This window comes from Maylandia zebra, linkage group LG4 (genome assembly GCF_041146795.1).
Source record: "Maylandia zebra isolate NMK-2024a linkage group LG4, Mzebra_GT3a, whole genome shotgun sequence".
Lineage (NCBI taxonomy): Eukaryota > Metazoa > Chordata > Actinopteri > Cichliformes > Cichlidae > Maylandia > Maylandia zebra.
Window position 1 is genome coordinate 19,765,503 of NC_135170.1, and position 266,387 is coordinate 20,031,889.

At 41.1% G+C, this 266,387-nt stretch overlaps 13 protein-coding genes and 1 long non-coding RNA gene across 31 annotated transcripts; 5 read left to right on the forward strand and 9 right to left on the reverse strand.

Annotated features, from left to right (window-relative positions):
* Window positions 1–7,871: 7,871 nt before the first annotated feature.
* LOC101463953 (septin-9) lies at window positions 7,872–89,450 on the reverse strand. 8 transcript variants are annotated; one of them, XM_004558417.4, is made up of 12 exons: window positions 89,168–89,450; window positions 77,982–78,044; window positions 56,408–57,124; window positions 16,909–17,118; window positions 14,020–14,148; window positions 13,826–13,907; window positions 13,400–13,537; window positions 11,958–12,075; window positions 11,437–11,532; window positions 11,236–11,332; window positions 10,523–10,574; window positions 7,872–9,214 (listed from the first exon to the last, which is right to left on the reverse strand). In XM_004558417.4, exons 1-12 carry the CDS (start codon window positions 89,187–89,189, stop codon window positions 9,073–9,075), a joined length of 1,866 nt encoding a protein of 621 aa, XP_004558474.1. In that variant the 5' UTR covers window positions 89,190–89,450; the 3' UTR covers window positions 7,872–9,072. The 8 variants fall into 8 exon arrangements, with proteins under 8 accessions (XP_004558474.1, XP_004558478.1, XP_004558475.1 ...); XM_004558421.3 differs by lacking the exons at window positions 77,982–78,044; window positions 89,168–89,450 and adding an exon at window positions 73,386–73,513; XM_004558418.5 differs by lacking the exons at window positions 77,982–78,044; window positions 89,168–89,450 and adding an exon at window positions 66,449–66,780.
* LOC101487574 (uncharacterized) lies at window positions 40,855–45,614 on the forward strand. Of its 4 annotated transcripts, XM_076883123.1 has the most exons (3): window positions 40,884–40,937; window positions 41,307–41,427; window positions 41,806–45,614. In XM_076883123.1, the coding sequence occupies exons 2-3, from the start codon at window positions 41,387–41,389 to the stop codon at window positions 43,247–43,249; spliced, it is 1,485 nt and encodes a 494-aa protein (XP_076739238.1). In that variant the 5' UTR covers window positions 40,884–40,937; window positions 41,307–41,386; the 3' UTR covers window positions 43,250–45,614. The 4 variants fall into 4 exon arrangements, with proteins under 4 accessions (XP_004558470.2, XP_076739238.1, XP_076739239.1 ...); XM_004558413.4 differs by lacking the exon at window positions 41,307–41,427 and having other exon boundaries at window positions 40,855–40,937; XM_076883124.1 differs by lacking the exon at window positions 40,884–40,937 and having other exon boundaries at window positions 41,142–41,427.
* LOC101463658 (uncharacterized) lies at window positions 46,706–50,145 on the forward strand. The gene is made up of 2 exons (XM_004558416.5): window positions 46,706–46,857; window positions 47,768–50,145. Exon 2 carries the CDS (start codon window positions 47,769–47,771, stop codon window positions 49,248–49,250), a length of 1,482 nt encoding a protein of 493 aa, XP_004558473.2. The 5' UTR covers window positions 46,706–46,857; window position 47,768; the 3' UTR covers window positions 49,251–50,145.
* An 8,673-nt stretch (window positions 89,451–98,123) lies between the features above and the next one.
* LOC101486811 (uncharacterized) lies at window positions 98,124–100,076 on the reverse strand. 2 transcript variants are annotated; one of them, XM_004558411.4, is made up of 4 exons: window positions 99,993–100,076; window positions 99,557–99,880; window positions 99,002–99,126; window positions 98,124–98,783 (listed from the first exon to the last, which is right to left on the reverse strand). In XM_004558411.4, exons 1-4 carry the CDS (start codon window positions 100,054–100,056, stop codon window positions 98,697–98,699), a joined length of 600 nt encoding a protein of 199 aa, XP_004558468.3. In that variant the 5' UTR covers window positions 100,057–100,076; the 3' UTR covers window positions 98,124–98,696. The 2 variants fall into 2 exon arrangements, with proteins under 2 accessions (XP_004558468.3, XP_004558467.3); XM_004558410.4 differs by having other exon boundaries at window positions 99,978–100,075.
* Window positions 100,077–105,665: 5,589 nt separating this feature from the next.
* LOC101486141 (uncharacterized) lies at window positions 105,666–108,253 on the reverse strand. Of its 3 annotated transcripts, none has more exons than XM_076883125.1 (4): window positions 107,931–108,253; window positions 106,974–107,294; window positions 106,545–106,681; window positions 105,666–106,178 (listed from the first exon to the last, which is right to left on the reverse strand). In XM_076883125.1, exons 1-4 carry the CDS (start codon window positions 107,995–107,997, stop codon window positions 106,128–106,130), a joined length of 576 nt encoding a protein of 191 aa, XP_076739240.1. In that variant the 5' UTR covers window positions 107,998–108,253; the 3' UTR covers window positions 105,666–106,127. The 3 variants fall into 3 exon arrangements, with proteins under 3 accessions (XP_076739240.1, XP_076739241.1, XP_024657905.2); XM_076883126.1 differs by lacking the exon at window positions 107,931–108,253 and adding an exon at window positions 107,407–107,514; XM_024802137.2 differs by lacking the exon at window positions 107,931–108,253 and adding an exon at window positions 107,392–107,502.
* An 8,368-nt stretch (window positions 108,254–116,621) lies between these two features.
* Window positions 116,622–126,038, reverse strand: jpt1 (Jupiter microtubule associated homolog 1). The gene is made up of 5 exons (XM_004558409.5): window positions 125,836–126,038; window positions 123,226–123,368; window positions 119,959–120,107; window positions 119,036–119,066; window positions 116,622–117,207 (listed from the first exon to the last, which is right to left on the reverse strand). Exons 1-5 carry the CDS (start codon window positions 125,889–125,891, stop codon window positions 117,056–117,058), a joined length of 531 nt encoding a protein of 176 aa, XP_004558466.1. The 5' UTR covers window positions 125,892–126,038; the 3' UTR covers window positions 116,622–117,055.
* A 1,108-nt stretch (window positions 126,039–127,146) lies between these two features.
* On the reverse strand, window positions 127,147–134,180 carry LOC101486041 (small ubiquitin-related modifier 2). 2 transcript variants are annotated; one of them, XM_004558407.3, is made up of 5 exons: window positions 133,791–134,180; window positions 131,396–131,527; window positions 128,822–128,893; window positions 128,085–128,190; window positions 127,147–127,861 (listed from the first exon to the last, which is right to left on the reverse strand). In XM_004558407.3, the coding sequence occupies exons 1-5, from the start codon at window positions 133,809–133,811 to the stop codon at window positions 127,845–127,847; spliced, it is 348 nt and encodes a 115-aa protein (XP_004558464.1). In that variant the 5' UTR covers window positions 133,812–134,180; the 3' UTR covers window positions 127,147–127,844. The 2 variants fall into 2 exon arrangements, with proteins under 2 accessions (XP_004558464.1, XP_004558465.1); XM_004558408.5 differs by lacking the exon at window positions 128,085–128,190 and having other exon boundaries at window positions 133,791–134,153.
* Window positions 134,181–134,583: 403 nt separating this feature from the next.
* Window positions 134,584–143,150, forward strand: nup85 (nucleoporin 85). The gene is made up of 19 exons (XM_076883128.1): window positions 134,584–134,755; window positions 135,147–135,237; window positions 136,527–136,683; window positions 136,826–136,896; window positions 137,060–137,103; window positions 137,353–137,422; window positions 137,512–137,633; window positions 137,781–137,915; window positions 138,435–138,557; window positions 138,661–138,792; window positions 139,068–139,174; window positions 139,298–139,381; window positions 139,504–139,569; window positions 139,779–139,930; window positions 140,037–140,154; window positions 140,430–140,530; window positions 140,909–141,060; window positions 142,667–142,768; window positions 142,957–143,150. The coding sequence occupies exons 1-19, from the start codon at window positions 134,723–134,725 to the stop codon at window positions 143,053–143,055; spliced, it is 1,959 nt and encodes a 652-aa protein (XP_076739243.1). The 5' UTR covers window positions 134,584–134,722; the 3' UTR covers window positions 143,056–143,150.
* A 54-nt stretch (window positions 143,151–143,204) lies between these two features.
* gga3b (golgi associated, gamma adaptin ear containing, ARF binding protein 3b) lies at window positions 143,205–154,806 on the reverse strand. 2 transcript variants are annotated; one of them, XM_076883127.1, is made up of 17 exons: window positions 154,788–154,806; window positions 152,076–152,160; window positions 151,905–151,980; window positions 151,721–151,819; window positions 151,519–151,642; window positions 151,330–151,433; window positions 151,146–151,226; window positions 150,887–151,024; window positions 149,652–149,733; window positions 149,436–149,561; window positions 149,085–149,324; window positions 148,813–148,895; window positions 148,594–148,730; window positions 148,120–148,406; window positions 147,867–148,036; window positions 146,006–146,116; window positions 143,205–145,451 (listed from the first exon to the last, which is right to left on the reverse strand). In XM_076883127.1, the coding sequence occupies exons 4-17, from the start codon at window positions 151,802–151,804 to the stop codon at window positions 145,341–145,343; spliced, it is 1,878 nt and encodes a 625-aa protein (XP_076739242.1). In that variant the 5' UTR covers window positions 151,805–151,819; window positions 151,905–151,980; window positions 152,076–152,160; window positions 154,788–154,806; the 3' UTR covers window positions 143,205–145,340. The 2 variants fall into 2 exon arrangements, with proteins under 2 accessions (XP_076739242.1, XP_012776553.2); XM_012921099.4 differs by lacking the exon at window positions 154,788–154,806 and adding an exon at window positions 154,021–154,149.
* mrps7 (mitochondrial ribosomal protein S7) lies at window positions 154,242–157,460 on the forward strand. The gene is made up of 5 exons (XM_004558399.2): window positions 154,242–154,337; window positions 155,960–156,151; window positions 156,241–156,304; window positions 156,396–156,563; window positions 156,990–157,460. Exons 1-5 carry the CDS (start codon window positions 154,294–154,296, stop codon window positions 157,209–157,211), a joined length of 690 nt encoding a protein of 229 aa, XP_004558456.1. The 5' UTR covers window positions 154,242–154,293; the 3' UTR covers window positions 157,212–157,460.
* On the reverse strand, window positions 157,461–162,106 carry mif4gdb (MIF4G domain containing b). Of its 2 annotated transcripts, none has more exons than XM_076883130.1 (6): window positions 161,971–162,106; window positions 161,203–161,321; window positions 161,007–161,116; window positions 160,754–160,909; window positions 159,961–160,053; window positions 157,461–159,008 (listed from the first exon to the last, which is right to left on the reverse strand). In XM_076883130.1, the coding sequence occupies exons 2-6, from the start codon at window positions 161,279–161,281 to the stop codon at window positions 158,781–158,783; spliced, it is 666 nt and encodes a 221-aa protein (XP_076739245.1). In that variant the 5' UTR covers window positions 161,282–161,321; window positions 161,971–162,106; the 3' UTR covers window positions 157,461–158,780. The 2 variants fall into 2 exon arrangements, with proteins under 2 accessions (XP_076739245.1, XP_004558457.1); XM_004558400.3 differs by having other exon boundaries at window positions 161,890–162,038.
* slc25a19 (solute carrier family 25 member 19) lies at window positions 161,740–167,501 on the forward strand. Of its 2 annotated transcripts, none has more exons than XM_012921097.4 (7): window positions 161,740–161,808; window positions 163,548–163,708; window positions 163,994–164,149; window positions 164,249–164,419; window positions 166,216–166,396; window positions 166,477–166,607; window positions 166,692–167,501. In XM_012921097.4, the coding sequence occupies exons 2-7, from the start codon at window positions 163,577–163,579 to the stop codon at window positions 166,905–166,907; spliced, it is 987 nt and encodes a 328-aa protein (XP_012776551.2). In that variant the 5' UTR covers window positions 161,740–161,808; window positions 163,548–163,576; the 3' UTR covers window positions 166,908–167,501. The 2 variants fall into 2 exon arrangements, with proteins under 2 accessions (XP_012776551.2, XP_004558462.2); XM_004558405.4 differs by lacking the exon at window positions 161,740–161,808 and adding an exon at window positions 162,193–162,342.
* A 1,258-nt stretch (window positions 167,502–168,759) lies between these two features.
* Window positions 168,760–222,906, reverse strand: pitpnc1a (phosphatidylinositol transfer protein cytoplasmic 1a). Its single transcript, XM_004558397.6, has 9 exons — window positions 222,306–222,906; window positions 186,504–186,652; window positions 181,613–181,701; window positions 180,227–180,234; window positions 176,218–176,289; window positions 174,362–174,457; window positions 172,215–172,370; window positions 171,562–171,625; window positions 168,760–170,021 (listed from the first exon to the last, which is right to left on the reverse strand). Exons 1-9 carry the CDS (start codon window positions 222,351–222,353, stop codon window positions 169,711–169,713), a joined length of 993 nt encoding a protein of 330 aa, XP_004558454.1. The 5' UTR covers window positions 222,354–222,906; the 3' UTR covers window positions 168,760–169,710.
* LOC143418510 (uncharacterized) lies at window positions 207,958–208,759 on the reverse strand. The gene is made up of 3 exons (XR_013098501.1): window positions 208,561–208,759; window positions 208,148–208,393; window positions 207,958–208,047 (listed from the first exon to the last, which is right to left on the reverse strand). It is a non-coding gene; the product is annotated as an uncharacterized LOC143418510 (long non-coding RNA).
* Window positions 222,907–266,387: the final 43,481 nt, after the last annotated feature.

Below are 266,387 nucleotides of genomic sequence, written 5' to 3' on the forward strand. Positions count from 1 at the left end.
AATCCATTTCAGTGTCTTCCTACACTCTCGCCTCACATCCATTTTTCTCTTCTGCTCCGTTCATCACAAACTTACTTCCATCCATCATCCCTGCTGGCAAATGCTTGGCAGAGTGCCTTGGCACTCACCCCCAGGGAGCAGAACACACCCATCCTCCATATTCATCATCCCACATACACTTCATAGATAAAGTAGTAAGGAACTTTCTCGAATTACCAGCATTTATGCAGTCTAAGTTAAAAATATAGACAAACACAACATATTGCAATTACAGAGATGCCACTGAAAGTGTGGGTTGCAGCGGCGCATTTGTATCTCATTAAAGGTGTTCTGTCTTCCGACTAAACATGCAGCTGTGATCAGAGGTTTATGCATATAGTCATGAGCTTGAATCTCACATGCTTTCTTTATGTTCCTCTTTATCCAGAGTGGAATGAGTGTACAGCATGCTTCTTTATGACTTTAAAAAACAAGAATTGGGTGCACAAGTTTGAATTTATTTTGGATTTCCTCCAATTCACACAGGGTCTAAGGTTTACAGACAGGTCACACACACCCCCAGTGCTTCTCTCAACAAGCTGTACTTTGACCAGATGCTTTTGGTAGCCATCAGTAATTTTCTGGCATAATTTTGATTGGATATTTGGCCAATCGTCTTGGCAGAATTGCTAGACTTAATTTAAATTAGTTGGTTTCCTGGCACGAGCTCGGCTTTTAAATTTTCAGTAGGGTTGAGGTTGGAGCTTCAGGAAGGCTTGTTTTATCTATTCCAAAACCAGTTTTGATGTGTGTTTGGGATCTCTGTCACATTGGAACAGCCAACTGTGCCCAAGTTTCAACCATTTAGCTACTGATTTGATTTAGCAGCAAAACAGTCCCATGGCATGACGCTACCACAGGCATGCTTTACAGGTGGTAAAGTTTTCTTAGGTGCAAAAGCCTCACTTTTACTCCTCCAAACACGCGTCTTGTCATTGTGGCCAAATAACTCAAAGTTTGTCTCATTAAACGTTTCTCCTGAAGGCATTTGGCTTGTTTGTGTGTGCAGCTGCAAATTTCAGTCAAGCTTTGAGGCTCAGATTTTGGGACATGGGCTCCTTTCTTGGTCAACACCCTCTCAGTCCATGATTAGGTCAAGCTGCCCCCTTGCTGTGGACAGTAATGTTGTTGTTCGGCAGTTCATTGTAGGCTTGGGCCTCGGTGGTTCCTGGGTTGTTCCTGAACATCCAAATCAATTTCCTCTCATCTGAGGGTGTAAGCTTGCTGAGGTGCGTGCCAAAGTGGTGACACAACTAAATGACTTGTACTTATGTTGAATTGTTTTAACTGATTGTTGATAACCAATGAGTGCTGTCAAAAAAGCGTTTTTTATGCTTGCAGAGAGAAATGACGAATTCCACCCCTTATAAAAACATTGAAGTGAGTGTATGTATATATATTTAAGCCAGAGAAAATCCAAAACAGCCCCAAACTTGTGCACCATATTCTTGTTTTTTAAAGTAATAAAGATGCATGTTGCATTAAGAAATCATTAAAAGCCCCAAATTACCCCGACATTTTCGATGGGTGTCGGTAAACATCTGACCACAACTGTACCTACCATTGTGATGCCACCATAACGCCAGTTGTGTTGCCATGTAATGCCATAACACATCAACATCTGCCCTTTCATGAACACTGTTAATACACCATTGCTTTTGATTAACAAAGAGTCGGGTTAAATCTGGGGCTCTGAATGGCTCACTTTGCCAGGGTTAGGGTTAGAGAGTGATTACACCTCTTAATACAACCTGCTGTTGTGTCTACAATATGCCGGGTTAAAGGCAGCACAATGCACAAAAGACCAAATTCGACAAATCTCCAGACAAACAATGTACGAAAATGCGTAAGCGTGCACGGTGACGAGCATGCATGTACGCCTATTCCCATGCTTTCTCGCAGTCATTTCCATAACAGCAGCATAATCGCTGACACACATCTGCGACTGGTTTAATTACTTACAGTAATGAGCCAGAGGCAGGAGCTACCAACGATGCTCTTCTCTCTGTCTCACCTTCTCTGTCTGGATCTCTCTCTCCCTTCTGTCTGAAGTGTTTTATAGCATTGCGTATGTCAACCAGGAGCAGCACGCGCCTACATTTTTGTCTTGCAACCAATTACTGCGACCACATGCTCCAGCTGAAGAGTGTATTCAAACAGTATTTGATATTTAGCCCCTTCTTTGTTTTGTTTTGTTTTGTTTGTTTGCATCCCATCTTCCCCCAAACCCCCCTCAGCTGCGATTTCTTTGTTTTTCAAACCCTCGCGTCGTTTTGGGAATTTTTCTTTCCAACCGTCATCCCATGGATACTTGCAAACCTCCCTCTCTGTTCAGTCGGCTAATTGAATTTGCAGCTGACTTTTAATTAACGACGGGGCCGATTTGCATAAAGTCGACTCATTTGCATACGGTCGCAGCCCCTCCCCCACGCATGTCTGAGCGCCTGGCACGGAGCCAGGAGAAAAGGGTGGAAACTGACATTGGCGAGAGGAGCAAGGAGGGAGGAAGGGACGGATGGAGGAGGAGAAGGTGAGGCGTCCGCCAACAAAGGAGACGGGAAACAGCAGATGGAGGAAAAGGAGGAGACAAATGGGGGGGCAAACAACAACAACTCACGCCACTAAGAATGAGCGAGGTGGACATGTAAACACACGCTAAACAAATGTATGCACAGCACGATCAGCCGCATGCACGCGTGCACGTGTGACAAACATCTCGGCAGATTTTGCAATCAAGTTAGCTAATTAATAAATCAAAAGGGGGGGGGGGGAAACAGCTAGATAGTTATATTCATCTTACAAACAGGTGTTAATTGGAGCCACATTGGCTTCATGCAGATGAGCTCGTGAGGTGCAGTTTAATGTAGTTGAATAAATAAAGCCAAGAAAGACACACAAAGCTCATCTCCTGTTTCAACAGTACATGTGTGACAAGGACAACTCATATCTAAATACATTGACACACCGCTGCAGCCGCCTCCTGCATATTCATGCATTCACACGAGCATTTGTCAGGATGCTTCCTGACCAGAGGGCCTGTTCTGCTCTTATAGGTGCCATCCATCAGCACTGTCTGACCGCTGAGCATGCCCATATCTGTTAATGCCCCCTCCATCGTGTGAGGCTAGCAGCCTGTACCTAGAAATATCGTGAGGTTGCGCGTGCATCCACACCGCAATCTGGCAAAAGCTGTAAAGTTGTCAGCGAGGATTAAAACAGCTGGAACGACGCAATCTGCAGTCAGGGTGATATACTCTGTGTGTAAAACGTAACGCGAGTTCGAGCAGACATATCATGGCGATCCGCACAAAAACAAACTGTTTCTTTCTCTCATTGAGGCGCCAACTTCATTAGTATCCATAAAGCACGCAGCTCATTAATGAATGTCATTAAGACAGGCGGCGAGGCGCTGGGTGGGTGCCAACAAGACGACTGCTGGGTGGCTCGCAGGGAAGAGGATGAGCCCGGGCCAGCGGAGATGCAGCTGCTTCTCTCCCGTCTGGTTCCCGGGAGACGTGGAGACAGGCAGTTTGAGAATGTAGCCAGGAGGGGGGAGGTCTCAACTTGAGATGGGGGCGAAGGGTCAAGCTTACTAGGTGGCTGCGGGATGTGGGCGTTGCAGGCGTGCGCCATCTGAATACTGCCGCCATCTTGAAGGGTAAAAAGGAGCGAGTCGCCATTTTGAAGCGCTCAGCATCGGGGGAGAATTGGACTTTAAGGCATGACAGAGACATCTCAGACGTCTCCTCTGGTTGGCTTTGTCTTTTCTCACATGCACAGAGAGCACGGTCGTGTTTATCCTTCCCGGTTATTCAGCTACCTAGTAAATCTTAGCATTAGCGAGATCACATTTTAGAAGATTCGCAGAGATTCATGTGACTGAAGACTGGGAATGGGATGAAAGCTCAACATCCAATGGGGTAGTTGGGGCAACGCGCCCGGACCAAGAAGGTAGGACTGCACATCACAGAGAATGCTTCTATCATGCTAAGGCGCCCAGAACCAAAGCCTGACTTTAATATACACTTTCCTTATTAATTCAGTTTTAGGCGTGCAATTATTTGCTCAGTCATTTTGATTCTGATTGTATTAAACATTTGATTAAAACAGGCATCTTTCCTGAATTTCCTGATTTGCGTTTCCCGGCCTTGTTCGCTGCCATTTGTACAAAAAAAGTCTCCTATGCAACAATTTGTTGTTCAGTGAGCATCTTTTAAAGCAGTTAGCTGGCGCGGCGGCAATTTTAAATGATGTTTTGCAAGAAACGCATTGCTCATAAGGAAGAATGAGAGAAGAGAGCAGGGTGAGAACGCTGCTGGGATTTAAGCAGTACTATCAGTGACTTTGCCAAGCACACCATTCTCCAGATTATGATGTGGGTCTGATGGGTGAGTATTTTGACTGGTTTTGTGGAGGATTGAAACATTGTTGCCACTTATATGTTGAAAATGTGCACTCACAATATGTGTTTATGATGCATGTAGAAGCCAGAGTTATTATGCCTCTGAATGGGATTAAAGGCCAAGGAGTTCCCAAACAACAACCTTTTGAAACTTCAGCCTTCATTTTGTTACATTTACCTGAAATCTTCAGATGTCATCATGTTGACAAGTCACGTATACGGTGTAATGCTTGATAGAGCACTCAAAGCCACCTTTGGAGTTTTTCCTGATGCAGTGGGTTTCTTTTAGAACACAAACTACTCACAAAAAGAAAACACAACCTGATGCCTGCACCACAAAACAGATTTTAGCTTATCCAGGTAACTTCAGGGCCTGGGTTTTCTCTGCTATGAAGGTGGCAAACTTCCAACCCAGGTCAATTACCCCGATGCTGTGAAACTAACCTGCTAATTACTGATTACTTCCCCAAGTAATCCCGTTACTTTACTGATTACTTATTTTCATAAGTAATTAGTTACTTAGTTACTTTTTAAAAACACGATTTACAAACTGAAGAGGTGATAAAGCGATAGCTCTTTCAGCCCAGTTCTACTTTTTCTGCATAATCCATCATACAAAATGTAATCAAATGGAAAAGTATCTTTTTTTAAAGTTTTTTTAATTATTTTTAATCTTTTAACTTTATGCATCAAGCAAAAATTAAATTATATGCAACATTCTCTGACTTGAATAAATTAGTTTAACATTTAAACCTATTTCCTACACATTCCAGCACATAAAATAAAATATTTTTTGTGTTTACACTCACTCTTTCAAATAGATGCAAGTAAAACACAGCAGAATATAAATAAAGTCAAAGACTCAGCGGTCCTGTTGCTCTATTTTCACCTGTAAAGCAGCACTCCGGTAGGCGGAGGTTTACCCTGGTGCAGGTGTGCCGCGGTCAGTTGAAGAATCCGCGAGTTTCTCTGTGAATTTCCCGTTACGTCGTTGCGCACTCGGTGTTTTCTTGGAAGTTTAGGGGGTTTTTCGCTGTAAAAAGTTTTCTTCCCACGCACAATGGACACTAATGTTTTTGTCACTTTTTATGGAATCAAACTCAAAGTAAGGTCAGTACTTCCACGCTTTAAACGCTGCACGCTCATACTCTCTCCCACAATCGATATGTGATCCATTGTTGATCTGCACACAGCTGTTGTCACTAACGTCGCACTTGCTTACGTCACTGTCATGAGACATTCTCGCAAAAAAAAAAAAATCACGGTTTTAGTAACGCAGTAACACAGCGTTCCTACGGGAAAGTAACGGTAATCTAATTACCGCTTTTGCAATAGTAATCCCTTACTTTACTTGTTACCTGAAAAGTAATCAGATTACAGTAACCTCTCAGACCTCTGTGGGTGCAAGGAGGGTCTAAAGCGTTTTACTACAATCTAAAGTCTTTGTTTCCCTGCTGAGGATGAGTAAGAAATAAAAACTGTTTGATCAGTTATTCTTTTGTTGTAATGATGCTTCTTGGCAATAAATCTTATACCACTGGAAAGCCTCTTTATTTCCTCTTGAATGGTGGTGCCTCATTTGCAAGGAAAATGCATTTGTGGCGGAAAACAGCTTCTGCGACTGAGTGTTGTTCTGAGCTTCAGGTGCCGACAATCATCTAGTCTAGACAATCTCTGGCCTCACAGGCCTGCCACGACTGCTCTTCACCGTCAGGCCCGTTTGCACTGGTGTCGGCAACATGTACACTGGAACGTGAACATGTGGAGGAACGTTATGCTCAGCAGTAAGTCCAGATTCTGCTGCAGTTGGATCATGGAGTTTAAGTGTGAAGATTGCCAACTGTGCACAGATAGGTAACAGTTTTTGGTGTAGGCAGTGTGATGGAGAGATGCTGCAACTTCCTTACTGGAAGAACGAGTTATCATTAAAGGCTTCAAATCTCCACAGTCTAGGACTGTACCGCTCATGCCATCCTGGTTGAAGAAGCCATCCCACAGCAGTGTATGACCAAGCTGCTGACCGGCATGAGGCAGAGGTAGGAGGCTGCTGTGGGCATGTATGGTTCTTCCACATGTTACTGAGGCATCTCTGTTAACTGAATAACTTGTTAAATTTCCAAGATGTCTTGTTTTGTCAGACTTCGATCCTCACATGCAATAAACTACACCAAACAAGAGTTAGTAGCAGAATAAGCTGTTTGGCAAGAGAAGATTTGGCAGATTTTTCCATGGGTGTAACCCACAAATGCATTTTCCTTATAAATGTGGCAACACTTACAGGGAAATAAACAGGCTTTCCCAGAGTGTAAGATTTATTGCCAGGAAGCATTGTTAGAACAAAGACACAAATTTCCTTATTTTTTGCGCTGTGTTTAGATTCCTTGATTTTTTTCCTCCCTGTTGGCTGCAAACTTTTTCATTGTTCTATAAGCATCAATATGTGATCCTAAAACTGGACATTTACAACAAAAAAACCAAAACAAAAAGTGTTAAATCTGTTATTACATTTATTCTCTACTTGCTCTCAGCATACTGAAGACCACCAAAGACCTGTTGTTCAATCAAATACTGAATTAAAATCCATCAGATCCCCAGCCACATCTGATGGCTGGGGATCTGATACTATAACAAGAGTTATAGTATTGATAAGTCTGTTAACTTAAACAGATTGTCTGTATTTTGCTTGAGCTCTTCACATTTTTCTTGTAGCCTCTCTGTGGCCACTGCACTACTTCTTCCTGGAGCCTTCACCCAGCACTCTTAGATCAGCACCCATCTGTCTTTGAACCACAGCGGCTGGCCAAAAAAAAGTCACCTCTTGGCTTTAACTAAGGAAATAGTGTCTTCCATGGGACCGAAGGTCTAGGTTCATCAACTGATGACACAGGCATATTCCAAGCTGTCACAGCTGATGAGCTGCAAATGAAGCTTCAGTTTAGACCTGAGAGTCACTGAAGTTCCCTCTGGGCCGATTCCACTGGCGTCAAGTCCTTCAAAAGGAATCAAAGTAAATATTTTACTTGACACGAGTCTGTTTGCCGCGTTTACATTCTCTTGCTGCTTCAATACCTCAGGGCGCTGACGTCTGCACATACCCTCACTGATCCCGAAGGTCTCGCCTTCTCCAATGTCGTGCCGAGGAAGAAAAGATGCACTCATGCGTTCAAGTAATTAGCACTAATCAGCTTTGCACTGACCTAGTAGGCAGCCATATTGATTTCAGGGGCTAATCAAGAAGAAGTTTAATGACACGGCAATTAAAGTGCTCCAGTAAGTGAATTACACCTGCAATTAAATGCTATGGAAAAGCCATTGTGGGAGAAAATTATCTAAAATGTCATCAGTGTATACATTTAAACGTTAAGGAGTGACTTCTTTCGCTGACTGGACTTCTTCTAGGCATTGTAAAAATATAAGAAAAAAAACAATATTTACAACTTCAATCTTTATTTCTTTCAAATAAGATAAAAGAAAATTTGTTATCAATAATACAAGTACAAAAATGTATCAGAACACAGACGAATATACAGGACAGAGCATGACAGTGAGAGCTTAGGAAGTAATATGTGGATGAAAGAAAGATCCTCGGTACATGATGGGAGGAAAAACAAAGTGGGCTGGTCAGTGGAAGACTAGATTAAAAAAAAAAGAATTTAAGGGGACTGGATAACGTCGAAATGTAGTCAGCCTGGCACCAACAACCGTGCTCTCTTTCCAGTTTTGGCCAACATGCTATGAAAAAGCACAAAAACCCTCCAATAAATAAGGCGCCATGACGGGCCCAAAGCAGGGGAAGTGTGTGTGTTACTAATCTGAATATATGGACTACAACTGACGGCGTTCACATTTTATATCGTGCATAAATACTTTATCATCTTAAATCACTCTTAAGATATTTCTATTCATAAACAATGACATTTATAAGTGGGAATTAAAAACAACTTTTAAAGAGAAACACGAGCTGCGACAGAAAAGTTAAGTCAAGCGTATGAGGTGCTCTCTGATAACCCTTTTTTGGGAGTGGGGGGGGAGGGGTTAACTAAGGGGGAGAGAGCTGAGTGAAGCTGCACTGCTCACACTTTACATTACTGTGTGTTACATGTTGGCAAAGCGCTGCCTGGCCCTTCTCCAACATGCTTTATGCAGTGATCAAGTGCAAGTATCATCACTTTTCACACGTCGCTATAAGTGTGTGCTTAGAGGAAAAAACAAAACTGTGGCCCACATTCCTACAGGCGCTGCTAAAAACAAAACACCAAAATCTGCAAAAAGAAAAGTGGACGAGTTTAATATGTTACGTTTTAAGGCACTTCAGTGTCAGTTCGTTCAGTTTGGTGGAAGCTGAAATTTTGGCACCACAAATATTAACTGTAAGCAGGTAAAAATCCCTCTCTCGGTCAGCGATACTGAGGGGATTTATTCATGAAGCAATAAACTGACATAAACCGTCCATTCAGCCACCAAAAGTCACCGATAATGAAGTCCCTCTGGCAGGCGTTTGAGTTTTTCGCACCCTGTGAGGTGGGGCAGGAGGTTTGGAGTGGAGTGGGTTGGAGTGAAGTTGAAGGACTGTTGCTGAACATCAGAGTCTCAGAACAAACGAGTTACGCTGTGATGGCGGCAGGCGGCGTCTACATCTCGTGGGCGGTGAGATGATGTTCTGGGATACCGTTGGCATGAGCCACCATCGTGTTATTCTCGTTGAGGCGCCTCACGCGATACATTTCATAGTGGATGCTGCTGGTGATGTCCTTAATGTTCTGCATGTGGGTCCTACAAACAAAAACACACACTGTGGCATCACAGAAGTGTCCGTCCATCTCAAACCATCACAGTTTTTACATTTTCTACTCAACCACCTTAAAATTTAGGGTACAAAGTGTGGACAGATAATTACTGCTGTAAAAAACACACCTTTGTATATATGGATTTTTAAAGAGGCTCGTTCACACACTGAGAAGTTGTTTAAATGAACGAGGATCTCAAAAACTTGAAAAACTGAAGTTTCCAATGGTGTTTCTCGATGTATTCAAGGGCAATTTTATTCTGTTCTATATAAACTGAATCTGGATTTGCAGTTTCAGATGATGAGCTGGTCAAAATTTATATTAACAAACTGAAGCAGTCTCATTCTTGAACACAAACACACTACCTAAAACACCGAAAAACACAACTACAGACCATTTCTACATGGTATATAGAGACAGTGAAACCAATTCTCTACGTTTCACTCATCCTAAGAACTGCAATGTTCGAGCACACGACAGGAAACTATGGTCACTTTATCTCGAGTTTGAAAATAAAAACTACATTTACTTTAACATGCTGACTGGACACATCCTCCTGCTCCTTTGTGTCCTTTATTTTGCCTTACAATAACCTCAAACGGTTTTGAATCCACCTTGATCCAGCATGTACCTGTGAACTACCAGCACACTTGCAGTGTCAGACAGAAACCGCTCAAACCGTGTCTTTAACTGTTGTGTGTGTCTGACTTGAATCACTCCAGCTGTCTTTACAGACAACAGCTCATGGTTTTTTTTTGCACTTTGTGCCTGTAAACATGTCTCATATCAGTTTTTCCCTCTGCAAATTTGCGTTTCTGCTTTTACTGCACTGGGACTGTGATCACTATAAAACAGGTGGATTCACTGAAGCAGGACGCCTCTTGTCAATGTTAACGCATCATCACGATCACTGCGATTAAAATTTTTTTACGCCATTAACCAATCAGGAGCGCAGAATGGACAAACTTTGGACAAACTGCCCGAATTGCGTTGACAGAGACATTTCAGGGATTTTGCGTCATTTTGCGCTCCAGATGGGTTAATTGCGGGATGATGGATAAATCCGTGTTAACGCATTAACACTGGCAGCTCTATTAAAAACACATATTCATTCCTATTGCTACTACATACATGTGACACATGTGATTCATGAGACTGATCAACCACATGCAGATTGAGTCTCCCTCTCTGTGTCTAAAATTACAAAAATCCCTTTATTTATGATGAATCTGTGCCAGATCCTCATCTGGCATAAACCTGTGGACTTGCAGACTAGTAGACAACATGCACTCACCTGATGAGGAGATCCCGTAAATAGGCAAACTCACAGTGGGCTATGTTCTCAACTGCAGAGAGAGAAGCTTTGAGTTAGAAATGATCAAACGGGAGTTAAAACAGGTGCTAACAGGCTGCAGAAGCTTCATGAATAGCTGGTGCTGAGATTCTTTAAGAGTCCAGCAGGTGGAGTCAGTGATCCTAGTGTGATGGCTCCATGCAGCAGGCCATCTTGCCCTCACCTGCTGCAGCTTTCATCCACTTTGAGTATTTTCTGAGGAGATTAACTGCATCAGAATTTCCCAATGATGTGTGCCTGTGTGTGTCAGCACAGGCACACTCTGCAGGAAATTAAACTTCCTTTATGAGGCACTTGATAAAGGGGTGGGGCCTCCTGTCTGGAGTAGCTAACATAAACTGGAATTAAAAATGACTAAACTTACACATTTTCTCTGCTCAGTGCATATCCAATGTGAGGATTCAGCAGACATACTCTTTGTATGGGAATGAGAGAGGTTGGGACACCAAGTAAACAATCAGGCGTCTTCATAGCGACTGTCTGGTGGAGGCCTGAGTCAGCTACATGGCACACGACTGCTGTCTGGAGAGCTGAATGGAGCATTGTTGACACTCTGTGACCAGCTGACTCCCAGAAACCCTCCCTTCTTTTTTCCCCCCTTTTCTTTTTTGCTAAAAGTGCATCATTAATATAAATACAAACGAGAGTTGTACCTTCAATGGTTCCCCACTTGGTCTTCCTCCCCAGCAACCTCCTGCCGTTGACCTGGTACTCCTGATCACTTCCCACCACAGCAAATGGGATCATCTCCTGTTCAAAAGGTTAAAAGTAAATGGCTATTAGAGTTAGAAATCCTTACAGAATGGATTTCAGATAGAGCCCAAAGTCCTGCTTGGTGATGCTGCTGCCCTTACCCTGATCTTTTCATTGATCATTCGGTCCTCTGCGTCCTCATCAAATTCCTTCTGTGGGTATACGTCAATCCCATTGGCTCGCAGCTCTTCCCTGATCTGGTTAGAGCATGTTCAAATATACACACACACACACACACCACAAGTCTCTTAATCTCTGGACTAATTAGGCGGCTGTTCTTGATGTATCCTTCTGAGAGATCAAACAATTGTACCTAAATATGCACAGGATGCAGATTAAGGTTGCATTAACGCTAATCTATGCCAAAAGTTTGGGCTTAGTCGCTAACTGCAACAAACAAAACGCAAAACCCTCACAGGATGTACGCCTAAACCTGTGTGCACACAGAGTGTGTTAATGAGGGAAAGGGAAATCCTGAGATCCTTGAAAACAAAGCCAATAAAAACCTCATAAAGGGGTCAGCTGTTTAAAAAAAGTAAAGGCAAGCAGAGAGCAAAAGGGTAAAAGAATATAGGGATACTTCAGAGAAGTTGCAATGCCACTAAAATCTAATAGATGTTACCTTCTTTTTGAAGAAGTCTCTCTCCTCCAGCGTGAGTGTATCTGCCTTGGCAATGACTGGGACGATGTTGACCACTTTACTCAGACGTCTCATGAATTCGACATCAAGAGGCCGAAGACTGAGGAGACAACATGAGAGAACCGGGAGGAAGACAGATTTAAGAACAAAAGCACAGGAAATTGTAACGCAAAGCTCTCGCACCAGAGGGCAGATGTTCCTAAGAAACGTCCCAGATGGAGGAACATTTACAGTTCCAACTTCTTATCATGCACCCATCATTACACAGAGTATGTGAACATCTGCTTGATACAGTTAGGGGAAGCAGCTAAGGCCTTTCCCGCAGTTTGAGAAAGCATCTGCATGTGGTTAGAGCAGCGGATTCTGGCCTGGCTAACGACTCTTTCACACAGGCTGCTCGTTGTCAACAACAAGGCTTGTGCACTCGAGAAAGAGCACGCTGAGAAAGACAAAAGTGCAGAATTGATTGCATGCACCCAGACACACACAGAGTCTCTGTCTCTTGCGTCCTTCCTGCCTCTCCCCCATTAGGCTTTTTAAGGCAAGCCTGGAGCAGCTGCTGGCCGGGCCATGTGACATCTGCAGTGTTGGATCAACATGAAACGCTGCTTGCTGGAGACGGGGGGGGGGGGGCATTCACACCAGGCCCCTGCCTGAGTAAAGACATGCCATGAGACAAAAATTAATAGAGGTGCAGCATTTGCTCTGTTATCAGTTGTGTCTTTGTGTGCGTGCTCCAAAGGGGATGACAGTCCACAGCTGCTTCAACATTTTCCCAAGACCAGTCGCTGCACTCGACTCGAGTTACACCAATGAAAAAATAGGAATATAAAAGAAACTATGAGCTGCATGGTGAATTATCATGTGTTCACCGAACGCCTAATTCCTTCTGCTAGTATACCCAAGACCCCCTGAGCTCCGATCGGTGCAGGTCTGAACCAAGAGAGCGCTGAGAGGGAGAGTAAACCGGACGGTTCGATGAGAGCCAGATGTGTGGGCCTGTGAGAGGTCCAGGGAAAAACTTAGGATACTGAGCTGCTTCGGGGCCTGGCGAGAGCAGCCCATGTCTCCAGAGTGTGTGGGTCGGATAGAGAGTCCTTGTGTGTGTTCAATAAGAGGGGGTAACAAGGCAGAGAGATCTGCTTCACATTTAAAAAGTTAAGAACAAAGACAGCCTATACCAATATATGCTGACATGCACAGGCAAAGCACAGCGTTGCTGTCTGTAACAACAGCAGTTATTTAAATTCCAGTTGATGTAATTGTTTCGTATTGTCACCAAGTCAGACTTTTAGAAAACACAATGTCTGTTTACAAGAAAACTACAGAGCATAAAGAACAGCTTGTGTGACAGGAATCAGCACTGATGTTTTTTTAGATGTGTCTTTTTGAGATTTAAAACTACGACTGTGGTGTGTCATTACCAATGTCCAGTTGGGGGGATGAAGTATATGCAGCAGTGGACTCTGGAGTCTGGGATCCTTTTCTTCCTGTTGATATTGATTTCCTCCTGCAGGTACGCCTCGTACTGATCATTAATGAACTTCATGATGGGCTGCCAGCTATGCCATGGTGGAGAAAGATAATTGAAGAGGGAGAAGGAGAGAAGAGGGAGGGGAAAGAAGGGTAAGGGGGTGGAAAAGGAAGACAAGGGACAGATCAGTAAAAGGAGGAAGAGGAGGGGCTCAGGGAGACAAAGAAGAGGAGGAAGGACAATGATAGAGATCAGGTAAAGTAAGAAAGCAGGAAAAGCAAGAATAAAGGGGAGGACATCTGGTTAGAAACTCTTGTCATTATGAACTCTTATAATGCTTATATGGTTGTTGCAGCAACGTTAAGTTGTAGCCTACCAGTTCTCATTGTTGATCTGGTCTCCAAAGCCTGGTGTGTCAATGACTGTCAGCTTCATTCTTACACCCTTCTCCTCGATGTCTGCAAACAAAAGCACATAAGAACACTGTGAGCCAGCACAGCAGCAAACTGCTGTAACACAAACAAGCAGTGAGAATGCAGATGGGCATAAGCCAGTTGTCGTGAGTTGTACCGTGACTGATGGACTTGATTTCCACTGTTTTGGGAATCTTCTCCTGGGCTGTAGCCAGCACAGACTTACGGCTGACTTTAGACTTGAACAGCGTGTTCATCAGAGTAGACTTTCCCAGGCCGCTTTGTCCTGTAAGCAAAAAAACAAACAAAAAAATGACAGGCAATGAGAAAAAAAACACTTCGACAGTGACTGCTTACACAGTGGGGAGCCAACGGTTTACACAATGGTGCCATAATAAAGCCAAACAAGATTCTATAAAATGACCCTGCTTCACTCCAACAATTTCAGAAGCTGTGACACCTGTCTGCTCAAACACTGCCAACAAAGCACACCAGTTTACTTCATATGCAGTAAGTGATGAGAAAAAGGGGCAGCTGCAATGAGCCAACAGCAGGACAGGACAAGCAACAGCCACAACTGCTATGCCTATGGTTGTCTTTTGTCATCTGCTATACAAGTCTCCAACGATTGCATGTGCACAAGAGTTTGGGCGTTTCCCCTAATTTCTCCAGCTCCTTTCTCTCAGCTGCCTCTCTCAACAAGTCTCATCCCGTGGATGTGGGATGAGATCCAGTCCCTCCGTTGTAATTGCAGCTTGTGATAGTAGTCCCCGTTTTGCTCTGCAGCCTCGATGAGTTTGGCTGATTTGTCCACCTGCTGCAGGTTCTGGTTAGAGTTTCCTAGCAGAACGAGATCTAGTGTCTAAAGCTGAAATCCATGACTGTTTATTTGGAGTATGTTTGACTGCGGGAATTCTTCTTGGGAAGCAGCTTAATGACATTGTGGGCCACCACAACCGCAACATCAACCTCTGGGAAAAATGGCACAGGAAAGGCTGGGGCTAGATGACAAGCAGAGACTGAACTGAAAAAAATAAAATAAAATGAGCAAAGGGAGTGTTCACTAGTAAATTAACTGTGAATGGTGATGCTGTTTTGGATGGAGGTTAGTTTTACTTTGGTATCCTGTGGAGGCAGCAGCATATGAAACACTAAAGCTTTTTTTTAATAGCCCTAAAATGCTAATACGACATATGGCACTTATGAGCCACTCAAAATAACAGCAGGGGAAATAGCATGACTGCAACAGCCACACCCAGAAATACACAAATGTAACTCCTTTAATCTTATAACTACCAGTTCAAGACACTTTCTGATCAGATAACAACACCGATGCTCTTGTTTTGCTACAGTAAGAGGATAAAATGCTCCCCCATCCGGGCAAATTGAAACAGACTTAATTTATCAGCTGTCTGTCTATATGGATGAGACCCCCTGTGACCCTTGGACCTCATGCTAACATCACCACGGGTTAATGAAGAGCTGTTTGGAGGGGCCCACTGGGAAATGACCATTCAAAGTTCAACCTCAGGTTAAGTCAACATTCAGAACTTTGATTTATGGATATGCACTCGCATGCACAGCAGCACACACTCCACGCAAACACGGATTCACAGAACAAATATGAAGCTCAACAGCTGGAAGTTAAAGGACTCAAAAGTCCACGTGGAAATTAGCATTTTATCTGCTACAGTGCTTTGGCAGTACTAATGCCACTGTGAGCCGTGTCCAAACTTGCTCCAACAGCTGCTTTCTCCAAAGTGTCTGCATCCATCATCCTACCGCTAACAACCATCACAAAACAGTGAGGTGGTGCCAAAATCCCACAAGTGCTTTCTGTATGAGGTCAAAGTCGTACAGATGCTTTTTAAACTGTTAAATTGTGTCTGGCAGCAAACATTTTCACAAGAAAAAGCAAACAAGCTGGAAGGAAATTTTTTAAAAATGACACTCAAAGTTATCACAATTCATTATCTTACCAAAAAATTTGTTCTCTTTCTATCGTCTCGCTATCCTGTTTGGATGTAGGGGTTTCCCCCCGGGTGTCCTCTTCCTTTATAGACAAGGAAGTAAATCCACCTGCTCTGTTAGTTTTAAACTGTTAGATTGTAGCTACTGCACCTGGGCCTAAGCATGACTGATGTTTTATAATCAGTCCATTATCACTCCATTTGTTTAACAGATGAGAATTAAAATAATGAAAATCCAGTGAAAATGCGTTTTTTTTGTTGATTTTCGTTTCACTTTTGCTACAATTTTTGGAGGGGAGCATAAAGTCCTCTATGCAGGTAAAAACCATCAGTTATAAAGATGCCAAACCAATTATCCAGTTCTCAAAAACCATCAATTGTTCCTACATTGTGATACAGTTAAATAATTTCACCTTGATATTTAAAAAAAAAAAGACACCCAAAAAACCATGGAAACCAGTTTTGTTTAGTTGTGTTTACCCACTCAGGCCTGGGGCTGCTTTCAAGCACATTTTTTTTATTTGAGGATGAGACACACCATGTGTGGAGACGACATGCAGGAGATTGGGTGGGCTCGATGGTGGCCTGTTTGATCCTGAGGTGTGTAATTAGCTCCTATTTTAAAGGTGTCTGATCACAGTGATGAGTATGCCCAATTAAAAAAAACAAAATAAAAGAAAAAAGCTTCAGGCTTATATTTAAACTTGATTAGAAAGAAAAGCATCATGACTCAGTCTCAGCTCTAGTTATACATAACTGAGGTTATTGTGAGACTTAAGTGTATACAACCATCAATGCAACCATTTATTTGCAGAAGGCCACACTTTTGAGTAAAGATGGGAAATATTATTTCAACCTGAACATTTGCTAGCAGTAGTTATCCACAGTGAAGCACCAGCTCAAAAGTCTTACTCAAAGGCAACTCCTGGAATTATTTCTAATGCTTCACATGCATTTCTTTTAATGTGTGAGTGCATAAGCAGCCAAAGATTTGATCACTGCAATGCTATGTGACCGACAACTACTGTGCGAACCAAATCTGGGAATTTTAGTGAGTGTAAACAGGCTCTGCTTACCCACAACCATAATGTTGAGCTCAAAACCCTGCTTCATGGCTTTCCTCCTCATCTGCTCCAGAATGGCATCGATACCCACATAGCTGAAGTCCAACATGGGGCCGCCAGCCTTCTCCCCATACAGTCCACCCACTGCTGGGGACACCATAGCATCAGGCACCACCGCCTCAGACATGGTATTGCTGCTGTAGCTGGAAAACACTTCAGGTCCTGATGTAACACAAACAGAAACAGAGAAGGCTTGAGTTACTCACAAGTATAATATGGAAGAAGCAATAACAGATAAATGACGCATCTGTGAAAACAGGTACTGCAAGTAAAATGATAGAGAGGTTTAAAAAAAACAAAAAAACAAAATGAGGACTTTTTACAAGAATTTCAAGATTCTTGGTTCCTTGGAAATCCATAGGAGGAAGTAATGTACTGCACCAAACTGTCATAGTGCTGAAATATGTAATGATTGACAACTTCCTGTTATAGAACAAACCAGTTCAGCTAAGCAGCTCTTCAGGTGCTGGCAGTTCAGAAGAAAAGCTATCAGTAGAATTAAACTACAGTAAAATCTGTTAATAACACACATACACATTTGAACAAGATGATAGGGGATTCCTGCAGTGTCAGAAAAATGCATCCCTGACTGGGAAAACTCGTGTGAACACCCAGTTAAACAACAGCTTGGATGGTTGATGGCACAAAAAACCAAGTTATAGCTGAAATGGCCTGTGTGTTTGCCTAATAGGGGGAAACTTGATTAATTGTGCAAGTGGCCATGCACATCATTGCATCTTTAATGTTTGGTTTTATTCAACCTGTGATGCCCTTTGTAACTGTTTACAAAGTGCTATTAGTTATTGTTATATCTAGAGGAAAGCTCTGGGATCCATCTTCTAGTGAATGTCTGCACAAAAGTTTCTGATAATCCATCTAATGGTTGTTGTTTATTTCAGTCTGGAACAAATGTGGCGGACTGTCTAGAAGACAGACAGAAAAACAACTAAAAGCACCTCCTGACTTTCAAGGTCCTGGTTGGTCTCATGCCAGAACAGTTTATCAACCCAAAAGTAAAACTATCAGAAAGTTCGCTCTGTGGAATTAGAGTAGTTTAAAATTGGCAGAACGACATCTCTTCACTTTGTTTTTGTAATGATTAACTTCATGTCCTTCTGTGAAATGCCTGCAGATGTTTGTCTAATCACAAGAGAAATATTAAACTTTTAATGTGTTCACTGAGGTCTGCGCATGCCAAAGTCACCGTACCTCTCGAGCTGTGTATGTGACAAATTTACACGACGGCAGTGTTTATGTCCGTGTGTCATTAGATACACAGTCCATGTACCATGCTACCCCTCGCAAGGCCTCCCTTTCCCTTGCTCTCTACAGTGCAGTGTTACTGTCCTGCTAATGTGAGAGTGGAAAAGAGTGAGACTGGTGAGGTTGAAACCTGATCCACCCACAGCTAACCTGGCTAACACACACAAAAGCCCTGAGTACATGCTTGACTTTGTGCCTTTAAACATGCCGGTTGCCTTGACTTCACACACTCAGAGTTTCCTCTGTTTGAGCGCACAGCTGATCTGTACGTACACATGCAAATATCAGCCCCTGGACTGCCTGCCAAGAGTTTAACAGCTTTTGGATTCCAGCGAATACTCGACCTGTTACAAGGAGAAAGTAGTCCAGACAGCAGGCCAGTTCACCCGTATCACTCTGGGAAATAAATCAACAGGCTGGTAGAAAAGTCAACACACTTCAAACTGGCACTGCACTGATTAATGGAAGAAGAAGAAAAATCTGAGGAATGGCAGTGCTGTAGAAACTCAAAACTAGCTCATGTTAACACGTTAAGTCTTGCTTTTATAATATGCTCCATTGTGTGTGCATCCATGTGTCATAGAGACCCACCTATGGAAGCAGCTCTCCTGGCCTCTTCACCACTTCCTCATCCTGTTCCAAAAGTCAGTCAGCAACTTACAGCGACTCACTGCCCTCCACCTCCCCTCTACACCTCCCCTGTTTCGCTCATGTTTTTTTCCCCTCAGCCTCACCCTTTCCTCCCTGCTCACACTGATCCTCCCTCATCGGTGTTGCCTATTGCACACCAACTCTTAGTTTTCTTGTATCTCTCCTGTTTGAGCCCCTCCTCCTTTCTGCTACTCATTTGGCTTTTAGCTTTGTTATTAAATGTGCTGGATAATACAAAACCTCCATCCTCTTCTTCTCTACACCATGTATTTTCCCTCTGAAATCCCTTGCTGATTTTTTCCTGCGACAGCTTTGTGCTGTAAACAGAGATGTTTGCAGGAGTTAGGACACTGTGGCAACCAGGGCTCCAACAACAGAGCTTCAAAGGCATGATACCAGGGAAAGCATCAAAGGAAAGAGACATGAAATGAACAAGATGGAATACTTAACATATCATCCAACAGCATCTACACCTGCAAAGCACTAAAATATAATGATGAGAAGATCATCTGTACAAGCTTAATCTTTTGTTCGAGCTGAAACATTTAATAGATGGTGGATTGTCAGTTACTTGGATACCTGTTTAATCTAATCCAAAGGCTTTACTGTCAGGACTCGTGCACAACCATGAGCTGAGCATCGACCCATTTTCGAAGGGCATAAAACGGGATAAAAGAAATTTGTTCTTTTTATTGCAACTGTAGATCTTACTTCTGCAGTCCCAGCACAGTCCTCATTCCCAGCCTCTGAGCTTAAACACTTTTCTCCAGTTTGGTATGCACACTTCTCATTTTGTGATCAGTGTGGGTTTAAAACAGGAAGAAAAAGTAGGTTTTATGGAGGTTTTTGGTTCTGTGTAACCTTTGTGGAAACAATCAATTACAGTATTTGGTCTGAGGACTTCCTGAAATGAGCCTCATTTCAGAACAATGCTCAGCACCTCTGCAGCATGTCTGTTCTGTTTAATGTTCAGTTACTATTTGCTCATCTTCCACTGTGGGTGGGAATTATAAAAGCTAAGATACAGAGTGAATGAGAGACTGACAGAAAGAGTTGTTGGTGGTAACTAACTGGTTTCCCAGCCAGGAGCACAAAGGCTCTTCAAAAGATTAACTGTCCTTCATGAAACCAATGTACTGATTTTCTCAAGTCAAAGAAGAATTTAACACCATAAACAACTTGCCAAACATCACAACACCACACAAAAGGAGTCTTGAACCACTACCGTGGGAAACCAAACTCTTCTCTACAATCAAAATGAATCACTTCATTCATGGGTAGGACACCTCTTTAGACCTTTAGCCAACTTTGGTAAACTACAAACCCTACGATGTGGTGAGTGAAGCATCGTATCAGTGGTGCAGAGAGTGTGTCAAAGCATCTGGATACACTGACCATTTATTCACCCTCTGTCATGGTTTTTAGCCAGTAATGGCCTTATAAATGTTAACATTATTTTTTTTTACCTCCACCTGGAAATGTGTGGCCCTGATGGCTTAACAGCTGTTGGACATTACCTCAAACCTATCAAACACAATGGGCTGACTGAAAAAATTACTGTTGAGTCAAATAGGGATGTAAGGAATGACATATTGTCATTGTCATGCAAACTGATGGTGTAAATCCTTTGGAGGTGGATTAAATGAGCCTCTCAGATGGCTTCAACCGGCCACAGCCTTTTAAGAATAATTATATTGGGCCGCTTCTCAACTCAGCATTTTATGTTTCCCCCCCACTAGTTTCAAGTCTGATGGGAAATGGGCATGCAAAAGTTACATTTGAGAGAAAATGCGATGACAGTTGTGGAATAGGTTTGCTTATGTTGCTGATCAAACAGCACAAGCACAGTTTGGATGAATCAGATTTGTTTTTCAGTGACAATTAAGGGTCATTTAAAAATGTCAGTTTCCATTGTTGCTTGCTTAGTGGTAATAAATCACCCCTGGATGACTTGCACATTTGCCATGCCTTAGCTCTACTGCTCCCCCTGCATCATGGACAAACAAAATTTATTTTAGCTATTGGAAAGCAGAGTGACTCACTGTGATGCTGTTTTCAATTACAGGCACTAAAGAGGTTTTCTCTTTTATTGCTTCCAGCGGCATCAGATTGCTTTGCTTTTTTGTAAATATAGCCAGAAGTCTCATCTCTGCAGCAAAGCATTTCAGAGAAAAACAGCAAGACACAAGGAAAAGAAGAAGACCGAAGTGTGGAGAGAAAAAAAAAAAAAAAAAAAAAGGCAGACGTGTGCAGATAGGCATGAGATACAGAGGAGAAGCAAAAAGGAAGATGGCTGTCGTTGAGTAGGGGGGAGGTAAACAAGATAAGGTCAGTGAGAGGAGGACAAAGAAAGGCATGCAGAGGGGGAGAAGGAGGGGAGGAAAAAAAAGTGTGGATTGCAGAGATTGTGATTTATTCCAGTTTTGGGCCTGGGGCATTCCTCACTAACTACACACAGGCCTCCAAACTGAGATGCAAATACATTCGAATCCAGCTAAACATCTCCCTGTTCACTGGATGGTCTTTTCAAAAGGCACTAAAACTACAAAGGAGTATGAAGAAAAATGTGACTCTGTCGCCTATGTTTAGATGCAGTGTGGCCAGAACCACTGAGCCATGGCTTAGCTGTCCAGGGTGTTGATCTCAACAGGGTGGTGAGCAGGTCAGAGATCATGTTCCCAGTTTAGGTTGGAAAGAGCTGCACTGAGGTTAGTCCCCTCATGACAAACCTGTGGTTTGACCCTTTGAATAAACTCTGTAGAATTTAGAGGAATCCAGAGAGAGAAAAGGATGGAAACTTGGAGTGTTTGTTATCTGCAACACTGACTCACTCAGGGCATCTGTAAAACTGATTGTACAAAATCTTTCCCTTCATCGCTTCACTTTTACAACTGTTTTATACAACATGCAGGCAGTTCCACAGTTTTTCTACTATTTTAATGAGCCATAACGTACACAAATGCTTTCTCTACTAAAGCATTGCACCGAATGATTAAATGCCAGGCTTTAAACAAACACTAAGCTACGGATGATAAGATCCAAACAATTGCTCAAAACCTACAGTCACAAAAACTGTTTTTCAAAGGAAATTAGATTTGTTTTTATCCAACGTTACATGAAACGGATCAAGAATGTAGTAAATGACACTTGCTGTCTAATGGGTCCATTCATCACAAAATGATTTATGATTTTTAATAAAACAAACTCTCAGCCAGCATCGCCCCTGTGTTACACTGTATTACCCAATGTGGGTTTATAATGATAAAATGGCTAACTGATCCCATTAGCACAGCAGAAAACTGCTTTGTTAAACTAGCCATGATTTGGCTGCTGAAACATCTGAGGCGGCTTATTCTAATAATCAATTAGCATTTTGACCACATGTTGTGGATTCCTGGAAACAGCTTCCAAATCCCATCCTTGGAAAGATCTCCACACCTCCTGCTTGCTTGTGTTTATACACCACTTTGCATTTAATTTAATTATTCATCCCCACTCTCCTCCTCAGTTGTGCTCCATCTCCCTCCCTTCACTCCCAACTGTAGGCAGTTTATACAGTAAGTTTCATCCAGATTGATTGCATCCAGGAAAATTTAGGGAACAGCCACGCATATATTAATTTAATCCATTGTATCAACACCAACACAAAGCTGGTGAATTCCTACAGATAACCTTAATTATATTTGATTGAAAAGGTAAATTGAAAGAGTTTGTGTCCAAGCTCCACGTAACAGCAGGCTTAATTTGTTTCATAGCAATGACAGCTCAATAATTTAGTATCCACCACTAGGCATTAATCCCATCAAGCGATAAAATGCACAAGTTCAGGTTAATCTAAGTGCTTGTTTGGAGCTGTATGTCAAAGACACATTGGTTTACTAATCCACTAAATGGGTTTTGAGATCTTTGTTCTTTTTAACAATCTATTTATGGGCTGGTTAAAAACATCTGCTGCGTTTGTCTTCCATTTACATTCCCATACAGGATGAAGGCGGTTTGCAGTCGTGTCTCATCTTAACGCCGCTAGATTTGTTTTGATGGTAACCCAGATGCCTCTTGAGGAGTGTGCGGGCTGCTTCAAATTTTATTTTATTCAATGTGATAAAAACGACTGATTCTCAAGCTGCCTTTTTTATGGTTGATTTCCCACAAGAGATGGTGCAAACACAGCTGAGAAACTTGTGTAGAAGCGATAAAAATGTATTCAATTACATTGAACTGGGGTTCCGGTAGCCCTCCAGCATTGAATCAATTCGATACCCCCAGACCACATGGGTTTACAACACACACAAACACACAAACCCAGTTACCCACCCTCTGACAGTGAAGCCTTTTAATAAAAAGGGGAAATTGGTTTGGTGGCAGTGCAAACACTGACTTTAATAACACAACAGCCTGAGTGTTTTTGCAACAAAGCCGAATTCCCAGACTCATCGTTCAGCTCTCAGGAGAAATGTGCCTGAGAGATTATGTCACCTGCCACTATTTGCCTGGAAATGATGCAGATGCTTAAAACCAATGATAATCAGTCTCTTAACAACATACAACTTTGTATTTGCAGCATGCAGCATCAGCAGCTAGGGTTACTTTGCAGACAGCAGAGAAATGTAAATTACTGTAATGACAGCAGAAGCCCACAGGTTTGTCTAGACTTCCAGAGGAATGTGTTCGGCCTCTAAGCTGTGGTGGTGCACAAGAGAGCTGTTGTCTTTCTAGGCTCTTCAGCTAATTCTTACACCAAGCAGCTCCAAAAGAAAAAAGAAAGAAAGGAAAAAAGGAAAAAAAAAAATCAAATCACTGAGCGCATCAGGTAAGGTTTCACCTATACATTATTAAATGCATGCATGCCTCAATTTACCGTGCGGACACCCAAGTGCAAGCAAGAAGACTTATTGACTCAATTCAAGGCTCAGGCTGATTTAGTTTCAACTAAACATCTACAGTTAAGGAAATACATTCCACTGCAGCAGATCATGCCTTACAAAAAAATATTCCACCCTAAAGCAACTGCTAAACTTTACCCTCTGAGTTTACACGAAAGCAAAATGAATCAGGAAGTTGTCAGTTTTGTGAGCGTCTTTGTGGCTAGGCTAAATAATACATTAGTTATCCATTACCTATTGGGTACTTGCTGACAGTAATAGAGCATGTGGACTGAACCAATGTAATCTCAGTGAATGGGTCAAAGTGTATCAGTGAAATGGTTAGCTGACAGTGAGTGTGGGTCTAGAGGGGCAGGGGGTTGAGGAATCTGACCTCTGTTCGTGCACACGCCTCACCTTAGAAACAACAGTTAGAAGAAGTGTTATTTAAACAAAACAAAAAAAAAAGTACAGCGAACTCAGTTGAAAAAGTTCTGCTTTTTTAACATTGCACAGACATAATTATAAATACCAAATTATCTACAAACTAACCAATGTTACTTTAATGCTCAGTTGACTAAAGGTGGACTTAGAGGGCAGCTGTCCTTCACTATTGAGACAGAAGGCTCAAGGTGTTCAAATCCTTAGAAAACACAAACTCACTATTCCATCAAAAATGCTGTCAGCAGCACTCCTCTGACACAGTCTACAGCCTGTGTGCGAGCTGAAGCCTGTCACCTGGGTCCTCTCCAAGTCTCAGCAGCAGTATTTATGGACTGTGTTTGACCCACATACAAAGCTTAAGGGTGTAGTGGACAATAAGTGACGTCACAGTGTCAGTTTAACTTGAAATGTGACTCCTTACTCAAAGTAGTTCATATTTACATGTTATTTCAGTTAATTTCAAGTGAATCACCATCATCTCCTCACCTTTGAAGATTTTAAAGTCGTATATTTATCGTGTGTGGCAGCATGACACTTCTAGGTCACTGTAGGTGTAGACAGCCAAACACTTGTTACATTAGACCTTAAAAGCGTTCCCTATAAAGGGAACATGAGCTTATTGTGTTATGTAAGTTTAGAATTGTTTTCTTTTAACATCTTCATTGCTAATCTATCAACATCAACACTTGCAGACGACTGAATCATCTCAAAATTTATATGCAACAAATTACAACAAAAATACGACAGTTTCCCTTTTTCCACTCTTCTCTTGTGGTGAACATCTAACGCACATACATGTACTAGAAAACGCAAACCAGTTATTCAGAGAATCTGCTCCCGGGGAATCCAACAGAGATGAAATGTTATCGATTTTACAGAGCTCCGGTTACATTCATGAAATGTTTTGCATTTCAAACTCATGATGCTAAATTCCAAAATAGATACACAATCTTACTGATCTAACTTCTTGACTCCCGATGTGCACAGACAGACAAAGACACGCAAGATGCAGAAGGTAACGATGACCTTTTCAGCTTCCCATTAAACAGTGGTGAAAGGCCACAGTCTGTTCTGCACAGGGGCCACAACAGAGCTCCTTTCAGCAGCTCTGCGTGTGTGTGCGCGCATATGTGTGTGTTTCTGAGGCAAACCAGAGGCGGGTGACTTTCTGAAAAGGTGAGGGGCGGTTGGTGTTTCCACCGGTTTGATATTAGCTGCTGAGAGGAATTCCTTGTATTCTCCAGGTCAACTTTGGATAACAAAGCCTGGATGATAAATTCTGAGGCCCAGCGTTGTCATCAGCTGCTGCCACATGACCCCATAGCCAAGAACTCGCACTATCACTTTGTCAGTGCTTAAACAAGAGCAGAACAAGTAGTGAAAGAGAAACCTGATCTGTACAGAGCTCATAAAGAAACACTAATCCGAGGCTAGCCTGTTCTACTTTCCTAAAAGGATTCCTTCACTGTACTTTCCAAAAGCACATCAAAGCCTACGAACCACGTGTGAGGTGCTAACTGTCCACTCTGCATACGTATTTAGCCTGGTAATATGTCATTGTCAGCAACAGCAGTCCAGTGTGTGGACAACGTCAGGAGGAAGGAAACAAAAATAAAACTGGGAGTTTAAACAGAAAAAAATGCGTGCCACACAGCAGACATGCACAACATTTAGGAGATGAAAGACAGAATGCAAAATCTGAACAATGGTAATTATCCGTGAAAGCATGCTCACACAAAAATGAGAAAAATATCCCAACCTGAGATCCTGAGCACTGTCTGTGAAATACACAGCCATGCTTCTTTACAACAAACAAATTAATAGCCACGTGCATATTTAAGCTTGGTTAAAACACATCAGTAACATTACATGTTTGAACAGCTGGACTCAAAAACAAACTGTTTTCTTTCTGCTAAGAAGACAAACACACAAATCGAGAACAAAGGACAAAACTTCCTTCCTCCACTTCCAACTGATTTTTAACACACACACACACACACACACACACACACACACCCTGCCAGTATGCAAAGCACTCACCGTGTGTGAAGTGTTTGTGTGTATGAGCTGTCCCCTGTCGAAGTGCAGCGCTCCAGTGAGAGGCCAAACTCTGCTGTGGCTCTGGAAGCTCCCTGCCTGCCCCTCCCACCCATGCCTGTCATGTGACTCTGCACGCAAGGCAACACCACACGCCCACTTCCTTCAAATAACCCCGACCCTCCCTCTGACAAATAAAAGGGAAAAAACACCCCCACAACTTCCAATGCGATAAAAAGTAAATGTTAGCAGAGAACGGACAAAGACAGAGAGTCAGTGGCTGCGATAAAGAAACAACAGAAGAGCTGTGTGTGCGTGCGCCTGCAGCTCTGCAGGCTTTAGGCCAGCTTCTCCTCAAGTCCCACATTAAAAAACAAAAAACTAATTACTTTGTCTGGACTCCTTATCTCCTCATCTTTACGTCAAACTACTAACACTCAGTCCCTTTAACAAATCAGTACCCTCCATAAATCAAGACTCACTGATTTCTTTTCCCCCTCTTTGCAAATTTTATATCATATTGGCTTTTACAGCAAATCATTTAAAAGAAAAAACAAAAGAGTAAAAATGTTTTAGATAAAGCCAAAGAAATCAAGCAGACAGAGCAGGGGATATGATGACATTTATCCTTTTTTTTAAAAATTCACAGGAAATTGTTGTTTTTTTAAAGCAGCTTTTGTAAGTACTGAATAATCCCACAGCAACTAAACTGAAATGCTTGGCAACAGTCAAGAGCCTGGATAAGATATCCTCAGACATTTCAACAGTAAAAAACATTACAGGGATGATGTACAAACACTTTAATGCTGTTACAGTAACAATAAAAGCCACATGTATACAAAGTATGACAAAGTATGAAAAGCAATAAAATAATATAACATGAATCCATGTATTAGGCAGGTATATTTATTTATAGCATATATTAGATTGTATACTGTAAACAGATGTATAAGATGAGTTAGATGGGGGTAGGAATGGCTGACCAGGATATGGTCAACATCTTGTTCTTGTTTTCCTCTTGAATATGATGGCTTTTAATGATTGTGTTTATTTGTCTTTTATTCCCTAATACGTATTGACACTTGTTACTTATATGTTCAAAATAAAGATTTGATTATGACAGTGCAAACACCAACAACTATTACTATTTTCCAGTGAAAATATAAACAAAAGACGAAAAGACGAAATCTAAAGAATGGCAAAAGGAGATGTTAAAAACACCTGATCCCTTATCTTCCAGTACCTGAGAACAAACCAATCACTTTGGCTGATTACTACTCTTTGGAAGTGTGTATATTCATGCCAGATTAAAGAGGAAGGGAACAGCTGTTTTCAGGCTCACAGGAAGTGTAATTACACACCAGTGCAGCAACTTGAGTTTAACCTTACAGCCACATGAACAGACACACACACACACACACACACACACACACACTCTGGGCAACACCTGCATTCCTTGAAACGAACAGTCAGGTTCCTGAAAAAAACCAGGCGTAATATGTTGGAGAGACGTGTCATTACTCAAACTCAGAGGCCAAAATAAACCAGGGCTTTTAAACAATGTCCATCTAACGAAACTGAAACATCAATATGGACCTGAGTCCTGCACAATACCAACACACGATTCATTAAATCCGACACACAAACATAGCTGGACTTGTAACTGTGATAAAAACCAGGTTTTTACCAAATATGGACGTAAAATAAACCCTTGTTGTCGTTAGTTTTACAGGGTGGAGAACCCTGCAATTTCCCCCAAACTCGGGGCCCCGTCTCTCTTACAGCTTTTCGCTCTTTGACCTTTTTCGTTCTTTTCAACTCACTCTTTCTGAAGCTCACCTTTATCTCCCCAATAAAAACCTGATGTTTAAAGTGGAGACACTGGAAATGTAGATAATTCTGACAGCACTTAATAATGGGTTTAGGAGCTGGTTTATTACTCAGCTGCACTTTTTTTCACCAACACGACACAATCATCTTTGAAATCTTCTTCTGTGGATTATGCAGATAATACAATAGGAAGACATAACAGAGCTTTTCACTCCTAATATGCATTGCAGCAATGCCAGTGATGAAGCAAGCCACAGATAGTTTAAATAAAAAGGGGCAATGGTCATGACTTAAGACAAATTAAAATCCACATTTAGGAAGACTAAAGCATCATCCTGAAGTCACGTAAACAGCTGTGTGCATAAAACTGTGCCACTCTGAACTCGAAACACAAACTCCTCTTCTGAACATCACTGCCACTCAGGAGCTGCTCTCCAAAGGTCTCACTATTAACTTGTCTTTTTTTAAGCCTAAAATAGACTTTTTATGAGATACAAATTCCCTCTTTCAGATTTTCTTCTTAAAAACGCTGACTCCTGAGTGAACCGTGCATGCATGCATGCAGCGTGGGCCAACCATCATTTGTTTGATCTGACATAACTTGGCAGACTTCTTTATTACAGAGCTGCTGTGCTGCTGGGGACACGGCCTTCTTAAATGAAAGAAGAAAAAAAAAAAATCTTAATTTTGAGGAGAAGGAGACAGAAAGCCGATGTCAGGGGCTGAAGTTTGTGGGCCACGCTGAGCCAAGATGGTGTCATGTACTGGCAGGCAGAGCATGAAGCTGCCTGGCTGACCCCTGACAGTATTCCTTGCAGTTGGACTTTCATAACACAGAGATACAGAAGAACCATAGATTGACTGGGCGCATTACATTAAAGGCATCACAGGTTGTCTTTTTCCTCCACAGGAAAATAGTGTAGTGTACGACTAATACAGAGGGCTGCAACACATCTTAAATCAGTATTCAGTAGACTGCAGTGCACAGGGTGTGTGTACAGTTCTGCTATGAACCATCTTAGGCTGATAAATGACACTACCAAAAATAAATAAATAAAGGTTCGTTAGCTGACATGCATGCTGAGGTTTCTAAAAAACGAAAAAGCAAGTACAGAAAAATTAGATCAACAGCAAGGACCTTATTCATTTCTGCAACACTCATGCTGCTCATGTGAAAGATGTGGGTGGTGGCCACGGAGAAACTAAATGTTTCCTTTGTGTGTGTGTGTGTGTGTGTTTCTACCTCACCCAGAAGGAATACTTAAGCCTCCGTACAGGATAAAAGGAGAAACTTGAGCATGTCTTTATGTGTAAACATTTGTGAGTTTACTTAACCTAAAAATCTATTGTGCACCGTCACACTGTGACGCTTGGATTTCCATTTGGAGATGAAGAGTAAACACTCGCAATGTAAATAACATTTAGGGGCCAACTTTAGGGCAAATCTACCGGAAATTAATGTAGGTCAGTGTCCTCTGAAGTAATAGAAACAGTGTGGGGGTGTGGGGGTGTGTGTGTGTGTGTGTGTGTGGGGGGGGGGGTTTGAAGATGTCACATGAATCCAATTCTCTGGGAAGAGGAAGTACTTCCTCACTGAGGAGGATTTAGTAAACAGCTGAATGAGGCCCTCTCAGGGTTCTGAAAACAGCTCCTTCACCCTCCTCCACCCGATGTGTGTGTATGCCGACACTGAGCCACTCAGCTCTGTGTTTGTGTATTGTGCTTCTTAATGTATAATACAGTGGACTTCAACGTATCTTTGACAAATGTTTTCCAGCTCCAGGCGCTACCTTCCAGGTGCAAGGCCAACTACCTGTGTGACAGCAGCATCTGCTGGTAGCTGGTAGAGTTGCAGCAGTAGAAGCAGCTCCACGAGCTTCAAAACAGCATAGGTCAGTCTCCAGCCTCAGCTTTGCAGTGCAAAACTTGCATATCTAAAAATTTGGCAAGCGTATATTTAGTTATTTTAACATGATGAAACTTAAAATTTGAGTTGTGGTGCAAACATCTTTGTACATAATCGTAAAGTTTTTATATGGTGACAGGAACTACAGAACATCTTTAAACAACGAAAACTAAAGTAAACAAATTATAAATGAAAACATAGCCATTAAAAACACGTGTACACTATTTAAAATTCACTCAACTACAACACGAGAGACTCGACTGCAATTTCAGTCCCTCACCTCTGCAGTCGGGCAGACACACCCATATTCAGACTTTGGATTAAATGACCAATAATCAGCTTTTGTATTTTAACAGAACCAAATTACCACAAAAAGAAACAAAACAGAACAAAAAAAAAAAAAAAAAAAACCCCACACTGAAATGCAAGCTGGTTTTGCTCTATTACAGTGAAGAAGTCTTTTTTAACAGGCAGACTGTCAGATTTCCTCTAACAGCAAAACAACCGGCAAAGCTTGTTTTCCTGGTTTCGTTTCTAAGGAAAGTGAAATCTAAAGGGAGTTACTACAGCCTCACACAAACATACAGACCACCCATCGAAAGCAGCAGATTTACACAGGTGAGCGTCTTGTTTTCTAGCGGCTACATTTTCGCTTACTTTTGCTCACATGACTGCTGACAAATTTACAATCACTAATGCAGCGTTTATCAGGTGACAAAATATTTACGAATACAATGAAGTTGACCATTTTTTGTATTAGATTTCACTATGAAGTGGATTACATTTCACTCCGTCTGTCTTCCCATAAGTTTTTCTTGCAAATACAAACACTCCTGCAAAATTGCACTTAAGTCTGCAGCAACAATTTTCAATTTGTTTTGTTTAATTAGTTTAAAATCTAGTTAGTTTAGGTGATTTTCATGGGACCAGTGCCAGACTGAAAAAAATTAAATTCTAAATTAATTCATTAGGATCACTGTTTGGACAAATACAAATGTTAAGGCATGTTTTCGTTACAAGTCTTTGACTCTAAAACTGCCATAAAACAATATCTACTTTGTTTTATTGCTCTTCTTTAACCTGACCGTTTAGGGACTTTTACTTTGTTATTTATCTGAAGCTGAAAGGAGGCTTCATCACATAATGGATGGTATTAATCAGGGGGAAAACACCTGTGAAACCAGTTTTAAATAATGTTTAAATACAGAGTAGGACAAATGATTGCATGGTAATGAAAACATCACATAATTATTAGATCACTGGTCACAATGACAGCATGGGCTAAAATATGGACGAACAATAAAACTAATAAACATGTAAATTTCTCTACAGGATGATGATGACGTCAGCAAGAATTACTGTGCTGTGTGGCTCTGCTCCTGACCCTGACTTCTGTGTCAGCTGTAAGACGAACACTCAATTCAATCAATGATTTGATGTCAGTAGGCTTCGGCCAGTCTGTGCCGATCCACAGTCTTGTGCTGCTCCACTGGTTTGCCAACACTGTTAACATTGACAGAAACGATGTCATACATCTGAACTTTAACCCAAACCATGATTATGGGTCCCACTATTATGGCAACAGTGGGAGGCTGTTTGAACTATCGCTGGGATCCACATACTACACCATCGGTAACATCAATGCATCAACATCAGTCCCACTTCCACCTCATGTCCGAGCCCAGTCAGGACATGGAAACAGAGTTCGAGTCGTTATTAGAGTCAGGGAGGCATATGGAGTGCGACAAGTAGAGCGTGTCTATATCACGCAGCATTATAACCAATTTAACCATCAAAGGTCAGATTATGATCGACATCAGACGTACGAGATCACTACCAACCTCTTAAGAGAGATCAGAGAGTTTTCTATGGACAGTGATGACATGATATCATTAAGGTATCTTAGGGATCGCTTTGGACGCAGGGCTAATGATTTGCAGTTAGAACGCATCAGAAACATGTGGGGTCACCTTGCTTCTCTCGGACTGTTGTTCCACATTGTGGGGTATGCTGGGCCAGTACAATCCTACTGTAACCAAGTCCAGTTGGCATCAAGAAGAAATGATTTATGGAGCAACATTCAAGACTGTCTAGGTTTCTTATGTCGTTTGTTGTTTGCAGTTTTTTTGGTAGTTGCTGTTTTGTTTTCTCTTTTGTTCGCAGCAGCAAATAAAAAATGAGTAAACAATGTGAAGAGAAAACTTGTTCCAAGATAGACTCAAACTAACTGTAACTGTTGGACCAGAAAACCATCTGGATCTTTATTTTGAACATGGTCTTCACTTGTTTTGGGAAAAAACAATTAGCCAGTTGCAACATCTGTACCACTAGATGACTGATGAGAAATTTTGTAAGTGTTATAAAACTTTCCACTTTTCACTTGTTATTTTTACTCTCTAATATGAGTTAATTTTGTGCTAAGTTTGAAAATTTAAAATGGATAGACCCACAGCATGCTTTCAGTGAAAGGCCAAATCAATATTTTGTATATTAGCTACTCAAAATGGTTCTTACTGTGCATCATCTGTACAATATCTACTCATGTCTAATCTAACAGTAGTGACTCCCAGCAGATTCATCCAGTGAGGCTCAAGGACAATAATGCTGATGGAGAAATGACAGACATGTTGATTAAGAGTGTATTTGACTGATGCTTTTGTATTTTCTCTGTAATCTTGAAACTTTTGTGCTCATTAAACTGTATTTTCAAGCGTGAGATGGTCATTTTCAATGATGTGTTGTAACCGTCTTGATTCAAAAGTTGTATTAGACATGCACATATTAGATATATGTGCATTGTTCACAATGAAAACTAACTGCATGCCCTGGTGACTTACTGGCCTAAAATAAATATACGATTCACTTGATTCAAATCCATCTGTGTCTTCCAAGTTTCAAAATGTAGCTGATATAATAGTAAAGTAATAATAAAATAAAAAAGTAATAGTAAATTTCTACACGTCCTGATAATGGCAAAAGACCAAAAATGCAGCCAGTGTGAGAGACCAATAACCTGCATTAAAACAAACAAAAACATCCAGTCTCAAACAAAAAGCAGATTATGTGCAAATATTTCAATCTACTCTAGTAAAGTCATGAGCTGTGACACATACATATTTTTGGACACAGAAATAATCTCAAGTTTTTATATAATGACTACAGATCATCTTTAAACAATAAAAACTTAAATTAAGAAAACAACAATCATTCAAGAAAACACCAAATTCAAAAACATGTGCACAATGTGTGAAATTCATATGTGATCATTTGGTACAGGAGAGACTACTGCAGTGTCACAGTTCGACACCCAAGGCAGACACGCCCATATTCAAAGTTTCCATTACAAGCCTGCTCATAAATGGCCAATAATCAGCTGTTAACAGACACGTGACTGCCAAACTACCAGATACTGAAATGTTTTTTGTCTTTAAAGACGGAAGGAAGTCAAATGGACACAGTTGTTTTTCAACTTCCTCTTCACAACTGTCAAAGCTCCTCTGGATTTATTTACAAGGAAAGCGAAACCTAAAAGAAGTTAAAACTGCTCTCACACAACAAATAGATCAGACTGAGAGAAGCATACCGACACAGGTAAGTTCCCTCATTTTCTAAATTCCTTACTCGACTGGTGAGGAATTTACCCACGTCTATAATGCAGAATATATTCAGCAGGTGACAAAATATTCCATACACAACAAAGTGGATTTGGACTAATTACAAGCATACATACTTCCATTCAATATGATCTGCAAGTCTGCAGGATTAGTATTAAAGCTTTGAATTTTAATTTGTGTAACTTCCTGACACAGTTATTGGGAGTGTCATGAAACCAGTGCCATGGCCAATAAAAAGTGAAATACAATTCATTAAGATTAGCAACTGGCTTTATCTAATACAACATGAAAACATTTTCAGAATCTCTCAAACAAAATCTGCTTTGTTTAATTACTCTAAGCAGACCGTTCAGTGATCCCGCCCTCTTGTTTATCTGCAGCTGACAGGAGGCATCAGTGGACAAGTCAAACAAGTTTTGATTATAAATGAAGAGTTACTAGTGTGACACTCCCCTATCATTACCTCCTCTCAGGTCCTGTTCAGGAAGTTAAGACTGTTTGGTAAAACAAGAGAATTTCTGAATTTAAGTTAAAAACAAAATCTCTTTATTTAAGAAATAAAGAGACATTTTTATAAATGATTTTGTAACTTTATAACATTTGTTGTTCCCTGGGTTAACACCCCCCCCCCCCCTTCTAATTTAATAAAACTTTAATTTACTTTTCCTGGTGAAAATACCATTTACCAGGAAAAGTAAATAAAACCTGTTTCAGTGTTTGTACGACCAAATGATTAACGCTTAATCACAGACTAGGAAAGAAAAATTAAAGTCCTTTTTTAAATGGTAGCATGTTGATAAAAATATGTAATCATAACTATTATATGCATCACAGGTCACACAAAAAGACAAAAAAAAAAAAACTTTGTAAGGGCGGAAAATGCATGGATTCACTAACTACTTAAATCTCTCTACAGGCTGATGAAGATGTCAGGAAAGATCATCTGTTGCTGTGTGGCTCTGCTCCTGACCCTGACTTCTGTGTCAGCTGTAAGACGAACACTCAATTCAATCAATGATTTGATGTCAGTAGGCTTCGGCCAGTCTGTGCCGATCCACAGTCTTGTGCTGCTCCACTGGTTTGCCAACACTGTTAACATTGACAGAAACGATGTCATACATCTGAACTTTAACCCAAACCATGATTATGGGTCCCACTATTATGGCAACAGTGGGAGGCTGTTTGAACTATCGCTGGGATCCACATACTACACCATCGGTAACATCAATGCATCAACATCAGTCCCACTTCCACCTCATGTCCGAGCCCAGTCAGGACATGGAAACAGAGTTCGAGTCGTTATTAGAGTCAGGGAGGCATCTGGAGTGCGACAAGTAGAGCGTGTCTATATCACGCAGCATTATAACCAATTTAACCATCAAAGGTCAGATTATGATCGACATCAGACGTACGAGATCACTACCAACCTCTTAAGAGAGATCAGAGAGTTTTCTATGGACAGTGATGACATGATATCATTAAGGTATCTTAGGGATCGCTTTGGACGCAGGGCTAATGATTTGCAGTTAGAACGCATCAGAAACATGTGGGGTCACCTTGCTTCTCTCGGACTGTTGTTCCACATTGTGGGGTATGCTGGGCCAGTACAATCCTACTGTAACCAAGTCCAGTTGGCATCAAGAAGAAATGATTCATGGAGCAACATTCAAGACTGTCTAGGTTTCTTATGTCGTTTGTTGTTTGCAGTTTTTGTGGTAGTTGCTGTTTTCTCTTTTGTTCGCAGCAGCAAATAAAAAATGAGTAAACAATGTGAAGAGAAAACTTGTTCCAAGATAGACTCAAACTAACTGTAACTGTTGGACCAGAAAACCATCTGGATCTTTATTTTGAACATGGTCTTCACTTGTTTTGGGAAAAAACAATTAGCCAGTTGCAACATCTGTACCACTAGATGACTGATGAGAAATTTTGTAAAAGTGTTATAAAACTTTCCACTTTTCACTTGTTATTTTTACTCTCTAATATGAGTTAATTTTGTGCTAAGTTTGAAAATTTAAAATGGATAGACCCACAGCATGCTTTCAGTGAAAGGCCAAATCAATATTTTGTATATTAGCTACTCAAAATGGTTCTTACTGTGCATCATCTGTACAATATCTACTCATGTCTAATCTAACAGTAGTGACTCCCAGCAGATTCATCCAGTGAGGCTCAAGGACAATAATGCTGATGGAGAAATGACAGACATGTTGATTAAGAGTGTATTTGACTGATGCTTTTGAATTTTCTCTGTAATCTTGAAACTTTTGTGCTCATTAAACTGTATTTTCAAGCGTGAGATGGTCATTTTCAATGATGTGTTGTAACCGTCTTGATTCAAAAGTTGTATTAGATATGCACATATTAGATATATGTGCATTGTTCACAATGAAAACTAACTGCATGCCCTGGTGACTTACTGGCCTAAAATAAATATACGATTCACTTGATTCAAATCCATCTGTGTCTTCCAAGTTTCAAAATGTAGCTGATATAATAGTAAAGTAATAATAAAATAAAAAAGTAATAGTAAATTTCTACACGTCCTGATAATGGCAAAAGACCAAAAATGCAGCCAGTGTGAGAGACCAATAACCTGCATTAAAACAAACAAAAACATCCAGTCTCAAACAAAAAGCAGATTATGTGCAAATATTTCAATCTACTCTAGTAAAGTCATGAGCTGTGACACATACATATTTTTGGACACAGAAATAATCTCAAGTTTTTATATAATGACTACAGATCATCTTTAAACAATAAAAACTTAAATTAAGAAAACAACAATCATTCAAGAAAACACCAAATTCAAAAACATGTGCACAATGTGTGAAATTCATATGTGATCATTTGGTACAGGAGAGACTACTGCAGTGTCACAGTTCGACACCCTGCCATAAGGCAGACACGCCCATATTCAAAGCTTCCATTACAAGCCTGCTCATAAATGGCCAATAATCAGCTGTTAACAGACACGTGACTGCCAAACTACCAGATACTGAAATGTTTTTTGTCTTTAAAAACGGAAGGAAGTCAAATGAACACAGTTGTTTTTCAACTTCCTCTTAACAACTGTCAAAGCTCCTCTGGATTTATTTACAAGGAAAGCAAAACCTAAAAGAAGTTAAAACTGCTCTCACACAACAAATAGATCAGACTGAGAGAAGCATACCAACACAGGTAAGTTCCCTCATTTTCTAAATTCCTTACTCGACTGGTGAGGAATTTACCCACGTCTATAATGCAGAATATATTCAGCAGGTGACAAAATATTCCATACACAACAAAGTGGATTTGACATGGAGTCTGTTACCGTGCACTACGTATGCCTTTTGACTAATTACAAGCATACATACTGTCATTCAATATGATCTGCAAGTCTGCAGGATTAGTATTAAAGCTTTGAATTTTAATTTGTGTAACTTCCTGACACAGTTATTGGGAGTGTCATGAAACCAGTGCCATGGCCAATAAAAAGTGAAATACAATTCATTAAGATTAGCAACTGGCTTTATCTAATACAACATGAAAACATTTTCGGAATCTCTCAAACAAAATCTGCTTTGTTTAATTACTCTAAGCAGACCGTTCAGTGATCCCGCCCTCTTGTTTATCTGCAGCTGACAGGAGGCATCAGTGGACAAGTCAAACAAGTTTTGATTATAAATGAAGAGTTACTAGTGTGACGCTCCCCTATCATTACCTCCTCTCAGGTCCTGTTCAGGAAGTTAAGACTGTTTGGGAAAACAAGAGAATTTCTGAATTTAAGTTAAAAACAAAATCTCTTTATTTAAGAAATAAAGAGACATTTTTAGAAATGATTTTGTAACTTTGTAACATTTGTTGTTCCCTGGGTTGAATGGCTAATACCATTCACCAGGAAAAGTAAATGAAACCCGTTTCAGTGTTTGTACGACCAAATGATTAACACTTAATCACAGACTAGGAAAGAAAAATTAAAGTCCTTTCTTAAATGGTAGCATGGTGATAAAAATATGTAATCATAACTATTATATGTATCACAGGTCACACAAAAAGACAAAAAAAAAAAAAAACCTTGTAAGGATGAAAAATGCATGGTTTCACTAACTACTTAAATCTCTCTACAGGCTGATGAAGATGTCAGGAAAGATCATCTGCTGCTGTGTGGCTCTTCTGATCTTTACATCAGTTTCAGCTGTAAAACGAATGCTCAATTCAATCAGTGAGCTACAGTCAGTCAGATTTGGCCAAGGGGTACCTATGGAGAGCCAAGAATTGCTCCGCTGGTTTGCCAACAAAATTGAAATTGATACAAATGGTGTCATACGACTGAACTTTGACCCACACTGTGATTATGGCTCACATCATTACGGCAACTTTGAGGGGTTGCTAGATGAATTGCCAAGGGGGTACAGATACTACACTCTTGGCAATGTCAATCAACAGACATCACTCCAGCTTCCATCTCATAGGAGAAACAGGGCCCGAATCATAATTAGAGTCAGGGAGCAGTCACAGACAGTAGACCAAGTCTATATTACACAGCATTATCAGACATTTGACTACCAAAGGTCAGAGTACGATCCAGAACAAACGTACCTGATCTCTACTAACCTCCTAAGAGAGATCAGAAGGGCTCGTATGGACAACTCACCGATACATCGTGTAAACGCGTCCCAGTCATGGGACACTGGAAACAGAGAGGCTGCAACAAGAAGAAATGGACAACCTAATGGTTGGAATGATTGGTTGCTCGCTTTGGTTGTTTTAGTCTTCATTTTGTTCATTTCCTTTTTGTCAACAGCAAATAAATACAACAGATAGATAACGATATATATCGGATGACGATATAAAAACGTCTATCGTTGCATTTTACGCTATCGTTTGTTTCGTGGTGTCGCAAAGTAAACTGTTTACGGCAATATGTTTTCATTATTTTGATGGTCACTGGTCGTGTCCAAATTCATGGGCTGCATCCTCCTGAGGCCGCATTTGTAGACCGATTATGTCACAGCGACGTGCCGAAGGCTGTTCAAATTCGTAGACTCCTCCGAATGCAGCCGACAAATGCGTCCTCCTTTTCCCCGAATTTGAAGGATGGGTCGGGTGTGTCCTTCGTGAACTACCATATCCCAGAATTCATTGCGCGGCCCAGCCAAACTCCAGTTTCCAACAATGGCGGCCGCTACCAAGTTTTAAAATTACTCATACTAATCTTTCTGGGTCACAAAATAAACTTTTAACATATTTTCAGGAGAGAAAGTAGCTGTGTAAACATCAAATATCTGCTCGGTTTATCAAGATATCGCATATTTGCAAAAGTGCCTCGACATTTTCGAAGACATCTGCTACCCACCAGCTTGATAGCTAGTCGGGAGCTCGAGGGTCACTGAAGCCGCCGAGAACGGCACAACTCCCGGCACATCATTTTCAGATCACCGTGGACTTTCGCTACTCAGGTTAAACGTAATATATGTCACTTAGACAACCTAAAAATGTTATTGTTGGGCTTTTTTCAGTGTTTTGTTTGTTTGTGAGTAAATCGGTTTGGCTGAGATTAAAGTTATTAGATTAGATTAGATAAAATAAAACTTTATTAATCCCCAGGTGGGTTCCTCCTTGGTTTTTACACAGCTGAATAAACATCAAACAGAAAACTGATTAAACAGAAGTGTGAGACGGTCGAGAATTTACGCCAGTGTCCTGTTATAATTTAGATGGCAAGGAGCAGACGGCAGAGTTTATTAAACTCCACCGAGACAGCGGCGACGCTAATCAGAAAGCTAGACCGTCCAATTTCCCCAGCCGTTTACTTCCGGCCTACCCGACCTTCTGAGTCCTCAGGAGGATGCAGCCCATGAATTTGGACACGACCACTGTAGTGACTATATTCATTTCTTAAAGTTCTTTCTTTCTCTTATATTTAACCACACTACAGACAGACAAGCACTTGTTTTTATGCGTTGTCGTTAGCAACAACAACGGAAAAACCATCGCGTGTCTGCTTGTTTATTTTCCACATAAAGCTTTCACAATAAAGCTCAAGATCGTGTTGAGACTTTTCAAAATAAACTGAATCACGTGAAAGGTGCCGAGTATTTACGGATGAGAAGCAAAAAAGAGCCGCCAGGTGCTAAAAAATAAACCTTAGACTCAAACGTTAGAACAAGCTTTTCCCCGCAGCACGCTGTGTAATAATTACTCACAAAGAAAACGGCGGCCGTTACAACCTATGTCTAAAAATGTATAGTTTCATGCATCAGTTAAAACACTCGACTCCAGGTACACGACGCCCAGCTGGAAACACTTCACGCAAGTCGAGCTGCCCGAGATTCACAGAATTTACAGAAATTGTTACATTTTTGTGATTTATATCGTTATCGGACGATAGATGTCTTAATATCGGGATATGAGATTTTGGTCATATCACACAGCCCTAACAACAGAGTATAGTTTAATCAGTAACTGAAATTGTGCTCAGGACCAGAGAACCTGGAGCATCTTTGTCTTGACCGGGACAACAGGGCAGTTATCCGAGTTTGACTACATGACTAATAGTTTCTGCTGTACAATTTGCAACCATGTCATTATCTTTTTTTCATTTTTGTTTTAACCTGGACTATGAGTTTATTTTGTGTTAGATTTAAAAGACAGGCTGGTTATAGCATGCTTGTAATAAATCACTTTGACAGCAAGTCACAAAAATCAACATTTTGTGTGTGGACTTCAAAATTGTGCATTTGTATTTGTCAAATATCTAATCATGTCTAATCAACAGTAGTTACTCCCAGCAGATTCATCCAGGGAGGAGAACGGACAATTACTCTGACAGATGAATGACAGAGACGTGTTGTGTTACTGTTTTGGTATTGTATTGCATTTTTAAAATGTTGTGCTCATTAAACTGTATTTTTAATTGGGGACAGTCATTTTATGTGATGTGTTACAACTGTGTTGACTCAAACGTTGTATTTGATATTTTAGTCTTGCTTAAAAAGTAAATTAACTGTGTGGTCTGGTTAGGTACTGGGCTATAACAAACAAGATTCACTTGATTCAATTTCATCTGGCTCTTCTATGTTTTACAACATAGCTGATATGAGGTTTGCAATGCACTACGTAGATTTCTACACTTTCTGATAATAGCAAAAGATTTAAAAAAAAAAAAAAAAGGAAAAAAGTGTTTGAGGCCAATAATCTGCTTTAAAAACAAAACAACACAAAGAAACATGAGGACGAGGTTTCATGCAAACAGCTGTATTATGAAACTTCCCGTTAGCGCTAGCCTTTCCGGCTGCTTTAGTTTCATTTTCAGGGAAACAGAAACCTAAAGTGAGTTATGTCTGCTCCTACACAGAGAGCTCAGACACTGGCAGAAGCAGGCTAAGGCAGGTAAGCTCTCTTACTTTCTGCTGCTAATTTGTATCATTTGGAGACTGATTAACTCTAGGTTTTATTGTAAAGGCTTCTCTGCTTAGAATTTATTCTGAATGGAAAATTATTTACACGACAGTGCAGCTAACAGCATTGTACGAGGAATTTATATGGAGTAAGTTACAATAAATACTGAGAGTCAACTGTCTCTTTGAGGATTACACACTTCTAATGCACCCTTTCACACAGAAGAAGAAAACCACACAACATACATTCACAAACATAAATTCACCTCGTTCTATGGCTTTATTGACCCACTGAATGCATTTCAATATTTGAAGCAGGCTTTTATGTGATGGATTGTTACTATTGGTCTCTATTACACAGAGTCTACAGAGGACTTTGCGATATTTTGTGTTGTGGATTGTTTTACTTCCTGAAAAGGCAGCAATCATAATAAACACTCCATGAGCAGCAGCATCATTAGAATTGCAGCACAGCTATATCAGTAAGTATATTCTGTGTTAAAAAAACCCAAAAACTGTCAATACAGACATTAATTTGATAATGCTTTTGGAAATATTCAGGTTTACTCATGCAATTGTATTTTAGCAGCTCATGAGCCCACAAACAAACATCAGGACAAAACGTTCTGGCTTAATTAGAAGCAGACAAACTTGTACTTAAGGACCAGGAAAGCTCAAAACGTACACACACCCAGACACACACACACCCGGACACACTCACACAATAACTAGCAAAGCTTACTGCAGGGTTCATATGGAAACATGTCTAATGTTTAAAGACCACTGGGAAAATATGAACAAATGTAAGGTAAAGATGCAGAGATGAATAATGAAACCAGTAACTTCTTAAATCTCTACAGGATGTTGAAGATATCAGGACAAATCAGCTGCTGTGTGGCTCTCCTCCTGACCCTCTCCTCTGTGTCAGCTGTAAGACGAGCGCTCAATTCAATCAGTGACCTGAAGACGGTAGGCTTTGGCCAGTCTGTGCCCGAGTACAGCCTCCGCTTGCTCCACTGGTTTGCCAATGAAATTGACATTAACAACAATGATGATATCCTGCTGACCTTTGACCCAAACAGTGGTGCTTATGGCTCACATTATTATCGCAACGATGAAGAGCTGTTAGACCCACTGCCGAGGGGATACCGATACTACACTGTTGGTAATAGCTACCAAGATGCATCACTGGAACTTCCAGATTATGTCGCGGAGTCGGACATTGAGGACAGTAACAGGGTTCGCATTATAATTAGAGTCAGGCAGCAGAATGCAGCACGGATAATCGACCAAGTCTATATCACACAGCATTATGAGACATATGAAGATCAAGGGACAGATTATGATCCACAACATACATATCCAGTCACCGTCTGCCTCCTAAGAGCAATCAGAAAGTTTTCCTTGGACCGCAATAACATCAACTCAATGAGGTCTCTCAGAGACCGCTTTGGAAGCAGTGCTGATGATTCCCAGCTATGGGAAATTATGGATATCTGGGATGAGCTTGCTTGTCTTGGACTGTTTTTGTTTATTGTGATCCCAGAAAAGTATTCCTCTCACAAACACAACAGCAGACGTCAGCCAGCACCAAGAAGGAACACACAACCTGATTTTGAGAGCAGGCAAAATGTCACTTCTGGGATGTCTGCAAAAGATCAAGTGGATCATAGAAATGGGATAAAACTGAAGGTGACAACAGGCAAAAGTGGAAACGCCAGAATTATTTGGAGCAATGTTCATAGTGACCTTCTTAAACGAAATGTGATGGTGGCACTTTACCAGAATAATCAGGAAGAGAAAGCCCTGACTTCTAAATGTATTGAGAACATAGCGTCAAGCAGTTATGACACATCAGTACCCCTGAATGAAGGCCTTCAGGTACGACTGCATGAGGTCAGGACTCGATTTTTCTTCTGGAAATCAGTAGGAAAGGAGATAGACAGAGGCAGTGAGTTTAAAAATCCCAAAGCTGTGAATATAACAGGATACAATGCTAACCTGCAACTCTTTGCAAATGACGGCAAGGCTTGTGCTCGCTTAACAGTGACAAAGTCTTTCCATAACTGGAAGTCTGAATTTAAAAACGCATGGGTAGGCTTCTATAGCTCTGAAAATAACGCCACAAAAAACTATGAATGGTGGCAGTGGCAATGGGCAACAAAATTCAAAGAAAACAATTCTCAGGACAATTATAATGTATACGAGTACGAGTCAGACATGACAATTGCCCCGGGAGTGCAAGCACGCTTCATACTGCAGGATGAAATCGAGAAAGCAAGAACCTCACCCTGGGCTGAATGAAGAAATTTACTCCTTTAAATACTGATTGAATAATGTTTTTTTAAAAAGCCAAAGAAAGAAAGTAGAGACAAGTGTTAGCAGCAGATTTTAATTTCAGGTCATTACCAGCCTCTTAAGAGTGACCAGAAAGGTTTCTAGAGACCACTTTTGAAGAAACAATCATGATTACCAGCTATGGGACATTACAAACATATGGTTGTTGTTTATTGTTGTCAAGAGGCCTGGCCCTATACTATGAAGCAAACCCAGAGTATCTTTCAATTACCTGGATTCAATGGTGATCAGGATACATAGTCATACGAAGCTGTTTATCAACTTGCCAAGTTAACTCCCAGCTTCTTTCACATGAAAAGGGTGGTCTTAGCATCTGATTGATCTCAAAGGAGCATTTCATGGATCATATACACAAAATGATCCCTACGCAACCTAAACCAGACATTATCAAATGGTGATTAAAAATCTGTAAACATAGTAACATTGAAAAAAAAAATTAATAAAATTGTATAAATGTTTTTATACTTCACTTTAAATGCTGCTAAATCTTATAATACAGCCACTGGGACACAAAAAGAAAAACACCAAGAATACCTATTCAACAAATCAAAGTCACTTTGATCTGCAGACAAACTGAAGTCATTTCAACATCTCCTTTATTAGCCTGTGGGACAGTAAGTTTTAATGTTCAAATGCATCTAGTGTAAACAGCTGTAATGTGCATCCATCACCTTAGAAATAATCAACAGCACAGAGCATGCACTCAGCCATAAAATAATTAATGTGAATTAAAATGTTTACTTTACCACTCAATGCACTAAGTCACAAGATTAATGAGTTTCTCTCATCCTTTTTGCAACAGTGTTGCATTTTACAGTTTATGTTCTTTGCATAATTTTGATCAACATTTATCATCATCTGATAAGGTCTGTGATAGCAACACTCGTAGGGATCATTTTGTGTGGAGGACGAGTCATATGACCCGTGAAACACCCCTTTTAGATTGGTGTTGGCAGCATCTGACCAACCGTTTTATGTGAACATGCAGTGGAAACCCTGGAGTTAATGAGTTGATAACTAGCTTCGTGTAACTGTTTATTCAATTGCTGATGTTAGAGTAAGTAAATCCAAATAACAGAAAGATACCCTGGGTGTGTAGAACTTGCTTCATAGTACAGGCCTCTGAAAAGCTACAACTCTAACCTAAATAACCTATTGCAGGCTGCAACACAAGGAAACAACACAACCATGAGATAGCACCTTTGGAATCAGGGCTTCTCCAACATATGTGTGCAAGGACTAATTTAACTAAAATCAACATCAGCACATAGTTTAAATCGAGCTTCTCTGTTAGAATTGACTGTTACCGACTACAGAATCCTGTTACATCATTATTCTTACTTGCTGTCTTGTTTTTACTTTTTTCAGCACCTTAGCTCCTGAACGTTTTTTCCTGGTATTTCTTCTGCATCAGTGAAGACTGTATTTTTCAAAAAGGACAAATTCAGATAGTGAGGCCATTAGTAATTATTGGCCTATTTCAAATCTTCCATTTATTGGCAAGATTACGTATTACGATTAAGTAACTGCTTGAAAACAAATTTCTACTATGAAATTTTCCAATCAGGATTTCATCAATGTCACATCACATAAACTGCTCTCATTAAAAAGGTGTTCAATGATATTTACTATCATTGTTTACCTGTTTTACACTATATTTACATATGTTTTTAAATCGGTGTTATATATTTTTTTAACATTTTTAAATTTTAATCATACTTTTCTGTTCATTCATCAATTCATTTTTAATACATATATTTTCTTCAAAAATAAAGTTATTTTAATCCAATTTTGTAAAATACTTTGAATGACTGTTGGGTAAACGCTGATATTTAAACACATTAGCACACTGCCTTGCCTTCAAACCAGTAAATAACACAAAGAGGCACAACATGCTCTAGATATCAACTGAACCAAGCTATAGTCGCCTTACTGTTCACCAAGAAAAGGCCCCGACCACCAGCAGGATGTTTAATTAAACATGGAAACAAAAATCCAGCAGGAGTTGTTACATTGTACGCTTTGCAGCCATCTGTTTAATTTTACTTTGTGCTGTATGGATTTGCTTTCTGAATCTTGCATAGAATGCTTGTAATGAAATGTTTGGGATTTCTAAATATCTTTTTAGCATTTGAACTACATAAAATTGTGCTTACTGTGTATGATGTAGTTGCTCGCCACAGATTTGTAAGAAAAATGGACAATTGCTCTGATCGATGAATCTTGAATAAGACATGCATTTTATAGATGTTTTTTGTATTTCTTCTGTCATCTTGAAAAGTGTGTGTTCATTAAACCATTTTTTCAAGTGTGCAATGGTTATTTTGTGATGTGTCATAACCAACTTTAGAAACACAAACAAGCAGATGCGTAGAATGTAAGGCTCATCAGTGCCTACGCTATATGACCAGGCTCTGGCTGCTGGGCTGGGGTCAGCATAGAGTCAACTTTATGATCACGATGTGTTCTTGGCTAGCTGTGTGTTATCATGTCATCTGTTCAGATGCTTGCAAAGAGCTGATGATGTGTTAATAGCATAATGCGATTGTTTCTGACATGGGTGCAGTTTACCCTGTGGTGTATGAAATGCATGTCTGTTCCATTTTGCTTCTCAAGCACACGAAATGAATTCACATCCATTTCTTTTATCCGCTCTATCCATTCAATATGCAGATAACTGAAGAACTTTTGCAACGCAAGTAAAGACAACATTGTAAATGTAATATAATTACTGAGCTAAGTGTATTAACCCATACCTGCCTTGAAGCAGAAGTGTCATTATGTTTGTATTAGATATATTATATTCTCTCAAACATAAACTAAACAAATTTAAAAAAAAAAAAAAAAAAAAAAAAAGACAAAACAGTGTCCTGGTGACCTACTGACCTAAAAACAATGTATGATTCACTTGCTTTAAATCCTTCTGGGAATGTTCGTTGCACGTCTTCCATGTTTCACGACATAGTGAATAACAAATAGCAGGTAACCAAGTGACTCTTTCTGTTGCCTAATGATGGCAAACGACCAAAAAAGGGAAAAAAAAAAAAAAAAAAAAAAAAAGAAGTCAAGTGTTTGAGGCTAGTATTCCACATACACATACATATATTTAAAAAAGTGAATAAAAATTAAGACACTGACGTGCAAGTATTTCAATCCACTCTAGGCGGTCAAGAGTTGTGACACATGCATAGAAAAGTACTTACAAAGACCTGATAGACTTGATAAGGCTTCAGGCAATACTGACTAATATTTAACCAAATTTGTCTCAGTCGCTCTCCCAACAGTCACACACTTCATCCTAAACCTGCTCTTAAAAATGACAAATAATCAGTGTTTGTATCTAGAAGCGTGGCTGTAAACCCAGCTAAAATGCTGAAACAGTATTCTGTTGCTCGCTATTACAGGAGGTGGTTTCATGCAGACAACTTCCTGTTAGTACCAGCCTTGCTGGCTGCTTTGGTTTCATTTACACGGAAACAGCAACCTAAAGGGAGTTACCTCTGCTCCTACACAAACAAAGAGCTCAGACACATGACAGCAACAGACTAACGCAGGTAAGTCCTCTTACTTTTTGGTGGGATTTTGAATGAATTTATGACTGATTAACTCTAGATTTTATTTGTGAAGGCTTCTCTGCTTCTCACGTTATTTTAGTATTGTATGTAGCAAGGTACAAAAATTGAACATTGACAGTCTTTTGTAGCATTATGTACTTCTAATATATCCTTTATCATAAAAGACAACCACACAATTAATATTTACCTCACTTTCTACAGCTTTATTGACCCACAGAATCATTTTCTCTATTTGAAGCAGGACGTTATGCAATTCACTGGTTCTAATGGTCTTTATTACACTGATAGTCTACAGAGCACTTTGTAGCAGCTTGTGTTGTGGATCATTTATTCATTTGACAAAGGCAGTTATCATAAACATTGCATGAGGAACACTGTCATTAGAATTGTAGCAAACAGCCAAGTATGTTCAGTATTAAAAATAATACAGACATTGGTGTTAATGTTTTCAAATTCATGTTTGTAAAAAAAAAAAAAATAATTTTCAGGTTTACTCATGCAGTTAAATTCAATAATTCCAGTAGTTCATGAGCCCACATATAAAGCTTGGTTCAAAACTTTCTGGCTTAATTTTAAAGAAAAAGCAAAAACAAAAACAGAATTTGTACTCAATGACGAGCCAGGAAAGCGCACTCCTGTTGTTTAACCAAATGATCTGGCTCATGAAAAACACACTGAGACACGATCCTCATGTTAACTTAAGGCAACACTGCATTATGGGATTAGCCAAAGGAAAGATAACTGGCAAAACCTGTTTCACTGTTTATATGAACATGTCTAATGTTTAAAGACCACCAGGAAAAAGATCATCAAAATATGAACAAGTGTAAGGTGAGGATGTAGAGTCTAGATGAATAATGAAACCACCAACTCTTAAATCTCTCTACAGGATGTTGAAGACAGGAAGAATCACGAGCTGCTGTGTGGCTCTCCTCCTGACCCTAACCTCTGTGTTAGCTGGAAAACGGGCACTGAATTCAATCAGTGACCTAAAGTCAATCGACTTTGGACAAACGGTGCCCAAACACAGCCTCCTGTTGCTCCACTGGTTTGCTAATGAAATTGACATAGACAACAACAACATCATCCTGCTGACCTTTGAGCCAAATAGTGGAGACTTCGGCTCACATCATTACGGAAACTACGAGAGGGTGTTAGACCCACTGCCGAGGGGATACCGATACTACACTGTTGGCAACATCAATCAACAAACATCGCTGCCAATGCCATATTATGTCATCCACCCACGGGCGGAATACCCAGCGAGAAACAGGGACAGGATCATATTCAGGGTCAGAGAGCAGAACGTGGGACGCCAAACTTCACAAAGGATCGATCAAGTGTATATCACACAGCATTATGAGCAATCTGAAAATCAGGGCACGAGGTATAATCCAGAGCATACATATCAGGTGACTACCAATCTGCTGACGGAGATCAGAGAGTTTTCTGTGGAAGAAAATGACATGAGCTCACTGACGTATCTCAGAGACCGCTTTGGAAGCAGTGCTGATGATTCCCAACTATGGCAGATAAGAAACACATGGGGTGAGCTTGCTTGTCTTGGGCTGTTTTTGTTTATTGTGATCCAGGAGAAATATTCCACTCACAAACGCAACAACAGACCTCAGCCAGCACCAAGAAGGAACACACAAACCGATTTTGTGATCAATATCCCAGAGAGCAGGCATAATAATCCTGTTGGAATGTTTGCACAAATTCAAGTGGATCATAGAGATGAGATAAGACTGAAGGTGACAACTGGAAAAAAGGGAAATGCCAGAATTATTTGGAGCGATGTTCCTAGACATCTTCTTAAAGAAGGTGTGATGGTGGCAATTTACAAGAATGATCAGGAAGAGGACGCTCTCACTTATAAATCTATTGGGAACAGAGAGTCGGGCATTTATGATACATCAGTACCCCTGAATGAAGGCCTTCAAGCACGACTGCATGAGGTCAGGACTGTATGTTGCTTCTGGAAATCATTAGGAGATGAGATAGACAGAGGCAGTGAGTTTAAAAACCCCAAAGCTGCGAAAATACCAGGTTATGATGCTAACCTGCAACTCTTTGCAAAAGACGGCAAGGCTTGTGCTCGCTTAATAGTGAATGAGTCTTTCCATAACTGGAAGTCTGAATTTAAAAAGGCGTGGGTAGGCTTCTATAGCTCTGAAAATAAAGCCACAAAAAACCATGAATGGTGGCAGTGGCAGTGGGCAACAAAATTCAAAGAAAACACTGATTTTCAGGACATGTTTTATGATGTGTACGAGTACGAGTCAGGTATGACAATCGCCCCAGGAGTGCAAGCACGCTTCATTATGCAGGATGAAATTGAGAAAGCAAGAACCTCACCCTGGGGGGAATAAAGATATTGAAAAAAAAATTTAAGATAGATATATTAAATTAACCTGTACATACGCCCTTTCAAATAATAGCTGAATGATTTTTATTAAATTAAAAAAGGCAAAATAAGATACCAGACTAGTGATGTCCATACTGTATATTTAAAGGTAGATTTTTAGTAAAAACAATCATATAGTAGTAGATGTAAAGGTATTTCAGGTCCTTCATCTCTATGCTGTCTTCTGCTGAAAACAGACATGAGCCTGTAAGAGCTCATTGCAGAGATACTGGTACTAATGTGCTGTACTTCATGTGGTCAGACGTTTTTGTAAAGCAGTGATGAACTGGGTTTGAGTCAATCAGAAACAATGTATTCATCAGCCCATAATCACAGAGCAGTGTTAAATGTCCATTTATGGAAAAAGGAAGAAATCCATGGGATCAGAGTTAAGATTTCTATGGGGAATTTTTTATATGTATGTAACGAGATTAATGTGACTGATTTTTTGTTTTTTTACCTAATGGAAAACGGACATAATGGCCATGCTTTTTGTAAAGACTGATTTCAACTGTGTATGGCATGCTTATGTTGATGACCCCTTTACAGCAATGTGGCACTAAGATTTGACTCTTAAGGGTTCAAGCTAAAATCCTGCAGACCTCGCCTATACGGAGAATAGACTGGCCTGGATATCACCTGCTGGGATTAAAGGTCCTAGTGTGTAAATGCATTTTAAAAAACTGTACAAAGTCTTCTGTAACAGCCTTATCGTTCATGATAAAGTGCTGCCCTGCAAAGGCTTTTCAATGCTCCAGCATATCTAGTCAAACAAGCCGCACCTCTGTCTCAGCTGTTTGCACAAGATTGCAAAATATGAATTGCCTGAATGAATAAATGTCATGTGTGTTAAGCTGTAAGTGGGTCTAAAGTTTAATGAAGAACATCCTGTGAAAAAGACTCAAAAATTGTGTTTGTTAAACCTAAGTTTTTTTCTAAAAGTTAGATGTGCATAATTACAGAGACAGGTGTTTCTCTTTTTTCTAATCACAAGACGTTTTTGGGGGTCAGGGATAAATCCTTTCCATCCCTTGTGACATGCACAAGTCGTCGTTTCTAGCCAAGTCCCAGGCAGAACTATCAAAAGGCCTTTATGCTTGAGTGAAAGAGATAAATACTGTTTTAATGCGGTGAAAAGAGGATAGCACTCAGAGGGCCAACACAAGACCCAAAAGATCATAAGATAATGACTCATCATTAAAAGTGTTGCAGGCTCAGCTTTGCAAAAATAGTAGTACAAAGAACTCTCTAGTGAAGAGACCAGAGCCAAGTTTTAATGACAAACAGACACTTATTTGTTCCGTCTCTAAAAGTCTGAAAGCTGACACATTTGATCAGCTACTTCCACCATTTTGTAAGAAGAAAGCAGAAGAGCATCAATTTCTGCTATGACTTGAGGTGATTCGGATTAGGAAGAATCAGTAATCGATTAATGACACCTAATCCATGCACATTCGTTAATTTAGTTTTGCTAACAACATTAACAGGTTTCATTTTTGTAAATGAAAGTATGCAAATTCAAAACGCATAGGTGTTTATATAAAATATATACAACACAGACACACACACACACACACACACACACACACACACACACAAAAGCAACAAAACAACAAAAAACCCACCCAATATCCAAAAATAAAGCTGCTGTGGATTCACTTTCATACTTCCTCTTTGTACATCCTTTCAATCACATTACATAAAACTAAACACATAATAAAGCAAAAACTGCCTAATGTGTCATTACTGTCCTAAATTCACGCCCCAGTGCATGAAGCTCACACTCAATTACTATGTTAATCTTTAAGCAACCTTAAAATCAGCAAATAGAGCTCACTGCATCAACAGGTTTTTTGTTCCCTTCCTGTGTTCCTTTGTTAACCGAAACATAATGGAATTTTTTTTTTTTCGTTTCAAGCAAGTAGCAGAAGAAATTATGTTAAATACTTCACAATCCAAGAGACCTCATTAATAATAAGGGAGCAGGTGCACAGCATGGGATGCATTTCAGCATGATGCTGCAAGTTCCGTGTTTGGCTCCACACCTACATAAACACACACCTCTTCAGGAAAGATAGCACATGGAAAGATTGCATTAGAGAGGTGTAATCAACAAAACACCTTTGATATTCACCATTTACAACACGTAAATCATTAGCTGTAAGGCAGGCAGTAAGTATTATGGAACGTGTCGTAGCTATGGCTCCCAGTGGCTCAACAGCTCATTAAACAACAGTTAAAACGCCTTTTTTAAACGGAGTATTTCATGAAAATAGAAATTGTCTTCAGGCCAGTTAAGAACTGGTGTCATCCCTTAAGCAAAACATAAGACAGCGACATAACAGGACAATCAGTTTTGTTTAACTTAAGCGTGGTAATCAGTTTTTATATAAATTAGCTCTTATTACTTGAGATTGGTTGTTTTCTGGATAATTTTCTTACAACCAATGTTTTATGTATTTTATATTTTATTTAGGTCGACACAATATTAGTGCCTTAAAACATGCATCCAAAACAGCTTTTTTCAAGCTGCTTGCTGAAGTGCAAGCTGTTAAGCTCAATGCTACACAATGAATGTGTGACGTGCAGCCAGGACATGGAGATATCTATATTTCTACAATGTTTCTATTTTAGATTTTTTGGGGGAAGATCTAAATGTCAATCATAACAAACGAATGCATCCAGCCAAATAAAACAATAACTTGCCCTGTTTTTTTAATGCTGAATTGCATTCACTTGCCATCATGCCAAGGTATGACATACTTAATTCTGGCCTAAAAATGGCTTTGTGAACCACAGGTTATTAACTTATTTTTAAACACCTGTACTACGAAGTTTTTGACTACTTAAGTTTAATTTAAAATGACCTGTGGTAGTGTGAATGAGCTGGACTGAGGTTGCCTTTAAAAAGCAGAGGATGGCCTGAGAAAAGCCAAAAAATGTAGCAGGAAATGCAAGTAAATCAATGGCAGGAGGCAAGACACAGCAGACATAACCTAAAACAGTAGATTATATAAGAGTAGATAACAGAATATCTTCAAACTTTTCTTGTGCTTTTTCTCCTTTCAAACTTTCTAGTATTTATGCATAATCTGATGTGAAAATTCTTCTCATTAAGTTAATGCATTTTAAAAGACACTTATACAAACTCACTGCTGTCAGAGTGAGGCATCCAAAGAAGACCGGAGGCACAAAAAAAAAATAAAAAATAAAAGTGAATGGTGTAAAATTTAAAATACACCAAATGTAATATGCACTGATTAACATTGTTACTTAACCACTTATAATTTTTAAATAATGCTATTTATCATTTTTTAAAGCAAAAAGACAGGAAATACCAGTGGTGATATTATTTTGTTGTTTGTATGCATCACAGTGGCTAAACTAATGTATGACAATCACAAAGCAGCAGGTTTAAAGGGATTTCAAGCCTTGGTCTTCCATTGTTGTTTTCTCTGAGAAACAGACCAATAAATCAACATCCTATATAAGGTCTACGCAGCTGTGTGCTGTATGTCAACAGCAAGAAATTGCAGTAAAGTAAGGAGAAACTGGCTTTGAGCCATATAGAAAATGATTTTGCATGCAATAGTTAGTTAATCATAGAGCTCCAACAGGTTTTAAATTGTTAAATATCAATTTATGTCGCAAAACCTCTAACAGATCGGTGTAAAGATACTTCTGTGGTTTGTTTATGGCTGCAGGCATCATCATCAGCAGATAAATGTGATATTTAAACTTAGAATCAGTATCCCCCTCAAAAACACATTACTGAGGGGTGCATTGTTTTGCATCCACAGTTTGAATTCTATTGCATTTATGTGTATTTCTTTTTTCTTACACAGTCCTTCCACATGAAACACATACTCACTGTATTTTCTTTTGCGCTATATAAGCAGCAGATACAAATTTATAGGACAGACTCTGTATTGCCTTGCCTTGAACTGTGATCATCCCTTTGTCCATGTAAAGATGCCTGCATTGACAATAAAAAAAGAAACCTTCTGAACTGCCCCTTTACATTGAGCTGTTTGTGAATCAGGGAGCAAAGCATACATGCTGAACACACTTCCACTACATACAGAGTTTCTTTAGATTACTATTTCAAATTTTAAGTCCTGCAAATGTGTTAGCAAACCCACTTCCTGTCAAGTTTTCCATAGCAGCTGGTTCTCTGAAAAGGTGCCTACTGTTGTTGTGGCAATCCTCGCTATCATTCATTAATATGCACGGTGAGAGCAGCTGACTAATTTCCCAGATATTTTTCATAACGCCCTTTGCAAATAAAACTTGCAGGAGAAACTGCATGCAAACAGACATCCCAACCCACAAACTGAATCTAAATCTGGAAATAATATGAAAAAAAAATTGCAGTAAGTTTATGCAAAACAAAGCCTATTTGACTGACTCTGCAACATGTATCGCAGCATCCATGACAAAACAAATCAAGGTCAAGGCCAGGAACAGGAAACTGAGCTGTGTACACAATGAGTGTGCATGTGTGTGTCTCTCTGTGGGTAAACATGAGATCACATCCTGCTTGAGACTGAATACAGCTGCTCATCGTTACAGGCGACAAATCAGCCGACACAAAGCATGTCATTACTACCTCCTGTGCTCTCGAACAGCCACCACAAAACTTCTTATCACCTATCAGCATGTCCATCAGTCACTCTCCCCTGGGCGTGAGGCATTCTTAACCCTCGTCATCCACACAAGGATGAATGTATGCACTCATGGCATGTACATACATGAGCTGACACCCGAAGGTGAGTACGTCCCACTTCATATAAATCAGAAGAGGCTTTAAGTAATAATCTAATGGGTCTCAGAAAAAACACTGACACCCAACTGGATGCAGACCTGACTTAGGCGGCAACAGAAGTAAACAAACTGAAAACATTCCCCTTTTCCCCTTCCAAAATAAGTCAAAATATTTACCAACAAAAACAAATGCTTGGCCTGCATCAAAGCTGTGTGGAGTTGTTGAGAAAATGGTAATTAAAATCTGGTTTTGGGCACGATGTTGAACCAGTGTGGTCTAACTGTTTAGATTTATTTCCAAATGACGGGATGCCAAAGTGGGCTTTTCTCATATTGTTTTCTCCCTGCAGACAAACTACAGGAAGCACATCGTCTCTATCCACGCTTCACATCTCCATGCATTTGGCTCTCTCTTTCCTTCTTGTCCACAAACTCTAGACTCTTTCTCCGCCTCCTATCTGCTCACTGCTGGAAGCTTCCCAAGCTTCTTGCAGGGCCTCCCACCACATGCATGGCTGAGCAGGAAGTGTGTAATCTGAGCTAAATGTGGCAGAAGCTGAGATCTAATCCTCTCCCGTTTCCTTGCTTATTTTACATAATTAGAATGCACATGTGCTGAATGATACAACAATGCTGGTATCTAAGAAACAAAAGTTTTAAAGGTCTTTTATATCTTTAGGTAGAAGGACAACCAAAATAAATCTCTAGCTGCCTGCAAGGGAAAAACAGTGGACAGAGTCAAAAACAGGCGAGACACCATGTAAAAAAGTGGAAATTGGAGGCTTTCTATTTTTATGTAAAATGTTTTATGACCTCCAGATTTGGAATGTACCACCTCCCAGCCGCCTACGCCTGCATGCTACTTAAGCAGTGACAGCAACCTATGAGCACAGCTTTCTCCAGATAGCAAAGGCGCACACACACATACCAGTATAGCGATGCGCTGTTTTAGTTAGACAAGATAGGAAAGCAAACAACCAAAATAAGCGATAAACTGAAAAACAAAAAACGTCCTGCACAAATACACATGCTTTCTTCCATTTAAACCAAGAGCCAAGAAGAATATTACAAAAACAAAACAAAAAAAACAAAAAAACAAAGCATACAATGACAGTTCAAAAACTGAAAACAGACACTTCCAAAGGCTGACATTTATTATTAAAGCACAGGGTTAAACAAACATATCGGGGGGGGGGGGGGGAGCAGTTCGACTTGAGAGTGGCAGTAAAGAAAAGGTCATAGGTTAACCTTAAACATTAGGTTTAATTAATCCATTAATGATGAGGCATATCCAGAAAGTGCCTCATGGAAATCCACATTCAGTTTTTGGGAAAGTGTTACTGTAGCGCTAAATTCTCCCTGATAATGTGATGAAAGAAAAAGAACATAAGAAAAAGTTCAAAGGCAGTAATGTGTCATCTTTGGGTATGAACCAACATGCTGGATGAGCTGCCTAACCAACCTCTGTCATCACTTTCCCCTGATCAATTGCTCAAAAAATGGTCAAGCAAATTAAAAAGTCCTCCATCAAATCATGTTATGATCAACATCAAACACTTGAACTGGTCAGGTTGAGTGGTTAGTCCAAAAAGTGACTGTTTCTCCCTCAGTAAAACCAATACTTAAAGGCACAAGTTACTAGAAAAACATCTGACGCTCGAGTTTGGGCTTGGCATCATCCCTGTACCACATCTGAGAGGTTAGTCAGCTGTGGGTGAAAAGTAAAGCCTCTGAGTGGTCTAGACAGGGATAAATTCACTTGCGCAAATATCCTACTGAGTTTATGTCACAAAAATCCAGAGAATACACAGAAGAAAAAAAAAAGGAGAAGAAATCACAAACCGCACGCAAAGGTCAAAAAACAGCGGCTACCAGACTTCCTCCCGCGTCACATGCATCTTATAAAAATAACAGACCAAATTAACTACAACTGCCTGCTTGTCTGAACTTACAAAGGCTTCAACCAGACTGTGAGTGCTATAAGTTTTTAACTTAAGTTCAGGGAGAGCCAACATATTCAACCGCTTGCCTGAGTCTTTTCTTGTAACCGCTGTCCTGGGAGAAGCTCTGGGATTCTCATCATCACCCTCGCTGACCTACATTTAGATAGTCTATAATGACAAGCTCACAAGGACTGTGAGCTGTATGCCTCCTCTTAACATGACTATGAGTGTGTTGCAAGATAAAATTAAGAAGAAACAGTCAAGCGGAAGAAACAAGTGAAAATCAGATATGGTGGCGCTTTCAAACAAACAAAGAAATCAGAAACAAACTGTTTGATCTCACTGAGGAGTTTACTTCTATAAATCATACACAGGGGTTAGTTTGGAAAACAAGCCCAACTGAGCAGGTACTCACTGTCTGCTGGTCGGCTTGCGGACGCCTCTGTGACAGGCGACTGCACCCTCTCCACCCGGTGCTCTGCAGGTGAAGGCAGGGGGGTGACGGGTGCAGGCGGCTGGTGGCCGTTGTTCTCCACAGGAACCTCTGGCCTCTTGAAGGCCACATCAACTGGGCTAAGGTTGGGCGACGGGGGTTCCGCCCTTCTCTGGGGAGGCTCGGGGATCCTAGACACCGGGGTTGAGGCCATCTGGGAGTCGATCCTCCGGGGAGGGGCGGGTGGCTCGTGGGTCCTCGTCATGTTCAGCTCCCCTCGCCTGCTACTGGTGCTTGAGAAGGAATTGGAGGAGCTCTCCAGGGAGGTGCTCCTGTTGCTCAGGCTGACCTCCGGCCGTTTGAGCCCAAAGCGGGTGATGCCGGCACTGGGCGAGCTATCTATCTGCTTGGAGGAGACTTCAATGGACATCTCGGCACGGCGGGAAGAGGCTGTATCAGCATTACGACCCCCTGACAACTCAATGCGCCTCATGCCGGTCTTCGGGGAGCGTAGACTGGAGGACTCAGAGGGTGAAGATCTGGTGGAGGAGTAATCAGAGTTGCGGGAGCTCAAGTCGTAGCTCCGCTGGCTGGATGTGGAGGAGGTGGATGAGCGGAGGGGGTTGGTGGTCCGGCGAGTCAGGGGCGATGGGTGTGTGGATGTATCCGCTTCCTCCACCTCAAACGAGCGTTTCAGCGCTGAAAGACAAACAACAAACATGGTTACATAAGAAACAACAGCCTGAGCTGACAGATATGGACTTAAATCACTGTTGCACCATTACAGTGTTATCATATGGAGCAAAAAGAAAGTAAAAGCACAAATAAAGAAGAAAACATGAGAGCCAGAGGACACAATAATGCTCATCACTTCCTCTCCAACCCTGTAGCAGGACTCTATAGAGCCTACATCCATTTCTGGTACTTAATGGCCTAGTTTTAGACCATAAATTTTATTTCAAATACTCATTACATTTTTCTTTGAAGCTGAAATGTTCTGGGGAAACTGCAGAAAAACCAGAGGCTCTAGAGGCCTGGAAGTCCTCAGGTTTACCACTTTAACAAAGGTTTAAACAATAATAGCAAAAACACATGCTGAACAATAACCTATAGAGAAAATAATCAATTTTATCGGAAACATATAAGTTATTAAACGAAATGCAGCGCGCAATGTTAAGGATATCAGCTAACGAGTTGGTTAGCTAACAAACCACTGAAATGAAATAAAGAAAATCCAGAAGAAACTCATCTTACTCGACTTGACACGCTTCATATAGCGCGATAACATGGCGTTTAATTCACTCGATAAAGATACTTCTTTTTCCCCACCAAGCACGTTTTAATAGGATTGCCGAGCTTTCCACTCACACCCAGCCACTGAAAGGAAAGAGTTCAGTTTAACCGGCTACCTACACATCTCTTGCGAGCCTCGCGCACCTGTAGCCAGAACAGCGTATCAGGATGACGTCGTCAGAGCCCAGATTGATCACGTGACACTTAATTCTGAAGCGTTGACGTATGTTCTACCGGAAGTATCAAGATTTTGTAATTTATTTATTTTTTATTTTATTTTTGCCATAGGGAAAATTTCCTTTTGCTATTATCTCAAAATTCATATTGGAATTTGCATTTATTTTTTTATTTTACATAATAAAACTTTTCCCAATTTACAATGATTTTCTTAGAAGTTTGAATTAGTAAGTCGAAATACTGATATAATAACCTGAAATTTTGATTTACTTGTATTTTTCCCCAGTAGTCAAAATAAGCTTCCATAGATTTTATTAAAGGATCTATTTAAAACAAAACTCTCACTAATAAACTAACAATAAAATATAGAAATATTTTCTTATATCTACTTTATGTTATATTACCATTTATTCTACACCAAACTAAGCCTCGGAACCTTTGGACTACTTTGAATTTAGCAAGTAATATGTTTTGAAGTTTTGTTAGTTCAAGAAAAGATGCCAAAGAAACTTGGATCCTGCTTTGGTGAGTGGAATTTTAGCATTTTAATGGTATAGACACGTTACAGCAACAAAAGGGTCAGAAAGAAAAAGTCAATAAGACATATATTAGAAAATCATACGAATAAAATAAAAATAAGTAAATAAAAATGTTGTACAAATAAAATATGTGACTATACAGGCAGTTTGGTAGCTATGCAATGACTTAGCACATCAGTCTCTTTTCTAAATATAGTCAATTCTGGCTCCTGAAAACAAAGATGAGGAAGGCTACAGAGCAAAAGTTGCTCTGAAAAATCCAAATGTGTATATTGACAAACTAGTAAGCCCCTTCCATATCTTTTGAATGAGTCAGTATTTCACCAGCAGCTGTGTTGTTACTGGTTGATAAATTGCATTTTTTTCCTCACTGCAGTGAGCTGCATGTCAGATGTCGATGGTGACACCTGGCTCACCTCAGCTCGGCCCAGAGACAAGAGCAGCCACTAAAATCTGGACCAACACAGCCCCTGTCCCAGATAAACACCCGAGCCCGATCAGGCATCTGGCGTGTTTCAAAGCTGACGAGCCAAGTACCAGCATGGGAGAATCCTCTCTTTCCCCCAACTCAGTGTTTCCACATCCTCGATATGTTTCTGCAGGTTTCTGTGTCTGATATCACAGCGTGTACCGAGAAGAAACTAACAAATAACACTGCCCACCACGAGGTGCTGGGTTAGCTGGTCGTCTGCAACGGTAATGACCTTTTGAGTTGCTAAAGCATGAAATATACATCGCTGCGATCATTTCATCTGTGTCTGACAACAAGCTCTTTGTGTAGAAATAATGAGAAAACTGGCCTTTGAAATGTTCTCAGAAGCAAGGGTAGCAATGCCTGATGTTCTTCTTTAAGTACAAGCACACAGATGGCACACTAGTCACACTGAAGTTATACTAAAATTAATCGAATGCGGTGGGAATTTCTTGTCAGAAATGGAAAGGAGGGGAACCATTAACGAAGCGGCTAATTTAGTGGACATGACTCGCTCTGTTTATAGAGGCCGAGGAGTAAAAGTAAGCACAAAATAGACGCCAAAGATGACTTAAAACTGCATCTGGCTGCTGGTTTGATAAACAGTAATGACCCGTTTGCCTGAAATGGCGCTGAAAGTGCGCTCTGTGGTGACACAAAGCCAACGCAGTGACGTCCTCACAGACACTGTGGAGACAGTGGCCTTGTCAGCTGAGTTACTCTGCGTTATCTCTCACTGGATGTGCATGCATGTGCGCGTGCGTGTGTGTTTAAAGTAAAGCAAACACAACTGGGTTTTTTTTTTGTTGTTTTGACGGTCAGTGGGGATTAATCCCTTTTTTTGGTGTGAAGACGATGGCACCATTACTTCTGCATGTCTCAGTGACTCCTTATGTGCCTGCATGTTTACACATGAACGGCGTTGAGCGCGTGTGACGTTTTTAGCTGTATTCCTATGCGTGATGGCTTCAAGCTGCTGCTGCTCTGAGGCGATAGCATTGATCACATACCTTCCAACGAAGCAAAGATATTGACTGATAAGCCCCAACGGGGAACAAAATGCAACCCCTTCTTTTTACCTCTCATTTGAGCTGAATTTGAAGCAGGTTTCTGAGTCCTATTAATCTTGGAAACCCTTCTCACAACCTTAACTGCCAAATAAGGAAGACACTGAGCTAAGCGTGATGTTTTCCACCCGACACTCGGTCAGACATGGGCTGGATCCATGTAGTGCACTGAAACATAGTTAAGCTGCCAGAAAAATCACATGACGCTTCTCCTCTAGCATAGCATGTACCGAATGAGGACCACATTCGATACGCATCTCTGAGCGTGACAGCGGATGAGCTGGACAGGTCAGCGAGAGGTAGTTTGGTCATCTGGAGGTTGACAGTGAGCAAGCTGACAAAACCTAATTAGAGCACCAGCATACCTCCAAACAGACAGTCACATGACAAAGTACCAGCATGCTTTAGGGTAAGTTATAATCCTTGTATCTGTGCATGTACTGTCTACTTTATCATAGAGTTGCTGCAGAAGAGTTGGTGGTTTGGTCTGCTAGCAATTCTCAGCAGCTTCCCGCAGTCCCTGTCCTTGTTTCCTGCCGAATTAAGATCCTGCTAATGCAAAAACAATATTTACTTTATTTCAACTGAAGACTTTTTTTGTGAAGTCACAGGAAACACAGCTGAGGTCATCAAAAAGAATCCAGTTATATATATTTTTCATTCTCCCTGACATTGTTCTGATTGGGTCAGCTTATTGGGATTTGAGCTGAACACGCTCATGTGCCAACGCATTCAAGTAGAAAAGCACGTAAAAAAGTGATGAGTATGGCCTGCAGTCATCTTCCACCACAAGATAAGGTCACCTTCCTTATCTTATCTTCTTCACGATCATCTCCCTGAAGGTGGAAATCTATCACCTGTTCCAAGAAGAAGTTGCAGGTATTTATTCTACTTAAGCAGTGTTATCAAAGACCAAATTTTCAGCTTGCAGAGGTTGCCATATGCAGAAAGAACACAGCCAAAGAAAGACAAATCAGGTTAAACTGTTTACCTGTTACAATTTTCATGTGATCAGTTACACTTATTCCCCTGAAATTTTACTTGGCTTGGACCTTTCTAGTCCTACTGAGGTGTTTAAACCAACTACAATAGCAATACTTGGCTCCATGCAAATGTAGCATGTGAGATATTTAACTAACTTTAAACATATTCAACTAGTCAGGCACATCCCATTGTGTTAATGGAGCTGCTCAGTAATGTCAAACCGGAGTGCTGTTACGCTGACAATGAGTGGATACGAATGCTGCAGCCAGGTCTGAGGTCTATAGTTTTACAACTTTAAAGCAGAATTTACAACATTAGATTCAACTTTAGAGATATTTTAGCAGCCTGTTACTTCGCACTAGATACTGCTCTCTTATTTCCCAAGGGGAAGCCACAGCAGATAAACCTTCATGTTTGATTTGGCACAGATTTTGCGCCGGATGTCCGGCCTGATGCAACCTTCCCACCATGGGAGGCCCTGAGACCGGCACTAAGAGTACACTAACTTCCACCTCCCCGAGGCTGGGTTTCTATCTCCTCTCAGTCTTTCACCAGGGATCTTTGGCGTAACAGGCAAACATGATAACCACTACGCCACTTGGGCATGTATGTATCGATGTGATATCCCCGTACAGACACACACCCAGCTTGTTAACCAATTCTTCAAGTGGCACAACGTAAATGGTATATGAACCAGGATTTTATAGTCTTTCTATGCAGGTGATCATCAAAGCCTTGATTTGTACCGCAAGTCTCATTCACCCAATAAAACACACATTCAACTTTGGTAATGTGAACTGAAGGAGTTTGGGAACGACCTTTCAATTGGTAGACAGCCTGCTCTATCATCTGAGCCACAGTTGCCAAATTTCACAGTCCCCCATCTCATCCAAATTTGGTCACTGTTGGCTCCAAAAGAACAAGATGGAAACTACAAAAGTGTTAAAGTAAATGCTTCAAAATGCCAAACGCTGGGTGACATTAAGGGGCAGCATGGCCGTGCATCGGTCCTACACAGTTTTACAGACCATCATTTATGTACATCTTGTAGTTTTTACTGTCACCAGAGGCAGCATATATATAAGAAAAGACAGTGTAGGATAGTCTTGCTTGTGTTTTTGCTCATCTTTCAGCCAAGTAATGCATGTAATAACAGGACAAATAATCATGAATCCCCAACCACCCTGGTAAGAAAAACTGCATAAAATACATAGATACGTAAACCAAGAGTATGGAAAAACCTATGGTTGTTGCCCCAGAACCAACAAGTACCTCCATCCCCTCGCAGGGAGTGGTAGGAAGGCTGAATCAGCTGGACACAAGCCAGCTGCTGAACAGTAATGCTCATCCACCTGCCCCCAATGTCTAAGATGCAGATAACATTGAGGGACATATAGCATCCTTCTGCACATTTTTTAACCAATCAGCATTGCATGCTGTTGTTTTTCTTTTGTTTTATTAACAGCTGTATGTAAGCACATGTCTGTAGGTTGCATATAAATAACCCTTCACTCTGCAAAGCCAAACGCCTACACAAACGAGTTACAGTGAATTCTGCTGTCCATGCCCATTTTTTATTTACAGCACTGTTTTCGAGCACTTGAGTTTTGCACTCCTCTCTTAAAGACAGGGTGGCCTGCAGGTCAAAATGTTTCTTTGAAAGAGCTGGCATAGGATCATTTGGTCCTTAACGAATCTCAGTCAAAGACATTATTCATTCCCTTACAGGAAAAAAAAACATTTTAGTCAAAGAAAATCTTTCATCGAAGACTAGCTGTTTTTAGCTGTAGCATGGAGTGTGTTCATAACTCTCGGATCTTGCCCGGGGTTGGAATAGGTGCAGCTTTTTTACTCGTCATGTCCAACTGGGAGGGACAAAAAACTAGGATTAGTTTTAAAACTTAACAAAGACCTGCTGTGTTCACTCTGCAGAGTGACCCTCTGTGGCTTCCAGCAGCACCCCTGCAGTTGGCGTCATTAGCAGGAAACCTGTTGGAGCTGGTGAATACAGAGCAGCCTGATAGTGCTGATAAGGATGGGGACTCCTGAGGGTGGCTCATCAGCCTTTTGTCAGAAAGTTACTTCCTTCCTCTCACACACTCTCTGTTTAGTGTGTCTACTGAGCTTTAATGCTTGCAATCAATATCGTACTAGCCCAGCATACAGTATCTGTTTCTTTGTAGCACAGTTTCAACGCTTTGCTGGCTACAGAGCACCAACTAACACGGTTCCTGAAAAAATCCAAAGCCACATGTAATTGGCAGTTGGCTTACTGTATAATGACTGTTTTCATTTTGACAGGCATTTAAGTTCCTGCTATGATTCCTCGTCGGATTTCTTTCTGTCACCATTAACGAGAATTATCCCACAGAACAAGGTGGGCCGCCTCATTTAGAAACAGATTGTTAAAACTGCCGCACAGACGATGAAACAGAGACTACGAAGCCCAAGAATTCTGTAAATGTTAACCTTTTTTTTGTATTACATACCAGGCATACTATATATCTATAGGCTTTTCTTTCAGTTGTTTATAAAAGCCTGCTTTCTTAGCTCGAGATAAGATTTTCCTTTGTCTTATCACCGACTGTCAAAACAAAAAGAAAGTGCCATGCAGGCTGGGCCCCATGCACAAAAAAAAGAAACCTGGCTGTGCTCTGATCCACTCCTCCTCTCCGGCCTACCCCGACATTTTCACCCACCGCAGAAATGTACTCCTGTGGAATTTCCTCTCATTGGACAAGCAAATGCCCTTAACATGCAGTTTGGAGATGCAGAGAGACAAGAGTAGTAGACAGAAATCGCTAAATCACGGTATATCTGGCTATGAGACAGAAAAATAGCCAACTTTTCCCAAGAGAAAAGACAGCACAGATCTCTTGCGATGACCCTGAATTGAAAGTGTGTCTGTTTGTGTGCATGTGCTCCATCTGCTCGCAGAAGAGGAGCCCAGTGGCCCGGTCAATGATCTATGTCAGTTAGGGAGGCTGAGGTCACAGCTGAGGTCACCAGCCTCAGGGGCGAGTAAATCCTCTCCTCTGTCTGTTTCAGCCTCTCAATGGTGTCATCAGCCGAGGGCGTGGCAGGCTGAATCACACTCACTGTCCAGCACCAGTGACATGGCAGATACACACACTGATACATATAACGTTCTTGTTACTGTCCGGATTACACAGCGCAAACTCTTTTTCCATCCCATCCAAGCAAAGAACATAATCCGAAGATGGTATCTCAGAGCACTGGGGTTTGTCAGCATATTAATAATTAGCATATTTGACATAAGATAAAGTAAAGTTAACCTATTATTACAGCGCTCATTACACTTTGTTCCCATGTTCAGTCTTGACGTCGTCTCAACTCTGTTTTCTGTAGAAAAGCATGTTTGATTTCCCCCAAACCTCTTGCAACACTTTTGAACAGCTCAACAACAGCGTTAGTCATGTCGATTGGCTAACTACTTGGCTGTTAAACTGGCTGACTGTCTTTTAACCGAGAAATTCCTGATTCATGTCACAGTACCAGTCAGTGCAATGGATGCATTTAAGGTCTGAACCCAGGAAAGATGGGTCCAAACCCAATCAGAGATGTGAAATCACTATGAAAAATGCAAGCTTTCCAAACTTCTTCCAATCTTTGTAGGTGTGATCTGTGGTGGTTAAAATCACCCCCAACTGACCTAAATCCTAAACATTCCCAGCCTTGTGTCTTTTAACCGGAAAAGACCAAAAGCTTGGATGCAGGCCTGTTTTGGAGGCTTACAGTGAAAAGTTCTTGCAGCACACCATTCACCACGTGCCACTTTAGATTACAGAAAAGGCAACAGACTCTTATTACACAGTAATAAACTACCACTGCTGGTCTTTGTATCATAAAATGATGTAAAACCTGAGACAGGGGAGGCTAAAACTGTGGCTACAAGATACAAGCGGGGTGTAATATACTATGCTAAAATAAAACTAGCTGACTCGATCTCACTGGTCCAAGTAAAGTTGAGGCAGCTAAACTCCCCTCAGGGAATAAAGGGTGTGTTGTGTTGCTTTTAAAATTCATCTTTTCAGTCAGAGAAGTGTGTTACTTTTTCTCTCTAAAGTCACAGAGTCTGGCTTTAAGGAGAGTTTGTGACAAAAGCATCATCTAACCTTTAAGGGGGAGATGCCTGTGTCTAAAGTTTCCTTGCTTATGATTTTAAAAGTTCCTCTTACAGCAAATTTAAAATCAAAACCCCTTTGATTGCAGACTGCCCAAAAGCTGTTCTCAAGTGAAGTACAATGTTAAAAAATGTACCAACAAATGAGCTCATTATAATGAAATCTTATCACTTACAGTAAGAGGAGAACTTGTAGTTATTTTTTTTCCAACCCTGATACATATCGGCTCCCACAGGACTCCCGTGCTGCATCGGTGCCATGCTGTGCTCAATGAGCCACACAGAGCAATACATCACGGGGCATGGTGGTGACACAAAGGTATTACCACACAGTTAGCCCAACCACGGACAACACACACACATGCACCACTGACAACCCCAACAGTAGGCCATTATACTGGTGTTACACATGAGCGAGGACCGTCTGAAAGCATGACTTCGAGCTACATGGTTGGAGCACACCTCTTGTTTTCTGAACGCCACTTATCTTTCCGCTCGGTTGCACTGTGTAAGCCGGTGGTTTAAAGACCTAAAGACAGGAAGAGAGCGCGGCAGAGAGATTCCCAGGACATACCACGAGCAAACTCGTGTTGACAGAGACGCAGCTCTGGACAAGTGTGGATGCGTTCCTGATGGCTGTGAGACAGGAGGCATCTAGTGAGACAGGCAAACGGTTTCGTGGGGGAGAGATGTCGGCCTGCCTCACCCATCCCTCTTGTAACCACCACCGGTTAGGCGAAAAGGGGAAGAGGAGAGGGAGCTGTGAATGGACAAGCTGCTGAGAGAGGGAAAGGGGAAGCACAGCCAGAGGACGAGTGGGAGGGGAGAGATGACAGGGGGAATCTGTGTGCCAGGGGCAGAGAGATGAAAAGGAAGAGGGGGGAGGTGGTCCAGGTGTTCACCTCGCAGCCGTACGGTCAATTCGTGCTTCCTGAGCGCTTAAAATATAGTTTCATTTTTTGCCTTTTCTGTCACACGGGTTTGTTGTAAAGTGAAGCAAGAGAAAAAAAAATCAGTTACTTTAAAAGCACAAATTTCTCTCTCACACTTCAGAATAAAACACACTCGCTCAACACGTCTCACGACAAAAGTTTAAGAGCAGTTTAAAAAGCAGCAACACTTTCACAAATTTCACTCCCCCCTCCCCTAAAAAAACACCACAGCTCACCGCAGACGTCAACAAAGCCCTCACAACACCCTCCATTTTTCCAGATGCGCTGGGCTCCAATCAAACATGTGGAAATGATCTATAGTGTCCTCATGGCAGGGTTACAGAGAGCCTCACTCCACAGTGACAAGGAGAAGAAGAAGAAGAATCAGCAGAGCACATGAGAGAAACAAACTGACCTTCAAAGTCTGATATGATCCCTTCCAAGTGAGCGTTGACAGTGGAATCAGACATTTTGGGCGTCAAGTGTGTTTGTGCGTGTGTGTAATAAATGCGAGAGAGAGAGAGAGAGAGAGAGGGAGCAGGGTTCCCTTTCCCTAGCAAGGAAAAGTCTTCCTACGGCGCAGTCCCGCTTTTAAACAAATCCCAAATTAGGAGCCCGAGTAAGGGAGAGGTGGGGAAGGAGAAAAAAAAAGAAAAGAAAAACACACACATATATATGCACACACACACACACACACACACACACACACCAGGCAGGTCACAGATCCAAAACGCTCTGCCTGTCCTATCTCTCCTCTCTTTCTTAAAGCAGCAACTTATTTTTCTCTTCTCCTCCTTCTCAACTTCCAGAGTTTGGAATGAGCAACCAATGACAACCCCCCACCCTCCCGCTCTCTCCCTCCCTCTCTCTCTCTCTGCAGCTCACTGCCTTCCCTCCCTCCCCCCTCCTCCTCCTCTTCCTTCCCTATCTCCCTCCCCTTCTGCAGCCCTCCTCTCTCTGGCTTGCCTCTTCTCTGCGAACCCTCTCATTTTCGACCGGGCAAGTCGAATTATTCACACACCAACGTTCAAAACGCACTTCCTACAGGCCCGATCACATGACTCACACGCTCCGGGCAGCACACTGAAGGGCCTTTGGAGGCTCTGAAAGGGTTGGAAGCCATTAGAGCAGCATCCTGCAAACACGTAGCTCGCTCAGTGTATAGGAAAGATGAGCTCTACGTCCAGTCCTGGAGCGAAAGCTTGCAGACGACACATGAACGACCCAAGAGCGAAGACACAACCACACAATGGACTAATATGGTCAGGACGGGCCCACGCAGGCAGTTTGTAGGTCGTCTGACATGCTCAGTCACTCTGGAGGCAGACATCAATAAATAAGTACCCTAATGACTTAATGACCATGTGAATGAGGCTCTCTGTGGGACGGGTGGGCAGGGGCGCTGGTCAGTGTGATCGTGTGTGTTGCTCTGTGCATGCACGGGACCAGGGGGAGAAGAAGCGAGCGGATGTGGCATTTAGGGGCATGTGGATGAATGCATGTTAAGAATGACTGCGCACAGTCGCAGTTAGTTTACTAGAGTGTCTTGGAAATGTTTTTCTAGTAAAGCGCTGCCGCCTAAACTGACAGCTTGCTGCGAATGCAGTTACCTTTTGTGTAAACTAGAGTTACTCCACAATGCTATCACACCCTCAGGCAACTGCTCAGCCACAGGCCTGCGGTGAGAAAACACTGCTGCTGGCCTCGCAACCATTCATTAGTGAAGACAATAAACACCAAAAGTATTATAGTTATGTGTGTGTGTGTGTGTGTGTGCTGAGAGGATCTTTTCTCATAAGGCTCATAACTCTTTCCAATCTGCACGGATGTTGTGCTTGTAAAGTAAAGAGGCAGCCCTTAGAGACAACAGCTGAAGCAAAAATGATTAGGATCTAAACGGCAGTAAATTTTTTCAGAGCGTAAAGGGGCAGGAGACGTTAAGAGGCCCCCTCAACCCCCCCAGCAGTTTCTGCCCGGCGTGTGATTTATCTGGAAAGCCAATTGGTTGCTTACACTAGAATCAAAGTTTGCATTTTCTGTTGATTTAAGCGTGTTTACCTCGCCATAAACACAGATGTGCACGAGTGGCCAAACACACACTAAACACGCTGATTGTGAAAATAAATACGGCGCTTTACTGTACCAAAACCTGCAGTCTGTGGTTAATCTCCACGTCCCCCCCCCCCTCCCCCAGTGAACCATGAAAACAATTATGTAACCGGAAAAATGTCAGCGAATAATTTTGGTTAATACAGAGAACTTGAAAATTGTGGGACATGTTTTCAAAAGCTTCAATTTTTAATTTTTGGTTTTTGCCCAGATGAACGGAATCAGAATCACTGCCTTACTCACAAGTTTCATAGGGGTTGTTCTCGTCTTACTACCGCCCCACACACTTAGCCTATAAATACACCTAAATATGTTTACTTGAAGTGTGTTTTCCTGGAGATATGAACCCTACAATGTCTCAATTGTGTATCACTTCCTCCAGCAGAGGTCAGCGTTGTACTTATAAATAAAACGTGTCACTATACCAGTCACTATAGCACCCGGTAACATAATCTGGGAACAAATAAAGATGGAGACACGAGGAGAATCCTGCTCGGGACACACCCTCCACCCACACAGCTAATCCTGCCCAGCATGTGTGTAGTGGATTTCTACTCAACCTGGCATAAAAATACACACTGAGCCTTTCTGTGCACACACACACATGCACGCACACACAGATGACTAATACGCGCACAGCTGATGCATGCAAAACCACGAACATGCATGCACACTCAGCACAGCGCCCAGGCCTGTCGCCGTAGCAGCTTTGTATAAGTGTGAGGACACTTACCCCTCACCTTGACTTTTAACAACCCCATACCCAAACCTCACTGTGAGCTACACCCCGATTCTACACAAAACCCTGAAATCAAGTGATTATCACAATGGTTTTAAGCAAAAAGTGAAGAAAAACAAATGTTCACACAAAGCTAGAAAGACACACACACACACACACACAGCAATGCACACTTCCTTCCACCACATATCCTTGCAAGCCCCAGCAAGCCCAGACAGCTCTAATCCAATCTGCTGTAACAACTGTCACACTGGGTGAAGAGGGGAATGCTTTTCGCCCTTTAGAGAACTTCATTCACATCATAGCAATCGTGCACTCGCGCTCAGCACATGCAGAGCACTGAGAATCATTTTTATCTGCTTTTTTGCACAACATATGCCTTGGATATGGTATGTGGTAGCCCAAATGTGTGTATGCGTGAGTGTGTGTGGGTGTGTGTGAGTGTGTGTGGGTGTGTGTGTGTGTGACTGGAAGTTTTTACAAGGACATGTTGTTTCCAGATATCGGTGCAAGCTTTGGGGCCTCCTGTGGTGTCAATTCAGCCACAGCGCCTCTTCTTTCTAGTAAACGTGGCATTGTGTTATGAGCAAAGATGATGTTTTTCATTAATCAGTCATAAACATGTGCATTATTTTCCACAGAATAATTAAATCATCAAGTTAGTCTTGGCAGAGCTGCGTATTTGTTGTAAAAAAAAAAAAAAAACTCCTAAAAAAACAGCAATAATTAGGAACTGAGCCTTCGGGCCTTCTGTACATTTTTGAACTGTAATACATTTGAATAGCGAGCTGTTAATGAAATGTTGCACTGCAGCAAGAAGACAAAGAGTCTGTCGCTTAAAGAAACCCAGACCACCACCACGCTAAAGAGGGTCCTGTCCTTGGAGGAGCTGAAAAATGAGTGGAGCCCAGTGGGAGGAGAAGACGATTGCTTCTATAAACAGATGCCAGCTTGGCGAGGCAGTTGCTGGGGCGATGCCAGGGCAACAGCAGACTGAGATACGCTCCTCTGTAGTCTGGTGAGTGGTAAAGATGCCCTGAAAGTTCAAATCTGAGATAAAACTCCAATAACAATTTCAATAGTAAGCAAAGCCACACTCATCAGGAGGATTCAAGAATGCACCTTAACATCATTGATGACTGCAGCTTTGTTAACTTTTTTTCTACAGATGGCATGTTTTCAAAGCCGTTCCTAAACCCCTCGTACCAGCTTCGATGCGTGAATAATGATCAGTGTTTCTTTCAGCTTGTGTCAGTTGTTATTTCAAACATTTCCAGTACCAGATACAGAGGAAGCTCTGGCTTCCTGCTGAGTTCACTGTATAACAACAGAAAAGCTTTGTCGGCCTCAATGCAGACAAGTCGCCCATGAGTCAGACTGCATCAAACAAGCCATCTGGAAGAGGTAAAGTCGGTGCCTTGCTTGCATTGATCGCGTGTGCTCATTTGTCTGTATTTTTTGGATGCTTCTGTCTAGTTACTGCAACTCTGTTTACATGGCAACCCCCATAATAAGCAGCTGTACCTGGCTCGGGGCTTGAGAGGGGGAGAAAGGTGGGGAAAGGTGTGCTTGTTCTCTCTCCCTCTCAGGCAGCGAGGGGAAAATATATATAAATATGTAAAGAGAGAGAGAGGGAAAAAGGGAGATGTGGAGTGACAGTGAACCCCCCACGGCTTTATTGGAAACTAGAAAGCAGGAAGATATCTGTCAGCAGTGTTAGGAAAAAAGCAGTAAACCCCACTGGAAGAGTGCTTTTAGCTAAAAGTGGGAATGAATGGCATGGGAAGGCATCAGAGTGAGAATGTGTGACGGTGCACACACACACACACACACAGTAAGAATCTGTAAAGGTTGCCACATTAAAACACACAGATGCACACGTGCACATGTGCACACGGAGCCTGTGGCCCCAGAGATGGCGAAGTGACTTCATGTAAAGTAAAAGCACAGCTGTAGTGATGGCAGCTGCCCCTTAACCAAAATGTTAAACATCAGCACCCGGCCAGGCTCCCCGACCTTTAATCAAAAGCAGCACCTGTTGGAAAATACACGCACACATGCGAGGGAACCCCCCCACTCTAAAAAACAACTCTGTGGTTTTCTCTGCAGTGTGCACAGCCTGTATATGTGACTGCACATGGGGCTGGTGGGGTGATGGCTCGGTAAATACAGAGAGCAGCTGTCCTTCAATGGAGATGACTCTCATTACGCTCGTCTTTCTTTCTCCCACCTACGCCTTCTGCGCCGTGTCACCACTGGGTCGGTAACAGCACTGTTTAATAGGTCAACAAGCCAGCACTGTCATCACGACCCTAGTTTTTCCCCTGCAGGCATGTTTTGTTTTCACCAAAATCAACTCTGTTGTTTCCTTAAAACCAGTTACTGCGCAGCAGCCTGAAGATGCAGAACAGCACAACAAGTCTCTGAGACTCCAGTGACCGTCGTGTAACTCAGCGCCTCCACCTGGTGGTGAGTGTGTAAATTACACATCAATCAGAGCGCTCCTGCCACAAACAGCCTGCCTGGCGTCTTTCAGTGAGTTACCGCATTGATCACAAAAGCTTGTAGTCACTGTGAAAGTCATGACCCTGAGACTTCAGAGCGGCGTTGACTATGGTTGTGTCATGCAGATGTTTATCAAACCTCATCAGCTGACTTCACTGTGACTGGAAATGATGTGAAACATCAGCTCTGAGGTTCATGGAAAGTTTCTGTTGAGGACATCACGGTCGTTGATTCATGAGGGGGGAGGATCACAGGAGACAAAGGGAGCCTTGAAAATCAGCATCAGCACCAGAGGGGTGGGGAAACAGAGCGGATTCATTAAGTGGGGTACACATGATACATATAACAACAAAAAGGGTCGCAGCCTATCTGAGCTAAGATTAAGGCTGCGATAGTCCACACAGAAAGGCCACAGCTGCTTTTCAGAGGCAACTGTGCCTCAGGAGGACGTGTAGGTTGTCTAGTAATTCCAGACATGAGCTTTGGACAATTTCAAGAGAATCAGGTCGAGACTCTTTCAGAAGTCCTTTCTTATATGTGGCACGCGGCAGGAAACTGTCCACTTCAGACACGCTCTCACTCCTGGAAATACTCCGTGGTTTAGGCAAGGGTGGTGCCTGAATGCCACTGCCTTGGATATTTGTGTTTCCCATGTGCCCAAATGCTCCCAGTGGCCGGGGGGTGGGGGAACTTGAATGGAAATTCTGCCACCATGCATCGGTGTGTGAATGAGGAACACACTGTAAAAGGGCTTTTCGGAAGGTTAAAAGGAACTGAATACATAAGCGTGAAACAGCAGGCAACAGAAAAATGAGTCCAGCGCGATACAATGCTTACTAAAAGAGAAACGAGAGGAGCTGTTCACGGGGCGCGAGAAGTGCGATAGGTGTACCACTACTTTACACTTCCACCAAACACTTGTCAATAATCTGAGCTTACTTCAATTCGATTCAACAGACCCTGTAGGTGCTACAAGCTGTGCTCGTTCACACACACACACACACACACACACACACACACACACACACACACACACACACACACACACACACACACACACACACACACACACACACACACACACTACCGCACCAACCACATGTATGCTCATTAACATAGACAGTCCCACACACACTCATATAAACATGCTGCTGCCACCACTTGAACGTTTCCACCCTACGTCTCTTGAGCTTTTTTACAGCTCTCACACTAACACCTATAAAAAATACCAGCGAGAAGCAGACAGGGTTCCCTCACTGATGACTTTAGCATAATGTCCAGCTCACATACCAGCACCTGTGCACAGAAAAACGGTTATCAGTTCACTAATGTGTATTGTTTGCCGCATCCAGCAAAGAAAGACATGGCAGAGGTGCAAATTTGGAACGTCGCTGTCAACTGAAAGAGGGACTGACCGATGGCCAAAGAGGGATCAAAGCCACAAGGGACAAGAGTAGTACTGTTCAAACAGAGCTCCTTCCTGTTTTCACACTAAAGAAGAATGCAGGGGATGGAGAGAAATATCTAAGAAATAAGTTCTGTTCTTTGTCACTTTAGCACAAAAAAGTAACTCTCTAAAAAAGTTGCAGCACTCTTGCAACAAATGAAAACGAAGCAAACCAGTCCAAATCCTGACCAACAGCCTGTAAAGACAAAAACATCTAACAGAGGTTTGGTGATACAGATGGTGAGGTGAGTGCAGAGAGACAGAAATACATGAAAGGAAACAGGACAGATAAAAGACAGATAAACCAAAATCGGGTCCGCTAAGCTGCTCCACAAACCCTGCAGAGCTCCTGGTCCCAGCTTCCAAACCCCAAAGAAAACATCCAGTCAGCAAACAGCCCAGAATGAGAGAGTGGAAAATACCATGGAGGGGAAAAATAGACTCTGGCTCATGGAGAAAATAACCCAGCAAAAGAGCCGACGAAGAGCCTTAAACTGCGCTAAAGAACGGATGGCACGGACTCATCTAAGCTCCCCGAGAGTTTGGGCTTACCTGAGAATTTGTCCCCCTCCATAACCGGATCACTCCCTCCACAGCCACATGTAGTGTCTGCTCTTTGACTCCACTCTCCCTCTCTCACCCTCTCCCTCTCTCTCTGCCTTTTTTTAGCCTTCCCTTCCCCCCCCCCCCCCCCCCTCTTGCTCCCTCACTCCTTCCCTTTCTCCCTCTGTTCCTCTTCCTCCTCTTCTTACTCTCTCTTTCCTTTCGGGCTCTCTCTCCCTTTCCCCTCCTCCCTCAACACTGATTCCTTCAGTGTGTCTTGCTAATGAATTCAGAATTACGACATCCCCATGTGCTGATCATATGTTGCTCCCTCTCTCTCTCCCTCTCCTTCTTCAGAGCAGACCAAGAGACTGAAGCAGCATTGTGTCTTGAAAATAGAAACCATTAGCTCCACCATGTGACACGGACAAGCTCCTTACAGACAAAAATAAACCGCTGGACTTGAAAACTCCTCTGTCAGCCTGCTTATAATGCTCTCCTCGCGTGTGCGTGCGTGCGCTCCGGCCCTGATTCATTTGATACCAACTGCGATCTCGTCGAGCTGGTAGGACTGTCCTGCCTCAGCCACGTCTGGACTTCCCCACGATGAAACAGTTCTGCCGTTGCGTACGATGTGAAAGGCTGATAGAAATAACACTGAAGCGCGAAAACAATAAGAGCTGGAAGCAAGAAGGGGGAACTTAATTAAAACTTCCCAATTAAAGCTTCCCAGTAACGAGCCTATATAGGTAACGCAGAAGAAGCGCTTGTGCTTTGCTGGTGTAGTGGAACAGCAGCCGTCGTGCTGAAATGTGTGCTCAGGAAACTAAAATGACCTGCGACTGTTGGCATATCCCTCACGCTGCGCCGCAGAGGTCAGGGGTCACATGGCAAGCGTCTGAGCTCTGATAGAGAGCTCAAACACACTTAGACATGCCAGTCAGCTGTCTTGTGCAATACGTAACGTCCCCAGTGACCCAGTATTTGTGCCTTCATAGGAGGCTTCGGAGTGCTTGTGTGTCCTTTGTTTGTCTCAACTCAAATCACTTTTAATCCTTCAGTTAAAACCAGCCTCATTAGGCCCCGAATGGATAAAATCTGGAACTCTGATTAGCTGGAAGCCGATGTAAGCAAAGAGGATAGAGTGCACAATTCTAGCAGGAGGCTCAGACATGATTAGTATTTGTTGCCAAAATAATTAAACGACTAATTAGATGCTGATAGACAATCTAAACAATGGCTGAGCAGATCAAAATTCAGGCCTACTTTCAGACACAGATACTATATATTAGAGATTGACGATGTTCACCTACTCCTGCTGTTGCTGGTTTGCCGATGAGAGAATCTATCAAGTCATTTAAGCGAAATCCGCTCCTTTTGACAGTTCTTGTATATTAATAAGATGATTGTAAGGCTATTTATCCATCCAGACTGATTTTGTACACTTGACTGAGTAAGGTACTGTGCAGCAGTCTTGGCTCACCCTTTATTTCTTTAAACTTTGCTTCTAAGGAGACAGATTTTTTTCAAACCTTTTAAAAGTAGCTTTCTAGAGATCTTTCAAGCTTTTTATTTAGAACTTGGCTCTGCCTGACTATTTTTAGAGGAATGTTTTTCTTGTTTGTTAGACTACTTAACACTGACATATGAATAATTCAAGGATAAAAAAGGCACCTGTTGTCAATACAAAACAGACAATTGGAAACAAACCATCTTAAACAGTATCTTGAGGCACTTAATTTCGTTAGCTGAATATACAAAACTGCCAAAGATAACAGGCTGATAGGCACCGACTGTATTTGTGCAGTCAAAAAGTTGGCATATGTTAGCACGATGTGCAGTGTGTCCTTAAAAAAAGTGAGGAAACAGGACGAGTGGGGGAACATCTTGACAGAGAACAGAAAGAAAGTGAGCCAACATCCAAGGAAGAACTTCCTTCAGGAAACCTGGAAAACTATTCCTGAAGACTGCTTCAAGAAATTAGATGAAAACACTCCTGGAGGGGTTGAGAATAAAGGTTGTCTTTCAAGCTCATTAGAATTTTACAAACTCTGTTTTGGCCTTATATACTCTATTTACATGTATGTTCGCACATTTCAATAAATCACTGTACATACTTCCCATTTGACAAAACATTTTTGCACAGTACAGTACATCAGGAAACACACATCTAACTGTAGTGAGAGGCTGGTGCTCATAAAAGGCTACAGGATGTAAACATTAGTGGCCCCCTCTAAGCTCAACTGTAAAGTTAGCTTGCTGCATGCTTCTTTGCAATGTTAATAGATTAGAAAGAAAATAGTTCCTACAACCTGAACCTGCTCACATTACAGTTTGCTTTGGAAATGTATTTTGTGGCACTTTGAAAAGACAGGAAATGTGCAGATTTGATATTTGGGTGAACTGTCCCATTAAGTTTAAGATGAGAGTAAATGTCACTCAATGTGTTGCTTTTGCCATAAAAAAATGAAGTGTTAGAATTAAATCCTATCTGGGTTAAGTGCATGTGATTATCCTTCTGGAGGGCTATATCTCTGTAATGTCTCTGTGTGCATGTCCAATAAAATAGGATCTGCTGACTAATAGAGGGGAATTAACCACACACAGACAGACAATGGCAACAGTGTTGGGCAGACCTGTGTGTATGTGTGTGTGTGCTCTAATTGAGTTTACAGTAAAGCATCCTCCCAAACACACGCCTGCTGGCTCGTAAATCTGCTCCGTTGGCAGATGTTTTGTACGGAGCATCTCCCTGTGAATGCCTACACAAACTCCTGCACGCACACACACACATACCTGCACACACACACCCTGTGGCAGCTGCATCAGCGTTGGGGGGGGTCTGCTGACAAGCAGGGCCTCTTCTGGAGCCTCAAGCACTGTTTGTAAGTACAGCATGTGGGTATGGAAACATCTAATCAGCCAATCATATGGCATCACGTCACTCTGTGTGGGCATGGTCAAGATGACGTGCTGATGTTCAAACTGAGCATCAAAATGGGGAAGAAAGATGATGGTCGTTGGTGCTTTTCTTTGTTCCCTCAGTGACGTGCTTCGCTGTCATGTTAAACGAAACACCGTCCTTTTAAAACTGAGAGTGAACAGCGGAAAAAACAAGTACTACTGCTTAAAAAGAGCGAAGCCTAAAATCATTGATTACCCTCATGTTGCTGTCCTCACTTGACTCTCTCTGCGCTTCCTTTTTCTCTCTTCTCTTTCTCTATATCTCTTAACCGATTGCATTAGATGGCGGCCCCTCCCTGAGCCTGGTTTTCCTGGAGGGTTCTTCCTGCTAAAATGGAGTTCTTCCTTCCCACACTCTCCAAGTGCTTGCTCAACGGGGATCGTTTGGATTTCTGGTCATTTGGTTTTTCTTGAATGATGCTCTATAATTCAACAGAACAATTTTTCAGATACTGTCTGAAGAGTCATTATTCCCCTTTTGTTTTATCCCTTGCTGTCTGTTACACAGAAAAATCCTTTCACAAAAGTGCTGCTGACGCAAAGACTGGTGGGAGAATTCAGTTTGTGCGACTGCAGACTGACGAGTTTCTTTTGAACAGTTAGAGGTATCAAGATAAACAAGTACCTTATCTCATCTTCTAAGCCACAGTTTGCAGCGTGATGTAATCCCCCCAGTTTGAGATGTGGTGTTGATCACGTGATTAGTTGATGGTTTCATAAACAGCCGTGAAAGAGACGGTCAGTATGTGTGGATGTGTTTTTTCTTTCTGTGAAATATTACACATTTTATTTGTGCAAGATTTTTATTTTAAATCTGAAAACTACCATTTAAACAACACTGCAAAAACACTGCTGGCATTGAAGCAAATAAACTGTTTTTTAGGGCTTATTTTTTATAACCTGTATTTTTTAAATAACCTCTAACCTTTAAAATTATGCAGTACAGTGGGAGTGGTCAGAGCCAAGATAACTTATTTTGTTTAAGTATGAAATAAGATCTAAAATAATAATTAAATGACAATCCTTTAAATGTTTTTTGCTAGAGTTTCTTACCCTTGTATGTGTGATCTGCTATTTACTGACTATTAGCCGTTAGCTCTGCAGGAAACACGCAGTGTTCGCACCTTCCTCAGCTGATGGTCATTGACGTCGGCTTACATAACACTTCAAAGTAATAGAGAGCAATTTATCGAAGTGGGAAAAAAAAACGTTTTTTGCGTCTACCTCCGCCCACAAGAGACAGATTACAATCGATTCTTGGAGATGAATGTACCAAATTATGCAAAACTTTTTAGGCTCTCAATGTTTGGATTTTGTCTTGTCCCTGACTCATTAGCAGCAGGGAGGGGTGTGATCAGTCCACACAGTCCTTTCACAGCTCTGAACATGCAGCTAGTCTTTTTATGACTCAGTGATGAGAAGAATAAACGATGTTGCAACAGATGCCACAGAGATCACATCTCTGGGATTACCCGAAGAGAGGCTAAATCCACAGACCAACAGCAAATTCTGCAAACGCTGTGTGCAAGTATACCTACGAGAAATGCAAGGTACCCTGTGGGAATCTTTACCTTATGTTGTTTAGTTTAGAAGCTTGGATGTTTTGAATGTGCGGACACTGGAGTGGTGGAGTCTACTTACTGGGGCTGGTGATGCCGGAGGCCTCTCTCTCGGTTCTCCTCGCTCGAGCGCTGGAGGCTCGTGCTGTGGATTGTGACAAGGAAAGAAGGGAAAATGAGTGAAATCTCCTCATCTGGAATGTAGTCAGCATTAGGAAAGAAATATTGCATTACTCACAATTCTCGGCCACAGTTATGGAGTACGAGCAAACATACAATAAAGTCTGCACAAAACCACAGTTTAGGGTTACGCTGTGAAATAATAAGCATTCTCAGTGGCAGGTCTGGTTATGCAGTTTGCCCCTATTCTTCAAAAACGGCAAATTATCAGGGAAAGTCTGCAGTTTAGCTCGCGTTTGCCAGTGTTTCCTTTTAATGGCCAAATCCAAAATGACACATTCGAGCGGATTCACTTTTCCCCACGAGGAACACCTGCTGCCAGTGGCGTTTTGAAAAGACGGGCACCAAATGGAAAAGCATTACTTCACATTCTTCATGAGGCCAAAATAATCTACAGTTGCTATTTGGAAAAACAAAGTAAACCAACAGTTTGAAAGACTGCTATTATTGTCCGACCACAGAGAGAAAAAGCCAGGCTCTTTTTTTTTTTTGTAAATTAGTTTGTCGTTTGTTTCTGGTTTTATAATTGTGTGGATGAAGTAAACCCAGAAGACCAAAGCTGCAGTTAGGAGAAAGTGCATGACAGAGAAGAGAGTAACGGCACAGTGTGACAATTCTACTACATGCGGCCTGTTGCATGTTTTGTTTGCGCATGAATAGACTAAAATTGTGCTGATGGAGTGAATGTATGATGCTTTGGCAGGTGGGTGGAAGCAGTTTGTTTAAATTTAGTAAAGCCAGAGAGGGAGGAAAGGGCGTAAACAAAGCAAACCTCAGTGGTTAAATTAGAACAGCAGCTGAAAGTATAAATCAGTGCTGATGAAAGTGTGGAAAGATCTGAAAAGTGCAGCTGAAGTTATGATCTCCTGATCCCGTTAAGTGTTCTCCCCGGGGTCCCGTATGCTTATTTTCTGGAAAATAAAAGGTTATTCATCCACATTCATGTTTATCTCAGAGAGATCTCAGTGTCAACAGTCTTGTTCTACATGACGGTGGTTGTTTTAAGAATCAGAGGAATGTTGCTTCCTCTTGGCAGACGGTCCGCTGTGTTACTCTGGTGGAACGTTGAAGATAATCTCTCATTGATCGACTCCGGTGTGTGTGTTTGCGTGTGTGTGTGTGTGCGCGCGTTCAGTGCTGCTGAATCCCCAGCAATGGCTGGTGGCGTACTGAGCTAAAAAGCTGTTTTCTGTTCAAACAGGTGATTCAGCTCCACTACAGGAACAGGGGTGAATATTTTCTTTAACGTACATGACTAACACGTGACTTCAGCCAGTCAAAGGAAGAATGATGTAGAGAGTAAATGAATTATATGTGAGATTAATATTTAAAAATAGTTTTATTCATCACTTAAAATCATGTGTAACATTTTCAGACTGAACGTTTTGGTTAAATAAACGGCAATGGAGTTTTCTAAAAGATCTCATAAGTGAATACAGCAGCCATCTTTGACTGCTGTCTACCAAAATGTGTTTGCATTGCAGTAACATCAAATGGACCTTATGAGTGAATAACAGATATGCAGACTCTCAGCTTTTATTTAAGGCATTAAAAACAATTGTTGCATTAATCACAGATGAGTTATGGCCATTTTTATACACAGTCCAAAGCTTTAGGGGCTCAAATGTAAAGCTTTTTGTCCTTTACACAGTACTAAGGTCCTGATATTCAGGAAGGAAAATAGGAAGTAGGTGCAGGTACTTATTGAAATGTGTGCAACCATGCATGGAAATACAGGAAATGAGTTTTTATAGTGAAAGTGTAACTCTAATGTTGAGGTCTGGACCCGTTTATGACTGATAGCGTTCTATTGTGTGTTTGGAGTCATTGTTATGTTTAAAAATGAAGCCGTACTTTGCAGATGGTGATGCATGCTGGATCAAAATGTCATGGTACTTTTTTGCACTCATAATTCCATCAGTTGTGACCTAAATAATGACAGAGCCTCCACCTACTTCTTCTTTTGTCCTCCACTCATCCAACTTCCTCAATATTTAATTATTTTAAAGACAAACTACACACCTTTCAGACCCATCCCCAGTTTTCAGCTAATAGCTCTTTATGAAAGACATTAACTTGTGCTTCTAAAACTGTATCATCTTTGGCATCTTCAGGTACCTTTTCATGTTGAATGATTCACAGGTCAGAGTTAGGTGACATAACAAACAAACACAACCAAAAAAAAACCCTTCCTCTGAAACACATTGCTCAAGATTACTTTAGCAATTACAGATAAGCTTAAGAATCCGTTGCAGGCAATGACTGCCTAAACTAAGATACATAAGAAAACATGCATTTCCTCCACTGTCATGTTTATTGCAGCTATATTCAGCTGCTATTTCTTTGTGGGTCTTCCTGCCTTCTGTTTTTTTATCTTCAGCATGTCAAACGCACTGAGATCAGGTCACTGAGCGTTTCTTTAATCACGATCATCCACCAGTGTTTGCTTCACTCACTAAAACCACATCATCTCTAACTTCATTTCATGTGTAGTCAGATTTAATCTCAGAGCGCTCATAGGTTTAAATAGAGTCCCAGTGACTGCGGACTTGTGTTAACCATGTTCAAAGCTTTGGTTGTGGCTTCTCATTTGCTTCATGCAAACAATACAGGATTTACTTGACACAAAATAAAGCATAATAAAGAATAGCTTTGGTTACAGAGAGAATAGCATGATAAAAAAGTGTTGTCCTCCTGGGTCATGCAGTGGCATGGAAACAAGATGCTGCATCTTTGTCTGATCAACCACACTCTCGTCTCCACTTCCCTTAAGCTTCTAGACGTCGCCTGCGTCGACTCGCTTAACGCAGATCAGATGAGGTAGTTCATCCGGTGGATGATGATTCAGTCGTCCCATCCTGTTTTTAATTCTTAGAAGTACTTCCTTCCACAAATTGGTGCACAACATGGGCTTTGTTTTCTTCTAACGCTGCCAGCCAACATAGCGGTTTTCCCTCCTCTGCTGTCACTGATGAACACAAAGACAGCTGGCCCGAGGGAGAGGTAGTGAGTGTGGCGGGTATATGACTGGAATACATGAGTAAAGCTTTTGTAATACGCGAGTGTGCACATGTAGCAGAAGGCGAGAAGGTGCGATGGAGCGTTTGAAGTCATTCCTCACAATGAGGAGAGTAAATGCAGGAAGTGATGATGCAGCCCAGCATCGTCAGCATAATGAAAACAATATGACTGCTTTGTTGGCAAAAATGTTGCCGTCTGCAGATACATTACAGCAGAATTGTATCATTTAGAACAAATCATTAGGCTACAGACAGCACGCTGGTGCGGTGGGGAGCACTGTTTCCTCATAGCAAGAAGGTCAGGACCTTTCTGTGTGGAATTGCATGTTCTCCCGGATACTCAGGCTTCCTCCCACAGTCTAAAGACGTGCACCAACAGACTTTTAGTTGTTAGATTGTCTTGTAGTTAAGCAGTTTTCTCATGTTTTTCTGTGCACACTTGTCCCAGGTCTCAGTAAGTTTTGTTTGTTTGTTTGTTGTTTGTACCTTTGGTTTTCTCATGGTTGGATTCAGCCTCGCCGACTCTCTGCTCCTTTGCCTTTTATTTAAGAATTCAATTTTGAACTTTTACCTGCTCCCAGTGTCCCAGTTTGATTCCCCGCACCCCCAGTCAGACCAGAAAAAGCCCAGGTTTAGCATAGATTATTATAAGCATTTCAGAATTGATTTAACCTGTTTTACACTCAATATTGAGCTACGGTCGATGTAAGTAGCACTACTTGCGCATTCAATGTTGATTTAGGGAGGAAGTCTTACTCTTTAAATCACCAAACAGGAACTCGGGCTGACCATTTGCTGTGAGTGTGAATCATTAATCAGCAACTTTTCATGTCATGACCCAATTGGCCTGCTATGCTAGTGTGTGCACAGAGCTTCAGGTTTGTGGAGTCAAGTCTATCAAGCCTCGGAGCTAAAAAACATGTCTGTACTTATTTATTCTTGGATGCACATGCACACCCTTGCAACTGAACCTCTCCTTCAAATGGGGCGAGCAATGCATATCATCGCAACAAAGTAAAGCGGCACAGAAGCCGCAAAAAAAGCAGCACGAAGTCGCTTTGAAACGCTGGCATTTGGCATAAAGGTGATATAATTCAGCGTAGTTTAAAGTGAGGGCAAAGTACTGACAGACATACAGCAATACAAAGAAAAAGAGGGACACCTGCCAAGTTTACTTCTACACTAGCACAAAAGTGTCTGTGTGCCGAATCTGTTTGTCCTCCTGCACAGTCTTGTCTGAGGCAGCAAACAGAAACGTATACATTCACATGCATCTTTTTTCACCTTTGAAGGCGAGTTTTAATCATCTGATGTCATATTTGCAAATGATACTGTGCGCAAAGGAGGTCAGCGCACGCACAGCGCATACATATGAATGTTTGCACAATGTTTGCACATTGACAAATCTGTCTGTGCTTGTGAGTTCGCAGTAAAGTGACTGATGTCAAAACGCAGTGTTTAGCAAAGCCGTGTGTGCGTTCGTGCCAGGTGGCGTTTTTTTAAGCATGACCAATAAAGTGCACGGCTATGCTTGGACAAATGTTTCAGCTGATTGGTTAATGGTGTCAAATGAGTGGAGAAGAGTAAATAACAGAGGAGAGGGTGCAGCACTTCAACATACTTGAGACACAAGAGTGATCGCATGCGGTCACACACGAAGGACGGCCTGCACAGAGACCGGGTAGAGGGATTTACTAAACGTAGGCTATAATTAATGCCGGGACCTGAGATTTTAGTGTTTGCTTAAGGAGGCTGTGCGGAGGAGGCTGTATTGATATTTGTGCAGGAGGACAGAGGAGGGGACGGATCTCCCCCCCCCCATCCCGTGCTTCTTTGACTTCACTGTTTCCTTTAGTGGTTTGATTTATCAGCAGTCTGATGCAAGACATGTCTTTAGTCACTTTACTAAAAACAGCTGCAGAGCAGTTCCTGAACAATTAATTATCACTGTTGCTTGGAACAGGAAATTATAAATTAGTTCTGTGACATGATACCAGATTTTCACCTATTGATATTTGCACTCATATAAACCAAACACGGACACTGTCTGATTATGATTTTACAAAATATCAGAGTTCCAAAATAAAAGCACTTATAGAGAAAGTTGAGGCGATTTTGAAATGTGCAACCAGATTCATGTCTGCTTAATGCTCCCTTATACACTCGCCAGCCACTTTATTAGGTACACCTTGTTAGTACTGGGTTGTACCCTGTTTTACCCTTTTTTACCGAGCTGCCTTAATCCTTCGTGGCACAGATCCAACTAGGTCCTCCAAACATTCCTCAGATATTTAGTACGGTGAACTCATTGTCGTGTTTAAGAAGGCAGTTTGAGATGATTAGAGCTTTGTTACATGGTGCGTTATCCTGCTTAAAGTAGATGGAAACACTGTGGTCATAAAGGCATAGGCATAGTGAGCAACAGCAATACTCGGGTGGCCTGCGGTGTTTAAACAATGCTCAGATGGTACTATACTAAGGAACCCAAAGTGTGCCAAGCAAATATTCTCCACACAATTACACCACTGGCAGGCGGAAGCATTGATACAAGGCAGGGTGGATCCGCGCTTTCACGTTGTTTATGCTAAATTCTGAGTCTCCGTTTCTTGTTAGCTGACAGGAGCGGCACTCGGTGTGGTCTTCCGCTGCTGTATCACATCTGCTTCAAAGTTTTGTTGTGCATTCAGAGATGCTTTTCTGCATACCTCGATTGTAACAAGGATTTATTTGAGTTACTGTTGTCTTCCTGTCAGCTCGAAGCAGTTTAAGCAGTCTGGCCATTCTCCTGTGACCTCTGACCTCAACAAGTCATTTTTCACCCAGAGAACTGCTGCTCACTGGATATTTTCTCTTTCTTGGACCAAATCTAAAAAAATGGCAGTGTGGGGAAATCCCAGTAGATCAGCAGTTTCTAAAAGACTCAGACCAGCTCATCTGACACCAACAACTGTGCCACATTTAGAGTCACTTAAATCACATTTCTTTCCTATTCTGATGCTCAGTTTGAAGTTTGTGTTGCCAAATCCTACAAGACTAAAAGCATCGAGTTTCTGCCACATGACTCCCTCGTTTGATATGTGCATTAACAATCAGCTGAACCTAATAAAGGATCCAGCGAGTGAATTACGCTGTATATGCAGGCGTATCATGTTCATTGCTTCATTTACTACCGGTTTATGATTACAATGACTGAGTCTGACAGACACAAGAATACCAGTGTACCTGCACTGCCCTGAACTGTGTACACAGCAAATAAAGATTTTCACTGTGGTGTGTTTGCAGACCTGCATCCATTACTGGAGGATCCACTGGAGAAGTTGACACTACATGAATGAACATCATTTTTTCTTTTTTTAATTTAAATTATGATGTCAAAGAAGGTTAAGCTCACTAAGCCCTCCTTCCTCCCCCTGTGTCTCTCTGCTCAGCCATCTGTTCCACTGTGTTTTATGACCCTCATTACGATGCTGCAAACAGTGTTTCACAACTCTGCCTGTGAAAGAGCTGGGAGTGGATGAAAGAGGGCTGAAGTGAGCGAGCGGAAGAGCTAAAGAAAAGAAAGCAAAGCTGACTGAATGGCTCCACGTCCATTTTTCAAGATTGTTTTTACAGCCCAGGTAAGACCTTTACCCGGCTGCAGGTCTGCCCACACATCGGCAGACTCAACACGCACGCGCAGACACTTTTATCATTTTGGGGAAAGGATTATCCGTGACCCTAAACTGGAACCCATATGAATGGCCGCTGTTCTGATGGCGCCCAAGGCAACACTTTTTCCCAACCTTCTTCTTCACTCACTCCATTCATTGAAAAGCAACACCGTGTTGCCCAACACACAAAAGCCTCTCTGTACTCCTCACAATGCCACACACACAAGTCGGCATTAAATCATATCAAAACGTGCTCTAGACAGCAAACTCATGCAGTCCATAAAATAATACCAGTGTGGTAGATAAGCATCAGCCTTCCTTTTTCCAAGGCTGTTAAAAGCCACGGAGTTAGTCAAATAGCCTGTAGAGCTTTATGAGCTACAGCCTCCCCCAGGAAATACGTGTCACAGGCGAACAGCTCGGCGAGTGACTGGCTGCACAGACGGGATTCTTCAGAAATGTGAGAATGACGGGGAGAAGGAGGAAAGTTTTAAGGGCCTCAGCGTCCGCATGTTTTCTGGGATTTTCTAATTTGTATGAGGGACTTAAGTTCTTCAGGAACTAAACAAACACAGCCACTCCACCTTAACGCTGAAGCCTTAAGCATCATGTGGCCAGCGCATGTGCTTGCTCAGGTGTGTGTGCAAGCAACAGGTCACGTTAAAAAAGAAAAGAGCTTCATCGACTAAAACAAAGCTGATAAACTGAAATAGAAACTAAAAAGCAGATGAAATCCTCTTGCAGCCATGTTATACAGAGCGGTTGTCCCGGAAACTGATTTTCAATAAGAGCAAGACTTTGTACCGACAGCAGAGCTCGCATGCATTTAACATGCATTATCTGGCTAATTCACGAGGGCATTGCCACCCTAATAGGCTCTCCGAACAGATATGAGTCACTAACACTTAAACTGATTGCTACTTGCAATAAAATATTTATTCATGTCACGACAGGACAGGGCTGTTCCTGCCAAGTGGAGGAGCTGCTATCTGTTGCATGGGCTACTGAACAGCATGCTTTCCCCACTCCCCCTTATGGGTTTTGTTTTTCTTCAGGTCTGCATGTTAGCCAGATAACAGTGCAGTAAAAATCTGAAATCTAAACAAATGTACGCGAGTGTCTGTACTTTATCACCCTAATACCCGTCTCTAGATGTCGGCGCACATGTTACTCCACGCATCAAAATGTCTCCGAGCCTGCCATTATCTTTTTACAGGCTCGCTCCTGGCCTCGGGCCTACAGTACAGGCGGTCTGTTGTATCAGTTGACACCCCCAGCAGCAGCACAGCATCACAGAGCTGCATTCTTGGCTGCAGATGATAAACACAAAGCAGAGTGGACACTTCAGAGCAGGCTCTATGCGCCTGAAAGGGGAGGACCATACACAGCGCAGAGACAAGACATAGTAAGTATAGGTCTATGATTTCACACGGAAGTCTTTATTAATAACACAGTGCTGTGGCCTATTTGCCACATACATGTTTATCAGTCTCAAGGTTGCTAAACCTCCACAGAGTTACACAGGTTAGAGATGCCACAGGTCCGCACCCTTGTTTAATAAGCCTTTATCTATGACAAAGATAAAGTGTGTTTCCTGTAGTCACCACCCTTTGTATTTGTGGTTATGGTCAGGTTGTGGTCCAGAGTAGGAGTATTAACTCGTGAGAACCTCCAAGGCCGAAATATAAAGCCACATGAAGTGCAAAATGTGCAGCAGCTCAAATTCGCATAAAACTAAAGATAAAAAGCTACAAGTCTCTAGCGCTAATGCTTCCACTTTTGGCTAATTTGCATAACCCACAGTGTTTATGGTGCTGTTGCCTTTTGGATCATCCATCCATCGTCTCCTGTTTATTCAATTCGGGGTCACATGGTGGGCTGGAGGTTATGAGCTGTCATAGGGCGAGACGCACTGCTGGACAGGATGCCAGTCTATCGCAGGGCTAACACACACACACACGCGCACACGCACACAAATATTCATTCACACTTTGGCACCTATGGTCAATTTAGAACCACCAGCTAAATTAACAACATTTTTAGGCTGTGGGAGGAAACCAAACCACTTAGGGAGAACAACCACACAGAAAAGCCCCCAACTAGAGCCAAACCTTTCTACCTGTGAGGGGCTAATGAGTGCTAATCGCCCCTTTCAGAGGATTTTAAATCAAATTTGCTTTTAATAAGAGGAAGTCTACGCTCTGATTTTGGTGAGAATTTTCACAGCTGACTAATCAGCAAGTCTCAGCAAAGCATAGATATAATCATTTTGTCACTTCTGCTTCTGGAAAACATGAAGATGGAGGTGGCCATAATGACAGAACTGAGGCTTCAAAGTGAGCCTTCACATTCAACTTTTATATACAGTCCATGGTTGGGGTTAGTGTAAAACTGGACCCAGGATCAGGCGAGGGAAGGCACATGCTGACACAACGGTGATATATGAAAACTTGATACTACTAGTACATATGCATCAAGTTGCAAAATCAGTGAACACTGAGTACTTGATGGACCTGCTGTTTCCTACACTGTACCTACAGTACTCAGCGTGGTAAGAGCACTTTACCACTTTATCCCAATACCTTATCTCTCCATTATCCACAGGCTTCCAAATTGAGGGTTAGACCATCGGCGGCACGCTCTGCTAGATGACAGGGCGAATATGTCTCAACACAGTTTATAGCTCGACTTTCAAGTTGCCATCAAACAATAGCTTTAGGCTCTGAATCAAAGCCCGGCTGACTCTCCAGTGTAAACAGGCTAAAAGCTGTAATGCAGCGGGGAGTGAGGGCTTTGTCACACAGGTGAGAGGAGTGGAATTTGAAGTGTGTGTGTGTGTGTGTTTGTGTGCTGAAGTGAGCTGTTATTCATGCAGGTTACTCATTGATCCAGACAAATTGAGGGAGTGGTGTACAAGCCAGGGATTGGCTCCAGGAGCGGGGTTCATCTGTGCGGGGTTACATGACGGAACACATACACAGAAACACAAACACATTTCTACACTGTTAATGTCAGTCTTCAGATGAGCCAGATACACGTTGTACTTGTTTGTGTGTCTACAAGGGTATTTGTGTGCGAAATACACGCACACATAAGCTGACACACGAGTCCACCTTCCTCTCTCAGTCACCTATCCACATCTCTGGTGCTTGTCTAAACACTGCTGCGCATTTGTAAGGAAGGCCTTCCACACATGTCAGACTTACAAACACACTTTGTTATTAGACCGCTCTACGAGTGGAAGCTCTGACAAAGAATGTGACAGCTCCGTGCACGTCACATGGCAGACAAAGAAAGAGAGACAAGAAGAGAGAGAACACGCACACACACAGAGGAAGAGGAGGAGGAGAGGCGGCATGACCCAACATGTGCTTGGCTCCGATGGAAAACCATCGGATGCTCCATCGCACAAAGGCTCGGGGAAGAGGAGCCGGGAAAGCTGGCATTTCGCGGGATAGGGTTGTGTACATTGGACTGAGCCACTGCTAAGAGAGACAGGATTCATGTGTGTGTGTGTGTCTTGGTGGAAGGAGGGGGTGAGGGAATGTAGAAGATGTGGGCGATAGTAGGCAGTGCCTTAAGAAGAAAGAGGGGGGAATTAAGAGGAAAGCTGCAACAAAGGAAGGTAAAAAAGAGAGCATAGAGGAAGGTCACATGCACTTATGGTGTACTTTCCTTGCGACAGGGGGCATTGTCCTTTAAAGAAGCATCCTCGCTTCAAGTCTTTGCCTCCACAGTGTCACAACAACCATAATCAGGTCCAGCCAGTCCCAAAGTAAACTGAACCACTGAACTTGTCTGATGCACAAATCAGATCACTCTTCAGGCATTAGTTGGGAGGAGTGAAGGAGCTACACTGTAAAACTATCAATCAAGCAGATTAACAAGCCAACTGACGTATAATCTGACTGTAGGGTTTTGTAGTATTTCACTGTGAATGAAATATGACCTGCTTTGGTGACACACAGAGCAGCTTTCATCTTGTTCGTCTAAGCATGAAAGAAACTCACATTTGAAAAAACAAAAAACTGGGCCAGGGTCTGTGCACCACCTTTCTGTCATGACGTCGTAGCCTATTTTTGAAGGGTAAAGTCTGAGAGCACAAACATGCAAGAAATGCTTTACAGCCACACCCACAGATCCATGTGTGGGCCCCCTTCTTTCTTTCTTCTTGCAAAGGGGGAATTCAAAAGGAAAACTTTTAGAAAAAAACGTGGGTTATTAATTGTTAGAGCTGTTTAATGTTTACCTTGTCTCCCTCTTTTTTCCCCCCATTCTACAGTCACACTGGCACCTAAGCATGCACAGTTTATAAGGCACAGCCTCCTCCCTGCAATCAGGCTATAAAAGGATTTGGTGCTATCTCACGAGATAACGAGTTCCTGAAAGCTGTCACCACATTTAAGAGCTAGACTTACCTGTGAATGAAGATTTCTTCATGATTCTGTGAGATGTTTCCTCTCCTGGTGGTTAAGGGGGTTCTTCACTTTGACAATCTAAGCTTGATTATCCGCTCTGGTTTCTCAGAATGTGTAAAGTTCACTTTTGCATCCGTAACTTTTGCAGGTTGTTTCTCTTTGTGCGTCTCTTGTTCGCCACTGATAGACGGTATACTAAACAACTGCAATAGAGCCTTCGTGGTGCAGCTAATACTAAATTTATTCCGCCTTTATGTCTAACTCTAACTCCTTGGGAAGACACTCTTCTGGAAGTGGATACAATCACACCTGCGCTCCTAACGCACGCCCAATCCATGAGCGGGAGTGGTTTACTGTAACAGTGAGGGCTTTCACCTATCAAAGCTCAGAGGTGGAATAACTGAGCGCGATATCTGGGGAGGTGTGGAGAAGAATTATTTGAAGCACAGTTAACTGGTGAACTGGGAAGCTTGGTGATCCGAAAATTCACCAGTGCGCAGGTTTGGACTATTGCGCAATATGGCACGATAATGAAAAATCTTACAATACCCCCTATCTCTCATTTTCTCTGTGTGTGATAATTTATCAGTTGCTGGCATCTCTCTCTCACACACACATACAAACACACACACACCACCTCAGGTACTGTGTGGGCAGCTTTGTGTGTGTGTTTAGTGTAAGGATGTGGCCGGGTGGTGCGTGGAGGTGGAGGCGGAGGGGGGGGGCTTTTGTTTGTAGTATAAATCTTACGGCTGGGTAGAGACACGCGAGCAGTGGAGCCCACATCAATTCAAGTACTCAGCTGCGCCCGTGACCTTTAGCCTCTCTAAATTCCAAATGTCAAACTGCAGCAACCTGCTTCGTGTTCGTGGGGCCTGACTTCACATCCTGCCTCAAAGACCCGCACGTCTGAGCTGCAGAGACCTCTTGTGGCTGCTGCTGGCTCCTCCTCCTCCTTTTCCGCTCAGGAGTCTGCTCTTATGTACAGCTTAACGTTATTTATTTATTTATTTTAAAGGACGTGGCCTTTCATATCCGGCATGCTAGAGGACACAAAATCTCTGTCCATCTGTGTGTTTGCTTATTTCTTTGTCTAACCACTGCCTTTACACAATAAAGCGTTAAGCAACCAGACTTGGCACACAGGTACCCAGTTGGCAACTGAAGGTTTTTATCTAGATCAGATATTATGGCAGCATCATGTTGTGTGGTAACCTCTTGCAATGGGTTGAAATGACCTGTTTTTAGCATTTACGCACATACGCATCTTATGAAAGCACCCACTTGTTTGAGTTTCACAACAACATCTCATTATGTTCACAAAAGGTGAACTATGCATTATGCATCATGATGCTATTGTGTTGCCTAGCAGCCACCTTGCAGCAGACTATAATGACTTAATTTTAATCTGATAGAAAAAGATATTGCACTCATAAGTCTACCGTGATTAGTGTGTAACTTGTAGTCCAACAAGCTAATACATTCTCATAAACTCAATCCATTAAAAATACACAGAGTTCATGTGTGGAAGCCACTAAGTTTCTCTGCCATCTTGAACACAGCAGCCGAGATGGACATCACTCATCTGCCTAACGTGCCTGGAGACCGGCCGAGGACACAATTCAGCAAAGGTGGAGGTGAAAAAAAGTTGCAGGCGTTCGTGTCCTGTGGAGGCAAATTTTAATTCATGCTTCCTTGATCACCAAATAAGTGAAAATGCGAAGGAAGGAGACAACGTGACAGATAAAACAAGAGTAAATAGTGGCACAGTTACGGAGAGAAGGATTTTAAAAGTGACCTCAAAGTCCCCCGTCTTCTGCTTGACCGCTAATTCAATCCAATGGTCTAAATGTCATGTTTTTGATCATTTGAGGGGATTAAAGCACAGTCATAACACTACAGCTACAGCCATTAGAAAGATTTGTTTGTTTGTTTTTTAAGCAAAAAAATGTTTTTAGCTCCTAAAAATTCTAATTTGCAAATATAATTTCCAAAAATCTAGACAATTAAAGCACGTCTGTCCTACACCAGCCACCACAGCTAGGATTACGCACTTAAATTCGGGAGAGGTGGAAAAACAGAACTCAGCTGGATCTACTGACCTCTAGTGGTGGGACTTTACACACTGTACCTTATAAAGTAATGATCAAAACGAAAAACGAATAAAATAATGTTTGTAAAAGTATGTCTGTTTAGAGGATGTCTAACAGTTGAAATTGTACCTAACAGTATGGATGAATACTATAGTAGCTAAATTGCTAAATAAAATTATGAATAAAATAGTAAAAGTGTGGATAAATAAAAAAAAAACTGTTAGCTAACCATGAAGGGTAAGTTAAAGTGGTCACATTGACTTAGTGTTAAATGTTGTGGTTATTAAAAGTGGACAAATGGTTTAAATAGTAGTTATACACCATGAATTTTTAAGGTACTCCAGATGAAACTAGTTGAAAAAAGTCCGTCTGTGAGCATAATACCAAAAGTGCTTTAACTGTCAAAACGAGCATGACTTATGTCACATGTTAGCTAATCTTGTACTTCTTGTAACTGACTTGTTGGCTCAGCAGCTTCCACCTTTACCAAAACTGTCCTTTGATAATATTTTTGTTTTAAAAAAAGAAAAAAACAAGGTGTTTTTCAGTGCCTGTTTAAGAGCACCTTTGCTCACTGCGGAAACACGCCTTGCTGATGCTTTGCACTGTGCTGACGGTGACAAGTGGGTGAACGTACAAGCTGTGTGACCCAGAAAAAAAATAAGACTGAACTAGATATATTATCCATCACAAGAATAAGTGCGTACTCTGAACAGATGGGGCCCTATCCTGCATTTTGAGTTTTACTGTAAATTATAGTGTGGTTACATGTTTTTAGCAAGCACCTTTAATAACTACAGCGTTAGAAATGAGGAACTAGAGTGGTGTTATCCTAAAATAAAAAACTGCCAGTCACACTAGACCGAGTAAGGCCAAACCAGCAAAACACAGAAATAAATCTAATAAGTTAAACTGCTGTGTTTTTCACCGCTCACAACTATCTTTAAAATGTAGGTTTTCCAGAGAAGTGGCACAAACAAGTCAAATGAGTCATCTCTGAAACCAAATAAATGTATGGGTGATGCACACTCATGATCAAGTGTTTCTGTTTTTTTCTTCACTTCAAAAGGTTGATGCAGCTCTGTTATGTCAGGTCTCGGATGCTTTCTTTTTTTCTTTTCTTTTTTTGTCGTCAGTATCTATGCAGATAATAACCTTGGAGAACCCTGAGCCTCAATCACCTGGGTTTAAGCTGCCACTGAAGGTTTGAATAAGAATAAATCTGCAATGTAGGAAAACATAACAGCTTACAGTAAATAAGAAGATAACCAGGTCAGTTTTTAAGTGCTTTAATTTAAAGCAGTTCACTCTGTGTGCGCTGATGTCTTGGCTCACATTAGGAGACATGACCCCTTTGTTTGCCTTCAGCGGCCACAAACCTCATCCGGACTTCGGCAGTTAAGGGATAATGTTCCATAAGTGCTAATTCAGAAGCTCTGTGTACCAGATGGAGCAAACTCGATGGGCCTTCAGGAAGAAAGTGAACTCCACTGTTCAGTGGGATCTTAGACTCCTGCTTTGGCCTTTAACTTTGCTTTTAGTGCAGGACGTTGTGCTCTTTGAGTCGTGAGACTGAACATATCAAACCATTGATTAAGCAGCTTCTAAGAATACAGTTTGTAGCTGACTAACCTGTGAAATATTAAACCGAACTGTTTGCCTCGATCTTCAATCCTTATGCAATATACACATGACATGGTGTGGTCACACACACACACACACACACACACACACACACACACACACACACACACACACACACACACACACACACACCAGTCTACAACACTATGTTTAGACCATTTTTTTTTTGTTTGTCTGTGATCTCAGCCTTGCTCTCTGCTTCTATTTGCCCCACAGCAAGCTTCAGTTTCACCAATAAATCAGCTTAAAGCTGCTCCAGTCTACCTGCTTTGGCTGCTTTTGGCTGCTTCATCACTGCCAAGTTATCTCAGCAGCACAGCTAGGATGCAGCGTAAAACGTAAATAATAACCAAATGTAAGATGTTAATAAAATGACATGAAACTTTGACACAGACATTGTTTTTGAATTCTGGTGTGTTACATCATCTCTTCCTTTAACAACACCCTGTAAGCATTTCAGAGCTGAGGAGAACAAATGAGGTAGTTCTTTATAATGCAGTGTTTTCCGTGGCTGACAGGTCCGGATGATAACAACACACATAGACTGCTGCTTTTATAACACTTGCAGAATGTGGTTTTGAAACCACAGCATCTTCTTCTTCCTCTTCTATATTTTTTGCTGTCTCCATCTTAAATTGTTTTCTTTTATTCAAAATTGAAATAAATGTATTACAAAATAATTAATAAACAGTTGTATCACATGTGAATTCAATACAAATTTCAAATATTTTAAAAAAGCATTAAAAATGCATTGTGCTTTATTACTTTCCACCATAATAACCCAAAACGACTGGTAAACACTGATGTGTTACGGTTAAATCACACGCCTCACATTATATGGCAGCCACTGTGTGCTAATTACTAAGAAAACATCTCCACCACAGTATACACCGACACAAAGAAGAATCAAATGTCACGGTGACAAGCTTTGCAGCTTTCCTGCCGAGCAGAATCGAGTCGAGCATCTGCAGCAGACACTTTGCCCCAGCTTTCCTGGTTATACGATTGAACACGCACATGCTGCATCAGCACAATCAGGATAGTGTAAAACCCACACTGCTGGATGTGTAGCTGCTTAATAATGAGTAAATTGTTTTTCTTATTCAGAATCAGAGGAAAACTAATAACAGTGAGTATAAAATTATGATTATACACATTGAATTTTTTTTTAAAAAAAGATCATATTTATGTTGACATTTACAAAACTGGCTGGGCCTCCTCTGGTGTTAGGCCAAAGCCACATCCTGCTACTGAACTTGAGTTCCAGGTGAGTGTTATCGAGGCTGGATCTGTGGGTTCACAGCTGATGCACAAATGAGAGAGCGTTAACTTGAAAACATGGAAAACACCGATCCGAGTGCTATTTTCAGCCACACAGTGCAAATCCAAACCATTCACCCTTCAACACCTGCCTACACATCTTAAAAAAAAACCACCGAGTGAATGTCACCGGTTTCCACTATTACCCTAATTACAGAAAACAGCTTCTGACAAAATGCTGAAGGAAAAAACAAAAAGCACGAGAAGTGAGTAACGAGTTACGTGTCTACAGTTCTTTTATTCCTCAGCGTCTGATCAACAGCTCAGACTCTGAAACCTGAAAGGGAAGTGGGAAGGAGGTTATGTTAAAGCAGACTGTCTGCAGATGGAGCTTCAAGTCGCATCCGTTTTTGTTTTTTTGTAAACACCCACTGGCAGTGTAACACTGCAGCAGATTATTATCTGTTACTGATGTTTTCAGTATTTTAGGACTTCAGGTTTAGAACACATGCTGTTTCCTGTTACAGGTTATGACAGGTACAAAAACCGCCGCAGTTGCTCAATAACAAATTTTTTGTACTTGTGCAAATCTGCCTGAATTCATCCACACTAGTGAACAAGACGGAAGATTGTATTTTTTATTTTTTATTTTTTTTGTAAAGGCCATATGAAACTGTGGTGGAGGGTGCTCTCGGGTTCTTGGCTCTAACTTGTTTTTCTTCGAGCAGTCTCAGTTTCCGTCTCATGCTCACCTCAAAAAGCATGTTTTCCACACCTCGCTGGACTTCTTGAAAGTGGTCTGCCTGTAAACACACACACGCACGCATGCACACAACAGCTTCCACGAGCATACATTGACATTTAACCCACAATCACTTAAACCCAAATTCACACTTGCAGGCTTCGGTTGCCCTTTCGTGCTTCAGAGGCAGACTCGTTTTGTGACCACAGTCATGCTACACAACTACATCCAACTTATAGCGCTTGCACAATAGTGCCAGATGAGATGCTTTCTTTTGTTTTTCTTAGGTTATTGTTGACTCATACGGCACATCTCATCCCTGTGCTTAAGTAAAACTTGTCTTGACTTATTTTGTTTAAAGTGCCACTTCAGTTACAGTGCTTGAAAATCCACCGCTTGCTTAAGAGAACACATGCACTGGCTTGACTCAATGCTGGCAATAAATTATCATGCTGAAGTTTACAAATGGCTGTTTTTTCTTTATTTGGTTTGAGGTTAACTTTAATTTTCTAGGATTTAATACTCTGAATACTGATTTATCCTCGAATAATAAATGAATAGTGGGAGAGGCATTAAAATAAGAAAAAAGTTGAAAAAAAAACACGTTTGATTTGATTTGGGATGTCAGTGACTGAAGACGGGTTTAAATTCAAGCCATGGGACAGTTGTAAAATAGTTATGAAATTATTCAAACCTGTATGGCAAGTTGAGCGCTGTGAAGGCAATTTTAGAGATTTTAAAGATTTACCTAAGGATGGTGTAGTTAACGTCTAGTAATTTCTTCAGGTACCCATGTTATCCTGCATTCTTATACCACTTCATTGCACACTGCAAGTCTGAGCATAAACTGAGCTCCGTTTTGCATTAGACCGTGATGCCTGCAGTGGTGTGAAAAAGTGTTTGCCCACTTCCCGATTTTCTTTTTTTTTGTATGCTTATCACACTTAAATATTTCAGTTTGTTAACACAAGTAAACACAAAATGCACTTTCTAAAGGAAGGTGTTTATTAGTAAGGGGGGAAAAAATCCAAACTTACATGGCTTGGAAAGATGAGTTCAATTTCTCTAGCCGAACCCAGGCCTGATTACTGCCACACCTGTTCTCAATCAAGAAATCACTTAACTAGGACCTGCCTTACAAAGTAGAGAAGACCAAAAGATCCTCAAAATCCAGACGTCATGCCGCGATCCAAGGAAATTCAGGAACAAATGAGAAACAAAGTAACTGAGATCTCTCAGTCTGGAATAGGTTATAAAGCCATTTCTAAAGCTGTGGGACTCCAGTGAACCACAGTGAGAGCCATTATCCACAACTGGCAAAAACATGGACCAGTGAAGAAGCTTCCCCGGCAGACCAAAATGACCCCAAGAGTGCAGCAACGACTCATCCAAGATATCTCAACAGATCCCAAACCAACATTCAAAGAACTGCAGGCCTCACTTGTCTCAGTTAAGGTCAGTTTTCATGAATCCACAAAAAGAGAGACGCTGGGGAAAAAATGGCCTGCATGACAGATTTCCAAGACTAAACCACTGCTGAGCAAAAGGAACATAAAGGCTCATCTCAGTTTTGTCAGAAAACATTTTTATAATTTCCAGAACTTTTTTGGAAAAATACTCTGACGACACAAAAGTTTTTGGAAGGTGTGTTTCCCATTACATCTGGCGTAAAACTAAAACAGCATTTTCAAAAAGGAACATCATCAACATCATACTGACGGTAAAATACGGTGGTGGTAGTGTGATGAGCTGGGGCTGTTTTTCTGCCTCAGGACCTGGAAAACCATGAATTCTGCCGTTTACCAAAACATCCTGGAGGAGAATGTCCAGCATCTGTTGATGACCTCGAATTAAAGCGCACTTAGCTTCTGCAGCAGGACAATGATCCAAAACACACGAAAAAGTCCCTGGATGGCTTACAAAACTAAATGAAGACTTTGGAGTGGCTTAGTGAAAGTCCTGGCCTGAATCCGACTGAGATGCTGTGGCAACACCACAGCATCTCAAGTGGAAACCCTCCACTGTGGCTGAGTGGGGCAAAATTCCTCCACAGAGCTGTAAAAGGCTCATTGCCAGTTATCGCAAATGCTTGATTAAAGCTGTTGCTGTTCAGGCTGGAACAACCAGTTATCAGGTTAGGAGAGGGCAATGACTTATTCACACTGGGCCATGTAGGTTTGCCCCCCCTTTCATAATAAACACTTTCATTTAGAAACTGCGTTGTGTTTACTCGCATTATCTTTTTCTAATATGTAAATGTGTTTGATGATCTGAAAAGTATGACAAATACTTCCCCAAAAAAAGTAAATCAAGAAGGGGGCAAACACTTCTTCACACCACTGCACAGTAAGATACTGTAATATGTGTAAACAGTAAATTACTGTAAATGCCAAAGGAGTGTGGGAAAGTACCTGCTCACTACTGTGATTCCATTCACCGTGGTAACCTGGCTGAGAAAAAATGGCCAATGAGAGAGAAGATTTCTTTTAAAATACTAAAAGGTTGGTATAAAGTATTATTGTTATTCATTTACATGTATCTGAGACATTTGTAAGTGCCCTGTCCTCTGACTTGTTTTGTTGCCCTCTGCCTTGCAGTCTGTGACTATAAAGGAAGCAGGGAGAAAAAAAGTTTTCATGTGGTATTTTGATTAGATTTTTTTCCTCTCAGGGTTGTGGTAGAGAGGGTTTCACAACATCTGATTTTTTTTTAATTACTGTAAATGAAAAATACAGTATGTTACTGAAAATACTTTTTACAGTAAGTTACTGACATCCAGCTGCCTGTAAGTTAGGAAATTACTTTAACATTTATAGCAACCCTTGGTAATTTTTTAGTTATTTAATTTTTTTAAATTTTTAAATTAACAACCATTTAGAAAAATGACGTTGGTTGTATTATAAATCTTTTACAGTGGAAATGAACACAAGCTTTAAGAGCTAAAGTGTTACTTCTTTGGGATATGATGGAAACATTTTTAAAATTATAACAGTTTTTATCGTCCTAGCATTGCATTAGTTTGACTAGTTTTTTGACTAGTCCTGTTGTTAAAATCACGCTAATGTATGAAGACATGTAGACATTGCACACCAACATATCTGGTGCTGTATTAACACGTGGTAACACTGTTGTATTATGCTGTGAGTTTGTACTGCTGTTGTAATCTCAGTGCCACGTCTTACTAAAAATAAATAAATAAAAACTAACTAGATTCATATGGATGGCAGATAGTTTATTAAGATGAAAATACACAGTATTTTACAAGACATTCGTGTCTTCATTTACACTAACTGTTTTCTGGCTTATTTCCCTCTTCAGATACTGGAAAAATCAACACATGTACACAAACACATATAAATTCAATTCATTCAGTCCACCCCACCCCAAGTGAATGTCCCACCCACCCTGCCTCACACTGCAGCGACTGTACACCCCAAAGACATCACATATTGCATTAAATTATTATTATTTTTTTTAAAAAAACGTTTAGTAAAAAAAGCAAAGTTTTTGAAAAACTGACAACAACGATTAACATATTTACAGTTACAAACAAAAAAAACAACCTCTCCGCCTCCGTCTGGGTACATCCCAAAATACCACTGACAAGCCTCAATGTTGACAATCCTCTTATAAAGATTACAAATAATCTACAGAGCAAGTGTTTTTGTGTTGCACCATTTTACCTCACTGTTGCTCTTTAACAGACACCCACACAGGGCATGAAGCGTGAGAACAGACCGAGCTTACACCACAGTGGTGCCGAGAGTTCACGGAGTTTGGCGTCGACTCTTCAGCGCCTGATTGTGCCGCGCATATCCTCGTAAACATCGTTGACCGGGACTTGTCTTTTTTTCACTGTGCTGCGCAAGGGCTTGGTCTGGGAGGGAAAAGACAATGCCGACTGTTATTTGCAGGTCACGTTAAGCGATTTGATTATTATTCGCTGAATTTTGTGAAGCTTGTTGTTGCTGAGATTTCAGTCTCTCTTCATCTTTGTAACAATACAATTTCTAAAGAGGAATTGTATGATTATACGACTAATGATGTTTTAACATTTACACACAAACACAGATGCTGTCACATCAAAGCACATACCTTGATGATGATCCATATGAGGAAGACCGTGAGGACGACAATGAGCACAGCAGCACAGATGACCACAGAGACCAGGACCAGGTCACCCTGGGACTGCCCAGTGCACACAGGTGCTGGTCCGCTTTCTAGAAATTATATTCATATGTTATTAAATTGTTTTTAGTGTAAAGTTGTAAATATTTCTGTTTCATTAGGATTTTTCCCTCCATCTGTATTTTTTCATTCTGACATCACAAATTTAAAAAAAAAATAATTCAGAGAAATCAAATTTAGAGCCACACAAAAGCAGAAACGCTCCATTTCTGTAACACCAGTCTGTTTAAAAATGAAACACTTTCTGCCTCTAATATAAATAACAATAAATATAAACAGTCTGATATTGATTGATCACATGAGTGATTAGTTCTACATTTTCCTCTACAATACTTTGGTGGATTTTGTTGTAAAGCACATGTTGAACTCTTACATGGTTTTTGTATAACATAAATGTCCAGTGGAAAACTTTCAGCTCTATATAAGCTATATATAAGCTCTAAATAAATTGTTCAGACTCACCTGTCACCACCAGCAGCACAGACCCATTGCCTCTTGAGGTTTTGAGCTTATAGTTGCTGCTCATTTTGTACACGCACCAGTACGGTCCTGTATCATCCAGGGTCAAGTTTTTGAGGAGAATATCCACATTGGGGACTTGCCCATGAAACTGAAGTCTGTCAGTAAATTTTTGGTTAATAGTAGATTTTTTTGAATCTGTCAAATAAAAAATGTCCTCCTCCTCATTGAGGCCTCTCTTCAAATACAGCATCTCCTGATTGGAAGCACTTTTGCACTGGATGGTGACTTGCTTTCCAACTTTTATCTGTATCACCTTATAACCATCTGCATAAAAAAAGACAACACTTACAATCATATCTCACAATACAGTTTGGTCAACATGAATGAACTCTTCCTCCTTACATCATTTACTGTAACACACCTGTCTCAGCCTTACCTGCAGCAGTCCTAGCTGTGCCATAGAAGCAAAGGATGAGAATGAAGAGGCAGACAGCAGACATGCTGACAGTCAGTGTCACTGAAGGCTCAGTCAAAGTCTAACTATTCAACAGGAAATGTGTGCATGTTTTTACCACAGCGCCTGACACACTTCTTGAAAGCAACACGTGACGTAGTGGTAACAGTGAGTGACAATGAAAATATAAGCACCGTGCATTCATTATCACTGGCAGAGCATTAAAGCCACCTTTAATCTGAGGTCAAACCAATTTAGCATTTTAAACTTCTCTGGTTTTCAGGCGGGGTATTGTCACTGCTTCATATGTTTTAGGAGCTTGCAGTTGCTCAAAGGGGGGAAAGATGCAACAGGACAAAGACACCTGACAAACAAATACATTAATATGCTTTTCTGCAAAAATAAAGAGCTTTTATTTAATGATAAAATTCCTCAGCTCCTCGGGTCACTATAAATGTGTGTGATCTGAATGAAAACGAAACTGTTCTACATCAAACATTTCTTAAGTATTGTCTCTGGGTGATATAGACTATGTATGTTTATGCAGTGTGCACAAATCGTGTCAAAGTAGGCCAGGATATTGTCAACAGAGGCTGGAGGGCCATTTTTAGAACACTTACATCGCCCCCTAGCAGCAGAAAAACAGATATTTGGTGTTAACCACAGACTACTGCAGACTGATGTTTATCTTGCGAAGTTTTCACAGCCCTCTGAGTACTTAGCAGGAACTAAGCTCACTGCATAATTCAGCAGCTCATCAAGCCACCTTTTAAAACACTAACTTGAATTAATTGTTTCCTGTATGACTGTATCAGTATTGCACATTGTTGTGGAGGGATTTTGGCCCACTGTTTTTTGCAGTGTAGCTTCAGTTCACTGAGGTTTGTAGACATTTGTTTATGTACAGCAGTCTGAATTTCCCACTAAGCATTTTGATAAGCTTGAGGTCTGAACTCTTACTGGCTCATTCCAGTAGCACTGTTTTCTTTTTAAGTCATTCTGCTTTACATTCTTCCTACTGCATGATATCATTTCAGACGAGCCTTAACAGTCAGACACATGGCCTCACATTTGACTCTAGAATACTTTAGTATACAGAAGAGTTCATGGTTGACTCAGAACAACCAAACCCAAGTCATCACCCCTTCAACAACATGCTTTGTTAAAGATGCAACTTTGCAAACCTGAGCCATGCTGTCACGTTCATTTTACATAGAAGAGACCCTGGCAACCATTTAACACAGGTCATGCTACTGTTAGTGCTTGCTTTCTTTGCAGTTTCTCTGAGCATTGCACAGTCTAACCTTGAGATGAATTCATTGGGAAATCCACTCCAGGAAAAACAATTAATGTGTGCTTCAGATTTCACTAGTGCTTGCCTGGTGGAAGCATCCTCTTTCATCAGTCTGTCATAAACTCCCTGCCTGCTTGCAATCAGCCTTTACTTTACTACCATCTTGTGGCTGCAGTTGCTATAGTCACAGGAAGCAGGCTTGTCTTTGACCCTACTGAGATCCACAGGACAGGGCGTCCCGTCAACAAAGGCTTAAGCTTTTCAAGCTGAGATGCAAGCAGGTTTTTTTCTGCTTGCTTTGCACGTGCACATTGTGGATCAACCTCTGGTCCTTGATGGGAGACAAGTAGCTGCTGGCTCTGGGGAGTGTCACAGTTAGTGCAAAAGACTCAAAAGCTCTACAAGACTTTAATTAAGACTTCTGTATTCATAACAAGTAAGAATTTATTGCTAATATTACATAATAATATTATCAAAATATTACCAAAGCTGCTGTCCAAACAGTGGTTTTCAAGTCTTTTTCTTTTTGTCAGTTTAAGGCCGATTACCACAGGGTGGTATGACAGGTAAGTTTGACTGTTCTCACGGGTTGCTGGCACATGTTCACTGAGGTTACTTTCATGGGTGTATTCCCAGATGTATTTACTGGGAATGCTTTTCTTCTGCTACTCAGGCTCCAGGTACAGACAAAGTCTCTCCAAATCCACATGTGATTATGTCTTCGTGAATGCAAAAGCAAGAACAAGTGATTAAAACGAGTCTGAAAGCTGAACTTTTACAAGTCATGGAGACAACCCTGTTAAAACCTCTGCAAAAGCTTCCACCCAGATAGAAATCCACAAATGTTTCTTTTGTTTAATAAGCAGGGAGATTTAAGAACTGCACACATTCATATCCACGGATGACTTCATGGGTATCATAAAGAATGAGTTAATGGTAAAAACGCCACTGCAATTACTTTTGTCCCTCAAGTCTGCTTTGGTCAGGTTTCCCCTGCGTCTTTGTTTGAATTCCTGATAAACGATTTTAAACAAAAATAACAAGAATTTCATGTTTTATTAGAAAAGCAAGCAACTTTAAAAGACAGGGACTGACTCTAAAAGAAAAAAGAAATACATCTAAACAATGAAACAGATTCGTGAACAACACAGGGTCAGATACATAATTAAATCAAATGTCCATCTGAACAGGAACATCTTTGGCTGTTTTGTGTTTTTTAAAGTTACCTCTAAATCATAAAAACCAAGCTAAGTTTTTCTTTTCTTTTCTTTTCTTTTCTTTTTTGAGCCACTACCCCAAAAGGCCCAATCTCGATCTGTCCTAAAATGAGTCCTTGTGTTTCCTTACTGAACTTATGCATAAACTTTATGCCTTCAGTATGTATCTACAATGTAGAAAGTAGTAAAATAAAGAAAATACATTGAATGAGAAAGTGTATCTAAAGTTGGTTTGGTTTCTGGATTATTTAAGATCTCAGACGTTTTCAGCGCATCATGACACGAGTGGTGCACACGGGGACTGACACAACCAAGTGGTTTCTTGAGTAATGATTTCAACATGTGGCAAACCCCTGACTTTCTCTGTCTATGTGTGGTTTGGATCACATAATTATTATCACTGGTTTTCGTTTCTACTAGACATGGACCAGCGAACTTGGCTTGCAAGCTGGATCCTACCATAGATAACAACACCAACACTTTCTCTCCAGGCTGGACACTTCTGTTACAGTTGTTTTTGTTTTCATCATAATGAGCCTTTATCTTAGTCTGTGCATGCGTCATATTTTCCTGTGCTAACTGACATGCAAAGTGGAGTCTCTCGCGAAGACTGCTAACCTAATCGAGAGGAAGTTAAGGAAAGTTATTCCTTGGTCAGAATTTTGGGAGCCCAAAGGTAGAAAACAACTTAATCAGGTCCTTTATAACAGTTTTGGCTTGTAGTGTACATAATGGGACAGCTTTTGGGAATCTTTTCACTGAGCACCTAGCCATAAATGTTTGAACAATATCAACAACATCATCAAATTTACACGATCGCTCAAGAGTAACCACACAAATAGGGAACACACTTGACACAGGGAAAACTCTCCCACCAGCCGAGTCATTTCCCAGAATAAATGAGACTCCTTTAATCAGTAACTGGTAGGTCACGATGACCTTCACTCTATTGCTATGGGTGAATCTCATACCAATACGTCTGAGTTACAAGCAGTTTTATCCAACAATGGCAGGACAGTGTGCAACATAAATGACTGATGCACACCTGTCAGACCTGTTGAATAGAGAAATCACCTAAACAAAAGCTGTCTGACAAAGTGAGATAGGCTCAAAGATTGAAAAAATCAACACATCATGCCACAATCTAAAGAAACAAATGAGACACAAAGAGACTGATGTCTATCAGCCTGGAACGGGTTCCAAAGCCATTTCTAAGGTTCTGGACTCCAGAGAACTACGGTGAGAGCCATTATGCACAAATGGGAAAGACCTGGAACAGCAGTGCATCGTCCCAGGAGTGGTCAACCTACTAAGATTATTCCTCACTGGGCTCAGTTAGGTCAGAGTTCACAATTCAACAATAAGAAAGAGACTGGGCAAAAATGGCATCTACTGGAGGATTCCAAAGAGAGAACCACCGCTGAGCAAAAACATCAAAGGTTCGTCTCATATTTGCCAAAAAACCATCTTGTTGATCCCCAAGACTTTTGGATATTCTGTGGACTGACGCTATTTGAACGTTTTGCATCTTGTTACATCCGGTGTCAAATTAACAGCATTTCATAAAAGGAACATCTTGCCACCAGTCAAACATGGTGGTGGTAGTGTGATGGTCTGACGCTGCTTTGCTGCTTCAGGATCTCAGTAAGTTGCTGTAATTGATGAAACCATAAATTCTGCTCTCTGCCTGAAAAGATTATTTCTGGCTATCAGTTTTAAAAAGAACAAAACAAAAAGGTTTTGGAATGGCTTAATCAAAATCTGGACTTAAATTAGATTGAGATGTTTTGGCATGATCAGCCAGGACCTTCATAACCAAAAATCATTTCAACGTGGCTGAATTAAAACAATTCCTGCACAATACGGTTACTGTCACATATTTCAGGTTGGTTTGGATGGATTTTTTCCTTTAATTAAATAGATCATCATTGAAAAACTGCATTAAGTGTTCGTCTTTGTCTATTACTAAAATTTATTTGAGGATCTTAAATAACATACGTGTGAGAAATATGCATAAACCTAAGAAACCAGGAAGTGGGCATACATTTTCACAGTATTGCAGACCACAAAAAACCAAAAAAAACCCAGAGGTCCTCATTCTTTTTAACGCTGGTCTGTTTAATGCTTGTAGACTTGCTGAAATGAAACTCATTAGATGAAACACAGTGACATCCTCTACAATACTTATATTTTCTTGTAAGCCCCTGTGTTGAAATCCTACTTGGTTTTTGGACAAAGAAAAGGTCTGGGGGAATATGTTCAGCTCAAAAGGTCTCTCTAGAAGAATAAATGAACGAATGAGGCTCCCCTGTCACCACGAGGAGCACAGACCCTTAGCTTCTTGTGGTTTTAACTGCATAGTTACTCTCAGTTATTTTGTACATGCACCTGCACAGTCCTGTATCTTTTAGGGTCATCTTTTTTTTGATGGGGAATTTCCCATGAAGCTGGAGTCTTTCAGTAAATTTTTGGTTAATTGCAGATTTTTGTGTAAATCAGTGAAAAAATGTCCTCTTCCTCATTGAAGCCTCTCTGTGAAGGCTCTGCGCTGGCAGACCTTCACAGAGAGGAGGAGGGACCAAACGCAGACACTTAGAACAAATTATAATTTAACAAGAGGTGAGCCTTTATTTGTGGCTGGGGAAAAGGTACAAAACAAAAGGCAGATGGAAAAATGTGGATTCATTGTAACTTTCTGTCAAGTAGTCACACTGTTCTGATGTCAAAGGCAATAATGGAGGAGCTACTCATTACTGAGTTCAGATCTCAGATATGTAAAGTCCACAGAAAATCGAATTCCTCAAAGAAAAACCACTTTTGGTTTCACTGCTTTTTTCACAAAGCACATCACGTTGCAAAACCAGACACTGACTTTAGCTGTAGTCAAAATATACGCAAGTGACAATAAATATCTTTAACTCCAACTTCCAGGTCAGACACTTCAAATTACAAATGTATGTGATGCACATGGACACAGATTATGTCTCATTACACCTCTAAAATATTATCATTGGGTTATTCAGACCATGTTTAGAAAGTCTACAAATCATGCTGGTAGGATGACAGTAGTTCAGTGTCTGAGTCTCCATTTGGGTCAGATTTGATTTCTTGGTTTAAAAAAAAGCAACCAGATTACATTTTATTCAATTAAATATTTATTTTCCATAAACCACAATTATTCAACTTACATAGTTTCCCCTCATTATTTCCCCCCACTCACAGTTGCTCTGAGCCCAACAGAGGGACCCAGGCCACAATCTGAAAACCGCTGATTTACAAAATTAATTATCCACAATCATTTATATGTAAAAAAAAACATGAAATTCAAACCGTGAAAGTGACATGAATTTAAACATGTTCATGTCAGTTCAATAATTAAAAAAAGAAAACAATATTTGAGCTTAACTGTGATGGAGTTATATATCATCTATTTTCATACAAAGCATTTCTAAATATTCTGCAGCGTCAGTGCCAGTGGTTCTTTTGTTGTACCTTTACGTTATAATTCACTGTTACCCATCTTTCTCTGAGACACATACAAGCACCGAGGAGTGAAAATAGACTGAGTTACCACAAAGCTTGATCTTCAGCACTCTGGTGCAGAGTTTAAATGGTCTCATCTCGTCTTCTTCTTGCTTTGTTGTGCAAGCGGTTGTTCTGGAAGAAAAACAGTGAATTGTGGGGCTGTTGTACATTATTATACTATGATTATTAATATAGCCACCAATGGTCTGTGCAAGCTCTGTTTGCTGAGGTTCTCTCTTTTCCTCTTTTTTTGTCATTAGTCTATCTTCCTAAAAGATAATGTCTGGCCAGCAAATTTTTATACATTTGGTGGTCAGACATGTTGTAAAATTGGGCAATGCAAAAAAAGAAAAGAAAAGAAAGAAAAAAATCAGCTTTAATATGAAATTTGTTTCTGGCATGTTGCTGGTCCAGCTGTACAGTCATTTATTGTAATACGTTATTATTCTATTACAGTGATGTGTGGTTCTACTTCTGTGGTTTTAGACATGCTTATACCTTGATGACGATCCAGATGAGAGAGGCGATGAGGATGACAATCAGCACACCAGCACAGATCACCACATAGACCAGGACCATGGGCGTGTCACCCTGTGATTGGTCACACTTAGGCACTGTAGGTGAAGGTCTGTTTTCTAGAAAATATATTTAGATATTACTTCAGTGTTTTTATTGTGAAGTTGCAATTAAGTCTGTCTGTAAAATATCTGTCCACTTCTATTTTTATGTTCCTACGAATACAGCAAATACATTTTGACAGCACTGCCGGCCACACAAAAGAAGAAGTGCTCAGTTTCTGTAAAACAATTTAAGAACATGTGTGAACTTACTGACTCACTCACTTGGTGGATTGTTGCACATATTGTACTCCTGCACAGCTTTTGAATAAAACAAACAAACAAACAAACAAAAAACACTCAGACTCACCTGTCACCACCAGCAGCACAGACCCATTGCCTCTTGAGGTTTTGAGCTCATAGTTGCCGCTCACTATGTACACGCACCAGTACGGTCCTGTATCATCCAGGGTCAAGTTTTTGAGGAGAATATCCACATTGGGGACTTGCCCATGAAACTGAAGTCTGTCAGTAAATTTTTGGTTAATAGTAGATTTTGAATCTGTCAAATAAAAAATGTCCTCCTCCTCATTGAGGCCTCTCTTCAAATACAGCATCTCCTGATTGGAAGCACTTCTGCACTGGATGGTGACTTGCTTTCCAACTTTTATCCGTATCACCTCATAACCATCTGCATAAAAAAAGACAACACTTACAATCATATCTCACAATACAGTTTGGTCAACATGAATGAACTCTTCCTCCTTACATCATTAACTGTAACACACCTGTCTCAGCCTTACCTGCAGCAGTCCTAGCTGTGCCATAGAGGCAAAGGATGAGAATGAAGAGGCAGACAGCAGACATGCTGACAGTCAGTGTCACTGAAGGCTCAGTCAAAGTCTAACTATTCAACAGGAAATGTGTGCATGTTTTACCCACACCACCTGACATCATTTCTAAAAATACTTTTCATACACAATAGTGTTTGTGGGTAGATTTGTTACATATGTTGTCAGTGGCAGGTCATTAAAATAAGACTGAAGATCCGATTGGTTACACTAGAAGTGAAAGTGGATGTTAGGCTGTCTGTGCTTTTCTTTTGTGCTTTTTACTTGTTAATTTTTTAGAGATTTGGGACATTTTTTAGAGTTTGGAGTAAAGCAAAAGGCCAAAAAAGGAGAAACAGTGTCATGTAGTGATAGAAGCACAAAACAGGTTTCATGCCATTCTTTCAGTTTTCACACAAGGAAAGCAGTTCACTGGCTCAACACAGCTCTACCCAAAGAAAGGCATTAGGCAACTCTTGAGTAAAAGTCAGTCTTACCTGCTCTGCTTGGGGCTCCAAAAGAGAGACAGAGGAGGGTTATCAGCTGTAACCAAACGACAGACATGTTGACACTGATAGTTATGTTTCACACAAAATCTAATTCCTTAAAGAAAAACTGCTTTTGGTTTCACTGCACGTGACATTGTGAATCGGATATTAACTGGTTTCGCAAGTAAGCAAGAAAAAACAGACCAACTGATGGTTTTTTTCAATGTGTTAAATTGTGTTATACTGAATTGCTCATACCTCATATTTGACATACATGAACACAGACCATGTTTCATTAAAGCTCTGAAAAATATCATCATTGAGTTATTTATGGGGGTTTTATTTCTATAAATCATGCTGGAAGGAGTTTAGTGCCCACAGAGGAGCTTGTGCATCGCCCTCTAGTGGCACAAAAACTAACTTTGTTAACTTTGGCACAAGCAGTAATGCTGAATTAGAAGTCTTGCTTTCAAAATCTGAAAGTATTGTGCTAGCAAAGACCTGTTGATTCATCTGCTGTTCACTGAAATGGTCTCAGAGGATGGGTCGTTGTTAAGAAGTCATTTTTAAGAAAGTGAAACAGGGAGAAAAGGGTGACGTATGCCAAATTGCACAACAACTGGGCTGAAAATCTGCTTGAACAGGTCTTATGGATTAATGACTCCAAATTTGAGTGTACTGAGGTCAGGAGAGAAGTGCAACAGTGAGTGTTTTACAGTTATCTGTAAAAAACCGTCGAGGTTCTGTCTGGGCTGCATTTCAGCCAATGATGTTAGGGATTGATTGATCCAATCATGAACACATGAGATTTGTTTCATCATGCAGTACCACCTGGAAAGCATCTGATTGGCCTTCATTTTTCAGTATTCAAACTTGTTAGAATTATACAGTCTTGCCTGTTTGCCTTATTCATTCTATTTCAGTGTATGTTTGCACAGGTTTCAATGAATCACTGATTTCCCATTGTCCAAGCAAAATATAAAGAAATTAGTTTTCTATTAGCATTTTAGGTGAAATGTTGATAAGATCCTTTATTCTGGATTTATACGCACCAAATGTATGTTTTACAAATCATTCATTTAAAGAAAAAACAGACAAACATTACTCAGTCATAATTTGAAGACATGCTTGTAGTAGGTTTAATATTTTTGAAGTTGGTTAAATGTTTATTGTCACACGCAACAACAAAAATGATTTAAAAAGAATGTTTTGAACATCCTGACTGTCTTTGAAGTAACCGTGTCACGCTCACACTGTCAAACCTTTTTCAAAGGAACAGCAGATTATGTTCACTTTAATTCAGAAAATCGACAATGGCAAATTAATTATTTAAAAAGTGCTTTAAAGCCGACGTTTTTAACAAGCAACAAACAAGATCCTGCCGTTAAAATCCCCACAGGGGCCTCAGTGCAAACCACAACCACACTGGGAAAAAAATGGTTGTGCGTATGGGAGCTCGCCCATAGACCGTTAAATCACAGGGACCGGAGTATGAAGCAGCAAAAAGCGTTAAAAGAAAAAAATCTAACATAGATATTAAAACAGACATATCCAGCCACGTTTTTCAAGGACAGATGGAGAATCATCATTAAGTCCTGCTGCCAAGCCTGTCAGCCATCCCAGGGAGAGTGTAAGATATAAAAAGATGACCTCAAAAAGCACTGACCTGAGAGAACTGTAGGCTCAACCAGTCAATCAATAACTACAGAAAACAGTCCCTCCCCTTTTTGCTCTGTCTGTTTCTCCTCAGGGACGGGATAAAAAAAAAGGTCCCTGTCCACCCCATCACTCTTTTCTCCATCAGTTCCCTTCCTCCAGTCTCATCCAGTTAAGCAGGTTCAATCTGATTGGAAGCAGATGCTGCGAGCAGGGCTTTTATGTGGCCTTTGTGCCTGCGGAAACAGCCCTGCCCCATTTGCCTACCAGTGCTTCCTGTTTGTGCTCCTGGTGAGTGGGAGGTTTTTTGAATTTGCAAGATAATCAGGATGATTTATTTCTGTTCACAGCGACTGCACAAAGGCAGCTCAGCACCTTTAATCGGCTCTTCCATGTATAGTTTTGTGATAATCGCACAATCTTCCTTTAAGCAGCCTAGAAAGGTTGCTGAGTCAGGCCAGTATGACTGCACGGAGGTATTGATTGCCTGATTGTCACTCAGAGATGACTCACCTCATTTTCCCAATCTGCTTCCGTGCTCACGCAGCCTTTCGGATCCTCCCGAGACACAGGAAGGCCTCATCTGGACTGCACATGCTTTAATGGTCCTGTCAATACACTTAAGTTGCAAATGAGCAAGGATGCTGAAACATTCATCGCAGGCATCAGTTAAATAAGTTGGCATATGGCTGTGGGGGAGGAAAATGTAATCTCCCGTCTTTCTATAAAGATTAGTAGGATGATCGGGGGGGATAGAAAGGGGAGTCTGTTTCCAAAGCAGTTTTACTGATTAGCCGCTGACCAGGAGAAAAAAAGGGTGAACCACAACGCTGCAGTTTTTCTTTGCTATGACTCAAATAACGCAAACTCCAAATGAGTGTATTTCTAAAGGGTCTATGAAGTATGAGCACCTCTTGTTTGTAGAAGCAGGAATGTACAGGTAAGAAAATGCAGGAATCCTACATGAGAAAATCTGATAGAAGTATTAGTAAATATTATAATCTCAAAGCACCTGAAGAATTATTATTACATGTGTTGTTTTATCATTAGTATTTATTAGAGATGGCACGATACCACTTTTTTATGTCCGATACCGATACCGATATCATAAATTTGGATATCTGCCGATACCGATATGAATCCGATATAGTGTTTTTTAATCAACAAAACTGTTTTTTAAAATATCTTGCTGCATTTTGCAAGTCTGCAAGTTCATACTCAAGTTTAAAACAACAACTACACTAAAGCTATTCTGTTATACCTGTATACAAAAAAAATATTTCATAGTTCAGCAATACTGATCAATCTAATAAACTTAGACCTACACCATTCTCCCTATTCTGGTATTTTAAAGAGTACTTAGCGTAAATATTAAGCAACCTAACTAATAGGGTTCCAACTCCCAGCAACAACAAAAATAAATAAATAAAAAATAGGGAACCACCCCTCACGCGCCACCTCATGATGCTTAATCGACGTAATCAACCTTAATTTGATGCAGTGTGAAAAAAAATGCACAGAAATATTAAATAGATTCAACATCTTTCTTCAACAAAATTGCAGACTGCACAGATGGTACCTTCCCAAAGGAAAAAGTACTATAGCTTACTAGGGTATATATATTAGACTTAATAGTCACTATATACAGTAATTGACTTCTATTCGTTTTACATCAAATTAAAACTTTGGGTGTCAGATAATTATTTATTAAAAGCTAGACATTTTAAATGAGAATAAGAAAGAAAAGTATGTCTTTGTGCCCCCTTTTCCCAGTTAATGCCCTATCGGCCCCCCTGGCTAAACTTTGCTAGATCCGCCCCTGCACAGTTACCAGCGTCAGCTACGTAGAAAACGATCCTGGTGTAGAAAGTAATATTAAATAAATTCTAACAACAGCTTATCAAGCTTAAACGTGCTGCTGTTGTTCAGCCGCTGGTTTCCTCTTTCTGGTGCAAAGTGGGCCAAAAACAAACAAGAAAGACGGACTCGCTACAGAAAAGCCGATCAGCTGATCATTTAAGCAGTTTCACGATTGAAGTAGCAGCCGGAGAGCGAGAGGCAGTCGCTCGTTAAGCTTAACGTGGGAATGCTTTACAAACATTCAGAGATGAACTTACACACTTGCTTTACTTCTCTCGGGGATAACTTTGTCGGAGATGAAATGCCAGGTTGCTAGCGAAGCTCCAAATGCTATCCAGACCACCGACAGGTCCCGCATGCCACAGCCGCTCTATCACGTGATGCATACTGCTCCGACGTGCTAACGTTCTGAGGTGAGTTACGACGTGTTGCAAGTTTTGTGAGGTGCTTTCGTGATATTTAATGGATCGGATTACATTTTTTATTTTTCTCCGATATCCGATCCAGTAATTTAGGTCAGTATCGGACCGATACCGATACGTAATATCGGATCGGTCCATCTCTAGTATTTATGCACTAACACACTGCATTGTCACAATCTAACCCTCTGCAGCATGACTCAGTTTTATAAACTGTTAAACGTCACTGTCTATGCTTCAAAAGTCATTAGAAATATGTGGTGGAAGAAATATCTAAATGAGTGCACAGCACATTGAAAGACAGTGCTTGAATTGTGTCTTGTTACTTCCCACCGGTGGTCATATGTGCATCAGAAGTAAACTGTGGAAAACACCAAGGATCTGGGCTGATTCTGTGTGATAGGCTGTAACAAAAAGCACAGGACTTTCCCTGTGGATGTAGCACTTAGAGAAAACAAGCCTTCATTGAGTGCACTCCGGCATCCTGGCATTTCTCCAGGGCAGGAAGTTCTTTTCCTGATCTTGAGTGACCCGTGCATGCCTTTCTTGGCAGATGAGGGCTGAAACATACCTCTGTGCCACAGAACTCTATGAACAGCTCACGGTTTGGCTCTGAAGGAGCCAGCGTTGTCAGAAATGCTCGAAATAATCTTGATAACTTGTATTCGGGTCGTAGACCTGCGTAGATACGAGCGATTCACTAAAATGTTGTAGTCTGGTTAATCAGGTGGGCCCAGCAAACACACTAGCCTCAAATACTCTGGTGTGGTCGCCATAAACTTTAAAATGACCCATTTTTGTTGTCTGTTATGGCTGAAGCGTGCTCTGAAAGCCAGAAACTTCAAGTCAGTGAGTAAAGATCAGATTAATCATGTCTGATCTGTACAGAAGGATCTGCCTTCTAGACCCCCACGGATTCATAGTAAGAGGCTTAGAAAGAGTCATCGAGTCCACAACAGACCACCATTCAATCAAGGCGGGCTGCTGTAATGTATCCTCCCGTATGTTTAGAAGGGATCATTACAGGTACAGTGGGGCAAAAAAGTATTTAGTCAGCCACCGATTGTGCAAGTTCCCCCACCTAAAATGATGACAGAGGTCAGTAATTTGCACCAGAGGTACACTTCAACTGTGAGAGACAGAATGTGAAAAAAAAAAATCCATGAATCCACATGGTAGGATTTGTAAAGAATTTATTCGTAAATCAGGGTGGAAAATAAGTATTTGGTCAATAACAAAAATACAACTCAATACTTTGTAACATAACCTTTGTTGGCAATAACAGAGGTCAAACGTTTACTATAGGTCTTTACCAGGTTTGCACACACAGTAGCTGGTATTTTGGCCCATTCCTCCATGCAGATCTTCTCGAGAGCAGTGATGTTTTGGGGCTGTCGCCGAGCAACACGGACTTTCAACTCCCGCCACAGATTTTCTATGGGGTTGAGGTCTGGAGACTGGCTAGGCCACTCCAGGACTTTCAAATGCTTCTTACGGAGCCACTCCTTTGTTGCCCGGGCGGTGTGTTTTGGATCATTGTCATGTTGGAAGACCCAGCCTCGTTTCATCTTCACAGTTCTCACTGATGGAAGGAGGTTTTGGCTCAAAATCTCACGATACATGGCCCCATTCATTCTGTCCTTAACACGGATCAGTCGTCCTGTCCCCTTGGCAGAAAAACAGCCCCATAGCATGATGTTTCCACCCCCATGCTTCACAGTAGGTATGGTGTTCTTGGGATGCAACTCAGTATTCTTCTTCCTCCAAACACGACGAGTTGAGTTTATACCAAAAAGTTCTACTTTGGTTTCATCTGACCACATGACATTCTCCCAATCCTCTGCTGTATCATCCATGTGCTCTCTGGCAAACTTCAGACGGGCCTGGACATGCACTGGCTTCAGCAGCGGAACACGTCTGGCACTGCGGGATTTGATTCCCTGCCGTTGTAGTGTGTTACTGATGGTGACCTTTGTTACTTTGGTCCCAGCTCTCTGCAGGTCATTCACCAGGTCCCCCCGTGTGGTTCTGGGATCTTTGCTCACCGTTCTCATGATCATTTTGACCCCACGGGATGAGATCTTGCGTGGAGCCCCAGATCGAGGGAGATCATCAGTGGTCTTGTATGTCTTCCATTTTCTGATGATTGCTCCCACAGTTGATTTTTTCACACCAAGCTGCTTGCCTATTGTAGATTCACTCTTCCCAGTCTGGTGCAGGTCTACAATACTTTTCCTGGTGTCCTTCGAAAGCTCTTTGGTCTTGGCCATGGCGGAGTTTGGAGTCTGACTGTTTGAGGCTGTGGACAGGTGTCTTTTATACAGATGATGAGTTCAAACAGGTGCCATTCATACAGGTAACGAGTGGGGGACAGAAAAGCTTCTTACAGGAGACGTTACAGGTCTGTGAGAGCCAGAGATTTTCCTTGTTTGAGGTGACCAAATACTTATTTTCCACCCTGATTTACGAATAAATTCTTTACAAATCCTACCATGTGGATTCATGGATTTTTTTTTCACATTCTGTCTCTCACAGTTGAAGTGTACCTCTGGTGCAAATTACTGACCTCTGTCATCATTTTAAGTGGGGGAACTTGCACAATCGGTGGCTGACTAAATACTTTTTTGCCCCACTGTAGTGATGTTTCTAGCACCTCATGGCTCAGAATCATGGGTTCTATGTATGTGTGATTATAAATTCCCCTCTTGCACTGAGTGCTCCGATTACCACTGGGCTCACTGTTGCCTTCACCATCCACATCTCCTTGAGCTCTTCTCTCAGCTCTTGGTACTTTTCGAGCTTCTAATCGTCCTTTTTCTCTGATGTTGCTATCACTTGGTATCACCACATATACCATGACAGCTGTCTTCCTCGGCTTGTCTTCCACTTCTATGTCCAGGTGGTTAGCCATCACCACTTTGTCCATCTGGCTCTGTCATTCTTAACCACCCTAGGGCGCGTCTCCCATTTTGACCTCGGGACTTCCAGGCCATACGCAGTACAGATGTTTCTGTATACTATGCCGGCCTTTGCCTGCTAGCATCTTGCACCCTGCTGTGTTGTGCTGAATTGTCTCAGGGGCATCTTTACACAGCCTGCACCTGGGGTCTTGCTTGGTGTGATAGACCCCAGCCTCTATGGATCTTGTGCTCAGAGCTTGTTTCTGTGCTGCCGTGATTATTGCCTCTGTGCTGTCTTTCAGTCCAGCTTTGTCCAGCCATTGGAACGATTTCTGGATCTCAGTCACTGATGTATTTGACAGCACATACCGTGCATGGACGTGTCCTTACATGATGGTCCTTCTCCTTGCTCCGCTTCGGTCTCAGGTTTCTGCTGCCTTATCTATTCACTGAAAAAGTGGTCATCTTCCTCATGTCCTCATGGATGTTCGTTGTCTCGTCCTGGATGGTAGTTCTGACACTCACCAGTCCTCTGCCTCCTTTCCGCTTATCGTACAGTCACGGGCTGCTAGACTTTCATTAGTAGGCTGTGGTGTCTACAGCAGCCTGAACCGTTGATCAAAGGCAGGATGTATCCATGCATTCAACCTCTTAATGCCGATTTCTGCCCCTACCATTCAAATGCAGCAGACTCATCAGACCAGGCAACATTTTTGTGATCTTGTCCAAATATTATTGATATCATGCGAATTGTATCCTCAGTGGCACATAGAGTGATCTTCTGCTGCTGTAGCCTGCCTGCTTCAAGGTTGAGCTGCGTACTTTGGTCGTAATGAGTTGGGACCTTTTTTGGAGTTATTTCTTCCTTCTGGTCATCCTGAAACAGTCTGACATCTGGTACAAACAGTATTTTCACCCAGTGAACGGCTTTTAGATATTTGCATTAAAGCGCAGCTAAACAGGTTTTCCTGTATTCCAGGAGAGGACTTCTAATCACTGAAAAAGCAACTGTACTTGCATAGTTGCTGTTAATAACACTTTGAAGCCAGTTCTATTACATTGCATGTATATTTTTACTGTATACCACAAACATCTTCTCAAATACAACAGAACTGTAAATTTCAAACCACTTAATGCGTAAAGCTACCTCTAATTGAGTTGAAGGCAACTTTATTTTCCAAAAAAAGCATTCCAGCAAATCTAAATCCCTGTGGGTGCAATTCACCAGAACACAATAGGCGAGGTATTTAATTCAGGAGTAAAAGAGCGGAGCTGATATTTTACAAGTCTGATGTGTTTAACAAAACCCCCAAGTGCTTTTTAAGAGAATTACTTCTGTGCTTTGTGTATTACTGATGATGCTTAAGTTAAAGTGCTCAGGTTAAGACCAAATAAAGCCATCTCTGAGCAGTGCTGGTAATGGCCGGGTTCTAAAAGTAACATTACGTCTTGTATGAATCACTTTTCACCTTTCGGGAAAAAAGACTTTTGCTTTAAAAAGTCGGAGTCAGAGCAAAAACACCTCTCCTAAATCAAGCACACTGTAACCACAGCCAAATATCCAGTGTATGATGTCATGAAGAGATAGTGCAGTTTCTCTTTTGACATAACTGGCAGCAGCCATAGTCATTTTTTTCCCTTTTTTCGGCTGGGCAGATTTCCAGACCCAGAGCCTTTCTTTGCTCTCTGTGGCTGCTGCCTTCAGGCTCCATTACAATGAGTATAAATAATACTCAGCGCCTTGCTTTCAGACATCTATGCACTGAAATGGAGACTTAGCAGATCCTTTCATGTCTACATTTTCTATATCTTATCCTAGACTACTATTACAAGATAACAATAAAGAAAAAACAAAACAAGCCACAGCAAATTAATATGAATCTTTATTGTATTTAGAAATCCACGCATCAAATCTTTTTTTTTTTAATCTTTTTTTTACCATTTACACCAGGGGAGAGAATGAGGGACAAGCTAAACGTCATGCCTTTCCCAGCAGGCGAAATGCGCTACAGGATGGGCTGAAATGGAAAGGGGAGATACATAAAGTGCTTTTGTCAACAGTTTTCTTTTTTAATAGAAAAAAGGATCAAAACAAAAGGTTTGCAGGTGGAGGGAGAGGACACGGGGGTCCATGGACGTGACGGCATGAGTGCATGTGAAGGAGGTGGAGAAGGTGGTGGTGTTGGAGGAGGGGGGGAGAAGCAGAGATGTTGATGAGGAGGAAGAGAATGGTGGTTGGGGGTATTTGTCATCAAAAAAACAAAACAAAAAAACCCAAAGAAAAACAAACTGACTGGTCTCAACCCAGGATGAGGCTGGACTTGCCACCAGGGGGGTTTCTTCGGCCGCCTGAAGCAGCGCTGGCACCTCCCGACGGGTCGGAGGGCTGTGGCACCTCCTTCTGCTGCTGATCTTGCTCCTCTTGCTGATCTTGCACATCTTCAGGATACTCTACAGCAAAAAAAAGAGGGGGGATAATGTGTTATTGTGCAGACCACAACAATGGGTGATGTGGCTCTTATTTTGTTCTGCAGTTTTTCCAGATGTTGCAGTTTGGAGTGGACCTCAAGCTCACAGCGGCTCTCCAGAGCAAAATATGGACTACTGTCAGCAATCTTAGACAGACTATGGAGCAATAACTGGCTCAAGGTGACCCCACTTTTAATATACGAGTGAGGGGACTCTCCAGTAGTAAATGATTATTTTGGATGACTGAAAAAAAAAAAACAACAACAACAAACAAACAAACAAAAAAAAAAACAAACCCAACAAAAGCAAACAAACAAAACCCATCCTTCTATCACTGGAAAAACTGGGCCCTATGACAGGAAATCGACATCTATCAAAATTTGACAAAGCAGGCAAAATGGTAACAATAAAAATAATAAGGATAATAATGAATTCATACATCTGTGTTAAATCTACACTGCAGACATGAAATGTGCAAAGAAACATAACTACACACTGGTGATGACACAGGCACAGGTATAACTGCTGCCAATGGCTTGAACTAGATTCACTGCAGAAACATAATTCTTCTGTCCTTTTACTTTTAATGTTGGCTAAGATTTCAAACTGTGTCGCTTCTTTTAAGTATTGCACTTAAGCAATTATGCAAACACAAATATGATCCTCCTGGTTGGAGCCAGAGCAAACTTATCAGCTAGCTGGATCTATCAGCACTGAACACTGCTGAGATGGAAAGGGTTAAAGCTGGTTTTATGCAAATTCTGGCTAAAAACAGTCTCCACACTTCAGCTCTGTGGGCTCAGCGGAGTAGTTGAGGGCAGCCCTCTTTAAATGAGTAAAATCACAGCATTAAAGCATCGCCGTCTTTTTATCCATTACCGCCTGAATTGGTGCAAAAACATTAGCACATTGCATGGAGACCTTTCATTTAAATCTTAGAAATGAGGGCAACATGTTCCTTTTTGGAACATTTTGAAATCTTTTTTTTTTTTTAGAGGTATAATACACACTCAACTGCTGAATGTGCTCTGTTTGAACCCTCAGTGTGGAGGGCCTGTAGCGTTAACTCGGGACAACATCAAAGACATTAGGTGTGCTGAATGTCGATCCAGAAGCTGATATATTTAATCTCTGTTCGCCCTTGTCTTATCAAAAGTGTGCACTACTGGCTCGTCTGCTGGGAGAAGAAACTAACTTAGAGGGCAGTAATGAACTGGCTTAAGTGCTTGAAAGGTTTTTGATGGCATGTAATTGCGAATATTTATACACAACAAACTTCAAAGTGCGCACACACAAACGCACGTGCATTCCAGTCATTCAAAGGCCGTGCAGAAAGTGAGCTTTGATTTAATTTTCATTATGGTATGCGGTCGAACCTTCCCATTAGCTGTGGAGCCAGGAATTCTGCTGCAAACATGCACCTGGAGGTTAATAAAAAGCTTTTCATACTCAGTGGAGCTTGCTATCAAACAACAGCTGCTCGACTACACACCGACATACCATCATGACAAGGAAAAACCACATCAAAGAGCCCACGTTGTGTTGACTCAGAAAGGGAGAACATGTGTACTCCATGCTTAAAAAAAACAAAAGCAAAACAAAACTGTATGCCAGCAGCAGCATACCAGACCAGATCAGTCGCCATAATCTGATCTTTGCAGAGGGGAGAGTGAAATTAACGGATCTCTTCTAGAGCTATACCGAGGAGCTTCTCACGACCAAGTCATGCAGTTCTGTTTAGACATAGTCAGACTGTGACAGAAACCTGAAAGCCTTTTTATAAAAACACCCAAGTGCTCAAGACACTTACCATCATTTCCTTGTTCTTGGCCGTTCTCAACCTGCAATGAAAACACAAGACAGGAATGTCACATCTCTCCCCGACCTGGCTCCTCTGCTAACGTTTCTTCGTTTGAGAAGAAGCGTTTTATATACAACCACAAACCCAAAAAAGAAAAGGAATGCTGCCAGGAAAATAATACTGAACATCCACAAGGCAGTTGCATATACAGGAACTTTTGTGCAAGCACTTGTAATTGCGAATGATTAATGACAGCACTGCTGTGATTTTTGACCCTAGTGATATGTTTCTAGGTTGGCAGGTGGAGTCGGCCGTTGTGTTTTCTCTGCCTGTCTTTATTTGGATTCTACCCATGTCGACAAAACGAGGGCCGCCTCATTCACACATTAAAAGGGATTACAAATGTCAGTGGAGGATATCTACCCAACAACATATCCTGGGTCTGTTTCAAACAGACGATAAACACCAGGGTTTCCACCAATGTATTAACAGCTCGGCAGCGCGCTGGGGACAAGCTGGCTCAATGCCAGTCCTAACCACTGGAAACTGGTTTTTTGGACCCAAGTTACACTGATCGAGTTAATGCAATCTTACCATTTCTGTTAATTACACATAAAAACAGCTTGAAAGAAATAAAGTTACAAAAATGAATAAAGAATGAGAGCAGATCTTGTGACTTTTTAGATAAAGTGAAGCGAATGATTCGCAGCTCTCATCTCTCGCTCTCTGGGATGCCGTGCTTCGTTGTTCTCTGTCACAGACTTAACAAAACTCTCTTGGCAGCAGTTGTGAACTCATCTTTCCCCCCAATGACTTTTTCCACTGAACTGTTTAGAATTAAAGTTAATCTATGACAGTGTTTTTTTTCAGCCTGGTACTTGGCTGCGGCTCTGTTTTGGAAACAAAGTCTTGAAAGGGTGAACGGCTGGTACCTCTCGTCTCTGATTCCAGACCAAGGCGGCCCCAGAGTTGTGGATGGTGGTCAGCTCCGGCTCAGGGTTCTTGGGGAAGAGGAGAGGCTGCTGTACTCGCCTCAGCGGGGCCGACGGCTCGCCGCACAGGGTTCCTGTAGGCGCCCCGCCTAGGCAGATAAGGGACAGACAAGAAAAATATGCTTTCAAACTATTTAGAAAATAAGCTAACACTAACACTCATGGCCCTTTAATTGTTTGGGTTTTTTTCGCTCCTCTTTTTTGGTCAGAAGATTACACTGAAGCTTAACAGGAAACCCAAATGGCAAAACATGAGTAAGGCTCCAGAGCAGCACAGTCATACCATATGGACACTAATCCAATTAGTGACAAAGCCACCCCAGACCCAAATCTCTCTAGCCCCACCAATCTACCATGCTCATCACAATACTCATTTTCTCAGATTTCTCAGATTCACTGATAAAACATCAGCTTGATTAGAGGCTCAAATAACACAAGACAAGAAAAAAAAAATCATTGGGAACTAAACAGGAAACATCACTAAATCCGTTTGAGCGTCTGCAACAGACCCAGAAACGAAGTGGAACGCTTCCAGGCAGACAACCTGAATGCCAAAACTCACAAAACCCTGCAGCGCCTGCACTCTCCTTTAGCAGAAAGAGCTTTAAAAATCCTGTGTTGGCCCACTGTGGGGAGGCAGGCTGTGCTAGCTCAAGCCACATAAGGTAACAGCTATAAACCCCGAGGGCCAGGGAGGGGACAGACCGTCTTTGTCATGAGGAGAACAACGGAAAGCAAAGAAGAAGAGGAGTGGCCATTGTTGTTAATAGAGTGAAGTGATTCAGCACTCAACAAGCGCGTCTTCATTACCGGCTCCACATTAAGGAGTCTGATAAATTCTCTGGACAGTCAAGAAATATGAAACGGAAGAGGATTTAAGTAGATTGATGGACCAGAGAGATGCATTATGTTGTCATTGCTATAGGCTTCTACTTAACCTTATAGATCTCCTGGGTCTATGGCATAAATATATTATAACGCTGAGCCTACTGAGCTTTGAGACAGCAACAGCAATCATGCGGCTGATGGTAGTTTCGTTTTCCCCCTCTTATTTCATGTAAGCACTCATGTGGTCAGAAGCTGAGGTTACTTGCACATACCCACAGCTTTGGTATCTTTAAACCTTAAATTAAATTTTACTTGCCATACATTTTCTTATTTTCTCACATAAACATGACCATAATGAGGTCAGTAGTTTTTTTTTTTTTTTCTTCAACTCTTGGCTCTTTATGACTTCAAAGAAAGCCAACATACCTAATATGGTCATCTCAGACACATGGCTCTGGCTGTGGGCCAAGAAGCCTCACCTGCCATTTGTAAGTTCCAACCAATCAGAACAAAGGCAGCTTAAAGGAAACGAGGAAGGAACTAACAGAACTTTCAGACAGTGGATGACCCCAGAGGCTTCAACGAACCCCAATACAAGTTAAATAATGATCATTTCTCTTGTATAACCCCAATAATAATAAGAATTAGAATAATGAATATTGCTGAATGTTAGAAAAATAGGTCCCCTTTAAAATCCTAGGGAACATCCTGGCTGAACAACAACCTGCTTCTATGTCAGTAAAACAGAATACAAGACAAATCTTTAAAAGAAAACCATCAAAGTATAGTTAAAACAAAAATAAGTTACATTTTTAAAAAAAAAAAAAAACAAGTTTAATTTTTTTTCTTACATTTGCCACTTAGTAAAAAGACACACCATGAAAGTGAGGAATCAGATTCAGGCATTAAAGGACTACCTTGGGAAAACCCCCACCGCCCTCCCACCTCCTAGTTTTAGCCATGAGGACAGCGCTCCATTTATTTTGTTTTCTGAAAACTGTGGCGCCACCATCTCTTGTTTAAAGTAACGCTTATAGCAGCTAATCCATGCTTGTTTTCTGTGCTCTTATTTTGTCAAATGTTTCTAAGGTCGTTTGAGACTGTGCTATCATAGCTAAACTTATAAATTGCCCAAAGGCAAAAAATACTTTACAAAGTGGCTCTTGATGGTTGAGACATGAAAAGGTGTATTTGATCTTAACAAAACAAAAAAAACAAAAAAAAATGTACACAGGGCTGCACGCCAAAGCAAACAATGAAACCCGTTCATCTGCAGCATGGGTTCAAACACAGGCCACATAATAGATCGCACAATGCTTATAAGGCTTTAGATTGTTATTAACCTTGGTCATTCAAGCAGAACTTTATATCCTCCTCATCCAGTTGCATCCGTTAAAGTGGGACAGCTGTGGTAGGCTCTCCTCAACTTGACCCAGAGTGAAACAATGCAAGCAGGAAAAGGCTTTGCTGTAAGCAGCTGCTGGCTGCAGAGGTCAGAGGCTGATGTAACGATTTTAGGCCAAATTCTTCATCGTCCACACTCACCCAGAAAATCTGATACGCCATGTAAACAGTTTTCCACAAAGTGCCCAGTGTGAAAACATGTGATCTCAGGCTTGTGAGGCCCTGAGCTAAAAAGCAAATCTGCAGAAATGCCACAGAGCTCGAATTTTTTCCCCCTTTATGCAATGTATTAAATCACTGACCAACTGGACCATCTTTAATTACAATCAGTGAAGCCAATGCATAATAAAAGATCCAAACCTTGCCTGGCACTGTCAGGCCACATTAATATTTCACCTACTTCCTCTGGCTGTTTGCGGTGACCTTGAAAACTCACAGTGCCACTCACAGGTCTCGTGGCCCCGGCTGCATTTTTCTGCGTCTTCTTGCACACTCAAAATAAGATGTCCTCTGTGGCTGCAGAGGGCCGCTAATTTCACCCACTGACACATTTTTAACTGACGCATTTCTTTCCATAGAGGACTGATCCTCAGCCCCATTTAACAAACCCTCACTTTGAATTACCCTTACGTAGTACTCTGGGGATTTTTCTCTTTTTCTGTGCTATTACTCTTGTGGGATGCTCTTTCTGACAACCCAAACGGAAAAATTTGGGATCTCTATCTGTTCCTAGCTTAAGTTAGAACAATTACTTCCATGGTGTGTGGGGTTTTTTGGTTTTTTTTGCTTACTTAAGGCTTCTGGTAGATCTGTCTGCTTTTGCAAGATAGAACTTGCTCTTCGTGTGTGTTTATACAAGCTCCCTGATGTAAAACCACAGTTTCGTGTAAATCAAACCTGTAAACCTTGATTTCAGCTCAGATACAGTCACATGGAAATTCCATCAATCAAGAAATAAATGTTAGAGTGAATTACTAGGTGGATTGTTCCTCCGATGAGCGTGAGGGTCATCAGGTTCTGCAAAGATGCTGGAGGCCATCTTGTTCTTGCGCTGGGGCGTTGTGTTGTCATCTGTGCCAAAGGAGAAGCTGGAGTCCCCACCCGGCGGTCGTAGTACCCTTAGAAGCAACAAAATGACAATTTTGACGTCAGCTGGAATGACACCCCGTCTACCATGCTCCTATCTCCCTCCCCCCCCCGCCGCTCCATAACCTCTCGCTTCAAACTGCAACACAAGGCCTTCACGTCACACACCACTGATCAGATGCACAGCGCAAAAATAGGAAAAAAAAGAAAAAAGAAGATAAAATCAATAGTGAAATAAAACATGAGGTAGCCCCAAGCTACATGCAACCTTCTCTCTACTCCACCCTAAATCTTTTATAAACATACCACACAAGAAAGAAAGGAAAAAAAAAAAACAAAAAAAACATGAGATACCAGCAAGGTCCCCCCCACTCTCTAAGCCCCGGCTGTCAGCCTGTCAGACAGACAGTCCCAATCTCTGCCCTGCAGCTGACTCCAGTCGCATATAATCACAGAGTTAGCTGGCTAGCTGCTGCCTCTCTTCAGCGCAGATTCCTTTGCAGTGACATATGAGGGCTTGTGTCTGCTTCTAGGGGGAATAATTACACAATTATCGCATTTATTCATCAAATCTGACGTTTATTTTGGTCACAATCGCACAATGGAAGTGAAAGGTCTGAGGTTTACGCTAAATATAGGTCATGTAATATTGGGACTGTTCTAGAACAGCACAGAAAGCCAGGATCCAGATACACAGATGACAAACAAAGCCTACTTTCCACAGACTTTCTTCCACCATGAACCAAACAAAAGGAATTCAACAGCGAGTAGGGAAACCCTTTTTCTCCTCGCTGTGCTCAAGGGCAGCTGGGGTGGACGACAGACACCGAGGTGCTTGCAGAGCCACTGCTGGACCCCTCCCTCTTTTTTTTTCTTTTCTTTCCACCATCAAACTCTCCTCTCCTGGAGCCCCCTAAAGTCACCAGCTGACACACCGAGCAGCTGTCCGAGGGCCAGGCAGGCAGATGGGAGTAAAAAAAAAAAACAACTCTGCTCTTGAAGCACAGCTACAAAGAAAGCAACCAAGACGAGGGGGAAAAAAAACCAAACATCTCACACAGCCCAATATACAACAACGTGAATTTGCACATTTAATTCTTGGCTGTGACAACATATAATGCCTAAACCAGACTTCACCTCCCGGCCAGAGAGGATGAGCTCATGCTTTCCACATACACACACAGATTGCGACGGTGGGGGAAAGCTTTGAGCTGGCTGGCAGCAGACCCCACCCTAGAATGAACCTGCAAATAACATGAGTGAAATGGCAGTCATGTTTGGAAGCCTTAGGCCACTTTAAGGCAGGTGAAGCTGGGTAGGATACTGCTAAGGTCCAGAGCCAAAGATGGCATGTCTGATAAGGCAGGATAGGAGGCCTTTGATTTTAGCCTAATTCAAGCTGCTGCTCTACTGATCTACTTGGTCGTCCAGAAGCAGAAATGACCAGCAGCTCGCTAAAGGGGGCTTTAAGGGGGAAAAGGCAGAAGAGCTAAGGAAAGATTTACAGGCTTAGCTAGCTCAGAGCCCCCACCCAAGCCCCCTGCATCATCCGAAAGCAGCATGCGGACTGACCGACATTTGACATGCTCACTCAGACTCAGCAAGGGCTAACAGTGGCAGTATAAAAATCTCTAGCACGCCCTGAAATCATGCCTCGTTATAAAGGCGGCCATAATTTTAAGGTTTGCACTCTTCCCTGTAAGAAAAAAGGAAAAAAGGGAGGAATGCACGAAGCCGACATATCATCACTTACAGGAAAAGACTCAGCGCATGCTTGGAGGATGACTCTTAAACTGAGTGTAAAACCGGGCATCAGGCTCGCGACCCCGCTTAATGAGTTTCCCTAAAACTTCCTTGAACCAAAATTCAAGAGATGATGACATAAGCAGACCGCGGTCTAGTCTGGGACCTTTCCTGTAATCAATCAAATGGACTCTATCGTTTCTTTTCTTTCTTTCTTTCTTTTTGTTTTGTTAGATAAAATGCAACAAAAAAAAAAGAACAAGTTAACAAGACGTTAACAACTCCAAGAGCAGCACACTCACAACTCTTTCCTTCCATAGTAGGAAGGAAAGAAAAAAAGTGGTGACTTGAACTATTAAAAAAAGTTATTTCGCAGTCTAGAGCAGCCAGCGGGGAGCTGACGTTAGGCTTAGGCAGCTTTGTCCACTTCTCCTTAAACAGAAATGTGGAAAAGATCCTGTCGAGCAGTTTGTTTCCGAAACCCAGGCATGCTAACCTCACTAACTTCGTGTAGCTAAAGGGTATGGTGCATCAGACACCCAATAAGATTATCTTAATTAGCTAGATTATGTGACAGTTTAGCTAAATCCAGAAAAATCCCTCGCCAACCACCACCGGGCTAACACAGCCTGTGATATTCTGTAGCAAGCTGTCTTTGAGCAAAAACGAATAAAAGAGGCGTTTGCTAGCTGAGAGGCTTTGCCCGCATCCTACTTCTTTTGTTCCTCCGTGAAAAGGCTTTCGGCTCCTTTTTACCTGGAACTACTTTTAGCACCAGGCTCCACTCCTTGAAAGGTGGTTGTCGTCGTCATCTTTTTTGGAGTATTTCGATGTCTGGCAGTAAGAAACAGTCAATTAAAAAAGTAATGGTGGGGGGGGATAAATCCTCCTCCTTGCCCGCAGGGATGCGACGGGATGTAGACTCCACCCGACACTGAAAAACATAACGAAGAACAGATCCGCTGGTTCTGCGGTGCCAGCCCACCAGACCCAACCCACCAGTATTAGACACGTTGTGATTGGACAGAACGGTACAGAACTCGCCTCTCATTGGACAGAACTTTAGCAGTCGGATATCTTGTTGGTGGCAGGTCTCGGGTTCCTGTGAGGGATCGGACAGAAAAGACCACAACCCCGAGGGCTCTTTCCCCCCCGTTTTCATTTAATAGCGCTGATTGCGGCAATCTGCAAAATTATTTTAAAGAATAAAGTTAGAAAATTGGTATACTTTAAAACTTCTTTCTTAACTTCCAAGCCACAAAGGCTCCTCTCACATTTGCCAAAAACATCTCAAGATTTGAGAACATATCCTCTGGACTGATGGAGGTTTTTGAAGATAAAACTAACACGTTTTTGTTTTTTGTTTTTTAAAATAACATCTACCAACAATGGTGGCTGCTTTGCTGCTTTAACCCTTTCACGCATAGTGGTCACCACAGTGAACAGGTATTCAAAGGCTGTTTTCTTGTATTTTTGTCAGTGTTGATGGTATGTTTGCACATAAACCACCTCATTGCGCACTGATGTGTCACTCCATACCAAACTCATAAGTCAAAACCTGTTGTCCACCTAAGTGGACGTGTAACAAACTCTTTGAAAAGTACATGTTTAAAAAATGAAGTTCAAAAAACTTTTTTTTTTCATGCCTAAAGATGAATAAAAATCCTTATGAAAAAAAATCTGCTCTACCAGAAAATCCTGCAAAACCATCAGTTTGTGCCATGAAACTCGTTTTGTTTTGGACAATGTAAACGCACCAGCAAGTCCTCCTCTGAATAGCTTAAAAACACAAAATGAAGGTTTTGGTGTGGGCTAGTCAAAGTCGATCGCTACTTTATGCAAATATTTGATTGCAGTTCTTGTCGTCACTGGTGGCTCAACCGTTTATTAGGTGTAGGGGTCAATTACTTCTTCACACAGGGCAGTAAAGGTTTGGATAACTTTGTTCTCATAATGAAAGAAATAATTTTTAAAAAATCTGAATGATTTGAAACATTTAAGTGCAACAAACATGCAGAACACACACACACAATTATATTGTTAAATAATAGAAAAATATGATGAAAGTTTGGAAAAAGACAATAGCTTTATTTCAACAAGCATCTTAATAGACAATACAGATGTTTATTTTGCTGGAACATCTCTTAGGGCTTCCCAAAATTTGAAGTGGCCTAGCAAAAACGATTTCTCAGAACATTCCTCTACACATCCAGTACTATTTTTAAAAAATGTAAAAAATCAAATATGTTTTGTGAATATGACCGAACCCAAATGTCAGCATATCACGTGATCCCCATACTTGGCATATGGTTCACTAAGTGACAGCCAGTTCCAAAAATTGTACACTTTAAGAACAGATTTGCTGGCCACCGACCAAGATCAGCTGAGCAGATTTTGATCAATAAAGTCAGTTTTACTTAATGCTCACTCTATCACCAGTCCTAACAGTCTGGAAGGGAAGTCCTTAACACTTATCACAATACAGCATGGAAAAACAAAATCTGAACTCAGGGTGACGTGGATGTGGCTTATGTACAAAGACAGAAAAGTAAAAGGGGCGCGAATGAAAATATACAGCAGTTATGTGTAGCAGAGAAACGGGAAACTTCTTCTGCGTGGAATTCTGTTGAGACGAGCTGCGAAGAAGCAGGCGCTGTGTGCCTCAGAGGCCAGGAAAGTTGGTGGTGTCCAGGAAGAAAGTGGTGATGCACGTGGCCGATTAAATCCGTCCGCCCGTCTGTTGTTGAAACACATCGATCGTATCTTCATCTTCCATTTCCAACTGTTAAGGGGGAAAAAAAAAACAAAAACATATAAGCCCATGAATTTCATAACGTTTGAGTAATTTATGCAAAAAGTGATATGAGGGAAAATATCTGTACTGCAAAGAGGAAAAGGAGGATGCTAATTTGTTGACCTAGAGGGTGACAGTATGCCCTGTACAAATGAAAAACTTCCCATTTGCATACACAAAATAGCACCACTGTGACAATAAAATGACGCACTGTATTTGGCTTTGAAGGCTGCACTGTGGACAAGGTTGGATGGCACTGCAATAACATGCAAGTTGTGGTTACTCCAGCCACAAACTGCAGTGAATACAACTGGCATCTGCACAGCGACATATTCAAAAACAACTTAAAATTAGCTTGTTGTGACAACCCGAGGCTCCTCATGGCAGCACTGTGACTTTGAACGAACATCTTTCAGCCTGGAGAACCCCTTAATGCCCAGTTATTAAGAAATACTGTTATCACAAGCACTAATCATTCAAATTTCAAATTCAAATTTTTATTTGTCACGTACACAGTCATACACAGTACGATATGCAGTGAAATGCTTAGACAACTGCTCGTGACCTAAAGAAAAAAAAAAGGAAAGGGCTATGAATAAGATAGGAAATAAATATGAAAAATTAAAAAGTGTAAATTTAACTAGGAAGGAATAAAATATAAGAATATAAAATATAAAAAATGAAATAACTGTACAACACAAATTAGAATGAAGGGTAAATTTAACTGGGAAAGAATAAGATAAAATATATAAATTAAAGTTGAAAATAAAATAACTGTACAACAAAATACACAATACACAGTATAGAACTATATAAGAATGTATGAAGAAATATAAATAAATATATATATATATATATATATATACATATATATATACATATACACACACACACAATATCATCATGGGAAGTGCATGAAGTATGTTTAACTTATTGACACGGCCTCACCTGTGCTGGTGTGTCTGTCTCGTTTATTGGCTGCCCGTCAAATCTGAACCTGATTTGCCTCATTGACAGTCCCTGAAAAGAGAAACGTGTAAAATCTTGTTGTTAATCTCATGTGAAGCTCTGTATAGGCTAACGTGTACAAAATAAAAATGCAGACAATAATATACTCATGCTAAAGATAAGGCAGCTGAGGTTTGAGAGACATAGAAAAAAAACATGTCTTGCTGTGAAGCAGAAATGAAGAAATAATGATAACCATCTGGTTCTGGCTGTACTTTAGAAAAAAAGAGCTGTATGACAAACATCTCTTTTACCCTGATGGGAGTCCAAGGAACAGATAACACCGTGATTGGGTTTCCATTCTTCCACAGAGTTGAACCCTTATTTGACTTTCAAATAAAAAGGATCTCAGACCTCGTGTTCTATTACATATTTCTTTTACTTTTGTGCACAGCTCTTTTAGAAAACCTTGGGAATTGCTTTTGTAGCAATGCAAACACAGCTGCAATTAATAGAGAACCAGAGTGATGCTCAGTGCAGTGCTAATTCATACAAAAGTCAAAATTCCTGCATTCCATTACAGCAAGTAGCTTGGCAGAGAACAGCTTAAAATCTGAGCTAATCCATAACAGCAGGAGGAAAAGATTAGATGTCTTCTGCGATTACTGTGAAATCACAGATGACGATAAGGGAGGTTCATTTAAAGGATGCAAGAACCACGTAAAATGTTAAAGCTATGCTATCAAGTAGGTATTTGCATTAAAGCTGTAGACCCTAACTGCATTTGAGGAGGAAGAGAAGAACTGCAACGGAAACTTTTTCAAGGAAAAGTGAAACAACAGCCGTGATGAGTTACTGTCTGATGGATGGATGGACGGATCGTTTAGCACGTGATGTGTCTGTTAAATGTGATTAAAGTATTTGAGACTCGAGGACAGCTAAGTATGTTCTCTGTCCAACACACATACATTTGGCCTAACAGTAAATTTCTACAAACAAGTGGAATATTCGATTTAACTAACAAGAACACCCCATGATTCAAGCTTGTAGAACCAACTAAATCATATTCTGTATAACTTTTATCAGTATTTACCAGGTGACTGAGGCTTGCAAGCATTTGTTTATCCTGCCACAGCATTTAAACCAGGCTGAGGTCTGGACTTTGAGTGGGTCATTGCAACACCTTGAGTCTTTTCTTTTTCAGTCATTCTGTTGTACAGTTGCTGACGTGCTTGGGATCACTGTCCTGTTGCGGGATTTAATTTTGGCCAAGCTTTAGCTGTCAGACAAACGGCCTGTGGCTCTGTGGCTTAAAAACAAACCCAAATCATGACCCCTCCACCTCCGTGCTTAATAGTTGGTATCAGGTGTTTGTACCGATATGCTGTGTTCGGTTCTCACCAAACGTCTCTGTTCATTACGGCCAAAAACCTCTTCTTTGCTCTCCTCTGTCCAAAGGACATTGTTCTACATGTGTTGTTGTTTGTGCAGAAGCAACTTTGCAAATTGAAGCTGTGCTGCGTTGTTCTTTTTAGAACCTGGTAACCCTTCCAAACAAGTCACACTTGTTCAGTCTTTTTCTAACATTTAACATCCTAACTGAGGCTCTTGGGTCATTTTGCTATTTCTCTCAGGACTGCAAGGTTTGACCTTGACCTGAACTTGCCTGTAGATCCACTTCTGGGATTGTGGCATTGTGTTACCACACAGCTGAATACTCCAGATCTACAACCTACAAATTTCTGCTTGTATAGAGGTGCTCACACGCGCTGATAATCAGTTAATCAAATACAAGTTGATTAGTAACACCTGGCTGCTACTTGTCCCCTTGATCCCTATTGAAGTAGTAAAGGTGTACTTAGTTTTCCAGAGGATCGCACAGAGTCCTATGAAAACCTTTTTAAAATGCCTGCATATATTTTATGGTAAATGGGATTTTTAAGATGCCCTGGCATAACTGCTTGTTTTGGCATCTAGAATACAAACATATAATCTGCAGTCATTACATGCATGTGTGAAAAGTGTCAAAGAATTGAAAGTAAATGGTTTAATTGTATCCTATTCGGTTGTAAAACACGATTAACTGTGTGCAAACTTCAAAGTCTGGCCTCTAAAACATTAAGTAACTCCAGTAATGATTTCCTTATGATGTTAAAACAGCATAACCTGTAAGCACTTGCAAGCCTTGCTCCACAGAGGGTAGGCAACTCTCCCAGTAGATGTAATTTTATACACCCGTCTCTTTTTGTAAATGGTGTGCAGCGATGCAGGGAAAAGGTCAATTAAAAGAAAGCAGGATTATTGTTAATAACATCTAAACATGTTATTTAGAATACAATCCAACAGCTAACTATCAATTACATCAAGTGTATATATGATTAGCAGCAGAGGTGTACAGAGGAACACTCGACAGATATTTCTGGGGAAATAATACTTCAAGTCGAGTTCCCCTCATGTGGTGAGAACAGAAAATAACAAGAAGTCTATTTAACTGTAGCTACACTCTGCTTATAAAGATCTATGCCCACTCAGGAAATGATCAGTGTTAGTGTAATGCCTCAGGGCCATAATCACCTGTCTCTCGCAGTAGGCCTTCATGAGTTTGATGAGCGGTGTGTGTCTTTTGATCTTGAACTGCACTACAGATCCATCCTGACCCGCTACCTTCAGGTTTATGTGTTCATTGTTTTCTGTCTTCACTGATTCCTGAGGGATAGAAGCACAGATAGAAACACAGTGAAGGAACAAAAGAAATGACTTTGACTAACCAGAACAACACAGTAGTTACAGGTTTGCAGGGGGAAAGCTCTGCACGGTATTTTCTGTTATTATTACATGCGTAATTTCAGTCCCTTTAGTGCCTCCGGTGGCCTTTTAATTTTGCAGTAGCGTGATGAAATAATGAATTCAGACTTAAACAGCTCACCAGGTGGCTAGGGAAGGATATTGGCAAGAGCTTATTAATATCCATGACATTATCAGTTGTGCTAATTCTTTATTGATTCTTGATCAATTTTCTTTGGGAGGAAAAAAGCAGGCAAATGTCAGTATCAACCCAGCCGTGTCATTATCGCCAAAACAGAGTAGGAAAAGACTGAGCAGCACAAAAGCAGCACTGCTATGAGTTTGACTTCACTTTCGCAATGTGTAACTGCCAGAAAGATATGTCAGCATCCATAAAAGGAAGGTTGATGAGCCCAAAGGTGTAAAATTCCCAGGACTTTTGCGAATTTGCATATTTTGAAATTGTTTAGATATACAGTGCTGTGCAAAAGTGTTGAACCACCACTCATTTCTTAGATTTTGTTAGGATAATGGCAAATAGTTGCAGCAATTTATTGAAACATGCAAACATACTTGAGAATACAGTATGAGCTTGAAAATTAATGTTTGATATGACCAGACTTTATTGTTCCAACACAGCCTGAACTCTCCAAGGAGAGCCTTCTTGTAATTTCTTTAAGTAGTCTGAGCAGTTCTCCAAGGTTCTTGAAGGACATTCAAAGCTCGTCTTTGGATGTTGACTGCTTTTTGGTCTTATCTCCTTCAACATGATGCAACACTATTTCAATAATGGTGAGGTCCAGGTTCTGGGGAGACCAATCCATCACTGACATTGTGTCCCACTGTTTTTTTTTGGTTTTTTTTAATCCAAGGTGTGCTTTTACTGCACTGGCAGTGTAGTAAAAGCACTTACTGTGCTCGAAAATGAGCCTTTTGCCAATCAGATGCTTGCCAGATGATATTACACGATGGATCAAAATCGGTACTTTTCTGTGTTTCCATCAGCTGTGACAAGATCCCCAACACCATTGGCTGAAATGCAGACCGAAACCATGACAGAGCCTCCACTGTGTTTGACAGATGGATGTAGACACTCACTGCTGTATCGCTCTCTTGACTTCCTCTGTACATATAGATAATTTAAACCCAAAAAATTATAAATCTCAACTCATCACTCCAGTTCTTGTCTAATTTTGATACCTCAGCCTTTTCTCCTCATGTTCCTCTTCCTTGAAAATGGCTTCTTGACAGCCATTTCTGATGAGGCTTCAGAGGACAGTACATGGATCATCTGAATGTCCAGGTGCATGCCTCAGGTCCTGTGTCAGGTCTTTGCCGAATTTTTCCCATTTCTTATGGGCATGAATTTCAGATGCTGATCATCTGTTCATCTTAAAGTCTATAATCTTTTTTGTCCTCCACTTGTCCAATTTCCTAAAATTTAAGGACACACTGCACACAGTCCTGAGATATGCTAGGTCTCTCTTTGGGAATCACTTTGTTGGTGCAAAAATACAATTTAAGCCTTTTGTGGCATAAAAAAGTCAGTTAAAGAAATGTGTTTTCTAAATAGGAAAAAACACGAAAGACCTGGAAAACTTGCTTATAACCACTGAGTAGGCAAAACAGAGAGTACTGAGGGATGGCTCAAGACTTTTGCACAATACTGTATACAAACTATTTCTCAGATTTAAACAAAATTTAAATCTTAAGTCCCCCCTTTTCGCTTCGCCTGCAGACCGAGATCACCACAGTGATGATTCATAGAGTTTCAGTGGCACCAACAGATTTTCACCGGTACACTCTCCCACAGTGGCACAAGCCATTCACACATGGAAGCACGCAAAAACACACGCAAACACACACACACACACACACACACACACACACACACACACACACACACACACACACACACACTGGCGAAATGAGGCATGCAGTGGGGATGACACCAGCTGGTTGGCTGTGTGTTATCAAGCAGAAAGAGGTCCGCGCGCCATTGGATGCGCGTTCACAAACCTTCCGGTCTATCAAAGTAGGTACAGCTAGTAGTTGAATTTCAGCTTGTAACTTTGCAAAAAGGCACAGCGGAACATGCGGAAATGACCGTATTTTTACACACGCATGTGTCAAAAAAAATCAAGCGGAGTAAACTGGCATTTCAATCCACTGTGAAGACACTCACCTTTGGTTTTTCATCAGCCATGGTCACTCTTTTGGCGCTTCTCTACACTGCCACACAAAGAACACGAGTACGCGCACGTACTCGTGCCCGTTTAGTCTATTGCAACTGAACGTGCGCGGCCACGCGCCCGTGCGCGTCCACCTCAACGAGCGTTGAGTGGACAGCGAGTAGTCACGAGGTTGAAAGCGCAGTCTGGGCAAGGGCGGGAGAGTCACAATGCGCGTTAAAGAGGCAGGCAGATGCACGTGCACGCGCACAGCGATGTTTTCCCTTTTGTTTTTAGGTTTAGAAAAGCGGTTATCTCATTAAATGCTCCTTATCGCCCTGCTGACCTCGCATGGGTGCAGCATAGTTCAGTCAGCATCACCACACATGATCCTCACTGCATGGGGAGAGCGATATGTGCACTTTTCCATTTCCTTTTTCGTTTTAACCCTTTAAATACCAGTGGCCATCTTGTTTTTTTGTTTTGCCTGATGGTGATGTGTAGGTGTACTGAACCAATGGTGGCCTTTACGAACTCAAACTGTAAGAGTACAGGGCAAAGCTGCACTGATTCTTCACAGATTCAAGTGGAGACATTAGTGGGGGTAGCATGTTCGTGGATAGCAAAAGACAAACCCAGCTTCTTAATGCTGGTAATGACCTTTCGTAGGTGAGTCCGGGCAGGCAGTTATAAGGTTAGTGATAAGCTGTGTTATCTGCATTTGTCGCGATAAATCCAAAATCCCGAGTCAAGCTCAGCCGACGGAAAAACAGGCAGGTAGACGGGCACCCCTTTCGGTGACATCTTAACGCATGCGCAGCAGGTACTTTCGACTGAAAGAGCGAGGCGCGTAAGCAGTACCGGTCCACATTTGCAGTTCATGGCGTGTTTATAGCCAAAAAAGTTACCATTGTTGTCTTTTCTGTGTCGATGATATTGTTCACATATGGAGGAGGTAGACGTTGAGCCCACTATTACTGTAAGTAGCCATTGTAGCTTAGTGTTTTTAATTCCTTATTGCCACTAAATGGCTTTGCTAACAGGCTAACTTTCGCAAACACCTATTTCAACGACCCGTTTGAATATTTATATTGTACGTTGTCAAGAAATGTTAAGGGGCACACACTCAGCCATGTCACAAGTGTAAAAGTGGCAAGATTATAAGAAGATGACTTAGAATTACTAGCAGCATTAATTACAGTTTGAGTTAGTAATATAGCTAGACCATGTCCCAGTCACCACTCAACCTTCTCACATAATATTAGAATTAAATATGAAACGGAATCATTTAATTTTAACCCTCGTCATGTTATTCACATTATTTTCAGTGTAGTAACAGTGTTTGTATTTTTTATTTTTTTTAATTGCAGAATATCCCTGCAATCAGTGATGGAAAGCACATGGGATTTGCATGGGGTCCTGGTGATATTCTTGTATATGAGACACGATACAAAGCATCAGGTATGCTTCAAAATTAGTACAAGGCACCATGTATACTTTCCCAGTTTTCCTCTATCTCTTTTTCTTTTTAAGAGAATGAATGGTTTAGTGAATGCCTGTAAAATGCTGTCTTAATTTTTGTGTGTTTGTCACACTTTAATGTTTCATATTATCAAAAACATTTGGATTTTTGATGAACAAAGATGACCAGATTAAATATAAAAGGCAATTTTTAAATGACGGTTGCATTTATTAACAGAAAAAATGTATTCAGCGCTATCTGGCCCTGTGTTTTTGTTTGTTTGTTTTTTAAAAAAGATAATTGCCCCCCAAACTTAATAACTGGCTGTGCCACCGTTGGCAGCAAGTAATGCAATCAAGCGTTTGTGATAACTGGCAGCAAGTCTTTTACATCGCTGTGACCCACTCATCTTGGCAGACTTTATTTAATTCAGCCACATTGTAGGGTTTTCAAGTGTGAACGACTTGTTTAAGGTTTTTCCAATTCATCACAATTGGATTTAAGTCTAGAATTGCACTCCAAAACTTTACATTTGGGTTTTTGTGAGACATTCAGAGGTGGACCTCCTTGTTCAAATTCAAATTCAAATTTTATTTGTCACGTACACAGTCATACACAGTACGATATGTAGTGAAATGCTTGGACAACTGCTCGTGACCTAAAGAAAACAAAAAAAGGAAAGGCTATGAATAAGATAGGAAATAAATATGAAAAATTAAAAAGGGTAAATTTAACTAGGAAGGAATAAAATATAAATTAAGGTTGTGTGTTTCGAATCATCATAGAGTGATTAGAATTCATGGTTTCACCTAGCAGCTCCACACCATCACATTACCACCACCATGTATGACTGCTTATATGATGTTCTTTTATGAAATGCTATGTTAGATTTACACAAGAGGTAACGGGATTAAAAACATGCTTAGCCCTGGGACAATTAGGTTTGGATAACCTTTTTTTTCCTTCCTAATAAATGAAATCATTTAAAAACAGCATTGTCTTTGTCTAGTATTAAAATTTATCTATTTATCTGATCATGTAAGTGTGACATGATCAGATAAATAGACAAAAATAAGCAATCAGGAAGGGGGGGGGGATTATTTTCCATAGCACTGTATGATGTGTTTTACTATATTTTTTTATGGTTACTTTTAGAGATGTGCAAATATATGTTTTCAGTAAACATATTTTGAGCCGTCTTTTTCAGACATTTAAATTTTGTTGCATATGTGCAATGACAATAACTATAATATTGCTGTTGTTCTTTCACCTCCTGCCTTTGTTTCAGGTGCTTCAGGATCAGGTTGCTCGTTCATCCATGAGATCAGGAAAGATGAGGACATATATTCCCCCATTTTACGCAAGCTTTTTAACGAGTCTCACCACATCTTCGTTGGCCTGCAGACAATTAGAGAGGACCTCCCTAGCAAGAGTAAAAAACCCCAGTAAGGGCGCGTGATGCGATCCCACCTCTGTTTGTTCAAATTGTTGGATTGCATATCAGTGGCATAACAATAGTTGCAAAAGTCACACAAAGCAGCACCCACATTGTATGTTTTACAATTTTACCTCTGCCTTACTCCTTAGATTTGTTAGTATCAGCAAAAATTATCGATCCGTGATCCGTGCTTGTATGGAGGAACTTCAGCAAGTTGCAGGTAATACTTTTGAAAATATGCTTCTTTTGGCAAAAATTTTGAGTTGATGTAACCATAAAAGTTTTGGCAGTTTTTTCAGATTTCTATTTTATAGTCTTGTTTATACAATAAAAACACAGGAAAGGTGTGTGATTACTCAGAAAAGAACTTTTCTTTTTTGCAGTTTCTACCAAAAATACAGAGTTGGCCACGCAGTGTGGAAATCAGGTAAGTACTAATGTTTGTGTGGCAATAACTTTCCCTGGACTAGTCCACATACAGAGCATGTATGATTTAATTGAGTAGCATGTCACATCTCTGTGGGTTTTATGACCACAATCAAACAGCCTGTATTTAAAAGGGGACGTTAATGCTCAGTTAGTGAGGAAGAATCCACATTCAGTTTTTTACTCGGATATACATTTCATTACATTGTTTAGTGGCACTATCCTGACCCTGATCTGCTTTTTGTTAAAGGTGTCCATTCTTTTGGCCATAGAACTGATCTGGAATCTGTGTGAAGTGCTGTTCATCGATGCTGCTCCAGGTTAGAATCTGCATCTTATGACTGGATTTTGGGGTTGGAGAAACACCCAAACAAATGTATGTGCAACATGGGTGTGTCTGTATTTTCAGCGGGCTCCCTGTTGCTCCACCTGCTGGACTGGGTAAGGTTACATAAGGCTGACGTGGACGAGAAGGCCAGGGAGGTGCTCCAAAGTGAGAGCCCTGCCGAGCACCGCGACTATTGGGACGTGGTAGGTGCAGCATGTGCGCACAGTTACATCTTTAAAGTGACATGTGCACTGTTGGTGTTCTGCATTTGCTTCTTCATCTGTGTTTTGTCTGATATGAATTCTCTGGAGAGATGTGAGTGATCACATGGCGTGTGTGTGTGTGCTCAGGTGGTGAGTTATGTGCTGCAGGGCAGGTTGGAAGAAGTCAGACAGATGCTGGTGAAACAGGCCAACCTACAGCCTGCTGCCAGGAGCATGTACAAGCAGATGGATACCTTGCTCAGCAAGATGCCCTTCTACAATGTAAGATAAAAATGCAGTGGTTTATTTCCTTTGAACGATAGCTGAAATTATTTTAATCATGCTTCTAAATGGGATTATTGTGAAAGTGTGCACTGTTAATTTTACAATCAGAAATTAATCACACAGGTTCTTGATGTTTTCTTAATGGGCTGTGGATGTGACATTAGAGGAAATTATCTCTAGGCTGCAAATACACAGTATGATGATATAAAATGATAATAAATGGTCTCCTATAAGTTAAAGTGTATCAAACATCAAATGTGCTGCTGTGGACTAAAATGAATTTAAGCCTCTTTATTTTGCTGGTGGTGAAATGAAAATCTACAAATCTGTTCAAAACTTCTTTGCTAAAGTTTCTGTTGCTTTCACATACATCATTCAGACAGTAAAGGGATTAAGTACAACATGTTTGTGTTCATTCAGTGCAGCGATTTCTCTAACGCAGCCTAAACACAAGATGAGCGCATGAGCCGACCCGTGCTGACTCACACCTCTGAATTTTCTGTAATGTTCCCTCAGCCTGGTGGCACTCAGACGCTCACAGAGTTTGATGTAAAGTGGAGGCACTGGCACGAGGAGGTGGACCGCTGCCTGCAGGACAACTCGTTCGCCAGCAACCGACATCTGGAGCTCATCTGCAAGGTGAGTGAGGAAGTTCATTATTGAAGGGTCAGTGCAAACATCCAGCAACAGTTAGGCTATTTTTTTTTTTTTTTTTAAATGTCCCCACCCCATTTCACCTTAGATCCTTCTGGGAGATGAAGACACTTTGCTGGATCACAAGGAGCTGCTGGGTACCTGGTATCACTTTCTGGTCACGAGACTTCTCTTCTGCCACCCCACAGTGAAACTCACAGAGTTGCATTATTATGCTCAGGTATACCATATTCTCACATCATTCAGCATTTTAGAATCACTGCTGGTTTAGTCTTAAAAAGTATTGCATTTTTTTTTAAAACCTTGTCAGATATCCTGTAAATACTGTGGTAGAATAATTTTTTTTAAAAATATTTGCGTGTTACATCGTCTGTTGCAAATTTCAACCAGTTCATGTGGCTCTATGATTTACAGTTTGAAATTTGATTGTAAAAAATGTACAGCAGCCCCTGATTTATTGTTTGTGTATCTTGTTTGTATGTGTGCGCACTGCAGTCGTGCATGACGATGTTTCTGGACTCGAGGAGCGTCCCAGAGCCCCTGGACAACATCTTACTTGCTGCCTTTGAGTTTGACATCCATCAAGTCATCAAGGAGTGCAGGTAAGACAACTTTTTTTTTTTTTTTTTTTTTTTTTGCATCCTGCCATATGTGTGTGTGTGTGTGTTACATGCAGCATACGAATGTGGGGTGGTTCATAAACTACCTTAATTGTTTCCTTTTAGCATTGCTCTCAACAACTGGTGGTTCGTGGCCCATTTGACAGATTTGTTGGATCATTGCAAACTCCTGCAGTCTCATAATCTCCAGTAAGGATGCCGATTGTCTGTTTTTGAACTTGTTTACCTTTTAATTTGGTTGTACACTTCATTAGCCAATATTTACCAAACCGTGTGTGTGTGTGTGTGTGTGTGTGTGTGTGTGTGTTTAGCTTTGGCTCCAACTTGAGAGAGTTTCTCCTTCTAGAATATGCTTCTGGTCTCTTCACTCATCACAGGTACGCTCATCCCAAGGTTCAGTGTAATGATGTATAATATATTTGCTTTTGTTTAGATTTACACAGGGTGTGACTAACGTGGCTCCCAGAACAGTTATTTTTATCCTGTTAATCTAGTTAAACAATCATTTCCTCTAATTGACCTAGTACAGGGTAAGCTGAAGTGTAGGTTATCACTGTCATGATTGAGCATGTTTTTCTGTGTTTAGCCTTTGGCAGTTGGCTGTGGATTACTTTGATCACTGTCCAGAGTTTGGTCGTGTCTACCTGGAGCTTCAGATAGAGCGCGTCCCTTTAGAGACGGAGCGTAAAGCTCTCAAGGTGCTGAGGGTTTGTGAGCAGAGGCAAATGTCAGAACAAGGTAACATGTTGCTTCTTAACTCTTAGAAACAAAGATGGGGCTGTTTTTGTTTTTCCAGTGCAGGAGAGACCTAAAACATTTTTTTTTTGTGTGTGTGTTTATGCAGTACGGAGTATTTGTAAGATCATGGCTATGCGGGCTCTGAGGAACAATAGGCTGGGCTCTGCTCTCTCATGGAGTATAAGAGCCAAAGATGCTGCATTTGCCACCCTGATTTCAGAGAGGTTAGTTTCTTTCATTATAATTGTAAAGATCCCAGATACTGTTACTTCACACACACACACACACACACCCCCCCCCCCCCCCCCTCTCTCTCTCTCTCTCTCTCTCTCTCCCTCTCTCCCTATTGGCCTTAGCAGGAAGTGTGGTCTCTTCCTGTTTAGTACTGCTTCCACTGTGAACATGTTCCTATACCATCAAACAGCAACCAACCCTTCTGCCCTCTGAATGTTTGTGTTATGTGTTATGTGGTGTGTTTATGTGTATACTTGTGTTTTAGGTTCCTACAGGATTACTGTGCCAAAGGGACCTTCTCTGATCTGGACCTGATTGATAACTTGGGCCCGGCGATGCTCCTCAGCGACAGGCTGACTTTTCTCGGTATGCTCGGGGAATACACAGTTACTGGAGGACTAGTAGCACCGCCCCACTTGTGACTCAGCCACTGCGTCATTCTCACAAGTTCAGTCAACACATGAAGTGACGGGACATTCAGTCAGACCAGCTTCAGTTCACATGAGTCTCAGACACATAAATGTGCACACAGACGTCTAAATAAAGCTAGCCTGTTGTTTAGTGCAACAGCATGCCATGGTGCGTTTTACTACTGAAAAATCAGTAAAAATATGAGATAAACACAGATAAAATACGTTCCTATAGATTATTGCTGTTTGTGAACTGAGGAGGAACATGCACAAAACCTCCTGGATAATTTGAGCACATCTGAGTGTGAAAACTCTGCTTTATGTTCTTTCTCAGGAAAGTACCGCGAGTTCCACAAGCTGTACGGAGAGAAGCGTTTCAGGGAGGCGGCAAAGCTGCTCCTCTCCCTGATGACTGCAAAGATTGCTCCACAAAGCTTCTGGATGACTCTGCTGACCGATGCTCTGCCACTGCTGGAGCAGAAAGAGGTTAGTCACCAGCAACAAGTCCAGTTTTGGACAAAATTAGTGTGATAATTACAAGAAATCTAGGGCTGCTCAATTAATCGAATTTTAATCACGATTACGATCTGGGCTTTCAACGATCATTAAAAATGACTGAGCCGATTATTAGTCCCTCCCTCATTTATCCGCGACACCTTAAAGGCCGGTCCGTGAAAATATTGTCGGGCATAAACTGGTCCGTGGCGCAAAAAAGGTTGGAGACCGCTGATTAAGAGGACCCGAGGGAAGCTCGGAAAGCTAAGCAGAAGTTATTTGGAGAGGAGAGTGACTGCCGTTGGTTGAAAAGAGAAGTAAAAAAAACTTCAGTGGTGTTGCACACTATTTTATATTATTTTTAAAAGTCATTATTCAATACATTGTTATTGTTAACCCTTTAAAGCCGGTCAGAGCAGCACGCTCCGTTTTGTGTAACTATTTTTAAATCCCTGTAGAACCTGAACCGTGTAAGCTAGCGCAATAATTTGTTTTGCATATGAAACCGGAGGAGTTGTACTTACATCTTATGCCATCAGCTTGTCCTCGGTCACGGTTTCCTTCCACATATAGCTTTGCAAAAATTGCATAAAAAGCGCTTGCAGGAACAAAAACATAATATTCCAGAAACACGCTTTGCTGATCCGATCAGCTGTTCGTAACACTTCCCACAGTGAAACAGACGTCAGCGCGAACTATCGCATGTCTGCCATTTCCTGCCCGAAACCGGAAGTGACGTCATTTTCGCGGAAAATGTAGTTTTTTACTTGTAGGCCTTAAAAGCCTATACTGGTGTTTTTATAAGTCATGTTTGACTCTATACTTTTCTGAATAGTTGCTGGGATGCTTAGAACTCGAATTGCACTGCTGGAAATAGTTTATTTTGATGCACATGCTGTTTTCTTTGCAAATTTGCATCATAGGATTGCTTTTTCGTTTTTCCTCTAGTATATAAAAATTGGTGTATCTCCAAAATAAAACTATGAAGACACTCAAAATAAATTTCCTGTTGTTGTAAACTATTTTTTGCAACTTTTTTGTATTTAAAGTTTTGAGGGATAAGCCTCTTAAATTTCTCCAAGTAGAAATATATGTAAAAAACAAAAACGATTTTCAATTTTTTTGTAGTTTATTGCACTTTTTTGCAATTAATGTAGTTACTATGGACTTAATGCATACATATTATTAAAATATGGGCTATAACAGTTGTATAGCAACTTGAAATGCTCCCACAAATGGCACTACAACATGTAAAAAAATAATATAAGCTCTGGCGGACTTGGTTCTATAGTAGGTCTTAAAGGGTTAAATAAATATCGTCAAATAATCGAGATCTCAATTTCAGTGAAAATAATCGTGATTATCATTTTTGCCATAATCGAGCAGCCCTAAAGAAATCTGATACTGAAATGTACGACCGAGATATTTTCTACTGCAGTCTGCATGATACCACCACAATAAACTGCAGTGTCCCCCAAACTGGTGCGGATTTAAACTGAACAACATAAACTTTGATGTCCTAATTATGGTGTAACCAGAGTTGTACGTCTGAATCAGTTGTTGCTGCCCTACAACAACAGTGATTTCTTCTTCTCAGGTGATCTTCACAGCAGATCAAACCTATGAGCTGATGTTCTGTTTAGAGGAGCTCACCTCCTCCCTGAACATTACTGCATCCAGCACAGACAGGCCTATGCAGGTATGCATGTCCTCACATGGCCTTATTCCCTTCCACACAATCAGACTAAAAGCTCTCTAATAGCTGTTTAATATTTGGTGCTGCTATCACCACTGTTTTAATTTTAAGATGACATGTAGGCAGATGTCACTCTGGAAGTCTTACTAGATTGCTTCATCTTTTTATTTGAGTGTTTTTTGTCGTTGCAGGAGGAAGACGTAGAGGTGACCAAAGTGGAGCTCCTGAGACTCGCTCTGGCCAGGAATCTGGCTCAAGCGATAGTCAAAGAGGGAACGGTGGAAATATAAAAGTTTGACTTTGCATTTTTGTACTGTATATATTAAAGAATCATTAATCACAATGTGCTCTTTGATAATAAAACACTTCATGATACTCATTGAAATCTGACCTTTTTGGAGATGGTTTGTCAAGCAAAATGACTTCAGAACATCAAACATCCATGAAGACTCTTTATTTTTTTCATGCAGCAAAGAAATGACACATCATCCCTTTATATATACAGTCCTAACACTCTCCCCAAATCTACAAGTCACATTTTCACAGAAGTTGTCATACACCAAACAGCAGGTACATTACATTAGATGCTATGTACAGTAAACACACTTCTGTACATCCAGTATGATGAATAGAGGACTATCAGAGATGGGGCGCAGTGAAGTCAAAGCGTTCAGACCCCTGAATGTTCTGAGTTCATTTTAAATGAATAAAATCATGAACTCAAGTATTCAGCGCCTTCAGTGTAGCGCTTTAAATTGTAGGTTGGTTGGTCCTTTTTATGTTGAGATGTGGGAATATGAATGGATCAAACATTGTCTGAATGTGTTTTAGAGCGCATGTAAGGTCCGAAAAAAAAGCTGAAGTCTTTGATAAAACATAATTCTTAGTCTGGGTATAAAAATATTTAAAGCTTTGAGATGGCCTGGGTTACTGTAAAACAAGAAAAACTGAAACAACCTGGATTCTGTTTTTAAATAGCTCCGCCCACGTGACAATTTGGGAAGGAAGATGGCCGTGAACCCAAAGACCACTAACAGAACCTGGTAATACCTCAGCCCAGATTAGTGAACCTGTCATATGGACGACCATCTATCAAACATGTTACAGCAGCAACACGAATGTCACTCTTCACTATCAACACTTGACAGACTGTTTGTAGTTGCCAAATTGCATTTGGTAAATCACTCTATGCACAGGTTATAGTCCACAGAGCAAGATTATCTGCTCTACCCTCTGTGAAGCAGGCCTGAAAGAAAAGTGACTTCATCCAAATATTACAGAAGTTTGTTTAAATTTCAGCAGTTTGAGTTATTACGTTGAAATTTTGAGATAACTTAAAAAATGTAAACTTATCGATTGCAAAACAGGCTGAGGTGGCTGCAGGACCTTTTTTGTAGCAAAGTCCAAGTTTTAAAGCCGGCAGATCTGCCAAGAGGTCTGTAGATGACAGTTCACAGATTCTTCCTATTGAATCTGATGACGGCTTAACGGGATCTCAGCGTGGATCACTAAACAAATATAAATGTATCCACATCTTCGGTGTGCAGAAAGTGAAAGGGGTCGGAGAGGACCGAGTACAGTTTCCCTCCATCCCACTGCTGCATACTGGATAATAATCTGTGTTCGTTCTGGATTCAGATTCAGGTTGGTTCAGTTCACATTTGTTGGGTTTAGCGATCCACTGTCGTACCAGGAACAGAAAATAACTACGACAGAAATACTCCCAATACTGAGCCTGGTAGGAGGAGCGTAAACATGTTTAATAATACAAAACCAAACTATGGACAACCACTAACTGAGAATCATTTATCTTAAAAATGAAAACATGAAATAAAACCAGTGTTGGACTCCTAACTGCATTTCTGCAATTACACATTACCATCTAAGTCCTGCTGCACAACGTTTCCTTCATAACCTAGCAGAGGGCTACATTAGCAACACAATTTACTCACACATATCCAAAATCCATCCATAGAATAATCCAAAACACACGCCCCTCTTCTCTTTCTGCAGCAATGATATCTGACTGAATCCTTCATGTCAGCCTAATCTTCAACTCTCAGGATATATTCAAGTATAAATGTTCAGCAACACGAATAAATAGAAGCACATCTGCAGCGCAGGCTCTGCTAACTTCAAGGTTATTTTCTTTTAAAATATTTTTGTGATCAACCCAACATTTTAAGTCTCTAATGCATTATTCATTGCAGTTTCAAACCATTTCCCCTAGGGGAAAATGCATTAAAATATCTGTCAATAGCCTATAAGCACCAAGGCCTTACATACCAGTGTCTATCTTTGCTATGTTAGCTATCTGCAAGCGCTGCATCAATCATCAATAAAACTTTTAGTGATTGCTGTTGTTATTGCTGAGATGGACGTTGTCATCTCAGCAATAACAACGTCCAAAACATGAACTATTGTAAGGAATGTAAAGCTGAAGTGAAGAATATAACAAACGTTCCCCCTCCGGTCTCTCTGGGATGGATATGAACACACACACATGCGCACACTCACACCCCTTCATGGAGTATGAACCAGCCTGTCCCTGCTGAGCAGCCGGTCTCCACCGCTGCTATAGATGACCCCACATCTCTGGAGGGGGAAACTGGTCAACCTCTCCGACCTCGTTGCATGGGCGGTCTCCGAGAGTAAAAGCCAGCTTGTAGCGCAGACGCACCTTATCCTGCGAGGACAAGCAAAGAACATGCAAATTATACACACTCCCGCAGAAGGATTGGCAGCTCTGAAAATGCACTATTTGGACAAAAGTGTTGGGCTACCTATACGTTAGAGGTACAGGAGCTTTTATGGCATCCCATTCCAAATCCATAGGCATAGATTTGCAGTTATAACAGCTTCCACTCTTAGGGGAAGACTTTGTACAGGATTTTGGAGTATCTGTGATGTGAGACAATGATGTTGTCTGGCAATCTTTGCTCTAGTTCATCCCAAAGGTGTTCAGGGGGCAGGATTCTCCGCTGGCCAATCACCAAACAGATCCTGTATGCACTTTGTTTTGTACACTGGGGCATAGTCATGCTGGAACAGAAACTGACTTGTTGCAGTGGTCACACCCATCACAGCACCACACTGAAATTTAGAATAACCAACTTGTAAAAAAAACTGCTTAAAACACCTAAATTCAAAGATAAAACGGCGTAGTCCAACACTTTTGTCCACATAGTTTATGTATTGTTTGTATATTGTTGCCGCTGGAAGTGTTATTATGTAATCTACCTTTGCTGGATTGGCCAGCAGCATGATCTGAGTAATGGAGGCTGGAGGTAGAATGGGGTTAAAGGGTGCCAGCTCTGTTCCCGACGGGGGCTGCAGCTTCAGCTTCATCGACTGGTGGAAGACAAAAGGAAGAGTCAACGCTGTTCGTTTACGCCTTTATTAGAGGATTCACAGTTCTTCTTTTTGTTGCTGTAAGTGGCAAAGGGACATTTTACACTATGAAGACTGTTGAAGCCTCATATCAGCTTTGCATGAACTTAGATAAAGAGGAATGGAACTGATTATCCATCGTGAAAGATGACTTAAGGAAAGAGACTGAGCAACAGATATCACAAGTGAAAGATGAACTTAAGACATTGTGGATTAGTGAACAATTAAAGTTTCTTTCAGTTAAAATAGTCCATCCATCCATCACTTTTGCAGGGAAGCAGCAGCCTAAGCAGTGCTCATCCAGCGGAACACCAAGGCATTCCCAGGACACCAGAGAGGTGTAATCTCTTCATCATGTGCATCAAGGTCTCCAGTGCTTCCCAGTCAGACATGCCCAGAACACCTCAGCCAGGAGGTGCCCAGGAGCATCCTCGTCAAATGCTCAAACCGCCTCAATTGTCTCCTTTTGAAGCAGAAGACTAGCAGCTCTACTTTCAGTCCCTTCAGAATCATTGTACTCCTCACTCTGTCTCCAAGGGAGAGGCCAGTCACCCTTCACCCAGTCACAGAAATGAGAGAAAGCTCATTTCTGCTGCTTGTATCTGCATAATTTATTCTTTCTGTCAACATCCAAAGCTTGTGACTACAGGTGAGGGTAGAGACTAATCTGTAAATCAGCTCAGTGTCCCCAAACAGTCTATTTGGGCGACCGTGGCTCAGGGGGTTGGGAAGCGTATCTGTAACTGGAAGGTCGCCGGTTCGATCCCCGGGCTCTCTGTCCTGGTCGTTGTGTCCTTGGGCAAGACACTTTACCCTACCGCCTACTGGTGTTGGCCAGAGGGGCAGATGGCGCGATATGGCAGCCTCGCTTCTGTCAGTCTGCCCCAGGGCAGCTGTGGCTACAACTGTAGCTGCCTCCACCAGTGTGTGAATGCGAGAGTGAATGAATAGTGGCATTGTAAAGTGCTTTGGGTGCCTTGAAAAGCGCTATATAAATCCAATCCATTATTATTATCAATCTGCAATAATGCAATACTCTGCAGTGAAGCTTGAGAAACAGACCGAGAACGCCCCTCTATGGCAAAGACATTCCCTCCATCAGCGTTCCCCCCCAGCTGGACAATGCACCCTGACACAGTGCAAAAACTGCCACGAACAAAGAGCTAAAGGCACTGACCTGTTGCTAGTTGAGGAACTGTCTATGCACCAGTGGGTCAGAGCTATTTTAACAGCAGAAGGAAGACATTCACAACATTAGGTAGTTAGTTTTAAGATTATTGGCTGACTGGGGTGTGTTCTTGGAAAGGTTTTAAAGCTGTGTTAAACATTTTTAGAAGGTGTTATTGGACAAGAAACATCCAATCATCCAATAACATTTCAGCATATGAAAAATGAAGTAATCTGATAGAGCTAAACTGCCACTTTGGATTTCAATCAAACCTCTACTCATCACAAATATCTTGAATAGTACAAAAATAATAGAAGGAATGAAAACATCCATAAAAAGTACTTTAAAGCCAAAATCAGCACTGACTTACATATGAATCCTGTGGTTGGAGGATAAGACAAAACATTTCAAGAGATCTAAAGAGAGACTTTTCCAGTCATCGCTCAGGAAATGAGTAGGTGATAGGTCACAATGTAGGAGCCAATCAAAAGCAAACACTAGGTGATGCCCACAATGAAAAAACAGATGTGTTAATGTCTTTACCTTGGGCACAGCAGCTTGTAGGACCACATTGTGAACAGGCAGAGGTGCTGTATTAAGCATCGACACCACCATTACCAACACGTCAGGCCGCCCAGGGGGACAGTCAGAAGCAAAGTTGAGCAGCATGCGAACGCCATCCTTGTCATATGCAGTCACAGGTAAGACTTTACCTGAAGACACAGAGAATAGCCAGTCAAGCAGAGGCAGCCATTAACTACCCTCTCAGGTGCTGAGCCCTGTCTTTGTCTCTTACTCGGTCTGATGGCCTCCAGAGGGACGTGTACGTTGCTCAGGGAGATTTCATTGGCTCTAGCCGGGCTGCCCTGGAGTGGAGGGTGGCAAGGGGACAGAGAGCGAAACAGCGGACTTCCTGGGGCTGAGTCAAAGCTGTGAGCCTTCACATGGGACAAGGCTGGGGAGCCAGGCAAGGGTCCTTGGAGAAGAGCCGCTGAAGAGGGCGAGCCCTGCACAGGTACGAGGGGCGGTGCTGCTGCAGGCACTCCAAAGCTGGTTCCTCTGGCCGTCGTCTGGTTGGATAAACTGAAAATCCCATTTAATAAATGCCAATAAGACCTCACAATGCTGTTCTTGGAAAGTATCGGATATTTATGCCAAAATAGCCTCAGATTAGTGCTTTACGAGACAGAATTGCAGAAACCTTGCTACTTTGAGAATTTAAAATACAGGTTTCAAATAAACAGTGGACGGAAAAACATGAATAGATCACCTCTTGTGATCTGAAAAGCCCATCATGGCCAGATCCTGCAGGTTCTGTAGACTGTGGGTGACAGCTGGCTCAGCTGGTGGCACCACTGGACCTGAACAAGCTATGCTGCCAAACATACCAACACTTGTTGCTGGGGCCTGTGGAGGACAGGAGGAGGAAAGATAATTTACACACTGTTACACACTGACTACATATCTGCAGTTAGTTATCCTAGAGTACCTGCAAGGAACTCCACTGGTTGGAGATTTCATCCAGCTTTGGTTTTGATTGGCTGCTCTGAGAGGTAGGCGGGTCATTCAGTCCTGGGAGATGATGCAGGCATTTGTCATCATACAAGACTTTTTTTTCTTTATCTCTCATAAGATACAACAAAAACATGACTCGTTAGATGGTTTTCTCATTTAGCGCTTCACTAAAACACAATAAAAGCACATTTCCAAAACTGTCAAACTGCTCCTTTAATTCAATGAGACACGTTGGGGATGCTCTACCAAGAGACAGTAGCTCATCATCCAGGAGAGAGAGTGCAGTGGAGGCCTTGCTGGCAGGGGGATGACTCGGGCTGCTGCCCTGACTGCCAGCGAGGCGTTTGGGGGGAGGAGGCAGGACGGGGATGGGGATCACTGTGAGATCAGCAGCGACAGGATGTGAGGGCTGGGGTGGTGGAGCAGCAGGCTGTGGAGGGCTCGGAACATCAAGGCCGGCGAGGTCGATCAGTGTATCTGTGGTTTCTGCTGAGCGACACAGACATGAAAAGAGAATGCAGCAGATGTATTAGATACAAAAGGGCAATCAAGTTTTTAGCAAAAAACCCCCCCAAAAAAACCCCCAAAAAAACTGACCGCTCTCGCTGTGACCAGCTGTCGATAGAGATTCTTCACTGTCGCCGTTGATTGGTTGCCCCTCAACAATCTTCTTATAGGCGTTGATGACTCTGGAGAGGTCATCGCTGGCCTGGAGGATGTCACCTGAGGAGTCGAAGGTCAGTGGTTATAGATTTTACGCACAAAAAGTGAAGACAGGGCTCGCTCAGTCAAACCAAGACCAATGTGACAAACCTAAACTGGTGTCATTGTCCTCCGTCTCAGTGGCCATTTTGAAAGCAGCTCGTCTCAGCTTGTCACAGCGCTCGTAGAGCTCCTGAGAGGTGACACAAAGGACGTGCTGTACGGTTAGCGTGCAGATGTGACACCAGCTGCTGTGTACTGCTGCTGTTAGAAACTTGGCAGACATTAAAGAATTTGAAAATATCAAATGAAAACATCAGGTTCAAACTATATTTGTTAAAAAACGCGGTGCATTCAACCCACAATGAAATGATAAAACAAATTACTGGAGTGCAAAATATGAATTACTTTATCTGTGCCTTTAAATACTGAATTGAAAATATCTGTTCCAACTTTTTCCATTTTCTGATTGTTGAGTAAAGAATAAAGAAGATGATCCTGTTGAATTGTATGTGTGCTTTTTTCCCCTGCAGGGACCAACCAGCAATTTCCACACAAAGTGCCAAAAACTGCAGTTCCTTAAATGGCCACTTGAGGCTGGTTCCAAATATGAGGTTAAAATTTCAAATTTTTCAGTAGAAAAAAAACGTGCATGGGTCCTGTAGGTCATTTTCCCCCTTCACAACAACTTTAGACGTTGTTGTACATGTGCTGCTGTGCTTGGGGTCATTGTTCTACTGCATGACCCAATTTAAGCCAAGCTTCAGCTGTCAGACGGATGGCCTCCCAACTGTGTCCAGAATACTTCGGTAAACAGAAAGGTTCATGGGCAAAATGACTGCAAGGTGCCTTGTGGCTGCAAAACAAGCCCGAATCATCACCCATCCACCATCATTTGAATGACAGGTGGGTCATCAACACAGCAGGCTTTAGTTGTTAGCTCCTTGCTGAGCTAAATCACATGACTGAACTGGAAGTGTCTGCTGTGTTTATGGTGTTTGTGCGTTTTTGAGCATTTTAATTCAGTATAGCATTGCATAGCTATCCATTCGGTTAAATGTACTCATACAGTCCAACAAGAATGTGCTTCCATTTTTTAAATGAAGATATTATTTCATTTGCAATAATTAGCACGTGACTGTGTCTGTGCGATTCATCTCGCAGTCTATCGATGTAGTTTCCGAACAAACCTAGCTAGCTGATAACTCAAAGCTGCACCATCTTGTCCAGTTATGGCCACTTTTGGTGACTAAAATCAATCTCAAAAAGGCAGCTCACAAGCCAGTGGGTTACATCGCAGTGGTCACCTCCATCTGTTATATACAGTCTATGGCATGGACGCACACCTTAATAATCTCCTTGTCTGAGTCAGTGGAACTGTCTTTATTGTAGTGGGACAGCATCTCGGTCAGTAGCTTGACGTTGATGTTCACCTCCTCCAGTGTGTGAATTCGCTTTGTAACCTTCTGCACCCGTGCCTCATCCTGGCAAAATATAAAACCCAATAAAGGGTTTTACATCAGAAAAATAGTGCAAAGTGCATTTGAAAAAGAACTCAATGGCTGCGGTAAATAGTCTCATTCACAAGGGTCTGACATGTCTCACCTCTTTCACCATGTTTTTGATTAATCTGTTGGCTTCCTGAAGATCTTCTGGGTTTTTACTCCGGAGAAGCTCAGCAAGCAGCTACACAGACACAGACATCAGTCTGCTTGTTGTAATAATATAAGTATACGGAGTATATTTACACTAAAACAAATGATTTCAATAGGATGAGGCAATCTCTCACCTTGCCCATGTCCTCATTGTCAAACACAGGATGTTTAGGTCGCGTTGGAGGAGAAGGGATCAGAGTCCTATCCAGCGGTAACTCTGGGTCATGTGCCACAAGGCCTGTCAAAGAGAGCAAGGACAGGACTGAGGAAGATGTGTCTTTATATCCTTTATGCTAATCTGACTGATCCACATCCACACATACCCTGTCTCTTCAGCGTCTGGTAGGCTTCACCGATCTTGGTTTCACTGGGAAAAGCGACGGTCCAGCTGTACAGCATTTCAACAATCTTCAATTTCACCTTCTCAGGTGCACTGTCGCCCATGTACTGGAAATACAAAGCAATGACTCATTAGCCACTCAGCACGTGTTTTATCAGCACGAAACCTACCTGAAGACGACCCACCTTTGGAGAAACAACTTTAATCAGCTCATTCAAAAATCTATATTTTCCGACTTCATTGTGAAACCGTCTGCCGCAGTTCTTCATACACGCCTCCAGCACCTGCCCACACGACATTTATGTGAATGGTTGGTTTAGCAGTTCGTAAAAAATGTGCTTGCTGACGGTTCTGTGCAGCATTTCTTACTGTCAGAGCTTGAAGTGCTTCCCATTCTTGTGGAGAGTGGATTTTGTGTACGAGCAGCGTTACGGCTATCTGGGGACTGCAAAAAAAAAAAAGAGAGACCGGAAAGAAAAAATAAATCCATAAATATATTCCTGTGCTAGTTGAAAAAAATAAAAATGCATTAGACGTTACCCTTCCAGTTCCTTGTTGATCTGATCACAGAAGCCAATGATGTACTCCCAATCCTCTTGCCGGTTTGTTGGATGGGTGGCTTTATCTGTAAGAGAAAGACCATTGCACCAACTAAACATATGCCTTTAAGTAGCATCTTCTTCAGTGAATCTGATGGGTTCCTTCCTGTGAAAAGGGAGTTTTTCCTTCCCACTGTCACCATGTGCCTGCTCAAAGGGGATTGCCTGATTGTTGGGGTTTTCTTTGTATTATTGTACGCCTGGAGGCCACTGTAGTTGTGATTTTGCGTTATATTAATAAAACAGAAATTGGATCAGAAAACTGCATATAACATAAAGCTTGACATTTACTCACTCCAAGTAAAAAATCCTGCTTACAAAGTCAGAACAAGCAGGCTAAAAAGGAGTTCTGCATTAATTATCCTCTCTGACCAATATTTCTAAAGAATCTGATATTATCGGACTGTTGATAGTGGGCATCAGTGATGTATTATTATTAAGACTAATCAGCTGAATACTTTGTATACACAGAGTTTAGTCTGACCCATTGTGATGATGAGGGAAAAAATACAAGCTCTGAACCAAAAAAAACAAAACAAATAATAACATAAAACAAAAAAAAATCAACATAAATATCAGGATTTGTTATTGGCCAAAATGTTCATTTAAACATCAGTATCAACACAGAATTCACAACCACTGCGTCCCTAGTTTTATATTTGATGTATTTAATATTAATCTGTTTTTATTTGGTAATATGCGAGACACATAAACACAACACTTGAAGTCAACAGACTCACAGACATCCCACAAGCATCTACACCATCGCCTCCTTATTCTTTCTCTACAACCAAGTTTTTAAAGACTGAAACTAAAAACACAGACCTGTACATAAACAGCCCCAAACACTCCCCTCCTGGTCATGCGTCTATAAATAACTACTTGCGCCACACACCTGTTTGCCCTTGTTATCCTGCCCCACCCCACCCTTAACCAGTCTAAAGGTATCTGGCATCAATCCACAGTGAAAGCCTCCCCCAGTCCAAGCCTGAGGCCTTGCTCACTGCTTCATTATCAATAAATATTTATCATTCACATTTGGGGTTGGGGGTCCTTAAGTTTCTGTGGCTAATTACTAAGAGAAATCTGAAATGTGATAAGCTTTGAGGGCTCAAACCCCTTGCTTCCTTCTCTGCAATGTTTACTCTGCAGATTGTCAAAAGACGTGGCTGATCCTTTTAGTTTTTTAGTTTATTCAGTCCTTTATCCACCACCTCAGATTTCCAGTCATCCACATACAGCACACACTGACTCAACCCTGTCTTGGGTAAACAAACTTATTGAGTAACCTGGGTTACCTGGTTTAATCTTCACAATACATTCTATTTAAATGTTTGCAGAATCCAAATCTCAAAAGCCAAAAAAAACAAAACAAAACAATATTTCTTAGATATATATACACACACACATGTATGTATATACATTAACTATATACACACATGTGAGTCCCGTGTGCTGACCCCGACAATGCAGTGACTGTTACAACTCCTCCCCTGTGTAATAACAGATGCATTGTCCACAGTTTCCAGTGTTGTGCATTCATCTCCCACACCCATCTGTTTCTGCCATGAAAGCTGCGCTCAAGCTGTACAGCGAGGGGTAACTATCCGCGGAGCTCCGCGCCTCTGCACAATCACTGCACGCACTGATCTGTCACTGGCAAAGACTTGTGTTTATTACAGCTCTCCACCCATTCAGCTAAACATGCAGACAGTGATTGGACTGGGCTGGCAGCCTGGATCTCTGCTCAAACTGCAGGAAAGACGCTTTCGGCGAGGCGCTGACAGCTTCTGCACACGCTGATTTTCTCCTCCATCACAGCGGAGCAACACGTCTAGCTAATCAGCCATGCTATTTAATTAATAAAAATGGGATTAATAACTCACTGAGCCAAGATTCAAGCGACTCCCCTTCCTGGTACGCCATAGCACTACAAACATCGCGTGATGTCACCGGCGTGTGCGCGAGAGTCCGAAGAAAAAAAATATTGTCGGAATTAATTTCACAAAAAGACAAAATCTAATTTTAAAATATATAGTTCTTCAATTTTGGCACTAAAAATGTAAAATGAGAATTTTCAGAAAGGAGCTTTTTTTTTATTCCAAAGGCACCTGCGAGACTACTAACCCGGGGTCCTAACAGACGCTCACACTTTCAAGATGGCTGCTTCCATCTCAGGATTATTAAAACCTTGGACGCCGAGGTAAAAGAAAAACAACCCTTTTACTAACACGCACACATTAGCAGGCGGTTTCGAGTTGTACGTTATTTATACATTAATATAATTTGAGTGACTACAAATTAAACTAACTAGCTGTGGTATTACATTTAAACCAGTCCCCCAAAGAGGTGAAGGGTGTAATGTTTAGCACATTTTATTTTTATTAAGACAGAATTGACAGTTTTCTTCTTTATCAACAGATTATCTTATCGTTTTGAAAATAATGATAAATGGATCCCACATGTAATTAATATCTGCATGTTTTCACTTATTATTTTATATTATTTATAAAACAAATCAGCAAATATACGTCGGCCGGTTGTTTTTAGGTACACCTGTTCAGCTGCTCGTTAACAAAATATCTATTCAGCCATGGCACCAACTGAGTTCATTTAGACATGGTCAAGACGACCGGCTCAAGTTCAAACTGACCATCAGAATGAGGAAGAGAGGTGAAGCAGATGAGCTCCAGCTGCAGAAGTCCACACCGGCTGCCATCTCTGTCAGCTAAGAACAGGAAAATTAGGCTACAATTTACACAGACTCAACAAAATTCGATAAAAAGATTGGAAATACGTTACCTGGTGTAATGAGTCTTGATTTCTGCTGCGACGTTTGGATGGTGGGGTCAGCATTGGTGTAGTGGATATTTTTCCTTGAGTACCTTAGCACCAACTTTCATTTAAACACCACAGCCTACCTGAGTGTTTTTGCTGATCACGTCTCTTTATGACCAGAGTTAATCATCTTCGGTTTGCTGCTTCCTGAATGCTCCAAGTCACAAAGCTCACATGATCTCAAACTTGCCACAGTCACCAGATCTCATCTCCAATAAACCATCGTTAGTTTGTGATAGAACAAGAGATTCACATAATGGATGTGTGACAAATCTGCAGCAACTGTGTGTGCTGTCATGCCAATATGGACCCAAATCTCTGAGGAATGTTTCCAGCACCTTTTTGACTTTATGCTAAAATAATTGAAAATTAATGCAAAAGGCAACCCAGTACTAGCAAGGTGTGTCAAATGAAGTGGGTAGTGACTGTGGACATCTTTTAGAGTATCTTGCTTTGTTTGACCAGCAGCCTGTAATCCAGATATTTAGTTCACAGCTATATAATTCTGGGAAGAAGCTGAGAGTGCCTAAATTTAAAGAAAAAGAAAGAAGAAGAAATACTAGAATATCTGGTGATTGACTGACAAATAATGAAGAAATTCCTGATTCACAGAGACATTTCTGATGTGTATTGACAGTCTGTTATTGGATTTATTTAGTGGTGCTGTTTACTGTGTACTTGGGTTTTAGCCTTGTGCTTTACAGTAGGGTTTTCAAGGATACGTGACCATAGGAAAGTGAAAAATATTTGAACAGTTTTAATGTGATAGATTACTTGTAAATGGTCCAATTGATTAACTCTGAGTTATAATTGGTGATGACCTCAATCATAACCATTTGCTTTAGCGAAACGAAAAAAGTTGTTTTTTTTTTTTTGATAGATTAGGATTAGTTTAATTTTTTTTTCTTCAGCTGACAGTGAGACACTGTCAGCAGACACAAACTACCCAGTAACTTTGTGAAACTCAGTTCTGTCATTTGTTTGCAGAGTGTTCCTGGTGAGATGGAGCAGATACAACCCTTATTATCTAGAACCTGAAGTCAGCAAGGAGGCCTACAGCCGACCAGCGACGGAGCTGAGTGCAGAGGAGAAGGAACAGCGCGAGCTCAAGACCCTCAGGCCCATCAAGGCAGCCACCAGCGGAGTCTCAAGCTCTGTTTTTGATGACCCAGTCATCAGGTAGACTCACATCTCAGCTCACAACAACAGGAAAGATGTGTGCATAGGAATGTTCATGTCAGGTGATGATTTTTGTCTTTGTTTTTCAGTAAATTCATCAACATGATGATGGAACATGGAAACAAGGTTTTGGCTAGAGAGATAATGACACAGGTAAAAAAAAAACATGTTAATAATAAATAGAGGTGTCAACAGCAGTCTAAATAAACGGTAAATAGATAACTACTGCTTGTCTTGTGTTTAGACGCTGGAGAACATAAAGAAGAAGCAGGTGGAGAAGTATCACAAAGCTTCTGAGGGGGAGAGGGAAGCGATCGAGTGTAACCCCTACACCATCTTTCACCAGGCTCTGGAGAACTGCAAGCCTGTGGTTGGGCTAGCCAGCATACAGAAAGGTGGAAAATACTACCAGGTCAGTAATGAGACACACCACTGCCTGCACAGAAAACACAGAAAAATAAGATTCAATTCAGTTTTATTTATATAGAGCCAAGTCACAAGTTGCCTCAAGGCAACATAAAGACTCTACAATAATATAGAGAGAAGCCCAACAGTCACATGACCCTTCTGAGAAAGTATTTGGTGACAGTGGGAAGGGAAAACTCCCCTTTAACGGGAAGAAATCTCCAGCTGAATTGGCACCGGGGAGGGGCATCTATCTGCCATAACTGATGAGAGGGAGACAGGACAAATGATGCTTTTCGACAGCTTCCACACTTTAAAAATGGGACACACAGTTTGTCTTTGTGGTTTGGTTTTTAGACACATCTGCTGATCTTATATCTGCGAAGCATAAAGGCAAGTAATTGCATTACTCTTGGCCTCTGACCCCACCCAGGTGCCCATTCCACTCCCGGACAACAGGCGGCGCTTCCTCGCCATGAAGTGGATGATCACAGAGTGCCGGGACAACAAACACAGACGCACGCACATGTATGAAAAACTCTCCCAGGAGCTGCTGGCGGCCTTTGGCAAAGAGGGCAACGTGATGAAGAAGAAGTACGAGCTGCACAAGATGGCTGAAGCCAACAGAGCCTATGCTCACTACCGCTGGTGGTAGAAACGGCGTCGACTGAAATCTGATGACTAACAGACTGGAATGAAGTCAGGTCAGCCGCACAGAGCCGCAGCAGCTCAAAGTGCTGAGACATAAAAATCATTTGGACTGTAAAATGCTGTCAGAGGGATGAAGCGTGTATAAAGAAGAACTGAACATGGCTTACTGTCACTGTTGTATTAAGGAAGCTGTACTGTGTACAAGTGTGTTGTATTTGCAATAATAAATGCAAATAATACAAACTTACAAAGATTTATTAGAACAAACTTTCATTTAATGCACAACCCAATCATAAAAAAGAAAAAATGGAACGTGTAGTAAAAAATAGATTCATGTTACAGTCAGGTCTGTGGAGTCATTTAGGGATTTGGTTAAGTCCTTCTTTGACTCATTGCAGTTTAACACACAAATGCATTTTTTTCTTGGTTTTGTTCATTTGACCCAAGAATCTGCAAGAAAAAAAAACCTGCAACGGCTGAAATTTAAATCTCCCTACACTAACAAAGAAAATGATTTCAGGAGACAAAATACTTCAGTGCATCTATGAGCGGCTTTTAAGTAACTTCTTTGTTTTTATCATTGTCAGACTGCCTTAAAGTCAAATTTCAACATACATTCTACAGATCGTGGTTACGAAAACAACCACATTTGAAAGATGTAATATTTTAACAGCACGGCACCTGTGCCTGAGCAAACTCCTGAAAGCCATGGTGGACTATCAAACGTAGTGTTGCTGGTGTAAAGAGAAGTTAAATCGTTTTGAAAAAACACTTTTTATGAGCTTTGCAATCATAACTGACCTGCAAAAGGAGCTCCGATAAAGGAGAAGAAAACAGATCCCTCTGCCTCTTAAGGTAAAAATAAACATGTCAGTCTTTATGGAGTTGTTGGTACCATGTGATGGTATTCAAGTTATATCGGCACAGCTTGTTTAACAAATATTTTATATCAAGGAATCTGATGTTTCTGCAGAAAAGTGGTTTAACCAATCACTGCTGTTAGAAACAAAAAAATAAAATAAATCCCTGAATTGAGACTCTGCCAAACTGATCGCTAACAGGATTTTACAGGACAAAGTAAGCAGAAACTCTTCCCATCGCAATTTAAAACCTTTTCAAAATTTTAAGTTTACACTAAAATATCAAAATAATTAAATCAGGTTTTATCTGACTGGAATGTTATTTGGATTTGGTAAACTAAGGTTGCCATATTCTCTCAAAACAGGAATGCTAGAATGATTAAAAATGTAAAAAACAAAACAAAAAGTTGCCTCAGCTCCTCTGGCTGCATCAAACCTGAACACAAACGTCTTTGAAACAAAGTGAACCTGAATGTGGTCAAACCTCGTTAACTCAACTTCAGCTCCGCGTGACCTATTGCACATTCCACAGCACGCGTCAGGAACATTGTATTAGTCTTTTTAGAGAAATCACCATCTTCTCAAACTCCTCCTCAGATTGCTTGGAGGATATTGCTATCTATCCTCAAAAAGCTGGTTTTGTAATCAGTGGCGCTTGAGTAGTGTCCAAGGTGCTTGAAGGCTCTAGTGCTCAGCGCCCTGCTCCTTGAGTCCTAGTCAGCTATTTCACTGTAGTAGTACTTGTGAGCGGTGCTGCTGAGCATCCAACCTCCGGCCCTGAATTCCAGGATCTCCAGCAGCAGCAGGCGGGCCATGGACGAGAGGCCCTCCTGGAGCAGAAAGCCATCCCGCAGCAGGAAGAACAGGTCATTCATCCGTTGGTTGTCCGCCTTCTCCAGCTGCTCTCCGATGCGATGCAGCTGCACCACCAGACAGTCCACCTGTGGAGAAAGGTGGAGACGTCTCAGTAAAAACGAACGTCACACTAAAAGGGAGATTATGGTTTCGCTGTGGTTAGGGTAAACTGTCGGCAGCCATGGACTGCCCAAATGTGGGCAGTATAAATGTTACGTGCTACAACACATCTGTGGACTACACTTACATGTGCTGTTATTGGTTCACCACCCAGCCACAGAGAAGAGTGAAGTTGAAGCAAAACTAAAAGAGGCCATGCTTCTCATACTGCATTTTTTTTTTTTAAATCTTTGATGGGGTTTTTTGTGCTTCTCTGGCCCACTTTTCAACTAATCAACACAGTGTCATCCATGTCAAACAATGTGCAGTTAGGATGTTGGAGGATGGCCTGGGAGCACATTTGAAGTGGCTGAAAATTGTCTGTGTCGGCGCTTCATAGGCAAATACGCACACAAACGTGCTAGCATAAATTAAGCACCAAAAAGTATGCCTTTCTAAAACCGTATCTATATTATATAGAATTTAAAATTCAATTGAAATTAAGTTAAAAGTCATGAAATAATCTCTCTTCATATACACACATATTTGTAAACATTTGTACACAATGTGGAGCCAAAAACTGACTGAGGCCTTCCTCAAAATTACAACCCTTTGGCTACTTTATAGAAAAATGGCTATTTAAGTCTTTTTAACCTTTAAAATTAAAGGTAACTGTTCCACTATGCAGAAAAAAGTGGAGCTTCATTGGCCAAAATGCAATTATGAAAGCTTTAGCAATCAATTTTTCAGTTTTTTATTAGCCTTTATAGATTTATATGCATTTGTAGTCAGACAAAAACCACCCAGTGGAACAGGAGGTATATCGACTGACTATACAAAACAACCCCACTCCCCCAGTCAGTCCTGGAAAACCACTATAGGACTTTTACACTTATATGCAAATGACTGATAAACACTTTCTCCAGATATCTTCCTCACCTCATCCTCATTCATTAGAGCGTCTGGTTTGGCCAACCTCATCAGGCAGTCATACACAGGATGAACCAGGGCCACCATCGGCATGTTGTTCACCTAAAAAACACAGTGTGGAGAGTCCTTATATATATTTATTAGTTTCAGATGTAGCCATTCTTGTATTTTGCTTGTTTACATTATTGTATTTTGCACAACTCTGTTGCTTGTGAAGCTCGCACACAAGAATTTCACTCACATGTGCTGTACCAATGTACCTGCACATGTGATGTGACAATAAAAGTGATTTGATTTGATTACAGCAGCTCAGTATTATCAACATAAAACAAAAGGAAACTGTGTTAAGTCCTTGACTCTGATTTCTCTTACACAAAAGCCAGGATTGAGTAGTCTTACAATAAGGATCACTCTGTTTAAAATGCCAGTGGCTCCAAGCATGGATGGAACCTGAGTGTGTTAGCACCACACCTTTCAGGCTCATCTTTACACTGCCAATGAATAAACACCTTACTAAATGAGACATGACCTAGATTTTAGAAGCAGCATAATTAGGATCTGTTCAAATTTTAGTGGCTGTTCCTGGACACTTAAATGTGCTGCAGTTAACATATTAGGATCCCCAAGATGCAGCTAGAGGAGGTGTTTGTCTGCAGTGTGGACATACAAGAAAAAAAAAAGCAGCATGTCCTCTTAATAAGGACAATGAAAAGGTTCCATTTTTAATCAGAGTGATTTAACAAAGCTGCTTTGTGTTTCCCTTTCCTAAATTTTAATACTCAAAACTCTCTCTGCCTCTTACTTTGAGGTAGTCGAAGATGTTGCAGATGAACGTGACATAGCACACCCACTCCTGCAGAGAGCGTGCCCTCATCTCCTCGCGTTCTTTGAACTCCTGCTGGAGTCGGTTCAACAAGTGTCTCCTGAACACGTTTCCATTGCTCTGCTTGGCTTCAGCCTGCAGAAAGTGTCAAGCAAAGTGTCAGGCAGATAACAGTGAGAGGGTGGACAAAAAGTGGGAGCTTGAATGTAATATATAGGTGGGACTTACTGACCTGCACTATAGTGTAGCAAATACGCCCAGCCTCTTTGCTGAACACGGGGTCCTTCAAAGACTGATCCACAATGATGTTGGACACTTTCTCCAGGTTCACCAGAGATGGATCTGAAAAGAGAGAATATGTTTAAGTGCTTTTTTTTTTTTTTTTACAGCACCCAAAAATGACACACATGAAGAAGTTAAGGGTTGACCTTTCAAGGCTGTTTTTAGTAACCTCTGCGTGTCCAGGTCAAATGACTGGATCCGGTAGTCTTCAGCAGAGTTTTCCATTACAGATGCAAGTAAACAAATTACACGGGAGGGCTGTCACCTGTGGAAATCAGACAGTTACTGCAAGCGTTTTCATGCAGAATATAAGCTTTTCAGAGACAGATCAAAAGGCCACAGTCGGAGACATCCGGGCACTTTTGGTGACCACAATACATGCAAAATCCTGTACAGTCATCAAATTGGCTGGCCCCCGGCCGCGGCTCATTCACTGAGGGATGGAGGGGATTATACAACCCAGGTCAACTAAAAAGTTCACCGAACACCCAACCAAGCATGAGCCAAGTTATCTTCAACTTGTGATGTGACACACCAATGTTACTTCCATATTCAACTAGGTAACGTTAGTTTAGTGTAAGAACACGTAAAACTTCGTCTAACGGTAGCTTTGTTTTCAACAACATTAACATCCATTACAGCTGTAGTGGAAACCAAACGTTAACGGCTAGCATTGACGCTAACGAATCAGAGTGGAGTTTAATACCCAACCTACACTTGCGTTATAACCGCCCGCTGAAAGATACAAACGGGTAAATATTTTCCCGAACTGAAAGAAAACGGTAGTTAAATAATTGACCAAAAAATGGAGGATAATTATGTGACAATTATACCTATTTAATGCCAATGTGTCACATCTACGCTCAGGTAGAGGTATGCTCTGGTAGGCAGCCTTTCCTCGACGCAACCCTAACCTTTCGAAGATGAAGTATCAACAGAAAGATGAGTCCCTCCTCTCTTTTCTTCGCCGCAGACCCTATGGTCTTCGCCTAACCCAAAGTTAACGTAAACGAAGGCCTTAGTCTTGTACTTTCGAGGCCTGTCTACGCCATAGATGTCCTAAATAAAAGAGGATGTGAGTTTTAAGTAGTTACTTGCTGAATTTGACACGGTGTAGTGAGGTAGGGACTTATCTTGACGTGATATTTCGTCTTGGAGAGACTCTTCCGACCCGGCAGTAATATTAGGAGCGTGCTAGCAAGAAGTAGAAATCTGTTCCTGTTCTACTAATTTTGAACTGTACCAGTTGAGGTTCACTGTTGGAGCTGATGTGGTATTCATTAAAGGTACGGTGATATTTGTCTGCTTCTGTTACCATTATAGCCAAGTTAATGCCTGCTCTGTTCTTAGTTTACCTTAGCTTAGTTTAGCTAGTTCCAAGGTCTTATTATATGTCCTCCACATGTCTTGTTTTTTTCTTTTTAATTTTTCTGGTCTTTATGGCATTTTATGGTTGTGTTATAATTTTATAAATGGTGAACATGGAAGAAAACCAGCCATTAACAGACACCTAACAAAACACGAATGACGTGGGTGAAGCTGTAAATGTAATGTCGTGGAAACAGCTGCTAGGAAAAAGTCTTGAGCCACCCGTCGTTTCGTTTTTTTTAATACTTTACTTCGGAGGAGCCAGACATAGTTGACATTTTTTCAGTGGTGTGAGCAATAGTTCTCCAGGCTTATAAAATTTTGTTTTTTAGTTTGTTTGTTGAACCACTGAACACTGGCATATGAAGTCATTCAGGCATAAAATGGCACACTAATTAAGTTATCAACCACTATTGTGTATCCTTAAAACATTTGAGGAAACTGGACTGGTGGGTGGCAAATGAAAGCCATGTCCTTAAGAAATAGTAAAGACCGACACTCTCAGTGTAAGGGTCGATGTCAAGAAGCCATGCTTAAGGAAGGGAGACAAGGAGAAAAGCCATCTGTAAAACATGGTGGAGGCTTTCAGAATGACAGTGATCCCAAACATGCATGGGGAACTTCTCCGGAAGACTACTTAAAGAAATTACAAGAAAGCTTTTCTAAGAGACTTCAGGCTGTGATGTACAATAAAGGTGGTCATATAAAATATTGACTTTCAAGCTTGTTAGAACAGTATAAAAAAATCTACAGAATATATACTGCATTCCCATGTATGTTAGCACATTTCAGTAAACGAAATGTGCTAAATGGGGAAACACCCATTTCTCATTTTCATGAAACGTATATAGGAGTTATATATTACTGTGTATTGTTCTAAAGTCCATCCCCCAAAACCAAACTGGAGGTTTTATAACATCTAGCATGTAACTGTTGTTATAAATATCAAAATACTCACTTTAATACAGTTTGGAAACACCTGTGCTTAAGATTATACATACAAAACAAGCTCATCTCACCAAACGTGATGCAGTTAAGATTATCTTTATCTATTTAAACTTGAATTAAAGTTTGTTTTTAACTGTGTTAAACTGAACAAAGGGTTCGTCATTTGTCTCATTAGAGTTTCTAGAAACCTGAGGCTGTAGAGACATGGTGGGCTATGACCCTGGTGTCCAGGGTGCACCTCTGTCCCCAAAGGAGGCGGCCTTCGCTGGTTCAGCTGCTGGGATGGTCACCAGAGCCCTCATCAGTCCTTTTGATGTCATTAAAATCAGATTTCAGGTAAGGATGTGTACTTGTTTTGGAACATGTGAGACTTGCGTCCAAATGGTGAGAGAAGAGAGCCCAGAAGTGAGAATTCGTGCTCACTTTGAAGATTACCGTGAAGTAGCAGCTGTGACCTTCCAATTGGTGACTGTACTAAAAGCATGTGCAAACATTTGCATTCAGTTTAAAAAAAAACAAAACCCAAAAAACAACAACTTTAATACTTTAATCAAGAGATTTTTGAAGCCTGATAAATGCAGGTCATGTGTTGTGTTCTTATCTGTATTTTCCCCCCTGTAGCTGCAGATAGAGCGTGTGTCTTCAAAAACACCACAGGGGAAGTACTATGGGATATTTCAGGCAACACGCTGCATTCATTTAGAGGAGGGACTGTCTGCTTTCTGGAAGGGCCACATCCCAGCACAGCTCCTCTCTATCTGCTACGGAGCTGTCCAGGTACAACCTGCAAACTGTGAACTGCAGGCTAAGTGGAACAATTGTATTACTCTAAACAATCTCAACAACACAGTTGCTTTTATTGTGTCCAATTTGCAGTTTGCGAGTTTTGAGTTTCTGACAGAGTTGGTCCATCAGAAAACGCTGTATGACAGCCAGACAGCAGGCGTTCATTTCGTCTGTGGCGGCTTGGCAGCCTGCTCTGCCACAGTGGTTTGCCAGCCTCTGGACACACTGCGGACACGCTTTGCAGCTCAGGGAGAACCCAAGGTGGGACTAATCATTTCTTATCCTGATCGCTGTCAATGTTTGACAGAATTTCATATATCAGCTCGTTATACAGGTTTTTATTTTACAGTCCTACTTTCAAAAAACTTGGTGCATTGTGAAAAATGTAAATAAAAACAGAATGCAATGACTTGCACATCTTATAAAGTCACATTTTTTCACTAAAGAGTACAGAAAATATAGTAAGTGTTTAAACTGAGAAATTTTTAAGAAAAATGTTAAATCATTTTAAATTTGATAACAGAAACGTATCTTATAACATATTGTTTACCACTTTGGAACAGGCTGTTCAGGCTGTAGTTGTCTGAGAACTGAAGAGACCAGCTGCCGGATTTTGTATGGATGGGAGCATATGTTGTCCCTCTTTTCTTTTTCTTTTGCCATCAGAATTATTGTCTAAAGGCGAAGAAAGATGCCCAACGGATTTACTTTACCAAATGGATCATCCCGGCCTTGCCGTATTGGTCTATTTGATTCAACTTTGTTTTTATTCTTTATTTTATTGTCAGATGTTACACATGGGACAGACATGACTGGGGGAACGAAAGGGGAGAAAGAAAGAGAGGTAGGGAAAGAAAAACAGCAGGGAAGAGGAACGGTGATAAAGGGGAAAAAAAACAAACAGGAAAAAAAAATACATATCAATCTTCTGGATCACCTGTTGAGAAAGGGGGGAAAAAGAGAGCAATATAATAAACAACATCATTGCAATGATCAATGTGAATATAACAGTAAATACTAAATATTGAATATTATTGTGCAGCACGTAGGATCGACAGCACACCGTGTGCTTTGAGGTAGGAGCCAAAAAGGGTGTAGTTTGTGTCTGTGAGCACCTGTGTGTACACCTGTGAGCATGAGTGCGCTTGTATTTAAAAGGTTCCTTCATGTAATGATCTGCTAGAGGGTGTGGGGGGGGCCATAGCCCCGTCCTCCAGGGCAAGAAGCAGGTATGGAGGAGATCCAGGCTCCAGACATCCAGAGGCCCTCAGAGCACAAGAGCACATGTTGTTCTAAAACCTTTACATACAAATAGATGCAGTATTTAGTTTAGCATATGTCTTGCTGAAGTATGCAGGACCTTCTCTGAAAAAGACGTTGCCTAAGTGGAAACGCATATTGCTCTACAACCTGTGTATATTTTTTTCAGCATCAGTGGTGTCAATTCCAGAGACACTAACGCACCGTCATACCAGAGGTGCAGACTTGTGAACTGAGCTCTGATAACAATGCAGATGGTGCCTCTGCTCTTTAGTCTGCAGAATGCAGCATCAATATTTTCCAAAAGAAGTAAAAAGTTTTGATTAGTCTGTCCACAGAACAGGTTTTTCACTTTGCCAAAGTCCATTTTAAATGAGCTTTGGTTCAGAGAACGTGAAGGTGGCATTTACATATGACTTTATCTTTGCACGAGGGAGCTTTAACCTACATTTGTGGATCATGTAATGATTTCTGGAAGTGTTCCTGAGCCCATGCACTGATTTCCATGACAGAATCATGCCACCCGAGGACCCAAAATGATCACGGGCATCCAGTATTAATTTTTTCTCACTTGTCTGTTGAGGACAGAGATATGCAAATACGTTTAATTAGGCGAATGTAGAAATATTTGAGGATTTGGAAACAAGTTTTTGTTTCCCACACTACCAACAGCATTGAAGACCATTTCAAGTCTTACAACGATGAAATATTCATAAAGCATGTTAAATATTCTCGAATTCCTGCCTTAGGCAGAATCGCTCGCTGTATACTGCTGAAACCCAGTTTTCTATTTCCAGGTGTACAGGAACCTGCGACATGCTGTGTCTACAATGTGGCGATCAGAAGGAACTCTAACATTTTACCGCGGCCTGTCACCAACACTCATGGCTGTGTTTCCTTACGCTGGCCTGCAGTTCTTCTTCTACAATATCTTTAAAAAGTTGTTGGCTCCACAACCCGAAGCTGGGAACTCAGGAGGTGAGTGGAAACTCTTAATTGTGCAGCGTTTACACCTGCACAGGGTTCAGTTTAAAATCCTGTCACTTTTTATGTTCAAGGAAACTTAAAAAGCCTGGTCTGTGGGAGTGGAGCTGGAATGATCAGCAAAACAATCACGTACCCATTCGATCTGTTCAAGAAGAGACTGCAGGTGGGGGGCTTTGAAGCAGCCAGATCTCACTTTGGACAGGTAAGCTCCTCAACAGCATGTTTCATCATATTTGATTAAGCGCTCTGGGTTTGATGCTGAAGCATTGCCTTCTGTCCTGTGCAGGTGCGGAGCTACAGAGGTCTGCTCGACTGCATGGTTCAAATAGCCAAAGAGGAGGGCTTCCGAGGATTCTTCAAAGGCCTGTCCCCCAGTCTCGTAAAAGCTGCGCTGTCAACAGGCTTCACCTTTTTTTGGTATGAATTTTTTGTCAACGCCATGCATAACTTCAAGGAGAAACGGGGAACAAATGTCATCGCCAAAGACTTTAACAGAAGATGATGAAGGTGGAGGGGAGCAACACACACAATCACGCACATTGGAAACTAACTTATGCCTTGTTATTTTCTTGCACTGAAAAAAATGTGTCAACTGGGTCAATATCATCATTTGTTTCTGTTGTGTTTACATATCACGACAGAAAAATTACTACATTATGTTTTTTGTGATGTCATTTGAGTGTGTGTCGCAAAAGAGCTGGATTTTTTTTTTTTTTTAAAAACATGAATTTAATGTGGGATTTCAAGGTTTGTGGATACTTGCTTTAAAAAGATAAGTGTTAGCATTGAATATTCAAACTGAACTTTGCACACTTTGAGCATTTTGTGTCATTTTACACAAACTGTTCGACTTCATTAAGTTGCAAGAAAAGAATACAACAAAATTAAGCTTTTGTGTTGGTTTTGTGCACAGACAAAAAAAAGCACTTAATATTTATTGCATTATATACTATGGAGGACTGGGTATGTGAGGGACTGCTAACTGAGAGTTCAGTTAGTTTGTTGTGTTACATTACACTGTTAAAGCAGTTGTGTCGATGTGTCTGCTGAACACTATGACGTTATTATTTTTTTCAATAAAGTTTGGATTAAGGAATTGTGTTTGCATGTGTGGTGTGTAGACCAGGATGAACATAGTGTTCACTAGAGGTGTGCATATGAATCGTATGCCTTTTGACACCTTTTATTAAAAAAACCGTTTACATATTGAAGTTTGGCACATGTGCATGGGTCATCACATGCCCCCTAAATGATGAAAAATGAATAAGTGAGGACAAAGAGCTCACAACAGGGTTTACATATTTAAAATAAATAAAATAACTGAATGTGAGCATGTTGGATGCATGCTCTGTTTGCACAAATGCCCACATACTGCTTACTCTCTTACAATTCCTCCATCTAAAGCATAAGTACACTGCACAGCAGTTGCATCTCTTTAATATCTGCAGGGAAAATACCAAAGAGTCCATTAGCTGTGACAACATCCTCATTTAGGTTTGACAGTGTTTCTTGCAGATATTGGCAGATGTCGTGGGAAAGGCCTCAGAGGCGATCGCCTGTACTAATGAGAAGTGTATGAATTGAAAAAGGTAGCAAAAGTTGAGCATGTAGACAGAACAGAAAGTGGCATGTAGGGGGGTGTGGCCTTGCTCCTGAAATTCAGATAAATTATCTGCAGTATGATGAGAGGGGGAACTCAGTTTCAGCTTCATCTATATACAATTTCACGTAATATGTTGAGATATTTATATATTAGAGCTATTTTGCAATATATTGTCTTATTTAATACTGCTGATTTAACTTGTTAGTTACTGTTCTTACTGTCTTGGAGCATATCTGGCCACAAAATTTTCTCTGAGATCAATAAAGTATTCTGATTCTCATTCTAATTTATACAGCATATGTTGTAACTTTATTGCAGTTTATTGTTTGATAACAGCATTTTGGTTATTTTGTAAGTGATTTAAGTGTTAGCCACATGTTTAGTGAGTGCTGTTAATTATAGATTAAATTTTCTGCTAAAAGGGAGCATTTAACAGGTATTTTCATTAGAAAACTGTGTTTCCCAGAATCCTTTGTGGTAGACAAAAGTTACTCTGGGTTTAGCTAGCAAAGAAAGTTTCGGGAAGCCATTATATGTTGCTCTGATGTCGAGCAGTTTATTTGTTGTACATCCCCTTTTGAAGCCCTATATAAAGACTATCGTTTCTGCAATTGATGTCTGATCCGTTTTTTGTTTTGGCTAAGTGGATTCTCCACAATAACATGACTTGATTTCCAAAGTTGCATTTGAATGAGCCACAAGCCTGTCTTTCCATTCAGATAGATCACATTAACAAACTCTCCACACAGTAACGGATGCAGCAGTATTTACTTTCATTTACTGAATACAAAACCCATCAATAGTATGACAGTAAATGAACACAATAAAACCACAATGAAGTCAATACAGCAGCAAAACAACACCACATGACCAAGTCTGTAAAAACTCCTGTAAAACACGACATCACATATAAGGCTCAGATAAGGAAAACATTCAGTTCACAAATATTTAAGGGCAGCCTCGGTAGTCAAGAATCATGCTGTTTCATGAAGACATCATGGCTGCTGAGACACATTACAGAAATGTCAAAGCAGCTTCATCACTTGATATGATATTCTTTTTGAGTCACATTTATATTTTTCATACAGTATATACAAGAATACACAATCACCTTACATCAGACTGTGAAAACCATAATACTCGACTGTTACAGTGGCCAACAAGAGTCCCAACTACATAATTCAGTTACCAAATAAATGAACAAAGCCAGAGATGTTTAAAGATAAAGCAGAAAACAAATGTTAAGTTTATGTGCACTGAGTCTCTCGATATCTTTTCACCAACACACCCTGAGCTTGGATGAAAACAAGGTGACACTGTGGGATAAAACGATTTCAGGAATGTATGCTACACTCAGTCAGGCTAATTGGACTCCATACTGATTAATGAAAGGTGCAGACTGGCTGTTTTCTAAGGAGAAGTGAAGGATGAGGAGCCTGCAGGTGCTTTTGTTGGACTCTCACTGGGATTTACTACACCTTTACACTTGGCGGGCCTTGCTGTGGATGCCTAGCTGTACCTGTAAAGGCAGTCTGAGAGCTGTTGGCTTTGCTGGAACGCCGGCGAGTCGGCTGAGGGGCTGGGATCACCAGGACAGTCACTTCTTCTTCAGATGGCTGAGGGAACATTGCAGGATGTGCTGGGTAGGCATCCTCCACTAATACGCAGGTCAGGGGTGTTTAACAGCGGCTTAGCCCCGCTCTCATTCTGGTTGCGGACTGGAGTTCCAGGAGAAAAAGCTTGGAAGCTTGAAGAGTGAATCCCTGCGGCCTGGATCAGGTAGGGTCAAAGTCTCTGGAGCTGACTTCTTCCGGGGTCGCTCTTTGGGCACTGACAGGAAATCAGGGGCTTCGGTGGAGAGGGGAGTGGACGGGGCGCTGTTGGGTCCGCTGCGGGTGCTAGATGGCAGGGGGTTCTCTGAGATGGAAATGGTAGGGGGGAAAGTGCCAATCTTCAGGTTGGTGGCTTCCTGCGTGGCACGCTCGTACTCTCTTACTTCATCCATGGTCATGTCTGTTGGGTTGGAGCAGTGACATAATATTAATAATAATACCTACTGAGCTATCCATGTCCCCATATATGAGAGACAAGGAATCTTTAGAATTGTTTTTATTAGATTTTAATGCAGTTTTTATGTGATATAAGCACAGAGATGTGCAATTCTAATAAACACATAATTTATTAACAATAAAACATAGAAAACACATCAAGTATTTAAACAGATGTGTTTCAGAACAGAGCTTAGTAGTAGTAGAAGTGGGGTGCTGAACTGGCCTGCCTGCGGTTCAGGCCTTTCACCTCTTAAAACCATTTGACCCATCATGAAATATGAAATGGAGCTATGAAGACCCAGGACTGTTAAAAAGCTAGAAAATCAAGCAGCTCATATCCTTAAGTTAACAGATGTTCATGGTTAAAAAAGAGAGGATGCTACACAGCAGTAAACAGGGCCGTGTCCCAACTGTTTTGAGACGTGTAGCTGCCATCAAATTCAAAATGAGCTAATGTTTTTCTTACTTTGGTACATTCGATATGGTTTCTGTGTTCTACAGTGAATAAAATATGACTTTAAGATTTACAACTTCTTTGTATTTTCAATGTCCACAGCATCTCGAGCTTTTTGGAAATGGGACTTTGCAGATTTATTTAATGTGGTGAGGCTGCAAATGTGGAAATATTGCACACAGGTTTCTCAAGGTCTTACAACGAACTGCTTCAAGGGAAATACGTGTCAGGAGAAAACTGTACTCTCAGTTTCCCGTTCTTAGCTGACAGTAGTCACACCTGCGGTCTTTTGCTGTTGTCCATCTGCTCTACAGTTTGACATGTTGCACAATCAGAGATGTTGTTCTTCATACCTTGATTATAATGAGAATTTGAGTTAATGTTCTCTTCCTATAAAAGCAGTCTGGGCATTCTCTTCTAACCTCTGACATCAACAAGATGAAAAATCAAAGTTTCTAAGACAGTTTCAAAAATACACAAACCAGCCACACTTCTGTAGGAGGAGGTAGGATGTGGCAAAACCAATTAGCAGAGGTGACACTACAGCTAACTGGAGTCACCCATCTAGTGTGGAACATTTTATATGTTATCATTCGTGGTTAATTGTCCTAACAGGCCATTCAGGGAGTCTTTTCTCTGTTTTTGGTGGTGGAGGTTCTAGCATTTACCCTATTTAGAATTATTAACAGGTATCTGTTCCTGTGCATGGTACCCATACACTGCATGCATACACCCTGCTAAAAAGAGCTTGCTAACATTTAGTTGATAACTTAGCACACTATGCTCATGTCCAAATATGACAAATATATCCAAATATTTCCAACTCCAAAAACACCAGATGGAGATGGTCACAAAGCTAAAAGTTGATGAAATTAATAAACAAATTGATAATGTCATGCTAGCTATGTCCATCCTTTGCATACAGTCTATGATCTCCATCTTAAAATGGAAAAATGTATGTGAAGTGGGTGCAATCGTGAGATGAGTCAATGCCTGCACATGAAACTAACCCAAGTTTTCTAAAGACTGTCATCTTCTGCGCACTTACCAATCCACTCATCCACCCAGGCAAAGGCCTGCCTGTGTCCTAAAAGCAGCACATCTCGGATCACCTGAGGAAGATTACAAAAAATAAAAAGAGAGAAAAGGGAAGCAAAGGAGGCAAGCTCACAGGAAAATAAATTCAGGCAGGGACAGAGGCAGGGACGAAGTTCAAGGAGAGAAACTGCAAATCAGACGGCATTCGCTCTAAAGGATACAGAGAGTTTCACTTCATTTCTCACTTCAAACATTTTCTGTTCACCCCTAGAGGATTATGATTTATGTGGGACACTCCTGGTGTTAGCCTGTGAGTAATGAACCTGCCTCCAATGTGTGTGTGTGGGTGCCTTGGGCAAGGATAGTGCAGGGACAGCTGACCCGAGGGACAGATGCTGTAGCAAAATGGATTTGGGAAATGAGAGATACAAAGTTTAAATTCTGCAGCCAAGAAAAAGGGAGGTGGTGCTGCAAGGCAAGCTGTGGGATGCGAACAGGGCAGATATTGTTGAAGGTGATAATAGAACTGCTGATCTAGCTCACGGCCGTGTATCACATGTTTTCAGAGCAAAAGATAGGACGCCTCTGGCTCAGACGATGATATAAGCAGGCTGAAACTCATCTACAACGTGTCTCTTGCCCCCAAAAATGGTTTGTCCTGACCTTGTGTACAAACTGCTCCACACGGGTTTGCAGGCCCCAGACTTCAAATTTGACAGTGACCAGTTTGTAGGAGCACATGATGGGGTCCTGGGTGTCGAGCCATCCTTCCTGCAGAAGCCCTCGGTTCGTCTTCTTTGACTTAAAATACCGAAGGTCCTGCAAGGCCACAAGAAACCAGGTTCAGAAAAACAACTCATTTTTCCCCAGGAGTTAAATAAACACAAACAATCTTATGTCGATAATCCTCATAAAATTTACATAAGACCATAAGGAAAATTTGTTGAACTGTTTTCAAACCAATACTTCAAATTAAAACTATACTTCCTGCCATCTAATCTCTCTCACACACATCAATTTCCTCCTCTCTGCCCACAGGACAGGATCATCTGCTTTTATTTACGAGGCTAATGCAGGGTATAGCTAAGAAGCACAGTGGGAGTCTCAGAAACTTTACACGCATTAATCACTGCTCCCAGTGGACTAATTATGCTGTGATGCTCATTTGTCTTAGAGTCATGCATCTGAGTGTGACAGAGTGTCTCTATCCCTGCTGGGAAAGTACTTGTAGAGGAGGTGGAAGACGTCTGTTATATTCTTCTCCGCATAAAATGTTTCATCAAGTGTATTGAGAGACGGAAAGATGAGAAATGCTAATGACAGATTAATCGCTCCAAAAGATGTTTTACTTCACTTACTTTTCCTCCTGGTTTTGCTGAACAAGTTTCATTAACTGTAGATTGTATTTCAAGAAGGTCTAAAAAGTGAAGCCAAAGTCAAAGTGCTTTAAATATGATTTCTTTCTGGTGACCAGCAGGGAGCAAATCCTCTGGCTGCAAATAGTTTGGTTCTATATACTGCATCATATATGCTGCATCCAGTCAAATCACCAGCAAGTGTGAGGATCTCTATAAAAACAGAAGGTTTTGGTAGTTTGCAGGTCTGGAGCATTGCCACAGTCTTGCCAGGAGTGGACGATGCAGCAAACTCACCCACGGCCAGACTGTGCCATGATCATACAAACGGCAAAAAACTCAAAAGCATTTGTCACTTTATGGTCTCAAATGTTATTTTAATACCTTCTTTCATACATCATGAGGTTTATTTTGTAAATTATGTTCATAAAATAGATTATAACACAGACGTGACTAAGTTGTGACTAAGTTGTGACTGTGAACAGCATCTCCAGGCTTTAATAACAGCAGAACACAAACACAAAATAGGTGACATCCACCTTTTCTATACGAGCTATGGCTTGAACTAATATCAGTGGGGCAGAGAGGCTTTTTGTTGATTAAGATTACATCAAATTCCATTAAAATCAAGCATCTGACACTCATGCATGTGTTGAGCCGTATTGAGCCAAACGTGGTTTTAAAGATCCTTCATTTTTTTTGTATTAATTGATTTCTCAGTGTGATGCATGCTGGTTTTATTTAGTTAAAATACGTTTAGACACTACAATAACGTCTTTTTATCTTCAGCACTGGAAATTCTTCCTTGTCTTGTGGACGCTGGTTGCATGTGTTTGCATCATGAGCACCTGCTGTCAGACCTTTGACTTTTTTCTCCTTTGTTTTTAACCCCCGACATTTGACACAGTTCATCTGTTTTTAAAATAATATTTACATTAGACATCTGACTTCTGTGTTTAGCTCTGGACAGCATGTCTGTGCTATTCTTAGCTCTCAGTGGTTAAAAGCAGAGGATGACAGAGATCGGTGGGAGGTGCGTGTGTGAAAGTGAGGGTGTCAATAACAAAACTGCAGCGCTGTCATGACCCCTCTTGGTTATTAATAGCTCAGCTTTTTATGACCATCACGTCCTGATAGATGAGCGAACGCACGCGCATACAAATGTCAACTCTCCACAGCTAATGCCCATCACCTCCCCCACACATAAACATGCGTTTCCCTTCCTTCCATCGCCCAGAGGAGGCAGATGGCCAGCTGGTGGTCAAACACGAGCTGGTGCTGGTGGAGAAAAGATAACACCCTATTCTGTTCCCTTCTCCTCACATCTCAGTTGTTGACTTCTCTCCTCCTCCCTCCTATTCACCCTTCTTTCCACTTCCTTCCACAGTATCTGTGCCGTGGCTGCAAGTATTCATTCACTCCTCATCCTGAGGTCAGTGATGTCGCTCTCCTCACCTCCGACTCCTTGTAGTGGCGCTCGGGGATCTCATCGTAAGCGATGTCCAACAAACACACATCCATCTCCTCTTCTCTGGGCTCACTGCCAAAGATCTGAGGAACAGGGAACAGTTCAGTATGTGAGGACAGCTCAATCAGTGGCGTTGACAAATGCTGTGGGATGAAGTGCCGTCACTTGGTGGATTTATAAAGGCAGCTTCACGCATCACGTAAATGCTGGGAGTCATTTTAGTCACACATCATATTGCTGTACAGGAAAGCAGTGGTTGAAAGGGTTTACGTTTGACAAAAAGATAATTTCCTGAGCACGTCCCGTCCTTCTAGCTTTACCCTCAAACAATAGGCCAAACAAACTGTGAGTAGGAACGTGAGTCACACCAAGTGGTCAATGATTTCCTCCTGTGTGACTCACGGGACGCAGCAAAGCAATGTTGACTAGTTATCCGCTCCTTTCAGAGCAGTGAAAGCGCTCTTGAGTCATGGACATTAATTTAACTTCCTGCATTCTTTGAATCTTTTCCATGGGTATAGGGCGAGGAGCAAAGGGCAGGGAGTCAACTGCCAAGGTTATTACAAGAAATGAGGGAGGCTGGAATAAAGAGAGAATAGCGGTGACTGCACAAATGGTGGGACCAGTGGGGTGTTAACATGAGAGCGGAAAGACCCTTCTATTGAGTTTGCCTGCACCCACATTTGTTACAATCAGTTTCAAATGTGAGATTTTGACCATCTGTGAAACCATCGTGATGTTCCTGCAACTCTCATAATCCACCACTAGGTGGGGCCGCAGCCGTTTCCTTCTACTACATTGTGCATTCGAGTAATATTGTGCAACAGTCAGACTTGCCTCCACTGCCAATACCAAGTGTTGCTCTGAAGGTGAGGTGGAGATCAATTGAAGTGCTTTTACCTGGTTTGAAATACTCAACACAACCAGCAGGACCTTGTCAGGTTGATTTAATAAAAGACAATTACAGTCAATCTATTTTATAGCTATAGTTCTGTGCAAAAGGTTTTAACCAGCTCTTATTTCTTCATATTTTACTTTAAAGGAGCCAGACTTTCTTGTAATTTTTAAAAGTGGTCTTAAACATTAGTTCTGCAGATTGTCTGAAGGTTTGTTAATGTTGGTCTTAAGACAACAGGCTGCTTTTTCACTTGCTTTCAGTCTAGTCCGTCTACGTGACCATTTTCAGTGGATCATTTGAACCATTGTTGTTTCTACACATAACAAACAACTTAGCAAAGAACCAATTTTAAATTTTGTCTTTAGGGACTTTCTTACTAGTCTGTCTTGAAAAACACATTTTTCTGTGAATTAATTGTATGAAAAATGCCAAAGACACTGAGGTTTGACAGGCATAAAATTGTATCTTTGCACCAACAAAGTGATTCCCAAAGAGCTGTTAACCAAAAACTTTGCTCGTTATAGAGATTCAGACTGTCCACCTATTGTTCAGATGTGTCTGGCAAAGTATCTATGAGAAATTATCATAATGACAGATTGAAAAAGATTGTGATTGTCCAAGATACAAATGAACGAAGACAAAAACATTCATGTTAACAGTCGCAATCACTGCCTGAAGAAATCAGAACAGCAGAATGACTGATAATTCTCCTAATGTCCTTGGCACACAATGATGCAATAACCCTCTGACAAAGAGAATTCATTATTTTTGATTTTGGGGAAAAGACAAGAAGCAACAAGATGAGGCAACAAAGCAGACAGCAAAGAGCACAAAAGGGCAAAGGTACATGAAAAGAGAGAACCTAAATTCTATCCTCTTTCTTTTAGATGCAGCTTTGTTCCTACGATTCACTTCCAACGGCACGGCACTCGGAGCTTTACTCACATTATCATTGTTCCCTTTGTTATCCTCATATTTGGTCTCAATATGGATGGAAAACTTGGGCAGGAAGGAGCACTGAAGGGAGGGAAAAGTGAGAAATAAACAACGTGTGAGTTTCTCTGTTAATAACTGCATTGCTTAATGTTGTTTGTTCCAGCCCCTTTTTCAGAGATTTTTAACATTTTAAGCTTCATCGGTCTGCTAAAGTGACAACATCCTGTTGTTTAGGTCAATATGTGTGCATGTAGTCTTACAGTAGCTTACTCTTTAGCTTCGCTGCATTTTAGCTGCTGTGCTGAAAGCACAAGAAGCCGACACGCTCAGATGCCAGATCAGATTAATGGAGAGGACCGTGTGTCTGACAGGGGCTTATATCTTGGGTTTTATTACACAAAACCAAAGCAGTAATGGTTATTCTCTCACTCCGGAGATTTAAAACCACATCACACTTTAGTGTTTTCGTCCATTTTTACTGTCTTTAACCAAATTAAAGCTCAACACAATCATTATACAGTGTAGAAGGATGAATACTGGATACATGAAATGCAAAAGCCAGTGTTTGTGTTTATGCATGCCATCAATAAGTGATGCTACACATGGTATATTCACAGTGATGTGGAGCGAGAGGCCTTATTGTAATTACTCAGCACAATTCAGTGGCCTTGTGAGTCTTAAAGAGAAACAAGAAAACTGTCTCTGTGTTTCTGATACTGATTATGGTGACAGAGGATAAATGTCTACACACGTAAAGCAGCTCTAACATGGATTAGTAGGTTAACAAGACTAATTTGAACCTACATCAGTAACAACTGACCTGCTGTTTCAAGTCAAACTGGTCAATATTAAAAAGGTGTTTGTCATTTACAGATGAACAATGAAGATATTTCTTTAAAACCTAATTTGGTGCCAGAAATAAATGTCCGAGACCATCACAGTGAGCAGTTTTTTGCTCCGTGCAGTCTGCCTTGTTGTTACAAGTGTGGTCCTGTAATAAGATGCCACCACTGCAACAAGTCAGCTGGTGAAATGTCTTCCATCTTAGATCGCAATCAGCTGTAAGTGATACAAAAACCATGGCAACTCAGCCACGAATGACTGCAGAGCTCCGAACCTCCTGTCGCATTAACATCAGCACCAAAACTGTGCACTGCTGGCTTCGTGGTATGGGTTTCCACATGGGAGAGGAGCTCCTGTAGGAGTAATGTGTTGTACTCTGCAGTCAGAGTAAGAGGTAACGATGTGACATGCATCCAAAAATCACAGTAGCTGCTGCCACAACGCTCATATTCTTAAGGCTGTTAACTCAAGAAAAGTTTCACAGTTTCACATGAGCTGGCGTGACCTCCCTGAAACATCCAGATGCTGCAGAGGCAGTTGCATAATCTCAGCGAGGCTAAAGAAACGGCCTGCTGCTGATTTTATATGTGGTTCACTGATGCATTCCTGCTGCTTCGCACACAGAGAAGCCGTGTGTGTGCGTGCATATGTGCATGTGTGTGTCTGGGCGGGCATGTCTTAGGGCATGTCTTCTTAATGTCCCGGTGCAAATCATTAGTGCTTTTTGTTGGCAACAGTCAATTAAACATTCAAACAGCTGAGAGCTGTGGGGTTTCTGTTAATGTCTTTAATGAAAAGTTCCCCTGATTAGCTCATATTGACAAACAGGCTGGAGCAGCAGGGGTGCGGCTGTTGTTGAAGCAGGGATCTGGACGTGAATCTGAAACTCTAACAAGTTTGATACTCTCATGTGCTTGGAAGTAAATAAAACAAATCAATTCAGATATGTGTGTCTGGGCTCAATCTTAGGGACAGACTGAGGAGCTAATTTATCCAAAAGCAACTTGGATGATTTTTTTTTCAGGATTTGTCCTGAGCTTCTCCCTGTGGAGATATTCCACGTCTACCTAACTGGAAGCTAACTTCAGAAGAGATCTCTGCACGCTGGAGGGATTACACTCCTTCCACAGGGATGCCTCGACATCTGTGTTACCCTTCCCTGCTTTGTGCCATCAGCTGCCAGCAGCGAATGATGACTATTGCTGTCTCGCAGGTTCACTTTTAAAGCGACAGTTGAGACGATATTCATAATCTTAATTTCCATTTTTATCCCATTACTTGGGTGTAAATTAACCGTGATGTTTTTGTGTTATTCTCATTTTCCGAAATTATCCGCAGCAAAAAAATCCCCAACGTCAAAAAGAGAAAGAGAGGTGAAAAAAACAGATGGTAATAATAAAAGAGAATAAACTTTGTTTGGATTTAATCGAGGTATCAGATCACACTGGGGATCGGACGTGAAATTACATTTGTTTCAGATATGCATGGTGGTTTTGTTAAAGACTTCACTTGCTGTGAGCACAATCTGATGAAAAAAAGGACAGAATGATAAGATGGGCACATTTCCCTTTCTCTTTTATTCTTGCATATATTCTTATATTCGTATATACCTGCAATCACAACATGTTATTCATGGCAGTCATGATAACTAAAAACTAGATTTGTGTGACTGAAGAGGTTAAACTACTTAAACAAACATAATGCTTCAAATTGCACTGAGCTGTATGGTGTAGTGCCACTTGTTCTGGGTCCTGGGTCTTTAAATCTGAGGTTTTTTGGTTCTTAAGTTTAATGTTTGTTGTCATATTTGATTTTCATGTTCCTTTTTAGCTTCAGCTTTGGCTCTTTGTTCCTATTTTGATTTCATAGCAGACTTACTCTTCATGTTGAGTTTAAGTGCATTATGGTGTTGTTGTTGTGCAAAGTTAGTCACTACACGTTTTTATTTTGGTAATCTTTTCTCTTTCTGTCTTGTTTCTAATTTTACTTCCTCCTGTCTCATTATCCTTGATTAGTTTCACCTGTCTGTGCCCTAACCCCCTGATTAACATTAGTGTATAATCAACTTTTACAAATAATGCTGTCTCCCCCTCAGTCTGTGTCTCAGTGTCTGTCCTGTTCCAAGCTTAAGCTGGATTCATTTCACTTTGTTTTCTTTGTACGCTATAAAGTAGTCCAAAAGTATTTACTCACCCATCCAAATTATTAAATTCAATCCCTTTCATCAGCACAGTTGCATAAAATTAAACACCTAGGCATGCAGACTGCCTCTACAAACATTTGTGAAAGAATGGGTCGCTCTCTGTGAGTTCCAGCATGGTACAGTGATAGGATGCCACCTGTACAATAAGCCCGGTCATGCAATTTTCTCACTACTAAATATTCCACAGTCAACTGTTAGTGGTATTATAAGACAGTGAAAGTGATTAGGTAGCAACAGCAAATTAGCCTCAAAGTAGTAGCCCATGTGAAATCACAGAACAGGGTCAGCGGCTGCTGAGGCACGCAGTACACAGAGGTCGCCAACTTTCTGCAGAGTCAATCACGACAGACCTACAAACTTCATGTAGCTTTTTGATTAGCTAAAGAACAGCTCACAGAGAGCTTTATGGAATGGTTTTCCATGGATGAGCAGCAGCATCCAAGCTTTATATCACCAAGTGCACTGCAAAGCGACGGATGCTGTGGCGTAAAGCCCATCGCCACTGGACTCTAGAGCAGTGGAGACGTGTTCTCTGTTTCTCTTGTTCCAGGAAGTAAAGCTGAGACAGTTCCAGCTCAGCACCCACATTTCTGATATTTTCTAATATTAAAGTGAATATTTGCGCCCATGTATTTTGAGAACTCACAGGCAGGACTTGGGTTAATATGGACATTGCTTCATGCTGTAAATGCCCTGATGATTGTTACAACCAGTAAATATCAAATATCACAATAAAGTAAAGTATTACAACTGTCTTCTAGCAGTACATGCTGCTCAGCATGCACTGATGTCCTTGATACTGATAGTGTTGGGTGTTGTCAGAGATGTGCTCAACAAACATAACCCGCTCCTCTTCTAACACTCACCCTTAAACTCTACAACACGAGATCTTCCAGGCAGCTGGTCGATCAAAGTGGTTTTGTGTGTGTATGAGTGTGTGTGTCTGCGTGCAGGTACACCAAAACTACTCACCGTGTACTCTGACCATATCATCAGCAGAGGCCATCAGTATAATGGATGGGAATGGGAGTTTGAGGGGGGTGGGGAGGTGGGTGGGGGGACAAAGGCATGAAAGAGAATGAGAGAGATAAGACGAGAGGAGAGAAGAAAAAATACTTCAGCTCACAATGAAAAAAAAAGAACCATTAAGCCTCAGCTCAGTAGCACTTCATTTCCAGTAAAAGCACATGAGAGGAGCCCATTTCACTATGATATTGCCCCATTTTTAAAAATCTGTGTGACACTGATTGTTTTTGACATGCACGGTCCTGCTGAGCGCATATTTAGTCTGTCATATAAACACACTGTACATACAAAAATCCCAAATGCAATATGATGTTTACTGGTTGCCATCTATCGGTATTTTTGTGACATTTAGAGCTGTTCTAGCTCTGCTATAAGCTTTTTGAAAACCTTAATGCTATCGCTTTAATTTACACATTTGATAGAAAGCACATTGCAGCTAATATTTTTAAATAAATCAAAGAAAAACAATCTGACAGATAAATAGCGACACCTTGTTGGTGCCAAATTTATTGTGGAAATGTAAAAACGGAACGATGTTGTAGAAATGACCAGATGGTGAAAAACAACACTTGACAATGAAATAATTATTTTCCTAATGAAACAAACAGATTAACCCATCATTTCATTCTATATGTAGGTATTATATGTTTACATACTAAGAAACATGACAACCAAGTTTAAAATGAATCTTGTTTCGATGTGATCAAAGCGGTAAAGAAAAACGACACAGTTGTACACTCGTGTCTTTGACGCAGCTACGGCGGCACAAGGCAGCACAAGGCAGCAGGTTACAAAAATCAAGATGTGCTTGACCTGCAAAAATGGCAACTAGCCAATCTGTTGTCAACTTTCTCATTTGCAAAGCTCTGCATAGCAGGTGTAAAATGGCCCTGACACTTTACTCAGCTCAGCTGGACGTTGTGTTGGTGCCATTTCGAACAGGCCAACAGGAACGTTGCAGAGTGCCCTCTGGTGTGCAAACTATCTAATGTCATCACTCACAACATGGTTGAACGGTATTTCTCCCACGTCTTGTTTACTTTTCAATTTTTCATTTATCAGCCCTACAAATAACAATACTGATATTGGTTTTAGCAAATATCAGCCAACATATCAGCCTAGCTCTAATGTTGTGGTGGAATTAAAGTGTGATTTTTATCATCCACACAACAGTGATGCTAATTATTGAGAACAAAAACAGGCAGATTACCACCTTTACGGCAGTGTTCATTCTAAATCTATTTGCTCTGGACAGAGTTGTGATCCTATATCATTGCACCAATTCTTCTAAATTCTTTTAGAGCACACTAAGGCGTATAATTAAAGCATTACCTGTGATAGTGTATGGGTAATAGTTCCAAGCCTTCTCTGTGACATAGAAGATCTTGGGGACCACTGCTCTGGCCCAACTGGGGAGCTTGCTGTCAAAGATAGACGAGTGGATAGGTTAGTAAAGTGAAGAAGAAGAAGAAGAAGAAGAAGAAAGAGAACAGCTTAAATAAATAGTTTGTGTGCAGCCTTGGTAGTTTCCTCGTAAAGTTTCTCCACTCTTCTTCTTTAGGCTATTATCTGGAACAGGCAACAAGAAGCATCCAGCTGTGTGGAGTCATAATGGAGGCTATACAGGGCAGCCATGATAGTCCCTTGGGGAAGTTGATTACACCCTGTACCCTGCAGGGGAGTTTCACCAGCGTTCACTGTGATAGATATAGAAAAGGGCATGGAAGGCAAATAGAGGAAATACAGGGGGAGGGCTATTACTCAGCACAAATGGATTCTAAATGCTGACAGCTAAGTAGTTGAGCACCTCATTGGATGTCTAATCAAAAAAAAAAAAAGAAGAAGAAGAAAAAAAAGATTGCTGCGGAAAGGGAACATCAGGGCTTTGGTGAGCTGGAAGGAAATTGCCATGTCAGAAATCTGAGAAATACACAAATTTACCAGTGAATACCAGCGAATGGAGAAGATTGACTTTTGAGACTTTGACATTTGGAACAGTAAGTCCTGATTGCCAATAGACGCCGAGAGAAAAGAAGGGTTGCAGACAGTCATTACTGAGTGCCATCAGACAAAAATTCACTACAGCCCAAATCACATTTAGTCCAGATTTCTGCTCCCTGAAAAGCAGACAATCAAAGCGCAGCAAATAGCAGCATAATTGGACTCAAAGTCATCATTAAGTTGTACCTTTCAGAAAAATTCTCTCTTAACCACTGATTATTTAACTCTCACATCTCCAACTTCTTCTCTTTTTCTTTTTCTATGTCTGCTAGATGTAAGTGAATATGGAAATTGAGCTGGTTTGTCACTAAAGCCATTTTACACAAGAACTTTGGATCATTTCAGAAAAATAAGATCAGGATATTTTAAAAGTTGTCGTTTTTCACACTGGGCATGCAGCAGGAAACGCTCTGCTACTGGAGATACTCTGTTTTAGGAGAGGGAGCTGCCTAGATAGAGACAGCAGGAGGCAGGACACATGACGCCCACTCACCTGCAGGCAGGCAGAGCACTAAATTATTAGTGTTTGCAGAATGCAACATTATGCATACATTTTACAAAAGGTGCAGGCAGGTTAAAGCAACTGACTAATGTCCCGTGTGACTGTGCTGGACATTTGAGTTCTCACGTGCACCTCTATTAGATAAGTCCAATCAATGCTCAGGGCTGCAGTGTGTATCTGCAAATGGCTTAAGACTCTGTATAAACTATGGGAACATGAGGCAGACAGTTTCCTTCAGTCCCCTTCTAATAACCTGTCAAACAGCCAAGGGAAAGTCCAGACACAGCAGACTAGCCACATGTCCTCACACTGCCTTATTTGCAAGCCACGCATACACATACACACAGACACACAGACACACACGCACAGAATGCAGCTATAACATACTAACAGGTGGTTTGTGGGTGGAGGGATGCAGGCTCCGCTCGGTGTCCGACAGCGACTGCTCAAATTATCCATCATTTACACTGACCTCATCTCTCTGTGCACACACACACACACACACACACACTATCACACTCGGCTAAACGCACACCACACTCTGCCCTCCTCTTCACTGAGTTTGTCAGTGACACTTTATATTTCCCAAAGACCCACTTACTTGTCACTTCAGAGCACAAAAACTTCCACCTCAGCCTTCTTTGGTATTCTTCGCATGGATCGCTTTTTATCTCACAGTCTGACTTTTGGCAGTGAGCGGCTCAATCTTGTCTCACAGAATCTATCTTACCAGAATAAGACTATATGAAATAATAATAATAGAAAGTAACATCATTGCTTTACCTGCACAACAATTCAGTAAATTTTAATGGATTAATGGATAGACTCATTTAGACATCGAGTTTATGTAATAGATTGTTCCAGTTTAATCTCTTCAAATACTGCATTGTTGGTGCCTTTTGGAGCTTTTTCATGATTATAATCAGGGCTTAAGCAGACCGGAAGGATCTGTAACAGTGAAAAACTGTTTCACAGAATCACATCCAGTCTTGTAGAAAAGTAAGTACAATTGCCCCAAGGTCACGTATTTTCCCTGGTCATACTATCCTCTATACATTGTATTGTAAGTGTGTTTATATTCTAGTTCATTGCTGTTTTTACTGCCTCTGTGTGTTTCCATGTGTAGTCTGTCTTATTGCTGTGTTTGTATTCCTTTCTGTCTCGCCAGTCATGCCCCTGTGTCTGTCTGGTCTCAGTATTCTGTTCTCTGGTTTGCTGGTTTGTCCTGTCAAGTTACCTACATGGTTTCTGTTTTATTTTGACAGTGTCTCTTCTTCTGTGCATGATGTTCGGTTTATCTTCCCCTGTCTTGTCAGCCAGATTACAATTACTGTTTTTGGTTTTTGTTTAATTTGCCTTTTTGTCAGCAATAAAATAAATCTGTGATTTTGAGTTATGTCAGTCTACTGAGTCCTGCATCTGGGTCCACGTTCTTTTTGTCACACACCTGTTCACATGACGCAGTCAGCTAAACCTGTCTTACAGCAGGAAAATATTCCCAAGCAAAGCAGAAAATCTACAACAGAATAGTTGAAAAAAGAAAAATTCCCAAGGTACTGCAATGGCCCAGTCACATTACAGCCACAAACATGAATCAATTTTATTGGAATTCCACGTGAAAGACCAACACAAAGTGGTGTACATGTGAGAAGTGGAACGAAAATCATACATGATTCCAAACATTTTTTACAAATAAATAACTGAAAAGTGGGGTGTGCTTAATAATTCAGCCCCCCTGAGTCGACTTTGTCGAACCACCGTTTGCTGCAATTCCAGCTGCCAGTCTTTTAGGGTTTGTCTCTACCAGCTTTGCACAGAGACTGAAATCCTTGCCCATTCTTCTTTGCAAAACAGCTCCAGCTCAGTCAGATTAGATGGACAGCGTCTGTGAACAGCAGTTTTCAGATCTTGTCACAGATTCTCGATTGGATTTAGATCTGGACTTTGACTGGGCCATTCTAACACATGGATATGGTTTGTTTTAAACCATTCCACTGTTGCCCTGGCTTTATGTTTAGGGTCGTTGCCCTGCTGGAAGGTGAACCTCGGCCCCAGTCTCAAGTCTTTTGCAGACTCCAAGAGGTTTTCTTCCAAGATTGCCCTGTATTTAGCTCCATCCATCTTCTCATGAACTCTGACCAGCTCCCTTTCCCTGCTGAAGAGAAGCACCCCCAGGGCATGATGCTGCCACCACCATGTTTGACAGTGGGGATGGTGTGTTCAGAGTGATGTGCAGTGTTAGTTTTCCGCCACACATAGCGTTTTGCATTTTGGCCAAAAAGTTCCATTTTGGTCTCATCTGACCAGAGCACCTTCTTCCACATGTTTGCTGTGTCCCCCACATGGCTTGTGGCAAACTGCAAACGGGACTTCTTATGGTTTTCTGTTAACAATGGCTTTCTTCTTGCCACTCTTCCATAAAGGCCAACTTTGTGCAGTGCCCGACTAATAGTTGTCCTATGGACAGATTCCCCCACCTGAGCTGTAGATCTCTGCAGCTCGTCCAGAGTCACCATGGGCCTCTTGGCTGCATGTCTGATCAGCGCTCTCCTTGTTCGGCCTGTGAGTTTAGGTGGACGGCCTTGTCTTGGTAGGTTTACAGTTGTGCCATACTCCTTCCATTTCTGAATGATCGCTTGAACAGTGCTCCGTGGGATGTTCAAGGCTTGGGAAATCTTTTTGTAGCCTAAGCCTGCTTTAAATTTCTCAATAACTTTATCCCTGACCTGTCTGGTGTGTTCTTTGGACTTCATGGTGTTGTTGCTCCCAGTATTCTCTTAGACAACCTCTGAGACCGTCACAGAGCAGCTGTATTTGTACTGACATTAGATTACACACAGGTGCACTCTATTTAGTCAGTTAGTCGTTCCACTTCTCACGTGTACACCACTTTGTGTTGGTCTTTCACGTGGAATTCCAATAAAATTGATTCATGTTTGTGGCTGTAATGTGACAAAATGTGGAAAAGTTCAAGGGGGTGAATACTTTTGCAAGCCACTGTAGCTGGCATTGCTTTTAGTTGAAAAAGCATTGAGAGGGCTTCTTTACAACCTCAACACACCCTTTGTCAGGCATTCATTTTAGATTTTAATTTCAGCAGAGCAGATCATTAGACATGTCACCAGTGGCTAATCGTGTGTTAACACGCTGAAAGAATGAGTTCAGTGACAGCTATGCAGAGGCACATAAGTGAGCTTGTCTTTAACTTGTCAAATCACGTAACAACTAAGCAGCAGAAGCTCAATACATGGAAACTGCTTCAATGCTGAGAATTATTATTGTCAGAGAAAGTGCTAGACAGTCAGAGTAGCCTTTTATTATCCAAGAATGGGTACACATAAAAGGAACTGGGCTTTATCTTTTTCTTCGCTCTACGCATTAACAGAATAGACAACACGGACAATAGCAATATGACACAGACAATAACTACATATATAGTGTATTTATATTTATTTGTAAAATGATGCTGAGTGCAAAGCCTTTGGAAAAATCTATGGAATAAATACAGGATAGATCATTGGTTACTATATATACAGTATATAAGCTATATTCTTTACATATATACATGGAATTTGACAGTATATATGTTAGTATATAGGTTTGTGCAAGTTAGAAGCCCTTATGAAAGTGATTTAGACGTTTGCTCAGTGGTTTATAGTCCAAATACTTTTTTATTTATTCGTTTTTTCAAGCCCACTGTAGGTGGGAAATTACACTCACTTGTTAAGGTAGATCCGTTTCTCTGTGAACTGGCCCGATCCGTGCTCTGGGTCCTCATAAGGCTCATTCTGCACCACCTCAACACCTTCTCCACGTTCACTCTGTTCATGACTGTGTTTGCTGATCATATACAGCTGGCCGATCCGGTACTGAAAAACAAAGGAGGACCAAAAAGAAAAAGGAGACTTTATCAAATATAGGGAGGCAATTAACATTTTACACATCTGAATCAGCATGCTGCTGCGGCCGAAGTTAACGGAAACAAAATCTTCTTGGTGAAAGTCCAGGAACTGACCCAATCGTCTGATTTTATGGAAGCCATAAAAATAAATGCGGGAGAGAAAATACCAGGATTACAGCACCTGCACGCTCCTGACACCTGGGGGCAGTCACCATAGCAAAAGAAAACTGCTGGATTAGGAGCCGTCTGCAGCACAGTGATAAAGGCCTCGTGTCAGGTCAGGACCAAGTGGCACAACAATAGTAACAGTGGCAACAGACAGTTACACGAACCCATCCCATGGTCCCTTGTGACACATCAGTCAACACGCACAATCCTTCACTCATCACTCACTGACCCACTTGGGCCTGTGACAGTGTCACTTTCGGCCACCTTGACAGACTGGGTGGGGGTGGGGGATTGTCACACGGCAACTATTTTCCATACATTTCGAAAACGACGAGCACAGGAGCGAGAATTTCTAACTGCTCATGGGACTATTTACGCGCTGGGGAAACTGATACTGCCCTGATGGTGACTTATGTCGCGCTGATGGAATGCCAAGGGCTCATGCAGGACTCTATACACACCCACACACACACACACACACACACACACACTGCTCCAACCAAGGATAGCTGTGTTAAGCTAATGGAAAATAGGATCGTCTGGGCTGTTGACTTGTGACTCTACATCCAGCCACATAAAGCAAGGAGTGGAGTGAAATGTGATAGTGTAGTGGAAAAAAAAACAGAGCTCATGTATATCAGTAAACTTCTTATATCACAATGCCAAATTTTTCCATCTGCTGACCATCAGAGGAGAGCAATGAGCTGTGACAGAGAATTCCCAGCTGAAATGTGGATGGCTGTGAGTTTCTGACAGCACAGCTGTTGGAGTCTGGCATAGTTTTTCCACTGCAATGACACAGTAACAGACCAGGCATAATAGATGTGGAACCTGTATTTAGTCGCACACAAACACACGAGCCTGCCCACATTTTGAGCTCTTCTTGCAGCTGATATGGTAATCAGCACATCAAAAGAGGCAAAGAATGAGCTGGTTCCAGTTTAAGAGATGTGAATATTTGTTGCTTCTTTTCATCATACGTGCGAGCTTATACTGCGGGATTTTGAATTGTTGCTTAGAGAAAAAAAACAGTTGAGCTACTTGGACTTTGGATTTCATCAGACATTTGAGTTTCGGTGTCATGTTTTGCAGGACAAAGGGCATCAAGAGCAGGCAGAGTAACTGAAAATAAACCTTTTGCTCAAATGGATGTCAAAGTCCAAAAAACAGCCAAAAGTCCAGAGCACTAAACGGGGAGCGCACACAAGCGTGCTATTGTAGACAAGGAGTTGACAGGCGTATACAGTGAGATTTTACAGATATGTGAACATTTACCATGTGACATTAACTTGACAGCCACTTTGTACGGGACAATCATGGTGACAATTTAAGATCAAGTGAAAAAGGTCCTGTTTACACAGGTTTAGACACAGATCCTTGACCATCTGGCAACCGCTGGTCGTAAGGGAAAAATAAAAGCTCACCAACATGTTGTAAGTGGTTGCTGGAGATGGATGAAGATTACCAGGAAAACTAATGCTAAAGCTCCAGTTACACAGGCCTAGAGACCAGTTAATGACCCCCATTTCCCCCTAGAAACCCACAGAGATAGATAGACTTTTATTATCATATAGTGGATATGCAAAAATTTCAAGGATAACCTGTCCCTAGTGAAAAATGTGTATTCCACATGAATTCCCATGCGTATTTCACTCGCAGATTGCTGCAGTTGCCTGTAGTTTTCATGGAAGCGCCAGGCTTGTCCACAGAAACTGTCCAGCTATGCTGTCCAAGCTGTAGTGAAACTGTGAAAAAGTGCAACACAAACCATTTTACCTCCACAATTAAAATTGTGCATTTTAAAACATGGCTGCAGCGCCGAGGCACAACTTCTACTATGAATCCAAAGCTTCTCCTTTTCTGGAGAAATTTTTGTGTTGCATTTTTTTCCAGGAATTCAATATGTCCAGTTTCTCATAATGCCTCCTTTGTTTCCTCATCTGTGTTTGTCAATGTGTAATTTCCGGGTCCTAGTTACGGTCTGTTTATCCTCTTGTCTTCACCCGCTGTGCACTTTTCCGCTGACATCAAACAACTGTTTTTGTAGATTTATTATCTTGACTCCTGCATCCTTTTTTGCGGTCCTCACGTTTAAGTAAGTCTGTCAAAATTTGCGCATAAAACAACAAGGAATAATGTGATTCATAAAAAAAAGTATCACTGGTCAAAGCTGGCTGCTTCGAGTAATGAACACACAGAGAGTTAAGTTCTTCATGGAGCTTTTTCCTTGTCTGTTATCTAATTGTTTCATCTGTACAGCCTGCTAGTGCTGAGCTCAGTGGAGCAGTCAGCAGCTGAAAGGACACATATTTTCCCCATGATTTTCCCTTCTGAAAAGGTTTTTCTTTGGACACTGGCTGCTTTTGCACTCATTTTAATTTAAAAACATGCCATCATATGCCGAACATATTTCATGACCAAATCAACCCATGATAACCAGTTTACAAAAGTGTGTTATTCATTTAAAATACAAAGAAAACCTGAGAGATTCTTTTGTCCAGTCTATGACATGAAATCCAGAATTCCGACACTGAGGCAGCTAAAGAAGGATAAAGGAGATTGTTGTACATATCAAAATATTCCTGTTGTAGCTGAAACATGAGAGATGGTTGAAGAGCTGACATAAATCTCCACGCTGGATGAAAAACATCAAGGCAGAGTGCCCACTCAAGAGGACCTCTGAACATCCCTCCCATCATACTGATGACTAGCAACAGTGTATTACCATTAAGCACCATGTTTTCTGTTTCCCTCTTTGACTAATTTGGGTTTGGACATGTTGTGTAAACAGCCCGGCCATTGTGCTCCCTGCCAGGCATTGTATCCGGCTCGCCGTCTGCTGGCTACCTGAAAGCTGCAGCTGATGAATGAGGGGCTGCTTTTCATTGTTGTCTTTGGAAATCTCGCTCTAATGACTAGAAGGGAGAAGTGGCCCTTGCCTTGGTTAGAGTGGCCATGAATAATTTCTTTTTATCTCTCTCTTTCTCCCTCTAGAGCCTCTGGGCAGGATCAAGGACAGCAAGGAAAAATATGAGCTCTCATCAGCCGAGGTATACTTTCTTTTCTCTCCTATTTACACCTCCTCCTGTCTCATTCCTCTTTACCTGGTCTCCACCTATACACTAAAATCCAACCTTTTACTTTCTGAACTCCTATTCTTGCTCACCTCCAAACTTTGCTCTTAGCTCATTACCTGGTAAAAGCCACGTAGAGTTCAGTCACCTTTGGCACTCAAGTAATGGAAACCTTGAAATTAAAGTAGTGGACCGTGATTGCTCATGGAGCTGCTCCTGGTGCTGGTGGCAAAATTTCTATTTTTTTGGTCAGCGTGACCCAAGAAAATGGAACAAAATTACCGGTACAGTAAAAGTGTAGGATGAATCGTGCCTTATTGTACATATCAAAAGAATAGAGTTGAGGAAGAAGAGGGCTGCAGTAGGCGGGAGAAATTAAAGAACTCTAAAGCAAAAATTTTTGAGCTTCTTTTTCCTTAAGCTTTAGAAATGCTGATAGGTGGATTTTGCTACCTTCGGACAGAGCAAGGCTAACTGTTTAATCTTGTTTCCAGTCTTTGGTTGGCTGTCTGTGGTCATGCATTTAAAAGACAGAGTATATTCATTTTAAGATGAAAGCATTAAGCCTTTTACTGTGATCACACTCTGTGTGTGTCTCTCTCTGGTTTTTTGGCTCCCTGCTCTAACGCAACAGCAGGTGTTGGGGAACTGTGGTCATTGTGCTACAGTGTGCTACTGTAAGATAAGGACACACGCAGACACAATTACACTTACACACATGAGACAATACCAGGCACAGTGCTAAAATGTAATTAAAATTCAACCACTGACAGAGTAATTGCTGCTCACAGCGCTCAGTATTCTTGGATAACTGACTGCGCTCCTGTCGAGATAAATAGCTTTAATTTTTATGTCCGTTTCTGGGTGTGCATGTGTGCATCTGGACACATGCCAAAGAAGTGGATTTGCTTTTTGTAAACTCATCTAAGCTGATCAATAAAGCCAGATTTGATATATTTACAGAAAATTATCCTTTCATTTCTTACAGCAATGGTATGAAAAGCTTTAAACTCTTTACTTGTGAAATCCATCCATGTTGTTCTATCTCATCTGCACATATGGTGGATGAATTATTATAGCATCAGAGGGCACATGCAGATATAAACACCCTCTGTCAGCACACAAACACCGGCCAAGAAAAGCATTTTCAAATGTACATGGAGATGTATTTAATAATTCTGGCAAACGCTGCTGCTAATTTATCAAACCCCGCCTAACAAATATATTCAGGCTTGGACCACAAATGCTTTCAGCGCTATGAATAAATAACAAGGCATTTTTAAAACACACCAGCTCTTCCCTGAGGTCACATCCTCGCCTCTTAATGGTCAGAAATGGTCACAAATCTGTGGCTGTCGGACGACTGCAGCACTTTTCGCTGTTAGTGACTCATTGCAACTGGTTACCCAGCGGCGGAGCGTGCAACAGCCTGCGTTCTCTGGAGCCATTTTTCATGGCAAAGTAATTGCCTTGCAGCCTGGCATGTTGCAGTCAGTCAGTCTACATTGTTGAGTAAAACTCGTCTGTGATGAGTATCTTTGAATTAGGAGAGTGACTCACTTGATGACCACCTGGTTGTATTCTGGTTACATAAAAGCAAAATTGCCATGTGCCTATGTCATTGTGCAGTTAAATTGCTTTTTGTCCTATTTGTGGGGGAATTTCTGTTTCAGATCTGGAGGTTCTGGCTGTGCTTGAAATCAGTAGTCATGTCTTTACCGTCATGGTACCTGGGTCTTGCATCCAGGGTTTTAAGTTTTGGGGAAGTTTAAGGGTTTTTCTGGTTTTGTATCTTTGTTTTATGGTTATATTTATCTCTCTGTTCTTTCTTCGTGTTTACGTGCCTTGTTTCTTATTTCTTTATGCCCGGTACAAGCTCCTTTAGTGTTCTGGTTTCATTCCTTTCGCTGTGTTTGTAAATCCTTAGGGTTAACATTCTGTCCCCTCAGTCTTGTCTCAGTATTTTGTCTGTCTCTCTGTCAAGCTCATGTGTCTTAGTCCTTGTCTCGCTGTTAGGTAGTTCCTGTTTTATTTTGATGACCTATTTTCTCTTGTGCTTTGCATATATACTTCTCCTGTCTCATAGTTTCAGCTGCTTTCCCACTTGTTATCCTGTACGTGTTGTTGCATTCTCCATCACGGTTGTGATGGTTTTTCTCCTGGAAGATCTGGTTTTCTTGTTTATTTGCAGTGAAGATGGCAGCTGACTGTAAGTGTTCGTTGACCATATCCTTATCATTAAAAGGCAACAAGTTCATTGCACACGGTTTCAATAATTTTGATCATGCTGCGGCCACCAAACACTGTTTTTCCAAGTCTGACTATCACGTGCAACACTAGTACATTAATATATAAGCTACTGTACAAACTTGGAGAATTTATCTAAAACTATATGACAAAAGGACATTAGGTGACATTACATAATAATCGCATCATAGTCACATTTTTAAATTCAGCTGCAAAACACACACTCAAAATCCTCCAGCAGAAGAGGCACAGAAACACATACTGCATTGTGCCTCCAGGCTACATGAGACAGCAGCTTCCATTTTCTTGCTCATCTCACAGAAACGAGCTAGCATCAGAGCAAATGCACAACTCCTAAATATCATACATCAGATCAAAGAACTCCATTAAAAATACTATCAGGAGGACTGCTGTGGAGCTGCCTGCGCTCATATTCTGTCATAAAGGACATTTGGCTCCAGTGCAGAGCTGTTTCAGAGGTGTGGGAGTTCCATATAAGACCTGTGCCTTAAAGAGTCATACAAACAGGATAAATGCATGGTGAATCTGCAGTAGATGTTACTAAGACGGTCTCGCTCACGTCCAATCAGTATAGGGATAGAAGCATGCTGAAAACAGAAGGAGAAAGAGCGCCACATGTGATGCTGCTGTAGACTTAAAAAGCAAACGAACAGTCTTTCTGCTAGCATAGTTAGAAACAAAGCAGTGGAAAATATTTAAAATGGACAATTTCACAGCAATAAAACAAAATCACAAAAACTCTATTACTATTAAAGAGAATGACAGTTTACTAGCTTACATGTAATGCACAACTGATGAAAAGATGGCCTAAAAAATCCTGTTTAGAGCTCACAGAAAATATTCCTGACATCAGGTTTCTCCTCAATTTGAAATTAGGCGAGAGAGAAATAACGGAGGCAGGTTAGGGCATAAAACAGGTTCAGCTTCTTATTAAGCAGCAAATCCTACAAGTCTAAAAAAAATTAATTGCAGTTCCTCGAATGACCACTTGAGGCAGATCCCCAAAAAGAGAACCGATAGATGAAATGTGCAAAGGCAGTGGGAGGTTTTCAACCCTACTCAGTTTTATCGACGCTGGGACCCAATATGCATTTTGACTCAACCTGACACATTAGACTCAACTAAACTTCAACTAAACTACACTAAATTAGAAAACTAATAATCCAAACCTGTCCTGAACTGGCTTTCAGTAATTGCTTTAACTTTAAATCAACTTATTCTGCCTTATTTAAATCACTGGGCAAATCATACCTGTGTTATAAAACACTAATCCTATACATCTCAGTTGAATACTTTCTAACAGCCTAAACAGCGTCTCTCTACTCCAACATTTCCTCGGTTTGTAAAATTTCTTACAGCTCTAAAGCTGTAACTGCTGATGTACACACACACGCACAGACACTGGCACACATTCTGCCGTTTCAGCACAAACGTGGGCATGCTGTCGAGAGTAAGTGCATATGAGTGACTGTATTTTCTCCTCTGGTGCTGATTCAGCAAAATGTGAAGGTGAGCTCAAACTCCCTGCAAAGGTTTGATGAATTCACTCTCCACAGAGGTGACACAGGCAGTGTGGGAGGATGCAAAGGGTGGCAGCTGGCTCACTGAAGCAAACTGTTACAGTAGCTTAACACTAATGAATTCTGTGCCGCACACGGGGACAGCTGCCTTTCGCAGTGTGATAGCCTCACTCGAGCACTCGGGCAGTGCAGCCGCTGAGAGAAAAGTAGAGTGACAGAGGAAGAGAAGCTGGTGTTAGGGCCTTTTCTGCAGGGAATACAGGAGGTTTCATGCATGGGTTATTGTTTATGCCCTTTAAATGTATTAATAAATTAATGGAACTAAACATGGTATGTTACTATCATGGATCAGTTAATAAAAGGAAGGCTGAGAGAAGATGTCTAAGCACTTTAAAGACATTTTTCTCACTTTTGGCTGTGAATCAAACTGATTTCCCCCTCCCCTCCCCCCGCATATTATAGTATATTGTATAAGTATACTGTTAGTATGTATAGTTTTTGCACTTTTCTACAAAAATACAGAGTGAGCAGAAGTTTGAAGTAATTAAGAAGCCCATACTAATCCCAATAAACACTCCAGGTGTGGTCCAGATGTGATTATCTGTCTAAAATACAGGCTCAGAATGGAAAATGGAAAATTACCACCACAAACTCTTTTCTAGCCCGAAGGCTAAGGGCTATTGTAAATCTATATTTGTTTTTATAACCTGCTGACATCAGCATCATTTTTGGAAATCCCCAATAACAACATCTGCATTGTTTTCATAGATAATTTGTGCTGTTGTCAGCATTTTTAATACTGCTAATCTAGTGTAGTATATTAAGCTTTTTGTGCCATTGCGAAGTCATAATGTTTCATTAAAAATGTTTTAAAGAGCTAACAAAAAAAGTGTTCATGTCTCCCCGTTGACTAATATATTGACTAATATAATCCAGTGGAAACTAAAGCATTTTCATGTAACCCTGACCGTTGGCCTTGAAGCATACGTACCAAAACGGTGTATTTTTTTTATTTATCTTAACCTGTATGATTGGAGAAGAATTGGCTGAAATCTTGGCTCCATAAGCTGTAAAAATGTGAGATTTTAAGATATATTCATGCAGTGTGTGAGTATAAACATTTTGTGGCATCACTGTGAGGTTCTAGGGCATCATGTTGAAAAAATAAAAAGTGCGTTGTACAGCTCTCTCCATTTCGTTTCATATGACATATTACTCGATATGGTTTCTTGAAAATATTTTCAAGGTCAACTTTGACCTCAGGCACTCACAATGAAGGTCAAGATCAAATGCTTAGCCAACCAGGGTCACATTCCCTGAGGCGTAGTATGCTGTAAGTTTGAAGATGATCCATAAAAGATTGGACATTTTTACAGATTTTCACATTTGTGGCCTAAAGCTTGACCTTGACAAAATTAAATCAGCTCGGGCCGTTATTGGTTTCTGTCATCGCACAAAATTTGAAAACGACATCTTGAAAACTCTGGAGGCTAAATCGCTAACAAACAAACAAACCGACTACATACTCCCTCCCTTTTGGGGGGGGGGAATAAACAAGCAATAATAGAAATTTTAAACAGAAAGCAATGTGAGCAGGTTTTATATAACCAGCTTTTATTTTTTCACAGTCTATAGATTTCAGCAGATTGCAGATAATTAATTTTTAATTTGTAGTTTATAAAACAAGCTCCACTGGGTGAATTTAGCCGTGGAAACAGCACACCTGAAAAACAAGCTTTCTTACAGCTCCTGCTGAGAACAAGAGTGTGTTGCATAAACTATGTCAAAGGTGTGTGGTGAGGTGAAATTTATTAATACTGATTGCTGCAGGTGGGAGAGAGCACTCTCCCGTCGTGCTTCCCCTCTATAACATCTTTCCCCCCCTCCTCTCTAACTCTTTAGCTTCTCCTCTTTCTCCAACTCTGCAGCGTCTGAGGTCAATGAACCAAAGATTACATAACATCAAGATCACTCACTATGGATCACTCCGCTATGCATCATCTTTACCCCCTGCCTGGCAGCACATTGAGTGGCTGATGAGAATAATGTGCTGATATCCAGGCATGAAACAGGAGAGAGGACTGTAAGAGTGTCCTTAAAAAGTAGAGATGATGATCAGGGATGGGAGATTTAAAAAAAAAAAAAGTAAGAGCCGCTGAAGAAAGATGTTTGGGAAGCTGACAGATTGTGAGACATTACATAACCGGCCTTGATTGAGTGCAGCTGTTTCTTGCCCTCCCTTTTACTCCTGTTCCTTTCTGCATTCATACCCTCCTCGATGCATATCAGTTTCTCCTTCAACTTTTCCTCTACTGACACTCCTTTATGTTGCTTTGCCATTTCCATCCTCTGATGCTATTTTTCCTCCCCCTCTGTCTCACAGCATAAGCATGGTTGAACACAGCGCCTCACTTCAAACCCTGTAATAACACTTTTGATAATACCTCTGAATCGGTAACACGTTTGACCTCAGCAGTACTGCAGTCACTGTGCTGGCAGAGGCAGCAGTGAAGTCACAATGCTTTCAAAAGGATGACCAATACATGGATAAAACAGCAATGACAAATGGTTGATGTTTATGTGTAGCTTTCTAAGTGGTTTAAGTCATCTCCAGTAATATGCCTTCACCCCTATGTTAGTCCTTTAATGCATATATGTGTGGGATATCATCTAACATACAACTGTGTTTGCAAGTGTTACTACAGTCCAGCGATTATTAAGGCTGTAAAAACACAATTGTGAAGTGATAGTGAATGACTTGGTGTCACAATTACAAATTTGGCTTTATAGTTTATGAATAACACAAAGACATCAATCACAGCAATACTTTTGGAGCAATTCAAATAAGCCAATCCTCCCATTTAGCCGGGAAATGCCATCACTGTTTGCTGTGCTGAGAACTTTATTTTAATTTCATATTGGAAATGCTGATTTGCTAATGTAACAGAGTGCTAATAATAGAGTCAGAGATTTCAGACAGCTCTGTAAAAGTTTTTACGTACGGTCTGACAGTGGATCTAATCTAACCGATTTCCATGTTTGATGAGGGGACTGGATTGTGTCAAACCATCCATGAAATATCAAGTATCCACCTGAAACAGTTAAAGTATGTTTCTCTACTCCATATTCAGTAGCAATGCTTTGGCTGTGCCAAAAACAAGTAACGATTGGCCATTTAAATCATCCCTGCATGAAATAAATGCTTGAATAAATGCACCAGGAAACATACTGTTTGTGTTTTTTTTGTATAGATGTCTACACGTCTGCCTGATTCAATCCCAGGAGGACACAGAAATCCCTGCAGGGGAAGTCAGGAAGGGCTGTTGTATAAATCTGCCAAATCAAACATGTGGCACTACCTGCTGTGGTGACCTCTTGTGAATAAGGGCACAGCTGAAAGTAGCAAAGTTCCACAACTTTGGTTCACTGTCAAATGCTTCTACTGGGTTAAATCTATTTCATCATTAAGTACTAGAGGTAAACAAAGGTTGAGAGACTGAAACGTTCTGAACATGTTTAAGTCTACTCACGTAAGAGCAATTTAAAAAGGAACAAATTAAGGTGGATTTTACTGAGAAAAACAAAGAACTGTTCAGCCTTGGGCGTGGCACGCATTGGCTGCTACACTGATTTTTGATTGATTTCATTTTGTTGCTATATATGCTCAAGACCAATTTACCAGCAATAAAACAACATTCACAGTCAGTTTAAATCCATCACTCTGTTCACTTCCAACTAAGCTTTGAGCAAGAACCACGTGGTTTTCTTAGAGAAGTCATTTCTTGTTTTGGCAAGCACCTTATTGTTACATAAGCCTTTTGTCCCTTCCGTTCCAGTCTGGAGTGTTTTGGTATAACTTGAATTTCAGATTGTTTGTGGAAAACTCATCTCATTCATTATGCATGGAGAGAGCTAGGTAAACTCACAGCAGTGGTGACGTAGAGAATGATTAGAAAAAATGAGCAAAAAAGCACATTGTTAGGTTGTTTTGTTATCTTGTTATAAAAATAGCAGTTTTGGGAATTCAGTTTCAAAAAGCATTGGATACTTTCTTAGCTTTTTGGCATGTAAAAAAACAAATAAATAAAAGTGAAGTCAAATGTGCCCAAATGAAACCAGTAAAATAAAGATCAACACTGTTAGGCTGCAAAAAGACACTGGATATCAGCCAACCAACTAAACTTTCTGGCTAGGCAACAACATCTGTGCCAAACAGGTATCTTTCCTCATTGTTTAACCATGTAGCTGTGCCTAAAAAAAACAAGAACAAAAATACAAAAACAGCCTTTGTTGACGTGTCATACTGGGAACATTAGAAACAACTTTACTTGAACAACATTTGACTAATTGTTATAATTTTTAATTAGACAAGGAGTTTCCTGTGCGACCACTACTGAATACAGTGAAGATTTACATTTCGTTTGAATAAATATTATAGCAAAAACACATACACACAGTAACAGTAATAATGAAAAGGACTCCACAGTGAGCACTACAAAACCTGTGTCATGTTTCAATTACTAAAAAGTCCAAAATGAGTCACGGGACAAAAATATTAACATGCCAAGAGCCAAGCTGCACTACCAAAACCCTAAATTTAAGTTTACTTATATTTTTGTTTGTTTTCTTTTCCAGGAAAAGTACCAGGAACCTGTACTATGATGCAGGTTCAGCATACCTCTTTTTGTTATTTGAGTTCACCTTCCCAATCTGTAACTAAAAAAAGTTTCTTGTTCTTGGTACAAGCATAAAAGGGACTTCTTTTAAAGGGACTTCTCCTGAGGTTATTTCACACTATGTTGGGATGTCAGGACAAGTGGAGAGAGAAGATAACTCTACATAACTGACAAACCAGGGAAGACATTTAAACACCCATTTTTGCAGTCTACCTGTTACCCAATTAATTTATAAGGGCAAGATTCAATGTGTTGCAATGCTACTGGGTATCAGATTAACTTCCCTGAAGGCTTCAAACTAGTTAAACCTGCCCTGATCAGTCCCTCTCTCTCTCACACACACAGAAACAGTACATGCAGCCCAACCCTTTGCACTGTACATCACATACTTTCTACACTGTGGGAAAAAGTATAACAAAGACAAATTTAGAAACAAACACTTTACTTTCACACAGATGTTCTGATAAAAACATGAATGTGCAGTGCTGTTGCTGCTAACACCCACAAGGTCTTCCATGTTTGTATCCTTGTGTGTCAGTCTCATGTGTTTGCTTTGATACAGTGCAGTCCTGCTAGCATGACAAACACCATTGTATTGTTTTTTTATGTACTGGTATATTGCTACCCTTGTATGGAAAGGGGAAGAACGTGATTGTGTTGTTGTGCTAAATTATTGTTGCTGTGCTCAACCTTCCTTGATCTCCCAGGACGTTTGAGGGTGAGGTCTATAGACATGTAGATATGATTTCCATATCTATTTACTATTCTGCAGGAATAGTAAAGAAGTTATTGAAAGAAGTATTAGAAGGCCACAATTTTTTTTGATGTTCAGTGAAAAATGAAGCAGTAAAGTAATGCAAAACTTCTTAATGTTTATATCAGGTTCTGCAAAAGAAGTTTAAGAAGTGGAGGAGTGAAGCAGTTTATATTTCATTCTATATTTCAGATTATTTTGAAAGTTCCTGTGAGTTCTGTTATTACAGTACATCATTTTTGATCACAAAAGGAAGGTTAAGATTGTGGCTCAAAAGTTGGCAGTTGCCGGTTTGAGCCCCGGCTCGGACAGTCTCGGTCGTTGTGTCCTTGGGCAAGACACTTCACCCGTTGCCTACTGGTGGTGGTCAGAGGGCTCAGTAGCGCCAGTGTCCGGCAGCCTTGCCTCTGTCAGGGCGGCTGTGGCTACAATGTAGCTTGCCATCACCAGTGTGTGAATGGGTGGATGGCTGAACGTGTAAAGTGCTTTGGGGTCCTTAGGGACTAAATAAAGCGCTATACAAATACATACCATTTACCATTTAAGATTATTTTTTGTTCTTGCAAGACCAAGCGTTTATCATTAGTAATGGTAAATATTTAGTGAGAAATTGCAGATTACCATAAAAAAAAAATACTTTCAGCCACCAGTGGTGCCATTCACCCTCAAAGAAGATGCACGTATGGTATCAATTTCAAAATCCTACATTGCCTTGCTCTCGAGTTACCACATTCACAAACTTGGGAATCCACACTGCCTACCTACTTGCCAGCCCAGTGGAAAACAGTCTTATTCATGAGAAATGAATCTAGCTTTACTAAAGTCTAGCCAATATTCTAGAAGGAGTAGCGATTCTTATGAATTTTGGGCTACGTTCACACTGCAGGCGAAAGCGCATCAAATCCGATTTTTTTTTTGACCCTATGCGACCCATATCCGTTTATGGTATGACAGTGTGAACGGCACAAATCCGATATTTTCAGATCCGATCTGGGTCACTTTCGTATGTGGTACTGAATCCGATACATATCCCATGTTTTAGAAAGTGACTGCTGTTTGAACGGTCATGTCGCATTAAATCCGTCTTTTACGTCACTGACACAAGACAGACGCCAATTATCAGCGCCGGAGAAGACATCACGAACACTTCCTGACCATCCAGCGTAGATGTCAGTGAAACTGTTGGGAAGACAACGTTGGAGAAACGTGAACATGTTACTTGTACTGTATAATCTGCAGATTCTGACAGAAATCTGCAACTATCCTTTGAAGCACCGCTCCTCTCTAAAACAGCAATAAGGATAGTTATTAGGTTATTTACATTATTATGTAAATAACAAAATAACTTGAAGCAAAAATTGGGAAACGTAAAGTCCGAAGGCTTTATATTAAGGGCCATCAGTCAAACAATATTGTTTGCTCTGGGTCTAAACAGAGCGCGTTGTGTGTGACGTCTTCTTTTGCGCATGCGGGCCGCTTTGAGGGTTCACACTAGAGCGCGTTTGCTGTCGCATTTTATTTGTAGTGTCAAAAAAGCGTAATTGAGCATTAAGACCTGCAGTGTGAACGTAGCCTTGGATGTACAGACTGATGGAAGGATGCCTCACCATGGATTGTAATTTTTGTGGAAATACTGCAATTACTGGAAGGAACGAAATGTAAATATCTGTTAGATATTTACTGAATATATAAAACACAGTAATTTAATCAAGTGACAAAACAAATAAGAAAGACAAACTGGTATCCTCACAGATGTGCAAGTCATTCAACTTCATTGATATATTTTTTCTTGGTTTTTATGATATACTAGAATTTTTGCATCTACCTCATGGTAGATAGTTGTAATCTGACATTGAGGTCTTTTTTGTGTTAAAACAAGAGACAAGAGAAGGGGAGAATGAAAACACTCACTTAAGACGCAGACCTTTCACAATAAAACAGGAACTTACACATGAAAGGACACAAACTAAGAAACGCGGACTAGATACAGGAACACACGGGCAGAACAGAGTAAACACTAACCAGAGGAAGAACAGAACCAAAATCGCGAAGAGAAAACACAAAACGCTGGGTCAAAAGGACCCAGGATCATGACAGTACCCCCCCGTCAAGGGCTGGCCCCAGACAGCCCAACACAAGAAAACCAAAACCGACCAAAAACAAAAAAACCCGACCAGGGAGGGCGGCGGCGGCCCAGGAAGGAGGGCTCGAAGCAAAACAAAACCGGAGCACCAGAAGGCCACCAGGAACTGCACCCAGACCCAGGTGGAGTTACCCTTTTCCCTGCGGTGGGGAAAGGCAGACCGCCCCGACTCCGCAGCAGCAGGGAGGCCCCACACTCCAGACCGCAGTCGGACGGCCAACTCCTCCTCCTAGCCCCCCTGCTCCAGCGGGCCGCAGAGAACGGGGGTGAGAGAAGACTCCAAACCTCCCTCCACCCGCTCATTGTAGTGTTGATGCATGTGTGTTCTAAGGTGCATTTAAAACCCAGGAGGGCATGGAGCTACCTGCCAGAGAGCAGCAGGTAAGCGCATAGTCCCTCCTGCTAGCCCTCAATGTCTACGTGTATTTAAAATTGAGAGGTGGGCAACGACGCCAGGGGTGAGGTGTACACCCTGATGGTAATTTGGATTCCGTGTATCGTGCCCACCCCCAAGATCCTATATCTATGTGTAATGAGAGTGTGAGTAATGTGAATGTCTAAGTTGTGGGATAAAATTGAGGCAGAGGCAGCCAGAAGGGGACAGAGGGGGGGATGGCGAATAATCTTAAGTAACAGTAATAAATCACACATCAATAGTACATTTATGTAGTTGTAAAAAGCATGATAATATATTATGTAACATAACGGAATACAGTACAAAATACATTTTGGGGCATGTATTCTGTAATCTGTAGTGAAATACATTTTAAAAGTAACCTTTCCAACACTGCAGATAATGAGCATAATTTTGAATTGGAATTTTGAAGTACATGGTTTCCTGAAATCTGTTTTCTAGTGTACCGCTCTAGCTCTCTTCTCTGTTACTATCTTTCATTTACAGGTGTGTCAGAATTTCCTCTTATATTATTTTCTCCTTGAAAGTGTTTTTGTTTGCATCTTTGTCTTGACAATTTTTTTCTGTAAATAGCTGTCAACTTTGGCAAGACACAGACATGAAACTTTACAGTGTTTATTTTACAGGTGTGTACTACCATGACACTGTAACCACAAATAAAACCACTACCCCAGCTTTTATGCACAAATAATATTGTTCACTTTAGTTACATTCCCACAAGTTCTGACTTTCAAGGGCAATCTGTTGTCCTTTTAGGTGATTTGTGTGACCTCCAGGTTCATTAGGACAGCCCAGGCATAGCTCATTTTATTGCTCTGGGTGTGCTCCTTCTTGCTTTAAATGCTAAATACTATTGTTAGTTTAAAAATACCTTAACATGTTCTAAATATTATTTTTATTCTAAAATGTATTACTCACTTTGCTTGAATGCAAAACATTAAAGTTGTGTTGTCTGTTAAGTAGTGCAACAGAAGCAGAGAGCCAAGAAACAGAAGTTTATGCTTATAATTTAATGCAAATGTCAAATATATTGTCAAATATATGTCACTATATTGTGTTTATATATTTCTGTTCCTGTTGATGACAGAACTAGTGTGAAATATAAATAAGACTCATAAAAGGATTTAGCAGATTTGAATAATCAAGAGATATTAACAAGATTTCATATTGATATGAAAGCAATAGTTTACTATAGTAGTATTTGGAGAACATTACAGAACCAACCAGCCATAAAACTGCTGCATTACATGTATACAAACATATATTAGGTATGCTGCTAAACACAGAAATATAATACAATTAGAGTAATCTGAGAAGACATTTTAAGCTCAACCAGGAAGTTAGAATTACCCAGGTTCCCCCAACAAAAAATCAATAATATCTAAAAGTGTAGAATATGTATATTTTGCTGAGCAAGGTAATCTTTATAAATTACTGTAAATACAATCATAAATGGTGATATTAGGATTTAAATGAACTGAAATACCTTCACAGTAAACATCACCACCAAACAAAACATGAAAACATGATGTGAAGGCTTGTGTTAAACACAGACCTGCTTTAAGATGAAACTCAGAAGTGCAAAATGAAAACTAAATTCTATGTTTAGGAATCATTCTGCAACACTCTCTGAAGAGCTTTTCATACACTGTGAAAATTTTGAATTTTAAGTGACAATAGACATGGCTTCAGTTGTGACTGTTAAGTTGTTCCATCTGTAGGCAGGTGTTCCACAGGAATCAGCACTCGTCCTGTAAACACAAGAATACAGGGAGTGCAGAATTATTAGGCAAATGAGTATTTTGTCCACATCATCCTCTTCATGCATGTTGTCTTACTCCAAGCTGTATAGGCTCGAAAGCCTACTACCAATTAAGCATATTAGGTGATGTGCATCTCTGTAATGAGAAGGGGTGTGGTCTAATGACATCAACACCCTATATCAGGTGTGCATAATTATTAGGCAACTTCCTTTCCTTTGGCAAAATGGGTCAAAAGAAGGACTTGACAGGCTCAGAAAAGTCAAAAATAGTGAGATATCTTGCAGAGGGATGCAGCAGTCTCAAAATTGCAAAGCTTCTGAAGCGTGATCATCGAACAATCAAGCGTTTCATTCAAAATAGTCAACAGGGTCGCAAGAAGCGTGTGGAAAAACCAAGGCGCCAAATAACTGCCCATGAACTGAGAAAAGTCAAGCGTGCAGCTGCCAAGATGCCACTTGCCACCAGTTTGGCCATATTTCAGAGCTGCAACATCACTGGAGTGCCCAAAAGCACAAGGTGTGCAATACTCAGAGACATGGCCAAGGTAAGAAAGGCTGAAAGACGACCACCACTGAACAAGACACACAAGCTGAAACGTCAAGACTGGGCCAAGAAATATCTCAAGACTGGTTTTTCTAAGGTTTTATGGACTGATGAAATGAGAGTGAGTCTTGATGGGCCAGATGGATGGGCCCGTGGCTGGATTGGTAAAGGGCAGAGAGCTCCAGTCCGACTCAGACGCCAGCAAGGTGGAGGTGGAGTACTGGTTTGGGCTGGTATCATCAAAGATGAGCTTGTGGGGCCTTTTCGGGTTGAGGATGGAGTCAAGCTCAACTCCCAGTCCTACTGCCAGTTTCTAGAAGACACCTTCTTCAAGCAGTGGTACAGGAAGAAGTCTGCATCCTTCAAGAAAAACATGATTTTCATGCAGGACAATGCTCCATCACATGCGTCCAAGTACTCCACAGCGTGGCTGGCAAGAAAGGGTATAAAAGAAGAAAAACTAATGACATGGCCACCTTGTTCACCTGATCTGAACCCCATTGAGAACCTGTGATCCATCATCAAATGTGAGATTTACAAGGAGGGACAACAGTACACCTCTCTGAACAGTGTCTGGGAGGCTGTGGTTGCTGCTGCACGCAATGTTGATGGTGAACAGATCAAAACACTGACAGAATCCATGGATGGCAGGCTTTTGAGTGTCCTTGCAAAGAAAGGTGGCTATATTTGTCGCTGATTTGTTTTTGTTTTGTTTTTGAATGTCAGAAATGTATATTTGTGAATGTGGAGATGTTATATTGGTTTCACTGGTAAAAATAAATAATTGAAATGGGTATATATTTGTTTTTTGTTAAGTTGCCTAATAATTATGCACAGTAATAGTCACCTGCACACACAGATATCCCCCTAAAATAGCTAAAACTAAAAACAAACTAAAAACTACTTCCAAAAACATTCAGCTTTGATATTAATGAGTTTTTTGGGTTCATTGAGAACATGGTTGTTGTTCAATAATAAAATTATTCCTCAAAAATACAACTTGCCTAATAATTCTGCACTCCCTATATCGGTAAGAATAAATATTTGTCATAGCTGTAAATATTTAAATCTAATATATGCACTTGCCTTGACAGAAAGCATTGTATACAGAAGACTTTTTCTTGTGATAAATGAATCCACAGCTCACAATAACAAAACCAAGCAAGAGTCCACATGTTCCAACAATGATTTTGTTTCGTGCAGCCACAGGAAGGGTAGGATCTAAAACACCAATAAAAAATATGTTTGTAATTATTGCATTTTCTTAAAAACATATGTTATTTGTTTATTTATGGATTATTTGCATTGCAAAATAAAACTCACCCCAAATTGCAAGTATTGGCTCAGAGATGCTTAAATGTTCAACCACACAGGTAATTTTTTCTCCATGAATTGGGGTGTATTCCAAGTAAGAATGAATCTGGTAGTACCAGTCTCCATCAGGCATCACTTCAGAGTAACTGACACCTGTAGTAACTTCCTTTTGGTTACGCAACCACGTCATTCGGATTTGTTTCGGATAAAAGTTGAAAGCACTGCACACAAGCATGGCTGGATGTCCACCACTATACTGCTTTACTGATTTCACTCTGATGGTGGGTATATATGTAACATTACCTGAAAAAAAACCCAAAACATTTGTTTTTAACTTAAAACAATTAGTATGCTTTTTCTAATTCTGTTACTTATACAGATTATAAGATATCACCAATAATTATGTAGTTAATTATTAAATTTCTGAACCTGCTATACCATGGGTTAATTGGGCAAAAATATAATAGTTATAGTTTTTATGATAATTACCAGTATTTATAATAAATAGATCCTTTTTTAATATCAGTGGCTCCATTTGATTAAATGCCTCAGTAAGCAATATCACTGAATGAGCATGCACAAGAGGGATTTTAAGTAGTTTAAGGAAAAATGGTCTTACTTAAGATTTGGATGTAGCCAAGGTTGTCTGAACACAATGCTTTTGCTTCCCTCGTGCCAAATGGATTTAGGTTCCAAAATTTTGCAAGTTCTATTGTGTAGGGTGTAAATCCAATCCAGCTGCCCCTCGTATTATTGTACTCCAACACTGCAATCTTGTTCAAACTGATTATACGTGTATACTCCATATCTTCGAAGTGTGGACCTTTGAAAGTACAGCATGCTCTGGATTGGAAGTAATCCTCATCTGAGGAAACTGTAACGCAAGGATTATAATTTATTGTCAGAAGCATTGCTATAATAACACCTAAAACTTGAAATTTACTGTTAAACTGAAAGAGAAAAGAGATGCAACTCACCTAGACCGAAGAGAGAAAGAAACATGTAAAAATAAAAATTCTGGATACGCATATTTCCTCAGTAGTCGGATATAAAAATGAAGCCTCTGGTGTGTATGATTTAGGTGTATATAGACAGAAGAAAATGAATGATGGCATGTCAACTACATGAAAGAATGTACCTTTCTTTTTGCTCAGTGGAAAATCCCTCACAATTAATGACTGTGGTTCACACTGGTTATTGCCACTCCTATTTAGTGTTACTGAAAGTCAGCTGCTACCAGTTCTGGTAAATGCCCTGCCTATGTATTTGGAAAAGTGAGAAACAACAAACTGAGCAGATAATTGTAACTTAACATTAACATTAAGCGGAGTAATTAGGCAGAACAGGAATATCAGTGGGCAAAACCAAATTAATCCAGTCAACTGCAACCAATTTGTCATACACATTATATATCTAAAACAATTTAACTACACAGCCTTTAACAGATGCAGTCTTCAAAGTGACCTATTTTTAATTGTTGCATTACTGGAAATACCCAAATGTAATTATTTGGTGTAGTTATGCTTTCATATACTCATATTTTTACAGTTCTTTTGTGTTGTATGTAAATATATTGTGCAGTTTCCTCTCTGAATAATCACATCAGCATAATGTTTGTTTTCAACATGTATGATTTTTCCCCCCTCACATTTAATATTTTAATTGTCTAGTATGGCACAGTCACAACCTCAATAAAAAGCACACACCTTCTGTAACCAGCTCAGAAACAAAGGACAGAGCCACCAGTATGGAGCTCACTCTAAAGTCTCTTATGTAGTGTGTAGTGTAAACATTCAACACTACACATTAAAAGTTATCTCTAAACCAAGAATGAGGAAGAAGTCAACTTATCAACCTTCACTCGCTTTTAAAACCTAAACTTCTTAAAAGAAGAATGACACTGTGGAAATCATACACATTTATTATTTTAAAATGTAAAGAATTATGAACATACAGAATACATAAATTAAATAAAGTACCAACACATATAATCACATTTAAATCATTTAAATTATTATAGTATGTATATTTTATTTTATGATTATTGAGAATTTTAGCTTACTCTGTAGTGGACTGTTGGGATTTGTCAGGAGACAAAAGAAAGGGGGAGTCACATGAAACCGCCTGCTACAAATAAACTATAATCAGAATGCTTTGTAAAGTATGATAAATGGTTTAACCAGCAGGGTTCTGGGTACTCTGATACTGCCTCCCTTTTACATACAGGAATGCTCCTGCAACAACTCCAATAACTCCAAGACTCAGGCCAAGTCCACAGAAGACATCTGGACCATTACTAGGCTCATCTGTTTGAACCTCTATGGAAGACAAATCACAATAACAAAAGTAAAAACAAAAAAAACAAAACAATATTTTGAGTTAGCTTAGAATTTTGTCATTTCTACATTGCAAGATTCGGCATAATATAAAACTTTGTCCTCACCCCAAAGCTTTGTCAGAGGCTCCGTCAAGGCTTCATGCTCCACACTGCAGCTGTAGATGTCACCGTCTTCTGGCACAAAGTCCAGGTGGGAGAAAACATAAAATGTCCCATCTGGATTGGGTAAACATTTGATGAAAGGATCTTCCACTTTAACTTCTATATCATTTTTGGTCCACTTTATTTTGATAGAAGGGGGAAAGAACTTTTTGATTAAGCAGATGAGGGAATTGTCTTCTTCTTTCATAATTTCATCTCTGGGGTAGATGATGATTTCCGGTGGTGCTGTGGGTAAAATATTCTTTATTTCAAGTTCATATGTGTTGGAAAAAAAGACTTATATTGTAACAGGAGGTGGTATAAATGTTGATTGGGAATCAATTACCTTTAGTGTTCATAATTGTCTCGTGTTGTTTCCAGTCATCATGAACAAAATATCTGCACTGATATTGGGAATATAGTGCTTGGCTGTAAGCGCATGAAGCATGGATGGCTGTAGGTATTTTGCTGTCCCAAATCAGAGACCCGTTTTTAAAGTCTGCATAGAAGACTTCGTCACCATCCATTGTCACGCAGACTTGCGTATCACTGGACTTAAAGCATCCAAAAGTGTAACAAAGCGTAATACTCCCTAGGAATATGTAAAAAAAAAAGTTACATAAATTCAACAACAAAAGTATATAATATTATGCATCAGTTACAAATTCATCAAAGCATTCACAAATAAACTTGCATGTATTTGGATTCAATGCAATATCTAAAGAAGCTGTTCCTGGAACAAGAAGCATTCATACTTACTTTGTGCACAGAGGCAAAATGTTCCTGAGAAAAAAAGCATAATTTTCAGTAACATATTCTCATGTGTATTTATTTGCGCGTACTATTGTGGATTTCTTGTTCTTGCGAGGTAGAACTGAAGATAGATCTGTATTGTATGTAGCTGTCTGTGTTAAATAACACCTTCCTCATTTTTAAACTATGATGCCGAGAAAAGGAATGGCATATGAAAGTAAAATCAAAAGGAGAGGAGAATGATTATGCAAGACTTGTTGAACCACTTCAACTAAACATACTACATAACACTAACCACACAGTGTATAAACAACAATTGTTTTTTGCTTCTCTGCTTTTTATCTTACAAAAATACAGCAATTCATAGTAATACCACCGGGACAAAGCTATTGTAAATTTTTCTTGACCTGTTGTGATTGCGTAATTTTTACAGTTCTTTTGTGTTGTATGTAAATATATTGTGCAGTTTCCTTTCTGAATAATCACATCAGCATAATGTTGGTTTTTAACATATATGATTTTTCCCCCCTCACATTTAATATTTTAATTGTCTAGTACGGCACAGTCACAACCTCAATAAAAAGCACACACCTTCTGTAACCAGCTCAGAAACAAAGGACAGAACCACCAGTAGGGAGCTCACTCTAAAGTCTCATATGTAGTGTGTAGTGTAAACATTCAACACTACACATTAAAAGCTATCTCTAATTTTTTTTATTTTCCTGAAACGCTAATTTGTCATAACCTTTATCAAGTATGTAGCATGTGCATATGCAGAACTTATGCATATAAAGAAAAAGTTGCCCCTTTCCTATACTGTTGCTTCTATTCATGTGGTTTCTCAAAATGCTTAGCTGTAGAGAGTGAATAAAAAACAGGAGACACATACAGTCATCATCATAAGGTGGATCACTGTATATGAAGTAGCACTTAGGTCACAACAGCTGTAGAAAGGTTTTATCATTGTCACACACATGCACACATACACAACTTGTACTTGAAGGTGGAGGATCATAGTTTCCACTTTGTGTTGCACTTTTTACAGGTTCACTACTAGTGATGTGCGAATCATGAACGAATCATTCAATACTCAAGAATCACTTTACTGACTCATGAATCATGATTCACAAGTCCTACTGACTCATGAATCATGATTCACAAGTCCAACTGACTCACTGACTCATCCCTGTTGCTGTTAGCAGCAATGTATCTAGCTTATAATTAAAATTGTGGAGAAAAACACAACATCCAGTATCTTAACAAAAAAATTTCTGCTCTGAACTGGAAGAAAAAACTCTGAGTAGAAGCTCACATCAAGACAATAGCTCCTCGGTTCACAGTAGCATCGCTCTGCTAACATGCTAACAGCACATTTGAGCTACTCACCCCCTCCCTCCTGTGCTGAATCATAGAGCGAACGAATCACTCACTCACTCACTCACTCACTAACCTCCTCCCTCCTGTGCTGAATCATAAGCGTAAGCGAAGCACTCAGGACTTGCTCACCCCCTCCCTCCTGGCTCACAGCTTCTTCTTCTTCTTCTTGGTTGGCAACCAATGTTAAGGCGCATTACTGCCCCCTGGCTCACAGCTCAGTGGACATTTAGATGAGAAAATATATATTTGACACATTTAAGGAAAATACTAATAAAATAAAAATAAACAAAATAAATGTTTATTAAGCAATTTTGATAGGAAATTGCTTAATTTTAGAAATGTTTTTGCTCTTTTTTGCTCTATAAAATAGTTGTTTTCTTTTAGAGTCATTCATCTTAGCAGTAGGATTTACATGAAAAGAGAAACAAATTAAGTTTGAGTGAAAATGTAAATTTTTTTGCACTCTCTGGTCAACTGACTCAGTGAATCAAATGACTCAAAAAATGCGATTCACTTTGGTGAGTGACTCATTAACACTTGATTCAGTAAAAAAGAATCAAATTTACCATCACTATTCACTACCGCTCAGTGAGCAGTTCACAGGTGTTTCCAGAGCCAGCACCTTCAAGCTATGTGCGATGTGACCTATTCGGCACAGCACTCTTAGTGACCAACTTGACCTAGCAACCTCTAGCTACTGCTCGCCAACTAAGTACAGTTTTTTACTAGCTAACTTGTTGCTTGGGTGTCACTGAGCCATCTCTAGGCCAGTGCAATATGGGATTTTGTAACTGATTTTAATGGACAGTGCAGGAATATACATTTTTCCCTAGCAAGTAGTGGTTTTGGTCTCTAGGTCTATGTGACTGAGATATGGTGTCTAACACCTTGTGGTGATAATGTGTGTCATCAAAACTAGTTTTCACTTGGAGTATAAATGATTGTTATTTGTGTACATTTCCATGTGTTCTTCTCTAATTTCTGTGTGGCTGTTACAATACTGAAGAGTCAGTAATACACAGACACAAACAAACCTATACCAGGAATAATAAAGTCATGGCAGACAGGCATAAATATACACTGAGACCATCTGGTGTGTTGGATGAGGTTTCACTGCCAGTGCTGAACTTTCCAGGTACACGGTCGCTGTCTCATTTGAAACAGCTGTTCACCAGATTTTCAAGTTTTTTAAAGAACCGCAATAAAATCATTAAATATTAAAATTAAAACACCTTTATGTGAAATAAGTTATATAGTGTATTATCTTACTTTTTTCATTGATTGTACTTATTTGTATTTTTGTATTTCCTTCATATATCTGTACCTGAGCTGAGGTGACGCAAAAATTTCCCTGTTGTGGGATCAATAAAGTCTTATCTTATCTTATCTCTTATAAGTATTAATGTTACTGTAAATGTTAATGTGGACTCCTGAGCAAGAACTTGTACTTCATGTATGCTGGTCAGTTGGACTCACATCTACACACACAAACACACATACAGACCTTGGCGTTTGTTTGCTCACAGAACGCAAACACAAAGCCACTTCATCATCAAAGAGATTTCTAATCAGTTGCGAGCTGCTGATGTTCCCATAGTAACCAGGGACACTTGTACCTGTTATTTCGGTATGCACATCATGTAGCTGTGCACACAACCACATATGGTAGATGACTTTAGATATACATTTGCATGTGTGTGTGTGTGTGTTATGGTGATTATATTAAACAACCTGTCTCTAGTCTTCAGGTTTCAGCTAAAGTGGCCCTTTGACATGCTGTGGTTCCGATACGGTATACACAGAGACCCTGTAGTGAAGGTTAATAGTATATGCAGCAAGAGCTGTGAATGAGACATTTTTAACAGTGTCGGGTGATGACCAGGTTAGGGGAGCTGATTGGATTTATGCGTGTGGGATCAAGTAATAATTATGCAGCTCATTGACTGAATCAGTCACATCTCTTGCGCTGACTTTCCAAGGAAAACATTTTTATTGGCGCCACACACATTGATACCCGAAAAGAATTAATTAGCATCGGCAAATTCAGTGGACAAGAGAGAGTAATGAGGTCTGCAGGTCTGAGAGTCCAAACTTAAATCTGAGACTTTTTATTGTGTTCACAAGCTCCAAAGCTGTAATTGTGCTCCTAAAAAAACGAGGGTTTGCATATATTTTGCATATTTCTACAGACACATAAACAATAATAGTTGACAGTAACAACTGAAATAAGTTTGGCTTTATCTACAGGAATGGACAGGATGATGAAAAACAACAGCCATAGTGTCAAGTAGCAATATGAGGAAGAGCGTGGATAAATGGTGATTAAAAGTAATAAAATCTTCTGAACAGGTTTCTGTATCACTGTACTGTGCTTTTCCGTGCTCTGCAACCTACATATACTGTGTAGTTCTGTTTCTAGTTTAAACTAGGGTCTGGATACAATTATTAGTGTGGAAAAGAAAATCTTCATATATACACAAACAGAACAGCCTAGCATGAAACAAAAATTAGTACTCTTTTTGCAAAGCAATGCTCTGCTGGAATATCTTGGATCTTGGGATTCATCTACATGCTGACAAAATACCCATTACTGTAGAAAGAGTAATCCTTCATCATCACTTCTTTCCCATCCCCAGCCGGACAACTTGCCAGCGCCACATGGTCAAAAACTGTCGGAACAGCTTGAGGAACACGAGAGCCAAGGGCGTGGCGTTCACCTACCTTCACGAACAACCACGGGAGAGGCAATCGTTATCCCGTGAGACACCACCCAGAAAAACACTACACCCATAGGACAAGCTAAAGCATTCCCATTTTGCAAAAACCAGAAGTCAAGCTAGTATCTTAGTGTATTTTAATTTTTATTTTCATCACTGTCCTTCCCAAACTAATATGACCTTCAGGGGAGCACATGGCTTTACTCTACAGCACTGCCCCAGCTGTGAAGTGAGCTCTGCTAAATGTGCTCTAGAAATTTAAAAAAACAAACAATTGAGGAGAAACTGCAGTGCTGGAAAAAAAACAACAACTATGTCGCGACTAGGATTGTTACAAAAATTGATTCTCATATACTAATCCATAGTAAAGCTATCAGATTAGATACTCCTTTTCAACAGTAATTACACCAATAGCACCATCTTTGCCTCCTCCAGTTGGCAAACAACTTCGCACATCAGCTGCTGATGTGGTTGACACAGGGTAATGTTAGCTGCTTAATTATTAGTAATTGCCAGATAGCTACAAACCCAGGCACCGGGAGTCCCACGTGGATCCTGAGCCTGGGAAATCGGGTGGGTTGTGTCACAATATCTAATTTGCAAAAAATCTTTGCAAAGTTATTATTAAATTAAGTTATCATTAAGGCTGCAATTAGGGGCTATGACTAAAACATTTCATACAAGAACAAGGCAGCAAACATCATCTGTCCTGAAAATCTGTAAAGTTAAGAAAAACAGTGTTAATTTAACAGGATAAAAAAGTTACTTGTCTCTAAAAACGTTTGTTTCTCTCAAAGTCCCAGACTGAAATTGAGAAGTCAGAAACAGCGGCGGTCTACGTTAAAAACTGAAAATATGGTGCCAAGTCACTGAAGCCCAGCACTGTCTCATACAATCTAAAATATTGTCGTCTCTTTTGTTTTTTGGAAAGACCTAAAAGAATATCACTGAGTGGTGGGTGGGCCTAAGGGGGCCACCCGCAACAACGGGCAGACCATTCTGACTGCTCACGAGAAGCAGATCTTAAGTATTTACATAAACAAAAGACTGAATGTGTTTTCCTTTAAAAAAAAATAAAAATAAAAAATGTGGCAAATTCTGACCAATCACAACAGCCCATGAAGAAACCTTCCTTAATTTTTATTTTTATTTTTTTACACGCCTTTTCTTGAACTAATTACTCATAACTTGTATTTTTTATTTCTGTAATTTCAACTGCCTTTAGGTGTAATTTAATTTTGAAAACACCAGTGACAGATCGCGTCACATTATCATATTTATCACATATAGAGCCCGATCACATGTACAATCTGTCCCATAATGGATTATGATAACATTAGAGGACAGCAAGCCCAGCTGATCCCCTCTTTCACCACATCTCTTCTTACACCTGTCCCATAACTCTACTGACGCATTAACAATGTGCCAGTCTAGCTTCTATTCTCGGGAGTCATTGTTTGTTCTTGTTTAGATAGCATGTTGACGGTAAGTGAGGTTAAATGGGACAGGAAGAGCAGAAGTGGGCTGATGGCAGAAAATGGACGGACAGGTGGTTAAGATTTTCCGGATCTGATAAGATGAATGTAGTTTTTTATGCAAAGGTCTGAGATACTGTCAGCTGAATCCAGTACATTATAATAAATTAAAAAGGATAGAAACTATATCATCAATATAATGTGCAGGAATGTCACCATGTTCATGCAAAGTGAGCAGAGATAATCTAGTCAAACTGAGCTTTTGAGCTTTCTACATCATTAGTGTCATAATTTTTCCAACCAAAAAAAACATATGAATATATATAAATAAATTGCACAATACGTTTCAAAGTAATAAATCCCCCAAAAGGTCTGATGTAGCAAAATTAACCGTTTTTTTGGGGACACATTTCCACAGTGTCTGTCGTGGGCGTGCAGAGGTTCTACTTAAAAATGTCTCGCCACATTCTCTAACCTCACGGGACCTCTGTTTGAAGCTCGGTGTCGCCACGTGTGAGTTTCAAACGCATAGCCGGAGGCAGATGCAATAAGGCAGAACTGTTACAGATGTCAAGTCCCGGGCTGACAAAAGCCGTTGGCAGAGTTACTGGCGTCAAATAAATCAGCCACATATTCACTGATGCTGGATAAGAAAGTCTTCTTCTGGCTGCATCTCGGCAACCAAAGAAAACTGTTGTGCTTTTGATATTTTGTGCAGTTCTCGATGGCAAAGTAAAAAGCATATTCCCTATATTTATGGTCACACTGCAGGTTGGTGTTTCCATCACCAATCACACAACAGTATTGTTTTTTTTAACCTATTTTTCCTCCTTGCTAATTCCCCTGTCCCTTACATGCTTTAAATAAAACCTTTTTATTTATCAGGCCTACCTTTGTTGGTTTACTGACCCTTCATGTTGTCCTCTATTTTCACCTGTAAAGCATCAGCTCCAGGGTTGCTTAGTGATGCGGCTGAACACCAACTTAATTGATAGCTCACAAGGTGGAAATCGACAGTCTGCGTTATCGACTGTGCTTGTGGAAGTCAGTCTCTCAATATAGCATCATCATCAGGTCATCAGTTCCTTGTGAAAGGATAAGCAGGTTTGGAGGATAGGATGATAATAAGAAAAATGTGGGTATTAAAATAATTAGAAGCTAATATGACTTAGTAGAAACATTTTTCCTTTAGCTTAGGATAAATTGTCAAATGTTCAAAGATCTTTAAAGTGTGTTTTTGCACAGTATATTCTACTTATTGAGTCCTTTTATGACATGTTGCTCTCTGCACGTCACTGTGAGCTGCCTGCGTCTTTGTTTGTGTTTTAGTTTTCTCTTTGCCTGTGTCATATCATCTTATTAATCACTGTGTTCGTCTGTTATTCTTCCCGTCTCACCTCCATCTTTGCGTTGCCCTTTATCGACCATGTGCCTTTAAATGAATAAATATGCACTCAGTGGTCTGAGATTCAGTCAATATTAAAGGTTACTTCAGGCCTACACTAAATCACATGTCTAAATGCTTTCCTTGTGCCATCGCTGGCACAGGCAATGACTCTTTGTCCCCCCCTCAGGACTTATTTTATTTCTCACCTGTCCATTAGTCACCCAAGTTCCCACAACCTCTGGACTCCTGACTGAGAGTGTTACTGCTCTTAATTTAGTCCACTGCTCCAAACTATAAATAGAAAACCGTTGACCCTCCACGTTTAACAGATCATTAATGTTGCTATGTAGCTGCTGTGGTGGGGTCATTTTTTCCTGCCCGCCTTTTCCACTCAGTAACCTTCTCAGTATTTTGCCCTGAAAGCGTGCCTAGTTCAACTTGCACCTCTATCCCTGGATATTTCAAAGACCTCGACTATATATTGTGTCTGGTTTATTTTGATAAGATTACCCGAAGAACTCATCTGCATGAAGGCTGTGATTAGAGTCTCAGTGGCCAGGCAGGTGCAGGCAGCTGAAAACACCATTTATGTGTAATAAACATCTTATTATAATACACCAAATCTCTTTCTATCTGTCCACAATCAGGAGCTGAACAACCTAACTTGGCACACAGGTACATCTTAGGCCCCTGAAGGTTCCCATCCATGTCAGATATTCTGAAAACATCATGTTGCCCAGCAACCACCTACCAACAGGATAAAAGAACCAATTTTTAACATGTAGTCGCCTATAAGACCCTAAGAGAGCAGCATATCTTTTTCACCTCATGACAATAAAGTTTAATTTATATCCCAAAACATGAAAATGAAAATATTATGATATATATGATATGTTATGATGCTATCCCATCGCCTGGCAGGAGATTAACAGGAGATTAAAATGTATATATACTACAGCAGGAACTCTGCACCGAAGAGGACTCGCAAAAATTGTTTAATGTATTTAGAGATTATATGAGTAAATGTATAACTGTACCTTAGGGAAATCTATATTAAGCATTATTATAAACAAGCTCTAAGTCATCATTTATATAGCAATAATCCTCTTTAGTATGCCATTTATAAATACAGATATAGGATTATGACTTTGATTATGATCATTACCAGCAATGTTGTACTCGCAATGACAACTGTACATGGTGTAACAGGAACAGATGGACATACATATCAGTATTTATAAATTCTGATGCTTCATAGTGTGACATTATTATGAAGTGCTACCGAAAGTTATTAAATCTTTTTTTACTATATGGGTGTAGAGTTGGTAGAACAATATCATGCATAAGAAACATTTTCACTATACAGTTATGCATTAACTCAGTATCTGACTGATGAGTGTAACAGTACACTATTTTCTAAAACAATGGATGGTTAACATGTAAATACATTTTGCTGTATATCAACATGCAGTCAGTCCCATATTTCTATTCACAACAGAGCACACATAGACCAACACCAGGCACCTTCAGGTTTGACTCAGGGTCAGGGAAAGCACAACATTTGAGAATATTGGTTTCAGCCTTGGAAAAATGTGATACAAATGGATTCATTGAGAAAATAATCAGGAGTTGAAACTCTAATGTTTGCCGCCTGCCATCTTTAGTCAATTTCTCCTTTACCTTCGAAAATGCATGACTCTCACAGAAGAGATTCTTCAGTGGAGTATGGAGTCCACCGTGCACCTGTTTATCTTATCAGACAGTTACATGGCAGTAGCTGAATACATTTAGGTATGAAAAAGTGACGACTGTACTCAAATGGTCAGCAGATGGTATGTGGTGGAAGAGGAGATTCACATCATGGATGTGTGGTCAACAAATCTACACCAACTTTTGATATAGACCAAAAGCTCTGAGCAATGTTTCCATCTCCAAGCTGAATCGATGACACAAAGAATTAAGGCAGCTCTGAAGGTAAACGAGGGTCCAAACCAGCACTAGTGAGGTATACCTAATGAAGTGGCCAGTGAGCGCATAATCACAGCACTTTATACATCACTTCCAGCGCACACTCTGCTGTACACCATCTCTGCGGGGACTCGTCTTTGGTGCACTAATCAAGTGCATACAAATCTGAATCCTCCAAATACCCAGATCACAAAATACACAAACGCAGTGTAGCAACATTATTATTTAGCCAGAAGACATTTAGGGTATTTAGCCTTAATTTTTCTCCTCACCCAGAAGATTAGCCCTGGCAGCATGGGGGAATTAACTGAAATCCCTATAATGCTAATGTTGCAAGACCTCCAAATAATGCACTATGGAGCAACAAACAAGTAAACCAAAAAAAAGCAGACTTTGGAAGAAATGCTTTAACGGAGTAGCAGCAATTTGAGACAAAGTGAAAGAGCACAAATGCAAACATGCCACGAGGATTGTAATGAGACCCCCAGCGGGACCATTAGATGAAATGGTGTGCAGATAAATAAACGGCTATAAAGCAGGTAAAGAGCTGACTGATCACAGCAGCAATCAACTTACAAAGAATCGGCGGTTTTTGGAAGCAAACAACCATAAAAAAGTCAAACAAACTAGAAACTAGAAACAGAGTACATGAGACATTTTTTTCACTCATACAAAAAAAGCACTAGTGATTTAAAAGATGGACTCATTGACCAGATGGTGCATTAAAAGAATATCTGGAGATAAACATTTGAGTCAAACTGGTGACTTCACCAATTATCCTGCTTATTCAACCCTCTCACAGAGATGCGTCAGGACAAAAGAGAAAACTGACAAGCCACTTAAACTTTATCTGACTGAAAGCTGGGACGGTTATCTGACTGCACAAGACTCCTTGATAATCGGAGGGGATGTTCTGTGGAATTTTTAAAGCACGCGGTATTTGAATCGATATGTGCTGCATGTTGAAATTAGGCTGAAGCTTTCGGCCATACTGAGTGTAAAAATCTTCGAAGGTGAAGCAGCTGCACAGAAGAGCCTCCAAGACTGAAAGCCTGGAGGCATTTTGTTCTTTTCACTCTTGCAGTGGCTGATGTATGCGGTGCACACTGATTCAGTATTAAGCATGGGCCCCTTTATACAACACCAAAGGTGAGAAACTACATGTAGAAGTAAGCAAATATGGCTGCTGCTGTTGTTCTTGTATTGGTATCTTAAAATTGTTTATGCTGATTGCATTTGTCCTTTGTGTGATGGTGTAAAATGTGATTCAGAATGGAGCGTCAACCTTTGATTATCATTTTCCTCAAATCTGATGCTCTACACCACTAAAGCTGTTTAACCCGTTTGATCCACAGCAACAAAAACAAATAAAATAACAAACAAAGCACTTAGATAATACTTAGACGTACACTTAGATAATTACCAAAAGCAATCAATCTCCTTCTCAACACACACACTCTCTCTTGGCAGACTGTCCGAGTGAACATGTTTCTCTCCATCTGGCGTTTGTGTACCAGGTCACTTTCTGGCTAAGCGGCGAGTCCCTCAGGGAACAAGGGGTGAAACGGGCGTCTCGTTTATCAGAACGCAGAGCTTCCACTCTGAGGACGTAAACAAGATCTTGGGCCTGGGCCTAGATGCGGCGTGGGGCAGCTCCGTATGAAGGTACACAAACAAACACACTTAAACTCCCACAGAGCCTGATCTTGCACTGACAGCTGCAAGACGATGGAGCGATGTTTGGTGTATGCACTCACAAAAGTTATTTATTTGGCTTAATAAACACGAAGCAATACTTTTCAAGTAAAATGCAACTAAAATATGGAAAATCAAAAGTTTATTTATTCAAATAATTAATCATTAATACTTTATCACCCATATACATAAAGGCCATGTGGACCTTGAAATTTTGACTTGTCCCCAAAATGGTCGAAGAGTTGGGTCAATGTGAAGCACACATGGTAAAATCTAGGTGGAGCTGATTTTCAAATTCAAATTCAAATTCAAATTTTATTTGTCACGTACACAGTCATACACAGTACGATATGTAGTGAAATGCTTGGACAACTGCTCGTGACCTAAAGAAAACAAAAAAGGAAAAGGCTATGAATAAGATAGGAAATAAATATGAAAAATTAAAAAGGGTCAATTTAACTAGGAAGGAATAGAATATAAATTAAGGTTAAAAATGAAATAACTGTACAACACAAATTAGAATGAAGGGTAAATTTAACTGGGAAGAATAAGATAAAGATAAATATATAAATTAAAGTTGAAAATAAAATAACTGTACAACAAAATACACAATATAGAACTATATAAGAATGTATGAAGAAATCTAAATATAAATAAATATATACACAATAACAGCAGCTGTACAAGTATTAACCGGAAATGAAGAATATAGTGACCAGTGTTGTGCAAAACCAAAGTCCAGAAAGTCCAGTGTGTGTGTAAGAACTGTATGTGTGGGTCAGTACTGTGTGGTGGTGTGATTGAGAGACCGTATCGCCTGCGGGAAGAAGCTCCTCCTCAGTCTCTCTGTGTTGGTCTTCAGGGAGCGGAATCGCTAAGCGAACTGTAGTGGGTCCAGTGTGTCTGTGTTTCTGTCTGTGTTGAGACACCAGTACTTTGTGATTGCCTTGTGCACATACACCGAATATCCCCGTAAAGCTTGTCTTAAATATATAAATAAAAATTTAAAGTTAAAGGGAGAAACACTCTTCAACCAAATCGTGAGGGCGTAAAATGTTAGCTTTTATGCTCAAACTTGGTGATGATGAATGGCTGCTATTTGTCCTCTTAATTTCTACAGAGGCAGTAAATGTGTACCTTCCTTTTTTGACATGACTTCATATCCTGTAACTGAAGATTATACTCTCATAATATGACTGTATAAACATTATGTATAAGTCTTACAATTGCAAGAGAAACCCAAAACACCATTTGAACTGAAACTCATCTAATCTGACTGTTGATAGCACATTTCAAAATAAGATTCCACAACAAGTGTACGTGGGTTTTCTTCCTTTCAAGGTTTAAACACTCAAAGATCTGTGAAGAACCTTAAACAATATGTATGTGGTGGCACAATTATGTTTTCACTGCAGTGGTTCAACTTCATTGCTATTTGGAGGTGAGACTCCCCAGAAGAAGCCTGTTGATGTCTGTTGGTGATAAAACATTCTTTAGCTCTTCAAGTCCTTGTCATATTGATGTGAAGAGAAACCTGTTGCCCTCACGCTGCAGTGCCATTTGAGGAGACTGTGAATCGTGAGTGAGAAATGCATTCAATATATCAGCACAGCACGGCCCTACATGAACCGCTCCTCATCACGAATCTATGAGAAAAAAAGGCAGTGTACTGACTCTGGGAGGTGAAGATGTGTTTTTATTATACATCCAGTTTTTACAGGAACAGCTAACAGTATGTTAGGCAGTTTGCACCACTCCGGGTGACTCCACTGAAAGACAATGCTTCAAATCTGACTGCTGCTGCACTGAGTACTCGAAGAACAATAACCTTATTGCCTTTCATTTTATGTTTGCCTTAAAAAAAAAACAACGACTGTGAAACAGAACTGATTTAAAATGATTGTCCGGGCTGTGTAGAGCTCATATAAAGAGTTGTGTGTGTGTGAAGATGAGTGCGTGATTTATGTATCTTAGGTGTTCAAAAGAATAGATTTCACGTGCTCATTTACCAAGTCACTCTCAGATCGATGGATTAGGCCGGGCCACGTTATTATCATTACAACAAAAGATGTGATAGCCTTTGGTCTGCCACTGAGGACAACTGTGGCTCTTTTATCACCACTGGAGCGATGCAAAGCAGAAGAACCAATCAGCCTCAGGACACGATGTGATAAAGCAGCGCTTTGGCAAGAAACATAAATAGACCTCAGGAGGGGCTGTTAACGCTGGCTTTCTGATTAAAGGCATGTACAGATGACTCCAATTTCATCCTCACAACAATGGGCTTCGCCTGACTGCAGCGATGAATCAAGTCTTCACAAACAGCAAGGCTGACTAAACTACCATTTAATGTGGCCAACTCTACATTGTGAACCTGTGTGGCAACCCAGGTATTTAGAACTACGCAACACCACATGATTAACTGCACACTGTCAAACTCAATAAAAGTCTTCAGGTGGAACATCTATTGTGCCGTTTCAGGTGTGTATGGATTGAATCATTTGAAGACAATCAGCCCAAACAGCAGGAAAGTAAGGGAACGAGGATTTCACAAAACCACTCTGCTGTGTGATCGATTATAAGCATGAAGACTGGGGGACCTGGTTAGCAAAGGTATCTAACGTGATCACTGTGTGCAATACATCATTTCTGTTTGACCACACATGCAGCAGCTGCACAGGTGTGAACTTGCGCATTAGGGAGATTGCATGCAAACAAAGAAGAAGAAAAAAAGAAGAAGCACATTCTAGTTTCATTATAATATAATACAATCACCCTGCCCGGTGGCTCCAGGAGGGGAAGACGCAGAAAGCAATCTGTAGCTACACATACTCACAGAGCACAAGCAAAACAGAGACATGATTCACTACCAAGATTAATCACACGACTCCCTCTGCTGCTGCTGGACGCAAACAAGCTGAGTGGAAGGAGAGACAAACAGCAGCTCCACCCCGCGGTGGCTGCCCGACTCCAGCTCTTGCTTGTATGAGGCTTTGGTGCAAAATATTGTGAACTTCCCTAAAATACTGCGGCGATCGCTTTTGCAATAGAACAAGTGCAGCAAAGCAAAGCAGGCAAAACTTGCTGATCTGCAAGTCTGCGGCTCGCAAAAATCAATAAAACTTCCCCTACCTCCTCCACTGTGAGAGGCATGCAGATGCGGTACTCCTTCATCAACATAGTCCAAGCACAGTGACGATGATGATGATCGAACTTTCCTCTGTGGGGTTCTCTCCTGATGAAAGTATTCTCTGACTGCAGCTGAGGTTCAGAAAAAACACTCAATGCTTTTCTCACTTGTGCATCAAGAAGACCTCCTGGAACGCTCCGCTGTGCCTACGTGAGTCTCCACAGACACGAGGTGTACTAGAGGTCCTTCCAGTACACGAGACGATCCCACTGTGATCAGCAGCTGTCACTTTCCTAAACTACTCCGACGACTAGTTTGTGCGACTGGGTAACAGTGTCAAAAGTCTGAAATTCAAAACAAACTTCAAAACAAGTCGCCCCTTTCAACCACAGCTTCAAGGGGGCTGTGTGTCCGCTCGAGTCCCGAAGAAGAACCGAGACTTTTTGGTCTCTCCGTGACTCTTCACGTGTAAATAACGTCCACTGAGCCGCTCTCTACCAGTGTGTCTCCACGCCCTTTGAGTTTTCTCCTTACTGTTCCGTCCAGGGATGCGCGGCCGTGCACAGAAAAGCTGTGTCAAGCACTAGAGAGCCAGCCAACAGGAAATGCAACCGGACCTGACCTTCAGCGTAAAAGCATCGCTGCAAAACAACCGCACAGCGGCCGCTTCACTGCGCAATAATACACACCGCAGTGGAAATCTGTCATAGTTAGGAGCAGCTTGAACCACTTCTCGAGTCCGACTCAAACAATGTTGGAGATTTGTTTATTATTTTTTCTAATGAGCGGAAGTTCTGCGTGATTTCTGTTTTATTTTTTTTACACATTTGTACCCCGCAGAATCTGCGCGTGCTAAGCGCTCGATCTCAAAGATTTCCAATCACAGTAAATACAATGATAGCCTACACGGAAACAGAAAATCGAAGCGCATTAAAAACCATTCAAAGAGACACACACACAGTTCAGATAGGACGTTACAGAAAACCATGTAAACTGCATTGCATAACTACGTTTCATAATTGTGCAGATTACTGATTCTGACCCCCCTTTATTTTTTATTTTTTTATTATCAGTAAAAATATATTTGGCTCAAGTGGCACATGGGAGGTCATGCAAGCCCATATACAGCATCCAGGCCATTCCACCCTGTTCTGTTTCTCAGCCCGTTGTGGAGCTGACCTTGGTCTGAGTTGGAGCTGACCAAGGTTCTGAAATTTAGCCAGGTTACAAATCTTTATTTTTTCCCACAAAGTCATCAGACTTTGAAATTATGACTTTAAAAACAGATTTAAATTATTTCCACTGTCCTTAAGCGTCTCTCAGCAGGGCATTTTTGACTGAACGGTTTCAGTATTTACTTTGTTGATGGTAATTAATCAATTACTATATTTTTTTATTAAACAGTTAGAGGTCATCAGTGACACACAACTTGCTACCAGATTGTGGAAACTTTATATTCTTTCACAAGTCTTTCTCATAAGCCAAACAAGTCCAGGGGCTAACCTGAAACATATTTCCCTAAGACATTAAGAGTAAGACACTTCTCGTTTTCTAATATTGCCACAGCAGTAAGAACTTTAAATGTCAGTGAAGAATTCACATCTGCACTTCTGTACTTCCCCAAGCTGATTTAGATGAAGTCTGGTCTGTGTGATTTGCAGGTTCTTTCCAGGAGGTCAAAGGTCACATTCTTTATTGGAGAAAACTTTTATTTAATTGGTATCTGTCACTCTTATCCTCTACATCCTTGCATACTTAGAAATGTGTGACAAAGCACAAACCATATCAATTCCACCTACAGTAAATTTACCTGATAACATGTGAATCGCAGATCCATTAATCGTGGCTGTTTCATGCAGAGCACACCCACCGTGCTGAACAAACTCAGAGTTTCCTGTACTGTTTTCTGGCCAACGTGTCTGTGGTTTAAGGTCATCATGCTCACAACAGAGCACCTGCATATCCAAGTTACTCATTCTCTAATTTTTATTAACCAAAATAATTTATTTAAAGTTATATTTGACGTTTCAAAATGTAAAAAGAGAAGCAGAGGTCTACATGCAGTACCATTCTTTTCACGATAGATGTCAGTAGAGATCTTCATTTCAGTTGTGATACAATATTTACAGTTTTTCTCAGTCGCTTTGGTGCGTTTCTCAGATCAGAATTGAAATTCTCATAACTATTAGTTCAACCTCCACAACACTCAGTCATTTGTGCACATCATAGTAGCAATTTCTCCTCTCTCTGAACAAACTGCAAATGATTTTGGACATGAATCAGTTGCTTCCATACATTTCCCTGCTGCTTTCTGACATTTCCATTTGCTTATGTCATGTCAGTCAAAAGTAATCATACCTATGGATGCTGAATAGTCGTTCCCAATAAAACTATTAGTCATACATCCATTGCTTGAGTCATCACACACAAAATTGTTGAACTAGTTATCACATGCCAAATATTGGCCATCTGTCAAGCAAATCCTATACCTTTCTGTATCATTGTTCCTGGAAATGTCTCCGAAATTGAACAATTGATCTCAGGTGAATTACAGCTGTCACTCATGAGGAGGCGTGTGAAAGTTTAGTTGTAACCAATGACAAACAACTTGTTCACTGTCAATTATGGATGAATCCTGTGAATCCCCAATTGGCAAGCATATATAAACTGCGCAGGGGCTAGTGTGTACCATTTCTACACTTCTGTGACACAAAATGGAAGGTCAGCACCGTGAAAGAGGGGTGAGGATGCAGGGAGGAAGGGGAAGGGGAAGAGGGAGAAGAGGCAGATATAGGCGGATTCCTAATGAAATAAGGGCTACAATTGTGGACCATGTTGTCAATCACGGCCTCACCATGGAGGAGGCTGGTCGAAGGGTGCAACCCAATATTGGAAGAACTACTGTCAGTTCAATCATTCAAACATTCCGTAGGGAAAACAGGTATGCAAACAGTAATACACTGTACTGTACTGTGCCATCTCAGACACATCACATGTTACTGTACTGTATTTGCAATTTCACAAAAAGTTTACTCTGCACCACATAGGATTGTAAGACAACCTCGTGGAGGCGGAAGAGGGCCCCTTTTTACCCCACAGCAAGAAGAAGCCATTTGTGCAATGGTCATTGCAAACAATGCAATAAAGCTGAGAGACATACAAAGCGCTGTCATAGAGAATTACACGGTATTTGGCAATATTGAATCTGTTCCAATTTCAACAATTGACAGAGTACTCAAGAAAAATGAAATCCACATGAGCAAATGGCCCTGCTAGCAGCCATGGATGCAGCATGTGACGACATCACAGCAGGGTCCTGCAGAGGATGGATTCGCCACTCCAGGAGATACTTTCCTCGCTGCATTGCGAGGGATAACATCTGTTGTGATGTAGATGAAAATATGTGGCCAGACAGACAGGAACGTCTGGATGTGCCAGAATGATTTACTGTACTGTTACATGTGCTGTTTATTGTTCACATTAGTGCACAGCTCTACCAAATGGGTGATTTTATGTTTACATGTATTCTACAGTGAACAAGTGACTGTAGCATATTTTTCTTTTGCACAATTCTGTAGGATTACAAACACTTCTACACAATGGAAATGTGAAACGTACGTATTCAGTGTCTCAGTTACTCCCAAGACTCCCATAACATCTACAGTGACTTTACTGCACATTTCAGATGGCTGTACAGGTAGGCCATAGTGCTGTCGTCAGCATTTTCAGGTGTCACCAATTGTTTTTGCAATGGGAAACACTGAAATTATAAACTGTCATAGTGGAAACATGACAATGCCATTTGACTATCTTGTTCATAAAGATGGTGTCAAGACTTTTCATTTTGATGGCACTGACAGTTTCATTGACATGGATACTTGCTTTTGAGGTATGGATAATCAATTCTGTGCATGTGACGTGCTTTTGCAGGCTATCCACTAGGTTTTGCAGTTTGCACTAATTGTTTTGGGAAATGCACTAACTGCTGTGCAAATGTTAATGGTGTTCTGAGAAACGCACCAAAGCGACTGAGAAAAACTGTAACTACTACAAATGATAAAACCTACCGGTAACATGTTATAATGTCATTAAAAAGAACTATTCCTGACTCTTGGAGTATTTTGCATATTAAACAGTACATAACAATTATGATTTGGTTCAGATAGAGGGGGAGGAGGTGGAGGTGGTCAACAAGTACAAGTACCTCGGGCTGTGGGTGGACAACAAACTGGACTGGTCATGCAACACAGAGCACCTGTATAAAAAAGCCCAAAGCCGACTGTACTTCCTCAGGAGGCTGAGGTCTTTTAACATCTGCAGGAAGCTCCTGAGGATGTTTTACCAGTCGGTGGTTGCTGGAGTACTTTTCTATGCTGTGGTGTGCTGGGGGAGCAGCACAGCAAAGAAGGACTCATCCAGGCTGGAAGAACTGATCAGGAAGGCTGGCTCTGTGGTCGGCATGAAGCTGGACACTCTGGTGACAGTGGCAGAGAAAAGGACACTAAAAAAAATGATGGACATTATGAACAATGCTGGGCATCCTCTGCACACGGCCATAAACAACCAGAGGAGTCTGTTCAGTGACAGGTTGCTTCTCCCAAAGACAAGAACTAACAGACTTAAAAATTCCTTTGTCCCACACGCCATCAGACTGTTTAACTCCTCTCTGGAGGGGAGAGGAAACAGGAGGACAAAGGAGGGAGGAACAAGCGAGCTGTAGTGCCTCTTCACCTCACTGTGCAATTACGTTTTGTGCAATACTTTTGTTAATAGTCAACGGTGCAATAGACTTCCATACTCAAAATGTGCAATTTCACATGTATTTTTATTTTTTATTTTTTTATTCCTATTTATTCTATTTATCCCCTTTGTATATTTTATTTATATATGTCTCTGTATTTATATATATGTGTATATATATATAATATTCTGTAACTCTGTAACTTGTGTCGCTGCTGTGCTTTTTTGGAAACCGAATTTCCCAGAGGAACCCACCCGAGGGATTAATAAAGTTTTATCTTATCTTATCTGATTTTATTTTAAACTGTAGAACAGATCAGATACAGCATGCTGGAAAGAAGTATGCAGATCCTTTAAGTGAAAGTACCAGTGAAAATATTGATTAGTAAAATATTTAAGTAAAAGTACATAAGGAAAATCACTGAAACTTTAATTAAAGCATTAAAAGAAATTGTACCCAATGCAGGAGAATGTTCCTAGAGATATTTTCTCCTACTTACGTATTAATATGCATTATGTTTATATTTTCATCCAGATTTCGGATACATATTTTATAAGCTCCTTATATGCTTTGTGTGCAAACAGATTAATAGCAAACGTTGTAATTAAACACATCAAATGAATCTGTTAAGTAAAACTTTCAGCTGATCCCTTTAGGGGTCGCTACAGTGACTCATCAGTATCTTCAGTTATCAGTATCAGTTCTTCCTTGTTTTCTCCTGCCTGCCAGCTCCTCACACAGCATCCCTTCACTCCACTGTCCCTCCTCTGCACATGTTCAAACCATCTCAGTCATGTCTTTCTCATTTTGTATCCAAACTGCTCAGCCTTACCTGCCCCTCAGATGTACTCGTATCCTGGTCATTCCCAACAAAAATCTTAACACCTTCAGCTCTGCTTCCTGTCTCTTTGTCAGAGTGGCTGTCTCCAAACCATCACAGCAGATTTCCCTACAATCTCGTAAACCTTCCCTTTCACTCTTGCTGCTATCCTTCTGTCACAAATTACCCCTGACCCTCATCTCTACCCACTCCACCCTGCCAGCACTCTATTCTTCACCTCTTGTGCACTGTCTGTTGCTTTGGATGGTTTGGACTTGTCCACCTTCACTAACTCTGCATCTTACAACTTTATGATTCCACCGGTCTCCCTCTCATTAATACATAGTGTATTCTACCTTGCTGCGGACTTTTATACCTCCACCTCTCTAGACTCTTTTTCACCCGCTCCCTACTCTCACTACAGATCAGAATGTCTGCAAACTTCCTCACACACTGCCACAGTTCCTCTCTTGGCACCCTATCACATGTTTTCTCTGGACTCACAAACAGACATTGCATCTATAGTTCTCTCTTTTGACATGAAGCCATATTGCTTTTTGTCACCTCTCTTCCTGTCCTAACTTAGCTTTAGCAGCTCTTTCCCATACCTTCATGGTATGCCTCATCAAACGTATCCCTCTGTAGTTACTACAGCTCTCCACATTACATTTGTGCCTGAAAATTGGCACAAGTACACTTCTTCTCCAATCCTCAGGCATCCTCTCACTCTGTAGGATTGTGTTAAACAATCTGGTCAAAAAAGCCCACTGCCCTCTCTCTAAGCACAGTACACATTCTCAATTACACTCCACCCCCGTTTGTTATACACACACAGGGAGAGCTCCGAAGTCTCCGTGCTTATTATGAATTTTTAATGCCTAAATGCTTCAAGATAGTCACTGTGGGTTACCTCTAAGAGAATATGAAAACCACCGAAGCTGGGGAATAAAAATGAACATATACTAACTGCTTTGTAAAATTAATTACTTTGGGTGATCTCTTTGAAATTTATTATCATTGTGCAATGGCATAAGTATGTTGTGGAATAGCTTAAATGATATCTGGTAGCTATACTCCCTTTTTGGTAGCGATTTGTGGGAAGAAGAAGACACACCCACAGAAAACGCCAGTAGCCACAGGGAGAACACAAACACTGAATGTACCTCAGCAGAACAAGAAGTTCAGAACTGGAGGATTACTCTACCTCCCTTTAGGACTCATATTAAATGATGAAATCATTAAACCTAATTATTAGCTTTTTCCCAAGACAGTAAACAAACAATAACCAAACAGCCTGAATTAAGGATACTTGAAGCTACTTTAAGCTCAATAAAACAGATAGTGCTGAGGCAAACAGGAATCATTCAACACAAAAACTTTGCAACCTCTGTGTAGGTTGCAAAGAAGCAAAACTGAAGTTGTCATGCCTGAACACAAGAGGGTGCAACGCGCTTGCACGTGCTCTTTCGCATGTTGGCGTCAATGAGTGCAAACGCATTGGTACACACTCAGACAGTACCAAAACATGCCAGCATACACAGTGCAGCTCTCACACCCCTCCTGAAAGCACATATAGAGAAAATGAAACCTCGCACATGTGCAACTGAGGCAACAATTGCTTGGCGAAAAGACAAAATGGTGAACTGAGCTCTTGTTGCCTTTCAGGAATCACCAACAAATGTCAACAAAGGTAAAAGTAGCTACAGAACAACTAAAATCACAATTTAACTGAATGAGATTGCAATATAACAAATTTGCATACATATTTGCAAAGTATTGGTTAGCTTGGTGATGATCGTTTACTTGTTACTGTTGTTACTTGCTACCACACTTCATGGTGTGGAATACAGTGGAATTTTACGAAGGTGCCTGTTTTCACTGGTGCTGGTGAATATGGTCAAAGTGCTTCTAGAAGCAAGTCTCACAACCCAGCCGACATGTTCAAATGTTTCTCGATATTTTTTCACTGTTAATCTGCATGAAAATAAGTATGAAAACTCTTTTTTTCTCTTGATAGTCATATGCCTACAACCATGTAGGCTCTCTGGAATAGTCTGCTAGATTTCAGTTCAGGAGTGTTCGATCGCTCTCTTACAATGTCTCTGACATGATTGTTGTTTTCCTGCATTGATTTAATTTGTAATTAAATAACCTTAATAAAAATATTAAAATTAACTACGGTGAGCCAAAACATCAGGCTTCATTCAATTCTTGTTTTCTGCTTTTGGATCTGTATGATGTCAGCAGGAGCAGACATCTCAACGACACAGGTGTGAATGTTAGCACAGAGTCCCCACCCACCCGCTGTCACATCCTTGTGTTTGTGAGGGAAAGCCAATCAGAACCAAGTTAGTTTAATTCAATGGTTGTCTTAAAGGGAGGGAGGGTAAAACTGATTATTTTGATTGAACTAAGCTGCGACATAAGACAAGCACAGGCTAAGTAGGCTATGGATTATTTTGAACATCGACTCAAACAAAGCTATTTTACTAGAGTGCTCAGAATGAGCATAATACTTCTCATTTAACAGTTGGCTGACAGTTCATACAGTATTAAAGTTGCAAAGTTTTACTCGCATCTTCAACAGATCCCTGGAGCTGTGTGAAGTTCCCTCCTGCTTCAAACGCTCCACCATCATCCCTGTTCCCAAGAAACCCACCATCACAGGACTGGATGACTACAGACCTGTCGCCTTGACGTCTGTGGTCATGAAATCCTTCGAACGACTGGTGTTAGCCCATCTGAAAGACATTACAGGCCACCAGCTGGACCCTCTGCAGTTTGCCTACCGGGCAAACAGGTCGGTGGATGATGCACATGGGGCTGCATTACATCCTGCAACACCTTGACCGCCCGGGAACTTATGCCAGGGTCCTGTTTGTGGACTTTAGTTCGGCTTTTAACACCATTGTGCCTGAACTTCTTTCCTCCAAACTCTCCCAGCTCAGCATGTCACCAGCTACCTGTCAGTGGATCACCAGCTTCCTGTCAGACAGAAAGCAACAAGTGAGGCTGGGGGAGATCACCTCTGAAACCCGGTCCCTCAGTATTGGTGCCCCTCAAGGATGTGTCCTCTCACCACTACTGTTCTCCCTCTACACTAACGACTGCACCTCCAAGAACTCGGCTGTCAAACTCCTAAAGTTTGCAGATGACACCACTGTCATTGGCCTCATTCAAGATGGTGATGAGTCTGCATACCGGCAGGAAGTTGAGTGGCTGGTACTCTGGTGCAGTCAGCACAATCTGGAGCTGAACACTCTTAAGACTGTAGAGATGACAGTGGACTTCAGGAGACATCCCTCAACTCTGCTCCCCCTCACCATATCAGACAGCCCTGTGTCAACTGTGAAGACCTTCAAGTTCCTGGGTACAACCAACTCCCAGGACCTGAAGTGGGAGACCAACATCAACTCCATCCTCAAAAAGACCCAGCAGAGGATGTACTTCCTGAGACAACTGGGGAAGTACAGTCTTCCACAGGAGCTGCTGATCCAGTTCTACACTGCGGTCATTGAGTCTGTCCTGTGCTCCTCCATCACAGTCTGGTATGGAGCAGCCACTAAACAGGACAGGAGCAGACTGCAGCGGACTGTACGGGCAGCAGAAGGGATCATCGGCACCCCCTGCCCTCCATCCAGGATCTATACCTCTCAAGAACCAGGAAACGGGCAGGGAAAATCATCACAGACCCCTCACACCCTGCACACAGACTTTTTGATCTGCTGCCTTCTGGCAGACGGTACAGAAGCCTGCAGACCAGGACCACCCGACACAGGAACAGTTTCTGTCACGGCTGGCGGAGAGCCATGTGGAGTGGAGGAAAAGGAGGACCCAAAATGCAGCAAACTGATGATACGAGTGACGTTTATTTACAGGGTGGTAGTGGCAAAAACAGGCAATGAAGCATGAGTAATTACAAACGGAAACCTAAACTGGGAGAAACTAAGTGACAAACCTGGGACCATACAAAAGGGGTGCGGGGCAGAGAGACGCAGAGACAGGAACACCATAGAACGCAGACGAGCCGACAAAGAACACAGACCGACACCCACTAAATATACACGCACACAAGGTAATCAGGTAATCACACACAAGAGGGAAGAACAGCTGAACCTAATACACATGAGGACCGGAGGAGACAAGCTGAACACAATGACAACAGACACAGACTTTCAGAACAAGACAGGAAATCTAGACCCGAACCGGACACAAGGGGGGAGGACACAGAATAGCTAGAACAGAGGAAAATAATGACAAAACACAAAACGCTGGGTCAAAATGACCCAGGACCATGACAGTTTCTTTCCCCTCGCCATCTCCCTTCTTAACAGTTGACCTGTCACACTGCTCCCACTGCCAGACTGCAGCTGCACCTTATGTACATTTTGTAGTATTCATTCCACCTCATTCATTTCTGTATTTTATGTATATAAGTTTATATTCGTTATTTATAGTTGGTTTACACAGCTTTGTGTATGTATGTGTAATGTGTATATATAGACACACACGTGTGTGTGTGTGTGTGTGTGTGTGTGTGTGTGTGTGTGTGTGTGTGTGTGTGTGTGTGATTTACATTGCTGTGCTTGAGAGCCACCATCTACCGGAACCAAATTCCCTGTATGTGTCTGCACATATACTTGGCCGATAAACACGATTCTGATTCTGATGTGAAGTCTCTTTATGTCTTCTCCAGATTAATTCTTTATATACGCCCCCCACACACTTTGAAGAAAGTTAAAACACAAACACACAGAGAGCACATGATGTTTTGGGCTCTGCTGCCATAGGACAGCTACAAAACTATCTATCACCTCTAATTGGATTTTAAAGGAAAATAATATGACATTATGCTAAGCTGTTTGTAGTGTCAAACTGATGACACCTGCTACAATTAAGCAGACACACACACACACACACACACACACCAAACTGTTTATTCCCGATGATATCAGAGCGTCGGCAGAGAGGAGAAACAGTTGCTAAGAGACCTGGCTTCCTTGCCTCTTGCCGCTTAACATCATTATCTGGCCTTTACTGTCACTTTCCTATCCTTCCACACAGAAACAAAGACATTTACTAAGGTTGCAAGAGTTTGGCTAGTTTTACATGACGTGTTTCTTTATTTCTGATAGTCTCGGTGCTTTCTTTAGTTGGATGCAGTGTGCTTGGCTTAGTTTGGGTGAAAAATCAGTGTCACATAGACAAGTTTCAGCATCTTCACAGAGGCAACCAGGAGGCAGAAAGCACCATTCTTCATGGCATAAAACAGAGCCAAGCTCCAAAGCAGAGATGACTCAGAGCTGTGCAGTTAACTGCTCAAAAAAGATGGATGGAAAATGTTCCATGTTCAGAGGTAAACACATGCTGCCTTTAGTTAACACAGAAGATTATGAATACACTATTAAAACTGCAGATTAAGGTCCCAGTAGTCCTGAAAGCAGTGAGATTCTGTGTAGCCCCCTAACCTGCAGGTCACCTGCTCTCAAAATGCAAAACTCAGATCTTTTAATTAGTGCACATGACCAAAAACACACACTTAAAAGCATCAAAAAAATTTAAACTGAGTTCCCTGTAATCAATAATTTTAGGCTAAAATATTGGGATGCACTGTATAACTACTGGTTATGTCTGGCTTACAATAATGTAAAAATCAGGTAACTTTACACCATTACTGGAAATATGTATTGATGTAGTTGGTGACAGATATTTCCGCGCTGCTTACGTGTTTGTAGTATCTGTCAAATGTCTTTCAAGTACCATGAATCCGTTTTACCATAAACATTTTTACAGTAACACAGTCAGGGACACAAATGGTACTGCTGTGCTCCCGATACCTGAGAAAGAATACTCCATCCTGCTGTAGTTGCAGTGTTTTACCAGGAGGAAGCCCCAGGGATACCCAGGACAAGCTTCAGAGATTATATCTCCAAACTGGCATGGGAATACCTCGGTGTTCTACCTCGGAAGAGTTGGGAGAGGGAGGCCTGGACTTTTCTGCTTAGACTGCTGCTCCCAAGATGAATGGTTGGATACTTTATTAACAACACCTACTGATGGGCCATAGTTCTTAGGACTCTAATAGCGCAATGCAGACATAGACAGCTTGATTTGTTTTAAATTAGTTTAAATTATGATTGTTTCTGAGTGGCAAGGCTGAGCGCCCTGAGACGAGAGATTGACTCAAATGGAGATTCAACCCGAGAGCCAAGAAAGTGATGAATAAAGAACTTTATTTAACAATGGAGTGATGCACAAGGTGAACAGAGCTAAGGCTATGAACTGAGCAAAAACTCTAAATGTTAACTGAGAGACTCAGTTAAGGGAAGATTGCAAATAACATCAACTGTGAGGGGACACTATGATGGCTGGGTGCTGGAACATGACGGGGGATGCAGAGATGGGTCAAGGGCACTGTAATAGAAGGACAGGAGAGCCAAGTGGGTCCAGAAACACAGTGGACAGTTTGTCCAGTTAATTAGCTTTGATGCCTCAGGTTAAAGCCAATCTATAGAGAAATATTTCTGATACTGTTTCAGGTATTATGGTACATGTTTGATTTTGTATACTATGTTGTTAGAGAATATATGCTGTGTGTTTAATTTGTGTCGAGTAAGAAAACATTACAGCGCATGGGTGGTAACATGTTAGAAGGAGCCAGCACAGCAATGGAAATGTGAGCTGTAGCAGCAAATAGTTTTTTTTGACCGTGACATCGGTTGTTTGTATGTACGAGTCAGAAATAAATCTGGACAGCTCACATTAAGAAGGGGAAGAATTCTTTTTTCAAAGCTTGGGACAGAAATTCACCACTACACCTTACTTGTTCACAGGAGAAAATCAGGAGGGGAAAGTGAGCGACTGAGGTCTGGGTGAGTCCAGGATTCCAAGCTGAAGCGCGGGAGGCAGGTGATAGTGGCAGAAACTGAGAGGATTTTACTGGCAGCAGCAGTATGAAGAAGACCAGCGTCCAGGTAAGCAAGGCTATAGCGAGGTTTGAAAAATGACTTCTGTGAAACGACTAGGAGACAGGAGAACAAGGTGAGTACAAACACTATGAATAGCAAGGCTGATGTAAGACCACACACTAACATGGGCTAGCTGATGTTCTGTCAAAAGGTGGTTGAGAGCGCCAGTCTTGAATACTGCTGCCTTGATTGCCATCAGATGGGAGCCCCAGGAGGAGCCACGAGGGCGCCACCCAGAGGAGGAGGGCAGAGGCTGTGGAAATTTACTGTGACTCACCCAGACTGACACTAAGGGCTGATGGTCCAGCGAGGACTCAGTGAAGGGGCTTCTTCCAGGGAGTGAACACATTTGGGAATACTCAAAGAAAAACACAAGTAAGAAAGTATGAAGCAACTAGAAGATTGCAAAGGTAGAGACGTCTGGAGAGGAGAGTTGTGGCTGGAGCTGGTTCTTTTCTTAACTGCCAAGATGATGAGACTCACTGACCTCAACTTTAAGGTCAATGTCAGAGGTCAAGTTTTCTGAAAACCTTGTGAATGTGATAAGGAGTTACATTGGATTTTCAAATTTATACCATATGTGCATCTACCAGGAGGCTGAAGGGTGCCGCTGACATCCAGCAGTATCTTTAAGAAATGCAGTTGTTCACTTCATTCAAAGAGCCTAATATTTTTTCCTTCATGTACAGTCAGACAGCGAAACAATGTCTTTAGAGTTAGCAGTTGCATGCAGTTATCAAGCAGTTGCATGATTATCGTGCATGCTCACCTGTTCAGTGTTTACTGGTGAAAAGTGTTCAGAATCTTTAAAATTAACAAAAAGACAAACATGGTTATTTGTTTAAATGTAACAGCCTGCTGGGGTTTAATAATAGTCTCCTGAGAAGATTTATTAGGATGTTTATTAAAAGTGTGAACTTAGGTGCTGTAATACTACATTATCACAATCTCATTTTCTTATTAGGTGTAAACCTATAGGAAGTCAATCTGATTAGCTCAGTCTGAGGATGCTGACTGAACAACTCTATGCTTTGTGTAAATCAGACATTAAACACAATGAATACCCAAACCGGTCCTCTGCAGAGCACTGAAACCAGTTCATTAGTCCGAGGAGACTGATGATGAAGTAGCTGAAGGGTGCAAAGTAATTATGTCATAAATTTTGGAAATTGTGGAGAATCCTTGTGGTGCAGTTTGCTGCTCCATATGATATCCACATGTGTATGTAGCACACACATGTATGTATCCCATGCTGTATGCAGTCAGATACTCGCTTACACATAAACATGCACACACATACACACTATAGCACACTTCAATGCACCTTTTCAACATGGCCTCTCAAGGTTTGCTGTCAAGGTGGCAGTTGAGAGATGCCACTACGGGTGACACTGACAGCAACTCAAGACAAAACACCTTTGAGGGGTTTTATGAGATGAGGTGACAAAGTTTGTCTGTAGATAAATTGCAGTCAGTCTTCACAGGAATGTCAGACTTCACCGCTTTCTGCAGCGGCACCTGTTCGTTACTGCATAAAGCCCAGTGTCACCTGATGCAGCTTTAGTCTTGAACGGTTTGTGTGAATAACACGCATGCCAGCTGTAGAGAGATATAAACTCTTTCATAACTCACTGTAGGCGTCTAAGTCCATGTCATTCATTTATAATCTTTGCATAAAGGAACATATAGAAGATGCAGTAGTTTGTGATACATGTGGGGATTTACTTAAAACGATCGATACACAAAAAAAGCCGAGAACACATTAAACAAAGATGTTAACAGATGTTACCGGTTGTTCCATCCAGATGGAAACTTGAGCTTTGATTAGCACAATAAAGTAATAATGTGTCAGGTTACCACTGAATTAAGACTGAAGCTAATACAAAAATGTAGGATTAAATCAGTGTTAATTAATTCAGGGTAATTCATTCCAATTAAGATGATCTTCAGATCAGCGAAATTAACATGGGTGTAGCCACAGGCTGGCTTGTGACAGTCAGAAGTGCTTCTGTGTTGCAGGTGGGTAATGTGCAGTTATCTTGGGGACCTCAGGAGTCCTGCAGGCTTTTCAGCTGATTTGTCTGTCCTGCCACAGTGTATGAAGATGGTTCAGATGGGACACAATGTTAGACTGTATGGCAAACAGAAGAAGTAGCCTGGAAAACAGGTGATGCTGGTCCTTGATTCTGTTGAACTGTTGCTTTCTTAACTTCACTGGGCTGGCTATTTGATTATTAATGTTTTAAAAAGTAATACAAATCATTACAATTTTAGGAAACTTAAATTTAACTTTAAAAACTTCGCAAAAGGTTATAGTAAATCTAATTAGACATTAGCAGTTCTGCTTGGATCCAATGATAAAAATGGAGACGAGAGAGATGTCACAGTGAGTGGGAAAGAGAGCAGGGCCTGATGTGGACAGTACTAGATGGTGTTGCTTGGATATCCTCTGAGGTGTTGTTGAAGTTATTTGCACCATTTTTAAATCCACTTCCAAACCCTGGATGAGTAAATCTTATCTGCATCCTGACATTTCAGGAAAATAACAAAACTTTTTTAAAACAACACTTTTTTTGTTCGATACCGATATTATAAATTTGGATATCTGTCGATACCAATACGAACCCAATATAGTGTATTTTATAATCAATAAAACTGTTTTTTTAAATATCTTGCTGCATTTTGTAAAATTTCATACTCAAGTTTTAAAAAACAAAACACTAAAGCTATTCTGTTATACCTTTATGCTCAAAATACACAGCACACAAAATATTTCATAGTTCAGCAATACTGATTAATCTAATGAACTTAAACCTGCACCATCCTCCCTATTCTGGTATTTTAAAGAGTACTTAGCAGAAATATTAAACAACCTAACTTATCTATCTATCTATCTATCTATCTATCTATCTATCTATCTATCTATCTATCTATCTATCTATCTATCTATCTATCTATCTATCTATCTATCTATCTATCTATCTATCTATCTATCTATCTATCTATCTATCTATCTATCTATCTATCTATCTATCTATCTATCTAAATTGTAACATATGCTAGAAAAAAAGGAGATGGTGGGGTGCCCATGGAACTGTTCTACCAAGGAAGTTAGGAGTGGCAGAGACGTTTGAGAGGGTGGTGCAGGACATGCATGATGACAGCGAGACAGTGGTAGGAGTGACAGATTGGTTCAAGGGAGAGTAGGGAACAGGTGGAAGAGAGCCTGGATGTATGCTCTGGAGAGAAAAGGAATGAAATTAAGTTCAATAAGGAGAGATCATTGGAAAGAATAAACATGATTTATTGATGAACATAATACAGATAGGTGTTTGGCGGTTAGACTCCAATGGCCCGTCTTAGCGGACCGGAACCCTAGCTCTGAAAGGGATTAGAGTAGGACACCCCGGAGCTTAGAGGCTGATGGTGGAGATGATGACGGTGGCTTAAATGGAGCTTTAGTGATGAGAGCTGGAGATGGGGAGGAAGTGGGTTGCACAATGGCATCTGCAAAGGAGAATGACAGATGCACAGTGACATTTAAAGTACGCGGCATGCATGCTGATTGGCCTGTAAAAGGCTGGGAGAAGGTGATTGGACTAGACCATTGATGACACAAACAGCTTGACAGCGTGGGAAAGTGGGAGTGATAAGGCTTAGATTTAGTTGGCAGCACCTGGGAAGAGACAAATGTGAGGCCAAAGGTCTTCCTTATTGAACGTGCGCATAAGCTTCATTAGAAGCAAGACAGAATACATGTGTATGAATGAGAGGGAGGCATGTGTAGCAGTGAAGATGCAAGGAGCAGAGGCAGGAGCAGGCTGATAAGTTTAAATACTTGCAGTCAACCATCTAAAGCAATGGACAGTGTACAAGTGCAAAGTGCAAGCAGGGTGGAGTGGTTGGAGATGAGTATCGGAGTGATTTGACAGAAGAATTGCAGCGGGAGTAAGAGGGAACGTTTACAAGATGTTAGTGAGACCTGCTATGATGTTTGGATTGGAGACAGTGGCACTGATGAAAAGACAGGAGGTTGAGCTGTTTGGATTTTCACCGGTCAGAATGAACAGCATTAGAAATGAGTTCATCAGAGGGAGAGCTCAGGCTGAGGTGGCCTGGAAACAAAGTTGGAGAGGCAAGGCTGAGATAGAGGTGGGACAGTGGATATGTTGGACAAAGGATGTTGAATATGGAGCTGCTAGGCAGGTGGAAAAGATGAAGACCACAAGTGAAGGTGACATGCAGTGGTGTGAGGAGGTAAGAGAGAAGGATGCTAGGCATATAGTGATATGGAGACAGATCGTTACAGACACCATCTCCGTCAATAAGGAAAGTGTAGTTTAGTTTTCTGGTATACTTACATACAGATTTCTGGTAAGAGTCAAGGTATCAGACGTGTTTTTGAGCATGTAAAAAAGAACTACAAATTCCATGAACCAAAACTAACAATAAGGAGAGAAACACGAGTCCAAAGATGGTACAGAGTATAACAGGACCTCCTGGAATCTAGATGCTGGTGGTGGCAGTGGTGAAGCAGGTGGAGACTTGGATGACTATCACTGTCTGGCCAGGATAAAGTGGAAATGGCAAACGACGAATGACAGTCTTAAAGACAAAATGACAGAAGAGCAGTGAGATTTAAAGCACACAGAACAGAGGCTAATTTGCTCACAGAGGGCAGGCAGGAAAAAGACACCAGAGTGATGAGGACAGAATTAAGTTTGGCAGCATGGGGACGCAGAAGTGATGAGTGAATACAGATCTTCCTTATTGAACTTACACATTAGCTTCACTAAAGTGGCACTCATGTCCGTGAATTGCCTTTTCCTGCACACGATGATACCTCTGAAAGACTTTTTCTCATCTTTTTTTCAGGTCTCACTAGTGAAACATGCTTTTATCGTGCAATTTCCGCAGCTTTCTCACATTTTATTTCATTTTTGCCAGAATTCAAACTGGAGTTTAGATTATTTTTTTTTAAGAAGAGGAAATATTCTTCTTATGATTGTGAAGGACTGCTAATGTTAATTCTTGCAATGTATAGATCTGTAAGACAAGAATGATTAATTAAAGTGCAGCAAGCATTTTTTTGGTGAATGCTGTGGCGCGATTGTTGTTTTTGTCCAACGATGCTGATGTTAAGAAAATCATCAGAAAATCAACATCGCTTGAGAAGCGGAAATGTCTTTTTTAGGGGTGGTTGTGTTGATTTGCCATGAATGCAAGATTACTGTGAGAAGAATCACCTGAGCACTTATCAGCAAACAGAACGAAGAAGCACGGACAGCAGAGAAATATCGGGGACTATGAGAATGCTGCTTCAAGTGGCATTACCTTTCATCACTTTCAAATGATAATTTGCAAATTATCCATGTAGAAGAATGCACTTCTGTCACCACATGTGCTCTCATCCTTATCAATCATGCAGATGCAACCTTTTAGAGCCGTGGTTGATGCTTCAATGTCAAGGCTGTTTCCATGGATACACTGAAATCCAATCTCAGCTTTTGCTATTGCTGGTCAGAAACTCAAACATGCAGGGCGTGGTGGTGATGATGGTGGTTGTGGGGCTTCAGGACCAGCATTACAACGAAGAAAATGCCCCATCCTATCAAAGAGGCAGCCATAATGTGTCTTTTTATTCAGGCAATTTCAGACTTCCCATTTACCAATCTACTGGGTCAGGCAGCCATCGAGGTGTCATGCACATTTCATTTAGAGGAGAAGATTTTCTCTTGCATAATGTATAATGAAATCTGTACTTATTGCCAGCAGAGAGATATTGCTGTGAGAGATGTGGCATCTTTTTTTCATCTTGGGGCTCAGCTTGCGTTTCTCCTCCAAGATTAAACAGCAACTGCTCAATATCACAGCTATTAGTGTGTGATGTTCGACGGGGGGTTGCAGGCATCGTGGTGTGCACTTTTGTGCATATGTGTTTATTTCTTGTGCGGTTCCGTGTGTGCTCACACCACTGTGTGTGGTTGTGTGCCTGCTGTGTGTCAGACCTGCAGGTTTTTACAGACAAAATGCTTTTTTCCCCTACCCCCCCACTTTTTGTTGTTGTTGTTGTCACTATGGCCCCAGCATATTTTGGGCCTGCTGATCATCTCCTGCGCATAGCCAAACTGCTGCCTCCATGTCACTATGGAGACACTGGTTGCTATACATCAGCCAATCAGTGCGGAGTAGAGGATGTTAAAAAGTTGCCAGGTTTTTGTTTATCACTTGGAAAGTTAATCCCTGTTTTTGTGTTTCCTCGTTCATCTCTGTTGTTTGTGTTTCTTGTAATATTACAGTGGGCAAAAACAGAAGGCTGGAATGGAAAGACAAACCCCAACAAACTATTCTCAGTATTGTAAAAAACAAAACATGCCATATGCCACACACTAGCCCTACAGTATATGAGAAGAAAGTCCCATGAGTTTTCCCTAAAGATCAAAAACCATGGATGACTCCCTGGAAGACCACCTGCATGTCTGTAAAGTGTACTGGATCTCATAGTGGAAAAGCAGGTGCGTGGCCTGGAGGTTATATGAGTCAGGGACACAAATTATTGGCGTGCAACCTGAAGAATGTTAAAAATGAAATAAAATAAAAGAAATAAAGACATTTGCTCCTAGCCAGCAAACCCTTTTAGTGAGGAATTGCTGTGGTGGTTTTTGAGTATCCAGAAAATCCAGCTCTCTGTGATGAGCTTCAACTTGATGTCAGTTTGGGTTGTAGAAGTCAATGTTTGATGAATCCACGGTGGAATCAGAGAGGCACAGTTCATCGTAAGAAGGTGACTTTGCAAAGTAGCATAAGGAGACGGCCTTGAAGGGGAGGGCAGTTAAAAATTTTTTTTCATGGTTTTGATCCCACTTCAAGCAAATAAATAATGACTGACTTTCCACAATTAGTTCTGTTAGAGGTCAAATTGAGCTGAAAGCTGTATGGAAACTTGAATTTCTGTTTTTAACTTTCTCAAGTCTTTTTCGTACCGTTTCTTTACTCGAGGAGATCAAACTACCTGAAAGACATCCTGGCATGAGATAAAAAGCTTATGGTACTCGAACAATTTCACACCTGTGTTGAATTTTTAATTACACTCCTGTGGATACATTTTTTTGCACGTCTGCATTAAATGCAACAAAGTGCTGTGAAGTCAGTTTTTCAAGGTATGTTCCTCATTTTTACTGCAGGTCTCCTTTGGACTTATTCTTTTTCACTGTCTTTAGTTTGTTCATGATATACCAGACTGACACTATGATGCTGACATTAGGGACCCGTGATATTGCAAGGCTCTGAATTTGTTGTGGGTGCTTTCATCTGGGTGAATGTTCGGGGTTATTGTCATGATTCTGTTCTCCATGACTGATTGTCATCCGCTGTGTTTTTTTCTAACCAGGTATGCTTTGAGTGCATTGACATTGTGTTTGGGATCATTATCATGTGGAAAGAAATCCAAAACACCACTGCCTGAAATGCAGCTCCAAACCAATGACTCAGCCTCCACCATGCTTTACAGATGCATGTAGACACTCACTGCTGGACCTCTGTGCTGACCTCCATAAAGCCTGGAGAACTATTGCTTGGGACCGATTACAATGAAGTCTTACAAATCCATACAAAAATATTCAGATGACAGAAAAAAAACTTACAAAGACTTTAATATGTGGGATCGTCAACAGGTACATGTATGAATAATACCAGATGTACATTTGTTTCTATTGCCCTGTTTTTAACCATGATTTAACATTCTTACTATAATTCCTGGCACAAGCATATGTTATTTCGGTCATATCGAAGATTTTGCCTTTGATAATACAGTTGAATTGTATTTTCTAATGGCTTAACCAATTTCCTTGTAGTACTGATTTCCACACTAGCTGTGCTGCACCAGATCTTGGCAGGTAACTCGGTAAATTGTTACCATAATGTTAGAGAAGCACAGCCAAAACACTAACAAGGCTTCTTTCTATAACCTGACCATTAAGAAGATTATGGTTGCTTTTAGAACAAGGCCAGCATTAGCAACAAGAACATCTGTAACAAGAACAGCATTAATGGCTGAAAGCAGAATGAAAGAATAGAAGAGGAAGGTGAGCGGGCAGAGTTCAGAGAGAATGAGAACGGTGAGTTAATGATCTTTCAGATGGAGGCTAATGAGTTCATTTGAGGAGCTCTAAGGTGGTGTCTAGACTGCGATGAAAGTTAGACACACGTGCAGACACACGCACGCACGCACGCACACACACACACACACACACACACAGCCTTCACCTCTCCTCTTTCTTCTCACCTGTATAGTGAGAACAAAGATTCACTATGAATTGATGAGTTTCTTCCCACAGTATTACGGATGTTAACAGCCTGCCTCTAGCTTTTCCTCTCAGGCACTAACGTCAGCTTCTCGTTAACAGAGTTCTGGTAAGCTTTAAAGTTGAAACTAAAGCTAGGTGAAAAACTTTATTATCCTGCTTTTTTCAATTCACTGATAGTGCCAATAAAAATAAATAAATAAATAAATAATAAGCAGTCTTATAATCTATTGCTTCCTGCTTTCATTTGCTCTTTGCATCTTTGCTCTGTGACTCACCTCAGATTGCTTTGCATTTTACCTGAATATTGGCTGCATTATCTTGGGTTAATTTTGACTCTGTAATCGCCGCGAGAATAATATATAATAAAAAACTGAGGAAATGTTATGACATGCACCGCTAGTTTTTCCCCACATTGCTGTAGGGCTGGCCTCTGAAATTGCATTTGCATGTATGGAGGTATTGGTGGTGTGCACTGAATCCATCTCCTCATTGTAAACCCTCGTGGTCTTTGATAGCCAGGCTTACTCACCTGCATCAGCCTGAATTGCGGCAGATTAATAATGTAGAGGCCCTGCTCCCAGGAGGAACACCACTGATTGAATGGAAATCAGCCCCTTAACCAATGCGCACCATATACACATACATACAGAGAGTCACACATGCCCGTCATACTCTAACTGTACATGAAAGACATACATAACCACAGTGTCACCTGTTGCTTTTTGAAATCCTGTTTTAAAACCTTAGGTTGAGGATTTTTGCAACCACTCTTAGTTTATTGAAACAAGACACCCTGAATCAGCGGTGTTTCTTACTCAGTCTTATTGTATACTTCTACAGTAGCAACTTCTAAATGTATGGTATGAGATCCTAATTAACAAAATGAGCATCAAATTGTATTCACTAAGACCACAAAGCAGCGATTAAGAACACAAACTTCATCTGAAAAAAGTTTCAGAGGCTACGTCCATCTTTTATATACACTGAATGGTTACCACACACACACACATTTTGTTATACTTTGTTTGTTTTCTCACAAAAAATAATCTGTTTCCAGACATCGGCTTTCAACTTTTTCACTACTCTAATTTTTCCCTCCATCCATCTTTTTCCATTTATCCAGTTCAGCCCATTTATCCAGTTCAGGATAGATGTTCAGGGTGAGAGGTGGGGTACACCATGGACATGCTGCCAGTCAATCACAGGGCTAATGCAGAGATACAGACCTATGGCATATTTAGAGCCACCAGTTAACCCCACAAACTAAACGTCTTTGGACTGTGGGAGGAAGCCTGTGTACTCGGAGAGCATGGGGAGTATATGCAGACTCCACACAGAAAGAGACCAGTTGGCCAGTAAATGTGACGCCAAGACCTTCATGCTGTGAGGCCAAAGTGACAACCACCAAACTGGCATGCCACTCTAAAATTATATATAATTTTTTTTTTTAATTTAGAATGTCAGCTTGACCCTTTCAATTTTGTATGAAGTGCTAACAATGAAAAATTGTTGGGCAGACGAAAGAAACCAGCAGATGTCTGTATTAATATTCCTTTATAATCCCCCCCCCCCTCCCCCAATCCAGTCTGTAGTCTCGGGTTGTGATTCCATTTTATCTCATTTGCTGACATACAGCAGTCGTTTCTGATCATGTGTGTAGATGTTTGGCCAGCAATGCAAACATGACATGGTTGATCCAGTCATTCATCTATCCATCCAGGTTACAGAGGGTACTGGAGTCTACCCCAAGGTGACAGGGTACACTCTGAATATGTTGCCAGTCTGTCACAGGACGATCATATAGATACGGAGAACCACTCACACTCAGTTATAAGATTAAAATAATAATAATAATGGATGGGATTTATATAGCGCTTTTCGGGACCCCTCACAGCACTTTACAATACCACTATTCATTCACTCTCACATTCATACACTGGTGAAGGCGAGCTACAGTTGTAGCCACAGCTGCGCTGGGGCAGACTGACAGAGGGGAGGCTGCCATATAAGATAAGATAAGATAAGATAAGATAAGATAAGATAAGATAAGATAGAACTTTATTAATCCCTCAGGTGGGTTCCTCTGGGAAATTCGACTTCCAAAAAAAAGCACAGCAACGACCGAAGTTACAGTTACAGAATTGTTATATATATATATATATATATATATATATATATATATATATATACACACACACACACACACACATATAAATACAGAGACAAATATAAATAAAATATACAAAGGGGATAAATAGAATAAATAGGAATAAAAAATAAAAATACAAGTGAATTGCATATTTCAAGTATTGAGTCTATTGCACTGTTGACTATTTACAAAAAGTATTGCACAAGGTATTGTACAGTGAGGTGCAGAGGCACTACAGCTTAGTTGTTCCCCCCTCCTTTGTCCTCCTGTTTCCTGTTTCCCCTCCCTCTCCCCTCCAGAGAGAAGTTAAACAGTCTGATGGCGTGTGGGACAAAGGAGTTTTTAAGTCTGTTAGTTCTTGTCTTTGGGAGAAGCAACCTGTCACTGAACAGACTCTTCTGGTTGTTAATGGCCGTGTGCAGAGGATGCCTGGCATTGTCCATAATGTCCAGCAGTTTCTTTAATGTCCTTTTCTCTGCCACTGTCACCAGAGTGTCCAGCTTCATGCCGACCACAGAGCTAGCCTTCCTGATCAGTTTCTCCAGCCTGGATGAGTCCTTCTTTGCTGTGCTGCTCCCCCAGCACACCACAGCATAGAAAAGTACTCCAGCAACCACCGACTGGTAAAACATCCTCAGGAGCTTCCTGCAGATGTTAAAAGACCTCAGCCTCCTGAGGAAGTACAGTCGGCTTTGGGCTTTTTTATACAGGTGCTCTGTGCTGCATGACCAGTCCAGTTTATTGTCCACCCACAGCCCGAGGTACTTGTACTTGTTGACCACCTCCACCTCCTCCCCCTCTATCTGAACCGGCAGTGGGCCTTCTCTGGACCTCCCGAAGTCCACAACCAGTTCCTTAGTCTTTGAGGTGTTGAGTTGCAGGTGGTTTGTGTGACTCCATGCGACAAAGTTCCTCACCAGACTTCTGTACTCCTCTTCCTGATCATCCCAGATACACCCCATGATGGCTGTGTCATCTGCAAACTTCTGAATGTGGCATAATTCAGAGTTGTAGCAGAAGTCAGAGGTGTACAGGGTGAAGAGAAGAGGGGACAGCACAGTTCCCTGTGGTGCTCCTGTGCTGCTGACCACTGTGTCAGACGTGATGTCCTTCAGCCTGACGTACTGTGGTCTGTCGGTGAGGTAGTCGGAGATCCAAGCCACCAGGCAGGGGTCCACCTCCATCCTGTTCAGTTTTTCCTGAAGCATACAGGGCCGGATGGTATTAAAGGCACTGGAAAAGTCAAGAAACAGTATCCTGACCGTGCCTTTTCCCCCATCCAGGTGTGAGTGGGCTCTGTGTAGGAGGTACAGGATGGCATCCTCCACTCCGACACCCGCCTTGTATGCAAACTGTAGTGGGTCCTGGGCATGTTGTACCTGTGGTCGGAGGAGGTTGAGGAAGAGCCGCTCTAGAGTCTTCATAAGATGTGACGTCAGTGCCACCGGTCGGAAGTCATTCAGCTCATTGGGCCGGTTCTTTTTGGGGACCGGGACGATGCAGGATGTCTTCCATAGGGCGGGCACTCTCCCCAGTCGCAGACTGAGGTTGAAGACTCGTTGTAGCGGCTCCCCAAGTTCAGCAGCACACGCCTTTAGCATCCTAGGACACACCTTGTCTGGGCCTGCTGCCTTTCTGGGGCGAAGCTTCCTCAGTTGCCTCCTGACCTGATCCACTGTGACACTGGGAGATGTTTGGGAAGAGGGGAGGGGGGGAGATGTCTTGCTGCTGAGAGAGGGATTGGAGGAGGGGGGTGTCATGGTGTCAGGAAGGGGGGGAAGCGAGGGAGGTAGGAGAGTGGGGATTGGACTCTGTAGTGAAGGTGAGGGTGGGGGGGGGTTGTGGGCTGGTCAAACCTGTTGAAGAAGTTGTTGAGTTCGTTTGCCTTCTCCACAGTCCCCCCCACTGTGCTTTTCTTGGTGTTGTGGCCTGTGATGGTTTTCACACCATTCCAGACCTCCCTCATATTGTTCCTCTCCAACTTCTGCTCCACCTTCCTCCTGTAGGTGTCCTTTGCTTCCCTCAGGCAGCGTTTCACCTCCCGCTGTGCTGCTTTCATCTCCTCCTTCACTTTGCTCCTGAAAGCCTTCTTCTTCATGTTGAGGACAGCTTTGACTTCCTGTGTTACCCACGGTTTGTTATTAGGATAACACCGTACCGTCTTAGCAGGGGCGACTGTGTCCACACAAAAGTTGAGGTAGTCTGTAAGACAGTGTGTCGCCCCCTCTATGTCCTCACCATGTGGGCTCAGGAGCACATCCCAGTCTGTGGTGTCCTAACAGTCTCTCAGAGCATCCTCCTCTTCTGGGGTCCATCTCCGGATGGAGCGCGTTGTGACAGGCTGCCTTTGGACGAGGGGTGTGTATTGTGGCTGTAGGTAAACCAGGTTGTGGTCTGACTTCCCTAGTGGGGGGAGGGGGGTGGCTCTGTATGCATCTCTCACATTAGCATACAGTAGGTCAATTGTCCTGTTGCTCCTTGTGGGACAATTCACAAACTGGTGAAAAGCAGCCAGAGTAGAATCCAGTGTGGCATGGTTAAAGTCTCCAGATATAATAATGAAAGCCTCGGGGTTTTGTGTCTGAAGTCTTGCTGTGACTGTGTGTATTTTCTCACAGGCAGCTGTTGCGTCGGCCCTCGGAGGGATGTAAACACACACACAGATCACATGACTGAACTCCCGAGGTAGATAATATGGCCGCAAGCTAACAGCTAGCAGCTCCAGGTCCGGACGGCATACCGAAACTTTAACGGAGACGTGTCCAGGGTTACAGTATCTGTTGTTAACGTAGACAATCGTATATCGTGCCATCGGCCCTCTGGCCAACACCAGTAGGCGGTAGGTGAAGTGTCTTGCCCAAGGACACAATGACCGAGACTGTCCGAGCCGGGCCTCGAACCGGCAACCTTCCAGTTACAAGACGAACACACAACTCTTGAGCCACGACCGCCCCACGATCTTGACTGTTGTGCATCTCGTGTCTGCTGTACAAAATGGATCTGCTGTGCTCGTCTCTGTTGCATCACATTAAGTAGTTTTTTAGCATCCGTGTTTACATACTGATGGTGATAATTATATGAAGACTGTTATAGGAACTTAGAGCATGCAGTTCACTAAAAAGTGAAGCCAGAGCAGAAGTGGCAGAAACTGCAGGGAGGTCAGTCCTAGTTGACCCACACTGTTAAAATGCCAAATTTTACAGCATCATACATCATATTTACAGCCTTGTATGATAAACAAGCAAACAAAAATATATGTATATGTGTTTTTAGCTCTGTTTGAATGACCAACATTTCTATATCGTTAAATTTAAATCATCACCTGTTGCTTTGACATGAGATGCACAACAGTCAAGGTCGTTTTCATGTGGATGACGATATTTTTCAAAACAAAGACATCCACTTGTTACAACAGAACAAGGGCCAGAAGGAAAAAATAATAATTAGAAAGACAATTACTAATAAATAAATAAATAAATAAATAAATAAATAAATAAATAAATACAATAAGACCCCCAGAATTAAAACAAACAAACAAACAAACAAACAAACAAACCATAAATCAATAAAATACAACACAAGTGTGATGGAGCCTTCTGGAGATTGCTGCTTGCTGTGTAGTACAAATCATTCAAGAAGATTGTGTTTCTGTTTTGGTGAATGAATTTTTTTAGCCTGTTACTAACTCTATTTAGTTAAAATGTATTTATATGGTGCCAAATCACACCAACAGTCTATTGTAAGGTAAAGACACTATAATAACACAGAGAAAACCCAAACAGTACGATAACCCCTGTGAGCAAGTACTTGGCGAAAGTGGAAAGGACGAACTCCCTTTTAACAGGAAGAAACCTCTAGCAGTACAAGGCTCAATAAGGGCAAGCCACTAACCAGTGAAAAATTGTTGGGCAGAAGAAATAAAAATCAGCAGATGTCTAAATTAATATTCCTTTATATGACTTTTCCCCTCATGCATATTAGTCTTGGGTTGTGATTCCATTTAAAGGACAAAAGACGCTGTGGAAGAGAGCTGGAGATGAATAAAAACGAATTATTAGAGATGATGATTAGCTGATTCACATGTCTGTGTGTTGCACCTGCATTGTGCATGAATGCAGCTTGCTAACCAAGCTAACAAGCAATCGCCTATAAATTAACACTCCACCCTTTCATCCACGTAAAGTAACTTCTGGCTCCAACATGATGGTGGCAAATATGCGACTTCTGAATTTTCAAAATGCATGAACAAAGTCCAGAAGTCACTGTGCCCACATCCATCTTTTATATTAGTTATGAGTGGTTCCCAGAAGTTAGACCCTTGTAAAATAGCTTTAAATACTTTAAATAAGTGTATATCCCTTTAATATTTGATTAAAGAGACAGGGCAAACAAAAGAACCACACAAATCAGTTCTCATTATTTTGTTTTATTCCTTGAGTCCTACAACATACCTTTTGTGGAATAGTGGATAATTGTAAGCTTATGAGTCTATTATGTTAATGAAACCATCTGGTTGGATTGCTACACAGATAAATGTTGTGGAACAAAATCAGCTCCACCAAAAAATATATCTGTGACATATGAACTAGAGGAATAAAGTGGAATAAAAAAGGAAAAACTCACAGTTGCGTAAACTCTGTATAAGAACAGTACTTGGGTAAATGTGCATAATTATTCTCCACCAGTGCTGAAGGGCATCTACCTGATGCACTTAATTAACTCTGTTATTGTTCAGTTTGGCTGTGCTGGGTAAATGTCATATCTCTTGAAATAGAAAGGCCATTTCATTGACACAGTTTAAAATAACTTTTCTATAACCGCTATAACATTTTAAATGACAAATTTTGTCAATTTTCTTTCAAGGTTAGAGACTCGAAAATGTACTAAAAGTGAAAACTGGAGCAGGTTAATGAATAGAAGCTGAATGGGAGCCTTAAAAAAACACCTTGAATAGTCAGACAGACAGAAAGAAAATAAGACGCGTTAAATAACTATGACGCACAGGCCTGATGCAAATTAAGATTAAGTTAAAAATAAATCAGAAGAGGACTGATCACCGGTGGGTGGACAGCCTAACGGTATAAAGCAACTTGATAGTGAGACAGCATTAATCCCATTCATATTTCTTTATTGGACATCACACACTTAACAGCTGCTGCCAGCCATGAAACAGCTATGCATGTTATGAAGGAAATGTCCTTTGGCCATGGTTGCCATGCCCCCCTTGGCGGAACCGGAGGAGGCTGTAGGATGGCTAATAAACATGAGGGGAGAGTGCCAAGCTTAATCACTGTCAGCTGCAGTACCACACACATCTGATCAGCTAAAGGCAAACCCAGTCTGCTGGGTCGACTCCTGAAAAAAGTTTAGTTTTCTGGAAGAGGTGTATGGTGAACATGTGTGTAAGGGGAAAATGTATTTTTCCTGTCCAGAACTAAAAAATGAAGCCAACTCTGAGGGGCTAAAAAATACAGCTTTTGCCTTAATGGCCACGAGAGGCTGGTTTAAAAGTGAACCAGTCCCAGGAGCTCATCTGTAGAGCAGAAATATAAACCTTTAAATGACCTCTCTGGCTAATTCTCTCCTTTATAGCTCACCCAACTAAACTTTATTAAGTTAAAGCTATCATTATTAGTGCACTGGCAGGTGGCTGTAGGCGTTAGCTGTCAGCTAGGCATCACCTCACCTTATGTGACTCATTAAACTGGATGTCTCAACTATGTTCGTGTTATCGGTGCTTTTTGGATGATTTTTAATGTAAACTGGGCACAAGCAACAGAGGGGTGAACAAGAGTTTCATGGTAGTGACCAGAATGGGCAGCTCAGGTTGATTGGTTAGGACACAAAGTCAGACAGGGAGGAGATGTGTACAGGAAGGATCGTGGATATATCGGATATATGGAGTTGTGGAACACCACAGCTGCAACTGAAAGAATAAAAACTAAAACGTCTTTTAAACATTAATTTAATAAAACACCTGATTACGGTCCATCAGATTCTCTCATGTCTTAATGACAGAGTTGTGATATTACTAAGTGTGATAACTTGTAAAGTTGGGATTTTTGCCAGATTTCCTTCCTGGCTATTTAGAGAAAGAAAGCCTATTTTTCTGTTATTCAATACTGAAGAAATTTAAACTTTATATGCAGAACATTGTAGAATATTTTTAAGGTTATCTGCTATAAAAAGCCAGACCAGGAAAATCTCCTTCATGTTTTTCTGTTTTATTCTCAGTTACTTTCACACAAAGGCATCTGCTGTGATGTTCACTGTACTGATAAATGATCAGAATTATAATATTTCTGACTGTCTGAGGCTAAGTTGAATCGAATCGGGACTTTGAAAACCGGAATCGAATGGATTATAGAAATCAGTGATGATACCCAGCCCTAGTGAGCAGCCTAGGCACAACAGAAGTGGATGTAGCTGTAATAGGAAAAGAACTATTGCTAACTTTTCTGTTAAGTTAAGGCCTGATCCTTCTGAAATTCATAGCCAGTGCTCTGACACGGTGTCATCAATCTTTGAATGCTGAAAAGGCACAGTGTATCCAGAAAAACACATTATATTATATAAATTATTATAAAATTTGTGTACGCCTAACTTTTGTGCCGGTACGCCTAACTTTAAAAAGTTAGGCGTACCGGTACGCCCATGGCAAAAAGTTAGTCTAGAGCCCTGCAATGTGATAGTTTTATCTTTGTTTGTAAATCATACTTACTATAAGTGATGGGATTGGTCAGATGGCGCCAACACCACCACTTTCCTGTGATTAAACCTGGGTTAACTCAACGAACTGATAACCAGCTTTGTGTAGCCATTCATAATGACTGCCAGCGTGAGGGTAAGTGAATCCAGCTAACAGAAAGATACTGGGGGTATGTTGAACTGCTTCTGTAGGACTCTTTGTTTTTGATCAAACTAGGACAATAACACATATTTTGGTCACTGCCCATCAGTGTTGGAAAGGTTACTTTTAAAATGTTTTCCACTACAGGTTACAGATTACATGCCCCAAAATATTAGTCAATGTGAGTAAAGTATTCTGAATACTTTGGATTCCTTAATATATTTTCATGCTTTTAATGTACTATTGCTGTGTGATTTGTTACTATTATTACAAGGCTACTCGCCATGCCAATACCAACTAGATTTTTAAATCTTAATATAAAATGAGTAAAAGTAGGGTGGACAGTGATGCAGTGTATCTCATATAGAAAACTATTTCTGTATCAGTAAGATGATTTCTTTCTGTCTGCTTTCAGAACTGCACATGATTATCTGCAGCTAGCAGGTTGTTAATGCTATCCATCAAGTGTAACAGTCTGCAGTCTATGAACTGACCTCAGCTAACGCCACCTAAGAATGTTAGCTTGGTGGTGAGTAGCCTTCAGTAATAGCAATAAATTACACAGCAATACTACTTCTGTGGTAGAATTTGACCTAAGCGGCTAAAGAATGGCAGGAGACAGATGCTATCCAGTGTAGCGAGTGATTTATTCACCACTTTGTGACCAAACAATATTTACAAAAAATAAATAAGAAACTCAACTCCACAGTTAACTTGCTTCAAATAAACTTAACTGAACTTAAATCAACAGAAATTAAGGCCAAAATGCACACAGCTACACTAACCTGATCCTTTCCCCCGAACACCTGGTTCATCTGCTTAAATGGTCCGCTCACCCCTGGACTACTCCATACTGCTACTCCTTCCTAGCAATAAAACTCTAAGGTATAGTCAATACACATTACAACAAATCCATCTCTGTATAAACACACTCTAAAATCAACTTTATTAAATTACAAAGATTCTCCCTCTTCTTCACCTGGTCTCTTCCTGTGACCTCAGACTAACCAGGAAGCTATAAATACAGGAAGTGAAACTGCATTTCCTCCTTTTGTTCCTGGAAGACATGTAGGTAAGGTGAGTTCAAACTAAACCATTTAACAGTTGAAATAAATAACATGTTAACTTAACAAACTTGTATCAAGATGTTATGTTATATAATCTGTAAAAGTGCAAAACTTAAACAAACCCGGGATAGTAGATGTTTGCCTATTGAAGACTACATATAAGATATGAGAAATCAAAATGTTGCAGCTTTAAGGCAGGGATGACTCCTCGAGTTGCTTTCTCACTGTATATGTTTTATTTCACAATCCGATCAACACAAAAACATACAGCAGCTCCTCTCCGACTCCTAGCCCTTTGCTGCGGTGGAAAAAGAACCACTCCAAAAACCCCTTCAAGGAACATATGTACAAAAGAGTTTTTCTAACACACCAATGGGGCGTTCAATGCCATCTTGTAAATATGAGTACCAGAACAAACAAGCAAACAAAAAAGAAGTGTGGGGTACCTTTGAACCAATGAACAAAGTATAACCATTTATACTTTTTAACATAACCCGGCCCCGTCGATATGTGTATCTCTCACACTCTCCCCCACTCGAGAAATGTCGTCCCGACATAAATGTACCTTATAATCGACAATCCATAGAGAACAATAGAATGGCATGGACTATGTACCAGGTTACATTACACCCTTTTTTTTTAAGTTACCCAAACTACCGTGCACTGTAGTTGTGTATACTCCTGATATAATCAGTTCAGCTTTTTTTTTTTTTGTCCACAATTCAATCTATCAAATTACCATGCTATTTGTACTCTCCTGTAAAGGCATTAACTTTGTCCACATCTCATCTGAACACTAAGCATCTTCCCTTTACTCATACACATGTTCGGCCTGCAATCCATGTGTCACAATATTTCAATCAACATAGGTACATTTGTTACAATCTGAAATAGGGGTACCAAGTGTAAACATTATATCTTCCCCTTTTACCAAGGTCGCCAGTAACCTTGAATATTCACACATTTGGTGGCCACTATTCTTTCTTCAAGACTTGGTTGTCCAAGTTTACTATAGGTCAAAGTCTGTGGTCTCCTCCTTTCTCTCTTTGGGTATGGACTTGGCTGGTCTGTTTCCAAAGCCTCTTCGACATCAGAGCTGCTGTCCACCTCCCCTGCCCCCACAATAGCCACATCCTCTGGTTCCCTATTGTCCATTTTCTCCTCATCAGCTTGGCTGGGGTCCCCCTGGCCATCTCCTGACATGTGAGGAAGCTCATCTGGCTCACCCCCGTCCCTTAGTGGCATAAACTCTGCCGCTGTGGGGTCCAATGTAGGTGAACACTGAGGCTCAGGATAAGGCCAGGTGAAAACCGCATCAGAAAACTCATCTGTGTCCTCCTCCTCCTCACTCCCCACTTGTGTCGGAGTCATGCATGTTTGTTTCCGTTTGTTATAATGTCTTTTCCTTGTTTTAGTACTAGTTACAGTTGCCTCCTTATCTGCTGGGAGCGGAAGAAAATCGCAAGGCAACAACATATTCCTGTGCAAAATCCTTGTCCTGCCTTTACCATTCTCTGGCTCTAACTCAAACACAGGACTGTCCTCTCCCTTTTGTCTTTTAATGATGTAGATGTTGTCTTCCCAATAAGAGCGGATTTTCCCTGGCCCACCCCTCTCCACAACATTTCTAACAAGGACACGACTCCCTATTTGAAGTGGTGGACCATGCACACTTTTGTTGTACTGCCTTTTACCTCGGTCAGCTGACTTAGCTGCATTTTTGGAGGCGACAGTGTAAGCTTCAGCCATTCTCCTTCTCCATCTGTCCACATAGTCCTGGTAGGAGCCTGAACTGTCCTCCTGCTCAATGCCAAAGAGAAGGTCAACTGGTAACCGTGGTGACCTACCAAACATTAGGAGAAAAGGAGGGTAGCCAGTGGCCTCATTAACAGTACAATTGTAGGCATGTACAACTTTATGGAGGTGGCTTTTCCAGTCTCTTTTCTGTTCCTCTGTTAGTGTTCTTAACATCGAGAGCAAGGTCCTGTTGAATCTTTCGGTCTGCCCATTTCCTTGTGGGTGATAAGGAGTAGTGTGTGACCCTTTAACACCAGCCAGTTCTTTTAAATGGTGCAATAGTCTATTCTCAAACTCTCGCCCCAAATCGTGGTGTAGTTTTTCTGGAAAACCAAACCTGAGACAATAATCATTGAATAGTTTTTCTGCTACAGTCTTAGCTGTCTTATTTGTAGTTGCGTAGGCCTGAGCGAAGCGGGTGTAGTGGTCCATAACTACAAGTATGTATTCACACCCCCCCTTGCATTGCTCCAGGTGCAAAAAGTCAACTGAAACCAACTGAAATGGATGAGTGGTCTCTATGCTCAACATAGGTGCCCGTGCCTGTCTGTTTGGCTTCCTCTGTTTGAGACACTCACAAACATTACTGACAAAGTGTTCAATGTCTCTTTGCATCTTAGGCCAGAAGAAACGATCCCTAATTAAATTTAGGGTCCTTTCTGATCCCAAGTGGCCCATCTGTTGGTGTAGTTCTTTGAGCACTAGTGGGTGGTAAACTGAGGGGAGAACTAGTTGTTTTTTGTGTCGAGTCTCTCTGAACATAGTTCCATCCTCTCTGATTTTCAGTTTGCTCCACTCTCTAGCCAATGCTTTAAACTCAGTGCTCTCAGTCTTAATGTCCTGTGTGGTGGGCCTTTTGTTTTGCACTACAGACTCGTACATTTTACCTATCACGGGGTCTTGCCGCTGGGCTGCACAGATTTCCTCTCTCGGTATTGGCTGAATCATGTCCAGCAGTTCCTCTGCTTGTGTTTGATGCTGAAGGGTGTGGAAGGAGACAGCGTTAAACATTAGAGCTTCTGTTTGCTGCACTAATATGCCCTGCTGTGAGGCTACAACCACGTCCTGGCTAACCGTCTGTGTACAGCAGTTCATATAGTCCTCAAAATCGAGGGGCATCCTGGATAAAAAATCTGCATCTGCATTTGTTTTTCCTGGCCTGTATTTTATCGTAAAGTTGAAATCTGCGAGCTCAGCCACCCAACGCTGACCTGATGCATTCAACTTTGCTGTCGTTAACACATAGGTGAGTGGATTATTATCTGTATAAACCACAAACGATGGCGCATGCAGCAAATAATCTCTGAAGCGCTCACAGACAGCCCATTTGAGAGCTAAAAACTCCAGTTTGCCAGCATGCATATGGTAATTTTTTTCTGGCGGCGTTAACGTTCTAGATCCATAAGCTATGACTCTTAACTTGCCATTACTGCGCTGGTAGAGCACTGCTCCTAACCCTGCTTGAGAAGCATCAGTATGAAGCACAAATGGTTGGTCTAGATCAGGGTAGCCTAGGATCGGAGGACTGGCCAGTTTATTGACTAAGTAAGACAAAACCTGATGGTGTGACTCTGTCCATTTCACAGGGGCTGATGAAGGCAACTGTCCTTTAGCCTGTTTGTTTTTCTCCTTCCTTCTCTTGTTCTGTGTTTTTAAGTCCTGTGGGCTACTTTTAGCATTTGTTTGGGCTGCTAGCAGTTCATACAAAGGTTTGGCGATACGTGAAAAGTCCTGTATATAGGCTCTATAATAAGATAGGAAGCCCAAAATCTGTCTCACTTCCCCCACTGTACTAGGGTGTTTCTCTTTAAGTGACATCACGGAGGCGACTTCTGCTGGATCCATACTATGGCCATCTTTTGACACCACTCTACCTAAAAACCTGACCTTAGGCTTGAACAGTTCACATTTCTTAGCAGTAAGTTTGACCCCATGTCTCTGATACCTTTGTAGCACGGCTCTTACATGCTCAACATGGTCCTCAAAAGATTTACTGTGGACCAAATTGTCATCAAGGTACGGTAGACAGATATCATCACGCAGACCCCAAAGACACTCCTCCATGCTCCTCTGGAACTCTGCTGGGGCGGAGCTGAGTCCAAATGGGATTCTAACCCACTGGTATAAACCCCAGGGGGTGATGAATGCAGTGAGTGGCTGACTGTCTTCGTCTAGGAATCCTTGATGATAAGCCTTTCCCTGGTCTAGTACTGTAAACCAGGAGCTACCAGTAAGGCTGTCCAACATGTCCTGTATCCTGGGAATAGGATGTCTGTCAGGCACCGATTTGCGATTAAGTTCTCGATAATCCACACAAAGTCTGAGGTCACCGGACTTTTTCCTAACACAGACTATCGGTGACGAATAAGGCGACTTGGATTTTGTAACCCACCCCCTATTGATCAAGTCTTGCAGGTAAGCTTTTACTTCCTGATGCAGAGGTTTAGGCACACTATTGTAAGTCTTTTGAACTGGTGTTTGGTCGTTGAGGGTGATGTGCATCCGAAGGCTAGGAATGCAGCCTACATCATTTTCGTCTTTTGCAAAAGCTTTGCATTCCTCCCTAAGCATCATCCTCACCGCCGACTGTTGGCCACTCGTTAGATGGTCTAGAACTACAGGGGGATCCCAAACACCACTTGTCTCACCTGTGGGGGCTAATGGGACTTCGACACCTGCATCGTCTGCTGTTTTAGTTGTTGGAGTTTCTACAGGTTTTAGGGCAGCTGGGTATATTGCTTTTACGCCCTCAATGTGCCCCAGGACCACACGCGGATCTACAGTAATATTATGGCATGTGGTATTTGTGACAGATACTGGGACCATGGCTGAGTTGCCCCTTTTTACTTTAAACAATACTTCCTGCAAATGAAGCCCCTCAGGCAGGCTGGGGTTCAGAACAGGACAAAATAACATTACAGTGTCCTCGTCAGCCTGTATGCGTGTGCGACAGCGAATGGTAGTAGCTTCACTAGGGCCTAAAACAACTTTACTCCGCCCTGTCTTGACTTGGATCTCTTCCGCAGCTGTTCGATGTGTCTCTATCAACTGGATAAAAGTCTTAGCAGATCCGACGTCAATACCAAAAGCACTACTCACAATATTTGCAGCACAGTCACTGTTTTTAACACCCTGTTGTTTAAGTTGCTCGTTGATGATTTCTTCTATAACATTGTATCCAATAATGGGATCCTGAGCTACATTTGGGTCACTAGAGACCAATACGGGCACTAGGAGACTCGAGCTGGTCGTCTCCACCCCCGTCAGTCTAAACTCTACAGGGACCCACCCCATAAATGGTATCTCTGTCTGATTAGCTGCGAGCCCATTTAATGGTTCTGAACCTAAGAGTTCATCTATCCCCCTGATAGTGGTGTGAGGTAAGTGCTCGACTCTCCAGTTCTCATTTATTACGGTAGCCTGTGCACCCGTGTCCCACAATGCGGTGACTGGTACATTGTCAAAGGTGCATCTCACCATTTTTCGTCTACCAATCAGCTTCACTAATTTTTGTCCTTGCTTATCTGATAGAAGGTCAGAATATCCCATGTATGACAACCACCCCTTTTTCTCTCTTTCCCTCAAATGTTGTTCAACTAGCCTCACCGCTTTACATACATGTTTGTGATGGTGCCAGTGTTGTCCCTGACAGGCTTTAGAACAGTAACTGACAGATGAGCAGCCTGCACACCTCTGGAGTGGGGTGCTGACCGACTCTCTCTGGTGGCAGCAACCACAGCGGCGGGACTCCTGATGTGGCGGTGGGGTCACTGCTGGTCCCGTGGCAGTGGCCCTCTGGCGTTTCCCTGCAGCTGAAGTGGAGCTCGGCATCCTCTGGAGATGTGGCCAGGCTGGCCACACTTAAAGCAGTGGGTGCAGTTGTCTCCCTCTCCGTTGCTCTGGCAGGTCCTGCAGCCTTTCTTCCTCCAGGTACCCGCGGCAGCATCTGATGTCCTCTTTGTAGTCTGCGACTTGCCAGCGTTCAGGGAAGCAAGAACCATCTGCCTCACCTCTGCAACCTCGTTCCTCAGCTCTTTCACCAGGTCGTGCATTTCGGGTGGAGGATGATTTTTCTTGTCTTCCTTGGTGGCGGGGATCTGCGAGCTGCTGCGTGGTTCATCCCTAGTATATAGCTCATTGATTCTTGGTGGTTTTGTATTGTTCCTCTTTAACTTGTTCAGTCTTTCTGTCTCGAGATTGGCAGCTTCATTTAGTTTCTCAATCAGCATTTCATCAGTCACATCTGGGTTGTCAAGAAGGGCTTTAATCTGGAACTTTATGTTGTCATTTTGCAGCCCAGTACCCACTGATCTCAAAAACTTCCTTTTTACCAGGTCCCGACTGTAGTGTTCTGCTTCTTTGTCCTTGGATGCGTACAGGAGGCGATCTTTAAGCTCAATGGCTCTGAATAAAAAGTCTTGAGCTGACTCTTTTGGATCTTGGGAAATATTTATCAGTTTTTGGTACAAATCAGATGTGTCATCTTCTCGGTAATGTCCTTTTAATATTGTCTTTAACTGTGTGAGTGTCAAATCAGTCTTTATTTCAAGCATATCACGCAGTTTGAGACCTGGATTGATGGCTCTTATCACTGCTTCAATAACTTCTGACTCACTGTGGCCTTTGCGGAGTCCATTTTCCATCTGATGCAGCAGGTTGGTATAGGACAGCCGATCGCGCTGCCCTCCCTCACCTATTTGGCCACAGATGCGAAACTCCCTGCGAATTGTCACCTCTGGTACTTTAGAAGACAGCAGGTTCGGGGCAGCGTCCGCCATCTTGAGTTTCTGCCCTATCGCTCTAATTTCTTCCTGCAGCTCGTCATACTTGTCTCTTGCGTCTGAAGGGCGGGAAGAATCACTCTCGGCCGTATTGTCTTTAGCTTTATATTCGCCCAAAAACGATAAAAGTTCTTTCACAAACTGTACAGCATCGTCTGGTGTATAACTGTTTTCCACCTCGTCCAGTTTATGTTCTATAACTTTCATCAGTTGGCGTCTGGAAGTGTCTTTTGTAGGCTCATTTAGCGGTGTAGCAAAGCCTTTCACCTTATAACCCACTTCTATGAGCTGATCACGACTTAGCTGGCAGAGTGTGGCGGTGATCTTATCTCGTCGGGCTTCTATCTCCATTGTGGGTACTCACAAGCTTGTCTTTAGTCCGTCAGAGTTCAGGTCCGGTGCTTGGAGAAAGGTTTTTCTTCAGCCGTGCGGTAGCGCTAACGTTAGCCGCTAATGGCGCTAACCAGGCTTCTGCTTCACTCTCGTGCGGGAAGTTCTTCAGACCTTCCTCCTGGCTGGCTCGCCATGATATGTTGCAGCTTTAAGGCAGGGATGACTCCTCGAGTTGCTTTCTCACTGTATATGTTTTATTTCACAATCCGATCAACACAAAAACATACAGCAGCTCCTCTCCGACTCCTAGCCCTTTGCTGCGGTGGAAAAAGAACCACTCCAAAAACCCCTTCAAGGAACATATGTACAAAAGAGTTTTTCTAACACACCAATGGGGCGTTCAATGCCATCTTGTAAATATGAGTACCAGAACAAACAAGCAAACAAAAAAGAAGTGTGGGGTACCTTTGAACCAATGAACAAAGTATAACCATTTATACTTTTTAACATAACCCGGCCCCGTCGATATGTGTATCTCTCACAAAAACAAGAATGTTAACTAAGAATATGGACAAATGGTGTTCTCACCTACTTTGTCACAACATCAAAGATACTGAAGTGGCACATAACTCGTGTAGCTACCACAACTAAAACAAGGTAGTTGCAGTAGGCTAACATTAGATCGAAAAAAAAAAAACAACAACAAAAAACTAACTTCCAGATGTTTCTTTAGGGTTGGAGGTGGAGTCTTTTGATGCTGAGAGCAGCTTGGTTGCTGGCAAACAGTTTGCACTGCACGGTCATATTTTGCCCCATCCCTTTCTTCTTTAAATGTGAAGTGGTGTTTCCAAGTATAAAATGCATTCTTGCCTGTGCCATTGTGTAACTGATGCCACCAACATTACCAGGACGCTTACATTAGAGCCTCTTATTGGGTGTTTTATTTGGGTTTCCACCAACGTGGAGTTACCAAAATTAGAGAGGGGAAAGAGGGGATAACCTGACGTATGAAACAGGAAAAGATCGCCCTCTAACTGTAACTGTATTCTAATTATAATCTTTTTAAACAGTAATTGTAATGGAATATAGTTACTCATATTTAGTATTTTAAACATTTAATGCCGGTAGGTGTTTCGACAGTTCCCAACACTGCTGCCCATACTTTGGACTTGTACTTACAGCCTATTCAGTAGGTCTTTTGTGTATAACGCTTAACAGTAATTAGCACATGTCCGTCTGCATGAAGTGCTGATAGTGTATGGATGCAAACTGCTTACCAAATTACTGTTAGACGATAACTGTTGTTCAAATATGTTCTCTTCTGGCTCCAAATAAGCAAAAAGAAAGTGACTGTGTCTGCATCAGTCTTTTAATAACTGCCCGCGTCTCACATTCTCCCCATCTTTTCACTGGCACCAAAACAAGCACAAGACCCATGCTTCATAAAGAAAGTTCAACAGGAACTTTACTCCTCTATATGTGCAGAGCATCCAGCAGCAGCAGCGACATCCTATTGAGGGAACCCAGAAGGCGCCTAACCACTGTGTCCAATTTTTCAGCCTACATGAGAGCTCGATCTCTTTCTTTGAGTGGTCAGTAAGACTAGAAAAGCACCGTATAAATGCCAGTCCATTTCTGTCTTCATTTTTCATCTGTGATAGTCACCATGGTGATTATGAAACTCATACCAAAGAGCAAGCATATACTATAAATTGAAAAAAAAAAAATTTAAGATTGAGAAACTTTGGCTGTACTTACGTGATTTCCTCCCACGTTATGCACGAGTGAGTCATAGATGCAGATGAGCGCTTTTATCGAGCAAGTGAGAGAAAATGGTTATTCTGCGTCATTCGAAGGTACAACCGGCGGCACAGAGCTGCACACGTCAGCTAAATGTGTCTGGCAAGTGTAGTATGTCTCCTTTCTTTTGTTAAAGTTAAATATGTCGGTCATGTCTCCTTGTTTACCTTTAACAAAAATAGCAGTGACTCAGTTGAATGTCAAAATAAAATGAGGAACTCAGGTATTTATTTATTTTTTGTCTGTTGTGGGTTGCAGAAATCCTGAGAATACACCCATTTCAGATCTGGCCTTTCATTAATGTCTGATTTTTGAGCACAAATAAAGTTTTGCTAATTCTCCTGAAATGCTCCGCTCTAGGAATGTTAGACAACAGAGATTTACTGTTTCTTAAAGTCATGACCTTCACATACTGTTCATCAGTTTTAGGCAGTTTTCTAGGCCTTCCAAGTCTTCTTTTGTCCTTCGCTCCCCCACTTTCTTTAGATTATTTAAACACGCTGTACACACGGCAAGTACTGCAAAGTTAGTTCTTTAGGAATCACATTGTTGATGCAAAAATACAATTTGATGCCTGTCCAATTGTGTTATCATGGGCATTTTTTTGTTTTTGGAGTCTCAACTGAAGAAATGGGAACAATTGATGTGGTTTTGCAACAGGCTGCTAGTAACAAAGTGCCTAAAGATACAATTTAGGACAAAGCTGGTTGTTTGCTCACACAACAGTGGTTCAGCCCTCGAGTTAGGAGCGTTTTTATGCCTGCTTGATTCATAGGTCAGTGTTAAGTGGTTCAACAAACCTTCAACAAAGCCTGGGGAACTAGTGCTCAAGATGGCATTGGAAGAAATCAGGGGTGACCAAGACTTCTACACAGAATTGTATCATAAACAGAACAATAAGACAGTGTGTCATTATTTTATATAAAACAGTAATATTCCAGTGTTGAGAGGTTTATGAGCACACCAAGATCAAGGTGCCATTACTGTTTTTATTTCTAAGTGTTTGCAGTGTTATTGTGAACAAAGAAAGAGCTGAGTGAAAGAAAATAGGAACAAGTAAGAAAAAAGTCAGAGTACAGGGTACACCTAACAGCAACTGGTACCACAACATAAAAGCCAAAGAAGCTGATAAGAGGAGAAAGAAACTGTCTGTTACTGTTTGCCCAACGCTTTTCTAAAATATGTTGTCCTCTGCGTGATTACCCGGCGCTGGCTTTGTCAGTCTGAGTACTATTCATTTCTCCTCTTCCTGTCACTGCTCTTCTTACATAACAGAAAAAGAAACATAATGGTGATGCTCAAATCTATTTTCCTGCGAGGGCTGGCCTGAATAACGCCTCCATGCTCATCATCCTAACAACTGTTTCCTGTGTGTGTGTGTTTTAGGTAATTATTGCCTGACCTCTTCTTCCACCTCTCCTCCCTATTGATTGTGAAAACAGACTTGGATTAATAATTCACAAAAAAAGAAGAAAAAACTCCCCCCAGTGTGACTTTTAACTACTCCTTGTTGCCCATGGCAGCAACCAGAGTATGTGTTTGCTTGTTGTAAGTGTGTGTGTGTGTGTGTGTGTGTGTGTATCCCTGGTGCTTGTGATCATTAGTGTGCAGCGGTTGTATTTTAAAAATATATTTTGCTTTCTGCTCAAACTCAAACTCTTGCAGCTCTTTCACTACTGATATGATGACTTCATTTCTCTCCACTGGTTTCTCTTCTTCTCTTTCAGTATTGGGACACAAAATTGGTCAGTGTGAGCATCATCTTTGACTCTTGTCTCCCAGCTCAATCTAGATCTGTAGAGGCATGTTTAAATGAGAAGCCTGATCTGTACCCTACAGTTTGCTCTTTGCTGGACAGTTGATCGTTGACTAGCAGGCACCGAAGTTCCCTATGCTGTAAAGCAATAGCTATATTTCTTGCTTTTATGCTTTTATGCTTTTTTTTTTTATGGCAATACTTAAATAATGAAAAACATATGATGGATTCATACTGAGATTTATGTTTGTAGCTGCCATACCATCTGTATACTGAGCTGAGTAAATGAGATGCTGTTTTGTTTGCTTGACAAGCAGTGGAAATGCTTCCTCCGAATGGTGGAGGGGCTCAGAGTAGAGCTGCTACTCCTTCACATCGAAAGGAGCCAGCTGATAGAAGTCGGTGAATCGATCCAATTTTTTTTTTGTTTGAAAATGAAAAAATATACCTCAAACATGCACATGAAAAATTTCCAAACCTTTTATTGTTGACGGTATTTTATTTATAGTCTATAGCACAGTTTCCCAAACACCAGACTGTGGATCGTTTTGTTCCGGGGAGCAAAGAAAGAACAAATTTGTAAAAAAATTGTTTTTTTCTTATTGCTCTTCTGGGAGTTTTACTTTTTAAAAATGCCACTTTTGTCCATACTTAAATCAGCTGTTTGTCTTGTTTTTTTATTTCCCCCCCACACATCAGTAAGTCTGCAAGATAAACCATTCACAAATGACACAAAAACAAATGTCACTATTGAGGGAGAAAGATGAGACACTGGGATCTCAAAATGACCTCAGTAGTTCTTAATTTTTTTCTTAAACAAGACAATGAAATTTTTGATGCTCCAGATAGATTTTTACAGCCGCTCGTTGGGCAGCATTTAGGGGGTTAGCGATGATATTTGGTCTGTTTAGGCACAAGCAGTGAATGAAAAGCACAGTAGGGCACGAGCTGCTGAGTAAATAACGTTTCCCCTTGTGCTACTTTAATTTCAAGTGAAGGGATAAATCTGGATTAAGGTTTTTGTTTTATACACACAGAGCTCATCTTCCATATTTCTATATACACAGTAGCTCCTGCAAAAGCTTAGGGGAAGCTTTCAATATTTCTGGTCCCTGACCTAGTTTCTTAGTTTCAGAAATAAAGCCTTTTATACTCATGAATGGAGCACAGGTGCTACACCTTAAATATGATAAATTAAGAGGGAAAAAAAATATTTCTAGACCCTGGTTATGGCCCTGCTCCCAGGCGAAGTGTTTCTGTATCTGTGCTTAGACTGATGCCCCCACAACACTGCACCCAGATAAGTCTCAAAAAATGGCTGGATGGATAAATATAAGAGGTGTACCAGTCTTTTCACTTTCCAACATCATAAACCCATCCACTTTACAAAATGATTAACCAGGTGTCCAAGATTGAGGAAAAAGGAACTTCTCCCTGAAGCCTTTCTTTTTTTACACAGCTATTTTGGTTTGTTTTCATGAGGACAGACTCTTTCCTTCAAGTGTGTTTTAAAATCTATAAAAGATTTCATCTTTTTGGTGTTTGGATGTAGCTGAATAGCAGCTGTTGTGTTCAAACACAAAATATTATTGTTATTTTCACAGAGCTGCTGACAATCTGAGCAAACTTGCTCTATGTCATCAATTCCCCAGGGGTCCAGCGATAAAAAACAGTCACATTTTCACACCGATCCACACCAGAGAGGAGGGTTGAAATTACATTTTTTCCCCCAAGCTAAAACTGCTTAAATATTAATCATTTTTCGTTTGATTCTTTTTATTCTGTGACAAAAAAAGGCAACTTGAGTCTCCAACTTTGTCTCCAAAACGCTCGATCTGAGCTGTCCTTCTGATGTCTTTTTGTCCATTCTGGTCATTCTGTTAGCACCAGAACATACATCATAACAGGTCTCACTGCAATCTTATAAACCTTCCCTTTCACTCCTGCTGCCATCCTTCTGTCACAAATCACCCCTGATACTTGTCTCCACCTGCTCCACACTGCCAGCACTCATTTCTTCACCTGTCTTGTGCCGTGGCTGATGTTTTTGAATGGTTGACCCCAGGTAATAACAGCAACAAATGTAAGTTTAAATATCAGCTTTCTCACCTGGGTTGAATGAATATCAGTGGTATCAATTCATGAATCACAAGCGCTTGTCAGATACAGATGCAGACAGTGCAGCAGTGTGTCATCTCTGTTAATCCTTTGGCACAAATATGACAGTTTTGGTGTTCTGTTTAGACTCCACACAGACCCCGAAGTTGTTAATTTAAAGGCTTAATCCACCAGACAGGATGGGCTGATTAAAAAATGTGCTGCTGCAAGATTTGGCCTGAATAAAAACACTATGCAATAAGATGCAACAAAAAAACTCGCAAGTACATGAAAATTATCTTCTTATCTCCAGAAGCTTTATTTATTAAAATACACTGCTCCCATTTTTTTTTTCTAAAATTATACCACTTGTCCTTCTCTTTTCTTCTTCACTATGAAAGCAGAAAACATATGTGATTTACTTAAGGACTCTCTACCCAGAGGACATTTTACTTTTTCATATATGCGCCATCAGCTCCTCTTCCTCCATGCTGCCTCGAGGCTGGAGAGCAGTGTAAAGTACAAACAGATGAAGCACCGGTAGTGCTTTGCACTCTTGCGCGGGGTTGGATTGCCTTATTACAGGTCTATCTCCTCTCAACAGTCACTACCGATCCAA

Bases quoted from the DNA above. Each gene is read 5' to 3' on its own strand.
- gga3b (XM_012921099.4), bottom strand. From the start codon at position 154,060: ATGGCGTACCAGGAAGGGGAGTCGCTTGAATCTTGGCTCA. The intron at 151,025-151,145 runs GTGAGACATGTC...ATATTTTGCCAG, and splicing joins TCAAAAACATGGTGAAAGAG to GATGAGGCACGGGTGCAGAA. The intron at 146,117-147,866 runs GTAAAGACATTA...GTCTTCCACCAG, and splicing joins TACAAGCTGCTGTGCCCAAG to TCGATGAAGCTGAAGCTGCA.
- pitpnc1a (XM_004558397.6), bottom strand. From the start codon at position 222,353: ATGTTGATGAAGGAGTACCGCATCTGCATGCCTCTCACAGTGGAGGAG. The intron at 186,653-222,305 runs GTAGGGGAAGTT...TTTGTTTTTCAG, and splicing joins TGCCTCTCACAGTGGAGGAG to TACCGGATCGGCCAGCTGTA. The intron at 172,371-174,361 runs GTGAGGAGAGCG...GTGGCCTTGCAG, and splicing joins GCCACTACAAGGAGTCGGAG to GACCTTCGGTATTTTAAGTC.
- jpt1 (XM_004558409.5), bottom strand. From the start codon at position 125,891: ATGACGACGACAACCACCTTTCAAGGAGTGGAGCCTGGTGCTAAAAGT. The intron at 123,369-125,835 runs GTAAAAAGGAGC...GTTGCTTCTAAG, and splicing joins GGTGCTAAAAGTAGTTCCAG to GGTACTACGACCGCCGGGTG. The intron at 120,108-123,225 runs GTAATTCACTCT...TTATCTGCCTAG, and splicing joins TCGGAGGAACAATCCACCTA to GCGGGGCGCCTACAGGAACC.
- LOC101486041 (XM_004558407.3), bottom strand. From the start codon at position 133,811: ATGGCTGATGAAAAACCAAAG. The intron at 131,528-133,790 runs GTGAGTGTCTTC...TCTATCCCTCAG, and splicing joins TGGCTGATGAAAAACCAAAG to GAATCAGTGAAGACAGAAAA. The intron at 128,191-128,821 runs GTGAGGCCGTGT...GTCGCTGTGCAG, and splicing joins AGACAGACACACCAGCACAG to ATGCCAGTTGTATTCACTGC.
- slc25a19 (XM_012921097.4), top strand. From the start codon at position 163,577: ATGGTGGGCTATGACCCTGGTGTCCAGGGTGCACCTCTGTCCCCAAAG. The intron at 163,709-163,993 runs GTAAGGATGTGT...TCCCCCCTGTAG, and splicing joins TCATTAAAATCAGATTTCAG to CTGCAGATAGAGCGTGTGTC. The intron at 166,397-166,476 runs GTGAGTGGAAAC...TTTATGTTCAAG, and splicing joins CGAAGCTGGGAACTCAGGAG to GAAACTTAAAAAGCCTGGTC.
- LOC101487574 (XM_076883123.1), top strand. From the start codon at position 41,387: ATGAGCAGCAGCATCATTAGAATTGCAGCACAGCTATATCA. The intron at 41,428-41,805 runs GTAAGTATATTC...AAATCTCTACAG, and splicing joins ATTGCAGCACAGCTATATCA to GATGTTGAAGATATCAGGAC.
- nup85 (XM_076883128.1), top strand. From the start codon at position 134,723: ATGGAGGAGGTAGACGTTGAGCCCACTATTACT. The intron at 138,793-139,067 runs GTATACCATATT...TGCGCACTGCAG, and splicing joins AGTTGCATTATTATGCTCAG to TCGTGCATGACGATGTTTCT. The intron at 140,155-140,429 runs GTTAGTTTCTTT...CTTGTGTTTTAG, and splicing joins GCCACCCTGATTTCAGAGAG to GTTCCTACAGGATTACTGTG.
- LOC101486141 (XM_024802137.2), bottom strand. From the start codon at position 107,470: ATGTCTGCTGTCTGCCTCTTCATTCTCATCCTTTGCCTCTATGGCACA. The intron at 106,682-106,973 runs GTGAGTCTGAGT...TATATTTTCTAG, and splicing joins TGTGCTGCTGGTGGTGACAG to AAAACAGACCTTCACCTACA. The intron at 106,179-106,544 runs GTATAAGCATGT...TTTTTCTTCCAG, and splicing joins TCATCTGGATCGTCATCAAG to AACAACCGCTTGCACAACAA.
- mrps7 (XM_004558399.2), top strand. From the start codon at position 154,294: ATGGCTGCTTCCATCTCAGGATTATTAAAACCTTGGACGCCGAG. The intron at 156,152-156,240 runs GTAGACTCACAT...TTTGTTTTTCAG, and splicing joins TTTGATGACCCAGTCATCAG to TAAATTCATCAACATGATGA. The intron at 156,564-156,989 runs GTCAGTAATGAG...GACCCCACCCAG, and splicing joins AAGGTGGAAAATACTACCAG to GTGCCCATTCCACTCCCGGA.
- LOC101463658 (XM_004558416.5), top strand. From the start codon at position 47,769: ATGTTGAAGACAGGAAGAATCACGAGCTGCTGTGTGGCTCTCCTCCTG.
- LOC101486811 (XM_004558410.4), bottom strand. From the start codon at position 100,056: ATGTCTGCTGTCTGCCTCTTCATTCTCATCCTTTGCTTCTATGGCACA. The intron at 99,127-99,556 runs GTGAGTCTGAAC...TATAATTTCTAG, and splicing joins TGTGCTGCTGGTGGTGACAG to AAAGCGGACCAGCACCTGTG. The intron at 98,784-99,001 runs GTATGTGCTTTG...TTTCCCTCCCAG, and splicing joins TCATATGGATCATCATCAAG to ACCAAGCCCTTGCGCAGCAC.
- mif4gdb (XM_076883130.1), bottom strand. From the start codon at position 161,281: ATGGAAAACTCTGCTGAAGACTACCGGATCCAGTCATTTGACCTGGAC. The intron at 161,117-161,202 runs GTCAACCCTTAA...CTCTCTTTTCAG, and splicing joins ACTAAAAACAGCCTTGAAAG to ATCCATCTCTGGTGAACCTG. The intron at 160,054-160,753 runs GTAAGAGGCAGA...TGTGTTTTTTAG, and splicing joins ACATCTTCGACTACCTCAAA to GTGAACAACATGCCGATGGT.
- LOC101463953 (XM_004558417.4), bottom strand. From the start codon at position 89,189: ATGAAGAAATCTTCATTCACAG. The intron at 14,149-16,908 runs GTAAGCAGAGCC...TTTTGCTTACAG, and splicing joins GCTCAACATTATGGTTGTGG to GACAAAGCGGCCTGGGAAAG. The intron at 13,538-13,825 runs GTAGGCTACAAC...ACCATGGCATAG, and splicing joins CAGATCAACAATGAGAACTG to CTGGCAGCCCATCATGAAGT.